The sequence below is a fragment of the Athene noctua genome, chromosome 2 (assembly GCF_965140245.1).
Source record: "Athene noctua chromosome 2, bAthNoc1.hap1.1, whole genome shotgun sequence".
Classification (NCBI taxonomy): domain Eukaryota; kingdom Metazoa; phylum Chordata; class Aves; order Strigiformes; family Strigidae; genus Athene; species Athene noctua.
The window spans coordinates 118,810,865-119,066,428 of NC_134038.1; the positions used below are offsets into that span (position 1 = coordinate 118,810,865).

Below are 255,564 nucleotides of genomic sequence, written 5' to 3' on the forward strand. Positions count from 1 at the left end.
GCACCGCCGGGCCGAGCCGGGAGGAAGCAGAGGCGGCGCGGGGAGCCGGGCAAGGCGCAGCCCTGGCAAAGCAGCGCGGCCGCCGAGCCGCCGCTCGACCCGGGACCGCCGAGGGAAACGCCGGCAGCCGCGGGGCAGCCGCGGGGCAGCCCCGGCCCCGCCGCCGGCCCCGCGGGGGCTGCGGAGCGGGGCGAGAGGCAGCCGGGGCGCTAATGGGAGCCCACCAAATAAGGCGCTGGCGGTCACTGCCGGGGGAGGTGGGGGAGAGGCGGGGGGCGAGCCCCGCCTGGGGCAGGGAGAGCCCTTCCCTCCGTCCCAGCGCGCCGCCCCCGCCCGGCCTTGACGGCAGCGGGGAGGAATGTGTTTCCGGGGCGGGGAAAGCGCGGCCGAGCGCGGCGGACCTTCCCCTCCCTCCCTCCCTCTCTCTCCCTCCCTCCCTCCCTTCCCTCCCCTCCCCCGCCGCGCCGGGCTCCCCCTCACAGCTCGGAGGCGACGGGCGGCCGGACGCGGAGCGGAGCGAGGCCGGGTGTCCCGCCGCGCCCAGCCCAAGCCAGCCCGGCCCGGGACGCCGGGGTGCAGGGGGAGCTTCGCGCAGCCAGGCGGGCCGGAGCGCGGCCCCCGCCAGGAGCCCGCCGCGCCGTGGCCATGGCCGAGGTAGCGGGAGGACGGGGTGGGGGTTGGAGCCGGCCGGGAGCGGGCTGAGCGCTGCCCGTTCGGCCCCGGGAGCCTCGTCTCGGGCGCGCCCGCCGCTATGCGGGCGGGGCGGGGCGGAGGGCGGCGAGCGCGGCGTCCCCCCGCCCGCCCGCCCGCTCCTGCGGGGAGCCGCCGGCGCCGCCGCCCCGCAGCGCGGGTCCCTCGGCGGCCGTCCTGGGCGGAGGAGGCGGCGCCTCGCCGGCCGCCGTCCCAGCCCCGGCGCCGGGGTGGTGGGCTCGTCCCGGGCGGGCGGGAAGGTGTCGGGCCCGGCCTGCGGCTTCCCGCGGCGGCGGGACGGCGGCCTCGGGCCTCCCGTGCCGGCGGGGGCCAGCCAGGCCTTTGTCCGCCCGGCCCTTCCCTCTCCGCGAAGGCGGGAGCCTGTACCGGCGCCCCGCTCAGAGCGGCCTCCCGCCCGCCCGGAGGTGCCCGGGAAGGGGCGGCACTAGGGCGCCGGAAAGTTTCGGGGCGGCTTCCCCGGGGGTGCGTGGGAGGGCGGGCGCCCCCTCAGCGCCCGCGGGGGGGGGTGTGGGGGCGGCCGTCCGTGCTGCCGCGGGAAGCGGGCGCCGGGAGGGGCGGGTTACGGGAACCGGGTCGTAAGGGAGCTCGGATGTCCCGGGTTTTTTGACCTGCACGTGTCTGCTAAAAGTAGCCGCGGAGAGCGGGGGGCGCGCACCGTTTCAGTGACGGCGCGATCGTAACGCAGCGGTTTGGCTGCTCCGTGCGCTCGCATTCGTGCGTTTTTCGCTCTAGGCTGGCTCCGAGCCCGTGTAGCCGGCTGTAGGCTTGTGCCGGGGGGGGAAGTGGGAACGCGAGGCCTCTCTACGTGGTCTGTTTCACGTGGAGATTTCTGAAATAACGTACAGCCGTAGGAGCGCAGTGTTTTGTCGCGTATTACCTGCCTATACCGATGGTTGGAAAGAAACACGAAGGGATAGGAAATTCTTTCTGATTCGCTGTTTAGCCCATGTCAGATGCCTTTATCTTATGGAATAAGCGTCTGACTGACCGTTATACTCATCAGGTAGTCTTTGTGACTGTCTTTGTGGGGGGGAAAAAAAAAGTTGACCCATGTCCTTGGTTCCTTCTGCATTTGTCCTTCATATAACATAACAGTCCATTCATGCCAACGCATGTGCACATACCTGTTGGGTGAAAATGTTGATTTTTCCGGTAGATTTGCCATCGGTGCTACAGTCCTGCTCATGCCAAGACACACAAACTTTTAGGCGTAAGGGTTGTCTCCATTCAGATTAGTGGAACTGCTCATGGCTAACTCTGCGTGTGCGCTTAAGTGTTGAAATGGAGCGGGATTTTATGGATGTGAAAACACATTTAGATGATCTTTACTCCTGGCACATTAATCATTTGGTAGGTGATGGTGGTAGGGTTAGAAAAATCAGGTTTTTATTATTAAATGAAATTACTTGGTAGCAGGTTTTTGTGGGTTTTCTTGTTTGTTTGTTTTTTAAAGAAGCATTGTACTACTAGAAAGATGTAAATTAGACTAAATTAAACAAGACTTTAAAAGTAGCAAAGACATTCATTGTCCACATCCATCCCGGTGATGAAACTGATGATTCATTCTCCTGTCAGAGAAAATATTACTTGCCTCTGGCAAATGATTAAGTAGCGTTTTGCAAGCCTGCCTAAGGCTGTGTTTATAAGGGTTGCAAAGCAGTGAGCCATTGGCAATAGGTAGGCAAGACTAGGCAAGTTTAGGATGTGAACACCTTCAACTTTTGTCCTTTTCAAAGACGCTTCAGCTGAAAGGTACAAACCTGACAGGCATGCAGAATGAAATCTTTCCTTAATCAAAGCTGGACTTGGTAAGTGCTGTATCTGTTTGCCAGCCACGTGGTAAATGAACCAGTTATCTCAAAATGAGATGTCAGCAGTTAAAAATCTGAGGTTCTTTGTGTGTGCAGCCAGGGAGCTCATTCTGCTCTGTACATTCAGTCATCCGATCTGCATCATGTTCCTAGTGATGTCCACCCTTGTGAAGGACTGACCCAGAGGGATGAGAGTTTCTCTGGAATATGCATGAATTTCTGATGCGAGTGCAGAATTTTAGTGTTTTGAGTTTTAAGTGACTCAAGTGGTTAATCTTCTACCACTTCCTTTGGGAAGTGATTCCCACAGCTGAAAACAAACTGTCCGGAAACTTTTCCTGCTGTTCTTTCTTCCTGATTCATCATTTCAGTCCTCTGCTCTTAACCATCCTCCCTATACCTCTCAGGGTAGCTCTGCAATGATGCAGTTTTGAAAAGAGCTCCTTTGCTATAGCAAGAGGCTCGGGAAGTAGATAGCATGGGTAGCAGAAAGGCAAGCTCAGGGAGACCTATGCAGACATGTGTTCTCCGTTGCCCTGAATGTAATTCCGTTGCTGCCACTGGTATGAGTGCTCTTCAGTTGTTTGTAAATAGTTGTCATGCCTACCTTTCCACCCCAGTCTTGATTTAGTCGAGTGGTGTGATGCGTGTTTGAGCCAGTGGTTCTCCCACCACTCTGCTACAGGCTTCCTGGCTGTCTGTGGCTCTTGGTAATGCGGCCTTCAGAAACGGTTCTGATTGCAGTTGCAACAGGGCTGCTGTGAAACGGGGTGTTGAAGTACCACCTCTTGATGGGCACCCTTTTCTTAAGCCATCATCAAAGGCTGTAGTTTGGGAACAGACTCCATCACTGCTCCCTTTCCTTCTAGTGGGCAGACACACAGAGTCCCTGCTCTTCCTCTTCTGCCTGCGGACCAGGGGCCCGGGCTTCTTCAGTGCAGACCTGCTTGCGGTGCCTGCTGCAGCCTTCTCTCTTGTCTCCATTGCACGTAGGGAGTGACTGGGTGGGTGTGCTGCGCCACTTTCTGTTCTCTCTTAGTTGCACCTACCACATGGTGTGGGCTTTGGGGGGGAAAGAGCAGAGGCTGGAGGGAGCTTTGCTGGCAGTCGATATACCTGACTTCTTCCCTGCTCTTTTCCAAATATGTTTTGTACCCCTTCCATGTGAGAGACACTATTACAATCAGTGAGACATTGCAAAAATGAAGTTAAAATAGGCAGGGGTTTTCCTGATCAGTGTTAACTGTGGCAGGCTAGCTAGCTTTAAGGTTGTGTGTGCTTATTCACATGACACTTGAAAGAGACACTGGTTAGATCCAGAAAAGAGGGAATCCAGGCTTGGCAGCAGTGGAGCCTATTCTGCCCTCACTTGCTTTTCTAGAACTTCAAGTGGTTTATTTTTGTCAACTTTTTTTTTTTTTTTTAAGGATAGCCTATCCCTTTGGCATCCTTTTAATTCTTAGGAGCTGCAGTCAGCCCAAATCCTTGTTGGGAGTACTTTTTTTTTTTTCTTTTAAGCTTCTTGGGATCTATTGGTAGAGCTCATAAAATAGTTCTTAAAAATGTATTTAAGGCCATATATAGTTAGATGTGTTTTGGTAGAGTCATTTAAAAGTACTTGTCAGTCTGTGTACTATTCCCCTATGACTACATTTTTAAGTCACCTACATCATGTGCTCTGTAGGAAATTTTCTGTCTTCCAGCAGTAGAAAACTTGGAGTTAAGTCTGTGTTTTCCAAACTCTCATCTCCCCTCTGTGTTGCCGATTCTACAAATTGTTCCCACTTGCTCTACTCACCTTGCTTTGAAGGCACTTGCTAGTAGTAGTGCTCTCATTAGCACTTTTAACATTGCTGGTTAGACAACTGGAGATTTTCCAGGCTTCTGCTCTGGTGTGTGTGTATACATGGGTGTTTTTTACTACAACATGCATCTCGGAGCTTTACAGAAAAACAAGTTTTTGGTGTAGGGGAGAGTTAGCTGTTGTTTCTGAAGAGGATGTTTGTTTGTTTTTCAAGAGGGAGTGTCACAGAATCATGAACAGATGAACAAATTCTGTGGCTCTGTCTCCTGGGCAGATGCTGGCAATATCTTGGTCTGATTTAAGGCTCCTTTTGTGTCAAAAAAATGAAATTTGTTGGTTAGTTCTAACGCTGAATAATGTTATTTATAGTGGCTGATACCTTCTCCTTTTTTCTGTGTAGTTCCTCCTCGCTCCGTTCTGTTGTGTATTCTGTTGCCAACTTTTCTGTGAAGGATAATGTTACTTGCCATGCAGTAACCGTGGTGGACCACAGTATTGACCAGTATCTGCCAGTTGTTGTGGTTATGGAGTTTCTTGGGTGGCCTACAAAGTAATTTTTGTGTTTACCCACAAATGGGAAGACAAATTCTACTTTATTTTTGGTTTTGCCTCTTTTTCTTTTTTTTCTCCCCCTTATTTGTCCTGTATATGTGTGGCCCAGTAACCTAAACTGTTAAAACTGTAAGTCAGGATAAATTTATGATGAGACCTTTCTCTCCCACCATGTGGATTAGTAGTGTAAGTACGAGTAAAAAGTACATACAGCTTCATTGTAAAAAACGTTCATGTGCTTTAGCTGTGTTCATAACAGGCTCTATGAGTTTCTAGCCCAACTTAAGACGTGTGTAGGCTTGCCGAATAGCTTGTACTGGGAATGTCACGCAGAGAAAATGAAAATTCTGACTTCTGTGAAAGAAAAAAATGAGACACTGGGCACCTCATTATGCATCACTAAGTAGTATAGTTGTCTTTCTCAGTACTAAGGGTGCTCCCTTTAGCAGATTGTTGTTATTAAACATCCTGTATTTTTGTAATAACTGCATTCTTTTACTTTTCTATTAGACGAATCAGAGTCGTTAGTGGGCTTCTTAGGCTATCATACTCTCCTATTAACAGATTGAAGATGTCCACAGTGATGGTAAAGTCACTAACTTAGTACAAAATTCGCACATAATCAAGCACGTGGTAGGAAAAGTAGCCTGATAAGACTATAATATTAACATTTTCTTTTGGGAAAGGTGATAGGATTTCTACCTCACCAATGAACCGCCTTTGGGTGTTGCTGAGTAAAAGCTCTTTAATATATTAGTGACAATTTTTGTCTCTGTATTTCTCAATTTCTCTTTACAGTCATCTACAAAAAGGGTTATGCTTTCTGTCTTAAAAGCAGTTTCATGTTCGTTCTTTTCCAACAGCAGCAGCAAAATATCATGGTTTTTATTAGCAGGGGAAGTTTTGAGTAACAAAATTGAGGCTGGAATCTTAACTTTGTTGCTAGTAAGAGCTAAGAAGATACTTGTGTTTTTTCATCATCCTTTTCATTCTCTCCTTCCACAGAAAAATGTCTTCTCTTTGATAAATTAATGCAGTTCTCACATTCTGCCAACAAATCTTTAGTTTTCTGTTTATAGTTTTTTTCTCTAAACTTCTAATTTGTAAGACCATGTTTAAGTGCAGATTCTTCTTAAAATGCTCATAAACTATAACATATACAATAGCGCCAGTATTTTCTCCCCCCAAAAGACCACCATCATATTTGCGGCTCATTTTTTTCTGATTCATGTTTTGTAAAAGATGATTTATGCTTAACTTAGTCCTAGGTTTGACTTAGCTTAGTTCTAACTTCTGGTCTTAGTATATTCTAGTGTATAAGCAGGAAGGAGAGACACAGTTTATATGGACTCTTACTGTATTAAGCTATAATATTATATGTAGTATACATACTACATACAAGTACTCACATGAAGTTAATTTTCTGTTACGGACCTTTATAGCTGTGCAAGTAAAGGCACTTTTGATGTGGAAGCTGAACGGAAAAAGTGAAAGCTTTCTTCATCTTTTCTCATCCTTTGTGGTAGAAAAACAATAATTATATATTGGGCTGAACTGAAACACTGAACTTACCCTCATGCAAAGATAACTGATTTGTGGTTATTTAAAAGAGAAGAAAAATAATTGTATTAGATTAATGTAGAAAGAATTGGTATTTTACTTAGGAAATGGTTATGTTGTGAGTCAAAGGTAGTGTCTTGGATATTAATGTGTACTTTGTCCCCGAGGTTGTGGTTCTGAAAAACAAACCTGAGAGGGGGATGTCTGGTTTGGCATAACCTTGACCTTGAAGTAAGTATTGAGATAAGGATGGAGGGGGCTGTTCCCTTTTGCAAAGGAAAATGGAGGATAAGCTGTCGTTTTAGGGTTTGTTAATTTTCTGTGGTAGAATTGTAATTTAGTGCATTAAAACAGTGCTAACTGGGGGCATTGGCACCAAGTTGTGTTTGCCTCTTGTGCAGCTAGCTGCTGCACGAAGCTATTTGATTTGTCCTCATCTGCTCTGTGCCTTTGTAGGCTGGCAGGACCCGTGGGGAGTGATCTGTGGCCTTGCGCTACCATAAAGCAGATCACAGGATGCTCTACCAGTGAGTTGTGGGGTAACCTGAGTGTCAGGAGCATATCGGGGACCATAGAAGGCCATGTGAAGGACCTGGCATTCTAGTAGCTTGGCCAGCATCCTCTGCAGATTCAGTGTTTAAGTATTAAATTGGGCAGCATCCAAGCTCTGCATAGACCCTCAGCTGTCCGGTTTTCCAGATCGTAGGTGAAAGGGGTTTGTGTGAAGATGGGTACAGATAAAAGGAAAGTCTGTTTCTGAAGTGGAGATAAATACAAAAGAATGTAATCTTTTTGATGTTAAATAAAAAGCACTCTCCCAGGGATCAAAAGATGACACATTTTAGTAGTTGATTATCATTAAATTAGGATTAAATTTTGTATCAGGATGACTTCTCATATTATTACCACGTCTTTGATAATGGAGTGGCTGAAGACTTTGTGTTTGTCCAGTCAGCAAATGAAATGCTCCCTCTTCTGATAATAAAAAGGAAAAATGAGGAAATCTTTGCTAGCATCATCCACAAGATTGACTAGGGTAAGCAAGGTAGTTTATGTGCTGCCACTGTGTTCTGGCTGAGTTTTTTTCGCATTACACTTGATGTTTTATTTTCTTGTGTATTACGAAGGTAGTTTTGGTGGGCATAGGGTAAAGTCAGGAATTACCTTCTCTGAGGTTCTTTTTGTGCTTTTGCAAGGTTGTATTTAGTGTATGTTAATATGCTCACTTTCTGGTGCTAGCTAAAGACTGTCTCATGCAGCCCATCTGCATGAAATACAGGCTTGGCAGTTTTTGTAATGTCACTTTGCTCATTTTGTGTCAGAATAGATTAAAATTCTGTCTTTCAGGTGTGTGTGAATGTAACTTACGTGCCTTTCCAAAAAAACATCTGTAAATGTATCATTTTAGGAGGTAACATTTGTTCTTTGCTTTTACTTATAGTTCAAAAATGAGGAATAATTTTTTGGGCTGTTTTTGTCATTTCCATGCAAATACAAATCTGTGTGAGAAATTAATGTTAAAGAATTTCAGTGTCATTTTTCCTGGGTGTGGACTTGAGTGTAAAAAAGGAAACATCAAATTTCCTTTTTCAGAAGAACATATTGTACATATTGGCTATAAGTTGTCTAAAATGCATCATAAAATTGATAAACAATGATAAACATTTTTTTCTATGTATGTATTATATTCCTCCACTACAGATGCTGTTTACATAACTTTTCAAAGGCTAGACTAAAATGTTGCATAGCCATGTTGCTGATATCCCCAGTTTCAGTGAAAAACTCAACTTCATCATTAAAGAGTAACTGTAGTGTGTAAGATTGCCAACATTTTTATCGCTGCCATCTGACCAGTCTGGAGAGTGTTTAGATAGTATTAAAAATGCTTGCACAGATACTGAGTCTTTTTGGTGCATAATTCACAATGCAGTTTCACTTTCTAAATGAATTATGTCTGTATTTAATATGATTAATATTTGCTTTTAGCTGGAAGCAATTTTAATATTACGTCTCTGCAGTTTAAAAAAAAAAAGTGCTCACTCGTTAGCAAGAACACAAAACTCTGTAGTAGACAAATGGTTTTCAAATTTACTTGAATTTTATATTTCATAAAATGTTCCAGTGGCCCTTGAACCATAAATTCAACTAAAAATGTGCTTTATTTTCATAGGAACATGGCTCTGCAGCAATGTGTACCAATGTAGGTCTTAACTGTCCCTCCTGCCTGTAGCTGTGCAGTCTTGCCATCCTCCTTGTATCAGTGGTGGAAGTCATAAGGCTGTACAGTAAGTCATTGACATAGCTGATTTGGTTGAAAAATAGCTTGTCAAGAATTAATTTTCAGCTAGATCAGCTGTTTCAACTGGGTGACGACATGCGTTACTAGTGACCTGCTTCAGACCAAGGGGGAAAATAGGAAAATGTGCAGCTCACAGTGAGAGGAGTGTGGGACTGGTAGTCCAGAGATAAGCTGGCATAAACTGCTGTGGAACCTAACAGCATCTGCTCGTGCATGCTTCAGTGCTCTTCTGACTTGAGTAATCTATCTTAGCTTGCTAGATCAGGTGAGAAATAACTCAGCAAGGAGTTATTGCTCAGCTTGTTCCACTGTCTCAGTTAAGAGGTGAAAGTATCGTCCGCAGTTGGCACCAGATAGATGAAGGGTGCTAAGTGGGGAATTTTAGGGCCCAGAGAAGTTGAGCTGACTCTGTTCAGTAGTGGCAAACTGGTAGAACTACTTGGCTACTTTGAGCAACCTCATCTTTTACTACTTTTTGCAGTCCTCTTAGAAGCAGCCTGTGGACTGCAGGCTTAAAATCCTTCTCTGGAAAGTATTATTAATAGGCAGGTTGTTCAGGCAAGTAGTGTTTTTTGCAAAGTAGTTTGTGGTGGCTCTGTTGTTTAAAAAACAAAAAAAAATACCTCTTTTAAGGTTGAAGTAATTTTTTTCCTAAGATTGGTGAAGTTTTTGCAAGTGCTCAAACTTCAGGGTTAAGATCTGGATGAAGTCCACTGTTTGCTTCACTGTGTTTATACTTAGCTAGTTATCACTACCATTGAATTAACAATCATTATAGTTACATATGTAAAACATATGTAAAATTAACTGTATATAGAATTATATATTAAGAAATCTCATAGCTCGATACAGATTTATATGGCTGTATGTAGTTCGGTAGGATGACTATTTTTTTTATTACTTATGCATGCTCATTTTTCTGACCACTTACCCAGTGTTGAAAGTATGCTGAGGATGAGAGTTATTTCAGTGCAAGTGTCATTCTAAATTGTGTTAGAATAGTGAGTCTTTTGAAAAACCTTGCAATTAAATATTTGGATGCTATCTAAGCATTATTCTACATACTTACCATTCAAATCCTGAATTTAAAAAAAAATAACCCAACCAACAAAAAAACCTGAAAAACCTTCAGTGTTTTGTTCTTTGCTTGTCTTTGGCCAACTAATTAGTTCTAATGATCTACTGGAGAAAATAGAATCAGAGTAACTTCCCAAACTGGCTGGCTGTGTTGCAGAGCTCATAAGCAATCCACTCAAGGCCAGCAGAAAAGGAAGGTGGGCCTGGGTTTAGGCTGGTTTAGCAGCACTCGAAGAGCCTGGTGTAATTTTGGAGCTCTGACAGCCACTTGCCACTTAATATTTCCTCGGCACTCCTCTGTCCACGTGGAGGTCTGGTTCAGTTCACTGAGTCTTATGGAAAACGGGTTTTGATGTGGAGGGGAAAGGGGTGACTCAGGGTATTTTTCTGCCAGCCCAGCAAGCGAAGCTGCCTTGGGGGGGTGGTGGGGTGGCCCACCAGTGGGATCGCAGGGGCAAGGGTTGATTATTTTTGGAGGTGGGGATGCTGTAGCACTGCTGTTCTTTCAGCAACAGTTAGCTTTCATCTTGGTTTTGGTTGCTGAAACTGTACCCTGGGTGTTAATGATAGCTACTGGTGGGTGAACACTGCCATGTAACGACGGAGTTTCCGCTGAGTTTGCCCTTTGCGGTGTGTCAGCTTCTGGCTTCCTGCAGTACCTGCAGCAATAGCCAGCAAGATGTTTGCAACTGTTTTCTCTTAAACAAATAGATGAGCGAGACTTTGTATTAACTTAAAATCTCCAGCTTTTTACATAAGAATGTACATGCCTCTGTTCTTTTCCTTTAAAATAAAGGCTTGTATTAAATTAAGTTTAACCAGGTTTTGGAACAGTCATAGATATTATTAAGGCAGTACAGCCTCGGAAGCGTCAGTTACAGTCAGCCATGTAAGAGCTATATTTATATGTTTAACTAAACTTTTCATTTCCCCCTGTGTGGATGAATATGAGGTTTAAGTTGCACAAAATTAAATAGTCTCTTTATGGGAGTAGTAAGTGGTGCAGAGTATGTGGGAATTTAATACTACCTCAAGGAACATACACCCATGTTTTCTACTAGAATGGCTTAAATCATTATGTGGCATTCCTAATTGTAATCTGCCTGAGATGGAAATGCTAAATATAGCCAAGAAGTCCTGTAGACTGGCAAGACCTGTGTAAACAAGCTAAATATTCAATTCACACTCTGCCCCGCAAAGAAAAAGGTGTAACATTAAGCAAGAGGAGAAATTAAATTATTATGGCAAAAATGACTGATGGGTCTAAAAGCATTTGAAAAGTGATGAAACAGATCATTCTTTTTCCTCTTTTAATCACGATTATGTAAAGAGGTGCTTGCAATAATGAAAAACCTGAAATATGGAAAAATGCCTACTGCTAACAGCGAGGATGAGTACAGTGAGAATTCTTACAAATTCAATGAGGCAGCATGCTTGGAGTCATTAAGGCTGTGATGGACATGAACTGCTAGAAATGTGAACTACTTCTGTTGGCAAGAGTATGGAAAATAGGTACTTGTTAACAGTGATGGATTTAAGGGGAAAATAAATTGGTGTTTTGGTCCTTAACACTTGCATGTCCTCATATATTTATCCTTAAAGAGGAAGCTCTCAAGGTTCACATGTATAGAAGCCACTGTAGGTACAGAAAACAGTAGTTTCAACCACAGTATGGTACCTGTGGGCTTGGGGTGTTAGCTGTTTAGCCTTAGAGAGGTGCTGTCTTTGTGGTGTGCTTGCATGCTCGCACAAGCAGTGTATGAATAGGTTTTATTATTTTGTCCTTGCTTAAAATTCAAGGAGCTTCATAATGTCCTTGTAGGATCCCAGCTTTCTGTGGGCAGGATGCACTGACATGGGATTTCTTAGTGAAAGAGAGGAATGCAGGTGTGTGATGGGGGGTAGAGGAAAATGTTCTGCATTTTTATTCCAGACTTCAGTAAGCACAATAGTTTTGAGAGGTGTAGAGTAGCAAAAAGTAGTTGCAAACTAGCTTTTCAGAAAAAGGTGCAAATGTTTTAGTTGAAACTAGGTATAAGCCATAGATAATAAATACCAGCAATATGCTTTTACTTTTTTAGTTAAATGTAGCTGCAGGCCTCTGCCTGCTCTGCTTGAGAATATGCAGAGTTGTATTTCTTTCCTAATTTGAAGTTGAACATTAAACACAATACACCTGTTTGTTAGTTTAGTTTTCCAAAATACAGTTGTCAGAGTTTACCTTATAAATTGCAGTCTGTGGAGAATTGCCTGGTAAAAATATCTAAACAAACATATGTGGAAAAAATAATATTCTCATGAGAAAGAGCACCACTTCATTTGGCTATTGAATCGTTTCCTCTATGTGGGTTGTTTGCTCACATAAGGTGTGTCTAAGTACTACTTGCCTTTCAAGCATCAAGATGCTGTCCAAAGCAACAACTAAACTGTGGAATCTTAGCTTCAGATTATCACAGAATCATCTAGGTTGAAAAAGACCTTGAAGATCATCTAGTCCAACCGTTAACCTAACATTGATTTATGATTTAACAGATCAAGAAAACATTATGTACATAGTTTCTTTGTCTGTTTTAGGGCCAAACTAGGGACAAGGATGGTTAATACAATAGTGTTCTTTAATTAGTAATTATTGTTTGTAGGATAGTACTAAGGTGGTCTAGTCATTAATTAGAAACTTTCTGTGCATGGCAGTATGTACATATACTACATGAAACAAAGTCCCTACTTCAAAAGCAATTCTGACTAACCAGTGTTAGTCCAGCCTGCACCACAGTGCTCTCTGAAAGGCATTAGAACAAAGGGAAGACATCAAGGTTGTGCTTAGGGTTTGCTGACTTGACAGGTAAAGGCTCTTTGTCAGTGACAGCATCTTCACATTGTTCCTGAGCATCCTTTCTCATTCTTTTACTTTGTCGCCATTGTCAGCATGAAATCTGGACTTGTGTGACTTCTTAAATAGAAATATATTATGAAAAGATGAACTTATTAGGCTTTAGCAGCACTAGCATTCTTTACAATTTACTATGCAACTTGGTTTTGCTTGTGGTATTATTTAGGTTTGCAGCCAGTTGCAGGAGTTTGTCATTAAGTGAAATTATCAATAGATTTTGCGAATGAAAACATGTATAGAAATACAGTGCCATGAAAGAAAACGTGGTATGTAATCTATACTGACTGAATAGGTTTGTTTTGTTCCCTAGAAGTCTAAACTCAGTAGGTCTTTGCTTGATTTTACCAGAAGCTTCCTGGCTGCCTTTAGTTGTTTGTTGGAGGGGAAGTATTCAACTTCTTTTAGTCCATAGTTCAGATTGGCCAGTTCTGCAGTTAGAGAGGGATTTCAGCTCTGTGCACTAGCCAGAGTAGTCATACATGATGCAGGAGGTTTCCAATCAAAGCTCTCTTCTGTGTCTGAGTGTGAACATACATCTCTTTTCTTTCACTTTCTACATGTTAGGAAATTTGGGGAGAAAGAAATAAAGCTCACACTCTGAATCATGGTCCCAAGACTATTTTTATCCCAATAATCTGTAAAAGCTCTGTGGGTGTACATATATATTACAGGCAACAGGATCAGGAACCCACTTACGTCTTTCTTCCACCTTCTGCCATCTGAGTGCTTCAGTAGATAAACAAGAGTCAAAACTTTACCAGCTCGTTTTCTGTCTCCATGCCTTCCATTCTCAGTTGCATAGCAGCTTTGGTTTAATAGAGCAGTAGACAGTGCCTTTACTCATATATCCTGTAGGGTGATACAGCATCCCCAGGAGATGTGAATTCAAATGCTTTGAGGCTGAGGAGGGACTGGAGCCCAGTTATCTTATTCTTGGGTATGCCTCAGTTCTGTAAAGTACCTGGGAACCATTACCACCCTCTGTCATGTGAACTATCACAACTGGATCTACTACTGTTTTATCTTTCTCAAGGTGGAGAGATGTCAACTATCAGAAAATGTTGCAGTTGTTCTGAAATCAGTACCTCTTTTTTTCTGATTGTAGAGGAAATTTATGTGTTCTATCAAGAAAAATCTCCATCTCCACCCCTCTTCCCTGCAGCCAGGCACCTAACTTGGGTGGATTTGTTTCCACTCCGTAACTCAAATCAAGACCAAAAAATAATTTTCAGAAAACTACCTAATTGCTTTTCATTCCGCTATTTAGAACTGTAAGTTGAGGGCTCCTGTGAAATCCAGAAACAAATATCAGTAAATTCTCTATAAAAGGAGTAATACGGTCATACTGTGCGAGTGCTTTTGAAGTTAGCTGTTCTGTCTTGAAGCAGCTGTGTCCTGTATAAACTAACAAATATCCTGTACTTTGGGGACACAAGCCGATACCATGAACAGCCTTCCAGATCTGTTCTCATGAGCTGTGGGCTCAGCCTGCTGGTATTTGTACATGAACATTTTCATGTATTCAGCTGAAGAGGCGATGTGATGCAGATGTCCCTGCTGGGTTTTCAGTAGTGGTTTCGGACCCAAAAGTCTATTTTAGAACCTAATGCTTACTGATTTTTCCCATTAAATCCAGTCCTTTTTGGTAAATTTTAAGCAACTTGATCTCTTGAGAATTTTTGAGAGCTATGAATAACGTGTGAATAAACTATGGGTAGTAATGCACTGTAACAGAGTTTTAGCAGACCAGTTGTGTTACTGTGTATGTTTGTCTGCCATACTAAGCAGAGGGGGGGACGGGGAGGGTACAGTAGTTTTCATGCAGAGTCTGCGGAACTGTGATATGTTTCTCTGTGGTTCTGGCATGCCAAAACGTATTCTCTTTTTTTGGACTCTCAACTCAGCAGGGGCATCCACTGAACTAACCAGTGACATGCACTAATTGTGGCAGATAGATAACCTCGGATAACTGTACTGGAGGAGCACTCTCCCTCACCTAAGCAGAAAATTAGTTTCCTGTAGATTTTAATTCTTTGTGATTAAAATGTAAGTCTTAACTGGTTTATTATATATTATTTTAACATATGATGCTCCACTAAAACAAAGAGTGAGTGGTTGTGGAAGTGCTTATCATGAATATGTGGTGACTGCTTGTTTTATTCCATTAACTTAGAGATAATAACTGACAGAGAGAAATTAAGTCCAGTGTGAAATACTACCAATTCTTTTATCCTGTGGCATTACGGTAGCTGAAGTGGGTTATGCCTTAAAGCTTTTTCAGGACACAATTTGAGTAAGCAGTCTTGATATGATTAATTTTTTGTATAAAAGCTGTTTCAGTGCTAAAGAATTTCTTATTTTGCACATTAATCTGGGTTAATGTCCCATTCTTTCCATATTACTGCAAGCAGTTCAAAACCTGCTACGCTTAATGTCTGCAAAGTTGCTGGGGAGGAAAGAACATTGTGGTCTTGATGAGCCATGCTGGTAGATAGATAGGCTGTTGAAGGCAGGCTTACTTCTAGCATTTCAGTTTGGATTGGGGTGGTGCAAAGTCCTGCACTGTCGTTGTCTATATTGACTGTTTCCATTAAGTTCACTACCCCTGCGTGGGGATACTCCACTAGCTCATCTCTGATGGTGCAAGACTGGGAGCTGAGCCTGTCTGTGAAGGGCAGCCATCTCAGGGCTGGTCCACATCAGGGAACAAATAACTATTTGCAGGGTGCATTAAGGTTTTGGTTCTTTTATTAAAATTTCTTGCTTTTCAGCTATCAGTGTTTACCCCAAATCTCCACTTCCATGAAGAAGAATGCATCATGTTGTTTCTTGATCTGGTGGTCCTGGAATTTACTGTGCAAGCGGTGTATCCCAGCTGTAATTCAGTATTACAATAACATTTACGTTGATTAAGTAAATAAGATAGCTGTTAACGTCACAAATGAAGAATTGCCTATTTAAGATTAATCTGAAAATCTACACCACAAACTTGCAAGTTTTAATCAGAAGTAACTCCTTGGTATGAGATACTTTAATTTCTGTACCTGTGTCTTTCTGAGCAACATGCTTCTCTCGAGACAGAGCAACAGGATGCCATTTTACCACTTCCATTTGCTGTACAAGCAGACGTGCACAGAGTTGTTGCATGTCAAGTCAAATTTGGGTTTGTACTTAATGTGTGTTGTGGGAGTTCTGGCCATCAGGAGTGCTGACAGAGGTGTGGGTCATTGCTAGAGGTCTTTAGTGTCCATGTAACTGCTGTCCCACATCACCTGGGTTGTTTGGTTTCTTCAGTTAAGAAAAATTGCTGTGTCTTTTTTTTTTCCATTTTTTTTCAGAAATGTGAATGGGATCCTTCTTGCCAGTCTGTAAAATTCATGCAGAAAAGTGTGGCCATCAGCTGAAGTCAGTAAACCTTCTGGAGTGAAGGAGGAAGGAACTTTTTTAGCAGGGTAGCCATCAAGTCCTGAAACAGGTCTCCAGAGACTATTCAATTTTGCTTATTTTAGAAACATGTCTCTTCCTGCTCTTTTTATAACCAGATCCTTGATGACTGGGAGTGGGGGCTGACTGTGACCACTGTAGTCCAGCATACAGCCACAGACTGTGTCTGAGAAGCAGTATTCTTTGCTTTTTTTCCCCCAGTTCTCTTTTTCTCCATCCCTATTTCGCCACCTCCACCATGTCAGGATGAGCATTTTTGTACCCAGATGGCTGAAACTAGCCACTTTCTTTGTTGAATTAGTGTTTCAGCCAGATCTTTTCCTTGCTTGCTCCTTGATGACTGCACTAATGTTAGCACTGGTCAGAAAGGAAAGCAGTAAGAATAGTCAACCTCCTAAGGGTGTATAATCAACAAAGAAGATGGGGCGGCTTTCTTAAGTGACTTTCCATCCTTACAATAGGTGAAAGTGGGTGTAACCATAATCTCTGCTCTAGGAGGGATCAATTCCATACAGCATTTCTGAGTCAAGCTTTAAACCCATGAAAACACAGCTGATGCAAAGAGGTGTCAGTCTGCGGGAAGCACGAATGCTAGTTTGAAAGTGTGAGTTGCTTATTCATTTCTAGGTTTAAAAGTGTAATTAGAGTGGTGTATGGGGATGTGACTGCATGGTTATTGCCTCAAAAACGTGGCTTCTGCGCAACTCCACTCGTACTGTATATTTAAATGATTCCCTGTGGTCTGAAGTGTGGTTATGTATTTAGGTAGAAAGCTTTGCAGCAAGGCACACTTCAGTATGCAGTAGGGACATATGCCTTGTAGTGTTTTCCTTTGCTTGGCATTGGCTTGGTGGATGCCAGAGTACTGGGTCAGCTGAGGAACTGCTCAGCTGAGTAGAGTAATACTGCAGTGGCCTACGTTGTTAATGTTGTCTTGATTTTGGGATAAACTGTGGCCTGCGTTAGGTGGGGTGAATTGCTGAGCTGAAGAGTGGTGAGAGGACAGCAGCATAGCCAGTGATACTTCATTTCAGAGGAATTAATGTTTCTATAACTCTTACGGGTTTTTTTTCTTGATCCCATTTGCCCAGTTAACTTTCTGCACAGGTGGTGTTGATGTTCTAACAAATTTTAAAAGCTGCAGAAGGCTTTACTGCTGTGGCGTAGTAAACTCAATTTCTAAATATCTTGATGATTAGCAGAACACAAAGGTGCTAAATATTTGATTTGCAAAATCAAAATTAGTCTCACTATGGAGAAATAATCCTTCTTTTTCCTGTTGTCACTTAATAAGTCTCTCATTTCAAGTTAGAAGCTCCAGAGATTTCCATCAAAGCTGGTTTTATAAAGAAAAAATTCACTTCAAGTATTACTGTTTGTAGAGGCAGTTAGCAAAAAAACTTGGAAAGCAACAAGTCCAAACATTCAAGGTTATGGCCATGTTTTTCTTCCTAAAATATTTAACAAAAATAGGGTACAGTTCACAAATGTGCAGAAATAATTTTAAAATCAGTTTTTTAACAGCACACCATTTGCAGACTTTTTAAAAAGATCCAACTGGTGATATAGTTATTAAAGAGATTTCAGTTCTTGGCAAGCTTACCTTTTGTAAGCTTTGAGCTGCTTTTTTTCAGAGGGGAAGAAAACATCACTTTTTCAAGGGTTCTGGGATAATTTTCAAGTATTTAATTAAAAAGGGGAGAACAAGTATAATAGGAAATATGTAAATGTTGCGCAAAAAAATTCATTTCTTTCTTGTAACAATGGGTTCTTTTCTGTTCCCATCATCTGTGGTTGAATGCTGACATGGGGTTTAGTTCCAGCTCCGTCAACTGTTTCCAAAGGCTTCCTTTGGCTGTCTAGTGTAGTTAGGCGTTCTTTGCTTTGGTTTATTCTCTGAATAGAAAAATCTGCAACAGGGCAATCTACAACACTAACCGGTGACTTGCAGGAGAATGTGTTTGACAGTGTTGTGACCAGGGTGCTGCGGTGGCTAGGAGGAGGTCTGGAGCCTGAGGATGGGCATCGCTTGGCTTGGACTAAAGAAGAATCAGATTTGAACCCAAATTAGCAAACCTTTACTTGAGCTTTCCCAAAACTCAGCAGATGGAAAAGCTATTATGCAGCGGAGGTAGAGGAAGCGAGCTAGCATGTGTCGGAGGGCAGGCGGCTTGCTTTAGGAGAGGCATTGGCTTGGCCATATATGGAAGAGGACATTTTCCTTGTTCGCTTTACGGGCAGTCTGTGCCCAGAACTACATTCATCACGTGGATGCATTTCCACAGGAACATTTCTCTTCCAAATGTTCTTAATCATAGTTTTCGCACTGTGTCACATCTTTGCTGACTTATTTATACAGTCTGCATGGGCTCGCTCTGCATCCGCTGCTGGTCTGCCCTAAAAAGGTGAACTGTTTATAGTTTTCTTGTTTTGACTAACAGAAAAGACAGTACTAAACTGATGCCAGCAGCTTAGTTTTTTTTTTTTTTTTCTTACTGAAAAGCCCACCCCATTCTGGGCTCTACTTAAAGCAAAAACTGCTTCTAGAGTAACAAAATATCCTTTCATTGGAGGGAAGTTAGTGTTCGTGAAGAGAGTTTTTGTGAATGAAGAACTGATCACCTCAGCAGCGATGGGCAGAGGGGAAAACTGGAATTAGATATGTGCAATAAGTAATGTTCAAAAGTTAAGGTATAATGCACAGGTCAATTATTTCTTTGGCTTTTTATCATTAATTTATGTGCAATGCAAAGTCATTCCACAGCAAATTGTCTTGATTCTCCTGTGTCTAAACTCTCCACCACCCTCTAGCTACAGCATCCAGTGAAAAGTGGGCCAAAATGATTTATCAGAAAAATATGAACCATCTAATACTGTTGTTGGATACAATTTGCTAGCAAAAGGTTGGCTTCTGTTTGAAAACTTCTCCACGAGATTTTAGAGTAGCTCTCACTTCTCCGTTAGGTCTGGCTGAATGTGCAAAGTAACAGCTATGAATGACCTCAAAATCAGTGTGTGAAAATCAAAGCTCGACTGCTGTGTTAATTTAAGCATTGCTCACTTTGCTAATTTGTATGAATAATAGTACATCTTCTAGAAAATGACAGGTTCGTTTTAGAAGACTGCCAAATTCACTTTTCCTTGGCAATATTGCAAGATATTTTTTAGAACAAAAAGGCATTAATAATACTGATGTTTCCAAGATGACTGGAAAGGCTTTAATTAGCAACAGCATTTCAGGATGACCAAGGAAATTGGCAGCTATGGTCCAAGTTCTCAGAATTCTTATAAGGAATAAAAGAGAAATGGAATTTAAAGCAGTACCAAAATTTCAAAGATGTGACAACTGACCCTGACTGACTATCTGCTATTAGAGTGGAGGAAAATTTAGGAAAAAGTTATCTATTTGGAACCTATTTTTAGAATGTAATCCTAGCTCTGTAGTATGGAGTGAAGTCTCACTGCTGATTAGGGAAAATGACCAGTCAGTAATCCTAAATTGTGGCTTATAAACATTCAAATCTTGTCTTACAATGTGTATGTATTATATAGTTTGTATGTATTTTTCTGCCAGGCTTTCATTAAGATTTATAGCACTGAACAAAGTGTAGAATATTTTTTCTTTACTAAGGATGGTACCTATTAATTCTCTGTTGTCTAAAGAAGAAAAATGGGCTGCGTTTATATCAAAGATGCTTTATGTTTCATATTGCGAGACGAGATTTCTAGTTTGGAGTATAAGGTGCAAAGTTAGGCTGTAAAATGCCCTTTGAAGATTCTGAGGAAAATATTTTGTAAGGGGCCTTGATGTTTATCTTAAAACAGAGACTTAATAGAGAAGTTCTGTTTCCGTCTTGTGTTTCTGTGTTATCTTTATGTAGAAGTCTCTCTCTAATAACATTCAGAGCACAAATATTTTTTTATAAGATGTTAATAGACTGGTTTGAGTTCTTCCCACCACCAGCTGAACAGCGTTTCCAAATTTCTCATAGCTTGCTGGTTTACCTAGCACTAGAGTATTTCAAAATAATTTAAGAAGCTACCATGTTTGAGGCCTTCTAAGTGCAGTTTAGCCCGCAAACACGGTTGTATTAGAGCAAAACTGTCCAGCTCGTACAACTAAGATAATTTGATTTGCATCTGCTCCATGTTCCTTTTCTCTTCTAAAACACAGTTACATGTCTGCAGTTTCATGCTTTGTGTTTTTTTGGTGGTGGTGGTTTGGTTTTCTTTTTCTTGGTTATTCATTAAGATAAATCATAAAATTTGGTGTTCTGTTTTTGTATTTCAGACTAATTTAAAATTGGTCACATGGGCTGGCATCCTCTGTTGCTTGATATGGAATGGATTTGCTCAGCAAGGTAAGTCACTTGATTTCATTGGAGCAGTTTAATGTTGCTTTGAAACTATATATATTTAGCAGTTATTTATATAGATAAATATATCATTGTTAGATGCATGCTAATGGCAATATGTCAGTCATGTCTCATGTTAATAACCTGGTTGTAGTTAGAATTTAGTTTACAAGGCCAGAATGGAATAAACTAAAATTCTGTTGTTGTTAGCAACTTTTTATAAATTGACCGATTTGTGTTCTTTGCTAGGTGGAAGTGACTGCATAAAAGCTAATGCAAAATCATGTGGTGAATGTATACAAGCAGGACCAAACTGTGGTTGGTGTAAAAAAATAGTAAGTGTTGTTTTTATGGTTTGATTTTTTTCACTTGGTTTCAAATTTTAGTAAATACTTTAGATGCATAGAAATGTCTATTTTCATTAATAATAGTTTCCTATTTCAAATCTTCAATTTGATGCTTATTTGTACTTAAAAATTCAGATACTGTGAATTTCCTGATGTCCTGATTTGGGTATAAGTGCTTTTCACAATGTGTTTACTTCACCTTTTTTAAATCTTAAGTGTATACAGACCCCACAGGCTGTCTTACAGTTATTTAAAATCATTCCATCATGGAATCTGTCTGGTTATGCTTAATTATATTCTTCCAGTGACATTAGAGTAAGAGGTAATTTTAGACAGAGGTGGATAGGGGAAGAGATTGAAGATTTTCTTTTATAGAAGAAAGATGTTATAATAAAATTTTAGGGTTTTGTTGTTGGTAGACGGGGCGGGGGAGGAGATTGGTGTGGGTGGTTTGTTTCCGTATGAAACATAAAGAGTGCTTTCTTACATAATTAGAAATTCAATTCAGAAATAAAAAGTGTAAGATAATCTTAAATTGTGTGATTTAACCAGTGTATGATGAAGTGTCTTCTTCAGGTTAGAAACAGAAGAAAATGTTTTCTACAGCTGTTCTCCAGTTTGTTACTGAAAACTGGGAAATTTTCCTGTTTCTTGCTAGAAGATGAAAATGTATATTTATTTCCATATAGTGCCTACTGATCATTTCCCAAGCCAGCTTACAAACTTTAAACATTTAATTAAACTGACTAACTTTCAAATTTGGCCTTGAGCTGTCAGATTCGTTGTAGGTCCTACTCACCAAAAACTGCCAAGCTTTAAGATATATTTATTCATATGTGTATTTTTAGCGGGGAAAAAAACCCAATGAGAATTGTGAAGTTTTTCAGTTAGAAACCTTATTTATTTTTATTTGAGGTTAGAGCTTTTGTTAGGCTTGAGGTAATGGTAACTTATTGTTCAGAATGAAGTTAAGTATTGATTTTGCTTATGGATCTCACTTTCAGATTTAATTTCCCCAAAATAAAAGAATTGTTGTCTGTCTTTCCCCTGCTCTGTCAGCATATTGCCATTTTGTTGTGGAGTACCAAGGTACACTTACATAATCTTTAATTAAAGCCTTTTTTTAAAAAAAAAAAAAAGTTAAAAGGGAGGATAGTTGCCAAGTAGGCTGTACAGATAGGTTCATGTTATTGATGACTACACGAAGATGAGAGCTTTTTCTACCTGCTATCACTTTTAGAGTAGCCAGTTTAAAAGGATATTCTGCCAGAGGATGTCATGTCAGAGGTGACATTGGACTTTTTTTTCCCCCATCTTACTTCCATCTTATACACAGATAAGTATAAGTAGATGCAAACTCCTGGACTGAGTAAGAGTCACTGATGTATTTAGTATAATTTAACATATTTCAGGACTGTGTGTTTTATTGCTGATCTTTATAAATTTTTTTAAAGTGCTATTGTGCGTAGAGTATAACAAATTGCAGATAGCTAGAAACTTGATACTTTTTTGCCTGTGTTTTCTAGGACTTTTTGCAAGAAGGAGAACCAACATCTGCCCGATGTGATGACTTGGCAGCACTAAAGAGTAAAGGCTGTCCTATAGAAGATATAGAAAATCCCCGAGGTGACAAACAGGTGCTTGAAGATAGAGAAGTAACGAATCGTAAGATAGGTGCTGCAGAGAAGCTGAAACCAGAGGCCATTACACAGATCCAGCCACAAAAATTAGTACTGAAACTCAGAGTCGGTAAGGATGGTTTCATTCTAGTCTTCGGATGATTTTTCTGTCACCACCGCATCTGCATTTTTTGTTTTGAATATGTAACCATTTTGTTACAGAAACTGCTATTGTTCAGATAACTTGAATGATAGCAGAGCCATTCAGGTCAGCCCCAGGTGCTTAGGTACTCCAAATAGTGTTTAATTTTTATGAAAGTTTAGATATTATCCCTTGTTCCCAATAGAACTTAGGAGAAAATAGATAGAGCATGGATTGATACATATATCAAAAAGGTAAAATTGTTTTGTTTTCAGTATTTTGGAGGTTATTTTCTATAGTGTGGCTTCTTAGAATGAAAGTTGAGGAGTGAGCAAAAACTTAGAGAAGTTACGAGAGCATATGCTTTTCCTTGAAGTACTGTCGATGCCTGAAGTCTGCATGTCTGAACTGAATGGTTTTGTAGTTATGCAGCAAAATTTTTGGATTGCTACATAAACATCTTTCCTGAGGCTAAAGATGTGGACACAGGACTACAGTAACGAGAACAAAGTAGTTGTGTACTGTTTCCAGCCCTAAAGAGAACTTTTTATTTCATTCAAATGAAGGGAAAAAACCCAGGGCTAGTAGCTCATACAGTACTTGAGCACAATGGAGGTTGTTGTCCTTAAGGAGATTGCAGGTACTGCATGTGCATTCAACAACTACCTTGTACTTACCTGGAATAAGAGCCTGCACTCAGTGTCAGCTGCGTGGTAGTGATTGCCTTAATAAATGCAAGATGATGTGAAGAAGCTTAACATGAAGAGGAAAGGAAAGGAATGTTATTTTGCAATTTTGGTATTGTCCATATTTATTTCTAATGTGACCCTTTCAGCTTCAAACCAAATTATTCCTCTTTTGACATGGAAGTTTCTACATCGGAACATACGAGGGACCTGGGCAACCAGAACCTAATTACCAAAAAAATTATTACTTTGTTTATAAGCACTTTTTTGTTCATAAGTTCTCTGCTGACAGACTGTGTGCTTGCAGAGAGGGATATTTGCTCTCTCTGCAGGCTCTTTTAAAAACAGTAGGTAAGGAAAATCTAAAGTCTTCAGGTTTTGGTTTTAGTGGTTGTTCTTTTTGCAGGGTTTTTTCTTATGAAAACCATGCTGCCCTTCAATGGTTTCCCCAGTTTCCTAATTTAGCTCATATTAAGCAAATGTTTGCTGATTACCAAGCAGACTTCAGCAGCTGCAATATCACCATTTAACTTGACTGAGAGGAGTGGGGGGGAAAAACCTTCCAATTCTATTCCTTATTTCATATATAACAGGCAAATGAATACTTTCCAGTGCGGGGGGGGTGGGGGGTGGGGTGTAATTCTTCTGCAGTGTCTTTCAGCACCAGATTCTCAAGACTACATGCTTCTGTTGGCAAAATTGAGGGTCTGGGCTTACAATTGCAACAAATGGTAACTTGCTGTTGTCTTGCTGTCATTTCTGTGCTCTGAGCCTGTATTTGATGCAAAGTAATTCGAAATATTCCATCCAGAACTGGTGGTTCTTTTATAAACCTTTCTAAAGAATGTGAGGTTTTTTAAACTAAAACCATGAGAATTTTTGGAGTCATCTTGGATGCAAATAGATACTGAAAATTTGTGCTATTATATCTTACAGAAATCTTGTTAAAAATATTGCAAGTATGAAGATTTGAAATTGCAGCAACTAAGAGAGGCTTGATTTTTTGGCAGGCTAGTATTTTCTATGGAAAGCTAAAATACTGTAGAAGTATGAAGTTGAACATTTGAAAGAAATACTTCTTGAAATTTTTTTCGTCTTAATTTGATGTTAAGCATTTTTATTAACAGGAGAGAAAAAATCACTCATCTGTAGTTCAAAACCTCCATCAGTATTTCAAAGCTTTTCCTTAAAAAGGCATTTTTCTTCTGTGAGAAGTGACGTTGTGGAATTTTTAATGGTTTCTATTTGTTGTTTAATCTCTGAAACAGGGGAACCCCAAACATTTTCACTAAAATTTAAGAGAGCTGAAGACTACCCTATTGACCTTTATTATCTTATGGACCTCTCCTATTCTATGAAAGATGATTTAGAGAATGTGAAAAGTCTTGGAACTGCTCTGATGTTAGAAATGGAAAAAATAACTTCAGACTTTAGAATTGGTAAGAAAGATTTTCCTATTCTAAAAATAAAATAAAATACCAAGTTTCCTTCCTGATGTTTTTCACATGACTGTGTATGAAGAGGTTTGGGTTTTGTTAAATTAGTAGTATTATGGCAGCTATTTTAATACATAGAATCTGTTGAGGAATGTGAGAGTACTTGGTGTTTATGGAGAAAGGAACATAAACAAATATGAGAGCTATTTCTGATGTCAGTTCAGCTACTTGCATTCTGTTGTGTCGTAATATAAATAAGAGACTTCCATTCTTCAACTTATAGGGTTTTTATTGTTCTGTCTTAGGTTTTGGCTCTTTTGTGGAGAAAACTGTGATGCCATATATAAGTACAACACCAGCCAAACTCAGAAATCCTTGTACAGGTGACCAGAACTGTACAAGTCCATTTAGCTATAAAAATGTGCTCAGCCTTACCAGTGAAGGAAATAAATTCAATGAGCTTGTAGGTAAACAGCACATTTCTGGGAATTTAGATTCTCCTGAAGGTGGATTTGATGCAATAATGCAGGTTGCAGTTTGTGGGGTAAGTGTGTATTAGTTTTATTTACTGCTCTGTTAGATTGGAATTGTTTGAATACAGATGTAGTGTATTATGGTGGCTGATGTTTGAACATGTCATTTCATACTAGCGAAGCAAGATAGACTAGAGACCTCTAGTGAGTGAATGAAACCAGGAAATGGGAAAGTGCCGATTAGAGGTCACAGTCACAGCTGATAGATGCCTTCCAGAGACAAAGTTCTTAAAGTTAACTGTAAAAGAGTCAAGTTCTGCTCAAAAGGGTGTGAAATGCTAAGTAAACAACTATTCTCAAATTATTTCAAAGCTTTATGTGTTTCTTGTTGGTTCAGAATAGTTTGGTGAATTGTAACTTCTACTGGCTTCTCAGGCAGAAGTAGAGGGCAACCTGATTTTTGTTTTTTTTTCAAGATCTGATCTAGATAACTGCATCCTTCATTTCTATAGTCTGACAGACCATTCTATGAACCTGTACAACACAGACTCCCAAAAAAGTGATAACTGAGTTTATTGCTTTGTTATCGTGTTATTTTTGCTATTGATCAATGGAGACAGGACTTTCTAAAACAATCTAGAGTCTTATTTTAAAAGTACAGTATTAATCATAAGCCTTTTGGGTTTTTTGGTTTGGGGTTTTTTTTGATGGTTGTGGTGGGTTGACTCTGGCTGGATGCCAGGTGCCCACCAAAGTCACTCTATCACTCCCCTCCTCAGCTGGACAGGGGAGAGAAGATATAACAAAAGGCTCATGTGTTAAGGCCAGGGAGAGATCACTCACCAGTTACCGTCATGGGCAAAACAGACTCAACTTGGAAAATTAATTTATTTCCAATCAAGTCAGAGTAGGATAATGAGAAATAAAACCAAATCTAAAAACACCTTTCCCTCGCCCCTCCTTTCTTCCCTGGCTCAACTTTGCTCCCGATTTTTCCTCCTTCTTGCCCCCCAGCAGTGCGGGGGGATGAGGAATGAGGGTTGCAGTCAGTTCATCACTCATTGTCTCTGCAGCTCCTTCTTCCTCGGAGGGAGAACTCCTCATACTCTTCCCTTGCTCCACCGTGGGGCCCGTCCCATGGGAGACAGTCCTCCGTCATCTGCTCTGGCGTGGATCCTTTCCATGGGTTCAGTCCTTCAGGAACAGACTGCTCCAGCATAGGGGGTCACAGGTCCTGCCAGCAAACCTGCTCCAGCGTGGGCTCCTCCCCATGGGTCCACAGGTCCTGCCAGGAGCCTGATCCAGCCTGGGCTTCCTACGGGGTCACAGCCTTCTCCAGGCATCTCCCTGTGTGGGGTCCTCCCCGGGCTGCAGGTGGATCTCTGCTCCCCCCTTAACCTCCACGTGCTGCAGGGCCCAGCCTGCCTCACCATGGGCTGCACCACAGGCTGCAGGGGAATCTCTGCTCCAGCGCCTGGAGCACCTGCTCCCCCTCCTTCTGCACCGACCTGCACTGTCTGCAGAGTCGGTTCTCTCACATATTCTCAATCCTCTCTTTGGCTGCAGTTGCGCAGGTTTTTTATACCCCTTCTTAACTATGTTATCCCAGAGGCGCTACCACTATTGCTGATGGACTCAGCCTTGGCCAGCAGCAGGTCTGTCTTGGAACTGGCTGCCATCGGCTCTATCAGACATGGGGGAAGCTTCTAGCAGCCTCTCATAGAAGCCACCCCTGTGGCCTGCCCCCACCAAAACCTTGCCACACAAGCCCAATACAGTGGTAACTGGTATTTATGTGACACGTTTACATGGTCTTATCTCTTTAACTAGAACTTGAACCTGATGGAAGAATTTTTTAAAAAATAGGGAAGGGTAGGTAACAGAATTAATTAGGTTCTGCAGTTGTGGGCCAGGATGCTTGTGGGACAGTGAAAAAGGGCAGTCATCTGGTGAGCACTATGGTGTATACGAATCTGGACTAGAATGTCAAAGCTTGATGATTCTTCAGAGACTAGTGCCAGGCATCCCACAATCTTCCAGTTCGAGACTGCAGCATAGACTACATGCTAACATTGTCCACTGTGCTCAGGCTGTGTGGTAGTGACATAGAAGCGGACTTCGCATTGAAGAACTAGACAGACATGCCCAACTTCTGAAAACTTACCACTCTTCGAATACTCTAGTGAAAGCTGAACAGACCAAAGTATGTCTCAAAGAATGCTTTTTGCCTTTGGTGAAAAGCCTGCAACAGATGTTTTGGAGCAGACATTTAATTAAGGGCAAGTGCTTCTAAGGTTTGAGTGGATTATGATTTCCAGGATGACACTTTTGCAGTATGGCTTCTCCAAAGTCTTTTATCTCTCAATGCTATAAAATAAATTGGTGCAAAATACCAAAAATCCATTTTTTTGTTTCCCAAGGAACAAATTGGCTGGAGAAATGTTACAAGACTATTAGTGTTTTCCACGGATGCTGGATTTCACTTTGCAGGAGATGGTAAACTTGGTGGAATTGTATTACCAAATGATGGGAAATGTCATCTGGAAAATAATGTGTACACAATGAGCCACTATTATGTAAGTCTTTACATCTTATTCTAGAGAAATTAATACTTTGTGATGCTTAAGGTCAAAAAAATTCATTAGGTCATCTAGTATAGTTTCAGATCGCTGCATCTTTTGAACTTTACCCATTTACCTCTGTATTGCATCAAGTGTCTTTAGCTTAACTAAAGCATATGTGCAAGAACTAATCCAGTCTTGACTGGAAAATTTCAAGAAATGGCGACTTCCACACTATGATTTTTGTTGTTGGATTTCAACTTTTTAAATAGTTAATAACCCTGCATGTCCACTGGCAAACTGTGGTGGCTCTGTCCCATTATTTTATTATTTTGCTAGTCAGAAAGTCAGAAGTATTTTACTACTGTAAAAAATTTAAATAGAGAGCTTCTTGGTAGGTTTTTTTTTTTAAGACAGCTTGAAATCTTGCAAAGTTTATGATAAAAGTATGCTTAACAACATTGACTTCATGGTTTGTTGATAAGTAAAAAATCAGACAAAATATGAAAAGAAGAATATTTACTGAATGGGGTAAACACAATAAGCCTTACAAATTTTATGTGTTCATATATTCCTAAAGTTATGTGATCTATTTTTCAGTAAAAGCCTAAAATTAATTCAGTTTTAGTCTTTATAAAAAGGTGCAAGAGGTAGTAGTTTTCACTGAGGTAAGTCATATGGAAAATTACCAAAGGTAATTTTCTGAGAACACTGAGATTAAGGATTTAACCTGGAGACTTTAAATGGCAGGGAATACAATAATGTTATTGTGGAAAAAGCACCTACCTTCATGGGGCATATATGGAATCTTTTCATTGTGTGTTTGTTTTTAGGGTTACTTTAGTTTAAACTGTGACATAAGATTGCTAGTTAGAAGTCTTACGTATGTTTCTAAAGGTGGTTTGTTTTTATGATGTCAGAGTCTTTCTGATTGTTTTCTAGCATGTGTCCCAGATTCGAATTGTATTTATGCTTGATTTTCATAGGATTATCCTTCTATTGCTCATCTGGTACAGAAGCTCAGTGAGAACAATATTCAGACAATCTTTGCTGTTACTGAAGAGTTTCAGGCAGTTTATAAGGTAAAGATAAAAACCTCGTATTTCTGGTTTCTGTACTCTTTCCCCCCTGTTAACACAAAGACTGACTCAGATTTACTTTGAAATTATTAAAATTGCTTGATTTGAAGTTAAAATAAGTTTGGAAGTTATCATGGATGTTTCTATTCACATTTTTATTATTAGCTTTTTATACTTGTTCAAATTAATACTGAGTGCATGTGTAATTTCCAAGGAGAAAGTGCCCTTCCTCCTTACCCCTCTTTATAGATAGAAGGAAGTGGAGAACAGATTTTCATTGCTACTTTTTATGAACATTTTTACAACAAAATAGCTGAGGGGTTTGTGGACACTGAAACAAGAGACACTTACGAAAGAGCATATTTTGTCCTTTGTGGTCTATTTATATTCCTGATGTTTAACTAAACTGCTGGATGTGATTGTGAAACAGGAAATGACTGTGTAAAGGAGATGCTTATTTTTCATCATTTTAACCTAACAAGGTATTTTTCTTTTTTTAGCTATATTCAAGTTGTAAGTGGTTTTTATTTTTTGTTGGAAATGATCTTTTATCGGGCTATCTTTAATGCACTAGAAGTGTGGTGCTGCTTCTTTAAGATCTTGAAGACACCTTATATGTGATCAACTTGTACAAGAGGAGGTCTTAGTATTCTATTACCAAATTTGACATGAAAATGCAGAGGAAAATAAAAGGCTGGATATTTGTTTATACTAGTAGTGCTGTGTATAAATCATGAAGATCACCAGCAACACTTTAGCCTTCTTGTTTGAAGAACTTGGTCTTGATTAGTTAATCCACTAAAGCATTATATCACCATACAGATATTTATAGTACAAATTATACTTTGTTTGTTAGGAAGACTTTAATTTTCCTTTTACTTTTGTAAATACTGAAAGGAACTGAAAAATCTGATACCAAAATCTGCAGTGGGAACATTGTCTTCAAACTCCAGCAATGTGATTCAGCTGATCATTGATGCATACAATGTAAGTTCAGATTTTATTCAGGTTGTGTTTATTTTTCTTGCTTCTAAGTTGTTACGAGTTTTTCAGGCAGATACTCTAAGGTGGATTTTTTTTTAATACAAAATACAAAGTTAGCACACTAAACTATTAATATACCGCCATTGCAGTAAAACCACATTAGACACTATGGCCATAAGAGGTTAGATGACAAGAAGATGTATTCTTAAAGCCAATTAAAACAAAACTACAAAGAAAAGTTATTATCCATGTTTTCCCTTTTAAAAAAATAAAACCCGCAACCAAAAACCCCACTGTTTCTTCATCATCTTTAGTTCTTGCCTTCTTTCCACATGAAAGAGAAAAGGGCCATTTTGCAACCATTTGACCCCAAAGAAAATGACTCTATCAACCATAGGGACCTACTAAGGTTTGGCCCCAAAATATTTTCTTCATAGCTGTGTTGTGTAAATGGGCCCTATTTCCCTTTTGGAGTACACAGGGCAAACAAGTGCCTTCCAGCATCTGTGGAGACCTGCCCTGGTCCTGCATATCAGGGTTCAACCATAAGAAGGGGTCTCCACGGTGTGACTGTGGGCAGCCCTGGGCTGGTGTTTCTTGACATGTTGGAATTTATGTAATTCCAGTGTGCCCATGGGATTGGCACTTAGACTGTGCATAGTTGTGTAGTGTCTTTTCTTCCGCAGAATGCTTGTGCAACTCAGTTTGAAGTTAGCTAATAACTATTGGTTTAGTCCCTTTCTTCAGAGGTTATCCTGGAAAACAGTAAGCTACCAAAAGGAGTGACAATCAGTTATAAGTCCTTCTGCAAGAATGGAGTGAATGACACACAAGAAGATGGAAGGAAATGTTCTAACATTTCAATTGGAGATGAGGTAACTTACAGTATATGTGCTGCTACTAAAAAATAAAATATAAACACTCAGGTGTTGTTTTTTAATAGTACAGACAAAACTCCTTTTAGTAATGTGGCACTCTATTTTTCTTTGCAGGTTAAATTTGAGATTAATGTAACAGCTAATGAATGTCCAAAGAAAGGACAAAATGAAACAATTAAAATTAAACCGCTGGGGTTCACTGAAGAAGTGGAAATTAATCTACAGTTCATTTGTGAATGTCAGTGTCAAAGTGAAGGAGAACCTAATAGTCCAGCCTGCCACGAAGGAAATGGAACATTTGAATGTGGTGCATGCAGGTAATTTTTTTTTTTTTTTTTTTTCCAAGAGAGAAGTATGAGCAAGAACCCTTAATTAGGGTTTATTTGGTTTTAACTAATTTTTTTAGTGAAATGACAAGAATTGCTGTTATGGACCTGTTTCTTTTAGGGTATTTTGACATACTGCCTTATCTCTGCAAATAATCCCTATGCTGAAATTCCTAATATTGATCATTAGATTGGCAGTATTGTACAAGTCAGAATTCAAGTTTGGCCTTGAGTCAGTACCTTTAAGGATATAGGTCTTACTGCTTTTCTTGTTCCTTTATTTAACTTTGAGGTCAATATAATAGGGCAAAATTATGGATTTACGGGACAAACTGAATGGAAATACTTTGATGTTTTTGCAAGTATTCATACTGATCTAATTATACCCTTCTAATGTGAGTTCTGTTGATTTTGAGAAATTCAAAGGCTTCCTAGTTTTTTGATAGGAGCTCCTACCCAGATTGCCACCAGTTGTTTCACAGCAAGAAAGAGTGAAAATCATAAAAGAACCACCTTTTATTTTGGATGACACCTCAGTCTCTTCTTCCTGAATTTCTTATTTCTAACCTTTTGGAATCTTTTTACAATGTTTCTCCTAATTGTATATATCTATAATTCTTTCAGAATATATATAATTTTTTTGTGTACTTATGCCTTTGAAATGTTCGTTATTGCCCATCACAGGAATTAAATTACACATGTATTCCTTATTACACATTTGAAAATAAAATGATAATGGATTTTCTGGAATTGCACACAATGAAAGCAGAGCAAAATCTTAGAGTTTCAGTGAAGATTGGTTGAAGATCAACCTAATAAATCAAGGTTTAAGCCTTCCTCTCCCCCACCCCCCGAGAAACCTACAGCAAAAGCGAAAACTGTTTCTTTTTGGAAACCGTTGAGAGGAGAATGGTAAAAGCAGAATGGAATTAAGATCTTCTCCAGGAAAACAAGATGCAGGACTTTGGAAAACAGTAGTGGTTCCTGCTCAGTGAACTGTAACTGAAATAAAGTGTAACATTCTCATTCCTCATGGTTTAATATGTGACTTATTAAAAATGAAGGAAAACATATGGACTTAACAACCTCTGTTTGTTCATTGATATTTTAGCCTTGATAATGAGAATTGCTGATCCCCAGAGATCTCAGCTGGTGCTCAGCAGCTCTGAAGATCATCTAATCTCCCATGAACAGCAATTATGCAGGGGAGCTTTTTATTCAAAGATGACAGCAGCTACAGTGAACTGTCACTTAAAAATAATTATTGTTCTGTTACATAAGAGAGGGATTAATAGTAGTTATGTGGCAATTTAGAGGTGGTGGCACATAGTTTCTCACCTGGCATGTCAGCATAGAAGCAACTTAGTCCAGTTTGCTTCAGTGTCTCCAAGAACATCTATGTAGGTGTCAGCTAGAAATCTCAATTGAAGTTTAACGCTGAATATTCCTTGAGAGAATAATCACTTTTACTCCTGTTCTTTCTGCTATTTTTGCAGTCTTCTTACTGTATGACTTTTAATCAAGTTTACATTTTCAGTTGTGTTTTTACCTTGCAGATGTAATGAAGGACGTATTGGAAGACTATGTGAATGTAGTACAGATGAAGTAAATAGTGAGGATATGGATGCCTACTGCAGGAGGGAGAACAGTACAGAAATATGCAGTAACAATGGAGAATGCATTTGTGGACAATGTGTATGCAAGAAAAGAGAAAACACCAATGAAGTGTATTCTGGCAAATATTGTGAATGTGATAACTTCAATTGTGATCGATCAAATGGTTTGATTTGTGGAGGTGAGAAACTACTTGAGTTTTCTGGAGGCAGAACTGGCCAGCAGTTTTCAAGTCTGACAACTCTACCCTGTAGAGTAGTGATACTTAGCTTAAAGACCATAGCTGCTTGATAAGAGAGATGAGAATATCCACAGATTTAGTGACTGAACATGTCTATTAATAAAACAGCTTTCTATGATGAGAAACATGTAGTGTGTTAATGCCCATTTCACCTTCCTTGAACCACAGATACAAGAAGGATGTAAAGTGAACTTGACTTCTGCTGTTCATTACAGAATTACCCTCAGTTATTATAGTAAAGAATTCTGAGACAACTGGCCAGATATTATAATGTTAACTGGCTCAGTGTAACCACTGTGTCAATAAAAAAAGATCATGACCTCAGCTTTTAATAGTGAGTGCTTGACTCTGTGCTCAACAAGATACCAGTGAGATGCTGTCTTGAGACTATTCTGAAAGATAAGTGAAGATTAGAACATGCAAGATCCAGAAAAACACCTTAAGAGCCTGAAATAAGACCCTGATGGCAGTTAATTCTTGAAATCAAAAGCAATTTAGAAAACACTCCAGCAGCCAGTGTTTAAATTATTTTGCTTGCATGTATTTTTGTCCTATAACTTTCCTAGGCTGCTTTGCTCATGGAAGTACCTGGTAGAAGTCTAACTACTACCTCAATTTTGACTGTGGTACAAAAATAAAACAGAGAAGCCGCTAAGCTTTAACGTAATATGAGAATACCTCATCTGTCTGATTTGCTCAGAATACTCTATTGGTCATCAGCTCCACAAAGGATAGGAGCAATGGTGGTGATGTTCCAAAAAATATGGTGACAGATAAGTATTGACTTAAACACTTTATTCTCAGTGGAGAAGGAGGGATGTAGCCAAAGATCTTTCCATTTCATCCAAGTTGCCCTTCTGGAGATAAAGTTTTCTTGTTTCCTATGTAGAGAGTGTAAGGAGCATAAGGTTTAGTTGGGTGGGTGAGGTCAGAAGTACAGCAGCTGAATGGTGGTGTTCTAGGAAGCCAAAGGTGTTTCGTTTGTCTGTGTTGTGAAGTCTGTTAGTGCATTCCTCATCTTCTTAGGTCTTGCTTTAGAAATCTGCCTAGCAATAGATAAAAAGACAGGAGTGATCAATGTATCAATATACATATAAAATTGTGAACTGAAGCAGTGCTGTAATGCTCTCCACCCAGGAGATGTGGCCATCACATTATACTGTTCTTGATCAGCTTTCCTTAGTCTTGTTGTTTTGTTTATGAAAGGAAACCCAAATGTCAGATAATTAAAAAGGGGAGAAACACCTGTAAGTAGCTTTTCAAGGAGCTAAAATCTATTTTGTAGCTCTTAATTCATTAGTATCTTCATTATCTCTCCACCAGGGTTTTCTTTTCCCTGTATCTATCCTGAGATGGTGGACATGTATTTCTTACTGTCAAAAATTTTCCATTTTATATTAGATTTAATTTCACTGCAATATCTCTTCAATGCACAGGAAATGGTATCTGCAAATGCAGAGTGTGCGAGTGTTTCCCCAACTTCACTGGCAGCGCATGCGATTGTTCTTTGGATACTTTTCCCTGTATGGCGTCTAATGGACAGATTTGCAATGGAAGAGGAACCTGTGAATGTGGCACCTGTAATTGTACAGATCCCAAATTCCAAGGCGCCACATGTGAAATGTGTCAGACTTGTGTCGGTGTCTGTGCAGAGCACAAGTAAGTACCTAGAAAATCAAGTCCCAGCTTCTATGCATTTGAGTTTGTGATATTTGTGTGTGCAGAATTTTTAAAATGAGGCTTTTGATATTGTGCTTTATTCTACCCTGAAATGTAAGGACATCAGATCATCCCTTTAGGCAGTAAAAGTTGTTGGGTGAGAATCAATAATTACGAACAAAACATTATTGATACAGTATTTTGATTGCTTCCAGATAGGCAAATTATTTCTTAAATTTTTTCCCTGCCATGTTTTGCATAGAAATGTGTACGTTATGTTAAATCAGTTTTAACCATTCAGGTTTACTTGGGCAGGTTACAGCTTTCCCCTCTTTTCCTGTATGATTGTCAGCAGCCAACCTTCTGCAGGGCTGGAGGGAACATAGGTCTATAATGTGACAAGCTGTAAAGTCCCATCATCTTGACCTTTTGAAATCAGTGTAACAAAAGTATACGTGTACTGTGCAATTTCCAGAGTAGTTAAAACTTTAGCTAAACTTATTGTTTAAAACTCTTATTGCAAAATACTGTTGAAAAATTCAGACTACCCTGACAGTTGTAAACTAAACCTAGATCTGTGTGGGCCAGTGAAATTTGCATCCCTACCTTTGGAAATCTGGGTTTTTACAAACCAAGCATTTCCTTCATGGAGACTTTGAAATAAGTTTATGATTAGTGACTGAATGATTGGTGATTGAAATAAGTTTATGATTAGTGACTGGTCTTATTCCTGGCTTTGTGCTGCTGACTTTAAGGGTTTCTCTCAGCGCAGTATTTTTAATATAAAAATCCTGCTCAGTGTGCTTTTTTCAATGAGTTATTTGGAGTGCTATCCTACTGTAAAGCTTGTCACTCAGTTTGTTCTTTTTAACCTGTCTGTTTCTTGGATACTGTTTCAATGTAATTATCTTGTACCTACACTGCCTTCTCTGAGAGTATTCATTTTTCAGGTGGGAGGTGTTGAAAAAGTTTTAGCCTTATTTCCTTTTAGAGATTTAGGTAATTTTTTTTCTGCCCAGGGAGAGGAATTTGTTGACCTTTTTTTCTGTCATCCAGGGAGAGGAATTTGTTAATCTCAAGGTGCATCAATGTTCTGGCTGGTAAAAAGCTGTGTCTTGCTTTATTTTTTCCTGACCTCCAAGGCAAACAGGCTGGGTTTCTTGGGGGGTTTTCTCCACATTTTCTCCTTTATGTGTCTTTAGATGCTGGGAATCTTCTGTGAACATATTAAAAAACATTGCTTCTGATGTGTACTTTCACAGGGACTGCGTTCAATGCAGAGCTTTCGATAAGGGAGAAAAGAAGGAAACATGTTCTCAGGAATGTATGCATTTCAACATGACACGCGTAGAAAGCAGAGATAAGTTGCCACAGCCCGGACAGCCCGATCCATTGTCTCATTGCAAAGAGAAGGATGTTGATGACTGCTGGTTCTACTTCACATATTCTGTCAACTCAAATGGTGAAGCCAGTGTCCACGTGGTAGAGACCCCAGGTGTGAACATGATCTTGTCTACTTCCCTCTGTCTTTGTTAATTCTTGCAGTTGTTGCATACTACAAAGTAGCTCTGGTTGATTTGTGTGAGTTAGATGTGTTTTGACATTGGTACCTATTCCCCAAGTGAGAGGTGGGGATGTCTGGAACTTGAGTGGCTTTAGAAGAATATCTCTCTAGATCTAGTTTTTTCACACCTTTAGGCTTAGGTTTTGTTTTTTTAAGAGCAAGAAGTCAAACAGGTATGTGTATTTGTTAAAGCATTTCATGTTTCCACTTGACATACTTTGCAGGCTTGTTTACCTGCCCTACAGCAAGGCCTAGATATCTAAATTTTAATATTTTTTTTTTTGACTGGGCTTGTGCTACAGGCTATAAAGAATGGTGTCTGTGGGGTTTTGTTGCTTTTTTTGTTAATAATAGAGGGCCAGTCATACACACAAAACCACCTCCACCACAAAATTGTGTACTGTGCTGCAAACTGCTTAAATTATTTCATGCTGAGAGCCTTTGCTTTTACTGAACTGCTGTATCTTCAAGAATAGATCTAAAGAGCCTTTTGCTTAGTTAATCCTTAACAGTCAACTCTGCTTGATTTTTTTTTTTTTTTTCAATCTTCTAATACAAATAAGAGAGAACAATTCTAGAGATTGACCAGTAGTTTACCATTTATTTATGAAGAGTATTGTCTGAATCGTTGGATGTTGCATCTACCAGTGCAGAAATTCTGGTTTTGTACTTTAGCAGTGTGCGATCACCTGATTTTTATAAGTCTGAAAGAAAATTCACACCTTACTTGTGTCTTGAAAGGTTTACTGTGGTATTCTATTGAAGGAATTTTTAGATTGATCATTTGGGTGATCATCACTTAATACACATCAGTGCTTCGTTGCTCTTAGAAATAAATACCACTTTGGAATGTTTAAAATTCTCTAAAAATGTAGTCCAAAGTATAGAGGAGGACTTTGAGCCCCATCTTCTTTTAGGACAAGGCCGAATGTGCCCTATACTTTTGAGGTCTGACCTTTTCTTCATGGATAAACTTCTGTTTCCTTAGTTAAGATCTGAATCAAGCCTTCATGCACCAGGAAACACCTTAATTTTGTGCCATACAAGTGCTGAAGGAACAAGCTCTGTTCAGTAGGGCTGTATCTGGTGGAGCAGATGCTTGTTCCTTATTGGTTGCCAGGGAATTCCTGTCATGTCCCTTCCCACTTCTTTCACTCCTGTAGAGGCAGCTACCAAGATTTGGAGTCTGAAGTTTGAAGGGAAGCAGTTTTACTATTGACAACACAGGAGCTACATTTATTTGCTTCTGACTCCTTCAGTCTGTGCATTAAGTAAGCTCTGCAAAAGCCCTTGTTCAGTTTGTGATTATTAAGAATTTTATATTAATAGAAGAGTTAGGTTTTATTTTGTATTATTATTATTTCTATGTTAGTCACCTTTAATCATTTTGCATCTGTATTACACTTTTCAAACACATAATTCACTTATTTTGAAAGTACATTATATTTTTCTGCAAAGAAGATGGGGTTTTTTTAAATTTCAGCAGAGATCAATTCCCAAGATGAGGAAATATCCTAAAAAAATAAAAACCCGTCTCAGAAGCAAAGTTCTTACTTATCTCTATATTAGCTGCTAACAATAATAGCTGTATGAGGTAAAATGAGGAATACCCTTTCTCTGTAATGGTGTTGACAGAGTCTGTGGAGCCTGTTTTGCTGATCTGGATTTGCACTCTTAGCTGGTTTATCCCTCCAGCACCACCTTTGACTTGGAGCTCTTGCATGTTTAAAATACAGTTGCTAGTTATTTTATTCTAATACTCTAGATGAATAGCTTAAGGGGTTAGCAGTGTGCAGACAAGGAAAATAGTTTTGGCATACCTTTGATATTCAAAATACTGGCTTCATAACAAAAACATCTGGATGTGCATTACCTTTACCATTTTGTAAAGTCACGCTTCCCCTGCTTTGTTCCATAGAATGCCCCAGTGGTCCTGACATCATTCCCATTGTAGCTGGTGTGGTTGCTGGAATTGTTCTTATTGGACTTGCATTGTTATTGATTTGGAAACTACTAATGATCATTCATGACAGAAGAGAATTTGCTAAATTTGAAAAGGAGAAGATGAATGCCAAGTGGGATACGGTAAGTCAAGAGGCTTTTATCTGTATAAAAGCTACAGTAGTCGAGGAAGAATAGAAGATTTTTTGTTCACATGCCTTAAATGTTTCAGATTGTATTCTCACCTTCTGGCCTATGGAGGAACAGAAAGATACTTATTTTTATGCCGACTTCAAAACATGTTATGTGTTACCACTAGCAAAAAAACCAAAAACCCACAAAACCCAAAACAAAACAAAAAAACCTCCCACAACAACCAACAAAAAACCCAACCCTCTTTGAGAAGTACCTCTTGAGTTAGAAATGTAATGGTGACAGAATAGTTGAGCTGTGCAGTTGTACCACACTACAACATATTATTAAAATGTTTATTAGAAGATGAGAGTTGCTTTTGTATAAAATGAAGAAGAGAATGTAATGCTTATGGAGGAGATCTTCTAAATACTTATACAGGTTTAGTTGGGAGATTTCAGTAACGGCACAAAATCATGGCTGGTACTGGTTTGCTGAAATCTTCCTTTTCAACAAAAAAGTGTAGGCTTACATAGGCTATAGAGTTGCTGCCTCTGGGAAATCTTAGGAATCTGCTAATCGGAAACCCTTCACTACAGTTCTGTAGAAGTCACTTCTACAGTGACTTGATAAGAGAATATTTGAAAAAAATCTCCTAGGAAGTCTTTTGTTTCTATTTAAGAAAATTAATTCTATGCTGGAAAGAAAAATACTAACACTTTTCTTTATATATAGCATGATTTTTTTTTTTTCTGTGATAGTGGAGAATGTTACTTTTCTTTTTTTCCTGTTGAATTATTCGACATTGACCATTTCTTTTACTTCAGCAAGAAAATCCAATATACAAGAGCCCTATTAACAATTTCAAGAATCCAAACTATGGACGTAAAGCTGGTCTCTAAGTCTCAGTTTGTATCTTCTTTCATTTTCTTCCTTTTTTTGTCCTTTGCATGTCACTTCAAACTCACTGTATGTCATAGTCAGTTAATCACAGTTTGAGTCTTGCTGAGTTTATATACTACCTCTTTGATTCTGGGGTTTTAAGGAATGCTGCTTGAAAATTTTTAACTTATTTTGACAGCAAGGTTGCTTACTTACTAATACCACCAGTACCACCTTAAACTATTCTACAAGTGATTTTTGTGTGTGTGTGTATAAATGTGTGGATATGTAATGAAACAGCTGTTAGGCTCGAAGAAGCTGTTTGGATTGTGGAGAGACACAGAGTTCAGGGGAGGGTTTGTCTTCTGTTTCCTCAAATCAACAGTCAGTTTGCTTAAAGTTGGTATGTTTGCAAAGCTAGTTTAGATACTCCTCAGATATCCTAGCCTATAAATATCGCTGGTTTTATTAAAATAACTCTGGGAACATTCAGAGAAGCCTTACAGATTTTTTTTTTTTTTAACTGCTTTGGCATATTAACCTAGCATAGAACTAGCCTGTATTTAAACTGTGAAACTCTACTAGTAGATTTTATAATAGTCATCTTATTTTTTCCATCCTTATTTCTACTGAAACTGGCAATATCACAGTACTTGTAGTCCAGCCAGCTTGGGGGCCTCCATAGGAAAAAGCCCCCAAACAACCCATTAATGTTCTTGTCCTCTCTAGATGCATTTCCCCCCAGTTTTTAGTCCCTCCTAAAGTCTACCTGAACACCTCATTTCTGTTTGGAAAGGCTGACTTCAGTTCTCTCCACACTCAATATGCAAGGAGAAACAGCAGTATCCAGAAGAGGAAGTCAGTAAGCCAGAAGTGATGGGTAGATAACCTTCTATAGATTTTTGAGGTTGCACTTTCTTGAATGCTTTAGGTGTTCTTCTCCTTCCCTGGGATCCCCAGCTGCTGGGGAGGGAATGAGAAAGGGAGGATGTGATGGGGAATGGTTGTCAGAAGAGCACTGAGAGACAGGAATTACAGAGATCAGATTAGAGGGAAGGGAATGAAGTCAGGAAGGCAGCACATCCCTTTAATATCCCAGGGCTTTTTTCAGGAGCCAGTGGATGGGAAGGATCTGTAGCTCTAATTTTATTGTCTGCTGTCTCTGTTTTTCAGTGTTGCACTCAAAAGATTTTTGGAAAGGAAAAATGAGGGGAGAAAGCAGGAATTAAGAGTATTTAAGCTCTTACCTGTCATCTCTGTGACAACAATTCCGAATACTTTGTCTAGCATTCTGAGCCCTTACTTGATGAAATATACTTTCCTTTGCTCTTTGCAGTCATTTCACTTTCCAATGTGTCCAAAATTGATTGTAAAAATGTTTGGTTTGCTTGCCACACCAACCACGTTCACCTCCTTTCCATTTTTTCTTTTCAGAGTTAATTATTCTGGGGAGAAAATGGAGTATTTCTAACATTTCACATAAACCGTCTAGTTAAGTCTCTGTTATGTTCTCTTCTGTTGTTCTCTTGTGTACTTTTGCATGCAGGATAAACATCTAACAAACCGTACGGTGTGTAACTTCCATTCTGTGCTCTTGTTCTCTGCCCCATGACTTTCAGGATCTAATGAATAGTGCTGCCATTTCTCCTCAAAACGTAGTTTTTGCAGAAAGCTTTCCTCGTGTGTAAATTCAGGGATTGGCTTCTGCTTTTTTGTTTCACTCACTGCAAAGATTAGAAGTATGAAAGTGTGGGGTTTTTTTAAACATGACTTTATCATTTTTGGTATTCATAGAAATATCAGAACTTTGGGAAGAGACGGAGGTCTGTTTAACTTTATTGGCCACCAAAAAGGAGGAGATTAGTATTGACAGAATAGTTGACCCACAGGAAGTAAAAAGAAAATCCTCCTTTCCCCTACAACTAGGGTTTTTTTTTAGGGTTTTTAGATTGTTGACGTAACCATTCATTTAGGTGAAAAAAGAGTTGTCTTGTATTGCCAAGGCAAAAAATTAATCTGAAATACCATTACAAGAAAATTACGCTGCAGTAGGTTCCTTCCAGGTGTATACGTGTACAATAAAATTAAGTGTGCAGTTTGTGTGACCCTTCCCCCTCTTCCACAGCAGTCATACACACATGTGAACTTGGTCACTGCAGTGCGTGAACTGCGGCACCACAGAGCTTGTCGTGGACCAGGTGCCCACATACTTTCCCAGTCCTGGTCTGTGATGTTATGAATGACTTATCGCCACAGTATCCTTGCTGTTTATGCTCAGGCCAGCTAGGTTGAATAGAGTTCGGTTTGTCCTTGGCCTGCAGCACAGCTACTGTCTTAATGTTGTTTCACCACCGTCAGGCCTTACCATCCTCACTGCCTGTCTGGTTGAGATTTGTGTCATGAAGAGTGTTTACTTGATAGCAGGCCAGCTGCTGTCCTCTGCTCTTCCAGTCCTGGTGGATGACGCCCTCTGTCGTCGGTGTTGCCCTTAACCTTGGGCTTTGCTTCATCCTTTGATGCAACTCCCGTACTTACAGATTGACAGATGACTCTGTTTATATTACTGTAAAATAATGATGGATATTAACAAGAGCCAAAAATATAACAGTGTATATGTGGGTGATTTAAATAGTCTAGAGTGCAGTTTCTTGCAGTGTCTTAGAACTTAAACTCACTATAAAGGTAGCTTAAGTGACTGTTGAAACAGTAACTCCATGGAGAAAAAAGGAATAAGAAGGTCCAGTCTAGTTGAAATTGAATACTGTTGCAAGAACATAGCTCTTTATTCTTTGCTGAAGGTACTTATAAAAAAAAAACCCTCCATCTTTATTTGAATGTCTTGATCTTGTATATAGTTACTGTTTGTTGATTTTTATTTTGGTTTAAGTGTGCATGGTGTTTTCATTTGTAGGGGCATGTGGCAAACATGTTTTCCCTAACTTTGCATGCTTAAACCAGTGTATTCTCTGCAGTGGTGTAAAGAAAATGGGTTCATTTAAAACCAGCATATTTGTCTAAGACAGCAAGTTTGGAATACCACATTATAGTGACCAGTTAAAAACCTGGAATGCTGCCAGTCTCTGAAAGTTCATACCATGTGCCAGCTGTGGTGGGCCCTAAGCAAAGAGAGTTGTGTCGGACTAGTGGACATTTATTTACTACTTCCGTGTTAGTTTTAATGATAAGGTATCTGTAGAAGACAAGGGCTGAGACATAGTGATCGAGTATGGCTGGAAAGGCCAGGGCTGTCACTGGCTCTCTGACCAAAGATAGCAGGGAAGGAATTGCAAATCCCTGTTGGGGTTACAGGCAGTAGAGCCTCAAGGGCTGTTTAGCTGATCCAGCATAAGGTTGGGTTAAGCTGAATAGTTCTCTGTGTTGACTAAATCTCCGTTATTTGTTACGGGAACCAAGACATTCTACTGACATGGGGAGATACCTGGTTGGGTGCCTTATTCAGTGACCTAAATCCCACTGTGTGCTTCTAAGAGTTCTTGGGAACATAACATGCAAGTACAAGGGAAGACAGTACAGCCCTTCAATTTCTGTGTAAATAGGGCTTATGCTACATAAAGAGCATATAAATTTAAAATTGTGATTTCTCCTGAAAAGGCATTATAGTAAAAAAATTTACAATCTTACTTACACAAATTACATTTTAAACCTGATTGCAAGTTTAAAATAATTGTATGAGCAGCACCCTGCAGATTTCCAGGTTTTAGTCCTAACCTTTAGACCAATTCCAACACTATCTGAAAGAAGTTATCTCTCTTTTACAAACAAGAAAATGTAAACATATACCTCCCTGTATATGCTGGGGGTAGTCTGTTTTGTAAAACGTTGAAGGTTAAAAGCACAGTATAACAAGTATTACATAATCCCTTGCCTTCAGAAGACTGTGCAGTATCTTCTAGTCTGCATACGATGCAGACTGTGAAGCTTACAGACTTCCTCTGCATCAAACTTTACAGATTTACATTTACATTTTTAAGAATTCTTCATTAAAACTTGTTGAGGAAACAAACACTGTACATTGTCAAGAACTTTGAGGCATAATGAGATACTTCAGTTACAGATTAAATCCCTCATCCCTGGATGTTTTTCCAGTTTCATTTACATCTTACTATTGCAAAGCTTTTTATTAAAAATATTGGGAGGAGGTAATTTAGCATTGACTAATTTGTCTGGCCAAGAACTAGCCACAATATTGTATTTCCATGATGACTAAAAAAAAATTTAAAAAAAAATCTTAACTCCCCATCCCTTTCCAAACCAGTAGCTGGATATACTCAGACAGAGTTTGCCTGAGAACTGAGAGAAGGGTCTTTTGCTGTTGCTATGTATTTGTGAAGTATAGACAGCACTGGACACCTTCATCTCAAGCCGTGTGGTATTGACTTAGATCTTGAGAAGAGTGAACAGAGAATCTTGACTTCCATTGTCCAGCAATCCAGATTCTGGTGGGACTTGAGAGACTAGGCTGGAGTCTCCCAGGTCGAGGCAGGACTGGACATGCCTCGTTGGTCTTTGCCTGTAGAGAAGCTGACTTCAAGGAGAAACACTCTTTTTCTGTGAAAGGAACCATGACAGCAAGGGAGTAACACCAGTTCAATGGTCTTCCTTAGCAGCAGCTCCTGTTGTTGGGGTAGAACAGTTACTTGGTGCCTACCAGGTCTTGTAAATAGAAGGCAACAAAGTTCCTAGGAATTGTGATACGAAAATTTCACACCAAGTTACGTTTTGCTTGCCTTGCCTGCAGTATTGCCAGTTGATTTTCCAGGCTTATGACCCTGAAAAAACAGACACACATGGTGTCTGTATGTCATGGGGGATGATTTCCTTTAGGAAAATTTCCTGTAGGAAAAATTGTTTTAACCTGAAATATTTTAAACACTGTATAATTAAATAGAACAGAATTAATACAGTTACATAGGCCATCTCAGATTGGGGGCGGGCACTTCAAAGGGAGAGAGATTCCCTTACTGCTGCTGAAGGTCAGGTACAGTTCTGGACAGAACTTCACTCAGGCTGACATCTGCAGCATAGCCCTTTCTCCTACCAAGATTTACTTACTGATTTTGAGTTCAAGTTGTTCATCTTGTGTGCAAGGACACCATAAATAGAGTAAGATCTACCGAGATAAAAGGAAACCTGGGAACAAAGGAGGCTTAAAATAAGCTTAATATAGAGGTTTTTAAATCTCAGAAAGAGAAATGTAAGCAGTTGTTCTGTGGGCATTTCTTGTGTCAGTAGAAAAAAATTGTTTTATTACAGCATTTGCACCAGTACAGAAATTTCTTAGTTTTAACTGTACATTTTAAGCATGTGGGGGCTGGGGGAACCTGCAGGAATAAAATGAGAATGCCAAGTACTGAATGTTCAACATAAATATTGAATGTGCATTATCAAAATACTACAAGCCTTTCCACTTTGTTTCTAGAATTAAATTATAATACAAGATAAGCTGTTTAAATGTTTATTATAGCAAAATGTGGTCTGTGGTTAGTCATGGTTTCAAACATTGTCATTTACTATTCTGCTCTTTAAAAAATATCATGGGCTGCAGGCCCCTGTGTTGATGGCTCAACGCTGAGATGACCACACGAGGTTCAGCTGCCTTTGAAGGAAACCTGTAGTGTAAATCAAACAGGATCGTGGCCTAACCCTTTGCTTTGTTAGCTGAGCATGCCTTTGTTCAAGTTGCTAGAGGGAAAACTAGTTTGACTTAAACCGTGTGTACAAACAAACCATTAATGGGTAATTTCTTAAGCTAATTTTTACACTTCTCGAAAACATGGTGCCTTTCTTATGTCTTTAAATGTTAACATAAATATTTTTCTTTTTCTAGGGTGAAAATCCTATTTACAAGAGTGCAGTGACAACTGTGGTCAATCCTAAATATGAGGGAAAATGAACACTGCTTGTATATCTTCACAACACTGTATGCAGCGTAGCGATTTTTGTAGTCACAGTAAGATAGATTTAGGGCAAACTGCAGTGATTTTACTAATTCATTACATATAGGTTTGTTTTCCTGTGCAGGTTTTGAAAATGTACCATATGTAATTTTTATTTTTTTTTGCAAATAAAAGTAATCAGTGCCAGAGGTCTGACAAAAAAAACTTGAGACTGTGTAGCCTAGTCAGCTAAGGTCACATGGTGCCTTTTTGACCTTTTCCACTCCTGTGCTGTGAATCTGGGTCTTCTGCAGGGTATGATACTGCGGTGGCAGGACTGGGAGGGAAATGGTTAAAGCAATCAGCATGAGGGCTCTGCCTAGCCATTTAGTATTAAACTTTTTAGCTTTACAGGGAAATCAGGGCTTGAGTTTGCAGATATAATGAAACTCATGTAGCATGGAGCTGGTGGTTAATTGGTCGTCTTCTTGCTAGACATATGATTAAGTATATGGTAAGTTGAGTAAGTTGGAAGTGAGCAGTGTAAAAGACTGAAAAGTGTGTGCATACTTATTTTTAATTTTTAAGTTGCTTATTGCCAAGTTATAGTCAAAATGAAAGGGTTTGAGAAGAATGTTAAGAAGGAGAAAATAGCTTTAAAACACGTGCCATTACTGAAAAAGTTGCTGGCTGGTAACTTGCTTAGTTTTTCTTTGTAAATTCAAGCCTGGGGTGGCAGTATCATGAAGTACCTTACCAAGACATCCTCAAACACATAAGGGCCTTACATCATACTGTGTCTTTATTCTGTAATGTTTCCTTGGTTTAAAGCCTGGTGCTTTGTCACCCTTCTAATCTTTTTAACGTATTTGGTTGTGATTCTTTTTGTAATATTTTTGTATCAACACAAGCTTTTTTTTCCTTTTTTTTTTTTTTTTGAGCAGTCTTAGCTGTAAATTTGCCTTTACCCTGTAGCTAAGATTGCTAGTTTGTCATGTGACATAAGTCACACATCATTCTTGACATGTGCCGTGTATATTTGCCTTTGACCATTCAGACTGCATCACAGTCATATTCTTGTTTTAAGTGCCTTTTTATTTTAACAGATGTTCACTTTTTACAGTGCTATTACTGAAGTTATTTATTAAATAAAAGTACCTTAAAATACTTAAATCTCGTCTCTTGTAGAAGTTGATACTGTTCAAAAAACTCGAGAACTGTGTCTGTTGTCCAAGAGGTAATAGGCTTTGCAATGATTTCAAGTATGTCTTTTAGATCAAATCTGAGAAAAGTTAAGCAGAAGTGATCATGGGTAACAAACATTAGCTGTTGTATAAAATGATGCAGGCCAGGGAGCAGCACAGAGCTCCATGTTATACAGTGGCTGTTGGTGTATAGTCCCAGGCTTTCATTAGCATGTGTGCTAAAGAAGTTCTGGAGTTTAATAACTGTTCCAGGAAATGGGTTATTTGGCTAATAATGTTTCACAACACACGACAAATGAGAAAAATTACTGCATTTTTTAGGAAAAAACTCCAGATTTTAAGGGTGTAACATTCTAGATAGATTATCAAAACCACTTTGTAATTAAATACATTCCTAATGTATATTCATGGAATCTGTATGATTTTTTTTTTTTTAAACTGTTGGTACTTAAGGTTATCCTGAGAAGCTATGAGGGTCTGTTCTGAAAGCCCCTTTTAACCTCTGCTTGAGGGCAGAAGCAGCCTGGTTTTCATGAAGTGGGAGTGGGACGTCAACAGAGGTTGGGCTCTGTGTGTGTGTGTCTGTCTCGTCCCTCTGTGAGGGAAGCAGCTGGAGACAGGAAGATCCAAGGGCCAGTTAACGGTGTGGACCTGGTCTAATGCCAGTTACAGGCTAGGGGGAGAATCTGTAGTGGGGTGGGGTGGGTGGGTGGCTGGGGGAGGTTTGCGTCAGTGGCTGGAGCAGGGCTGGAACAGCAGCAGCGGGGTCACCTGTGGAGAGGCTGCAGGAGGAGTGGGTGCTGCAGACGTGTGGTACTGCCCATAAACAGAGGCCTTTGTCCTGATCAGCTGGGAGGGCGATGGGCAGGAGGCTGCTGGTCCTGTTTATAATTCCACAAGTGGTGTTCTCTGTCTGTGATGCTCTGTGTGATTGTTTGTACTGTGTACGTGGTTTGTGCATGTGCCTGCACGTGCTTTGGCACATGTGGGTTGGACCTGGGGACTCAGAGCTGCTGCAGCCTCGCTTCTCTCAGGCCACTGGATTTCGCAACAGGTACATTTTCTGATGGTGCAAATGAGAGCAAGCTCACGGATGGGAAGAAGCTGCGCAACAATTTAGCCTGCTGTCGTTTTATAACAAGCCCCACAGTACTGCTCTGGGTTAGTTCTTACATCATGAACACTCTTCCTTGCGTTGCCTAACCAGCCAAGGGAAGGAGCACAGCCCGAGAATGCCGTCTGACTGACCACAGGGCAGGAGGCCAGTGGGAGCTACACCTGTGTGTACAGCTCATGTAGCCTGTTCCTCTTGATGCGGACTTTGCAGAATTGCGACTTGACTGTGGCCACAATGAATGAAACTTTATTTTGGATGTTTGGCTACTTACCTCCCTTCCTACTGCTGTGGTCACTTCCCCAACAATACCAAGGATTGTCAATAGCTCCATAAGAAAAGATGCAGAAATTTCTTCTAAACACATTCTGTATTACTTGTCTGTGAAAACTATCTTCATTGGAGACAAGGCAGCTTAAACAGAAAAGATAATTTGTGACCTTTTTGGCTGTTGGTTTTTCAATATTCTGGAAAAATCAATCCAAATTTCTGTTTCAGACGGTAGCAAAGTCCCCTTCAGATTTGTCTTTTTACCTCTCTGTCTTTCCAGACTGCACAGAACACTGGAATCCTGAACTAGCCAGGAAGCGTGTCACACAGGTAGCAAACGGTATGCTGACCTTTAGGAACCCTGATCCCTATATGGCATCACCAGCACTCCTAAATTAAGCAAATTTTTAATTACATGTGCATTAACCTGGTTCTGACCACTCATTGATGTTAAATGTTCTGCAGTTTCCTTAACAAGTCTGGTTTCAAAATGCTCTTGGGGATTGGTGGAAAACTTTTCCACAGAAATGCTCCTGAAGGCTTTGAATTCAAGTGGCCTGATAAGGAGAGCTTTTTTTAAACCCTTGTTTAAACTGGGTTTCCAGTAGCCACTTCCAGCCAGATGGAAGCTACTTAATATCTCAAAGTGAACAGTTGCTTAAATGAGAGAGAGCAGCTGCCCTCCTACAGTATCAAATTCAAGATACTAGAACTGTCACTGAGCGTATGACTTGCCTTAAAGCAGGACTGGATGCTTTAGCTAAGAGAGATGGTGTAGTTCAAATATAAAATTTAAGTGCTGGAAAACAAACGTCGTTGTGAATCCTTCCTGGCTTACAAATACTGACCTCAGCTACTTACCCTGAATTCTGCAAATTGGTGAAGCAGTGAACTCTTACTAAAATACCAACAGATGCATAGACTCAAAAGACTGATCCCATACAAGCCAGATAGAAGATCCCAGTAGTATATCTATTTAAAAAGAATTCCAGTTAAAAGAATTCCATGTAACTTTGCCACAGTATGTTGAGCCTCTTGCCTTAAACTACCTCCAGGCTTCTTGAAGATGAATCTAGGGCATGAAATGAAACAGCCTCTTAGCACTGTCATGAGCACCTATCTATGAGGAAATCTAGACTGATAAATTTAAACTTGACTTGGGAATCTGATGATTGTCTTTCCTTTTCTGCACACTTGCACTACTCTGCAATATGACCATTTTTTCTTAACCATAACAAATACAAATTCCTTCTCAAAGAAGCACAGAATATGAATAGGAAAAAAAAAAAACTTTTTTAAAGTGAAACTTTTATTTAATAAACCTTTGGTATTGATAAAGTAGCAGCCGTGAAACAGTATGCTCTAGCTAAAGTTCTACTGTTCAGAGGGTGTTTTCCAAGCAGTTCTGTTTTTCTTCCCAAAAAATGAGAATTGCAGCCAAAGCAGTTACCTAGCAGAAAGAAAATACAAGCAACTGTGATTACGAGTACCAGAACACAGTGCTGCAAAGTAATTCAAGTGAATGTTCATTAATGATAATAAATACATTAAACCCCATCTCATTAAAATGGATAAATTGCAGCTAGAAAAAAACCTAGGCCATAATTTTAAATAATTTGAGAATATTTGTGTTAAACATTAATTTTAACTTAATTTTGAAGGTGGATTTTTAAAAAAGAACATATTAACAGTAAATTGAAGTGTTTCATACAGATCAGTGTAAGAAATATCTTCTAAAATACAAAGAAACAAATGTGTCAAATACCCTGTCAATGGAAAAAGATCAGGAATATTGTTTGTTTAGTCTTCACAGAATAGCTATATGAGCTGTCTCACCTTGTTTTAATACTGCATTGCACAAACCATAAAACAAGTATTTTTATCCACAAGCTATTTAAAAGTTCTATGTTGTAGATTCTCTGCTATGTGAAATTTCAGACTCTTGTATACACAATTGGGATTGCTAAAGCAGACATCAATACACACTGAAATTTTAATCTTGCTTTTAAGTGATTTAAAGAACACTTCCATTATCTGTGCCTTGCACTGCAAGCTATTGAATATTCTTTTACATGTGTGATATTTTTTCTTGCTCTTTGAAAGTTCCAAGCTGCGTCTTCTTATCAAGTTATTCATTACCAGTTAAAGATGTCTCATTGCAAAGAATGAGCCAGTGCGGCAGATGAAAGCAGAGATTATTCTTCCTATGTGCTAAGTACTGTGGATCGGCCTCTAATGCACCTGTTGACCACAGCCTGCTTTTCCCCTCTGCTTCCTGAGGACGAGGTACCAGAGCAGAGGATGGACACGGCACTGCTGGCAGCAAGGTATATTGGCTAATGTTTGTAGCACAGTGAATATTGAGAAGCAAAGTTTAAGAGCAAGGAATGAATGCGAGTGACCAGGAGAATGCCAGAGCTGTGGAAGCAGCACACAGAGGAAGGGTAGGCAGGGGGAGGAGAATCCAGAGTGTATATAAAAGAAAGGGAAATCCACCTCTTTTCCTTAACTCGCCCACACTTCTCCATCTACATGTTCGCTTTCATATCCTTTCATTTACTTTGCAATTACCAGTGAATCCATCTGTGATTAAATGGCTTGCTGTCACATTCTCAACTTTTTGCAAGCACTTCAGATTTTCTTCTATTTCAACAATCAAAATTTCTCTTTTCCTCATGAGTTCATCATTAGTTCTTCTACAGAAAGTGGATAATTTTGGTGTATATCTCAGAAAAAAATTTACAGAACAGCTCTTTAAAATGAAAACTGAGATACAGAACATGAAAATGTTTTTATTTCCTCAAGAACACTATTATGGCAATACAGAACAGTCAATATAGATTAATCAAACCATTGCATTTTGTTAGATAAAGGGATTACGTGTTTAACAAAAAAAAAAAGAAAAAGAATTAACTTTTTCTCATCTGTTTACGTTTTATGTTAGCACAAGGTAAAGACAAGTAAAAATAAAAAATCAAATAAAAAGAAGTGTAAAGTGTCTGTCATAAATTTTATTCTAGAAATATTTCCGAACCAAAGCACAGCCCTACGAATAATCAGTCACGCAGTCATGGCTTTTTTCTGAGTAATAACTACAGACTCATAATCAAGGCCTACTTCAGAGTCCCATATAAAACAAAGCACAAAACTCCCCCAGTAAGTCAAATGCATCTATTCTTCTACACAAGTGGTAGTCTAAGTAGTAAGTTGGAGTAAAGTGTCAAATTCCTGTTTTTTCTAATGAGGCTGCTGACATAGCATAATAGGCATATCGGAAACTCTGAAAGTATGATAATTGATAGGATATTATAATTGCAAGACTAATAAAAGTCAAACCATTACTACAGTAATGCCTAATTTCAAAAAGGGAAAGTATAAAAAATAAACTCTCAGGGATACCTATAAATATGTTTGGAGAGGCAGCAAACTATTGGACACCACAGAATCTGCTCAAGAAAGACTTCAGAAAGATCACACAAACAGAAGGACTGATTAAACAGCCAGTAAAAGAAGCTGATCAAAGAAGATGTCCTTGAAAAAGCTGAATTGCATTTAAATGAAGAAAATAAAAAAGCACAGAAAGTTAAACATTAAAAGTATGATAAAGAGGATTTAGTGCCTCAAGAAAAGCATAAAAACTAGGAATAAGAAGCCTGACACTGAGATATAAGAAGGACAGTTGGAATGGAGAAATAACAGCATGTAAACTCATTCTTTGCTTCTGTAGTTACTGTGGAGGAGACCATGAGATAGCCAACCTAAAATTTCCCATCATGGGGCAAATACCAGATAAATTATTCAAATTGAAGTGTAAACAAAATATTCTAGAGCTAAATCAACAAAAGGAATAGCAGCAAACTGCCAAGAGCCAATGTTAATCATTTGAGAAGGCTCAAGGATGAGTGCCAGATCTCACAGCCATATGAATGGAAAATGGCTAACATACATAGTCTCAATTTTTAAGAGGCTTTCTGGGAGTTAAAACAACATACAGAAGAGTTATCTAGATGTTTCTACCACTATCTGATAGAACTTATAAGAAAAAGAGGACACGGATAAATATAACATATTGTGGAAGAATCAACATCGGCAGAAGGAAGTTGTATCTTGCAAATCTAGATTTCTTTGCAGAAGTCAGTAGCATGCAAAGAGAGATCATTTCATACAACTGGATTTCCAGAGCCTTTCAACAATGCTTTTCATCAAAGACCCTTAAAGAAACTTCTAGGGGATGTGAAGAAAATCTTCAAAAGAATAAATATTAAAGACAGAAAACAAAGCATAGGACTTAATTATTAGTTTTCTAATTAGAGAGGTGTCATTGATGGAGTCTTCCACTTGCTGGCCATACTCCTTGTGATGCAGTCCAGGATACTATTAGCCACTTTAGCCATGAGGGCACATTGCTAGCTTGTGTTGGCTCACTGTCCACTAGGACCAACAAGATCCTCCTTTACAGAGCTGTTTTCCAGGTGGTTGGACCCCAGTCTGTGCTGGTGCATGGGGTTATTCCTCCCCAGGTGCAGGTCTTGGCACTTCCCTTCATTGAATGTTGTGAGATGCCTCTACCCAATTCCCCGTCTGCCCAGGTCCCTCTGAACTGTACCACACAGGATACCAGCTGCTCCTCCCAGTTTTGTATCACCTGCAAACTTGCTAAAGGTGTGCTCTGACCCATTGTCCAGGTCATTATAGAGGATGTTAAGCTGTACAGGCCCAATATCAAACCCTGGGATACACCACTATTGATTGGCCTCCAACTAGACATTGTGCCACTTATCACAACCCTCTCAGACTGGCCCTTCAGTCAGTTTTCAATCCATCTCACTGCCTTCATCACCTTGTCTATGATGATGATATGGAAAACAGTGTCAAAAGCCTCACTAAACTTGATATAATATCCACTGCTCTCCCCTCAGAAAATCATGTTTATACATTTAAACCAAGGGAAATGGTAAAAATCAATTGTACCTGTACATACTCAGTGACAATCTCTGAAGCACCTGTTGCCTACTCAGGAAATAAGGTGCAGACTATCAGCTTAATGCTCAGCAACAGACGATAAAACATACAGAATAACTAGGGATCACTAGAAAGAGTAAAAAGCAAAACAGAAAACACTGTCAAATTAAAAAAAAAAAAAAGGCTGGTGTGACTAAATCTTGAATATCACTTCAGTCTCAGCCTTCTCAGCAAAGATGACAGTAAAACTAGAAAAGACACTGAGGACGATGGCAAAGAAAACAAAAGTTGCATAGCAGTTTCTATACAGGAAATTATTGAATACAAAGGGATTTTCAGCCTCAAAAGACAGCTCAGTGAGGATACTCTAGTGACCTGTCATGAGAGACAATGAGAAGGTAAATAGGGGAAGACCAGAGTTAACAGACAAAAATAGTGCCAAGTTCAATATGGTATGGTACTTCTTCCTATAACCCATAATTAAGTTGTAAAATACTTTGACATACTGTGGATAATGTGGATTTTAAATTAAAAGTTAAATTCACAAAAGAAGAATTCATCATGGGATATTAGCTACAGAATATAGCAAATATGGCTTAGTTTGAAACTGAAGAATATTCTGGGAAGAATCAAATACAGTTCTCTGCACATTGCTTTTGAACACAGATGTAGAGAGGGCACTGGATTATATGAACCTTTAATCTGATCCAGGAACGTTAGAAACCTTTATGTTCTTTAGTATTTGCCATTCATGCCACAAAATTGTCTAGCTGCAAGAGCCTGAGCTTGTTGCAGAATTTTCCAGTTTGATTCCAAGCTGGTAAGCAAAAGCTTTCTCCCGTTACCTCTTGCATTTTCTTTTCTATCACAAGAGAAATACTTTGTAGCAATAATTAGAAGTAAATTACATTTACTGTTTTAAAATCTGATTCAAAAGAAATAATAGACATTTCAGTAAGGTTGTCTGGCCTGCTACTCTGTGTCACACTAATGGGCACATCAAAGCCTCATCCCAACCAGAACTGGAAGCAACAAATTCTTTTTCTTTCAAGACTCTCCACTGATGTAAAACTAAACCACTTTTCCATAAATCTCTCAAACAGCAATAGGAAATCAGTGTATGTCAAGAGTCCTGGAAGCTGTTGTGGAAGAGAAGCCTGGCAGAAAGATACATTTCACTTCAGTCTAATACATCAGAAAAAAGTATGCTGGCACTTAGCAGTACCTGACTAGGAAGACACCCCCAGTCCGCTCCTTTATATTCTGTTCTTTCACGAGGTCCATGAATTCTATTACCAGAACAGAAAATCTAGCCATTGGGATGTAGTTTATAGAGTCTGGGATTTTCAAAACCACCTATAGCTTGGAAGCATTCAAATACATCTACATTTTTAGAAGACCTGGTGTTTTAGTGAAATGAACCAAGTGTCAATCAGTTTAATCCTCAAATGAAAATGTGGTCATTCTGTGCTCCTGTTTGAAGCATTATCTACAGTCAGTAAATAAGAAATGTTAAAATTATAATTTTATGTCAGTTATTGCCTTTCACTGGCACTTTAGTGCTATCTTCATCCATACAGGATCCAGAGCACTAAGCCCTCCCTGAGTGTGGGCAAGTATAATACAGTTAAGTGGTTGGAGCACACCATCAAATAACAGAATTTTACTGGACTCCATTCCTTGTTGAAACTGGATCAATGGGTAGTCAGAAACCTAGAAATCTTTTGGACAGTTGAAAACCAGGAAGGCATGATACTCTGTAACAAAATAATTGTACACATTCAGCATCTGCTGAACTGCTCTCTTTGACTTGGGCAACTCAGTTCTTCATCAAACATCCTATCTTAAGTGCTAAAGTAGGTATGGTCTGACCTTTGCACTGAATTCAATCTCCTGTATAACACTGGTCATCAGATTTTCTTCAATTAATTCCTTTTGAGATAGAAAATTAAAATGAAAATAACCTATTTTCATTTCACGTTGGTAAGGAACACATCACAAAACTGATGAGTTATACATTTGACAGGACAGTTAATTCCATAATTTTATAATATCTTTCTGCGAAATTCTAGTGACTTGTAGATTTCAGCTATGACAGCATTATGACTGCTATTAATAAATAAGGCAACTTTAACACTGCTCAAAAAATTAAGTCGATTTGCATGTTATTTTCCATAAAACAATGAGTGACATCAGTTTCCTTTCCTTAGTTTTCTATTAATATAGCCCTGCTAACTAATTCTATCAAATGTCAAGCTGATATTGTCCCATATACCTTTTTAAAACACTAGCACAACAATAGTTCCATTACAGCTTTCTGGAAATTTTCCACTATTTCAAGAATGACTATAAATTAATATAAACTGTCCAAACAGCTCCTTGATCAGTTGATTCATTCAGTACCTTTATGAGACAGTCTTCAGCTCGCAAATAGGTAATCAGCTATTGCATATGCAGACTGGAACACTACCTATGCCCTTGTAGTACAAAATTTTCAGTTGAACAAGTTTAATATTTCTTTCTCATTTTCTGAAATATTCAATCAGTTCCATTAGAATTTAATAAAACCTGCAAATCTGTCAGAAATTAGTATAAAAAAACCTTTCTGAACCAGTTTTTTCCTGCTCTTAGAAAAATCTTTCAAAGTTTCAATAATTTCCAAAGATATTCTCAGAATTTATAGTCTGTCAACAATTTTATAATGAAATGGTTTCTTACAACTACAAAATTTTATCATCAAATTTTCATATTAAGTTTATATATTAAAATTTCCCTAGCCACATAACAATGGCAGATAGTTATTAAATTAAGAGTTGTACTTAGATATAAAACATCTTCTAGCTGACACCTCAAACCATAACACTGGTTTTCAGAGGCCTGTAAAAACAAGATGGCTGCAGCTGAATAGAAATTAATACAGCCTATAAGAAATATTCTGCAGCTTCAATAGAACCACAAGGGCATAACACAGCGATGGCTATAGCAAAAAGAACACAAAGGAAAAGTCTACATAAATTTGCTCTGCCTTCTGTACTTCAAAACATAGGTCCTCAAGGAACTTGGCTGAAGCATCACAAAATCATATTGTAAAACTTATTGAGAACTTTAAGGTAAATTTGATTAATGTTAAAATTACTTTTAAAATATTTGGATCATTACCTGTATTTTTCAGTTCTATTAATTGGGAAGAAAAAAACTGACAGATCTGTAAATTATTTTCTGATTATCTCCTGATTTGTTTTCCTATCTTGATAGGGTAGAAGACTTAAGGCTAATTATCTTTTATAGTGTAGATATCTGTTCAGAATATTTGTTCATATTTCTTCTATGACTAAGAAATATAATCATGTAACATGTTCCAAATCAGATATAATGATTTGTTTATAATTGTAATAATACTAATAATACTAATAATACTAATAATACTAATAATAATAATAATAATAATAATAATAATACGTATTTTCAGTTAAAAATATATAAATTTAAGCACCCATTCTAGGACTGTCTACCAAAGCCAGAATTTTTACTGACCATACATATAGATGAATGTACATACAGGGTCTCACCCTCTGACCCATATATGCCTAGCTGATCTGCTATAGAAGTCTCCACTTGCTGCAAGCCTTTCAATTTTCCTTCCAGACTTGTAGCTAAAATCCTTTTTAGCTTTTATACTTTCCTCTCTATAGAAAATGACAGATACACTATTCAATTTAAAGTTTTACAAGCTCTTGTAATAGAATATATTAAGCTACAGTGTTTATTGTTGAACAGTTGTCTTTGTGTTCTGATAGTAAATAAGGTATATTAAATATTAGACACAGTAATTGCTTAAAGTTGTTTTAAAATATTGAAATTGAAGAATAAAACCATTCTATAAACTGTTACAGACTATCACACGAGATAAAATGCACATAACACACTCTCTCTGTACAGCTCAAATAAAAGCAAGTAACTTACTGCTTGCTGAAACTTATACCTTTGATAACATTTTCCTATTATAGTGACAATCTAGTATTGCAGACATAGATCACAATTTTATTTTTGTGTGTATTTAATTATTATGCTCCTAAGTTATCAGTCATTTAAATTGCATTTTCTTTAAAAATACCTAAGTAGCACTCAGTCAACCTAAAATATCACCCCCCAGTGTCAGAACTTCAGTCATGTGAACTTCACCTATGTGAAAATAAATATTCCCTTCAACTTCTTACTTTTTTTAAGTAAGTCTCAAGCAAAAGAATCCTAAACATTAAAGTTTGCTAAAATAATTTCAATGTTTATAAAAAGCCAGTCCTGTACTTTTAGTCCTGGAAAATATGAATGTCTCAGTGATCCTACTCTATGGGCACACAAAACTGTTAGTGAATAAAGAATATGGTATCAGAGTTCAGCTGTGTACTTACCATTAGTGCTGCCTGTTTGGCTAGCTGCCAGAGCCAGTGTTTCCTGCAGGTCTTTCAGATTTGATTCTAAAATTACAAGAAGCTTTCTCTGGTTTGGTAGCTCCTTTAGTCTACTACCTGCAGTAGGTGCAAAATATCAGTCATTATTAAGAAAACTACACTTATATATTTGTTTTAAACACTGAATACTATCAGATGGAACTTGATCTTAAAATTTACTTCATATTGTAAATAACATCCATGATATAATAAATTATTATCCTATACTGTGATCAATGTGATCAATGTTTAAAAGAAATTTCTAAGCCTTGAAAAGCAAGCATTGTCATTTGCTCACATTTAAATAATACCAAAATTTAAAAGTGCATAGGGAATGACAAGCAATGATATTTTTATTATCTTGTTAACCCTGCCATCCTGAATGTGGTCTGTTTTAGATTTAAGCCCTTCAAATCAAAGATTATCTTCTTGTTTGTATCACAATTCTCATTCCAGCCTCTGGATCATAGTATCTTATTTTCCCATTTATGCATTACAATAGCAAGAGGAATTATGGTCAGACATAGGACTGGGGGTGACTTCCTAACCCTAATTAAACCAATCCCAAAATTCTCATTAATTGTAGCAGAGTCTGCCGTAAGTCATTAAATCACCTGGGCCCTGAGTGCAACCTGTTCCCTGCTCCTAAGGGCTCAGCTACCTGTGGTCAAGGACAACTCTGGTACAATGCAGCTTGGTACCCTGGGGACAAGACTGCTGTGAGGAGAGCTGTGTGAGAATACCTTGTGAGAGGAGGGTCTTTTCTCCTTGGCTTGTGTGTTGGTTTAGGCCCTGACAGGACCGGAGACCACGTTGCCGTTGTCCCTCCCCCACCCTCGGACACAAGTAGGGCACAAACCCCGGGTTAAAATAAGAAGAAATTTAATACAACAGTGTAATAAGCAATCTGAACAACAACAGTAGCAATGGTAACAACAGTAAACAGTAATAACAGTAAACAAGACAAAAGATATACAGAGAAATACCGCAATGGATACGGACAGCCCAAGTGCCTGCTCCCCGGACCAAAGCCACAAAGAAAAGCTTCCCACGCTGCAGTGCAGGACCTGATGTCAGCATGGTGTGAGTAACCAGGCTGGAGATCCCTTCCCCCTCTCTGCTGGGGAACTTAACCCTATCCTTGCTGAACCAGCTTGGGAGCTGTGTGAGCTTTCAGGCCCTTGCCTGAGCTATGCTGTAGGCATGCCTTTGCCTGGCCATGACCTCACTGATCTTGACCTGCTGACTTGATTTCCTGGCTTGACTTTGGACTGAACTGCTGGCTGAACCTGGTTGCTGTCAGCAGCTCTGATTCTGACCCTGACATGCTGACTTGATTTCAGCTTATGTCTCATCATTCTGAATTTGTCTTGTGATCTGACTGTTAGGTGATCCTATTTACCATAACCACACCAGCTCTGCTTGCCTTGCCCAGCTAGTGAGGGATTGTGCCCTTGTCATTGAAGACAGTGCCCCTGATTATCTTGCTGTCACCATCATCTCCTAGATGGCCTTCCCTTGCAGGGCAGCCCACTCTTACTGCTCCCTGACATACATAATCTCATTGTCCTTCATCTCCCTTCTTTTCTTTCTCTTTTGCCGCCTTCCTGTTTTTGACACCATAGATCTTTCTTGCCTTTCTGGAATTTTACACCCACTAGGCTTGAAGATTGGGGTTTTTTTGCCCCAGTTCCTTTCAGGTTTGTTCTTTCCAAGACTGTTCTTTCAGCTCATCTTTTGATGAGCCTTTTTACTCTTTTCCCACTCTGGCACTATTCCCCAGGGCAGTGTCTATAGCCTTTTGTTCATCTTACATTATGTTCTCTCTCCAAGCAATTTCATCAGCTGACACACCTTCAGTTCTCATCTCCATGCTGATGAGTAACAAATCAAGCTCATCATCATTAATTATTCTTCTAGTAATATTCTCCATCTGTCCTTCTCTCAAATGATGTCATTTCAAGGTTTTATCAGCTTTAACTAAACTTGTGAAAAAGAGCTAATATCTTTCTGTCCAAAAACTTGTCATATTTTTACTTTCTAAAGCTAACTTTCTGGATACTCAGGTGCTTAACCTCAGGATACTTTCAAAGTTTTCCATCACGTTGCTCTTAGTAAAAAAAACCCCCACACCTACATGCCATTTTGGGATTCACCTCATCCTCCTTCCCTGTCCAAGCAGAAGTAGCCTCCTCTCAGTCCTTATAAAAAATCTTACAAAAACCCTTATAAAAACTCTCAGTTTGTTCATTCTTGCCTCAACACTGTCCCATCTGAATTCTTTCACCAGTTCCCAGTTCTCTTTGACATCATATTTACATTTTTCAGCATTGGTTTTAAGTGTCTATGTAGCGTATAAATCTACATCTTTAAAAAAGAAAAAAAACCAAAACAATTATATATATATAAATAAATATATATAAAAAATAAAACTAGTCAAACTATGCCTAGTTACTGAGTTGAAGAAATATCTGAGCTAGTTTTAAATTAGCTAGTTATTAGAAGTCAATCAGTACTAGTGAAATACCACCAGCAACAGTGGTACTGAGCTTCTTGTCAGGGTATATTAACTCATGCATATGTGGATTAATATTCTTTCTGTTCTCTTGTATAGCTCTACAGTTGCCTCATAACATATTCTCCCATTAAATGTTATGATTATTTATATTTTGTACATGTTGCTAGTATTCAGAGTCTTGTTTAATCTGATTGACAGTCTGTCATCGATACATCAAATAATGTAGTCTTTTAGCCTAATTGCATTTAAGTTCCTCTTAAAATAATTCTACTTTTCATGATGTTACTGGTAATTTTCAATAATGTCTGTTTCTTTATCTTGAGATCAGGAGTTGCTAGAGCAGTAACACTTCTAGAATAAGTGCATATGAGATGTTAAGAGTAAATTAAACAGGGACCTAAATAATATAATACAGATCTATAAATTTATTCTGCATTTACCAGTACTTCTGTCTATTTTGCTGTCTTCAAAAGCTTCTTTGTCTTTCAGATCTTCTATACCTGGTGACAGCTTAGCAAGCATACCGTGCAAAAGCTCAGCTGTTTTCTTCATAAAGATAAAACCTACTCAGAAAGGTGTTCAATAGAGAAAACATCTAAACAGTGTCTGTTTTTCCTCTAGAAACTGGCACTCAGTGTTTTCTAACTAGAGTGACGTAAACTCTCTATAACCCTTAAGAATTAGACTTTTAAATTTTTTTTGCTGCAGGCAGGTGCATTCCATGCAGTTTCATTCAGCGATGAAGACAAAGCATGTACTGATCCAGATACAGGCATTTTGGCCCATTTTGGAAAACACATGTGTAGCACAGATGTAGGTAATTTTGTCCCCACATGAAGATTTTAGATTTTGCTGTAGAGTATCCTTACCTCATCCTTTGTTGTATCATCTTGATTAGCCATTTTATACAGATAGATGAGGAACTGGCAAAAACTTAAGATTTTATGGAGTTGGTCAAGTTTTAGTAACAGTTGGAAAAAAAGAAGGCAAGGAAAAAAAACCACTTCACTGAAGGCAAACTATCAACATCTTCAGGAAATGTTTAATGTTTTCTTACCAGAGAGATTAGCTTCCCACTTAGCAGTGTTCAGGCCAGCTTCTGCTGGTGAAAATATTGGTGCTTGTTGCATTTTACTTGTTTTATTAATGGAAATCTTTTGCCATTTAATAGAAGTGCTATCTCATTGGGAATGTGACAAAGCAAAATGTTACTTTAGGAAAATATATAGGCCTTAATCCAGGACACAGAGTAATATATTTTACTTTAAAACTACGTTCTATGTTTAATACTAAGACCTTTTTGGACTATAGTATCTTATATATAAATACATAATACATTACAGTCTTGATTATAATTTATATTAAAGTCACTGCATACTCTCCTGTTAATGTAATGAAGCTTTGAAATAGCTGAAGCACCACTAGTATAAAACATTCAAGCTTATGTTTATTTTTAATCTAAAGATCAAATAAAGGATCAATACGTATCATATTTCTGTTGTTATAGATTTACCTAAACCCAAGTCTTTAAGTTTTATTACTCTGTAACAAGCTTATCTGCAAGATGAGAATACATACCCAACTGTGCAAAGGTATCTGAAGACATAAGAATCATTATCTCTTTTTACAGAAGCAAAAACTGAAGGCTCAGAGGATGGGGATGAACAGTTTGCAAAAGTTTAAGAAGTAAATTAATTGCCAATATGCAAATATCAGTGCAGCATCTGAACAATGTCCTTTTCTGTCTGAAAGACTATAAACACACATGGACAAACTCCAATTCTCTTGGCTAAATATCAAAAAAGATTATTTCATTCATTTGTAGAAGTTACAAAATGTTTTATGTTGCCATACTTTATAGCACATAAACAATGAGCACATAAGGATGACAGTTGTTTCAGGAATTGCATCAGAAACCTTAGCAGGGCCAGGTGTGTCTTATTTCTCCTGATAATGCTGCAAGTTGCAGTATTTATCAGTTAAGAGGACATGATCTAGTCATTCAGGGAAGAGTGACTGCCACAGAAGATAACCCATAATAATTTGTGGAGTCACTCTGAAATTAATCACTGTCATTACAGGATCCTGCATTATTTTTTGTCTGAATCTAATTAAATTATGGGCATTTTCTACTTGTGGCATAGGCTCCTCATTTGACAACTATTACAAAAATGTAAGCTTTAGTTGTATAAATATTCCCCATGCAGCAAAAATATTTTTACTAGCAGAACATATTAATGCACAAAAATTTTCATAACATTTTCATCATATATTATGTTTTACAATTATTTAAAATTCCTACTTTCTACATGTCAGCATGACTGAATGTGCTTTATATATAATCAACTCAGAAATATGTTAATTGGTATAACAAATTCCTAGTGTATCAGAAAGAAATGCTTCTCAGTACCGTTAAAATACTGAATTTGGGAAGTATATTCTATGGTCTCTGGCAATATTTGGCATGATGGCACTAGTTACAATCAGACACTCTTCTTTCAAAAGAAAAGATTTATCTTTAACTTCTACTACCTCTTTTTAAAGTCTATGGAATGTTTTCTTCTTCAAGTAAGATGGTGTTCAAAGTTACATTCTGTAATGAAAAATAATATTATATTGTTTGCTACTATTACAACAGTAGTCAACTGATAAATGTTCTTATCTTAACACATCCAAGTCCTGAATAAACTCATTCAAAGTATAACTTAATGAGTTATCTTTAAGAACTCAGAAGTAATTAGTTAATTTACTAGAACTAATGTCTAACCAGATGGATGGAATAATATTTCCCCTTTTTTTCTCATTTTGATTTACTCATCATTTTGAACTGCTGAACTATGGGAGCAGCACTGGACAAAGAAATCTCTCACACAGTAGTGCTGGAGAGACTGTCATATTCCAATGTACAAAGAAAACCAGAGATGTTAGAGGTTTGCTATAGATTACCATTGCTGCCATAAAACTCTTTAGAATCATACTCATCATTTTCATATGGCAAGCAGCCATTGAAGTATTTTACTCCAAAATATGTTATTGATCACATTTTAACACTATTACAGTAAAACTTTCTATATTCCAATTTCTGTGTTAAGTTTTTACCTCCTTACCTCATGAGATTCTTGCATACTGCTCTCGGATCAAAATACTGTAATGTAAACATAATATAACACTCAAATACATTCCACTACAGTCTCTGTGCTACTCTGTGCTACAGTCCTGTGGAAGAACTGATGAAGTCCAAGACAGAAAATCTTTTCATGCAGAAGTCAAACAAGCTGTGTTCAACTGCTGAACATTAATTTATGAACGAGTTATCTGCTTCACTGTAGTTTAAGGAAGCAAAACTCATGAATACTTTCAAACACAGGAACTAAGAGTACCCAAGAGCCAATGGTTTATTTTCAAAATACAGGAAACTCTTTGTTTCACCTTGTTATCTTGATTCAGTTCCTTTATGTTTGTATTTTCATCCCCCAAAGCAATGAGAAATATTGAAGTGAAACATTTTACAATGCTGGTAATTTCACAGAACTGAAAAAAGAATAGGACACGTAAGAAAACAAAAAAATGCCTTCTACTGCAATCAATTTCTCCAAGTTTAAACAGCTGCAGTTCAGGTTACAAACAAGACTATTTTCTCACTGAATGAAGCTATGCTAAGTGTCAGTTGCTAACAAAAAGCACTGACACAGCAATACTGTAGTGATAAAAAATTATTAAATTCACCTGTCCAGTGTATAAGAGAATTAAATAAATTCTGTCCTCATTTGCCTCTGTTTCTTCTTCTGAAATATCTTACTACTATAGTATGTTCACAAAACAGACTTGAAGATTGGAACAGACAAAACACAATGTAAATTTGCAGGTACTATGGTGACCAACATCTTAGAAAACAAATACTTCAGAGTTTTAAGTTATTTCTTCCAAAAATCATCTACTGTTATTTGGACTGAGGTTCACTGGTACATTTTATTTGGTATCAAAACTACCACATTCCCAGCCAGTATTCCCTCCAGCTCACTACAGTTCACTGCCTTCTGAGTTGTACTACTGCAATGGTTCGTAAGGCTGCAGTCTGAAATAAATGACCTATATTTAAAAAAAAAAATTTGCTGGTTCTGTTTTTTACTACTGCACTGAACTCTGATAAGTCTTCACAGCACACTGAAGCATTTAGCTCCATTGGATTTAAAAAGCACCAGAAAAATACATCCTTCTTGAAGCAGCTGAAATGAACTAAGCAATATGATCAATTTTTCCTGTATTGAATTTCTGTCTATCTGCTGTAAAATAAAGGGTGTTATCATGGTAGATTCCTGATACTGTATTAGCCAAAAAAAAAAAAAAAAAGGGGGGGGGGAAGGAGTCTTAGAAATGTATGACTTCTCTTCATAAAATGACAAGCACAAGTATCTCAGCTCATTCCGCTCTCCTTCAAAAGCACTATTTTTTTTCAATATGAAGGAAAACTGCCTAAAAGCTGGTGAATTTAAGAGTTTACATGACTGAAATACTACAAGGCTTTCTATTCAAATGGAGGGCAAAAAAATAAAACAGCCACTGAATGCTGACATAAGTCAGAACAATCATTAGAGATGCTGTAAATTATACTGACATAATGTACTTTTGTGGCAGATCCTAAAGTACTACCTATGAGATCCTGGCAAAATCATTACCTCTTTGTATCACAGATTCCATCTGCCTCAAGTAGGTAATAATGTTTATTCATCTTTATAAATAATTTTAATAACTTGAGATTAAAATTATTGTATGAATCAGTCCTGTAAAAGCCAAAGAACTGGAGTGCAGATGCAGCAGTTTTTTTCTTGTCTTTCTGAGATTAGTTGGGGTGAATCTTTTTTGTATACTTAAAGACTTAGGTAATAATTGTTCTTGACGTTTACAGAGAAATGTGATGAATTTGAGAAAAAAAAATCAGGTCTACTTTCAATATAACTTTTATAGCATTACTGAAGAGTTTGGAAAGAAATAATATTTTTAAATTAGTGTATTACCCAAAAGGAAGCTACACTGCTAATGAAAGAGTCGACAAGATCATAGCCGTAGTCATTTAGAGTATTTTGGTACTATCTTTATCATTCACAGTGAGGAACAAACTGTGGTCCTTGGGCCAACTGAGATTAATCCATTTAAGTCTAAAAGCCTTCGGAGCACACTAGCTGTGTTCATACTTCCTAGGAAAGGGAATGCATCCTGCCCCCACACATGTAAATATGCTTCACATTCACCATTCATTTGCCCCATGCACAACACAGGAATGTGCCAGTAGTCTTAATACAAGGGGTTTGTGCTTGATGCGTCCTCAGTGACAGTTGCTCACTCGTGAATACATCCTAGTTCATCACCTTTGATCTACAGGCCACACAATCCTCCAGAAAGGGCCATCTAAGCCATTGCTATGTGCACAGTTAGGGACACCCTTCTGTCAGGGTGTCCCTGGAAGAACTAGTGCTACTAAAACTGCAGGAATAGGAAGAGATACTTACTTAGCAGTGGCATGTTCCAGCACCCTGAGTTTCTGGCATCAGGCTGAGTCATGAGTGCTATGGCAATAGCCTTATCCTACTTGCTCACTGAAGGCGTGTTATGGCTTTCAAAAATCTCTATGAGTAGAGCTTTGACAGATTTAACCAAATTTCTCATTTCCCTAGTCACCCACAGAGGAATCAGTGAGGGTTTGGCAGAGGTTTGCCTGGAGGGCACTCACTCTTCATGAGCAAAAAGACCATTCTGAGCATCTGTCAGGACATGGAAGTGTGCTGCTGGGCATGATTTGAGTGATCACATAGAGGCACTGCATAAGCAAAGCAATATCGAAACAGGGCAATATGAACAGGTAGGTATCAGCAATTATGCCACTAACTACCACTAGGATTGCCCAAGATGCCTGCTGTCTACTGGAAGACCCATCACCAGCCACGTGCACGTGGCCTTGGGGAACCTGTGGCATGCTGGGCAGCTGAACAGCAAACACCAGTGAGAGCAGCCCATAACAGGTCTGTCTGCCTGCCATCCTCAAACACTCAGTGCTGTGTCTGAGGCAGCAGCACTGCACATAGCAGCTACTAAAGAGGAAACAGAGAAAAAGGAATAGTAATTCACCATGCCTCAAAAAGTACTCCCAGACCTTTGCTAAACATGCAAGTTTGTTTTTACTAAGCTGACTCGTAGTGACATTCCTGTCTGTGTGCAAGAACAAGGGAGACTGCCTACTTACCTGCCACCAGTCAGAGTGTGTGGAGAGAAAGCTGGGCTGGAAAGAGATGGCTGTATCTGAGGTTGGGAACAGGGTAAAAACAGGTCCATTTTAAATCTTTTTTTTTTACAGAAAAAGGCCACAGGGCCTGACAAATCCTGTGACAAGTAAAAATTAGGTTCAGAAGGTCATATTTCAAATGTGAAAGAATTACCAGTGAATGGACAGTGTCAAGGTAAGAAACCGCTGGAAATTTGTGCTGAGGTTACCCCTTACTGAGAGAAGTTACAAGTTTTCAAAAGTGGCAACAGTGTACTGAGAACAGTATCACCACAGTCACTTACAAGCTGATGATACGGAATTCTTACTTCTGTTGCCCATCAGCTTGAGCTGGCAAGGAGACAGACAGACAACTAAACAATTTAGGTAGCTATCATTACCATTTTCAACTCTCACAGCTGTAGGAAAAGCTCTACAAGAGCTTCTAATTAATAAGCATTTTAAAACCTCTAGTTTATCAAAAGTTTACTATACATACACTTGAGTCTTTGTGTGCTGCTCCTTCTTCCACTTCAACATTTTAATATATATTTTCCACTGTGTTCATTATCTGTAAGAAAATTAATATTAATTAGCAACTATATTAAGAGAAAAATCTCCTTGCATTGTGTGTAAATTGCAAGGTTTTGGTAGGGACAGATGCTCTGTGCTGGACACAGTTATTCAGCCGGCTCCACAACAGATCTAGCGCAAGCCAAAGCTGAGCCAAATCAGAGTTTGTGGTGCCTCTGAAAATAAGATGACACAAGCCTGATTTGACCCTACAAGTTAAAGAACATAATCATTACAGAAAATATATATAATTACTAATTAAGACTCAAATGAGTAACAGTTATTTATAAAAAATATTATTTTGTTAAAAGGCAAATAGTTAATTTACAGTAAAAATTAATTTGCATGTGACATTCAACATATCTGATTGTTGACCTAGCAATAAGCACATAATTACACTCACTATATCATTTGCTGTTCTATGAAAAATCTACACGGACAAGAACCTGAAGCTGTTACTAAAGAAATCCAAAAATGATACATTGAACAATATGCACTGATTGCTTTAAGAGCAATAATGATAAACTGTTCTGACAAAACACTGATCAAAACCAATTATCAATCAAAGGCTTGTGTAATCTTGGTCATCATATATTAATTGGGTCAACAAACAGACTCCTGAAATTCTGCTGAACTTCCCAATTTTCCTAAGTATAAAATTATTATTGGTTAAATCAAATTCATTTTTTGTTTTTCCAATATAATTTAAAGACACATATTTCTTTAATTGGCATCATTATGGTATGATCATCCAGTGTTCTGCTATTAACAAAAAAGCTTTTCCTAGCTCCTTGCATCTGCATAATCAAAACGAAAGGAGCCTTTTAGCTCAAACTAAAAAAATATAAATGAGAAAGCAATTTTTGTTGATCTTGCAATAAAAGGAAAAAAGGTTTTTCAATGGGGAGAAGAAAAACCACAGAAAAAATCTGACTATGAATTGTAAGGTGACATTTTTCACTATTGGCAAGTGAATTACTACCCTGAAAGTAGCCAATATCCACTGTCAGCTGCCTTTGATTCAAAAGACAACAGATCTATTTTAAAATACAGATATGCCAACAGTGCTCTTTCAGGTTCAAGGCATGAAATCTGCCATGCCATGAAGGCTTCTCTATCCCAAAACAACTTCAGACCATTCTCAGCTACCACCAGAGGCATTAAAAAACACATGATCAAGATTCAGGTTAATCAACCTACCTGGAGAGGGTTCTTTTTCTTCACTTAAAATGCAAACGCTAGGGTAGTCATGTTAGAGTCTATGTTGAAGGCAGAAAGCCAGATATCAAGCAAAGGACAAAACTCCCTAGTGTAGGTGAACAAAGAAGTTGTCTCGTTATTGTTTCTGTTATGTTTAGAGAAACAGGAGTACATGTTTCTGTAAAGAAACAAGATTACATTGAAATTATAACTTGGTAGTATTGATTTGTGAGAAGACAGAAAGATCTGAGGTAAGCTAAGGACACAATAAGGACAATAATTTTCTAAATACTTTCAACATATAAGCAGTTCCTGGAGTAGTTCCAGAGCCAAAGCTGCTTTGGTAAAGCAGAGTCACACAGCCAGTAACATTTTCATTCAGTGCCGTCAAGAATTGTCCAAAGCACATGTTTAAAACAAGCAAACAAACAAAGCTTTACACCCACACAGCAGTTAATGAAAACTATGTAGAAAAGGAAGGAGAACCAGGGAAGGAAAGATGTGACAACAATCACACTTCCTCCAGTAACAGCAGCTGTTTCCTGCTGTGTCCAAGGTGTGTAAGGGTAAGGCTGCAACTGGCTGAAATTACGTGAATTCTCTTATTTCCCAAAAACGTCAGTGTGATAATGCCTATTTCTGGTAACAAACAAGAGTAACTACAGCATTAGGCTTCACTGGTAGACCCAGCTAGTAACAGTACAGCAGGCCAATATAAATGTAGTGCTTGGACACTGAAAATGGGTTTCAGGTAAAAGCATGTACTGCCCACAAAAGAGAAAAACCCAAATTCTTTCAAGCTTATTTTTCTTAGCAGCTCTCGACATGTTCTTCTTCTGCCTGAGGCCTCCCTAAACAAAGCAGAACTGGATGATACCCCTTTCCCCTCTAGGTCACTTACAGTATGAGGAAGATGGATAAAGTAACTTAGTGCATTTTCCAAAGCTTTTCCTGGTTGGCTAAGATGGAGAGTAACATTACCCCTACTGTGCAGTTTCTCACCTGAATAAAACAACCTGTGAAAAGCTACAGGCCATTACCATTAAAAACTGCTTCTTATGTGCAGTTTACCTGGACAGCAAATAGTTAATACAGCACATATCAGTGAGAATGGGGTAGGAATTTAGATCAGAATGGGACTGAAGGGGCTAAAACCAACCTAAATAGAAAATTTCAAATCAGCTGAGCTGGCCAAAATGAGATTGTAACCTCTGTACTGTACATAATCACTGCTATACTAGGTCTTCAATAACAGCTAGCAGCAAACAACTAAGGTAGAGTACAAAACAGTATAGAATATATTCTGACTCATACCTCCACCTCCTAGCAGACCTAAACAAAAAATTATACCACAACCACCATGTTCAGTGTTCACCCCCGTCTAGCTACTGATGCCCCATACAAACAACTAAACAAGACTTAGTGTGAGCATCCACAGGACAAGTGCCTACACCTTAGCTAGTGACACTGGACTCCCTTTTCGATCCACAGAAATTCAGTCAGTCCAGTCAGAGCACAGAAGTCAGCCTCTACTAGAAAAGATGCCTACATTTAGTCCTATGAATTAACTTTCAAGGCTTCCTATAAAATTAATGGAGATATGTTCGTTACATATCCTTACAGTTAGCTGGCATGTTTTTAGTCTGAATTGTAAGGGAACATTAAACAGGGATTAAATGGGGGAAATCTAATGAAGGGATATTTCATTATGTACACAACACAAACTGATCTCTCTTTCTTATCTTTCCCACCACTGCTTGGTCAGATTTATGCTGCTGAAAGGCAGACCCAGCTCTCTGATACAGTATTAAAGAAATCAAATAATTGTGAGCAATGGGACACTGTGGTATTATTTTTTAACCACACAAAAATACAAAGAAAACAGCCAAGCAAGAAAATGTAGTGTTTACTTTTAAGAGGATGTATTATTGGTTTTGTAGTAACAATATATCTGCAATAATTGAATACAGAAGACAAAATAAAACATGAAACATTTTTCATATACATTCAAAAAGCACAGAATAGAAAATATTATGTGCTTTTATGTAGGGTCAAAATAACTTTTAGCATGTTTAAAAGAAAAATCTTCCACAACACTACATAAAAAGTAATGCTACTACAATAATAAAATGTGATTTGTACATTTCAGGACACATACAAATCTTCTGCATCGCCAAGTCAAAAATTAGAAGCCAATACACAGTTCCACAATGATCAGAGACAAAATGCTGCGGGATGATCACATTTCCTAAAGTGGTAAAACTTGAACAAGCTCTCAGGCTTTGTTAATTCAGTTGGACAACACTGGCTTCAGTTGCCTCTGAGCACTATAAAAACCACAGCATAAAACCTTTGGGCTTCTGCCTCTTGTGTCCAGCATACAAATCAGAGATCATTTAAGTATTCTACCCCTATTTTTTTTTTTCAGTAGAACAGTTGGGTTTTTTTAATTTCCTACTTAAATTTCATTCATATTTTATTTTTTAATTTTATGTGTATATTGATTTTTAAATTAAAAATCACAATTTAGCTAAAGAAACCAGAGGAAAACAATAGGAAAGAAGGGGCTGGTCAAAATGCTTCTGTATTGAACCAACATGAATCAGGGTCTTTAGTGTGACTATAATTGCCATTATTGCATTGCACCATTTCTGTACTTGCAGAAAACCTCCCTATAGCTGCAAGCATTTAGGAATTTAAAAATATGGTTCTATTGAAGTAAAGTTAGAGATACCTTGACATTACAATACAACAAATACCTACTAAAAAAACCCCCAACAAATGTTCTAAGAGTTTCTTGTTTCTCAGCAGATGGAAACTATTTCCTACCTTAAAAAACCTGAAATATCCAAGTAATAAGTACATTTGAGTTTTAAGTAAATAAAGATAATGGTCTACTTAAGTAAATCAATATCTAACAAATTGCAGCCTGTCTAAACTCCTGTATCTAATTTAAATGTATTTTTATGGCAACCACACCGCTACGAAAATTATCCAATTTCTGTGCTGGTTTTGACTGGGGTAACTTTCTCCATAATACCTTGTATGATGCTGCGTTCTGGATTTGTGCTGAAAAGTGTTGATAATACAGAGGTGTTTTAGTTATTGCTGAGCAGTAGTTACACAGAGCCAAGGCCTTTTCTGCCTCAAGTAGGCTGGGGGTGCAGGAGGAGTTGGGAGGGGGCACGGCAGGGACAGCTGACCCCAGCTGAACAAAGGGATATCCTGTATTGTATGGTGTCATGCTCAGCATATACAGCTGGGGGAAGAAGGAAGGGAGGATGTTTGGAGTGATGGCGCTTGTCTTCCCAAGTAACCATTACATGTGATGAAGCCCTGCTTTCCTGAAGATGGCTGAACACCTGCCTGTCAATGGGAAGCAGTGAATGAATTCCTTGGTTTGCTTTGCTTGTGTGTGCAGCTTTTGCTTTACCTATTAAACCGTCTTTATTTCAACCCAGGAGTTTTCTCACTTTTACCCTGTGGATTTGCTCCCCCATTCCACTGTGAGGGGAGTGAGCGAGCAGCTGGCTGGAGCTTAGATGCTGGCTGGGGTTAAACCGTGACAACTTTAATTTTTTTAATAGGTATTAGTAATACAACCAGAAGTCAGCAAAAACAATATTAATGCTCCCCTCACTTGAAAAGGTCTCCTTTGCTATTTGTAGGGGTAGTCAAGGCAAAAAGCAGCTATTTTCTTGTCTTTCGCAAAGCAGGTTCCAGACCTGAGACCCAACACCTAGCTATTCAGGGAATTACATTCCCTGGGTATTTGACAATATGCCTCCTCACTGCTCTGGCTTTCCCATTTCAAGGAACAGGTCAGGACTGAGAGAGGTTCCTGGTCCCTCTCACAGCAGCACCTGCACCAGGGAAATTTCTGGAGCCTTTCAGTGCCTTCTCGGGTGGTGTCTGATCAAGACCTGAAAAGCTGGGAAGCGCAGATCTGCATAGTTCTTTTTGTCCGGGACAGCTGACCGGAGACAGGTCGTGGGCATGGATGATATGACGGCCACAGGAGCAGTCACCAACCTTTCAGCAGTTTCCTTCCCAAGTCTCCCGGTCAGGTAATCTCACATCTGTTTTTGTAAACTGCTGGCAGGGACCACATTGTCTCAATGTCTGTACAGCACCAAGCCCTCCATGATGGGTTTGAGGGACTCTAATTATTGTATTATCTGAGTTACGGTTAATTGTTATTGTTGAGAAAGCTCTTCCAGGCCTGAAGATACCGCCAGGTAGGCCAGCAGGCCGACTCTGGCTCTGCGGGACTGCCAGAGAGGAAGGCGGGGAGAGGAAGGGAGGCGGCTGAGGCACGCCGCCAGCAGCCGCAGACCGCGCCCCGACACTGCCGGGGGGTCTCGCAGCGGAGCTGCCGGCGGGCGGGAGGGGGAGGAGGAAGGCGGCGGCCGCCCCTCCGGGCCGCCCCTGCCGGCGGGCCGAGCTGGCGCGCGCCGCCGCCTGCCCTCAAGAGCGGCCGCCTCAGCCCGGCCCCGCTCGTCCCCTGCGACCGCGGCGGAGGACGTGTCACTGGAAAAATAACTGCAGTGCTGTTGAGAACGGCAAGTGAGCCCGAAGGAGGGGGCTGCTTTCCTGAGGGCGTGCCGGTTTACGTCGTACGACGAAACAGCTTTTAACAAAGCAAAGCGAAAATAAGGGTATTGGGTGCGGGTTGGGCTGTGAGTCGTGCACGGGTACACAGGCACAGCACGGCGGGACCGGGGGCGCTTCTGACAGCCCCCCACGCAATTAGGAAATCGGTAATGGAGGATATCAGAAAGTGACTAAGTAATTTAAATTCTTATTGTTACTGGAGCTTCAGGCTTTAATTAAGACAATCCACGATCAAAACGCAACTCTTTAAGTTGTTTCTGACGCCAATACTATCAGTTTTCACACAGGCAACAGATGGTGTATTAATTAACATTGCGTGAAAACAAGAACCAGAAGTGGTCCTCTGAGGCAGGGGAACGGGGAATCTCCTCACCCTGTGAGAAAAAAGGGTTTCCTTCAATACATTGGGCTTAATAAATAAATAAAGCCCCAAAGAGAATTCTATTTTAAAATGTGGAGGAGAGGGAGGGTGCCAAGTGCACAACGGAACTTTTTTAACAGAACATTATCCAATTACAACCAACCTACTTAGCTCAAATACAAATTCGAGGCAAAACTTAAGACGCAACAATATAGTGCAATAAATTTATTAACTGAATATTTAAATAGCACTTCTTGACATGCACATGTCATTTCCTTTAGGAATGCCCAGCTCCAGTGAGAGAGAAACCACCCCTGAATAAATAAGCAGAAGCCCCACCCCTGTCATAATGTCCATAATGAAACAGAGCAACATTTACACAATAAATTGTGTAAAGCAAGAGCAAATAAAAGTAGCTAATGATTTTAAAATACAAAAATATGTAAACTCTGCAACTGCATGTTCATTTTATCCATTCTCTCTTCGTTATACCTTATCTTTGCTAAGACACAAATCATGCAACTAGTCAAACTGATGAATGTGATGACTCACTTTAAAAAAGGTAGTTGCTGAACATCTTTGTGCTTTACATGTCTTAAGGTCTCATGGAAAAATTAATACGTCATCATGTACCTGAAACATCTTCACTTTACATGGTGGGAATTCCTAAACCAGTAGCTACTGATAATTTCATTCAGAGGGTTGATATATATTACACAACTTTCAAATCATGCTTTGGAAAGGGGTTATTATTTCATTATGGCTTTTTCCTCTTTCTTTACAATGCAGGTCACCACTGAGAGTCCTTTACAAACATTAATTCATGCATTTTCAGAGACACTTTGTATGATGGATGAGACAATGGTGTGGTTTTATACATGAGTATAAAGAGAGCAAAGTCAATAGTGTCAATCTATTTTGAAAGTCCAAGGTGAGCTTTGACTTTTTCAGTGTTAGCACTTTGTGTGTTCTGATCAGAGTTCCCACTGACTTCACCTACACATAAATGTGGCAAGTCCTGCTACAAATTGTGGTATTTCCAAGTTGTACCTCCCATTGCTTTTCCAAATTTTACTGGAGTAACTGGGCCACAAACATACAGGAAAGAAATTCAGTCCTATTGGGGGAATTATGCAGCTACTTTAATCCTTACTTTTTCTGAGACATTCACTGCACATTCAGTTTATATATTCTGAAAACAAATGATCTAGGAATATCAGAGACAACTTAATTCCCCGAGGATCATGTTTTATGCAGGAAGGACTGGAGGAAGCAGGGATCTTGTAGAAAAAGTACTAAGTGACCCCCTATTTAAGGCTCATACTCCCTCATGCTTGCAAAAGTTCTCCAAATCAAGGTTGCATACACAAAACTTTCCAGAATAAGAAACTTGCAACTTTGGTATGCCTTTAAAATCGGGCCTTGTGTCTTGCTTTTTTTTTTTTTTTTTTTTCTTTAGTAAGAATATAACATATCAAACACTATTTTTTAAAAAGAAGGAAGTTACACATGTACTCTCTCTGCCCTGACTCTCCAGAAATTTCATCATGTGGAAATACATTCACCCCACAGAGAGTCTGAACAATACTGAACCATTTGGATTGGCAGCACAGACAACTGCCCAAGAATTTGTTGTTGTCTTCTACACAGAGAAATCAGAAGAGAGGACACATACCTTTTTATTGTTTCCAAAGCTATTTGATGATGACAGATGCACACATTGACTCCAAGAGTTATGGATTAATTCCAGGCTCTCAGAGGAGTTTATCCTTCTTCCCTTAGCCATTCTACTTTTGTTTTCTCCTTCTAATCAAGTCTCTTTGTCTTCTTTAATATGCATCTGCTCAACAGACTTGTATTCCAGTCAGACTGTGCCTGCAAGTTCTCCACATTGAACAAGGAAAACCTCAGACATTACCCAGGTCTTAGTTTTAGCACTGCTATAACTTTCATTACCACAATAGAATGTTAGATGTTCTGCTGAGCTCTGGAGCCCTCAGAGTAAGCTACCTCTGTGGGCCAGCAGGGAGGCAACAGCTGTAAGGATACGATGACCGCACTTCCTACAGGATGCTGCAGAATAGGTGTCTAATATATAGGAGCTATGTAGCAATGGAGAACTCTACATATAGATAAAATCTTTCTAAAAATTATAAACCATACACAATTTGCATGCAGAAGTAAAAGCAATAAAAATGGATAGTTTATAGGTAAGAGAAATCTATTAGTATTTACTGAACAGATGGGAATTGTTTTTCCCGGGCTTATCTGGCCAAAATTTGATAGCAGTCATAAAAATAGCAAATCCACATCACTAATATCAGAGAGATTCTGCTGCCAGATTCTAAGTGACTGTCCCAAAATGTGGCAATAGTACACCTAATAGTTTTGAAATCTCAGTACTAGTGAAATTAAATGTGAGAAACATGATCCTTTCATAAGGGCTTCCAAGATGACCCGAGGAACTCTGAGCCACTAAGAGTGACCTCCATATTGGGAAAACTAGTGGTAGAAACTATTACAGATATAATGTTGAAGGACAGATGGAGAAATATGGTATACCTGGGGAGGAGTCACTGTTGCTTCTGTAAGTGTAAAGTAATACACACTGGGAAAATAAAGTGCAATTGCATATATAAAGAAAATGGATTCTAAGTTGCTATTGACTCCTCCTCCTTCTCCTGAAAAAAAAATAGGTTATTGTGATTAGTTCTCCAAAGAGAAGTACCTCTTAGTACTAAGTAAATAATGTTAAAAACTATTGGAACATGAAAATAAAAAGAAGCAGAGGATAATAAGCAAAGAAAAATAAAATTCAGAAGAAAACATCATTGTCCTACTGTATGCATGGATGGTATGCCCACATATTTTCCACTGCATCTACCTCTGGCAATCCTACCTTAGAAATAATAAAAAATGGTTCAGAGAAAGGTGACAAAGATAACAAGAGGCATTGAACTACTTCAAGTCAAGAACTTGTTTGTAGCTTCCCCCAAAATACAGCAGAATCCTTCTAATCCAACAGATTCAATAAACGTATAGAATTAGGAGTGATTGGAGAATGTGAGTTGGAAATTATTATTCATTATTTCTAAAATGAAAGAAACAGGGCACTATGTTAGAAAATCAACCAACCATTTACAAATTAAGTCAAACTGGAAATAATTTCTATTACAGAAACTAAAAATATACATGGCTTTTAAAAGTACTGCAGAAGTTCATGGAACATATGTCCATTGGTAGCTAATGAGCATTGTGAATCAGATGTAAAAACAAGGTTCAGAACTCCCTAACTCACCACCTGTCAGAAGCTAAGCGTGTATACCAATGCGAGGATCACTCTAGACTTGACCTGTTTCCTATATTCCTCCCCAGGTATCTGCTGTCATTAGCAGCTGCAGCCTGACATTTCATGTCACTCTCTGGCTGTTCTTACATTACTAAGCAATATTAGCACAGCAAGCCTATGCCAGATAAACAAGCAAAAACATTCGCCAACCTGCATGTGGCCTAGATTCCTGTGCTTTTTTCAGTTTCCACTAAATGTATATTTGCTGTGTTTTCACCCCAATGAAAATATTTCACTGATAACATGAAAACTCTCCTTTTCCCAACCACTCAGAACTACTGATTTAGGAAGGCGCTTTATTCTCCAACATGTGTTTAAATTCTAATTTATTATTCTGTTATTTAAAATTATAATTAGTTGAAAATGTAATATTAGCTTTGTCAGAAAATGCATTTTACTTCTTAAAGTAATGCAGCTAGGCTTCTCACTGATTTATCCAATTCTACAAATGGGGTGAAATGCATATGAGAAAGCATCCATTTTATGCAAACCCTTTGGTAGCTCAGAATATGATCCTAGCCAGGCAAATGAAATGTTAATGTGGTGATGGAGCCAGAAAAAAAGATATTCCCCAAAAACTGATAGGACTTTGTTAAAAAAAAAAACCAAAAAAAAAGTAAAAAACCACCTTAAAATTCTGATAGTGAAATGACAGAAACAGTCTCCCCTGTAGAACTTCCTTGTGCTTTTTTTTTTTTTTAAATTAAGATTTTCTTCAGTGGGGGTATTGATATGATGTCCTGCTATTTTAATGAAAGCAGTTAGAGCTGAATGTATTTAAATACATGCATAACACTCCAGAAGCTCACAAAACTCTGATTGTGGTTAGACATTTGAATTATGCACACAAAAGCAGACTGATGTAACCACAGTTTCTTCCTCTGTCAAATATGATTGAAACTGGCCAGCAGGTTCAAAATTGTTTAGAGGCAGACTGCAATACATGACTGTAAAAAGTTAATATCCCCATGAAACCTGCTACAAAGTCCTATGAGAACTTTAAGGGGAGAGCTGTAGAGAAGGAAGGGAATTCTGGACCCTACTATAATGGAGCTGAGCTAAAGGGAATAAAAAGACAGTATTAGCTGAGTAAAGAAAAAGGCCACAGAAGTATTTAAAGAAACTATTCACTCTAAGGGATATCTCAAAGTGGCATTACTCTGAATGGAAAGGAACTTTTGCTGAAATAAGACATTTCTGAAATTCAGGAGAAGTATCACATACTGTTGCTCATTTAGCAAGCAACATGTACAGTGATGAATCAGTGGTTAGAAATGTATGTCAGATGCTGTCCAAATATCAGTCAACTTCCAGACAGAAGGCCTCTGTAAACACAAACATATAAGAAAGCTTAGAAAAGATTAATCTTACATTTACCTATAGCCATTTAGTAATGATGTACAACACATTTATACACTGCATTAAAACTGTTAAGTTTGACTTTGATCTTGACAGCTTTATCTGTAAATAATGAAGTCCTTCATGTCTGTACTGTTCTGGATGACTGCAAAGGAGCTGACAAATTGCTCTTTATTTCTGAATTTTATTAAACAATTTTTTCTTTAAATTGTATCATTAGAGGAAAAAAGTATATTCTTAGCAGTTTTACATCAAAGTGTATCAATAAAGTCAGTACATCAATGAGAAAATAGGCATAAATGGTCTATTTGAATGTAGGATTGTGCCAATTTGATCTGCAGGCCCTAGATATTCCTAATGATTCACTGAACTTGTTGCTGCAAAGAAAATGAGATGAAAAAAAGTGTTGACTTGAGGTATATAAATTCTAAACAATTAGCATGCTACATAAAATTCATGAAGTACTTTTAGTTTAAATATAATTAATCTTTCATGAATTACATAAGTATATAATTTATGTATTACTAGGATCTAATGTTATGCAAAGGACTCTACCTAAAATCTTCTAAGGCAGGTGTACAGAATAAAATTGTTAATGAACTGTTGAGCATTATTAATCTGAAGTGCTAGGAAGGGGGAACAAATTCGTTTATAGGCAAATTCACAAGTCAGTAGGGCCCCAATAGTAAAACTATATAAAAAATTATTTTATTAGAATATTTAATCTTATCTAATACCTTCAAAGAAGCATTGACAGTTTTAGTATTGGTTTGAAGGCCCATAAAAAAGAATGTTCCTGGTATTTCCATCCCTTTGACTAGTAATACTTCACTTAAGAAAGCAAACTCTTTACTCACAGACTTTTTAAGCATCTGATTCTTTATCCATTTTTTATTTAACCTCAGGAGAATTCTTGCTACGGAACTTATATATGTTCATTCCTTTCTTCCTTTCTTTTCAAGATGTTAAGCTATTAATACTGGAGTAATAAAGTCCATTTGATTTTATGTTGGCTCAATAGTCTCCCAAGTCTATTTGGTGTGTAGTTTGATAAATGAGAAAATTTAGTGAAGTGTGAGTAGGTTAACTAGTGATTGATCAAATGATATCCAGTAAGTAATGAGAAAAATGTGTTAACAGTGGAAAGAAGGACTTTTGGCTCAGAAAAGTAAATGAGACTAAAACCAAGTAATCCCAGCTAAGCTGCTTTTGTTCATTGTGACAGCAACATTTATAACTATCCTCTCTGACAAATGTCTCTACCTGAAATAAAGGTCTATGCTAAAGCTTTATAAAAAGCAACCAAGAAGAGCACGTGGGAGCTCAGCTCTATCTTGTGTAAAATAATTGAGTTCAACTGAGGTGCGAGTTCATAGTGCTTGCGAAGTACTTTGCATAAAAGTATTACCAGTCTTACAAAGTACTTCCAAGCAATATCAACTATCTTAGTTCATAGTTCATTTAATACTTCACAAGTATGAAGAGATATAAGTGATGGTGAAACTACCTCATATTTTTGTGCACAGCTTCATCATCATTATATCTTCATGTCTAAACAAAATCTGCTGCATCTCTACTTACATCAGTTCATGTAACTTGCTGGCTAACAGCAGATGCTAAAGCCTTACTGCTGATTCTCACAGTACTTCTCCTAACCACACAGAAGTTATCACTCTGTACATAAGTGTTCTAACATTAGTCGTAGGTATCCTGTGTGGCAAATATACAGAAGGTACTTCACTGGTTTTTAACCTTTTGTTTTCAAAGTATCTTGCACTTGGGCACCATCATCCACTTCGACACAGCTGCAAGGCTCTCATATGAAAGTTTTCTTTATGATTCACATTTGAAATATTGCTACTATGTGCTGCTAAATACAGGAGAGGGGAGATCAGTGTTCACATCAGAATCTGAGAGGATGGGAAAGCTCCAGTCCAGTTACAACTCAGTGGTCACTATACTTTGGCTCGGGGATTAAAGCAACCACTGTGGAAACAGGGATGGGAAATAGAAGTTTCAAAGCTATTACCCATGATCAGTACGTGTGGTTCGCACATATCGCATCAGGCAATATTAACACAGGAGATGGACTGCAGCACTCCTAGCATCTTCAGTAAATAAATCTATAGTTACTGTGATGTATGTCAAAAGAATACAGAAATTAACTCAGAGGAAAGTATTTCACTAGTCAATGCTGGAATTCAAAGGTCTGTATGATTTCATTACAATCCAAGTCAGAAATCTGCTTTTCGGGACCGAAGGCATACTAATTCCTTATGAAATAAGACCACGTTCTAATGCTCCCACCATTCTCTCAGTCACTAATGGTCCTAGACATTAAACTGTTCTTCAGCAGCTGTAGTTAGTACTGGTGAGAAGCCAGTACTGCATGGATGGACAAGAACCTAGAACAGGAAAAAACAAATGTGACAAACAAAAATTGGTACCTAACACAAAAGCCAGAGTTCTTATTCTTGAACCACAGGGTCCTTTTATTATGGCTAGATGCCAGAAAGACTGGAAAACTAGGGTATTTTTAATAATTTAATCACAGGAGTTTTACTGTGTGGAATCTATTAATTACACCAAGCATGCATTGGGATCAGAAAATACAATGTTATACGTTAGAAGACATACTCAGCAATTGCAGGTTTCATTGTTTTGGGTTAATAAGACATAATTACAGTAAACTAGATATTATTTTAGTAATTTTTTACAAGACAGGTATTAAAAGGACTTTGTACTAGATACTACACTACTATCTAGAGACAGTGCTTGACAATGTGAAACCACATGTAGAACTGAATAATGACTTCAAAGCTATTAGGCAACAAAATAGCCTAAAATGTATGTAATACCTTACTTACTGTTTAAAAATAATCATTGGGTTAAATACAAAGGTTGCTGAGAAATGCTTTGGAAAAATTTGACCAGGTAGATTCTTGAGATTGTTTTGTACATTTGTGCATGCCTATAGGCATAGAATAATTTTTTGGTTATTTTTCCCAGGAGTAATAATTTAAAGAATCTGTAGCAGAATGAACAGAAATAATAATGTGGTATCCATTTTCAGGGCTATTTTTCAGTCTCTTGTGAACAAATGACCAAGACTAGGTTTGTTTTTTTTTTTTTGTCCTGATAATTTAGAAGCTGCTGATTTTGGGCCCTGCCTTAGATTGCCAGCACTATTCCTTACCTCTTTGATTTGAGTTGCACGAAAAGCTTTATAAAGCTTATTTTGGTGTTTGTTTTCTCTTTCCATTAAACCTAGTAGTCACAAAGAAAATTTTGATAAACTAACTTTCCTTCAAGTTTTGGTACAGCTATGAATAAACAGCAACATAAGTGCTAAGAAATTACAAGACTTGGCCTTTTAAACAATGAACTTGGAGGAAACCTACAACATGTAAAATAAGACAGAAGTTCCAAACTAAAGTAATTAAAATTCAGTTCTTTCTGAGCTGCTCTCAGAGCAAGACTCAAGATGAAGGGGGGATATGACTGCTAAGGTCCACTTCAGACAAAGAAATAAAGTAGCTTCAGGGCTGCTCTAGCTGTTTGATGAAGGTTGCTGTTCTGCTGTTGTGCCACCTAGGGATCACGAGAGTGCAATACCCAGGGGCATGCACCACCAAATTCAGGGTCTGGAAAGTCATGGTTCTATTTTGTATGAGCCTCAACTACTATTATTTCAAGGATAACTCTACACAGCATTCACATCTGCTTTACTTCCTCCTACTTTTACATTACACAAAGAAGGGACTAGGACTGGCCCAAAAATATGTTGTCGATTTAGGGAACATCATTAGTTACTGTCTAGGAGCTATAAACTCCAAACTCAAGAACAAATGAGAATCCTTCAGAGTTAGACTGAAATAGGACACTACTGTTTATTTTCCCCTCCATAACTTGAAGCTCTGAACATAACATTATCCTACACTTTAGGTCTGCTGATCTGACAAATACAGTTTTAAAATTCTAGTAGGCTGTAAGTCTTATCTTTTCAACAGAAGAAAGACAAAAAGGTACAGGTATAGTGCTGCAAATGGTAAGAAACAGAAAACTCTTATGGGGAAAGAACAGAAGACATGCAGTGCCTGTGAAATGGAGAGAAAAGGAGCAATGAAGGTCATGACAGAAAAAGTAATATAAAGAGTCATGCAAAAGATGAAAAGAATGCTTCATACAAGAACACGCAGAGCACACAGCAGCCCTGAGAAGGACTAAGAACACAAAAGAGAATCTGGCTGGCAACAGAAGGATGTTAGGCACTGTTGGAGAGATAAGGGACATCTGCATCATCTGATGGATAACAAATGAGGAATAAGTACCAAAGAACCTGGGTACCTTTGGCATGGGAAAAGGACTGGAAGGTTCCTGAGGTAAATAAATACAGAACTTGGCTGAGTGAGCGCTGGAGGGATATAATCAGTCCTCTGCATGTGCACTGAGCACACTGAGGCAGGACAGCTTAAAGTAACTTTGCCAGGTCAGAGTCGGGAATAGAGACAGCATCACAGTAAAGGTAACCCCGGATTAAAAACCAGTGGATGAACTAGTCCGAAGAGCAAGATAAGAATGTCAGGAAGGAAAGGAGTCCCTGGTATAAAGCACAGCAATGGAGCATGTCATAAAATCATAGAATAGCCCAGATTGTAAGGGATGTGGAAAGATCATCTGGTCCAAACTTTCATGGGTAAGGGAGCCTAGATGAGATTATCTAGCACCCTGTCCAATCACATCTTGAAAACCTCCAGTGATAGGGACTCTACCATGTCCCTGAAGAGGTTATTCCAGTGAATAACTGTTCTCACTGTAAAAAAAATCCTTCTTATATCAAGATGAAACCTTTCCTGTTGCAACTTGTATCCATTTCCCCTTGTCTTCTCCATGTGGCTCCTTGTGAAGTGAGAGCTTTGTAGCCACCCTTTAAACACTGGAATACGGTGATGAGGTCCCCCCTGAGCCTCTTCTTCTCCAAAGAGAAAATATTGAACTTCTCTTTCCTCACAGGACAGGTTCTCCATCCCTTTGATCATCTTTGTGGCCCTCCTTTGGACCCTCCCCAGTCTGTCCACATGTTTCTTGAATTGTGGCCACCAGAACTGGACACAATACTCCAGGTGTGGCCTGACAAACACTGAGTAGAGTGGGATGATCACATCTCTATCTCTGCCAGTAACATCCCTGCAGATGCAGCCCAGGATCTGATTTGCCTTTCTTGCTGCAGTGGCACACTGCTGATTCATGTCAGGCCAGGGTAGACAGACCTGTCAAGGAGCAGAAATAAAAATTTAGAAGTAAATGATAGCCAAGAAGTACATTGAACAGCAAAGGACAGCTATTGCCTGATGCTAACTTGGGGAAAATGTTACATCACTGGCCAGTTCCTTGTTGATGGGCTTACTAGGCCCGCAGTCACTGAAGGGACAGACTGCAGATACACTCTTACAGGTTTTGCCTGGCCAAAACAAAAGAAGTCAGCTGCATGGCCTTCTCATGGTATATATTTCAGTGTATGCTCAGGTCTCATCTATAAAAGATTTAGTTGCAGTGAGGACCTACTTATATTTTACATTTCAATATTTTAGAGTTGAATGGCAAAAATAGGGATGTTTTCAAAACCAGGAGCTTCCATTCCTAATGAACATGGTACTAGAGACCTTTGCTGGCAGTTAATATATTGTCATTTGCTCCCCTTAAAAAATCTAGGCATAAAGCAGCAAATACAGCTGCAAATAACTTTCAAACTACAAACAACTGAGACTGATACAGAATTTTTCAAACCAAACTACTAGCTCTTCCGAGGTTTCAATAGTATTCAATCACAACTAATTAGCCTCTGTTTTCAGAAAATATGTATTCTTAAAAATACACATTTTGATTCTCAAAAATTAATCAGTTATAAGCTAAATAATTTTAGGGAAAGTTGCATCAGGAGTAATGTTAGTGGCTATTTATAACGTAACAGCTAAAGTTCTATCATCACAAAAGAAATTCTGTGCTAGTTTTAAAAATTAAGAGGAACCTGAGATGAAATAAGCAGCTATGAAAACAAAGAATTTATTCATAAACTGTTAAGTTTCCCTTTCTTCCATTTGTGGACTGATAACATACCTATTTTAAGTTGACCTCTGTGGATAAGGCAAAACTAAAAGGCTTTTTTCTGCCTTACACCAACAGACTGTGAAACACGTTTCTATAAAGTTTAATGATCAGTGTTACAAGTGTATCTCATCACTTGCAGGTGTACCATTTACAAACCACTGAAAAACATTTTTATTAAGATTTTTGTGTAACAGCCTTAACCTCAGATGCTGTGCATATTCTCCATCTTTGCTCAGACCAAAAGGGCTCTGGCAGTGTTTCCTGGAAATTTACTGTGTAAATAAGGTACTATGATCCAACTGGCAACACATGTACTAGATCTAGTCTGTAGAATATTTCCTTTCGGTTTGATATTTTTTCTTTGAGGAAACTACAGAGCACTTTTTTGACAGAAGAGAAAAACTCTTCTTGCCCCTTGCTAAGAGATGCTGCTGCCATAAGGTCCATATGAGCGGAAGCAGCAGGGCAAGGAGCATGTTTCTTGCTGTACATGAGCAGCACAGGAATGAATGTTACTATTGTCTCTGCAGCACACATAGGGAGGGCAAAACTGGGACCAGTGTAATATAAGATAGACAAGACATTAGATGAAAAGGCTGCATCCCTGCAACATGGTATGTCTACTAATATAGACATTCTCTTGCTGATTGATTACAGTTATAATCAACAAGCAAATTAAGTTTGGTCAGCTTAGTCTTCAGAGCTTTTTCTAACATTAATAAAAAGACTAATAGAAAACACATTGTTTAAGATAAAATATAGGGAAACTGACAACAAATATATACTGTAAGTCAGAATCTCTAGAAAATCGACAAGGATGTGAAAAAGCAAAGAATATTTGATCAGCCAAATCAGGGATACAAGAAGGAATTTAAGAAAAATTAGGTAAAAAATAGGTCATAAGCACTGCATTTGTCCCTGAGTGGTCTGAAATATTACAGCTGATAATAATAATGATGAAGAGCAGATATGTCAAATAGACAATTTCATATTTGAGAATATGATGTATGGTATAATAATACCAGAGGATGTATATGAACTACTTTGTTTTCCAACATCAATTAATAATGATATGAAAAAGCAGCCACTGTATTTTGATATCTTAAAATAATTAATGCCTTATCACTTGCATCCTGGAATTTCGGAGGAGCTGGCCAATTAATGCACTGAGTTTGCTGTCCAGAGTTTATGTTGCCCAATTCTAGTTACTCAGTGAAAGGTACTCAGGTTGAAATGGTATTCTACATAAAAAGACTAAAGTTGGTAAGAAACAAGGAGAAGAAATTAAAACTTTTATGACTGCAGTTCATAGCCTTGCTGAACTTGGCATCATAAAGGACTTTGATTTGGTCATCTCAGACCTACATATCCTCAAAGTGGTATGCAACTGTAGGCTTTTCTTAAATTTCCCTTGATATACTCTTCCTATGCTCATCAAGCTTTTGCTGACTAAACTGGCTTCCATTCAGTACGTCACAAGCATCAGAACATTTCAAAAAAGAAAACTGAATTGTGGCAGCATTGCCTTTGCCATACAGATGGTGCATTTGTTTGCAGAAGCAGTAAAAGTGAACACCATGAGTGACTCTGAGCAGTTCTGAGATGTTTTCAACAGTGGCCCTTTATTCAGAATGACAAATGTGAATTCAGAAAAGAACAGATAAAATCTGCTGAACACATAAACCAGTCAACAGGCAAGTCAGCAGAACACAGATGGACTGCAGCCATTATTCACCTTATCTGAATCCATGGCATTTCGGCTGAAATATCCTAGGTATAATAAATCATATGGGAAAATGGTCTCCAACAGTAGCTCCTCTAATAAAATCTGTAAGGGATCCCCTTAATTGTCAGAAGATGAAAATATAAGAAAACAACAGAAAGTATTTAATAAAGCAGAAACATCAATTGCATGTTCCCTTGTTTTGGCACAACACATTGCAAACTCTTCAACACCAGTAGCAACAGCTGTATCTTACAGTCTGGGAACAATGCTCTCACAAGAACCGTTTTGGACATAAAAGAGGAATGCAAGCGAGTGAAAAATATGCTTTAACAGTTAATTCTGCTTGCAGACATCTCAGTGAATATTTACTCAGCGTCAATTTTAATACAAGGATGAGGATCCAGTGCTTGACTTCAGAAGCATAAGGAAGGTGAATAACCCTCCACCTGAAATTCCAAGATGGGGACAAAAGCTGATGTGATTTTCTTTCAAATATCAGCGTATAACAGGGAAAGTATGCAAAACATCCCAATCAAGCAGTTGCCAACGTTATAAGAAAGGTCTCACAGTGAGCTTTTTCTTTTTCAGATTTTTTTTTCTGATTTTGTTCTGAAATCACACCCAGTATTTCCCCACCAGTTTCAACCAACTAAATATAGACAACTAAAAGACCAGTATTTTTAAAAATACATCTGTGCCAACATGGTGTCACTAAAGTATTCTTTTAATAAGTATGCTACCATATAGGACTTTTCATATGGACATAGATTTAATTCTGAAAGGATGGCCTATTTGGATCCTACAACAATGAAACAGAAGATACTTTCCAAAACTCATGAAGATTGTTAATGCATAAGAAGATGTAGGTTATGAGCTGACCAATCTGTACAGTGGATCTGAGTAGATATTTTCAGGCCATCATACAAGGATACAACAGAAATAACGGGGGAAAAAAGCTATCCTCAGAGATGTGTGGCATACCTTGGCAACCAACAGCCACAGATGTTTTGGAGGTGTATTTCTGGTTTTTATTTTCAGAAGACTCCCATGCATTTTTGTAACAAGTTGCTTCCCCACCTATATTGATTTGGCTTTTTTTTCCACAGCTTTTGCCACTAAACATCATCCTAAAACCACCTGAACAGTCACTGGCAGGACTTCTGATGTGAAAAGGATGACTGGCATATCAACTTGTGATGATACTGTAATTTAAATCTACTTGGTCTAGTCATAAAGTATTGGAAGATGAAGTCCCAGCACAAGGAAGGAAATTCAGCAGTGGAACTTCAGCATCTGAAACAAAGAAAAACACTGCTTGAAGTAAGATTAACAAGAAAATAAATCCTTACTGACACTCACGGTACTGCAGAGTTTGAATGAGAGGAAAATAGTGGTCAGTGGGTTACTGGTAAAAGGCAGCTTGGATCAGCTTATTAAGGTGGGCACAAGTACAGCAGTACATATATCTATGTACAGGCAAAAGCAAAACTCTGAGAGCAATGCTAAGTCCTATTGACAGAAGACGTGAAAACGTACAATTGAAAAGAGGTTACTGCAAAGGATACAGAAATTAATGGGATGATATGCTGAACAGGGATAACTGCAATGGTAATGCAACAAGAAAGCAAATGAAATTTTGGAACATACAGAAAAAAAAAATCAGGAGTTACCTTACTTCAGTATGTGGCAAGTAGCGTGACTGATTTTGGTGTATTGCACCTGTTTCTGATGTCCATGATTTGTGAAGCATGAAGATTGCTGATAAACTAGAGAAGCATTACAGTCACATAATATCCGTTACAAAGCGTAACATTTTGTGAGTCTTACGTACTCAAACAAAACCAAAACTTGGACAGAAGGATGGAAAGAAGAGGCTTAATAACTTACAAAGTCCATGATTTAAAGCTAAATTTCAAGCAAGTCAAGTTTTCACTGCAGCAACTTCATGAAGACTGTGGTGGATTTTTTTATCACTATACATTTTTAGTCAAGACTGGATGCTTTTAAAAAATATCTGATCTGGGTCAGACAAGAATTAAGCTGGGGAAATCTATGTCCTCCTTTATAATACAGTCAGACACCAATGATCCACTCTTGCACTTGCTTCTGAGGGGTACCTGCCTCAGCAGGGTTCAAGAGGGAGAGGCTGATGAGGAGTCAAGAGACAAGATTCTTCATGAGCAATTATGCAGCTATGTGAACATTATCTGTTGAATAAAAATGCAAAAATATTTATGCATTTGGTGATCTTTCAACTTTAAAATATTCAATGCCATTTTTAGGAAAAAAAAAACCCACAACAAAAAAACAAATGATCATTTACATATCAGTTGCAAAAGCACTTTGATATCCTTCAGCTATTTCTGTCTACTGACTAAACAGGACTGATAATTCATTTCCTAAAGAAAAGATTGTCAAAGGAAGATCAGTGTGATTTGTTTATTGCAATTGTAGAGACAGAGACCTACTTGGAAAATACGGCAGTGGAGTTAAATCTTTATGGGCAAGATAAAGATTAATGAAAATGAAAGATAAAGAATAATAAAAGCAATTATACTGCAAGCAGAATGTAAAAAGTGGTTTCACTATTGTAAGAAGATGTTATTTGAATGCTATCAGTTTTTAGCCACTCTTTTGTGTTAGTCTAAATCCTAAAATACAGCTAGTTTGTTTCTTTGCTCCCATATAGATAGTCCGTTTCCCTGTTTTTGAGTAAAATCTCCAGATGAACATTCACACCAAGCACTGGACAAAGCTTAAAGAAAGAAAAAAAAAAAAGATAAAAGAATGCAGAATGGATGGTGGTGCTCTTTGGAGTTACTCTGAACAATAAGAAATTTGGGGAAATTTGACATCCAGTCAAGTGAGGGTTGTTTTTAAAGCATGAGGACATACTGTTCAGCTTTTCTTGGAACACTTATTCAGATAAAATAAACCACAATATGCATTTCAATCACTATCTCAACTGTCAACATTGAGCACTTGATATACACTATTTTCAGTTAAAACCAATGGTGAGATCAAACGTGAAAGAAAATTACCCTGGCTTAAACAGTTACTACACATCAGCTCATCTGCAGAACTAGTAAGCCTTAAACCAGAAGGAAATAATTGGCACAGTTAGTTTAGTTTAGCCTGTAGCAAAAGAATCCAGTCAAATTCTTTCACATTTGCCACACCATAACATCTCCGCAGACATTCACCAAGACCTAGCTCATTTGAGGTTATTTGTTTGCTTTGCAGTGTTTAGCCCGAAGTTATATCATGGCTAGCCAACATACTTAAGAGTTGGTCACATTGTTGCTGTAATAAATACAATCTTATCTAAGGTATTTAATGCAAAACAATTACAAAGAATTTGCAAATATGCACCTGCTACTACTGGAATGCTGCTACTAAATGTGGGAAAGAAGGAAAAGAAGTTTAAAAACCTACAGCAACATAACACGACAAAGAATGTACCGAGAGGCCCATACCCTTCCTCCAAAGCACATTCTGCTCTCCTGGATGTAGTTATGCCCTAAAACAGAGATCTGAATGACCATTTCTGTCCCCTCCACCATTCAGATGAGGGCTGTGTCAGACCTGTGCTAGTTTAAGGCAGGTAGTGATGTATATTTAATCTATGGGACAGTGCAGAGAGATGAAGGTGACAGGAGAAGGAACCTTTCCAGTGTGTGTGGTCATTTTGGTCCCAAGTCTCCTACATGCTTACCTACTTGTATTAACAAGTTTGAGGTGACCCATTAATAAGAAGGTGTCATATAATAAACACTACCAGGAGTAATACTCATATAACTACCCCCAGGAGTAGTACTTATGAATTCACTAAACACAAGTTAGGAGGAAGGTTCAGATAACCGACACATAGTTGTCAAACTAATGGTTAAGAACAACACTTTTATTCTATGAAAAGCATGCTACATCCCTTTGGGCCCATATTATTTGAACTATTGTATACCCTTTTTCCTAGGACTTGTTAACTGCTAGCAGGCCTGGTTTATGATTTTTCCATGTCGCCATGCTTTTTGGCTCCTTTCATTGTCTCTCTGGTATCAAATATAAGCTTTGCATCTGTATTTTCAATGCTCTCATAGCTTACTTTCCCCCCTTAGCTATTTTCTGTCATTATAAAAAAATTAATGCAAATTTGATTAGACTTCTGTAGTTCACCTGCTGCTTTTTCAAACAAACATCTTTGTGCTTTCTTCCATGCTGTCCTTCTTGTTGGATAAGTTTCCTTTCAACAGCCAGAAAACCAATTAATTTTCTTCATCAAATCCCACCTTATGTCTTCTTCGCCATGATGTATATACAGAAACAAGAGTTAGGCTGATGGTGTGTTGCAAACTGCCTTCCCGGCTGATCAATACCATCTCATTGTTTCCCTCATCTGTCTGTAGCCATCTGCTGTCTTTTGTCCTTATACTTTTGAGCTCTTCAGGGCAGGAATTATCTTTTTGCCCTATATTTCTATATGGTATATTTTGGTAATCATAGTCCAGGATTAAGGCTGCTAGATAGCATGCTAATACAAACAAATAATAATAATGACAAAATTTGCTCTAAGTTCTTTGCAGATATTTTTTTGAAATCTAAGACTTAGAAATATGAGGTGGTTCAGGGAAAAAAATCACCAGTTTCACTGGTTTTTTTCAGTGCCTCTGAAAAAGGTTTAGAATAGCAGTGGATGGGAATATTAATTCAAGTCTTTTAATATAGCGCTGGATCAGGCTCAGCAGGTCTGACAGCCTGTCTCCATTGTAACTCCTACCAAAGGCAGTAAAAGGACTCTCACGGGAAATGAATCAGGCCCTACGGAGTCCATGAGGCAGTGTGCAAGAGGAGCTGTGCTATTGTCGGGCAAGACTGGTGGCTTAGATGGAGGACCGCATATTGACGTTTTTATTATCTTCTCTAATGTAAATGTGCCATATTTTCCTATTTATTTTCTTTTTAAGGTGAGCGTCAGAAAAAGTTAAAGGTCTGCAACACCACCGAGGGTCATAATGAGAGAAAATGAAATTATTTCCACAGAAACCGTAATTCAGGCAGACAACTGTGAAGCACAAATGTGAAAATATAAATATTGCAAAACGTGTATTTATGTGCAAGAGGCCTAAATTTCAGTCACTGCTGAGGATCCTCATTCCAGTGCCCTCTCTGCGCCTACGTGCTCCCTTACGAGCCTGTAATTTGTAAGGGGGGTAATTTTATCTTGCACGGAACACTGAAAGTGTTAGAATTTGCCCGTCTTTTCACAGCACAGCTACAGCAGGGACTACCTGACTCAGCTCACAAACTAGAGCCACAGCATCAAATTTCCCAACCCACTTAATTTGAAAGCCTGCCAAGATAGGTGAAAGACCTTATAAATATGTAAAGCAGGAAGTTCAAATTACACAGTGATGTAAATTCCCAGTGATTGATGCCCTTTTAAAAACAATAAAAATCCTCGAGAAAGTACAACGTTGGTAAATCTGCTTTACTACCTGTGATGTCTGGTGGTGCCGTACGGAGTTTAGACGATGCATTGTACTTTTCGTGCGGATTTTATTTTGGATTTCTACCACTTCCTGGAGGCCAGGGGGAGGCACAGTGGGAGGAACCAAAAAACTCGGTGCCACAGCCATTTTGTTTGTGGGCAGCATGGTAGAATTCTGTCAGTCAGTATAAGGAGGGGTTTTTAAAACAGTATTTATGGAAAAACTATTCCTGCCGTAACGGATGTATCTGTTGAATTTAGTGTTAATTTAGTTCTTTCATAAGGTAGGTATTTATATTTGTAAGTAAATTGAGTATTTGTTGGGATTCAAGCCTCCCCACTTTCCAGCAATCATGGATTTTGTTCCAGGCATGACTGGCTTTTTTAGATGCTGCGAGGTGGCTGACCCCTGGCAGGGCCGGGGTGCTGCCCGCGGGGCGCCCGGGGCCGGGGGGGGGGGCTGGGGATGCGCTGACCGGCAGAAACTTGCTTCGGGGTTAGGAGTGGGGGCTGGGGCGGGGGGAGGGAAGGAGGGAAGGAGGGAGGGAAAACGGCAAAGTCTCGGAATTATTTTCTCCAGCTGTCTTTCTTTATTAATTCTCAAGAGGCGGCTCTGCTCTCACCGAAGGGAGGGATGAGGCGGCGGGGGCGGAGGGGGGTGTTGCGTGGAGAGAGCCGTAGTTTTGCAGTGTCACCGAAAACCAGCGCTAGACTTTGGTCCTGTGTGTTTCAAAGGCGGGTGTAAAATGGCACACTGCATTTTTCCAGGCGGCGGTAGCGGCGGCTGGGGCTGGCGCTGGGGGGGGGGGGCGGCTGCCCGCGAAGCCCATCCAGCCGCCGTCGGCCCTGGCAAAGTTGTGACCCCGGCGGCGCCGGGCTCCCCCGCCCCGGCTCCCGGCCGCCCGCCGGCATCGCCCGCAGAGCCGCGGGGAAGCCGCCTCCTTCCTCACCCGGCCATCCCGGCGGGGTGACGGGGGGCGGGGAACGGGGAGGGGGGGAGGGAGGGAAAAAAAAAAAAAAAAAAGTCTCACTTTTTTGCATTCGCGAAATATTTTAAGGATGTTCGGGGAGCCCTTTGCAGCATGGAGATGGCTGGTTGTAGGAGAGCGAGCGTGCAGCCCATATTGTTACAGCCGTTTTGCAAGGACTGCCTTCTCCGAAGGTAAGTTTGCGGTTTTAACCAAAAATATTCGTTGCTGCGGTTTCTGGTGTTAGTGCTGTGGAGGGTTTTCGTTGTGTTGATGAACAAAACGTAGCCGTGTATTTTTCTTAGCCTTGATCTCATGTGTATCCCACCCAACGATGTCTCCTTAATATCGTCAATTACTGAAGTCAGTTTTGTTTCCTCTTTAAAATTTTATACACGCGAAGCTTAACAGCAATTTAAGTTCAATTTAAGAGTATAAGTACTCAGATATTTTCCAGATGGACTTATTTTTTTTTTGGTTCTGGCTTTTTGTTCGGGGGGGTTTCTTTACCGAGTAATAAACGGATCCAGGACCAAATATGTGACCGTCTTTATAAATATAAAGCATCCCTAATATATAAAGAAGCATATTATGTTGCTGCTATATGTTCTGGTCGTGGCTAAAAGAGTTTACAATGCCATTTGTGATGGCTCTTGATGGATTACTTTGGTCTAAAGTACGGGGGGGAAACTGCCCTTGGTGTGGTGAAGGGGGAGATTGGCAGAACAGGGTTTATATTAAGTTATGTCTCTTACTAAAGAGTGACCTTTTTATTTGCAAATTAGCGCTCTTGTGGCAATTAGCTTAAAGCATTAGTTATATAAAGGTTCTCGATTCACTACACTTCATTTAGATGTCTTGGGGGTTTTCTGAGGGGGGAGAGGGGTGGTTTGTTTGTTTGTTCTTTTTCCTCCAAGAAGGTACATTTGGGAGACATTTTGTAATTTTTGGCATTTTTCTAGGCGCATTTTTTTTTTTTTCACACGGTGGGAGATCTTTTTTGTTTTGCGTTGATGTGTGTTGGTGGCGCTGTGGCGCTCCGAAACGATTTGTGTCCCTGGCTTTAAAGGGGGAGGGGGCCAAGGGGAGCGGGGGGGGGGAGGGAGGAGGAGCGGGTTGGGGAGGGAGAAAGGTGGGGCACTGTTTGATCTATTGTATCTTTTCCTTTTCTCTGTGTCAAAAGTAACCTCAGATTGCTTAGAAAGACGATTAAATTGTATCTCTGAAAAATTGTAGTGGTGCATGAACTATGGCCCGGAACAGGCATGACCTCACCCTTTCGCTGGTTTGTGTAATGAAGCAGATTTTAAATTTTTTTTTTTTGATCTTGTACCTAAAGACCGGTTTTCTTCCGCAATGAGATTTTTGGCCCCACCCCCAAAATTATTTTACAGTGGTGCAGATGAAAGGCTTTTAAATTATTTTTGCATACAATATGGAAGGCTTTGGTACACATTTATTGTGCAACTAGTCCATTGTTTGCTTGTTGTGAAGTTAAAGGTTATATTCGCCGCTGGGTATTAAACCATAAGGTCCCTCTTGCTTGTGTGCTTGCATATGCAAATTTCTTGTTGAGGTCTGTCGGAGTTTAGATTGTGTATGAAGGTGGGATTGTTCAGAAGGGAAAACCTAACGTAGTCCTTCAGATTGTAACAGGATTCACCTGAGGTGGGTGGGTTTTTGCTTTCCTGTTGCTAAGTGGAGCATGCGTTTTACATGTATTTATAAATAGATACATATTAATATCTGTTTCTTTCTTTTGTTACAACCTACCGATCACCTCGGTTGTAAGTGAAAATGTTTTAGAAGGTTTTCTGCTAACATCCATATTGGGTGTTTAAGAAAACAGAAGTGATTAATGTTCTAAGGAGAAGGGTGGGAAGACATAGTCAAGCCTATGATCAGAGCATATATTAGAAAACTCAACAGGTTCAGGAAAAAATTTAATTTAACACTTTTTTTAAGGAATCAGTGTGCCAATTATTTTGGAGTGATATGAAGCTGAATTTTAGAGACCTTTGCATCTTTTACATTTCAATGTCTTCATTAATTTCAAAGAATAAATTTGACAAATAATAGACAGTTTGAAACAGTCTCTAAACTTCTTATGAGCATTTGTATCTTCAAAAATGCATTTAGATTTTGGTTTTAAAGAAAGTTTGCTCATTAAGTTTTAAGGAAACTGATACACAAGTTCAAGTAGATATCGGTAATAGTCTTTTTTTTTTTTTTAAAGGAAGGTAAAATTTATTTCAATTTTAGGTAAGTATATCTAGTAACCTTCTTCCAGTAGGAGACATCTATATCCAAGAAAGCAGTTAGCTTTCATCATGTCTTCTTTGTCAGACAAGATCTGCTTTTATAAAGTCTTGGCTGGAGCATAGAGTCCTGTTGGCCTGTAACCGTGTGATATGACCATTAAATCTTCAGTGTCCTGGTACAACTCTTAGGTCTTGAGAACAAGTATCAAGATATGGATCCTCTTAGAAAGTGTGGATTATGGATATCTTCCATGTCTGAGACCTGATTACTGGGTCACGAGGTGGGCATTTTGGGTCAATGGAAGTTGAGCCAATTGTTGTTGAATCTGTTACAATAATTATAAATCTTAGAGAATCACTGAGTTACATCTGAGTAATTATGATATAACTTTCATTTTCTTCTTTACGTTGTGTAGACAAATGTTCAGTTTGCTTATTCGTGGACAACAGTATGAGCAAATGATAAACTACTGAAGTAGTAATTTCATGCTTCTGGTCTTCTTGTCATCCTGGACTATGAAAGTGGTGATTTCTTGTGACTGCAACCTGTGCACGGAGTCCATGAATGAACTGATTGCTAGTGATTGTGCTGCTCAGAGGCAGCTTTTTAGCAGTGAAGTCAGCAAAAACATGAATGTTGAATAGAAACTTGCTTCACACTCCCTCTTCTTTCTCCCATTCAGTTGGGGCTACTCTTTAACATTGGTTATGGTTTTGAAACTTTGATGCTGCATCAGATGAGGTGTCTGTTCTTACTCCTACAAAGAAGTCATAAGGTGAGAGGAGTGAAGTGCTGATGTTTTGCAATTCAGCAGTTTCCTCACTTCTCTCCTGTTTCCTTTTTGAGGCATTGTTGAACAAGAAATAGTTCTCAGCAGATGTGTTGCCAATAAGGAATAAGAATTGATTAAGATTTAGCATCCTCTCAAAGCTAAATAGCAACTAATTTACCTCCTGCATCTTCTGCAGAAATGCCTGGAAGAGTCATTACTAAGGGGTGGCTCTATCTTGATTGTGTGTTTTCCCCACCCTGTTCCTTCTGAAATGCCTGTCTGTGGAATACCAGGACCTAAACCAGATTATTTTTGCTTTTTTTTTTTTTTCCCCTTTCTTGATGAATTTCTTGATTTTTGTCTCCTATATATCCCTCCCTTTCCAAGATGACAAAACTGATACCTTTTTGTCCTAATACAGTTTCCCTTTTACCTAGAAATTCTATATAATATAAACTCCATGCACATTTCAAATATATTTGGCTCTCCTGGCTTAAAACTATTTGAAGCAGAGCATCCTACTGTAAACCAGATAATCTTGTCCAAGATCTTAACTCATACTGACTGACCCAAATGTTCTGTGTGCCTTTATGACATCCCTCCTACCAAAATTACTGGTGTTATATACTCAAGAAAGAGGCACAAGGTAAAGATGGCCGTCTGTCTAAAATTCTTGTAGAAGTGCAGTTGTGTAGATCCCAGGCAGATTTAAACAGCTTTCAAAGTTAGCCAATACTAATGTGAAGACGGTTCCCCATATGTGTAGCAGTGGTATAAAAGAACAGTGTTTGAGACTCAGTTCATATAAAAGTCATAACTCCTGCTCTGTTCACTCATGTATCACTGTGTTCTCTGTTTTCCTATGGCAATAACGTACCTCAGCGGCTGGGTCTCTTGGCTGTTCCCTTTTGAGGGTTCTCAACTATTCATTGCTGAATGTTGAATCAAGGAAACAATGTTTTGGAGGGGGGGGGGAAGTATCTTTATGTTCTAACCTTGTGACGTAGTCTTATTTCTCACCTTTCTTATTTCATGATTTTGCCATAGTATTCCACATCATACATGTCCGCATCAAGTTATAGCAATGAATAATTTTTTAAAAATTTGCTTCAAGTGTCCCCTGTTTCCCACCTGTGAACAAAGGATGATATATTTCTTGCTTGCTTCAGGTTCTCATCTTCTAGAAAGTTAGGTCTCTCCACACCTCTTCCAGACTGGTATTTGTATGGCTTTTCAGTGTTATGAAATAATATGCTCTACCTTCTATATGCCAGAGGAAACTGTTATGGCTATAGCATCTTTCCGTCTTTTAGCATTCTTCATATTTTCTTTTATCAGAGAGCTCAGGAAGTTAATTCATATTGTAGTAAAGAGGTCCAAATCCTTGAGACAATCCTAGATTTTAAATGCTTTAGTAAATATGCTGAGTGGGGAGGGAAATATCAATGCTTTGAAACAGAGTTCACTGGCTTGGTGTTGTAAGCAACAAAGTATTCCTTGTACACATATGACCACATACCAGTGGCTTCAGCTCCTATTTAGACTCTTAGCTAAGTCATGTTTCCAGTATATTGTGTTACCGCTGGACGGTCCTTTGGCCCTAGGAGCAAGATAATACCAATACTACGAATTTCCTTAATAGGAAGTTTTGTTCATAAATTCCCTACTGATAATAGCTAGAGCCTAAAATTGGTCAGAATTTGGCCCTTAAAGTAGATAAATATTGCCTTGCTTAAAAATGATGTACATTTGCTAAAACAATATTCTTTCTGCTTATCTCCCTGAATGAACAGCAGAGAGAGATGGAAACTGTCAAATAACATGGGAGTACTAGTCTTCACTAGTTGTGCAGGGAGTTGAGATGCTGTTATGGAGGTCTTGGATGGTAAATGGAAGGTTGCTCAGAGGCACACAATATCATACAAAGGCATACAGTAGTTATGGATGCCAATGTCTATTGGTTTGAACACCAGCAAAAATAGCAAGAGCTCTAAATGCTAGGACTTCTGCAGCCTGTGGGAATTTGAACCTGGAGCAAATGGTTTGATATGGTGGGATGCTGACTCTTCATCTTCTGTTGCTGAAGACCATCTGGATCACTTTTCTAGGAAAAGGAGTAAGATTTCACAGTGTGTTGAGCACTGGATTCCCAGAGGAAGAGGGAAAGAGGTTGGCTGGATTTCAGCCCTGCTTCCCAGGGCTGCTTCATCAATATTACTTAATAATGTCTCAATATAAAACATATGAAGCCCCAGGAACAATGAGCAGAACCAAGGACTTGTTCCTCCTGGAACAGTCCTCTTTTTGTCAGGTTCCATTTTATTTTTTCCGTGGGACCTGTGCTTACAGGTGTATGGTTAGATACATAAGCAATGAGCCTGTAAGGTGGTGTTAACTCATGCTTCAGTGGAATAACAGTAAGCTATGCTTCTGAGTACATTGGAATCACTGTATCATAAACACTTAATGTAGAACTTGCTTCACCTGGCTTCAGATGTATGTTTTTAAATCTGTAATCCTAACCATTAAAAATAAACAGGTCGAGTAAATCACATCTTTAAAAAATAAACAACAAAAAGACCCCAACAACAACAACAAAAAAGCACAAATTTTGGATTTCTGCTGCTATATGAGCCATATTTTAAGCTTCACTGAGTGTCCTGATCAGATCTGCATCTGCCTAGTATGACTAGCTCAGATGTGAATGTCCTCACTCGATCAGATAAAGCCCATGCCACAGTGTTTGCTTATACTGCCTTGCGCATGGTTTAGGTAATGAAAAGTTAGCTCTTAATCCTCTCTCCCTTTCAGAGCTTTAAGAAACTTGCTAAATGGAAGCAAGACCCCTCTGGCCTCACAGATATGTGGATCTTGAATACTGATTAACACCAATGAGAGTGAGTTTGCCATAATCTGATGACTAAAAGGATAATTTCTTCAAAGGGTCCTTTCACCTGACAGCTTTTCACCTGTAATACCAGGCAGAGACAGGGCATGTTGCCTGGATGAATTTGTTCAGAGAGTTTTTTCTTAGGAAAATTAAAAGTTTAATTTCAAATGTTATAATGCAGAGCAGTCATGTTATTTCTGATAGTCTTAAAGGTATTCATACAGGACACAGTATCTTAATGCCTTTAGACAGGCCCCTGTGTTATGACAGTGGTCTGTCATCTTCTCTTGGACAGATCAACGGTGTCAAAAAACTGTAAAACTAACATGTTGTTTAATAAGAGAATGAGAAAGGAGTGTCTGTATCGTAGAGGAGTGAGGGGGCAAGAGCCTTAACTGATTGTACTTTGAATTATTTGAGAAAACTACTTTGCACTTGGTTGTGGATTACTTGGGGATTTCACCAAGGGTCTGGGTGAGAAGAAAATGCCAGTGATATCATATCACCTTGAATTTTCTGAGTCCACCTACATTAGTGACATAGAGAAAATAATTTAATATGATTTCTTGGCCTTTCTTCTCAGGGCTACTTCATATTTCCATCTAAACCAAAGCACTTTCCCTCTCAACATCTGCCCAACTCCCACAAGTTTTTTTCATTCTCTAAATATTGAAAAACCTCTGAAAATGTATTTTCTTCTGGTTAACCTGGAGTTTTCCTTTTTTATATCTCTGATGCTATAATTTTAAAAAAAAAAAAAAGTCTTATCAGATTAGTTTTGCATTCAGATCTAGCTTCCTCTGCTGGATATATGTATTCAGGCTTAGTTCATTAGCTTTTTTTGCTAATACAGTGTTATTAAGTTGAGCTTTCTGAAGTGTTTATGTAAATGTTTGGCTGTAAATATGATCATGATTAGTTTGTACCCCAGAAGACAAACAATATCTTTATAATGTTCTCTCATGCTTAATTTAGAAGTATAAACCAAACTACAGGGTGTAGTATAAAGGAATCCACATCTGAGGTTGAAAGAATTTTTGTGTTCTTGCAAACTAATGACAGCAGACTTTTGAAATCCAAAAGCTGAGTTATCTGTGGGTTTTTTCTTTCTTTAGATAAATGTATTTATCTTAAGTAAAGATGGTATAGCCTGTACTAGGTACTTCATAACACAATTCATTTGATCTGGAACTCGTGAGGGTTTAGTCATACTGTAGGTATGTAGGTAGATCCCACTAACATTTAAGAAAAATTTTAAAAGCTTGGCCATCCCCTACTTCCACTCCAGTCTAAACATATGCATTAGGAAATGCCTCTTCATTCCAAGATGCAAGCATACTTTGCTGCACCAAAATACTTCTAAAGCCTAGCTAATTCCTATCTAGGTATAAATCAGTGTTTTTCCGAATTGTCTGAGGCAAGCAGATACTCTACTTTCATTCTGATTCAGGAACTGCAGTTTAAAGCATTTGACATTATGGAGCAGATGTCAGACTACAACTCCATGTTATTTAACATCAGCACTGTAATTCTGAAGTTGTGCAAATACTTGACCATACTGTCCAGAAGCTCTGAAGGAGTTGAAACATTTTTCATATATTGACTTGCAAGGTAGAAATTCTATCCTGGGGAGTGTAAGGTATTAAAGTCAATGATTTATTTTAAAAACAAAATTTAAAAAATTAGAGCATATGGGTTTACCTGGATTAAATTTGCTATATATGTGCACATACATAGAGCCATGCAATTAACAGTGTAGTAGTAAACTTTCTAGTTATGCAAAGGAATGTAGCTTGTCTCCAGTACACTACTTTATCCCAGGTTAGTGTGTGGACACTGTGGCAGTGTAAGGTTTATGTAGCGGGGTGTGTGTTTGTGATGGGTTTTTTTGTTTGCTTGTTTTTAACTTAATGGTCAATTGAAGGATTCAGGACAGTGTGAACCACTGTGCCTACCATCAGACCTATGTATGACCATAATTTATCTACTTAAGAGTTTTAGCCTTTCACATTATTTTATGCAGAATATCAAAGCAATCTATACTTAGCTCTTCGATTAATGAATTAGCAATTGTGTTGGCAAGAGAAAGGTGGGGCTTTTTTCTATTTGTTTTGGGGTTTGTTGGTTGGTTGGTGTTTTGTTTGCTTTTTTGTTTTCTTTGGTTTTTTTTTGTTTTTGTGGTTTGGGGTTTTTTCTGCAAGCCCAATCCTTTGCATTTCCAGCAAAAAAAGATAAGGTTTTTGCCCTTCTGCTGGCTCTACTACTAGCAATATATAATCATATGATTAACTTCACTTGACTCAGAAATTATTCATCTATATAAACCATTGTTTGCAGAAGTCCATGTGTAAGTAAGAGGTGGCTAGCCTGTCTGCCCAGCTCAGGTTTTATTTTACCATAATGGTTTAGAGTAATTAACACAAAAGAGTGATACATTTTGCTTTTAATATTATAATTTTGTATTTTAGAATACAAAATTGTTTAGATAAAGGTTTTTTAAAAAACCTGGAGCATGAAGTCAGACATTTTTGGATTTTTTTTGTCTCCCTTTTTCATTTTTATTATTTTTTTAGAAACTTTGCAAGAGGCTTACATTTTAAGTTTGTCTATCTTACTACTTGTTTCATAAAATAATCTTTTAGGACTGAGTTGCTGGAGAAGATGACTAAAGCAAGAATTCAAGGTGCATCTAGCATAATATTTTGGTGGGCATACATATTAGGGAATTAAACAGTAAAGGAGAAACTCATAAATCACTTATCTTTTACATTCTTTGCAATTCTTAGGATAACTATTACGAATCCACTAAAACTTAAACAGAGAAAGATATCTTTCAACATGAAGAGTCTCAGCATAATTTTTGTCTTTTTACCACTGCTATCTGTAACATAATAACTGCTTCCACTATTAGGTGTTTTCCCTACACACTTAAGTCTCCTGAACAAACCATATAAAGGAAGCTAATTCCTTTCTGATAGTACTAAAAATCTCCCACAAACCCTTTGTGCCTTCAGATACATTTTAAACAAGAGAATGGTATAATGGGCTCTATCTGTACAGGTGATGCTGGGACAAATGTTGAGTCTGTAAAGTAATAATCCTAAATCATTAGTTCCTCCTGCAGTCTTTCTGCTCCTCCTATGGAGGCAACTGCCTCTACCATCTTTAAAAACTTTACTTTTGCAACTAGCTACTACAGCTGAAATGTGGTAATAGCTTTTGCTGCTCCTCTCTTAGCTTTGTTTCTTATCAGTAAGCGAACTGCTGGCTAGTGGTGCTTCCTCCTCTTTTGGATATTGCTCATGGGCATAACAACTTTCAGGTTCAGTTTAGTTTCCCTAAGGATGATGGACTCTTAAATACATATGGCTGACAACACATTCTGCAAATAAGATTACACTATTAAATTGGCATCTAACTCTTTTCACTCATGTGAAAAAATGTTGCCTGTTATATATGTACTTGAAACTATAAAACCCCACCCATACACAGTGATATGTAATCAGTCTGAAAGAAAAAAGAAATCCTTCATTTATAGACTAGTTCAGACACTGGTCTTGTAGGCAAAGGTTTTGAAATATAGCATATGTGTATTACTGTTTTGAGTGCATATGAAATTGTATATACAGTTCTATCATTGCAAATCCTTTTTGCACAGGTTTTATCATTCCGGACTACCGTATTCTGTAGCCTTCACAAACTGGGTCATGGGAAGGAAGAGGGCAGTGGCAGCAAACAGTAGCTATATAACTTCTAATATGGATCTTTTCAAGTGGCTTTTCTTCTGACCTATGTAGTTGGGTTTTTTTGCAGAGTTGTTAAAGTATCTGATCAGATTCCCACTTGCTACTCAGTAAGACTTCATAAGCAACAGTGCTGATACAGTTGAAGGGGCAGTGCAGCTACAGAGGAGGAAGAATGAATGGCAGAGCAGAAAATGGGACCATGGTTTCTTAAACCAATGTTGTTAACAAAGGCAACATGTTACACAGTGATAGTCTCATGTGGAGAGCCTAAGAAATGACAGAACTGTTGTTCATTTCAGCCTATGTTGTTTTCGTTAGTATTACCTAATGCAAAATAATTTTGAAAAAATTATTTCCTGCATGTAGTTTTAAAATGTGAAATCCCTTTATCATATGGTAACTCCTTATCCAGTTTTAAGTATGGTCACTTGCAACAAAGTGTCAAAACTTCATATTTTGTTGCAAGAAAGCTAACTTCTGTGTTCTGAATGTTAAGGACAAAACTAGTTTTGTAATGCTGCTTTACTTGTCATTTCTAGTAAGACATTGCTCATGAGAACAGCAATCATTAGTTTTATCTTGAAGAATTAGTTTTATCATGAAGAATCACATGCTCCTGTTTAACATTTCTGATCTTCTTGTCTTGTTATATCTTGAATATCTCCAAATTTAAAATTATTTTTAGGAATCTGAAGGATTATGTTTACTTACATTCTGTTGAATGGTAACAGGAATCGGAGATTAAATTCAGTATTATCCCTTCTCATCTCTATTTGTATTCTGCAGTGTAAACTGGAAGTGCTTACAAAAAATAAAAGTTAACTAAAAGATTTGGCCATACAGTATATGTACCTACCTGTTCACTACAGAAACAAAATTCATATATATGAATATAAATATATATATTAAAAAAAGACAAATCACCTTTACTGAGGCAAGAATTGAGGAAGAGATTTGCTTGGTCACTACTTAAAATTATGATTCAGAAAGAACTTTGAACAAGCTTTGTACCTATTGCATCTCAACCATGAACACCTAAAATAATGACGTGAATATGTCATACCATTCTTTGAGATGACAAAACTAAGAAACACTAAATTATCTTTCAAAAAAATGGCAGAAGTTATCACAAAGGTGTTCTACACTGGTTTTGTAGTATGGTGTCTGAACTCTCTTAAATATGATTGACAGTTCCATTACCTCTTTATAAACAGACAGCTGACACCAGTAAATAAGGTGAAATTCATTATGAATTACATCAGTTCATTTATGGTTGAAATCATCACGCTGTTACTTTCTATCTGCATCTACTTACTGCTGTAATGTGACATTTTATAAAATAATGAAGAACCTCTAGTGTCATATTTGTCTACATTTATCTCATTTTAATCCAAACTCCAGGTAGCTCACTGAGATGATCTAAAAGAATATAGCTATCTGTATGTTATAAAAGATTTAAAAAAAAAAAAAAAGCAGAGAATTTGCACAGAAGCATCATTAGCAAATGTAGAACAGGAATATACATATGGAATCCATAATAGCTTACTACAGAACAAAAGAGCCTCCTATATCTTTCCAGGTACCCCTAAGAGTAAGTAATTCTGGAAAGAAACCCAAGTATGGTAACTTCATAATGTGTCATTTCTCAATACCTGATTATTGAAAGTGGGGGAGAAAAAAGTCCAGTGATACTTTTTATCAGTTCAGAGTAGTCAGCATTTATGGAGATAAAGGCAAAAAAACCAGGTCAACAATATTGCTATATAAATAAATGATGAGTTAGTGAGCTCTGCAATAGTAGAAGCAGGGTGTAAAATAGTCCCTGAGTGCAAATATTTATAGATATGTAAGTTAGTGTATAGTTTAGTGTACTCAGCATATGCCTCAGTTTATGAAAATACTGTATTATCTTCTGTATGTAAGAATTATTTTTAAATGGTTGGAAAATGAGAAACATGTTTTACCTTTAATATGTTCTACTTTTAATTGTTGTCTGCTACAGTTTTTTAAGTAGGTACAAGGAAATTATGGCTAGAGAAAATGAACATATGTGAGGAGTCAAATGTACTTGGTTTCGAATCCCAGTTTGACTCTGGATTTCACTGGATCATTATTTTGGAGGGGAGGGAAAGGAAGAAGCAAGCTCAGAAAACCAAAACCAAACAAAACCCCCTCTTCCGATGAGGCCGGAGAGCAGAATGACATCAAATATTCAGTTAGTACTGTGTATTGCTTTGTATATTTATTTTCTCAAATAAACAGGCTTTCCTTAAAAGTAGAACAGTAGAAAACCCATATATGCAATATCAACCTTTATACTGTACTTTATTTGGGCCTTTATTTTATACTTGCCTTTATATAATGTAATGGAGATAAACTCAAGAATATTTAAAAAAAAAAGGTCTTTTAGAAGTTGAACAACTGCCTCCTAGAATTTTATATCCTTAAAATATGGAGTTGTTTGATTCCAGAAAGCACCAAAAATGACAAACAGTTTAACCTACATGCCCTTTATGCACAACTATTTTGTGACTATAACCAATGATTGCTGTTAGGATGGGAGAAAATACTAAACCCATGTCCAGAAGACTACAACTCATGCTTAAAGAAACTTCTGGAAGTCTTTAATTCAGAGAGTTTTTAAGCCACAAAACTAAATAAATACTAAAATTTGTAAAAACTTGTCAAACAGTACATAGAACTTTCAAACCAAAACAGCAATTTAAGTTTTTGGACTTAAAAAACCTGAGTTAAGTATCACAAGGGACCCCTTTCTGTAGTGTATGGATCAAGTTGTTGGATCTTTGCCCTTAATGCTCAATCTGAATTTAGTACTTCTGAACGTATATTGTAATGGTTATGTTTACTACCTACATGGTTGATGTATATAGTTAATTAATTTTAGTAAGGCTTTTTCTTTTAATTAAGGATTTTGAGATTATAGAAAGGTAGAGCCTTAAAGAAATGCCTCTGATACTAAAGATCTAATTTCAGCAGTTTGTACAAAAAAAGAACAGCAGTTCAAAATGCCATATTAATTATATTTCAGTTACCTTACAGTTCATTCAATTTCAGTTTTTAAAAATGGACACATAGCACTTTGATACAGCAAATTATTTTACACTTAGTGATCTCTTACTGAGAGCTGGCAAATAGTATAACTTGAAGAAAGGTAAAATAGAAATATCAGTCTATGTTCTGTACTTCCTGTTATCACCTTTACATAATGGAAATTAGGGCTGATGTCACATTGTTCTCAAATATCACACTTTTCATCTTACTAGCAAATTAAATTAGGTAATTTGGAGGACTAATCAACTTCTGCTACAAAACAGTTAAATGCAATCTATTTTATTGGCAAAACATTAAAAGCTGATGAGTCCAAGAGTTTCAAGCCAAAACTCTTAATGCATACTGTCCTGTTTGTATCCAAATATTATTGTTCATTCTGCTTGTTCTGCACTTTTCTCAAGCCTGTGGTAGGGTTAGAAATGCAAAGGTCAATTAAGGATAAGTTTAAAACTTGAATATCCTTTCTTTCATAGTTCAGGATACTTTCTGTACTTTGCTTTTCATTATGTATTGTTTTTCTTTCATCTGTGGAAATGAAGAGTTATATTTAACGGCCATAATTTTTGCTTAGCTGCCAGGTATTTAATTTTCATTTAGTGTTTTAGGTCAAAGCCAATCTATGATAGCATATTGTGCTTTTTTTGTCATCACCTTATCTGTCTGCTAGTTGGACAAACTAATTATTTAGTATTTGTGGGAAACGCTGTAGATGTTTTATGTGCAATTTATTTCAGGATTACTATTTCTAGCCAGTGTGTGGTTTAAGCTTTAAAATGAGCGTAAAAAGCAACATGCATTTTTTACCATTTGGTTCTGATGTAACTACTGAAATACAAATTAATCAATAATATTCCTTAGTTCATGCCACTCTCCTTTAAAGAAACAAAAACCAAACACCCTAAAAAAAAGAGCCTCATTCTCCCTAGCAGCTCTCTTCCGCTGCATTGCCAATTTGCAATACTGATAGCATTTCCTGTCCCAGAGGGGTTGTGAAGCTAAATGACTTGCAGGTGAAACAGTTTGGGAGACCTTCGGGGAAGTCAGACATGCAAATAGTTGGCTTGAAACTGCTGTTAACAACTGCATCTAGCAATAATTCATCCAGTGGCTAGGAGTTGTTTAAGGTCAGGGGTGGTGCTATTACTATTAAAGAGGTGATGCGATTAAAAAAAACGGCTTTTCTTCTATTATTAGAGGTATCAGATTTTTTAAATTACTAAGCAAACCAAGGCTTTTCTAATGATTTTGTTACATTTATGTCCTGTTTCTTAAAGTTCTATTTCCCAGGAGTAATATGTGACAAAGAACAAGTTCTGTCTACTGATTCACATGCAACAGCAAAAAATTACAGTATTTTGCTTTAAAGATGGGAGGGTTTCTTAAATTCAAACAAAACACAATTTTCTCAGTTTTTAATGAAAATAAGCGTAACTTCAAGAAGGTGGTTTATTTATGGTTTAACTATAGAACTAAAATTACATTATGACCAATGCAAGAATGTAACATACATAAGCACATGAGACGTTCCTTAACTAGACAGCTCTAGCGAGGGCCTGGGAGAAATGTTTGACATTTTTATGGCTGCGCTAGTGTGACCTGGCAGAGACGTTACTGAGCCAAGCGAAACTAAATTCCCTAGCCCTTGCTTATAGCAGAATACTCATCAATTTAATCAAATCATTGAGATGTAAACGAGCTTACCTAATGAGACGTGCTCAAATTAGTTCTAATCTTTGCCTGTAGTGAACTCCCCTGAACCGGTAACCGATAACTTAAATCCAAGCAAGGGTTAAACTAGTTCACGTGTCTGCACTCCTGGACCAAGTTTCTGAAAGCCTCCGAGAAACAGTCTGGAAACGTTGTTGTGGGGAGTGACCGGTTCTTACAGTTCTTCACCTTCTCAGGGAGGTGCCTGCGTTTCTCCGTCGTTTAGCGCGAATGCGAACTTGGTTCCGCGGCGCCGGCAGGGAGGGAGGGAGGCAGCCGGCAGGCCGGTGCTGCTGAGGGGGCACGGGGGGCCGCCTCGCACACGAGGACGGGTCCCGCTGCCGGGGCTCGGGCCGGGCCCCGAGGCGCGGGGCGCTCCCCCCGCTCCGGACGGCCCCTCAGGCGCCCCGCGGCCGGAGCCCCCCGCCGGGCGCCGTTCCGGCCGTTGCTCGGGGTGGGGCCGCGGCGGAAGGGAACCGGTCGGCCGCGCCGTCACCCGCCCGCCCGGGTTGGGGTGAGTTCAGAGCTCGGGGCAGGCTGCCCCTCGGTCCGGCGCCCGGCTGGCCCCCGAGTGACCGGGAAGGTCGGGGCGGCACTTCTCTGTTTCTCCTGCCCAGGTTTCCCGTAGCCGGGAGGCTGTCCGGGACGGGCACTGCTCCCTTTACGTTAGGGCCGCGTCCCCTCCGGGGGTGGGGGGCTCGGGGACAGCTGACCCTCCTTACCCCCACGGGAGCGGAGTGCTCCTTCCCCGGCGCAGCTCAGAGGCTGGCGAGCGGAGCGGGTCAGCCCGCCCGCTGCGGAAAAGGTTCTTTCCTCCCTCCTCCACGCGAGACGGGGGCCCGCAGGGAGCAGCTGCGCCTCCCCCCAGTGCCCCGTGCCCGCTGCCCGGCCGCTCCGAGCTCTCCCGCGCTCCCGAGCCCGCGCTCCCGTGCCCGCGCTGCGCGCGCTCTCCCCCGGGCGGCGCTGTGCCCGCGCCCCTGCGCGATGCAGTGTGGGAATGGCTGTGGCGCTGGGGTTGGCTGAAAGAGGCGGCCAGTCGAGGTTTAATGTCCGCCATGTTGGCCGTGGCGTATTGAGCGGAGCCGGAGCGGCGGAGGAGAGAAGCCAGCGCCCAGCCCAGCCGCGCCAGCCGGCGCCGCCGGGCCCCGTGTCGGAGTGCGCCCCGCCCTGCCGGGGGAGCCCCGGTCCCTCCATGAGAGCGCTCGGCGGGGTCCGGCTCTCAGCTCGGAGCGCTCTTGCTGTCGCCCCCCCCTCCCCAGCCGGAGCCGCCATCGCCGCCTAACATGAGCAAACTGTCGTTCCGGGCCCGGGCGCTGGACGCGTCCAAGCCGCTGCCCGTCTTCCGCTGCGAGGACCTGCCCGACTTGGCCGAATATGCCTCCATTAACCGGGCCGTGCCGCAGATGCCCACGGGCATGGAGAAGGAAGAGGAGTCGGTACGTGAGACCCCCCCCCCCCCCCCCTCGGCCGGGTCCCTCCATCCCCCCCGCACCCGGGGCCCCCACCTTCGCCTCTGCGCAAGCACAAAATGGCCGCCATCTTCTCCCCGCTCTCCCCGCCCGCCGGGAGGGGGGGGGGGGGGGAACCTGGGAGAGCAGGTGCCGATCCTGGCGGCCCCCTTACCGCACCTTCCCCCTGCGCCTTCCTACGGCCCTCTCTCCCCCCAACCCGCTCCCCGCGGCAGCTGGCGGCCCTTTCGCCAGGCCCCGAAAGGCACAAAGGGGGTCACGTGATACCGCGGGCGGCCGCCATTTTGTCTCTTGGTTCTTGGGCCGGGCCTTGTGCGGCAGCGGCGGGGAGACGGGCCTCGGCGGCGCCGTGACCGCCCTGCCCCACCGGGTGGCGCTGCCGAGCCGGCCGCCGCCGCGGGGGGCGCTCGGAAGTTGTGGCGGCTGCTGCCGCGGGAGCGCGCGCCGGCCCGGGCCACTCTCGTGGGGAGGAACGGAGGGGCGGGCCGCGGGCTCGGCGGGAAGCGGGAACCGGGGCGCTGAACGGGGCTCGGTGCTGGCCGCTGAACCGTTGTGGTCTTGGCCTGCACCCGTGCGGAGTCACCTTGCGCGCCTTAGCCCGGTGGGAGCGCGGGGCTGCCGCGGAGCCCCTCGTTCCGGCGTGAACTTGACTCTGTGTGGCCAGTGTGGTCTGGGGCTTTTTTGCTGCCAGCGATAGTAAGGGGAGGGGTTTCTGTTTAGGATTATTTGAAAACCCTACAAGTGCCTTCAGAGACAGGTGTGGTGTAAGTAAAATTGTGATGTTCACTACGTGTAAATATAAAAGCCAGTACTGAAATACTACTTAGAGCAAGAAAATCCGAGTTTGGAGGCCAAAAGTCTATCGCTTCCATCTCAGTTTTGCTGTCTCAGTGGAGAATGAAACTCAAACCTTTTCGAACTTCAATATCACTTAATCGTTCACTCAGCACCTATCTTGATATGTATGCCATTGAATACCTGTTATTGTTGAAGACCCCTGCTGAAGTGTATTGTCATTTTCACTGTTTGCAGATCTTGAATTATTTCCTTAGTATAATCAGTTTTCCCCACTTGTTCGTTCAGCCCAGCAAATACTAGAGAACAGTAGAAATACAGTAATGTGAACAGGTTTTGAAATGTAAGGGTAAGGACAAGCATGACAGTTTCTTAGTCTCTAGTTTTGCTACCTGTCAGGCTTCCATTGTCCTTCGAAGGTGACAGGCTGTAAAGTTCCTGTTTTTATTTCTAGATGTAGTTTGAGTTACTTCTCTAGAACTTAAAATACATGAGTCTTCTTTTAATGTAGTCTTCTCTGTTGGCACTATTGCTTTAAATTAACTGACTCTGAATTTTTATGAAATGTCTTCAGGCTGTATGATTTCTAAAGAGTAGTACTCTTTGCATGTTCTTGTCTCCATTCAGTAGCTTGTCTCTGAGGCTTTTCTAGTGTAACTGCCTACTATTTTAACATAATTCAGTATTTCCAAGTCCTGTGCAGGTCATACGTTGCTTTAAACATCCACTAAAAGTGATACTGTGAAATGGTGGTGGTGTTTTGGTTTTTTGTTTGTTTTTTTTTATGGTTTTGTTTTTCTTGGTGGTTATTTTTGTGAAGATGATCAAAACTTTGGCATGGTATCCACTTAGTAGTCGTATTTAAGCAGTAGATAGCTGTGCTTAGATACTCTTGTTTCTTCTGACACGAGGTGTATTCTGAATTGATACCTGTAGATTCTTGAGTATGAGAGAGATCACCCTTAACTTCCACTTGTACCAGAATTTTAAATTTTATGTTTGTTTCGATACTTGCTTGCTGAGTTTATTTCTCAGTTGAAGTGAGCAAGTGTGCATGCATGCATTTATGTAGAAATGTGAAGTTGCTGTCTTGTGCTTTTACTGTTTGCCTGGCAGTTACACACACTCGGTCTAGGAATGACATGGGGTAACTATATAGTCTCCATAAACTCAGAGATACATGCCCTAGCTAAGGAAACATAGTCGTGGACAAGGGAAAATTTTTAGACGTTAATTGTAAGACTTGTTTCTGTGGTTAATGTGATGCTTTTGTTTACAAAATCTAGCTTTGAGGGTTAAAATTCAGAGCTGTAGGTACAAGTAGACACTTTGCACAGCTAAAGTTTGCTCATGCCTTTGTTTTAAATGTATGTGTACAAACACACACGCCTAAGAGAAATTTGTTTGCCATCAGTAAACGCAGGTGTCTTCCTGAATCCTTTTCAGATCTTCTTACATAAAATAGTTGATATTAAACTCTTACCCATTTTTATTTCTGCAAACTTGCTAAATTTCCTTCCTTCCCTCTTGTTGCCCCAGAAAGCTTTCTCTTCAGTTTTATATTGGTGTTGACAACAAAGAAACATGGTAGTTGACTAAAGTTATGGCAAACCTCACAGGTTTTAATACCCTACTACATTCTGTTTCCCAAACTTCGTGCCAGGCAGAGTTTGGGACAGTTGGGAGTTGTTTGTGTTATGATTAAGACTTGAGTTAGAGGATATTTTCCTAATACTTCCGAAAATAATATATATTTTGGATTATGTATTTCTTTACGAACAGATGGTGAAGTGTCCATAGGAATCTGGGGGGAGGAGGCGGCTTCAACTGGTGTGAACAGGCATTTGTAACTATTTTATAAATAGAATTTTAACATTGCCTTGAGTTTTGCATAAATGTAATTTTAAATGAACGCATATTTGGAGTTAAGAGCTCTCCTCTTGACTAAATAACTTTCCCTAGGGAAAAATGCAATCAAAGAGATTTAATATTCAAGCATCAAGTCACAAGATATTTAAATGGCTAATTAGTGTTTTGATGCACAAAAAGGAATCTATTTTGCTTCCCTTTCATCTTATCTTTCTCCCATCCTGTTTTTACAAAGAATAAATACAGAAAATAGCACGTCTTCATTATTACAACTGGAAACTTCAGTTGAGCAGTGATGTACTGTAAGAGCCTTCTGAAGGAGAAACAACCTTGCTAAGTTGGTCTGAGTTCTAAAATATGCAGTTGATGAGGGATAATAGTTGCCACTTCTTTTAAAAAGAGTTACTAAGAGACTTTAATATTAATTTGTTAACGAGTATAGTTATTCTATAGTATATTCTGCTTAGTTAAGTCATAACTTCATTTAGTGGTTTTGTTTGGAGCTAGAAGACTATAGTGAAAAGCTCTTTGGCACGCAAACAGAAGTACTTGAAGTTATCAACTGATACTGTGTTCTGACAGTTGGTTTAGCTCCCAAGTTTCTAGGGTAAACACATTGTGGCTGTTGCCAAGTCTGTTGCTAAATCTAAGAAACTAAAAACTATCAGGAGACATATGCATCTCTAAAAAAAAAAAAAAACCAACACCTTAAAAATGTAATGACACTTCTTATGCAATACTAAACCCCTGTATTGTCAAAATCCTGGGTTTTAGCAAAATGCATCCTCAGTGCTGCAATGTTAAGAACCAGGCAACGGACCACTGTTAATAATATAGTGGTGCAGATTTGGCTAACAGGTCCATTTTAATTCATAATTGCCTGAATAAAGTAGATGGATTGGATTTGTTTATTCTTTGTGAAGGATTTTTTTCAAAGGTGTTACTTTGTGTGGCTTGTTGTTGTTGGGGGCGGGGGGGGGAATTGCTTTTCTTTAACTGGAAATTCAGATTCTAGCCTGAAAGGAGACAGCTGGAAAAGCAGAGTTAACTTTAGTTATTTGAGATAAAATGCTTTACTGAAAAAGTAAGACTGATAAGACAGACCTGAAGCTTTTTGAACATGTTCAGTAATTTATGTTTCAGAGAAAAAGCATGCATAGCTTTACAGGCATCCTAGATTTGCTGGCCTCCAACCAAACCAAGGAAAACTACACTTGTGTTCCCTGCGTTTCTGTGAAAGGAAAGGAGATAGGACACAGGCCACATCCTCAGCCTCTAGATTCTCTTAGATCAAAAAATAGAAACTTAGAGTTTTGAAACTTTTTTTAAAAAAAATTATAATCCTAGTAGAAAGTTCTTTTTGTTAAAAAATTCACAACAGGGTCAAAAAAAAAAAACCACCAAACCCCCATATGTTTGAAGCACCTCATATCAGCATTCATAAGGCATATTAAAAACGTCAGGAAGTGTGAACTTCTTAGCTGAAGCAGTGCCTCCAACAAAGATTAGTGTGGGAGCAGACATACTTTTAGTTAAGTGCCCTAGTATACAACAGAGAAATTAATTCTCTAAATAAGAAAATATGGCTATGTTGATGACATTTCCAGAGTTAGTAAGTCTTACAGGTATGGGAATTATCATGGGTTTGAGGGGGTTTTGTTCAGCTTTTAAATTGAGTTTCTTATCCTGATGTAAATACCAGTATTAATATGATCATAGTAAGGTTGTGGATGTTACATTTCCCTTTAATCTTGTGCATGTTCAAGTTTGTATAGGTCAGATGCACATTTTCCATGAGGTAAACTTTTCTAAATCCTGGCCGGTGTCTCTGTCCTTGGTGTTGAGATGGAGAGAGAGTATCAAGTGGTGAGAAGTCATGTTGCTTTATTGTGCTACTCTTAACTCCCTCTTCTGACTGAGATCATGGTCCGGTAGTTAATCTTTGCCTTCATTTTAACTCTGGAATAGCAACTTTTTTGTCCTACTAGATTTCTGCCAGACCGATGCACTATGCGGAGTTCTGTTCTTAAGGTTCAGAGTTTAAAATTCGAGCTTGTTTTTTAATTTTAATTAGTATTGATAGTATCAGAAGAATTAAACACCCACAGTCTGAAATTATAATCAGTTTTTTCCTTTGTGCACCTGTTATGGTATAATTTACAGGTTGCACAGAAGGTGGTATCCAGTCTGTATGCGCAGTTGTCATCTGCAAATACTGTCATGCTCTGTTACCTAGTGTTTAAGCAAATTGGTGGAATAGTTTAAATTGTGCTTTTGATCTCTTCAAATCCCTTGTTGTAGTTATCTTTCCTGCCCTGGTTTTGGGCAAGAAAACCTTGTTCGGTAAAATTTCATTATTAGACATAGGTTTTTTTCCTCCTAATATTAGCATGACCTGTCAGTATTTGCTAAATGCTATAGAAGACCTGATGAAGATAACCTAATGTTCATTGACATGCTTTGGAACACTTTAAACACATTCTCTAATAGGATATGTCTTAATTTAGCAAAGCACTACTTGGTTAATTTCTTACCAGTTTGGGTATGCTCACGGATCACATCCTCTTGATAAAACTGCCTTGAGCACAGCTACTGTAGATCTCTTCCAAGAAATACCTGCACATAAAATACGCTATTCTCTTCCCAAATGCCTGCTGGAGGCATTGGGAATCTACCATATCCAGATTCTCTTGCTGCTGAAACAGCTGTTTTTACCGTATCAAGGAAAAAAGCTGGTAAGGAATGTGTAAGAAGGAACCCATATGTCACAGTCTAAGCCATGATGAATTTTAAAATGTGTGAAGTAAATGTATAGCTGAGGTGCACTGAGTCAGTGTATGAATAGTCTTGAATTACCTATGTAAATTTCACTAAAGGTCCTGTAGTCGTTTTGTTCATTACCTTCTTGCCAACCTAAGAAACTGCATTCTGTATGTGCTTCCATAAAAGTATGTATTTTCTGCTAATTAAACAACTGTGTACATGGTGTCTGAGTACTCTTAAAATAACCACTACCTTGCAGATGCATGATTCACTGATACTGTGTGTTTTAGGATCTTTGTAGGGACAATCAGAATTATGTGAATGTTGAAGTCATAGCAGATACTGTAGCTGAATCACCAGGTTTTGGTCTGTTTTTTTCGGGGGGTGGAGTTTTTTGTTTTGTTTTTTTGGGGGTTGGTTTTTTTTAATGTAGAGTTGGGGAAGTCCCTATAAAGTTTTTAGCTTACTAACAGAAGAGAGTATGTGTGTGTGTTGTGTGCTGCCTCCCCCCCCCCAGTTGTAGAAGTCAAATACAAATACAGTCTTAAAACAGATGAACTGAACTCATTTAGTGGTCTCTTAGTGTAGGAGAGCTGAAACGTTAAAGGATCTTGAAGTAAATGGAGAGAGTAGCAACAGGGCTTTTTATATATGCTCTTTGATTCAGAAGACCTGCAAACTAGAAGAGCGTTGCTTCCTGTTTGTTATGTTCTCCTTCGTCCAGCTTTTCTACTCTCTTATAGTAGGAGACATTAATTTTATATACTAGTCTAATCTTTTTTGTGCTTAATTTTAAAGACACTTAACTCTTAGATTCCTAAGAGCATATGTTTTTGGTAATATGATAGGAGAGAAACAAGGGTTTGTTGCAATTTTGTCTAAAGCAACAATCTACAAACACCTCAGATCAGAGCTGGAAGAGATTTTTGTGTGAGTTTGTATAATGTCCTTAATTTTACCTTTTAGTTTGGTATTGTTCTTAGTAACTTCAGATACATGTGTGTGAAAGTGATCTGAGATCGTAGAGAATTTTGAAAGAAAAAAAGTGACAGTTCATCGCAAATGGCTAACTTCCAAGTATAAGAACACTTCTATACCATATCAAAATATTCAGGTGATGAAAGGTACTTGGTTTCTTTTCCTGTCCCCCCTTTATGCTCAGCTCCCAACTATTTAGTAATAGCAGCAGCTTACTGGATATTTCACCTTCAGTTACACCAAAGCTTTGAGTTCTGTTGTGTTTAATGTTGGAAGGTACTCTGCGCGCTTAAATGTGCGTGCAAGTTAGGACATCTGGCTGATGGTGAGAAGTGGCTTCTATAGTGAGCAATTTATGTGCTGTCTCCAACTACCTAAAGAAACTGGTTAATTCAGTGGTATGAAACCCACCTGTACCAACACTGTTTTCCTTTTGAAGTCAGAGGGATAGTGGTGGCATAGACTTCTATTATAAATTGGTGGAATTTGTTGGAGGCTGGAATGAGATTGCCCATCCCAATTTGAAATCAGAAGAGGCAAAACTAATCATGTTAATCTAGAAAATAGAAGTATAGATTATATCTATGAGATTTGTCAACTTCCTGGAAGCTGCAGTTCTGTGTGAAAGTTTAGGAATCATGGTAGGTCGCCTGTTTTTCCACCATGGAGTAAGTTGGGTACTAACTTGAAGTTGTGAGTAGGGGATTACCATGGAAGTGGTTTGATAATGTGATGTTAGTTCTGTATATGGTGTCAGTTAAACATGTTATAATGGTGAAGGTGTACATGTCATACTCTAATGTTGAAAATGCTTAAGGTTCTGGAAAATAGTGAGAATAGTTGGTTGACCCTCAGTGCCTTGTGCAGGTCAGAGGCTTCTCCAGAAGGTCTAAATTCTGTTTTGAAATTATGGAGGGTATGAATTAGCAAACTCACTTTGAACAAATTTCAAGTCAAGACATCAGTGTTCTAGGTGGAGGATGTTCTTTTTCTGTTTGTCATCTATATGAGTTACATATGTATATAAAAGCAATTTAATTCCTCCTAAAAAACAGTTGTTCCAGAAAGCTAAGTGTAGACCAGTATTAAGGAATTAGTTTGTATGCATAGTCAAATTATTTTTAACCCTTTCTTGACTTCCCAGTAATTACACAAAGAGGTGATGCCTAACCTTGGTGGCTTTATGCATAGCAGAGTTAAGTACAGTGAGACCAATTTAAAAAGTTAGACTTCCTTAGCACTTATTTACTTACAATGAGGATGGTTAAGCATTGGAAGAGATTAAAAATCTCTATTATTATTTGCATTAAGACTGGGGGGAAAAAGCCGACAAAGATGACTTTGTTAGAAGTGTACTTAATAGCACAAGAAGGAATACAACTGGCAAGGTTTTGGAGTTAAAGGAGAGGAGCTTATGTCAGTGTAAACTGTAAGTCATTTTAAGGCCAGGCTCCTACAAAAAAACTTGACTTGCTGGGACTTTCCACAGCTTGTCTTGAGGAGCCCCATAAGGTTATCTTCCTGACTGTTTTTCAGATTTGATCTGTCATATAATGGAGTTCAGCAAAGGATTAATTGTATGCAATAAAACATTAATAACATTAGTAATGGGAAGGGGCAATAATTCAGTAACCTTAATGTTTTGAGGATCAGGGTGATGTGGCTTCTTTTCTTTCTCATTTTAATAGCTAACATCCTCTATTTTATTCCAGTAAAACTTAAGTTGTTCACAGGAACCTGCCTAATAGTAATTTGTTTCAAGTAGGAAAAAAAGTGCAGTGTGTCAAGTCCTTATATCTGCTAATGTTTTCTTTGAGTAGACCAATAATTGTGCCATAATTATCTGATCATATTCCTCAGAAATGTATATGCCATTATTTCAGTATCGATTAGCAAAGAGTATTCAATGTGATTTTGAATACATGTAAGTTATACATTCCTTTTTAAAGTCTTTGTTTTAAAGGAAGGTGTGTGTGTGTATTTCTGTGGGAGTCTGCTCTCCTAGAATAGAACAGTGTAATTCACTGGTGTTAGGTATATGTAACAAATTGCTTTTTCTTTTGCCACTTTGTTTCCACTTCCTACTTGTAAGAGGAAAAACTAGCTTTAATATCAAGGAATGCATCAAATGACTAATGCATCAGATTAAAAATGCAGGCTACTGCTTTTGTATCTGTATATGTCATCTTTTGTTTAATGAGCCTTTACATACACTCTGCTCGCCCTTCCACCAGCATATGTGTATTTCTGTGTATTCAGCTGTATGTACATTCAAGGACTAACACTGTTCTGGGAGGATCATTGGTTAAACAAATAGATAAAGGTAAATTTCATGAATTGAGGATGGAATCAAAGTTTGAAAACTTACTGGTCTGTCAATCTTTTCAAGCACAGGTAGTTTGAGAGAAGAAACTATCTTCTTAAGGTTTAAGTACCACTCTTAAAGATTTGTTTCCTTTATATTTAATCAGGAGTTAAGAAATTTATGCTTTTTGAATTGGAAGCTTTCAAGAGGGTGTTGTTGGTAAGGATTGCTTTCCAATATCCGTTCACATTCATACTGTTATACCAACTTCATAACTTCAAGGTTGTTCCTTCCTACTTGTAAAAAGAATTTAATTACAGATCTTGTAAGCTTGTTAAGTCTTCCAGGCAGGCTACATTTGAGGAGAGAGATTTGTAGCACAGGCTCCCCTACATATATAAATTTCATGTTACTGTCCCTTTTCTGTTCTAATTTGGAGGGCTGTATTAGAATAGAACAGAATAGACTATTTCATTGGAAGGGGGGACCTACACTGATCATCTGGTCCAACTGCCTGACCAATTCAGGGCTGGCCAAGTTCAAACATGTTAAGGGCATTGTCCAAATGTCTCCTAAACACTGACAGGTTTGGGGCATCGACCACCTCTCTAGGGAGCCAGTTTCAGTGTTTGAACACCCTCTCAATAAAGAAAGGTGAGTCTTCAGATTCTTTGTTGATCAGATTTCCAACTTGAAGCACGGCTGCTAGGAAGGTATTAGCATGGGAAGTTGAATTCTGTATAGACTTCAGTTTCCAGATTTCCCTTTTCAAAACCTGAAGATTTTGTGCAAGGCTGTGTTCAATGATTGTGGGTTAAAGATGCAGAGCTTGTTTTAGAAGGGTGCAGGTTGCTTTGCTAGACTCTGTTGATCTGTAATGAGCCTCACCCTAAATGCCTTTCTTGACATAGGTATGGAAAGACTTGACATTCCTTCTTAAGTTTCTTTCAAGCACTGGTGCTAAAATGGTATTCCTGGTTTCCCCTGAGTCTTTATGGTTTTGTTTGAGAAATGTTGCTTTTAACTGTGGTAAATTTACACTTTGCCCCCCAGACCCTTATTAGTATTTCAGCAGGATATGTCCTGTGGGTTTGAGTGCTTTTATTGGAAAGTTCAGGAGTAAGGCTACAGGTAAGAGCCAGCTTGAGTTTGAGCGCTGCAGATTTTTTGTGTTTTGTATAGTTACTGGAATCCTTTTAAGTGGATTACTTCTGCAGAGCTGTTGCATCCCTCAGATGCTTATGGATAAATTTATGTACTCTCTTCTGTTTCTCAAAAAATAATTTTTTTTTTTTACTCTTGTAGTCTGTCAAACATGATGACCTTGTTTGCCCTTCTCTTGCTATTTACTTTCTGTTTTATTAGAAGAAAGTTATGATTAATATTAGTGCACTAGCTCTGCTTTCTGATGAAGATGCTGTGGTCTTAAAGTAGGCCAATTACTGTATGAGTCTGCTTAAATGTTAGAAATAAAGGTAGTTTAATATTCGTAGTCCATCTTGGGCAACTAATGTATTTAATTGAGTTAGAACTTCCACAAACTTCAAGTCAATAGGCAGGACTTTATTTTCTTGCAGTTTGTATGGGGGGAAAGAACTTAAGCTACCAAAACTGAAGTAGGCCAGCTTCCCTTATTTTGTCAGTAATGTAAGGCTTGTTCAGTGTGAAAAAAGTATGTGTGGGAAATTAGTGAAACATGTGTTTACAAAGTACCTCTGTTTAAATCTTCTTCTTTTAAATCTTTGAATCTTCACCAGAGCTGTAGGATGACTAACAGAACTTTCTGTTGCATGTTCATTCTTTCAGCCTTCCTCTGAAGGAGAGGTACTTCCTCTGAGGTGTCTTGTCTTGAGAACATGTTTAGAAATTTGCTTAATGGTAGCTAAATATTGAAAACAAAGTAGGCATGCCTTGGGCTGGAACAGAAAGTAGTGAGGTTTTTTTGATGATCCTCAGATCTTCATTGGAGGAAGACCCTTAGGTCTGGCCTGGGTTTCCATAACATTTATATTTTTACTGTAGAAAGACCTTGAGCTGGTAGACGTTAAATTTTGTCTTTGGAAAATGAAGCTGGCTTTTAAGTAGTTGGAGTGTGGGCTACAGAATATCCTAGAAATAAAGACAAAACCTCAGGGTGGATAAAACCTGGAGAAGCTGGTGAGGGAAGAGAAGCTCTGAGATGCTCCCAAGAAGTTTATGTTACTGAGGAAGGTGTACTGCAAACTGTCAGTAGCTATAATTCTGTGTTAGTGTAATGAGTATGCTGCATGACCAGTCCAGTAAGAAGATAACAGTTTTGTTGTTGTATGGCGGGATAGTATGAAGTTCCAAAGCCATCTGGAAGTGATAGGAAAAACATTAAAGGATATTCCTGTTGCTAAATGAGAGCCTATCAAAAAATCAAACCTGTAAAATGAAGCCCTAGATTTGCTCATTATTGATTCATTTCAGCAGGTAAAGAAGGTTCATGATTTAGTAACCTGATTATTTTTGAATGTTGTTGTATGCAGTGGTTGACTAGCCTCACTTCTTTTAATTTTTCAAATTACAAAGTTACGTGACATCTTTAGATTGTATTAAATTGTAATTTCTCCAATAAAACTTTCTGGAAAAAATAATTGAATGTTTCCTGGTATTAGTTTTTTCATGATTATCATTGTCCTGTCTCCCAGCAGTGTAAGTCTGACCTCTTACTTGACCTGACCTCAAGAGAATGCTGGATAAGAAGCACTGTTTTTAGTTAGTAGGAAAGGGGAAGACCTAGCAATGAATTTGCTGGAGATACTCTCTTATCCCAGACTGTTTTGCACTCTGGTCTGGAGTGTATGTACAGTTCACTTCTATGTTTATACTGGATGTTTGTCTTGGTTTTTGTGGCTTATTCTCACCATTAACAGGGAGAGTGAGTGGGCATATATATGTTAGGCTGCGGTGTCACTTCTCTTCACATGGTTGTAGAGCTAAATTCTAGCTAAGATGTGTTCTCTGAATTGTTTACTTCATTCTTTCACATGCGTTAAATATGAGTTACATTAGCTGAGAATGGTAGACAGTATTTTTTGCCGAGGATTTGAAGGAAATTGGACCACCACTTGAGCAGGTGGCACACTGTATGCACAGGTGGAATTGGAATTTGAGGTCCTAAGCTAGCTTTTGGCAGCAGTATCATTTCCAGGGAGGGAGGGAACATCATCTTTGTCTTACAGTTCCTGAACTGACTCTAGCTGATCAAATCTTTGTCATAATACTGAATAGGTGGAGGAAGTAGGAATATATTGTTTTGTGGATAGCTAACCGTGCTTCATTGGGTAGTTCCCCTTAACTTAGCAGTTGGGAAAGGAATAAAACCTAGTTAAATAAAAAGCCATACAATACCATATATTTGAGAACTTGGAAGTAGTTATCAGAACAAGTGTGCTGTCAGAAATACCCAAAGATGTAAAAGAGAAAGATTTGAAAAACCTTTTAGGTGTCTTCAACCTATTACTATAAAAAGCTCTGAAGTATTAGTCTTGAAGACCTTTCTTGCCATATTTCAGTGGTGTGTTGATAAACCTAAGAGAAACAGCCTACCTGCGCAACATTGGAGTTAAGTGTGATCCTAAGTACCATAGAGACCTTTGTGATGGCAAACTTGTAATCTCTGCTGGAATTTCCTGTTAACAACACATTTTATGTTTATCCCTGTTTTTTTCTCACTTTGCATTAAAATGTTGGTTTTGCTTTCTGTTGATCAGTTACTGTTTGGTCCTTTGTTTTCAGCATGGGGGGAAAATGCAGAAGTTGTATAGAATTATCAAACCATTTAATGTGCTAAGTAGTATGAAACTGAGACTGTAATTGGTAATTTAAAAGCTTAACATGTGAGGCATTTCTGAGTTTTGTTTTAAGAATGTATGCAGTGTCAAGTTGATGTTTTTCAAGATATGATGTCTTTTATAATGGTTGTATAGCTAAAATAGTCCTTGCACAGAAGGGACATGATGAATTCATGCAGAGTACAAAATCTCGCTTGCGACCTCTGGTATTTTACATGGCACTAGGTGGTTGAAAGGAAGAGGTAGGATGTCTAGCATAATAGGGTGTTTTCTGAAGTCTTGCAAATGGTTTTCTCAGCTGATATGTGGGCTATAATCTTGGACTCAGTGTTTGGGAAGGGCACAAAACAGTCTCTAAAATATCTGTTGCACTTCAGTATATATTAATGGATATATAGGCACATGGATATTAATACTGCTGTAACTTTATTCCTGTGCAGCCAGAAACTGCCCATTAATAATCAGTAATGGTCTGCAGTTACACATGTAATGGAGAAGCAGGCAGCTCTGTTTTGACTGTTATGATGGGGTTCAACTGCTCTGCTTATGAGAGGTGGAGGAAATAACATGTATCTGTTCCTTGAGAGATCAGGTTTACTTAATTTGTGTCGCAGGTAGAGGCTCTTACTGATGCAGTAGACATGAAGAGTGGAATCCCAAGGAACGATGGAAATGTGAGAGGGTTTTGTGTTGGGGTTGAGTTTTGGTTTTGTTTGGTTGTTTGTAGGTTGTTATGGTTTTTTTAATATCATAAACTGTCTTGAATGCTGTGTAAGTGAGAGGTATTAAAATACCACTGGGAGGGGGAGAGGTATAGACCAAAACAAAAAAACTTGACTGGGCTAAAATTTCCGGTGTGGCCTGAAACTAATTGAGCTGTCTCCTTGTAAATCGCATTCAGTAGTCAGTAGTCCTGTTTTGTCTCAACACTTAACTCTCATTGTGTGCACAGAGGGAATAACAATGACACTTAAAATGTGTTGAACTGACACGCATTAAGGAAATGCATGTCCTTATAGTAAACCTTTCCCATTGAACACCATTACTCCTTCTTTCCTTCTCTCCTCCATATGGCTTTATTGTCTTTTACCTTAGTTGTTCAGTGTTTATACCAGCCTTAATTGAACATAAAAGGTCGTGAATTTGAAATGCTAGTCAGTCTTGTGTTTTTAAAGGCAATCTAAATAAACATTGAGATTACAAGACACCAAGAATAGCTGAGCTATAAAGAAGAATGATTTGGTGCCTGACTCATAGCATATGTAGCACTTTGTCATTCAGAACACTTTTTTACTGATCAGGAAACTTTTAAGTTGGTATTTAGTCTGAGCCTTTCAGCCTAATATAGGCCTCTGTTCTAGGGTAGCATCTTTGTGCGTTCAAATGCAATGTTTATTCTAAGCCAAGAAAAATGTCTAAATCTGTAGATTTACAAACTGACATCTGCAGCAGGAAATACATACGTAAGCCATCGCAGTAGTGTAATCTTTGGAAAATCTATTTTAAATTATTCAGTATTGCACCTGTCACTTGAAAAAGCACTTTTCTGCCTTTGTAGCATCAGACCTGAAGTTCTGATCTGTTGTGTGTTCTGAATACAGAAGCTAAGCCAGTTTAGTCGAAAAGTATTGGTAGGTTTTACTTCTGTTCTCATGAACATGTTTTGACAAAACTTAGTTCTATACTAATTGCTAAGTAGATTTCTTCTTTACTAGATGCCTTATGCAGTATAATTCTTGAGTATGTCTTTTTTAGCATTTGTACTGTGTGTGTGGGAGAATAGTTTTCTGAAATGTCTTGGCAGCTCTCTTGATACCTTGCTGTCTTGGTACATTGCAAAGCCTCTTTACTTACTAAGAGTTACAAACGGCAATATTTTTTTATCTTTTTATTTTTGAGAGGAGTTGTAATTTGGAGGAAGATGAGATGGGAACTTTGCTGCCATTGACAATGTGGCAGTTATTCAAAGGCAAGGTTGGGTATACTCTTTGCCAGTCTGTGCATTTTGTGCAGCTCGTGTTTCTGCTCATCACTATACAGTTTATTTCCGTTGTGTGTTATACAGAGGAATAAAGTACTTAAAATGCAGATATTGTGGTGTTTACAAAAGTGTGCTTGTTCAGCAAACTAGCTTTTAGTCATTACTGTGATTCACTATGTGCTTTTTCTACAGACTTGTTCTACCCTGTAGCACTGAAGTAGATAATGCTCAAAGGGGTTTTTTTTGTTTGTTTGGTTTTTTTTAAATCAGAAACAAGCTTGATAGTTTAAGGTGATGCCCTGGAAGCTGCTTTAGTTTGGATTTTTAAACTTAATTGTCATGTGTGAGCTTTTTATATGGAATGCATATGTGACTTTAAAGGTGTTTAGGTTGTTATGGCAGACTTCTTTTTGGTTGTCTGACATGAGCTGCTGAGCCTTAACTCATGAATGAACACATTTGCAAATGTTGATACTTGGTTTTCTTAGTAATGGTTTTGATGTTTTGCTGTCCCCACATAACTTGAGTACTGTATAATGTTCAGTATAAATATCAAACAAGTTCTATTACTATTTAGATGTGTATGCTTAAGATAATGAACTGTACTTTACAGAAGAGGTAGTTAAACCTGACAATGCTCTAAATGAAGTAATCTTCTGGGAAGGTACAGTTGTAGTTTTGTGTGTTACAGACCCTATCATTCACTCACTGATTTATCTTATTATTATTTCTTGTTAATTTTCATTTTTCCCCAACCAAGAGTAAAGTTGCATATGTGTTTGGTGTCTCTCGAGCTTCTTTATTAACATTAGAGTTGCATAGTGTACACTGGACTAAAACGTTCATGGAAGAAAATATTACCAGACTACTAAACACAGAGAATAAAAAGCTGCCTTGCACTCGCAGCCTCTGCTATCCTGTGACTTGGAGAGAACAGCTGTGGAAGTATGGCTGTGGTTTTTGTGCTGTTCTTACTGTCTCTGGTAGGGATGCTCATGAGCTGCTTCTTGAGATGGTGTTAGACAAAGTGACACTGATAAAATCCACGCTTGTCTTGCCATTAGTTTCCAAAAATGTTTCTGTATTCTGTGAAGAGTTTGGTTACTAGTAATGCCCAGCATTTGGATTAGCCCAGTCAACCAGTCTGGACTTGAATAGTTGCACAGTTTTGGTGTTTAGAGATCTGACCTTCAAGCTCCAGGTAATGTTAAGTTTTAGGGTCTTACTGCCAGTTCTGAGAGGAGAAATCGTAGCTCTAGATACTGTTTTTGAGATCTGTTCCTAATACTTTTTAACGAAAGAAGCCAAATCCTGTTTAGACTTGTTTCTTCTTCAGAATCTTTAAGCCTATGTAGATGTGGAAAGCTGTTGATCTCTGCAGTTTGTGCAGTCTGGCCTGTGGAAGGGGATGTTTTGAAGCCTTCAGTAGACGTAATACTGAGGAGAGAGAGGTGCTTCTCAGATTGTTACAGCTTTATTGCCTTGCCTGGTGTTTTTCTCTGCCTTACCTGTCTTGATTCTGGACTACTGCTGAGATGATTAATGGATCCAAATTGAGATATACTTTAACTGTAAAGGGAAAGGGGTGGTTTAATGAGGATCATTTGAAAACCTGGTCTGAACAACAACTCCTATGGAAGAAGTGGTAGATTAATTTTTTTCTGTAGTTGACATAACTTCATTTCTCTCAAAATTTTCTATCTAAATGTAGATTTGTAACTTACCTGTTAACTTCACCCAGTGCGGTTTATGATATTCCACTGTATATAACTGGAATAGTTGAGGCAACCTGTCTGTGTTGGAACACGCAACCCTTTGTGCATCTGCATATTAGTATTGTCCAGAAGAGTAGTGAAACAGAATAGGAATTTGTTTGCTGTGAAGTTGGGCTACCATGTTACTTGTTAATCAAATGATGCTGCTTTTTTTTTGTCAGTGCTCAGTACTGTTAACAGTAGTATCAAGTCTCTGTAACTAATAAAAATGCTGGAATCCAGTTGTACAGCTCTTGCCAAACAAAATTATTTGAGTTGTTATGCAGTATTGCTGGTGCACAGTAATGTTTAAACAAGCTGCTGTGTCTTTTTTTTAACATGGGAACTTGATACAATTTTATTGCTGTTCAACTGATGAAATGATCTTGGGAAGTTTCACTGCCATTTTCCCCATACAAGGGGAAAATAATTTTGCTATAAAGATTTATTTGGGCTCTCCTAAGTGGCTTTATAGCTGAAACCTCTGATAATGAAAGGCTATTCTAAAGGCTCTTATGCTGCAGATTGTATCCTGAAAGCTGTATTCTTGTAAACTGTATCAAATCTTAGTTCATTTTGTGTTAGACTGATTTCAGAGTGGAGGTCATGCCCTGGACTGTTTAAGTAATATGTTAAAAGCATCTTAGTGTGTTCATTAGAATAATATTTTATAGAGGGAATTTATTTAGTTATTAAACTATATTCTGTTTACTATAGATTGCTGAAATCGTTTTGATGCATTGCAGTCTAACAAATTACAATGATGCAGCGGGAACAGCGTGGCTGGGTAAGGAAGGGGGACTTCGGCAGGTTTGCAGTCAAGTCCAACATCTTGTGAAATGTGGCTGTGTGGCAGTCACATGAGATGGGCTGAGCTGGTTTAACTGTGGTGGTATTGAAAAGAGGCAGTTCCACTGTTTTCCTAGAGCTTGCTATGGTCTTTACATGTCTGTGAGCTGATGTAGCTTACTGCAGAAGACTTGCCTAAGAATAACTCCCCTCCATGGGTTATGGGCTGAGGAGTTCCAAGAGAGCCAAAGTGATTACAGAGGAAAGGATGGGAAATTTTTATGGCCATTACCAATGCTGAGGAGATGGAATAGCTCCTTCTGCTAGTACTGAGCTGTTGGCAATTCCTAAACAAAATATTTCAAGCTGATACTGTGTCCTGTTCTGAATACCCGAGTGCAGTGGTGATTTGGCAAGCAGCCAAGTCACTTCAGTGTTTTTAGGTAGTGTCCTGGGTTTGGCTGGGATAGAGTTTTCTTCCAAGTAGCTGGTACAGTGTTTTGGATTTAGTGTGAGAATAATGTTGATAATGCACTGATGTTTAGCCGTTGCTAGGTAGTGCTTATCTAAGCTAAGGATTTTTCAGTTTCCCATGCTCTGCCAGGTGCACAAGAAGCTGGGAGGGAGCATGGCCAGGACATCTGACCCAAACTAGCCCAAGGGGTATTGTGTACCATAGAACATCAATGACCAGTATATAAACGGGGAAGTTGATTGGTGGGGATCACTGCTCCGCATGGGTCAGCAGATGGTGAGCAGTTGCATTGTGCATCACTTGTCCTTTCTTGGGTTTTATTTCTCTTGTTATTTTTATTGCATTCTTTTTATTACAATTATTCTATTTTATTATTATTATTGTTATTATTATTGTTATTATTACTACTACTACTACTACTGTATTTTAGTTATTAAACTGTTCTTATCTCAACCCACAAGTTGGGGTTTTTTTTCCTGATTCTCCTCCCCCTAGCCCACTGGGAGGTGGGGGGAGTGACCAAGTGGCTGTGTGGTGTTTAGTTGCTGGCTGGGGTTAAGGCATGATAGGTAGTCCAAACAGGGCTTGTGTCTGGGAAGACTGAGGTGTTAAATTCTGTTTGTGAACTATACTGTGTAGTTAATGTATGTATTAAATACTAGAGTTTCCCTGATTCTCCCGGGGTTCCTCGGTTGTGTATGTTACTCTCCCCAGCATGTCTTGAGCCAGTCTCATTAACTTCGTCGTCTTGGTCTGTTTTTCACAGTGATTTAAAATACAAACCTAATTTCAGTCTTCTGGTAGTAGGACAGTAAATCATTCTCCATTTCTTTTAGCATTGTTGTCATCTCTAGTATTAGTGGTATTGGACTTCTGGGTCAAATGCCTTATGTGTCCTTCACCTCCCTACCACTGTTCACTGAACAAGCATAGCAGGTGAAAATTTTCCAGAAATTACAAGTAATTTGCTGCTGGAAGTCCATGAATGTAGAAGCAAGACTTTTCCAAGAAAAGGGCAGAGTCCTTACATACTCTTAGAAGTGTCTGATTTGAACATGGAAAGCAGTCGACTACAATGTTCAGGATGGTGTGGTTGACCTCATTTCTAACCAGTGTTCTAGATAAAAAGTCTAATAATTAGCAAGGTTTCTTGATAGTTTGTTAATTACAAACCCACGTATTTTTAAAAGTAAATTAGATCACATTTTCACCAAGCAATTGTTGTTTAATCTTATGCAGCTATTTTAAGTTGGCATTTGTAGCAGAGACCTAATTATTATACTAATTACAGTGGAATCCTTCTTAATTGACTACTCGTGAGACTGACATCAGTTGATTAACAGAAGCGATCTCCATAGTTTTTCATGTTTGGAATATGAAGGGACAGTTTTAGGCTCTGCTGTAATAACAAGAAAACAGTTTACTGCACAGAACGATTTGGGGCATTGAGGTATCTTTGCAGCCTCAGACAGGAAGATCTACAGCCATGTGGTTTGGGTGAATCTTCAGGCAGCTTAAATTGGTGTGAGAAGATGTTTACCCTGTGTCCATATATACTAGTAGCGATGATAGAAAGATGCCTTTCAATTGCTTGTGGGCCAGACTGGGGAGGGTTAGGGGTGGAGAGAAGTAATCAACTATCTTCCTGCGGACCCATCACAGGGAGAGAGCAAGGAATGACATAATGCTGCTTTGACCCACCACTTTTGTTTTGATGATCTGTGCTTGTTGTGACCAAATTTAAACTATTGCTAACACATTATAGGGTATTCATGTACTTGAGGTCCAAAGGGTAGAAGCTGCATTTATATTTACCAACATAACAGTTGCCTTGCCGTTATCAAAGGTCAAATCTGTATGCTGGAGTTTGGCTGTGCTGCCTCAGAGTCAAGGGTCAGTGTATGGCACTGATCTTGTGCTGGAATACCTGTCGAAGACTTCTGTGCTCTGCAGGGCAGGATCAGATTGCCCTTATTGGTATGACTTAAGTCAGGTTTGGAGCCCTTCACTAGTGGTTGTTTGGAAACAGACGCTGTAACAAACCTGTCAGTGTCTTTGCTGTTTTGCATGTAGTCGGTGTGACTGGATATGCATGTGAGGGAAAGGAAAAGTGCATGGTGGGCTTCTGTAATAAGCTGTGAAGCATGTTGTTCATGAAGAACTGAGCATTTTTGATTTCAGTCATACTAGAAGCCACTAGAGCCAGTTGCTGCCCTAAAAATAAGAAAAATGCAAAATCAAAGTATCTGAACAGTTTACGTTGATCTAAGATGGCTACTGTGTTCTGGCTGTGCGTTCTGTACCTTTGCTTGCAGCACTGCTGGTGTTTGCCTGTCCCTGGGTGAGCGCTTTCTATTGCAGTGGCAGGTAACTATCCCCAGTCCCACAGAAACATTATTTCTAATGCCTGAACTGGTTCTAGGAAAGAGGAAGAAATAGTGTGAGTGAGGAATAAGGGGTGGCATTAAAAAAAAGCGCCTTATTTTCCGTGGCAGGTAATTGTCCAAGATCACTCTCCATGACCATCCTTATCTTGGATATCAATTATGTCTGATTAGTAAGTTGCAGGACAACTAAGATCTGGTAACAAGAGGAGAAGATGAAGAGCATGAACCAGTTTGGTTGTTTAATTCCTTTGTTGTCTTTGTGCACAGATTTATTGGATTGTGTCTATGAAGAAATTTCCTTTAGAGTGGATTGACTATCACTTTGAGGCCACCTTCCCTGATCACGCAGGTTACTGAGATCCTCTATGGCTGAGAGACAGGATACGTGTCCCATAGCTCACTGAGTCAGGGAAGGGGGGAGGTTGGGAAGTGATTTGCATTCAGTAGGTCACTGAAGTGCTTCAGTAGTCCCTGCCATATGTTATGGGATGAGTTTGAATAGTCTTGGTGTGCAGCTGGGTCTCCTAGCAACTTTGTGTTGTCCTCCACTATCCTTCCACCAATAAATGTTGCTGATGTGAGATAACCTAGGTGTAGGAACAATACTGTCCCTGTGAATTTAGTGGCCAAAAAGCTTTACCTTACAACATGGAATCAGGTTGCTCTTGCACCGCTTCATCACCTCTGGGTGATGGAATTAACAACTACTGATTTTTCCAGTTCCTAATGTTTTCTTATTTCATCTTTATATCATAGTAATGTATTTGTGTTTAAGATGAGCTGCAGTTTTGTTGGATTATTCTTGTGTGTTTAGGTTTTTTTCTAAAAGTTTTGGATCACAAATTGGTAGAGGGTAAAATGTGTATTAAAAAGACATCTCTGAGTTTGTATACTTCTACATCCTTGATTCTGTCTTAACTGTGATCTGGTTTAGTGTAACTGTTGTGAACCTAATGCTTCTTGACAACTACCTGTTGAAAACGGTATCCTTCTTAATTCTTGTACCTCGACCATTATAGTATGAACTGTGAGATGGTAACTTTGGGAAGCATGTCTGTTGGACAGGGGATGAATGAGAGTATTCTCCTCAGTCATACTGATGTAAATCAGCAGGTCTGTGAAGACCAGCAGATGGACAGTGGTTTGATGTGATACCCAGTAACTACAGAATCAACTGTAGTGTCCTTCTGTGGTTTTTTTTGTTTCAGAGGCAGAGATGTGTTTATGATGTGCACAGACTTGAACTCACTCCTGTGCCCTTTTTATATGTACCAATATTTTAAAAAGCTCTTTGCTCTGTGTGGCTGCTTCTGCCACCCCATCTTTTTCTTTCCCCAACTGAAAGCACTCCCTTCCTTAGGGTAGGCTTTGAGAATTTGGAGACTTTCTGCTCCACTCTACACACTGGATTTAAGAGTTGGCAGTTCTGGTCATTTCTGTAAGCTGATGTGCCTTAAATGATAATCTATTTTAAGACATGGAATAATTTGGGGAAGTTACTTGAAGTATGGCATCAAATTACAAAACAGTGGATTGTTTCTTTCATTCTTAAGAAGCTGCACTTTTTACTTTCTAAAATGATAATGTACATTCTGACCCTTTTTGGTTTGTTCAACTGTTAATGACAGGATTATGTCACTTGAATATAGTCTCCAAGTTGTGCTGCAGAGTATTTCGTCAAAGAAATTTTTGTGCTCTGCCAGTGCCAGTTTTCTTTGAGAAACTGTAACTTGGGAGAGTAACTGTAACTTGGAATCCAACAGTCATGTTGCCAAAAACTCATCAAGTATTACCAAAATGTGGAAGAAGGCAAATACTGCTTGTTTTCACTTGCTGCACTTCTGCTTGGTTTTGCTTGCAGTCATGAGTGCCTGCTTGTAGTCAGGTTCCACCACAATTATAGCATCCTTTCTTTTATGTTCCAATTATTGTGTAATACAGCTTTTTTTAATGTAGTGTGCTAAAAATGCAAGAAGTATGCAAGTATTAAACTTGAAGAATTACACCAGTGTCCTTGCATTATCATTTGAGAGAGGTTCTGTTACCCCCCCAAAGTAGAACTGAACAAAAGTTCCAGTCCCTGCAGGCTGCAGTGAGAGCTGCTCAGCTGTGTTCCTGTTTTTCCTTGTGCTTCTGTTGCTGCCAATTTGCTTTAGATTATTTTTTGACTCTTGGATGTTTCAGAACATGCATGGCCATACTGATACAGTAAGAGTGGATACAAGGGACAAACTTGGTATCTTAAAATTAATAGAAAGAAAGACTACAGAACAAAGAATGGTGTTGATATATAATTTTCTTAGGAAGTTTAAGTACATCAGGCCTTGCTACATTCCTGAGTAGTCAGAAGAAGGGTTGATGTTTTTGGAGGGCTTTTCCTGTAGACTAATTGGAGGAAAAATTCTACAGGAGGAAAGTGGTTTGTTTTGTTTAAACAGCTAGCAGGGTAGTCTGAGATGTGTTGGAATTTTAACTGTCCACATACTTTACTGGACAGGAATATAATGGGATGAATAAGGTTGCGGTTTCATGTTACTGGCTGGGTGTTGCAAAAAGTGGTAAAGCTGATCTTTTCCTCGGGCCCCCTCTGTCTCTGGGCTGAGTGCTCCAACTGCACCCTTTGACTCTGGGATTGTCTGACAACAGGATGAGCCAGTGTAGGAAGCTAAACTGATGGAAAATGGGGGGGGCGGGGGGAACTGACGACACACGCAAGCAGATTTTTAGGTTTTGGATTAACTCTTTCTTTGAATAGCTTTAAACGCAAATTTGGATGAACACTAGTACAAGATAGAGGGTACGAACAGTACTATGATACTAAAAGTACTGGATCAAATTTGTCTCACAGCACAACCAACTCCCAGAGTTGTATTTCTGATATTTTTTATGTCCAGATAGAGAAAGCAACTGAAGAGGGAAGCTTTTCTGATATAAGCCTGACTAATAGGTTGAAAGTAGTTAAACGTAGAAGTGGAAGGCAGTTTCTGTGAGAATAAACTACCTGCAATAAGTATGTGTTGTGTGAAACAGGGTAGGTATGAAAGATCCAAGGGAATCACGTTGAGAGAGAAAGGAAAGAAACTGCAAAGTCTCCTGTGCCTTTCGGTAGTTAGAACTGAGGTTTTTTTGTAAGAGAACTGTGCCTATTCCAATGTAGTTTCAATAAGAAGGATAACTTAACATAGCGATTTGAATGCACGGGAGGTGGAAACTGATGAATAGGAACAAATAATATGTAAACAATTAATATTTACTTGAAAGGTTTGGTTCTCGCCTAGTTCCTTTTTTCAGACAAAGTGCAAGAATTCAAAAAGAATATTTTGTAAATATTTGTAGTAAGAGGAAACCTTGATGGTATTTGATACTGAGATGGTTGAAATGTTTTATCTGCAATAGCTTTTCTTTGGCCCTTGATATTTATTTTTAAAAGACGTTTTTTAGTTTAGTGATACAGCTAAGCCAGGTTAATGGCTAGCTGCTACCAAAGGAAATCATGTTTCTCTCTTCCTCCCTTTCCCCAGTGCCTCTTCCACCTGCCCTGGAAGTTCAAGGAGCTAATTTGTCAGACAAATTGTTTCTAAGGGTTCTTAGGGGAAATAATGGGAGGGAGATGGTTTTCCATGGATTTGCTTCCCTAAACTGTCATCATAGGTTCAGTCTGGCATAAGGCAGTGGTAATACGGAGAATGACAGCAAGGGGCACAAGACTGCACCTTGTGGTGGGAGCTAACTGTTAAATGAGTTTCCTTCTAATATGACAAATTACAGACTTTGAGCTTGACTAACCCACCTAAAATTCATGCTAGGAATTTAAAGAAACAATCTGAAATAATTTCACAGCTATTTGAGAACTTCTGAGGGACAGGTGGTGACCCAGAGGAGAAGGGAAAAAGGGACTGCAACAGTGCTTCTTTAAAAACAAACAAACAAACAGCCCCCCCACCAACATGAAATCCACAAAAAAACCTCAAACCCAAACCCTGTAAAAGGTGGGAGCTAGAGGGTTACAAATAAGCAAGCTTAACTACAATTCCTGGAGGAATATGGATAATGTAAATTACTAATATGAGTTTTTCAAGAATAAACCCCAGTTAATCCAGTCTAATTTCTTTCTCTGGCAGGGCAAGGGACCTAGTAGATAGTTGCATCTTGGCTTTTAGAAAAGGCTTTTTGATACTGCTCTGTTATGCAGTGAGCATAAAATACTGTAGAAACTGTTGTATAGTGAAAATATATCTGATTGGAAAACTGTATCTGGGAATGGTTCAAAAGTCAATTTGTTAAACTTCTGGAGACATCTGTCTTTAAATGTCTTTTGGTGTTTTGGGGAGGGACTTGGACTACACCATCTACATATTAAATCAAGAAGGGTGGTCAGCATGTTTGATTAGGACTTGGAATTCAAAATCATCTGACAAGCTGAGAAAACCACTGCACTTTTAGATGGAAAGCTATGGTTTCTGATGAAGTGTTGCGTTTGGGTGGGAGTAACCAGCTGTGCAATCACATTGGAGAATGACTGCAGAATAGAAACTGTAAGCTGTAGTGGGTTAGTTAATTGTAGATATTTAATGTGCTTTCATGTTAAAAATGAGTGCTTCCAGAGTTACCAAATCACACATGATTATACGTAGTCAGGAGAGAGAGATGTGCTGAGCTGCCAGCTGGGATGTTGAAGTTGGGGCAAAGTTGCTGTTGCTGATTTCTGTCCAAGTAAGTGAGAACTTGGTGCATGTAACCTCCCATAAAGGGGAAGTTCCCTGGTCTGCTTATTTTCTTTTATTTAGTGGCATGTCTTTTGTGATGAATTGAAACAGATATGAAGAGCTGATCAGTTTACCTGTTTTAGTGGAGGAACTTTTATCCAGTTGCTTTTGTAATATGTGGGTCTACTAACACCCTTGCTTAAGTACTGAGTATTTTTGTAATTGGGATGAAAGTTGGGCAGAACTATGACTTGTGCTTCTGTTTCAAGAGTATTAAGACTTCTTTAAATATTTGTTACTGAAGCCTATTGGGAAATAAGTATGGACTATTGGTACTAACTAGCAGTGACCATTTCCATATCAGATATGGATCAGAGAAACTGAAATCTTAATTTAGTTTCTAGCCCCCTTTTTTTCCCTGAAACAAAGCAGGTTTTTATGTTTGAAAACACTAGTTGGAATAAATGCACCAGGAATTCTTCATATGATTATAAAAACAGTAAGTCTTTGCTGTTATTCAAAAAATATTGGCTGTTGTTATGTGTTTGACATAGAATCCTACTATATGGAAATAAAGCTTAATTCCCTGGTTTGCAACAGTTGTAGCTGTTGGGACAAAATCCTGAAGAATTATTACTGTTTACATAAAATTGAGGTGTCTTCACTAAAAAGCAGAAAAGAAATTATTTTGTACCATACCAAGAAAGAATTTAGGTGCTACACCTCCTAGGTGACATGTGTGTCTGCACTTAACAAATGCTAGAGGATCAGAATTCATCCAGTAAGTTTTACTCACAACTGTACGATATGTCCTGTTCTCAAGATTAGTCTCTTTTCATGAAGAAACTTTTTAATGGGACAGATGTGAAAAAGTCTCTCTGAAGCTCCTTTGAAGATAAAGGTAGGCTAAAATCCTGTGAATCCTTGCAGCAGAATTATACCTTGAAACGAATAAGATCATACATAAGAACACTGAAATGTTTGTACTTTGGTATTAAAACTGATTATCCCTGCCACACTTTTGCTGCAGTTCCTGTTTGGAGTATTTCAGTAATCTGGTTTATTGGTTTATAGCACCTACTGACAGCTGTATCAGCACAACAGATGAGGCACTGGTTTACTGAGCACCTAGGAAGGAACAGTTTAGAAACTTGAGAAACCAGCTTTGGTACTAGGGTAAAAATACCCATTTATATTCATGTCCATATCTTACTGTGTGGAGTTTTGTTGGTAACTCTATGTGAACTCTGCTGATACTACTTGCTGTCTTGACAGCATCACAGCAAGAATGGAATGTTTTTGAATAGTAGCGTTGGAAAATTACTAGAATTTCTAACGTTACTAATGTGCTGGGCTGTAGTAACACACGTTAAACACTTAACTTTTATCAATCTGCAACTGTCTTTCAAGCTTAATTACTCTCACCCTTGTGGTTTATAGTTTATTATTAAACTTTATTTGATGGAATAGGAGGTGAAAAGGGAGGCTAATGGAAGGCATTGCAATAAATGAGAATGTCCATAGGAATAATTTTCTGTCTGGGTAAAAATAGTTGCTGCTTTTCTTAATAGGAGATGATGGCAGGCCTTCTTTCTGGTTTTCTGACATCACTGGCAATAAATGGCCATAGCAAATATGGAATAATACCACAGTGAATAACTGTCTGCAGCTCATTGTTGTAATCTGTATGTCTAATCAATCTTAAGTGTCTGTCCAGAAATACCTAAAGATGAATTTATGTAGTTTGATGTGCCAAGAACATGGAACTTGACTTGCTAAGTTTAGTGTGTGGTTTGTGTGTTTGAGTAAGAGGGAGAGCTCCACCTACTGGAAAAGCTGCCTGATTTTGTGGAGTGCATTTTGAGTCAAGGTATGATACTGAGTTCTTATTTCTGGTCTCAGGGATTTGGAATGAGAGCCTTTGCAAAGAAATAAGCTTCCTTCAACTTTAAAAAATCAGCTCTGAAAATATTTTCTCAGACTTTCATCTTTACTTTTTATTTTTTATTCTAGGAACATCATCTCCAGCGGGCTATCTCAGCACAACAAGTATATGGAGAGAAGAGGGATAACATGGTTATACCAGTTCCAGAAGCAGAAAGTAACATTGCATACTATGAATCTATATATCCTGGAGAATTTAAAATGCCAAAGCAGCTGATTCACATACAACGTAAGTAAAGTAACTCCATTCATTGAAGTCTAGATAGAGAACTTTATTTTGCTATTATTTCAAGAGATTGCTCTTAAATTTCTGTTGAGCTTCCATCAAGACTGACTTCTGAGAATTGTTTTCCATCATGTAAAGGAGTACATCTTACTGAAGAACTATTATTTAGTTCTTGATCAAGAAGTAAATAGATGTCCTTCTTGAGTCTGTGTGTTAAGCCTTTAAATTTAGCAGTTTCGAAGGCCATTTCTGTCCTCTTTAACACTCAGTAGTTAGAACTTGCAGGGAAATTTAGGTTTGTTAGCAAGGACAGACAAATCTACTTGAAGAGGAGCATATATAATACATAGTTAATAAACAGAATACCTGTCCCCTGAAGCTTAACCAGGATAATACGATAGTAGAATGGATTGGGAAGCCAAACAGAAATAGCAGCGGTAGTAGTATTTGCCTATGCCAGCTGGAAGTATTCTACATCTAAAAGTAGGTACTTTTTTTGTATCACCAATGACTTGCAAGTGGGTTGGGATTTTGTTTTTTTCAAAGATTGTAGCTATTCTGTATGGACATGGCCCTTGATGTGAGCACCACATTACTTCAGATAACTTTTGAAAACATTATAAAAAATAATCTGCTGCAGAATTCTGTTGTGTGGTGTAATTAGTAGATTTTTAAAAATAGTATTGATGCTCTGTAAATGGATCTCATGCCTAATTCAGTTAAATCTTAGTCTTCTATACCAGTCCAAGCTTCAGTGATGGCTTAAAGTATTAGAATCATAGAATGGTTTGTGTTGGAAGGGACCTTTAAAGGTCTTCTAGTTCAACTCCCCTGCAGTGAGTAAGTGAAAGATGAGGTAGATCAGAGCATGTTGCTCTGCTCCTGAGCAAATGAAAAGACTTAATACTGGCAGCCTTCCATGAAGATATTAAGGTTATACCTTTTAATTCTTCTTTCCCATATCTAGTGGTCTAACAGCTGAAATGGTGATTTTTCAGCTGCATTGTATTCTACCTATTTATTTACTAAAGGCAAGTGACTGTTTTCACAATGTTTCCAGATGTGTACTTGGGAAGAAATTGGTTTAGTTTGTAAGAGACACAAACTTGAATGAGGCATGAGAACTAGGGAGATCTTGTTTTGAATGCAGAGTGCTTTGTTTTCATAGCATATTGTGGAAAACAGAACAGTTGTTTGTGTTCTGCAAAACATAACTTGTATGTGAAGATGCCTTGCTACATAGAGTAAACCATGCTGGGCCAGTTTAGTCTAACTCATCTGCATCACAGACATCATTGATGAGAATATGTGTAAGTTCATTGTAATATAGTCTGCACGTACTTTTGTAGAAGTGCTTTGAAGTGTGTTTGGGCTGAAGTCTTAACTGTTGATAATACAGTACATAAAAATGCATAATACTAGACAGTGTTGAAAATTCTGACTAGTCTCAAAAATTCTTACTGAAAGCAGTGAGGTAGAAAGCTACTAGCTGGTTTGACCACTAGTAAGCTTTCATTGGTTAACAAAAGCATAGTCGGATAGATAATCAACTTTTAATCCTGATTTATTTTTAATGGTGTAACTTTTTTCAATAAAATACTAGATATAATTTCAAAGTGTTGTTACTACAACATTCAAAGAAATAATTTTAGGTTTGTCTTTAGAAGAATCTTCAGACACCGCTATTGGAACAAAACATTTCTGTAGTAAAACTAACTTTCACTGTATCATTTAGCCTTTAGTTTAGATGCTGAGCAGCCGGATTATGACTTGGATTCGGAAGATGAGATCTTTGTGAATAAGTTGAAGAAAAGAATGGACATCTCTCCTTTACAATTTGAGGAGATGATTGACAGACTAGAAAAGGGCAGCGGTCAGCAGGTACAATGGTACTTTGAATAAAGAATTTGAATTACACATTCTGTATTTACTATGTGAAAGTGACATGCTGGGTTTTACATTTAGCCAGTCAGCCTGCAAGAGGCCAAGCTGTTGCTGAAGGAAGATGACGAATTGATCAGAGAAGTGTATGAGTACTGGATTAAAAAGAGGAAAAACTGTCGAGGTCCTTCTCTTATCCCAGCAGTGAAACAAGAGAAGCGAGATGGTTCCAGCACAAATGACCCTTACGTTGCTTTTAGAAGACGAACAGAAAAGATGCAGACAAGAAAAGTAAGTAGATCAGTATCTCCCTCTGCTCTCCTCCTTCTCCTTCTCTCAAAAAGTATCTTATATAAAGAAACAATTCTGCTATGTAGTATAAACCAGTAAAAGTTAGGGTGTTCTTTTTGCAAGGGTCAAACATAAAAGAAACTACTTTAGGACAGCTATTGAATGAATGTTTGTATTAATTTTTCACTACATCTACTGCCAGACCTCCTACGTACAGTGTTGGTAAGCTGTAGCTCTTTGATAACATGCACAGGCTTCTTTGTTTTAGTATGTGATTTTATATATATATATATATATATATATACACACACACACACATAAATACTTAGAACTTACTTTAATTCAGATTATTTAATTTAAATGATGTGGGGCGACATATACACTGTGTATCTACAGAATCGAAAGAATGATGAAGCATCATATGAGAAGATGCTTAAGCTGCGTCGAGATCTGAGTCGTGCAGTAACCATCCTGGAAATGATAAAGAGGAGGGAAAAAAGCAAGAGAGAGTTGCTGCATTTAACACTGGAAATTATGGAAAAGAGGTAATGTTTATTAAAAGTTCCCCACAGAAAGCTTTGGAAACTACTTCGTATTCTGATTCCCACAGATACTTACAACAGTGAGAAATTTTTAAAATAAGTATTTAGACTCTTTTCACATTTACAGGCTAGCATATTTTCATACATGGCTATGGAGAGCAAAATAAATCATTAAGAACTTGCTTATTACGGGAAGGTGGCCTATTACACTAACCTACGTTGGTTTATTACATCTGTATATTCAAATGTATGCATATGTCCTACATATTATATATGAAGAGAGATTGTTGTTTTGGGTAAATTCATTTGGAAATTTGTGTTAAATATGTAGACTAAGGAAATTGCAGTTAACGTTAAGGACATTTCCAGTCATTACCATTTTTCTTTTTTTCATTATCGCAGTTCTTTTTTAGGAAAGATTGGTCTAATACTCTCTTGAGGAAAATAAGCATTTCGTACAGTATAAAATACTGTTTTGTGAATCATTTCCAACTAGTGTTTCTTTTGACATCCATCTGAATAGACTTCTGTAGCTTAAGCATCCATGTTTGAAAACAAATGTCCTGAGTCAGTATTTTAAAGCTCTCAGACTGAATTTTTAGTCTGGCTTCTTAGGGAGACAAGTTGAGTGTCTCTGCCAGGGGCATTTGTTTCAAACACCGATCATTTTTCAGTTAAAATAGAGAAGGAAAAAATCTCAAAGATTCTCCAGTAGTTTTCTCAAGAAAGTAAGGTGCTAAATAGAGGAAAGACTCTAATGCTCTGCCTTGGAATGAAAAACTGCATTTCAACTCAGCGCTTTCCACAAGACTTGAAATGCAGTGTGTTTCATGGATCTGCTTGTTGTGAAACTATTCCATAACACAAAAGAGGCAGGATTGTTGAATAAGGCACTCTGCTGCACTGTTTAAAACCATTTGGATGATAAATGTATATTTTTAAATGGTACCTGTCCCCTAAGTAAGGGGGTAAGGAAGCCCTCTCCTTTTCTGCTAGTTTCTGCTTCTTTCCTTTAAATTACTATCTTTTGGAGATGCTTTACAGGGTAGTTATCCTTTTATTTTATTTGTCAGAATTAGTCATCGCAATGAAGTTTCCATGTTATTAATCCCCTTTTCTGGAACAATACTTCCTGTACTACTTGCTATTATCCTGGATGTCTCTTTACCCCAAGTTGCAAGTATTAGTCTGTGTTTCTCTGTGTTGTGCAATTTTTTACCAGACATATATTGTAAACGTTCCTACAAACTTAAAAAAAATTTTCTGATTTCAGGTATAATTTGGGTGACTACAGTGGAGAGATCATGTCTGAGGTCATGGCACAACGGCAGCCAATTAAACCTACCTATGCTATTCCCATCATTCCTGTGACTAACAGCAGTCCTTTTAAACACCAAGAAGCTATGGAACTGAAAGAATTTAAAGTTAAAGTGAGTAATGTCAGTAACCGAGTTACTAGTTCATGCTGTTATGTATGCGAGACACAGCATTTTTAGAAGAGGAGGGGGGAAGCTTTTTGAAACTGGAAATAGACTAACAAAGCTGCAATTAAAACAAAATGCTCTGTTGGGAGTTATGATGATAACACAGACTACTGGCTTTCCTCAAGGCAGAAATAAAGGAAGTATAGATAAAAGGACACAAGCAATTATATTCTTATTCTGGGGGATATGAGCAATTTTCTCTTAGTACTGTCCTTAAAGGTAGGATATCCTGAACAAAACTGTGTTTATTGCCCAGATATTGGACAAAGATAGGATTAACGAGATAAAACCCGTATCTTGTTCTAAGATCAAGTAATTGTTTTAATCTGGAGGGTTGTTTTTTGTTTTGTTTTTAAATATGATCCACTGATATTCCCAGCATAATGTATATCTCTGTCTGGTTTTGTATTTAAGTAAAGTATCAAATAATCTTACTTAATTTCAAAAGCTGACCAGCACTTTTTTTTTCTGCAGGCTTTAATTTTGTGTCATAAAATCTTAGCCACAGTGCCAACAACTGAGCATATTATATAGGTCAGGTAACACAGGAGAAATGCTGAGGTATAATTTGAGTTTTAAACAAAGACTTCTTAACTGAAGAATGTCCAAAGGCTGTTCTGAATCTGACAAGGTGGCTTGAATCAATGAATACTTGCCTTGATAGTAGAGCATTGTTGGTAAGACTGCTGGTGTGTACTTAACCTATTAGTGATGCTGGGCCGATGCAGTGTCTGACAGCATGAAAGAAACCTGTTTCTTGGAAACCTGGGTAATGTGCTTAAACTTGAATTTGCACAGTATGGGGAAATGTGTTTAAGTTTTAGAAGATTTTGAGAGTCTAGGTATCTTTGAGAAGTCTCACTTCTATTTTTGCCTTTAAAGCATTGTTTGGTATTCAGTAATCCCCTAACATCGCATAAATGCCTATTCATTTAAAATGTTAGAAAATAAGAATGGTACCTCATGGAGATCATTGTATAGTTTTAGTCTGCTTCTTCAAAGTGGTACTGTATCTTAACTACTAGTGCTTTTATCTAGCACAGATTGAGCAAACAGTGCTTGATTCTACCTTGCCTGTTAAGTGTTTCAATTACTGGAAATGAAATACAGGTATTCATTAAATGACTACTTGTATTGCTATCAAGATGATGGAGAGATGAATTCACTTTTTAGCTTGCTTACACAGTTCTCTAAAACTCCTGTTTTAATCTCATTTCCTTGTGTGTAATTCTACACTGCCTTTTCTTTTCTTGCAGCAAGATAAACCTGATGTTATTAGACCCAAAAGAAAGTATGAGAAGAAGCCAAAAGTCTTACCTTCGTCTGCTGCTGCTACTCCTCAACAGACAAGTCCTGCTGCACTGCCAGTCTTTAATGCTAAAGATTTGAATCAGTATGATTTTCCTAGCTCAGATGAAGAACCTCTCTCCCAGGTAGGACCTCTAGAGTTCTGTGCTGCTCCCGTGGAAAGAATAGAAGTAAAACTCATTAATAGACTAATATCTCTCCTCATATACCCCCCATCCTCTCTTTAAAGGTTTTGTCTGGTTCTTCGGAGGCTGAGGAAGAAAATGATCCTGATGGTCCTTTTGCCTTCCGTAGGAAAGCAGGCTGTCAGTACTATGCTGTAAGTAGATTTCCTTAAGTACCATAAAATGGAGCATTGTTGTGGGGAAACATCTTGTGTTTAATTTTTAAAAATTATTTTAAGCCTCATTTAGACCAACCTGGCAACTGGCCATGGAGTAGCCCTAAAGAGGGAAGATTAGGAGATGTGCGTTACAGATACTGCTTAACCACCCTCAATGTACCCCAGAGGTGTATTGGGCTTGCACGAAGACGGGTCGGCCGTGGTGGAAGGTAAGTGTTACGTAATTGTTGTTGGTTTAAAAAAAAATAATAGAATAAAACCAACCAAACAACAATCAACAAGACATCTTTTAAAAGAGCAAAGTTTTAAAAAAAAACCAAAACAACACCAAAACAAAAAACCCCCAAAACCCCTCAAAAATTGAGACATCGGGGGGTTGACTTTTTAAATACTTCCATTTGATACAAATTTCATTAGCTGATTGTCTCCATTTTTATATTGGAGTAGTGGAAGCCACTTTTAGTACTGTTTTCTTAAATGTTTCTAGATTTTTATTGGTGGTACTCATAAGTTCTGAGGTGAAAATACATGTATGTTTTTAGTTGTGATTGACGGTTTGTTGTTTAAATGACTTGCATAGTTGTCTTCAAGTACTATTTAAAAATAGCAAAAATCACATTTTTGAGAAAATGCTTTTCTGAGTTTGGACCGTATATGGTGATTTGCCAGCTGTAGAGGCAAATTTTGGGAGGATTACTTACAAGTGACAGTAACTGTTAGTTTTCAAACATTGTCAGAAATAGAAAAGAATTAAGGACTGGCTTAGAAGAAAAATGCCTGAGCTATCTTTATCAGAAACAATTTATAAATTGTAGTGTGTAAGTGCTATTTCTTAAATATTGTGTTATGTCTTTAAGAAAATGGTACATTGGTATTAAACTTTAATTGAAAAATGTAAGAACACGATTTGGCTTTCAGATTAATGCTTAGAACCTCTTCACACATTAGCAAGTCAGATTGGCATATCAGCAAAATCAGAATGGGAACTGAACTGAGATTTTGCGAGGGGTTTTGGAAGTTAATGTGTGACATCATCAGTGAATTGAGATGGTTGTGGGTATATTCAGTATATATGGGAGTACGGCTTTTGAACTGAAGTTACTTTAGGAGGGCATTTGAATAACTTTTTAGTTACTTAAGCAGTTTTATTCTCAAGCTTTTTTTTCTTTGCATTGTGGAATTCTTTATCTTCCAGCCTGATGTAAAAAAAAAAAAAAAGTTATATATGTTGTTACAGTGCCTTGACATATATATGTGACGATTACATCAGCTGTTCAAACAATTGAAGAGAAACCTAAACATACTACTTAACATAAAATAATATATAGTCATGCATTTTCTGTCTGTTCTGAGGGGGGAGGAGGTTACTTGTTCCAGAATGGTTTTGTGTAGTTTTTTACTCATATCCCTTTGTTCTCCCCAAGCACACATGGTAAACTGGTGCCTTTTTTTGTATTTTCTTGCCACTGTATAATTCTGCGTTGTTTTCCTGGTTTTTAGGGTGCTACTAGACAGAGCACATTCGGACTACGATAACACATTTCATCAGCTGGATTTGGAAATGTTTTCCTCATCACAACACTCTTCAATCAGTCAATTTGCCAATACCTCAGAAACAAATACCTCGGACAAATCTTTCTCGAAAGACCTCAGTCAGATACTAGTCAATATCAAATCATGTAGATGGCGGCATTTTAGGCCTCGGACACCATCCCTACATGACAGTGACAATGACGAACTCTCCTGTAGGAAATTATACAGGGGTATAAATCGAACAGGCACAGCACAACCCGGGACCCAGACATGCAGTACCTCTATACAAAGTAAAAGTAGCAGTGGTTCAGCACATTTTGGTACGTTTATTTTGACAAACTTGCTTCTAGAAATTTTAAACTTGTCTCGGAAAATCCAGAATATCTTTAGGTCATACTTTACATCATGGTCTATTTTGATGGTAGCAGCCCATCTTCACTTTTATGTCTTTATTTGCTACATAGGATGTTTATTTGTATTTACTGCTAGCAGTAGTGTACTGCATTTCAAACTTAAGCAAGTGCTACCTTGGTATGACTTTAGCAATGTGAAGGTTTAGAAGCAGGTATTGTGTAGGTTTTAAGTTGACTCAGAAGATCTGGATTTTTAAAATTAAAGATGTTGACATAAGTATTACATTTCAGATTTTTTTCTAGTACAAGGTGTGTTGGTGGGGAATGGTTAGTGTAAATGCTTGCATTTAAAATCCCAGCATGTATGAATTCTTATTTGAATTCATATGAAATTAAATGCCATTTCCTATCCAAAATATACCCAGCTCACCCCCACTGATGCATCTTCTCATGCTTGGTAAAACTCTTGGACTAATCGCCTCTATATCTTGTCAGCAAATGGCAGATTATATCTCATAGAACCTGGGCTACAGAATTGAAGACCTGACTCTTAGGAAAACTTGATGTGGTGTTAATTGTTTTTTAATTGGAATACTCTTGGATAACATCTCTCTTTATATTGGGTTCTTCACACTGAAAGGCTGGTATTTATGTAGTTACAATGTAACTTAAATAACTCTTGAATTTTAATCAGTCAGCACATTAAATGTCATCTTTTTATAGAAACTAAAGTGATGCAGTTATTTCTTTATGAAAAAACTTCAGAAGTTCACCATTTTGTAAGGAGTCTCTAGAATCATGTTTTCCTTGCCATTTTGAATTATGGCTTTGGAAATAAATTATAAAACCTGGCTAATGTAGGAGTCAGGGAGAGATGCATATACCTAATAAACTCCCCAGACTGTGGGATGTTTTGGAGATTTCCTCAAAGAATGTTACCCTGGTATTCACATTACTTTAATCCTCCTATTTTGTACCTTTCCCTGCACCACCTGTTTTGTTTGTTTTGATTTGTTTTTTTCTGAAAATTATTCCTCCTTGAATTTTTTGACTTGGTGGGCGGCTTTGTTCTCCTGCTTTATTTCATGCTTCCTCTCCATGATATCCTAGAGTAGGTCCTCTCACCATCCTCCATTCTTTTCTCTTTTATGACTGTTATTGCTGGAAATGTATTAGGGACAAAACTGATGGTTCTTCTGGTTTATGAAATAAGTACAGCTTTTGGGGTTTAAGTTCTGCCCCTCCACTGTTTCAAATCAGTAAACCAGATTCAGAGGAGAGCATGATCTGTCTAGTGTCTAGAGTCTGAAGTGTGATAAAATAGTAGTCAGATTATTAGTGTGAAAACAGAATTTACGTGTGATGAATAGATTATAAATATACTTTAAAGTAGTAATGGACAATGCATTACATCTGAAAATCAGACTTGAAAAAATGGTTGTTTAAATTGAGTTTATAGCATATCTCTTGATGTGTGTATATAAATACACAAAACCACTCCTGTAGAATATTTTTTCTTTAAATAGATGATTAAGATATTTATCTACATCCATTTGGGAATGAAATGCAATTGTTACTTATAGTGATGAGTTCTGTACAAGGTTTTAATTGTGTGGTTGTATTTTGAAGCCTGTGGGAAAGTAATACATATGTGTAAGCGCCTAGCATATGACATTCATTTGTGCTTGGAATTCTATGCAGATAGCTTATCTCATCTCTGTAAAATATTTAAGTTAGTATTCTGAGCTTTTCCAAGTTTAAATGTTGTAGAGTTCAGATACACATTTTTGTTAGGGTTTGATACAGGAATGAAATACTACATAAAAAATACAACTATGTCCGAATTCATAGATATACTTTAAATTATTTACCACAGTCTTTGGATAGTTGTTACTAATATAACCAGGTAGACTGTACCCGTATAATTATTTATAATCTTAATGGGAATTCTTGTAGCGTTGGAGGCATATATGAGTTTGTGTATATGTGGTGTAATGATGGTCGTCTGTTTAGGGGTAGGTGTTTGAAAGAAACATGTGGTCTAGTTCACTTTGGTACCATTCTGTTTTCTAGTGTTCTTTTTTTGGTTTCCTAAAGGATTCTTTTAGATACATTGTCTATGCAGATTACAGGTGTTTGTATGTCCTCCTATGTATGACTTCTTCAGAGGTGCATGTCAGTTGGGGCTGCAGCTGCTGAGTGATGTCCCGTTACTTTCTGTAGCAAATACTGTAAAGAACAGGTATCTAACATCTATACTAAAGTTTTTCTGTGACTGCTGCAGATGACAACCCTGTAGAGTGTTCATACTCATTTTTCTTAGCTGTCTTTAAAGCTGGGAGTTTGTTGTGGGTGTGGATTTTTTAGGTTTGGTTCTCTTTGTCCTTTAGATTTTTGAAGTGGCAGTAGGTCTTTCTACCAGAAAATATTTCTTATGCCTCTCTATTTTAGAAAATCCTTTTATCCCTTTGCTGCTACCGTGAGTTGTGGTCAAACCATATTGCTTACCTTTAAGATGAAGTTCATCATGAAATTTTGCCATGGCCAGCAAAGGTGGTGATTCTGAAGTGCCTTTGACCCTGAAGAAATGCAGGTTTTTGTGGTCTGGCTTTTGGAGTGTTCAGCATAAAAGATCTGTGGAAGATTTAAGTTGCCACATTGAGATTTTGTGTGTAAACTGAGAAAGGATGCTGGGGGGGGGGGGGGGGGTGTAAAAAAATCCCTTAAAAGTTACTTGAAAATGGGGCTTGTAGTGGACTTGTCATGTGCTGAAGGATGGATTTTGGCAGCGGGATCAAGTGGCCAAGAAAAGTAGCATCGCTTTTTGAAGAGGATGATTCCTTTAATCTCACTGAAGAATTACGAAAAAAGCAGCCTTTGCCCTCTTGCAAAAAGAGCTGATTCGAGGATCTTCAGGCATATGTTATGCAAGACATCACTAAAAAGCAGGCAGGAGTGTAAAAGCATGATTCTTACGGAGGCATAACTTGTTCAGTGGGGAAGCTATTCACTGGACAAAATGCAACAAAATTACTTCAGAAAAGAACCCTGTATTGCTGACAATCTCATCAAGTTTCTGAATCATAATCTTCAGAGATGGAGCTTGTGTCTTAAGTTTGGAGTATACCATAGGCATGAATATTCCTCTGAAATATTTGTGTCCCAGGAATTTAGTCTTGTTAGACTAATTGATTGATCTAGTTCTGCCAGGCAAATGGTAGTCTCTGAACTGCATCACATTATAGAGAGACTGTGCTTTCTGCTGGAGACTTGCTGTTAAGTGTCACATTCGTATTTTTGGATGCTTCCATCTAGTAATCAGAAGTTTGAGACATTTAAAACTGCACAACATCTATAATTCTGTTGCAGCCTTGTGTTTAGGAGGCAGACCAGAGATACCAGTCACTAATGAAAGATTTGAACACTGGTTCCCAGGCTTCACAATAGGACCAGGCAACCATCTTGTATTCTGTTCTTTTCTGCCTTCATCCAGTGGCTGGGTCACTTTGAAAAGAAAGTCTCTGCAGGCTATCAAAATTAAAGAGGCTAGCAGTTAACTAGAGTCTACTCACTAAATTTGTAATTCTTTCTTTGAGAAGAGGTTTAAGTATTCTAGCAGAAGCCTTATTGAAAATTCTTAGGGTTATGATGTTTTCAGTTGTAGACCTTACTGTATATGGAAAACTGCAGGCATCCAGAATATAGTTAAAAATTCCAGAGTAGCTTACCTTGCATTTTCTTTTAAACTGGAGATTGAGATGATGTGCTGCAAGTTGCACTTTGCTGTTCAGTAACCTTTTCTATAGGTATTCCATAAAAATAACTTTTTCCCCTGTGAATTTAGATGCTTTTTTTGCATCTCTTAATCTGCTTTTTTAAAAGCAAGTTCGCACACTTGGAGCATGGTGAACTATGCTTCCATTACCCAAATATGTGTTTCCATCTCCAAATTTGTAATGTTGGTTGATGGATCTGTACTATTTTTTCCTCTTCTTGTTAAAGATACCTGACACCTGTCTAAGGCATCCCTTTCCTGGAAAGAAGCAGGAGGAAGTTCCTCAGTCCTTGTGGCAGTTCCTTGCATCCGAGTGGAAGGACTTGTCCTATTTTATTGCTTTCATGCCCTCACTGGCTGTGTTTAGATCTTTTTCTTTAACCCTTTTATCTGTAATAGCCTCAATACTGCTGTCTGTTTTACCGTTTTCCTTTTCCAAATGCTTATTTTCACATTGCAGGATAAACTTGGTCATGAAAAATACTGACACTTGTAATGGCCTTTTTCATTTGTCATTGGAACTTAACAGTCTTGACCTGTCTGCAGCTGAGATGTTGAGATCCTAGTCGAAGAAGCAATGGACTTGGGAGTACCAGATGTTTATAGCCCACCCTAGGCTTAGTTGAAAGAGGAAATCTTAAAAGGAATGGTCTCTTTAGTCTGGGAAATGTGACTTGAGATGGGGGGCACTTCTGGAGACTTTGAAGTTACATTAGATATTCTCATTCAGCCTCAACCCAGTTAGAGTAATACTCAAAGTGCTGAATCTTTGGACTTCTGTAAACTGTTACATTTTGCAGCCCCAGCAAGAATGATCCATGTTTATAACTGCAGAGTAAACTGTGTAACCCAACTGGCCTGTGACATTTCACTGAAAATTCATATTAAGAATGATGGGCAAATATATAGAAAGCATTTCTAGCTTTCATTCAATGACTAGTAAAAATCCTTATTAATTATTTTCTGTCTGTTTTTCTTCTACTACCAAGTAGGGAGTGTGTATATAGATCTTGTATCTAGTTTATAATTTCTAAGTCCAGAATTCTGATGTTAGGAATTTCAAACTTAAGTTCTGTTGAGCTGAAATATAAGGCTGTTGTAGTAATAATCAAGGGCGTAATGATTCATGTTCTCATAGTGTCTAATAATGACATGTTTAAGTAAAATCAATCTTGAACTTCTTTTCAGAAAGTGAAACATCTTTGGGCCTGGTGCATCAAATACTAAATCACACTGATGGCTCTAAGTCTCTCCAATCTTCTGAATTCACTGGTGAGAACTTGCTATACAGTAGAAAATCTTTAACCAGGCAATGTAAGCCAGATCACATTTTTTAATCTCTATTTTATGAGAGATGTTATGTTCTGGATTTCTTAGTACTGTGAATGATGTTTGCTTTTGCATGCACTTTGGCATTAGTAACCACTAATTATTCTCTTATACAGCAGGGATGTGACGCTCTCATGTATTTTCCCATAAGAAAACATTCTAACATGATATATCATCTTTCCACAGTCTTTAGGAATTCTGTAGCTTATGGGGTTTCTCAGTTGGGAGCTTTAGTTAGGTGATCTTTCTTCCCTACCTCATCAAAATGGTCATCACCTCAGCTGGAAGGATCAGGGAATCCAGTACTTTCAGTGGATTTTTAGAGAGGTTCTTTGAACCCAGTGTAATCCTAATGCTTCAGTTTTCCTATTGAAATAATATTTCCGCTCATGAGAACATATACTTAACTTGTTATGAAGCAACTGTTTTTTTAAGTTGCTCTAATTTAAATATCTAGTTCTTTTATGTTTAACAGGACTTGAAGCATTTGCTGAAAGGCTTAATTAAGCTGTTTGAGTCTCTCAGTATTAAATTTTTTTAACTTTATTTAAATATGCTTACCTGGATAGGTCATTGTGTTTACTCTACAAAGCTTGTTCAGTTTCCCAGGCAAATATAGTGAGCATCTTCCATTCAGGAAATCAAAAGGAATGCTAGCAGAGGGACCAAGAGTTTACACATGCATATTCTGCTTTCCAGGGTATGCTTCCTGGTTTTTAGGAAACTGGTTCTTGTGGTCGATTTTTTTTATAAGTCTGTATTCTCCTATTTCAGGGAAGCAGAGCAATAGCTAGTAAGTCACCTCGCAGAAAAACTTACAGCAATAATCAGGAGGGGAGTCTGTGGCTGTTTACCAAAGACCAATCTGTTCATACAGATTCCACAGCTTCCTCCCTCCTCACTGGTTCGGCCACTTCTGGGAAGGACTTGCATTTTCAGAGAAGCTAAATGTAAGCTACAGCACTGTAAGGCTATGACACGTTACGTGCTGTGGTAAAACTAGTTAGAAGTGTAATAATAGTTTTATATTGCAGTATAAAACTGCTAGAAGTATGGATCTGAGAAGTCCATTGACAGCATCGCTGTTACTCTATGCTCCAGAAAACACCACTGTTGAGTATCAGCATCCCACAAAATTTGGTAGATACGTAAACAGAATCATCCAATTGAAAGATACTATTCAGTGACTGAATTTGAGAAAAATTTGTTTGCAATCTTTGCAATAATTACATATCATCTTAGCCATGTAAATGATTGTAGGGAAACATTCATAGTGTAGTATGGTGTTAAGAAGTTGGGTTATTGCACAAGATTTGTGGCTGTCACTAAGGAGATGCTAAGCATTCATCCTGTCAGTCAGTCTCAGTAATGTACAGTGTTCTTCCCTTCTATTCATAGCTACAAACTCCTTGAAGCTTTTTCTTCTACCTTCCATTCCTTTCTGTAGTCTGTAAGCCAGAAAACATTTACTTGCTGCCAAAAGTATATCACTGACACAGTTGCTGAAGAGGTGTGTGCATTGTCCCAAGTTTTAAATGAAGAGGATAACAGCAGAACACAATATACTGACTTAAAATCCTGAAGGTTGTCTCAACTGAAATGTTACAACTTGATTTGGAAATCTACCAGAAACGCTTTGGAAGCATACTGAGTTTTAATTGTTCCGATTCAAACTAGTATGCTGCAAACAAACAAGTAAGAAGCATTCATGTAGCCTAGTATCTCAGTAGAGCTTGAGCAACCCATCTTCAGACAACCATCTGGAAATGTGGATAACTTCAAGTAGGGTTGTGCCTTAAAGGTTCATAACATTTAAGGTTCTTAACATTTAAGGTTAGGTTAACTGAAGGAGTCAGGTGACTTGCATAAATTACTGAAAGGGTCTTGGAAAGTATATAGAAGTCTTGAAGAAAGGTAGAGTTGATAGCTATGAAAGACAGTTGAGATATTCAGAAATGATAATGTTCTTATTTGTAGTTACCAGTAGCAGTGGCTGAGAGATTCTCACCTCCACCCCTCACTGGATTCTGTGTAGTGAATAAAACTGGATGTTTTGTCACTGTCCGATTCAGTAAATTCTATAGTATTAAATAGTCATTATGGTATGATAAAACCATGACCACTGTGGCCCTAGCACACTTTGAGAAGAGTCTATAAATACTGCACTCGTGTCTAGCGCTGCTGAAGCAAGAATGTGATTTAAAATATCACCTGTTGTCTTTAATCATTGAATGTTATGTTTTGTCCCTGTGTTTTAACTTGAAGCTGTTGTTCAATGCTTTACTAACTTATTTAAAGCCTTGAAGGTTTCTGATAATATCAGGAATATGTGTAGCGATGCTTTTCTGAGTTACCAGAGACATGGTTGCTGAATTAAGTGTACAGAAAGGGTCTGGGCTTGACTCTTGCCTGCTGTTTTTTTCCAGGCAGATAAAGACCAGCGTCTTCTACATTTACTGCTTTTCTCTGACACAGATGAAAGATTTTCAGCTGTGCGCTTTCTCTTATTTTAGAATAAAAATTAGAACGGGTAATAAAATTTCTGGAAGAAAGTTCTTAGGGACACGGTAACTTTTTATAGAGAAAGTGATGTTAACAGATACTAAGTTTGACACCTGTGCTATTGCATCTATGCTAGCTTTGCAGGCAAAAAAAAAAAAGTCTGCAAGCCATGTAATTAACACATTAATAAGTGACTACATTTTTACTGTCTGCCATGCAGTTGAATTGCTTTTTTAAAAAAGGCAGTTGGCCTTAGACTAGCTCTTTGAGAAGTTTAGGAGTGTGCCTGCAGATATAGAGGCACAGACAGCACAGCTGTGATCTCACTGTGTTGAGCATATGTGTGATTTCCCCCAAAAGCCTTCCCTGATTCCAGTTACAACTGTGTGCCACAGAAAATGAGCATGTAAGGTTAAATAGGTGGAAGTACTATTAAAACATTTTTTTATGCATGGGAATGATGGTTTTCAGAAGTGACAGTTGATAGCTTTCACAATCAATAGGCTTATTTTTTCAATTGAAGTGTAAGATAGACTGTACTCTGGGGGCAGGAAGGGAAGAAACCTAGTGACAGTGTTAGTGAACAAAGCACATGGTGGCTTTTAACAGAAGAGAAATAAAGTATGCTGTTCTAGTTTGCCAATCTTCAAAAGAAATAATGATTAATTCTGATATGGATTGTTCACAGTAGTAGTAGTAACACTTTCAATAAAACCTTCAATGTAGTGCTACTTCAGTGTGGAGGGGGAAGAGCTAGCTTATGTAACTACAATCTATAACCTCTTCTGGTACATGAGCATTTCTGGATATGCTGGGAGTGGAAAAGGAATATCAATAAGATTATTTTAGGAGGCTGTGGCTTGCAGCAGTCCTTTGTGGGCAGTGTTGTGTTCTAAACTGGATGCAACTGACTAATTCACAATCTCATGGTAAATCTATGATAGTGTTGTAAAGAGACTTTTGAAATGTCTAGTAGGCTTTTACCTTTAAGGGAAGCAGCAGAAATGTTGCTGAATGTTTTAACCTAAATTGAAAAACCTGAAATAAATTGTTCTTGAGTGTATTTCAGATATGGTAGGTAAATAGCCATTTCCATTGCATTTTCAAGGTGGTATCTGTAACTGTGTTTAGATAGCAGAACTAAGAGAAGCAGCTTGAGTATGGATGAGGGTGCTGGTCATAGTGGGGTTTCTGTCACTTGTTTACTTTGACAGCTGTTTAACTTTTCATAGTGGTGAAAGCTTACAGCTGTAAGGGTCACAGACTGCTTAAAAAGAATGCAGAGTTTGAAAAACATAGTTCTCAATGTCACTTCCAGAAAGAAGGGGGAGCACTTAAAGACTATCCGAAATAATAGCTATCCTAAACAAACATAGCTTGTTTCAGTAAACTTTATTTACCATTTTTCCAGAAGAAAACAATATTTTGCAGTTGGTTAAACCAGTGTAGGTGGCTGTGCTTACTACTACTATTTTATAGTTAAAATCTAAAATGTACTTAACACTTGAAAACTGAAACTAACTATTAATAAATTTTACTTAGATGGACAGAAGTGAGATGGTTATGATGGTGGAAGTTTTAAACTTAACTGAGTCAAAGATGGTGTTACAACATACCCTTTTTTGTCCATTTTCCTCAGTCTGCAAGTTGTTTTTATTTACATCACTTATGCAACCTATTCCTAAGTAATATATTTAGTGTCATATTGTTAGAATAAAATACCTTACTAATACACAGAACCCTTCAGTATTTCTGACACTATGTTGGCTAAACCATACCAATTCTACATTCTGGGGCTTTTAAAAAACATTTAATTAGAAAGTAATTACTAACTGATGAATATAAACAAAATATCAGTACCAGAACAATACCTCATTTTGCTCCCTCTGCTACTGCTGCTCACCTTTCTACATGCTAATCTTTGTGTGCTAAAACTTTCTTGCTCTAACTTCTGTGTTTGGCAACAGTTCAAAAAAATCTAAAGGGCTTTTATATAAAGTATGACTTAAGTTTAAACAGCCAAGTCCTGAATATTTGTCTATGAATTCTAGTTGGTTTTTTTATTAAAGGCATTTGTGAATGATGTTACTGCTAAGCTGTTTCCCTAGAAATAAGTTTAAAACATTGAATAAATGAAGCAAGGTGAAATGAGATTTAACTATGAGAGTGTTGGGAAGTAATTTGTCATGGCAATATACACCAATGCTACATCCCTACTTGCTGAAGAATATTACTTAAACAACAAAAAAAAGTAACCTGAATATAACAGCTGAATAAAAATTTATAGCTTCAATTGCTCAGATAGCAAAGTGCTGGTAATAACTCAGTGCTATTTCAAGTACATAACAGAAGGATTTGGAACAGTATTTTTCATAAAAATACATATATCACAAATACACTGGAAAAATGCATGCTCGGCAGTGTTTGCTGTGTTTGTTTCCAGATATTAAGTCTTATTTTGGTTAGCCATTTGTGTTGACTTGTTAGTCAGATTTATACATAAGGTACAATTGCTCAGCAGAATCCTGTTACATTCAGAAGCAGGAGATGATTATAGTTTTGATAGAAAGATTTCTTCTAGGCAACCAAGCCTGAAGGAGTAGATTTTTAAAAAAATAAAATTAAGAATTGCAATTTGTGAACAGGATTCAAGTGTGGTGGTGATTTGTTGCCAAATAGTAATGAACCTCCCCAGAAGTGTGACTTCCACTGCATTCTAGAAGTATGAGTACTGTTTACAGCACTTATTTGGAAGCATCTGTACAATCTGAAGACGAAAGTGAAGGAGAAGTCTGAAAGGTGTATCCTAGACTGAATTTGCAAGGGGATTCACATTCCAGCCTTGATTCAGTTTTAAATTGAAAACTGAGAGTTCCTTTCATCTTGAAAATGTAAATTTAAAAAAAAAAAAAAAAAAAAAAAATCTTAACATTTTATGACATTAGTCAATGAGCTGATGACTCCCCACCCCTGAATCATGGGGCATCCCCTTGTGAATCCATACTAATAATCCTGGGTTTCATCAGTTTTATACTTGTGGGCTAGCTGGAGAAAATTCTAGTTGACTTGTGATGCACTGAGTACTGGGTTACCTTTCAGAGATTTTGGAGAAGGATGTAGTTCTAGCAAATTCTGTATTGATGGAGTTACTTGTACATGTGTGATTAAAACCCAAAAAATACTGTATTATGATAGCCTGCACATTTGTAAGCATGCCCAATTTAATGTTTTCAACTAAAATCAACAAACCTTAATTGTAGGTACTTGCTACCTTCAAAATACTATCTGTGAGGGCTGAAGGCATTCAGTTACCAAGTTTTGCATATAAACCTCCTTTACTAATAGTGCAGATACTGTAGTTTTACAAAGTGGAAACAGTGATGCGGCCATCCCTACCTGCAATTTCTTTTTAATCTGTTATTGAGAGGTTTTGGTGGTTTTGACTCCCTTTTTGGTGTCTTGAGCTAAATGCAGCAGAGCAGTTAGAACCTATATACTAAAAAAAAGCTTAAAAAGGGATGGCTTAATTTGAACAAAAATTTCTAGGAGGATGATAGCTTTTTTGCCATAAAGGTGCATTAAGGCTCTTAGGAATTTGCTGTGGTTGTTTTTTTTTTGTAGGATTATAAAATAGATGTGTTTATATACACAGCACCTACATATTTTGATGTAGTATTTTCTCGTTTTATATTTTGTTCAGCATTTACAGCCGAACAATACCAGCAACATCAACAGCAACTGGCACTAATGCAGAAACAGCAGCTTGCACAAATTCATCAACAGCAAGCAAATAGTAATTCCTCTGCCAACACATCACAGGTGAGGGATTTGTCTGTGCTATGATTTATCCCTCATTGTTTCCCACCAGGGTTCATCTCTAATTGTCAACTGTTGCCATAGAACCTTGAAACTAACCAACAGGAAAGTGGCTTTCGCCTGAATCTACATCATAGCCATTCTGTAAAGTGTTTAGAAGGGACACTGCAGGTGAGTGTGGCAGGCATTGCCTCTGCTCCCTCTTAACAAAAAAAGATGGGTCAGTCAATTAATGAAATTTTCAAAGCCTTAGAAATACAAATTGCAGAAGTCTCCAGCGATGTCATTATCCTCTTGATAGTGGGGGATTTTTAGAGCAGGATTTTTAGCTAATAACTAAAACTAATTCCTAAATATGTCCTCCCATACAGCGGTGGAAGGGAGGTCTCATACTGCTGAGTCTCCCATACAGCTGTCTAATATTCATAAATGTAGTGATTACAGTGGTGACGGACACATAAAAAAGGCTCAAAAGTTGTTTGCAATCTGAACCTCTGAGTCTCTGAATTGGGTTTGGAATTTCATGAAAACAAGTTGACCTGTGAAACAATGTTGTTCTGTAGAACTTTGGAACTAAGTTTCTTTGTATTTTAAATGATTATGGGGATTTTCTTCTCCGTTGATATAATGGAACTAAAAGTGCATGGAGAAAAAAACCCAAATCACAGTTCAGATTTTAACTAGTTGTACCAAATGCTGACAATTTGTTCTGGGAGAGTGAGTGGGCCACCGTTCTGATTTACATGTACGTTCTGATTTACATTTACATTGTACTAGTCTGTGTATAGCTTTAAAATGGGAAGAGTACTGACTTCTGGAAGCTTCACTCACGTATATTTGCCACCGTTGTTCTTTGTAGGGTTTTGTTTCCAAGACACTGGATTCTGTTAGTGCTCAATTTGCTGCTTCAGCTTTGGTTACATCAGATCAACTGATGGGATTCAAAATGAAGGATGATGTGGTGCTTGGAATTGGGGTGAATGGCATTCTTCAAGCCTCAGGTACACAGCTGTTTGACAGAATTTCGTTGTGTCTTGATTTTTACAGTGGAGATATGTCTGTCTGGAGTTGAGTATTTTCTGAAAAATGAGCTTACTGTTCTGATTTTCTTTTGCAGGAGTGTACAAGGGCTTACACCTCAGTAGTACTACCCCTACAGCACTTGTCCATACAAGTTCATCATCAACAGCAGGTTCAGCCTTGTTACAGCCTTCAAATATAACGCAGACTTCAAGTTCCCACAGTGCACTGAGTCACCAAGTAACTGCTGCCAATTCTGCAACAACTCAGGTTCTGATTGGGAACAACATTCGATTAACTGTACCCTCATCAGTTGCCACTGTAAACTCTATTACCACACTCAATGCACGACATATACCTAGGACTTTAAGTGCTGTTCCATCATCTGCCTTAAAGCTGGCTGCAGCAACGAATTGTCAGGTGCCCAAGGTTCCAGCTTCATCCTCTGTGGATGCAGTACCAAGGTAGGTTTTTTTATATCTTCTTGTTTTCCAGTCTTTGTTTTGCTTAATAAATAGCTTTATGGCAAATAAGAACAGTTGTATTGGATCAGGCTGGCTTAAATTAACATTGTGTGTAATGGTGGTCAAAAAGGGATACTTGGGGAGGAATACAACAGACAGACTTTTACACTGATAGGTTTTCCAGGATGTTCTGCTAGCAACCAGATCAAAGGTAAATGTTAGATCAAAATGCCATATAAAAATTCTCCACTGTTGAGTACATTTTTTGGCTCTTACATTCTGTGTGAAGGCTGGACTATTCAAAATTAAATGTGTGTCTCTCCTTAGAAGTAAGTCTGCCAGGAATGAAGGAATGAATGGAGGGTAGAGCTGGTCCAGCTGAGTTCAAAGATGTTTCTATAATTTGAACACTCAGACTTCAGAGGATGGATTATATTTTGTGTATCTCAAAATCTGAGAAGGGTATTTGTTACATTATTTAGATAGAATAACCATGTTAATTTCTAAATTACTATTTTAAATTCTGTTGTCTTCATTAGTTTAAAGATATTTGGCTGGAAAATGAATAAAAATAGGAAGTCAGTTTTAGTGTTTCCTTAGGTAACTCCAGATTTTGTAACTAGTGAGTTAATCAGCCACTTCTTTTATTGCACATTTTTTCACAAATCATCACAAATTTTGATGCTTAGAACACCCCTTTTTGCTTCCTATGTATGACGTGGTGGTTTATGGGGAGGTTTTTCAGCATGGCAAGCATTCAAAGTAGTCATTGCTGGGAGTTAAGCACACAATAAATATGGAAGTGTAAGATGAGTGTATTTCACGTCTAGGTCTTTTTGCTTTTCCATTTAAGGCTTTTGCTACATCTTAACAGCTCTCCATTACTGAGGAGCAATTGTCTGTGGGATAGTTTTTGCTATTATTTCCAGTCCTGTTAATTCTCTTATTATTATTTCAACAGGGAAAACCATGAAACGGAGAAGCCAGCACTGAACAATATAGCGGACAATACAGTAGCAATGGAGGTGACGTAGTTTCTGTAGGAGTGAAACTGCAGCCTTGGGAACTTGTTTAGGTGCTATGCATCAGTAGCATTTTGAATGCAAGGGATGATGGAATGCCGCACATTGCGTTTCCATGGCAGCTGTGGGGACTTGACAGCAATGCACATCTCTCATGCTTTGGTTTTTCTTTTCTTACTGTTAATAGGAGAGAATCAACATCTGTAAATTAACAATACAGCAATTATCTGTACAGTACTGCATATTTGTAATACCCTTGTATATATGTTACTTGAATACAGAACTGTTCATTTGTGATGCTTTGCACTTGGGGTGGGGGGAGGGAGGGAAACAAACTGCAACAAAGTAAGAGTGTGAGATGTGAGATTGTATAGAGATGAAAAAGTGTCATCACATCCTGTGCATGGTGCGGAACCTGCTGTTTTATCTATTTATTGTGCCGTGTTTACAGTTTTTTGTACACTGTACCTTCATTGGTTCCTGTGCTGTAGTAAATGTGTTAGGTAGCTGTGGACTCCTTGGTATTTTGTAAATGGTATAACATAACTTGGTTCCCCTCTGGGTCCCTGAGTTTTCTGTGTATCATGTGAAAAATGGTGACATACATACAGAATTTTTTAAAAAGGCATCAGTTTAAAAATGGGGAATGTACTGTTTAATGGGGATCTTCCTGTTTGAGTATTGTAAGACAAGTAACAAGCTAATAATGAAGTCTGAATTCTCCCATCCTAGCTTGTCCACAGGCATGTGGGCAGTTTCTGGTACTTAAAGCACTAAGGTTATGTTGCTGCTCCCCTCGTTAGTCCCATTTCCTTGCACACCAAAAAGTGTTAGTATGCAAATGGAGTCCTTACAACTGGAGTTTTTATGTTGTCTTGCCCTTTTTGAAGACATTGTATTTTTTTATTGTATAAGTGTTTTTAAGACTTCATTCTTTACTTGTTCTTAAGAAAAAGGATATAAGGGAGAAGAATGCAGTAATTGCTGTACGTGTATCATCATTCCAGTTTCTAAAACAGCCAGCTTTTTTCCTTTTAAGATTCTCCAGAAGGCTGCAAGGCCAGAACCACAACTATCGGGTGCCTTCCTTTGGAAATAATTGACCTCTCTTCTGTGAAGAGAATGGTACTTAACAGACTACTATTAGTGCTTTGTCAGTACCGAAGTCTGAATGCCCACTCCAATGGCATACATTATCCTTAAGGTTTTTAATCCCACCTGGAAAAATTGTGACAGAACTCTCACAAAATAAACCCAGGGCATTACATGTTGACAAAAAAGTGTGGTGGTGTTTTTTTTAATTAAAGGTTCTGTAATCGTTCTTGCTTTTACGGAAAGGATTTGATCTTTTGGTGGTAGCTATTCTTAAAATTTAGAGAGGAAGTAAGGGTTATATGGTGGCAGCTGGCAAGACTTGGACCCATGATTACACTAAAATAGTAGAAAAATACGTATTTTTCTTGATAGTTTTGTACAAATTGTCCAGTTTGCTAGAAGGGTAATATACAAGTGGGAGGACAGTTACTGGTAAGATTTTTCAAAGTTCCGTGTTCAGAATCACAAATGGAAATGTGATTTTTATGTATGTGTGTCCTGCCCGCCACAGAAAAGTTGAAATTTTTCAATAAAGAGCATCGCATCCTTCTGATTGGGCTTGCATGTCCTGATAAAAATGAGATTGCTCTTTCATAGAGCTATTATTTTGTAAGAGCTGTTTTATGAGTCTGATATCAACTATTAAGCAGTTAGGGGATAGTATCTAATTGTTTACATCATTGGCCTGCCTTATCTCAAAAAACTTAGACCAGAAAGACTGAAGTATTTTTTTCACATGGCATCCAGTCAGGGTAAGAGTACACATTTGCTGTGACCTTTTGTAAGAGAGGGCTGCTAGTCCAGTGCCTCTTTAATTGATAGGGAACAGCCTACAGAAGACTTGAACATACGGGAGAAGAGTGATTGATAAATTAAATGTGTCATCTTGATTTCAGTCAAAAAACCTGGTCCTTGCTGATAAAAGTAGATCATGCTAATGCTTGATCGAAGAGGTGTGGGAAGAGGTCATTGGTTCTAGGCCATCGCTACTACTTGCTTTTCTCAGTGGTTAAAGGCCCAGATTAAGACCTAACACTGAAGCCTTGTGATATCTGTTTAAAAATGGATGACTTGTAGTTCCTTTCATTTCCTTACAGCCCTTCTGTTGCACTGGAAAATGAGATGCATTTCTTCCTCTTACCTCCTCCCTTGAGAACAGAAGGAACAGTTGCTGCTGTTCATGGTGTGACCACACAGCTGAAGAAAGGAAAGTTACACTGGAGAGGACCTTTTCTGGAAGGAAGTACAACGTGCAGGACAGTGCCACTGAGTTCCAGATCAGCAGTCTTACCTAGTGATTAGTTGCCATTTTCTTTGAAAAATTAAGGTTAAGGATGTGGCTGCCAACTGGGGGTTCTTTATTGCATTGCTGAGAAGAAAATAAAAAACATACATGTCGAAATATGTTAAACACAGGAAAATTGGATTGTTTCGTAGCAAAAATTTTGCATCCATGAAAAAATGAGCTAATAAATAATGCTGGCTGAAATGTGGAATTTGCATGAAAATGTAATGACTCATAAACAGGCTATCCTAAATTTAGGGAAAGTTTTCTGAAGACATGATCTGTGAGGTACCACCAGATGCAGATAAGCAAGTGCAGAATGAACAACTGGAGAAATGGATTCCAGAAATACAGGTTGTCCACAGGGATTGGCTTAATACAGGTAGATTAGTTCATACAGAAAGACCACAAAACACTATCGACAGACAGTGAAAGATTGCTGCTTCAGGAAAAGTAGTGCTGGAAGCAGGCTCTGTAAGCTCTCGGATAATGAAAACTGCAGATACCCTTGTCCTCTGCTTAAGAAACAAGTGAGTCCAAACTGATGAAAATGGTGCAGATTAAAATTGTGTACTTTGCGATATTGCTGGTTGCATTTTCACTGAGCGTTTTATATTAACGTTTTCTACTTATTTGCCTGTGATAGCTCACTATGGAGGATGGTCAGAAATTTAAGTTTGTTTTTCCATGAGTGTGTCCTGGGGAGTGAGTGTGGTAGGCTTACTGGCATTTGAATAAGATTAACAAATCTATTGCTTATTTAATGAGAGAAGATAGTCAAATCAAGAGCACTGATTTCCCCCCCCCCAAAGGTTCACAAGAAAGAAATAAAAAAATCCCCAGGGGGAGGAAAGAGAGAATTAGAATCTGTCTATTAGGGAAGTAATTTACAGGAAATAGTTTCTTCACCGGTAATGGGAGAAAGCCAGGGCTGAGTGAAGAAGCACTGACTGTGTTGATCCATATCAGAAGAGGGAAGAATCTGCAACAAACGTGCATTTGTTCTGTTTAGATTGCTCTGTGAACTGTGGTAGATAAAGCAAGTAGTTATTTTAAAGTAAGTAGTAAGCTTCAGTAATCTACAAGAATGAGGCTCTAGGATAAAGATGTCCTAAGCAGTTGGTGAGCTAGGCCTGTTAGTGCTGATCCAGGTCATGCAGTTCAATTCTGTAAAAAAATAATAAAAATAATTAAAAATAAATAGTCCCAATGCTAGAAATATACTAGAGATGCAAAAGTAGAGCAGCTCAATGTGTTAACCTGTTAGTGCGGTGGAGCTGGAACAAGGGTTGTTCAGAAGGAGCTCTGGGAAGGGGAAGGAAAGGTTTGCTTGCAGAAACCTGGGTTAGCTGATGCTAGTCCTGGGTAATTTGAACTCTCCGTTGAGTTACTGAGTATGCAGCAGTTATAAAGGGAGGACAGCCGTTAGGCTGAACTTAGAACGTTGTTCCTCACCATTAGGTGGCTGTCTAAAACAAAAAGTAAATGCTATTTCCCAGTTGAGATTTTTGGAGCAGTGCTAGAAACTTAGCTGCAACTCTTCAGTGTAATGGGCTCATTTTTGAAATTACTGAAAGGATCTGTTTTAGTATTAAATGTTCTTCCTTCCTGACATTGGGTTAGTGGGATGTTCCACATCCTCATGTGCATCACACAGTTACATGTGCAACAGCAAAACCACCCACATCCTAAATTCCATTTAAAACTGCTGTAGTCTCTTTTCTCCTCTTTTAACACATCTGCTGAAGGAATCGTACCCTGAAGACACTGAAAGAAAGAGGTATATGCTTTCCCAGTGTGGAGAGCTCCTCAGTCAGAGCTGGGATTAATGCCATGGTTAGGGATACAGGGAACAGCTTCCGTTCCAGTTTATAAATTGTGTGTTGACCTGAATCTAGGTATTGGCTACAACTGCCATTTAAGAAATGGTAGTAATAGGCAAGTTGGGAAGAAGCTAAAAACTAAAATGGGGGCTTTTTTGAAACTATCAAAAGCACTATATTGCTTGTTTAAAACTAGTTATATAATTTCTGTTTCATAGTAAAAGCATTTTTAAATGTTTGCATACAGAAGTCATCCATCCCAGCCATCTACCACTGATCCTGTGACTTTCTGCTCATGATGACAGGCAAGCAGTCTCCAATCTTGCTGAAGGTTAACAATACAAATTTTTTTAAAAGGCATGTCCTTCTCAAATCTAGCATAAGTGCAAACGTTTATTTTCCCTTTTTGGAGATGTGATTGCATAAGTGTGGCATGTAATTGCTTACCTTTCCATAGTTGACCCTGTGCTGTCAATAGCTATGTAGTAATGCTGCAGAGCTTACATGCTGTTTACTGATTTTCCACTAATAGGATGCAGTAACATAAGTGATAAAAGGACATTATTTTCCTCTAGGTTCCACTGTGATTTCCATTTTCCTAGTGTCTATTTAAGCGTTTAAGCAATTCAGTCCTATTCAGCGCTAACAGGCCTCCACTGGTCACAGTACTGGACAATAAACATGAATAAAGTGTTTCAGTACCATTCAGCCAGAGATGATGCTTAGTGTGTTAAGTGTTCATTTTAAATCCCCATCTCATTTTGTTAGGCCCCTCCTGTAAAAGCAGCTCTGGGCTACAGCTTGATTGGCTAGTTTTATATGGGAGAGTTGTTAGTGCCATGACCAGCATTTTTTGGATTCAATAGAAGACAGGATTGATGAGAAATGTGAGGCATTTACAACAATCCTCTTTCATCAACACTATCTCAGGTCTTCAGGAACTATAAACCAGTGGCACTGATACAGATAAAATGCTTTTCACTGAAGTCTATAGACTTACTATCATTTGTAGTTTTCAGTATATTGACAACGTAGATCAGTCTGTAGCTGTCAGTAACACTTTCTCATAGTAGTTTCTGTTCTTGAAAGATCATTTCATGAAGCAGGAACTGTAGTGAGGCAGCCAAACTAGTTAATAGGAGCAAACATCCATCTGCTAATGCTCTGGCACAAAGCTCCTGTTGACTTCTCTTGCTACTGGGAGATGGTGCCTCCAGGGATGTCCCAATAAGGTTTTTGTTCTTGAGATCCTACTTGGTTTAATAAGGTTTAATTTTCTATGTAGTGTGATTATTGTAAAGATGCTTGTGAAAAAGCAAACCCATTTTAATGCAAAATTGTTTTAAAGTATCAAAAACCCATAAATCCTTTTGGAAGCACAAGACCCAAAAGCAGATTTTACCTACAGCAACTCACAGTAAGGAAAACAGTAGATTAAAAACCTTTAACTAACACAACAAAAATGCAGAGTTTGCAGGTTCCTTGCAGGTCAGGTACCATTGTACAGAAAAAAAATAATGTACTAAGAATTTGGTGTTCCTTCCAGCAGTAACCTGTCCTAATTTGATGCTCAACCACTGTTCCCGTGAGTACTTTCTCCTTGATGGGTATCCTCTCAGCAAACCATCACCATCTCTCTGATGCTGAATGGGCAGCAGATAACAATAGGTACAAGTAATACAAAAGAAACTTCCTGTGACTCAAGTCTTGGATAATATTCCCATTTTCTTACTGCTTCCTGGAAAGATACAGACTAATCCTACTTTAGCAAGTTGCTCCTCTGCCCAGTTTGCCTGTCAGGTCAGCAGGCAGACTGCCGTCAGGTTCCTGAAAATCCCACAGCACATGCGGTATTGACGTTCTCCAAAAGTTTCCTAGTGTGCCCTTGCATAATCCATTTGTTCCCCTCAGGAATAATATGCATAATGTGTGTCAGATTACTCATGATCAGCTTTGATCAAGCTTTAAGATAAAGCAATAGCTGTGTAGAAGTGTAGGCTTGAAAAATGCAACAAAGGTATAACAAAAGAAAGCAACAGCGTGCATTGTTGAAAGTCTATTTACAGTCCTCAGGGGCTGCTTTTGTCTTTGTATCATGAGCCAGCCCCACAGAAACTATCTCCAGGACAGATAGGGCCTGAAATCTTCCTAAACTGGCACCTCTCCTAGCTCGACTTCTAAGCCTGATTACTGGTGTCCCTAGGAGCAGCCTCTCTGGACAGGCTAGGCCGCCTCTCTTCTTGCCTATCTGGCCTTGTGCTGAGATATCGCCAACTAAAATGGGGGACTTGGTGTTTTCCCTCCTGCCTATTGCTTTTCTGATCAATGCATTTTATTTCTTAAAGAGATCATGCTCTTGATTTCAGCTTAGTTTGTAATTAGAAAAAATTCAGCTTGGCTAGCTGAAATAAATGAGGCAAGAATCAGAAGATCTAATGGAAAAGCTAAAATCATTCCTCTGTGTGGGCGTCAGGAAAGAGTTGTGAGCTCACAGTTCACAACAAACCAATCTCCAGGAAGATTTCACTATACAGTCCAAAGCACCAGCAAGGGGTCCTGCCAAAGCATGGCAGCAGATACACATGTCAGAAGCCGTGGCAGCATGGCTGACAGTGCAAAATGGCCAGTTTGGCTTGCATTTGCAGCCATGGGACATGCGCTGTAATGAAGATCTGCACTCATTTTGTATGAGTTTATTCACGTGACTAAAAGCTTTAATGTGCTTCTTTCACAGGCAGCTGTAAGGGCTCTGCGACAGTATTTGACAGTTTCATCTGCTCATCTGCAGCCAGAGCACTGCAGCCACCATATGCAGGGAACAGTGCTGCACTCTGAAGGATTCAAAGAGCTGTGAGAGTATCCGAAAGACTGAAACTCACCTGATGGTGAGAGCACCACAAAGCTCAGCCTGTTTCATTCAATGTGCTACAGAGACCTGAGCACAATCTCTTAAGTGCCTACAAGGAGAGCAGTGGCAGGACAATAGAAGGCCTATCAAGCTACCAGAAAAATATATAATTTACCAGGTATGATCATTTATGCTTAGAATTACCAGAAGTCTGGTGGACTGTGTTTCCTAGTAATGTTTAAATCAGGAATGGATGTTCTTCAAAAGGAACCATGGATTAGATTAAAGAAGATTCAAGGGCAGGTCAGCAGCATGCACAGTGCAGCAGATCCTGGTGCCCAGTGACAGGACCAGAGGCAATGGGCACAGACCGAAACATGGGAAGTTCCTTCTGAATATCAGAAAACACCTTTTCGCTGTGAGGGTGAGCGAGTACTGGCTCAGGTTGCCCAGGGAGTTTGTGGAGTCTCCATCCTTGGAGATCTATGTGCTCCTAGGCAACCTACTCTAGGAGTTGCACCAGATGACCTCCAGAGGTCCCTTCCAATCATTCTGTGATCTTTCCTGGCTTCTGGATCTACAGACAGAACTCTAGGTTATCATTCAATACTCAGTTTCTTTAATTTCTTATTTTTGTGAAATCGGCAGCGGTACTGATTCCCAGCGTACTAACGTGTAACAGAGAGCAGGATTTAATTCTGAATAAGTTCCAGTCCAGCTGCTGATTACCTTCCAAAAATCACTATTCCAAGCACATGCTGCTATTGATTAAGGCTTGAACACATTCTAAATAATCGTGGGTGAATCCAGGGCACTTCGTGGACAAGTTAATATTATCTAATTACAATTATCCCACACATACCTGGTACTGAGCTTTAACAATCAACACTATGGTTTCATTTTCTGTAAACATTCCTATATAGTTAATGTAGTATAAAACTATTTTGTGCCCCCAAAAATTATGTGTAAGCTATACTAGAAAAGCAGAAGGAAATTATACTAGCATGTTGCCTATGTTGACATACATGGATTTTGCTTGCCACATATGACCAACTTATTTGAAAATTAACGTATACATCTGAAAAATAAACTGTCTTACCTGAGTAAAGATTGAGGTTAAAAACTAATTACTTTGAAAAAAACCACTATCAAAACTAGCTTCTTTAGCACTTACTTACTCAGAACTTAAGATCTTTTTATGGATTCCTGGTATGTTTGTAAGGTTGATCTTGGCTACAAACCCTCTCATGACGAACCTGGTTAAAAGTTAAATATGGTTTGAGACCAGCACAGAATATAAATACACATTTGCTGATATCAATATTGATTTTGTCTCATAAAGTTCTTTACAGTTTAAGGATTCCCCATGTTTAAAGTGCCATTTTGCGTAACACTGAGGGAGGAAGGTGGTACTGGTCTGAGGTCAACAGGAGCAGAGTCATGTGGAGGCAGAGGGACAGGAGTAGCTATTTGTCAAAGGAACAAACCCACATCCCTGGGGAAGGGATTTTACTGCATTTGAATTCACTAAGAACTGAAGCCAGGAGCAGCTTTCAGAAGCAAGAGCCAGTCTGTGGAAGGCCTGGAAATTCCTGGCCTTGGCCTGGGAGCTCTTCCTGGTCATGGAGACAAGTTTTCTAAGGAGAGACAAACCTTGCTGGATTACACCTCCCTCTTACCTCCAGAGCTCACCCATCAAATCAATTTGCATCATAGAATCACAGGCATCATGTTGGAACATCTCTGTTTACAGAGGCCAAGGAACCATGGTTACCTGCAAAGAGTGTGCACACAGGTACTGGCTTCCAGGGATTCTTCTGAATGTGCCTCTTGCAGTCTACGTCCTTCCCTCTGAGCCATGGACGTTGCTACATCCAGTTATGTTGTTCATAAAACAGGCATCTGTCACCCTGTCTTGACTTCCTAATATTGTGACTGATCTATGCAGAACACACAGCTTGTGTCTAAAATAAAGAACTGGACCAAAGTAAATGAGAGCTATGAATGGGAGTCAGGATCTTGTGAGCTTCAGTTGAAGGCATCACAAGATATCCCTTTATAGTGCTGGCTTAATTCCTCACCTCTGCTACATTTCCTCTTTCAGAGAAATGAATGCAGTGGTATTGCTCACATGAACAAGATTACTGATGTTAAAAACTGGAAACTGGTGTTGAAAGTTAGAAACTGCTCCAGGTTTTAAGCACTAAAGATCTTAGTGATTTCAGTGTGTGGGTACACTGTAATGAAGTCAGTTTTGATTTGCAAGAGTGAATTATATTATAAAATTAGCATAGCAGTGAGATAGATAGAAAATACTTTGAAGTCACCCTCCCAAGAACACCAAACCCTTGGCTGGCCTTGGCAGCTGATATCCCTCTGTGTCTCAGTGCATAATCACTATATAAGCAATGGAGAAACCTTGCATTTTGAACTTCAAGATGAAAGCAATCCTTATTTACAGTTACACCCACTGACCATTGTGCACAGGAAGAGCGTGATTATAAAAATACAGTTAGGACAAGTCTTACAAGTCTTCCCTACTTGACTGTGTCAGGATACATCTTGCCTTCATTGGATTAGATCAACTGCAGCAATGCCCCTGCAGTGATGCGGAGCAGACCATACCTTTTTAAAGTTTGTGCAGAGTAGAGCTGTCACTTCTGGGGGCAGAGTCAGGGTCTTGGGAGCTCTGATGAGCCTCTTTAGATCCTTCCAGGACCTGGAGTCTCAGAGGACAATTCCTCTCTCAGTCAGGGCACTTTCCACTGGAACACAAGCAACATCAGTTTTTACACCAGATGGTTTTGATAGACAGTATCTTATAGGATGAAAAATAAAGATTTTATTGGTTAGTAATTGTCATTCTTTGAGACACAGGGCTTTATTGAACAGCACATCTTGTCCCATATGACACTCTCAGGTATTCCCAAGATTATCCACATTAGGCTGACAGATGTGACACACTATCTGTAGGAGACCTGTGCTGTTCTGGAGTGGCAGCTGGAGGCCAGGCTGGCTGCCCAAAGACATTTCTCCTGACACATTAGAATCTCTTCTGCGGTGCCTGTCTGAACACCCACTAACCACCCTCCTCCCCTCGCTCCTGCAGGTGCTGGCTGAGGTGCTCCACGCTGTATGGCCATGAGCAGGACAGAGCCTGAGTGTGCCTGCAAGTGTGAGGTAAGGTAGAAGAGGATGTAGCCGAGAGTCTGTGATATCTGCATCACAGATGGATGTTCATCTACGGCCTGAGTATACATATGGATAATACACCTCATGAGTGACAGCTACTGATAAGTAAGTTACGTTTCTTTGCTCCACTGATCAGAGGATTCTGTCTCTGTGCTAACAAGCTCTTGCACCAAAGTCAAACCCCTCAGTTTGGAAGCCTTGAGGCTACACTGCAGCCCACAGCTGTAAATTCAGAGCAAAAAACTACTTCTTTTCTCTTTAAAATATACATACAGTCAGCAAAAGGATGATTCCAGATAAGAGGAAAGTAGGTCCAACTTGGGAGGCTGGACAGTATTTAATCATCATAGCTAGAGCAGAAGAAACCTCATGGTTCTTCAGTCAATCTGAGGCACACATTAAAGGCTGCAGTGAATCCTTGCATTTCTGGCCAATACTTCTGTAATGCATTTGGATTTTTCTAGTCCCTCCTCCAAAGGCAACATATAGTTTTGCAATATTTTTAAGTAGCATCGAGGACATAATGTTCCAATTCCGCATCCCTGATGTATCAATTAACTTGAGTGATTGGAAAGCTTGCCTTGAAGTTGTGCACGTAATGTCGACATTAAAAAAGATAATGCTGCCAACATTTGTTAAAGTGCCAAAATGAAAGTGCTCTGTTCAGGCTCACCCCAACCACCTCATTATTCCCATCCTATCTCACAGGATAATCAGAAAGTGTCTGGCTGATTCTCCACCCTTTCCTCATTTTCTCTGCAGGGAATCATGAGATCAGCAGCTTTCTCCTTTTGTTAATTTTCTTATCCTTTTCATGACTGATATTTGTTTTCATTTATTAGAATTTATTTTCTTAAACAGAAAAAAAATTATGGGGTATAATGTAGGTATTCCTGCAGCCTAGGAAATCTGTCTCTTGAGACCCCCTATAGCCAGGCCCACCCTACAGAATCATTTAGAGCACTTAAATTTTAGGTTTCTGCTCTGAATTTGTGCTATAGAAATTTCCTCCTGACTGTACAGGAGGCCGCACAGGAAGATTAACATGGCTGGTCTAAAAAACGTCTTTGTGAATACTGCTGTAGTGATTAACTACAGATGTAGGTTTATAATTGCTAGTCTGGTACTCCAGTATTTAGTGATGTCTTGGAAAGTAGGAGGTGTTAGTGGTATAGAAATGTTTACGTGTAGCTCCCAGCTAGGAGCTAGGCAAACATTCAAAGATCCAAGTCTATTAGTGCCAGAAATAAATTCCCTGCTTATAAATGTAAGAAACACAAATACCAACCAAAAGCAAGATTTCTGTGGTCTGCAAAATTTAAGAGATATTTTAACAAAATAAGAAGCACAGTCAAGATAACTACATCATTAGTTGCTCACTGTAACTATTGGGAATATTATCTATTTTAGAGTTTGGTCACCATTCCAAGTCTACTTCTTTTAATCTGTAAAGTTTCTGGCAATGTCAGATGACAACACACATATTTATTTCCTCATGTAACATCAGAAATTATATCTTTACCTATCAAAACCACAAATACTAGCCATAAAATAACCCTTGTTGATGGAATTCCTTTTGGTAAATATTCCTGTGCTTTACTTATGCTAATTCTGCTGTCTCAGTTATCAATCCCTTGCTTTCCCAGCTGTATAGCAAATGCGATAATGGCATAAACTAAATGGGATAAGAGCTTCTGGCCACAAGCTAATTCACACTGTTCAAGGCAAGACAGGCCAACAAGAAAAGTACCTGATGTGAGGCATGGGTAGCCACTGTTCTGGTAGTACAATGTGTACTTTTAACTACTGGCAGAATAACAAAATGACAGAACTTGAGTTCAAATCAATCCCCAGCCATAAATACCAGGCACTGACTTTAACGACACTTCTTTGCTACATCTAATGGTAGAATGACGTAGAGGGTGTTTATGATTCATTTTTTCAGCCTCAGAAGTATCTGTCATTGCTACCCTCATTGCCTTGTTTCGTGGATTTCCATTATTTTTTATCTTGTTTCCAAGCATTTTCTGGAGAGTAATTACTATTATTCTCTCAAAACTGCTAAGGAATACAGCCTGCATATGCAGAGTAATCAGAAGAGATTAGAAAAAAACCCGAATTTCCAACTGTTAAACTTCTGTGTGTTCATCTTTTCATCTGTACTTCGTTCTACCATGAGAGCTGGCTTCCATTCTTCCACATTTTACACTCCTTCATGTCCTCCCTGGTAGATAGCCACCCTCCACATGGGGATTTAAGAAGAAAGGGAAGGCAAGCTTTCCACCCTCTGGTACCCCAAGGGTTCCTGCAATGAGCAAGGAAGTTGTGTTCTACACAGCAGTGCCTAGGACTCTCTGTCTATGGCTTTAGTGGATTTCAGTTGTATGCCATGAGGGATTACCCTAATCTTCAGGTACATGTAGCAGAGGTAATTCACCTTTTAATCCATATTTAGCAAAAGCCTTTCAATATACCTCTGTAGGGCAGCTGAATACCTTTAGCATTTTAGTATCAAACACTACAGTGGGTAACGAGTAGAAGTACACTGGGTTTAGAGTGCAGGTATTATGCATGGTACTGATTTCTGTCTGTATATTACTGTCTTGAACTGTGATTAGATTACAGAGAAGAACTGTAAGCAAAATGTTCAAACAGTAAGGGATAAATTAGTGACCTCTACATAAAAGCTAATTTAGTCTAATACGATCGTGTCAAACACGATCACATAGGACATATCTTGCTAGAGAAAAGAATAAGAGACATACTTCATCTCTGTGAAAATTCTCCCCCTCATATACATTAATGAGGAAAAGTAACATGATAAATGACAAGAACAGTTGGTATACAATAAAAAAAATCAGAGCATCAACATCTGCTGATATATGGCTTCTGCTGAATTCACAGTGTTTTCTGCATGAATTTCTGATATAACTTAAAGTTCCTTTAGACATTTACACTACCTAATTGATTAGCTCTGTAACCCTTCTGGTCAGTATTTCTTCCTTTGACTATTTTCCCACAGAAATGTTCATTGGATACAAAGTGGCTGTAAGAATTAGGGAACATCCCTCAGATGCAGGGTACCTGATCAATTTGATATGCATCAATTAATAATTATATCAAATTAGGGACAGATTTTCAAATTCTAGATCCAGTTTATATGTGGTTATCTACCAAAGCAAATTAGGCCTTTATATGTCTAAGCATCTAATTTGTGTATGTAATCAAATATGTACATATTCATGGCCTCAAATGCATTTCCTTTCTCATTCTGATGATATATGGGGAAACTGAATTTGTTTCTGGTTGAAAATTTCACTCTTTGTTTTGGTCATTTAAACACATCTAGGGTGGTTGTAGCAGATGTGATATTGCAGCTCGATATTAACCAATTCTACTTTAACCTTACCCAGCACTTCCAAATACACGATCTTTGTTCAGGTCCCTGCAACTCCAGCCATTCGGAATGATGATGATGATCACGGAGCACAGTTTCCAAACACGTTAGTACAGCTCAGCATGTTCACCTCAGCCAGGGCCTGAAGAGCAGCTGCTGTGGTCCTCACCCCAGACTGGAAAGCAAAAGAGACTGCTGTCTCAAATCAGCCCAAATCAGCAGATGTGCAGGACACAAGGCAGCTGAGGGATGAGGTGGGATGTTTTTGTGATTGAGGCAATTGAACACCTCTTTGGAGAACTGGATCCTGTCATCACATTTGCCACATATGTCCTTTTGCTGCAATTCAAGACATTTAAAACAGATGTTTCAGATGTGTGGACAGGGCAATATTTCAAAGGCTAACTTGAACCTAGGGAGTTTCTTCCAGCAGCCTCTTTGGTCATAAAGAAGGACAGACTGCTCCAGAGGTGATCTGAAATCTCAAGTTAAACACTGCTCCCACCAGTATTTCTTAGTGTGGACTGCGAACATCTAAATGTGGTCTGCAAAATAAATAAATTTTAAATTCACAAATTTCCTCAAATGCATGAGCACACAAACAAGTAACAGGGAGAGACATTCAGAGTTTGGCCCCAGTTTTATTAACTGAAAGTGACAGCCACTGTCAATACTACATAATACAAATATTCCTGAAAAGCTAATGGGGGGGCCTCCAATTTTTTTTTTTTTTTTTTTTTTTAAGTGAGAAACATTGTCTATAGGTTCATCTCTTGGGATAAAATTAACTGTTGTGAGTCCTTGTAATGGTATATACCTTATTGTTTGAGGGTCTGACTTAGGACACCTCATCTACAGAATTTTAAATATTCACAACAAGATCAGCGCTTCAAATGAAATCTAAAAATCTTAAAAATAAATACAAATAATATATATTACACATAGAAAACAATATTTAGTGTCAAGAACTCTGAGAAAATGGATTTTCAGATTATTCCCTCCAAATTAGCAGACACTTCATTATCTGTTCATTAATTTATCTCTTCTGCCCCCGGGTAATACTCATAAAATAGAATAGAATCAAATCATAGAATAGTTAGTTTAGGTTGAAAGGGACTTTTAAAGGTCATCTAGTCCAACCCACTTGACCATAAGCAGGAACAACTTCCACTAGATCAGGTTGCTCAGAGCCCTGTCCAACCTGGCCATGATTGTTCCCAGGGATGGGGCATCTACCACATCTCCAGGCAACTTGTTCCAGTGATTCACCACCCTCATCATAAAAAATTTCTTGCTTGTATCTAATCTAAATCTACACTCTTCTAGTTTAAAACCATTACCCCTTGTCCTATCACAACAGGCCCTACTAAATCCTCCATCTCTTAGGGTCTGTAGCAGTGCAAATAAAATATTCCCTGTGTTTTCTCAAGCAACAAAGCTCAGTGTACAACACTTGAATGTGATTTTTGCTGACTCCCTCTCGCAGAAGGACTGGATGAAGCATTGTGCTCTCTGCTTATCTAGAGCTGCAGATCAGCCCATTCCAGGCACAGACCTAGTAATAACTTAAAACAGTATTTCCAAAAAAGAAATCCAAAGAAAAGCAGAATGAGAAAAACAAACAACAGAAAGCAAGGTGGGAGCAGGAGCAAAGTCTGAAAGCAAAGCAAACTTCAAGCCCAAGAGGCTGAGTGACACAAGCATTCACCTCCGCCAGCCCAGCTTTGGCAGCAAGGAAAGGGAGAGCAAAAATGGGTTAGCATCCATATCCCCCTCTTGCTGAGCGCAGGGGATAAGCATTGATTGCTGGCACCACCATGAGACTACCAGATCACACAAATGTGCAGGGTGGTGCTGAGGAGCTTCTCCCTGCTCTGAAGCAGCCCACAATTAACATGGCACAAGGGATGGTGCTTCCTGACACAGCTCTCCTGGCTTCTGCTGCACCTCCACGGCCAAATATGCAATGGCCTTTGCATTTTCTGATGCAGACAAGATTGTATTTCTATATCTGAAAAACAACTGACATGACAGAGCTCACCATGACTCTCTAGCAAAGGAACTGCATTGTACAATAAATTGGGGTAGTTGGAAAAAATAGGCATGACTTAAACATTTCAGAGCTGCACACATATAAAGAATATAAATATAATAATAGTAATACAAACATGTTTAAATTCGAGTTATTCTTTGTTCCTGTATTCACAAGTTAATATCTTCTTATAATACTTAGTAATACTTGCTGCCCACTTTGGAAAAAAAAACTTTCTTAACTTACTTTACCCATTTAGATGTCATAGTCTTCTAGTGTCCTGTAATTACAAATGTTCTTAGTCCTGAAAGTGCACCATCACTGCTTTTAATTTGGCCTCATCCCTTGCTGTGTTGTGCTCAAATCACAGTTGAATAATTGGTCTCAGTACCGACCATGAAAAACAGAGTCTTAGGGAAAGCAAATTAATGAATCTGCTATTGCAGGTCCAGTCTGCTGCTGAAATTATGAACTAGAAGCTCATGTCCTTGTAGCTAACCTTAGTCATCAACATAAAGGTTCATTAAAGAACAGGGGATAAATTCAGCTTTTTACACAGCTGAATATGTAGCTTTGAACAAATTACTTCCAAAACTGATTCCTTTGACTGCAAAAGTGAAAGGGAACTCAAAAAGCATTCAGAAAACAAGATATATTTTAATTGTCAGATTAGGAAGCTAATCATTCGTATTTAAGCTTGGTGGGGCAGATATTGCTCTCACAGAGATCTATAAAATTATTAAATTAATTTGGTGAAGTTGAATCAGCTCAGAAACTAGAAATTTCCATACAGATTTAAATATTTTTAATAAAAGTTTATTATATTTATAATATCTATAATATTTATACATCTTTATATAACATATGATATGTTTCTATAAAAGAATATGTATATAATGAATATATGAATAATATATTACATTTAAAATGTCTAATATATTGTATATTAACAATATTATGTGAATGATAATATAATTTCTCAGCTATTTTAAGAAGTATGCTTTGCTTGGATGAAGACTATCTCTGTAACGTGCATCTGACAGTGTAACATACAAAGGAAATACTGACCTGACTGCAGTGTTCACTTTCATTTTAGGGGAAGCTGAGTAGGTCTCTTCAGTAGGAGACCATAAAGCACACTGAAAAACCCAGGTTCCCTTCTTTTCTCCTTTTAAGTCCTCACAAGAGAAACATACTGTCTTAGGAAATAACACATTCACTAGGTCTCAATAGGTAAGTACCAGCTGCGAAAGGAACAACTGTAGTACCACCAGAAAGGGAAGGATTAATTTAGGGGCATGGAAGGCCCCACAGTAGTGGTTCAGGCTGCAGTGGATGCAAAAAAAGTCAAAAGATTCTGGGAGGCAAAAGAGAGGATTTCTCAATCATTGGATCAAAACCACTCTGGCTGCTGTCACTGAATTTAATTACCCGTACTGCTTACAGCAATGTGGTTTTTACTGGAACTTCAGATGTAAATGCTAGTGCCTGTCTATCTGAGGAGCAGACTTTTGAAAAAGCTGGTTGTAAATAATCTTGGTAAGACTTTAAAGCAAGTTTCACTGAGTGTATTATCTACAACCTTAACGGTCTGGCCCTGACTGATGCAGTCAAAGAGAACAACCTTTCTTAGGTAAAATTAGTGCTCTACAGGGCATGAGCACAAGGTCCAGGGATCAGAACAAAACATGGTGCCCAAGAAAGCGGTTAGTCACCATACAAATCTGAGATGATGTCATATAGGCAAATAGACCAGGATCATGGCTTTTTCACGGCAATAGAGCAAATTGGTGCACTATATTTCCACTCTGCAGACACCAACAACCATACTGCCAACTATATCCCAGCATTGCAGCATCAGATACTATGGTCCAGTTTCTTGAGAGTGTGTTAGAAATCATGCTTTCTAAATTCACCTTCTGTTTTATTAAGCTCATGGGATAAACTCAGTTTTTATCATCAAAGACTTTAAGTTGAAAAAAGAAACAATTGGTTTAATATGTTTGTATAATTAAGACTATGGGTAAAATGGGATCAAATCACCTAAACAAATGCACTTCCATGTTTAATAATATTTTCTAAGCGTAAAGATGGCATCATCTTAGGAGCAATATTAGTTTTAGAGATGTGTATTTCATAAGGCTTGACAGTTTTCATTCTGTTTGTAATTGCGCATTTCGGTGTGATAATCCTCTCTCTTAAAGTATACATACACACAAATAAAGTAAACCAGCCTCATCAAAAATCAGAATAGAGATAATATAGCATAGCTAAATCTGAAATTTGGCATCTCTTGTGAGTCCAAAGCTTGTTTTATTCTTCAGAGTATTTAGTTTGTGGTCCACTGATGTCATCAGTAGAGCAGGCGTAACTTTCAGTTCCAAAAAATGCCCTATTTAAGGCTTAAAACTTTTCGATCTTTACTATAGGTATAGCTGTTGCTTTAGTGTAGGAGATGATTGTTACATAGAGTTGGAAACACTGGTATGTTTTACTATTTTGTTGGCAATATGGTCAAAAGGCAGAATTTCAGAAGAAAAACTTCCCAAGTTTTGTCTGACAATATTTTGCTTGTCCTGTAGAGATAATGAGTATCATTTGTATCTTTGAAAGTAAAGCATATGCTAAGGCCCAGGAAGGGCATTAATGTTGTGCCCATCAAGAAATCATATCTTCTACTCTTTAATTCCATGAACAGCCTCCTTATTTGTATGAGCTGGCAGGAGGGGACTAGTGCACCATCAAATACTTCTGCATGTTTGTGTGGGTAAGCAGGATCATAGCCTTGATGGCCACGATAACCACTGACCCTCAGGGTCATGGCTGGCAGAGGAAATGCAGTGTCCTTTCTGCAGAAGGCTTGTGTCACTCTATGTGGAATGGGGTGGGGGTGGGTAGGAGGAGAAGATTGCCCCAGGATTAGGAGATGGATGTGGGTAAACACTGAGCAAACCTTGAGAATGAAAATTAACAGACTCTACTGCAGTTTCCTTGGCGCCGATGGTCTTCCTGCTGGAGCACAGCCTTTGGCAAGCTGCTGGGATAAGCACTTTGTCAGACTGCTTGTCTTGGTGCTCTGGAGCAATGCCTGACTGTGGCTGGTGACAGCAATCAGCTGCCATCAGCCAAACCCGCTTTCAGGCATTTTTATGTTTAGTATATCAAACTTTAGTCCTTGTTTCTCTCCCGGTGTAGAGTTCATATTTCTGTCCTCCCATGCTGCTTACCAGTCACTGACTCTTGTTACCTGAAGTTACTCTAGATTGGTCCAGTGCTCAGGTTGCCTATAGTCCTTCTGTTTTACCCTGTTGTTTCTCTTGAAGTAGACAAAACAAGTATAGTTAAGGTGTTTTCTGAAGCGCAGAAACATTGTAATAGGGTACAGAGACTTGCCTTGAGGACATCTGTCTGCTTGCAGCACAGGCCAGAGCTGAACAAAGGACATCTTTTAGCTGTCTGGTAGCATAAAAGTGCACAGTTGGTCTCAAGCCAGGTCCTGACAGACATGGATCATCATTATCATGAAGCCAATTACCACAACTGCAATTAATTTTGATATCTGTAAGCAGACGTGAGGTTTGGTAAATGACACAATCTCAGACCTGAAAAAAAAACTAACAAAAAAGTGCTTCATTACTCTGCATTGAAGGTTAGGTTTTTAACAGAGCCAGCACAGTATATAACAGCTCCCTTTCAATGGAATTCACATTTTCATTTCCCACCTCAGATTTAGTGACCTAAAATGATCCTGCACCTTCGCATCAAGCAGGTATAGGGAAAAAAAATTGTTTCACGTAAGTAAAGGCACTAAAAAGATGGGTTAGACAGTACACTGAATACATCTATGTAATTACCTCCTTGCTGACAGCCTCAAAAAAACTTCCCGCAGAGTAAGTCAAGTGATGACAAAGATGATTTACCATCTTTCATTCCTTGTAAATTAGAGTGATAAGAGAAGTCCATGGAATTCTTCATGGAGAAGTTGTGGTTGTCTCAACAGAGATCCACCGAAAGAGGCAAGCGACGTCTAAGCAGTAAGGAAAATAACATGCACAAAAACTCTACCTAATATTGAAGTACCAGGAAACAAAATAATCTAATTGAGATTAGGACTCACTTTGCCTATGACACTCAATGCTGAATTTGTAACAGGAGTGGGAGAAGTCTTGCTAACACTTGGGCACCTTACACTGCACCAATGATGATCTCCGTGTAGACCATCCTGGAAGAATTTAGATGTCTATGTCAAGAGTCATGTCTCAGCATCAAGAACAATTTGGTTGGAGGTACTGAATGTCCTCAGATCCTGCCTTTTCTTCTACGTTTAACCTGGAAGTTTCAGGGAGACATCCCATAATCTGTTTTTCTGTAATATATCCAGCTGTGCCAGATCAGCTGAGCAACAAACCTTCAATGATGAGATTATTGCTATAAAAACATGAAAACTGCACTCACTAGTGTATAGAAACCCGACAAGGTTTTGTGCCTGATTAGAAACAGACTGTTTCAGTATAAAATATGACACAATATATGGCCTCTTTCTCAACTGCTACAGAGTTTTGTGGATACTGAAAATTTACCTTGCAGTTATGCTTGGTCTAATAGACATTAAGATTAAAATATTTGACTTGGATTAGATGCAGAAGATAACCCAGCTGGTAACGCTCTCTCTTGACAGGAACTTTAAACCCATTCCCTGAAATAAATTGCTTGTTCAGTTTCATATGTCTGCTGGGGCTGAACACCCTGTTACAGTAAGATGGAAAATGACAGATTCATCAGCAACCACAGAGACCAGGCCCAGAAATAATTCGGCAGAGATTAGACACTGAGTTGGCACAGTTCCTGGGAATGAATTACATCCATGCCACTGGTTTTAGTGGCCTTTCTCATATGACTCTTACTATATATTCCTACAGTGACTTGGTATCTGACTCCATTTATTTACTGTTCTCCTCCAGTGTCTTTAGGTTTGATACCCAGAAGCCTCATCTCTCTGATTTAGTTCGGCTTCTGTGCATCTCTGCTATTTACTTTGGATTAATTTTGCTGTTCTTTGTCCTTTCCACTCCATTTCCTGGTAAAATTTCTATGAATTCACTGTGAATGTGGCTGTTTGGCCAGCTCTCGGGCTTGAGAAAACTTCAGTGAAAGTACGGGAAAGTTAATTTTATTCAGAAAAGTACAAAGATTATGAGAAAAAATATTCAGAACAGAACTCTGACCTTTTGCCAAGAGATTGACTTTAAACTGGTTGGCAGCGGAACTCCACTGTTTGATAGCAGCTATCACTCCATAGAAAGAAATGCATTGCTCATCATCGGTGATGTGTAGCAGGCCTTCGTGGATTCTCATTCCCTGTGTATTCACATCCACACAATGGATATCAGGACACTTCAACAGAGGAGCTATTGCATGGGGTAGCAGCACTGAACACTGTAACTCTGTACTTGTTCAGAAAACACAACTGTCTTAATAGTAATAGCCAGCACTAAACTAGGATGTTTTCAGCACTGGTGAAGTATCTCTTCTCTTTTTCTTTTAAGCTTGAAGACTTTTATTCAGGATATGGCAGATGGGGTCGTTGTGACCTCAGTTCAGCTCCATCTTCTGATAGAGACATTATTTTTGGCTGTAATGTCACTATTGCTTTAATTAATTTAGGCTGAAAACCTTCAGGATGAATTTCACAAAGAGATGCCTACAACAGAAATCATGTTTTCTGTAGCACCCTGCTCTGGGACAATGTCTATAGAGGGAAAATCTGAGCTCAGCTCTCCCTCTTGCATGTAAGAAAAGGTTGTGCACAGCTCCTTGAGAAACTCAGCTACTGTCTACAATGCAGTACAGGCTTCTGAGCTAACTTCAGGTCAGCTGGCTAGGCCCCCACTAGAAATCAAGTTTTGGTGCATGGGTCTCAGTAGGTAGGCTTGTCCTGTCACAGTGGCCATTCTGCTGCTGTGATGTGAGACACAAAGAGGTTTCAAGCTATGGAGAACATGTGTTCAGGGGAGAGAAAAGCAGAGAAAGGAGGCAGGACAGCACAGAGATGCAAAGCTTACGGGAGCCAGACTAGGGATCTTTAAATCTGCTTCCTGTTTTAGTTAACTTGCAATTAACACCTTGCATTTGAATAACAGATCTTACTATATACTTCTACTGGTTCAGTCCTTAGGCTGAACTCAAGCAGTCAAAAAAACCATGACAAGCTGAAAACAAATAAAACCCCCACAGATTGTTCCCTTTGGCTCTGAGCCAGTAAAGCATACAATCCACGGTTTTTCAAAGACTTGAAGCATGCTTGTAAGCAAGAAAATCACTGAAAGTGAAAATTCCCGTGTAACTGTCAGACTCTAAGAATCATGGGTTGGAGAAATAAAAGTGATGTTGCAAAGCTTGCTGTAAACTGGGGGCAGCTGATAACATTCAAATTGCAGGAACCCAGCATCCTGTTGAGCCTGGATTGTTTTGCTTATTCAGGCTACAGGCAACAACCACTACAGCCAATGTCCAGCCCATCTCCACCCATTCAAAATAGAACATGGCTGCTGTTATAAGGCAGTAATGATGGGTTTCTGTGTCATTTTACAGATAAGTCTCTTGAAAGACATGTGGTTTTGACTTTTGGACAACAGCCACTACTCATTGAAAGCACTGTACAAACAGCTTCTTAGTGAAATGGCTTGGGATGTTGCTCACCCTGTTCTCAGTGCACACTGCCCTTATCACCAAATCCACAACCACAGTGGCAGTTTAACTGAGTTTCAACAGAAAAAGGCTGAAAGGCTATGGACACCAAATTATTTCTGCCTAGCGAAGCTGGAAATAAGAGTTGTGAAGTGCATTGATGAAGAGAGCTGCACAGCTGCTACCCATATTAAACATGTCAGTGGAAGAAACCTCACCCTATAAAAGTCAGTTCTGCCCTAAGTACTTTTTCAGTGAGGAACTCTCACCAACATTGATGGAGAGGGAAAAAAAAGCCTTGGTTAAGGCAAGAGCTATATGTTTATTAGAAGCAATCCTAGATCCACTAAAATTACTTGCAAATTTTCATTGATTTCAATAGGATGGGATCTTGACCACTTTTGTTGGAGAGATGAACTCCACAGGATGACAAGTCATTTAACTTTTCATATGGTTTAGTGGAGGAATTTGAAGAAGGGCATCCTTCCTGGCATGCATGTAGTGACATGTAGTCACTGTTGTACTGTTCCCATCCTTTTTATAGCCTAGAAATTAAGTAGAAATCTCAGCTGCTATCTGATCTCACATGTTGTCTCTGATGCCCAGGTTGTATTACGTGACTGAAGGATTCAAACTCATTAACAATTATAAATTAATTAACACAGATACAATTCAACAATTGGAGTATATGTCAGTCTACAAACATTTTAATGTTAAGTTTCAAAAATGCCAACTGACTGTCCGCAGTAACAAGTCTGGAAAGCTCAGATTTTGCTCTCACCAGCGACAGCTTACAGAGCTGGATCCTGACCCCGGACCTGGTCACTCTTTCTAAGCAGATTTCCTCACTTACCTCATGGCTCTCTGAAGTCAGCAGGCCTCCAAATGTGTATCAGCAACCGTCTTCTTAGCCTCAACTGTGAAGCTGAGCGCAAAGGAAGAAGGAAGGAAATAAAACACTTTATTTCCGATAAATCAAATAGCCTTATCAAATATAGTGAGGAAAGGCAGAAATGTATTTATAGCACACAGGATGCTAAAACAAACAAGTCAGTGATAGAGGGAGAATGACTTGAGCAAGTTAAGTGTCCAAATAATGCATTAGGCTTTGAGTTGGCAAGAATGCTACAGAACCAGATGCAGGCTGTGAATCAGCAGCTCTGGAATGCCAGCACAGAAAGAATGGTAGTAATGATCCAAGGGGACACAGAGGCATGCAGAAACTGTTCCAAGACCATTTTAGCAAAGCACATGTTTCTAATATATATATATATATATATTCCTGCGATGGTAAAGTAATGTCTCAAACACTTACTAGCTTAGTTCCTCAAAGCATTAATTGAGGTCAAAAAGAGTTCCTGAGATCTTGAACAGATTAAATCTTCTGCTAAACAGACAATCAGGCAAAATTTAAAACAAAAAATTCCATGCTTTAGAATGATCTCTTTGCTGGAGGGTGCAGGGAAATTGCTGAATTACTGATGCTCAGTTTCCAAAATCTGAATTCCATAGTCTGGCTTCTGCTCTGGCTGGCACTACAATGGGCTGAGGAACAAGCAGAGGGGAGCGATCCCATGCTCCTGGCAATCTGGTGCCAAGCACAGGATTCCTTTCAGCGGGTGGGGATAAGAGACATGCTGTGGGCAAGAGCAGCATTTGTCCCCAGCTAACTTTGGCTGTTTGCTAAAGTCTTAGGATAGATGCAGGTCCAGCAGGAGGGCTTGGCATGTATCCCTACACTCACCCTGCTGATTGCATTCTCTCCTTGGCGATGGGGGATGCAGGATTACTGCAGTACCCAGACTTCATTGCTGAAGATCTTTTGGACACTGTGAAAAGACGCTTGTACAGGTCAGTGAGAGTCCTTATACCCTTTTCTTTTTGGCAGTGTCACTCATTTCTTCACCCATGTGAGAGGTGAGGGATACCAAAACACTGTTTGGCCTCCTTGGTCCCTTTGAATTCATAGCCACTGTGCACTCCTAGACAAAAATTAGATTGAGTTCACTAGAGAAAGCAAATAAGTTTCTGTTTCTGGAAGGAGGAAAAGCACGTGATACTGCTGGAAGAATTACCTTTCTTTTCATGAATGAAGTTATACTTCAGGAAATTTTGCAGGGGTTAGAATATATCTAACTGACTTCAAATGTCACTTACTGATTTTATGATTAATTTTCCTTCTTTCCCTTTTTATAATGAACAGGGGAAAAAAAATTCTAACAATAACTTTTCCTCCAACTTTCAACCCAGAAAAAACTTTATAGGAATTTCTCTTGGTTATGCCTATCAGCTGACTGACTGAGAGTATACCCTGCTCTGCTCAGCATACAAAGAGACCATTGTCAATATTCAGAAAACACCTCAACACTTCATACAGAAATCACATGAGAGGACCTTCATGGTGAACAGATGGGTCAGTTGGCAAGAGGAGGACTGACAGCGATGAGAAGCCTACTTTGTGTGTGTTTATAATTACCACACAGACTGCTCAGGATATTTTTACTTCTTTTTTCTTGTGGCTCTGCTGTCAGCAAAGTCAAACATCTTTACAGCTTCCATAGTCAATCTGAAGATGCATTTTCCTTGAAATCCATTTCATCATTATGAGGGAGGAATAATTCTATCACCAAGGAAGCAGTAATTGTTTGCTTCTTTCAATTAAATATTAGTTCTAGCTTTGACTTGTTCTCCAAATTGCTTTGGTCTAGTTCAGAATAGCAATGTCGAATTCTTTTCAGAGAGCAGGATAGTAACTCTTTCTGTCTATGCTAGTGAAATCTCTCGATGTAATTTCGATGAAGACAGGACAGGAAAAAAATAAATACAGTGAGAATTTCTAGTGTTCCATTCTTCTTCTCAGCTGAAAAAACCCATCCAAAATGGTAATGCACTTTACCATGGGTTGTGGTCAGGAAGGGAACATTGTTTTCAGAGAACAATTGCAAAGCACTGTTTTCTTAAACTGACACTGTCCTGTGCTCTGAGGCATAAAGTTACATTATGTCCTTTTCGGTCCCACTATGCCCAAACTAAGACTTAGGGGAAATTTAATAATATTCTGTGTGGGCCTTCTGCACTCACAGCAATTACAGCTCCAACTGTGTGACTGAAGGGAGCAACAGCAGCAGTTTTCTCCCACTGCTAATGAATCTCAGTCCTAACTTGAAAATACCACTAGTAGGATGAGAAAGACATGTCACTCCTCTGTTCATCCATCACTCGCTGCTGCCCAGATGGCTTACATGTGTGACAAAAATGGTAGTTTGGGTGCTGAGGACACTTCTGTGCTGGGAACTGGCCTATTTCTCCCTGCAGAAGACCAAGCAAATACCTGGCAGTAGTATGCTGCTACTGATGGGAGGGTTGACCCAGTTTGTTAGAGGCATGAGGTTATGCCTCCCACTGCAAAGCACTTGAACATTTTAGGAATTTAGAAGGGTTTCTTTTTACTGTTTAAGTGTGAAAGGAAACTGCTCAAACCTCTACCTAGTTTTGTTCTACTTACTGAATAGGGAGCCTAATCTTGGCCTTACAATGAAAAAACAAAAGCTGGTTCCTGTTCAACAACTTTCCTCTGATAAAAAACTTGAAATAATGTTAATTAAAATAAATCAATCAGAATAAAGAACTTCCATGCATATTTCACATGCAGCCAACCTGCTATATCCTCTAAATACATACAGACAGAGTGTGATGTTCTTTTGATTCATCACTTGTTTAGCTAATACAGATGTTTTGCTCGGCAAAGTAAAAGGCGGAAAAGACATAGTAAAACAAAATGTAAAAAAAGCCCCAACCAACTCTATGCCTAATGGCTTGTATTTGCAGATCAAATAAAGCAGAACTGTTTGCGACTGGTTTCTGAAAAGCTTATGAGTTTGGATATTATCTCACTGAGCAGAAAATCACCGAGAAATGGAAAAATTGAGAACTATTTCATTTATAAAAATACAAGACTTCAATAAACGTATTAAAATAAGATGATCTGCGTCTTGAAGTGGAGATCAGGGTTATGGCTCTGTGTTTGATTCTTTGCTAGTTGTAGCATTGGGGCTTTGTCTTTGCACTTGTAACCCAGGCAGAAAAATGGCATGCAAGAGAGAAAAGTGCTGGAAAGGCTCATTAATGCCAAAGTAAATAGCAGTTCTTGCCTTGTATGATCACGGGTGATGCTTTTTTTTCAAAGATTTGCTGAATACCCAAGCAGTTTTAACACCGAAGGACCCTATATTGCTTTACAAACTTTATACAGACATACAAGGTAAGATTAAAATGCATCTGCAAAATAGCTCAGACTCATCTGCAGCTATAATTACCTTATTAATTAACGTTTTGTAATTGAAAGGTTTTTTTACATGCATCCCAAGCTAACTGCTAGCTGTAAAAAGCCAATATTTCTGTTCGTACAAAATACAGGGGATGCAGAGCAAACATTACATTTATGAGTTTGGCTGAGTCTACATATTCTTTCTGCAGTTTTACCAGGTTACATTCCCAATCTGAACTGTAAGATCATAGATGACAATGGTAATCTCACATTAAGAAACAAAAATACATACCCAAAGAAAAACACTTTGTACTTTCCAAAATGAATGAAAAAGTCTCTGCACAGACTCATAGTAGTTAGTGCAGAACTGCTCGTGGTAGATTGTCAGACAGCAGGCAATCAGCATATTGTGAAAACAATATTATACACACAGTTGAATAGAAGTAATGTTTGTGATTTAAAATTATATAGCTTGCTAGGGCAAATGTTTCAGGTTTTGTCAATGAAACATTTGTTCCTCTGACAAAATAATAAAGCATTCTGTTGAAAAGGATATCTTATTGTGGCAACCTCAGAAATATCAAAATTAATTAATAAAATAGACATCAATGGATGTCTATTTATGATAGACATCTATTGCATTAATTTGCACAGTTGAAAGTCAAATCATCCGTCACCTGATTGATTAGCTATGTGACAGCCCTGAAGCTCCATTAACAGTATCTGAAAATATAAGCAAGTGTAATGCTGTCAAAGAGATTGAATTTTGGCAGCATGTCAACATATGCATGTAATGTCAAGAGATTATACTTATTCTTCAGTCATCAATTTGACTCATCTAAAAACACAGTATGGCAAAGCAGAAAAAAATCAAAAGGAAATTCATTCAATCAAAATAATTCTTCAATTTTTTTTTTTTTTTCAGTAAATAGCACATGCACAGCCGATTCATCAGCTTTCTCTGATTCTTTAGGAAATCATAAGCATTGCTGCAGGGTTAAAACTGGATAAAAAAAATTTATAGAGATTGTTTGAATGAGGACTATTGCATATAGATGAATCAGTCTGTAGGCACTTGCTTCAGGAGTCTGGTATCAGAATACTAGACCACTTCCTATCTTCAAATCCTACATCTTGAATGACGTGGAATTAATTATTTTCACTTATATCTCAACTGCAACAGTGAAAACATTCTCCTATGTGGAAAAATGAACTTGAAAAGATTGCAGAAATTTTCAAAATATTGATACTGCTCCTCTATTTAAATTTAATTTTGATTGCGGATGCTGAGATTTTTATGATTTGATTCTAAATTATGGAGATACATTAAATGATAATAAGGACCGTTTCATAATCTTTCATAAGCTGGAGCTTATGAAAACGAACTGTGTATTTAGAAACAAAAAGAAAATAGCAAAAATATGCCCCAGCATAACATATTGTAATTTATTTTTCATGTTATTTTCTTTATTGTCCCTTCCAAAACAGATAATCGCTCTGATAGCCACATAAAACAATATATAAATTAAAAGGAAAATTTTATGCTGTGCTCTGCTAGTGGAATATCTGATTTCGATCATTTAAAAGTGTCAGTTAAATGCATATAATATGCCACCAGATCAAGTTTTTTAATCCTGTGTGGGTAGGTAACTTCACTACACAATTCTGTACTTTGTTGTGAGTTTGTTTTCATTCAATTTGACATTCATTCATTGATAATGATCTTTCTATTCCCACCTGGTGAGAAAAGTGCATAGTAGTTCATTACTGGCAGACTGTTTAGTCAATCTGTAAAGGATGCCATTTTGAAGCTGATTGTTTCTTACTTTTCTTTCAAATATACCACAGGCATTTGTCAAATTTGTCTCTTTGGCATAAAAGTAGAATGTTTCTTTAAAAGTTTTAAAAAGCCAGTTTCAGTTTGGGTTTTTTTTAACAGAGAAATTGCAGTAGTAGGGTAGACAGAACGATTGAGGAGGGACAGCACAGAGGGAGGAGGGGATAGGATGTATGTATGTGTGTTCCAGAAGTGCAGTTATCATGGATCACAGAATAGCTGAGGCTGAAAGCAAGCTCTGGAGATCATCTAGTCCTACCCTCCTGCTGATGTCCTACACCTTTCACTATGTACACAAATACCATGCTCATAACTCATATCCGAGTCTAATCAGCCCTTTCAGAGGGCTAATGACAGAGCTGTTACAGAAAGTATTTCAGCACAAAGTTTGAATCCATAACATTTTAATGGATTCTATTTGATGTTTGCAAAATACAGAGAACCAATCTGATTCTACGTCATTTGAACACTTCCCTTCAAATGAGTGCCAAATACAGCCTCTGCTTTGGAAAAACTGTTCTAAAAAGTGTACTAAATATCTGAGACTATCATGTAATTAAAAGGGATGTTCTGAGACTGATGTATGGCTGCTGTTGGCAGTTTTCTGGAAATCTTCTTAAGGTGGATTCAAATTTACATTTAAGAGCTCCATGAATAAATTTAAGCATCTGACTAAAATTCTCCTACTTGGGAGTCCAATACAGTATGCATCCCTACCTAAGCTTTAGGCATCTAGAATTTGGCTGTCCAGAGCCAAGTTAGTTTACTTTTGGAGAGTCAACAGAAGATATATGGGCCTTTCCAAAGTATGACTTATCTGACCCATCTTACAATGACATAAATCACATTCTGGGATATTTAAATTTGTCCACAGACTATAAAAAGAGACTAGGAAGACTAGATTAGATGCTAGACTAGATTCTAGATGCTTATGATAGGTTAGGTGAAATCTGCTCTAGGTTTTAACTGTTCTGATTGTTTAACACTCTAAGAAGCTTCCTGCCCCAGGCAAGGTCATAAAATAACATAACACCTCTCTGGCAGACCAAACTTCAGCTCTCCCCAGTCCAAATGCTGAAGAGACTCTCCTGGACACCTGCCAGATGACAGACCATGAATACCAGGGTCCCTATATACTATGGTATATGATGTTTTCTTAGACAAACTGTTTTCTGTTGATATTTCTCCATAAAAAATTTAATACCAGAAGAACAGTGTTCCCACAGATAAAAGAATACTATTTTGGGTGTTTTTTTCTTTGTGGGAGCAAAGTAATCTGGCAAAAATAATAATCAATTAACCAGTTGACAGCAACTTTAAAGTCTTGTTTATATGATTTTGTTTGTTTTAGTGCTGAACCTTGAGGAGAGATCAAAGCATGAACACCGGTAATCTCATGGGAAGCCTGTCTGAAGCAAACTAAACCTTTTCCAATGCAAACTCCTTTTCAGTGCTCTCATTAAGTTACATAAATATACTTGCTAACAATGCAGTAAATTCTGTTGACCATGTATAGAAAGGAACAAAATTCAGCTTATTACCTAATACATAATTGCCATGTCAAGAGGAATAAAAAACAAAGCAAAATTACTTCTGTCACTTATGTGTGCAGATAAAATCCTTACAGAAAATGGATTTGCTAAGTAAAAATCTGTCATATTCATGTATTTTTTTTTCTCAGAAAATAAATGCTATTTAAAGTAAAAAACTTATATGCATCAGAACACACTTTTTCTGAAAGGGTTTCCTTTACAATCTTGTATATCTCATAAAGCCTTCAGTGATCTTAATAAAAATTTATACAACATTGGATTTTTTAGTTAATTCTAAAGTGATGCAACCAGCACGCTAGTACTTGTCTTTTTAAAGACCAAGTCATGCTGTTGAGTTGTGAAGTACAAGAAAGAAAGGAAATGCCTGCCTCCCAGGAAAGAGCTGTGCCACTTCCCACATCTACATGCAAATAGGAGAAAACAAAAATGTACCTCGTACTTGGAGCAAAACCAGTTCTTGTTACACATTCAACATCCACAAAACTCTCAGCTGGGATTTCTCAAGAAATCTTTTATTTGGTCAAGAAAAAAGAGTTCTAAGAGAAAGAATCAGAGTTAAAAATGGCCAGCCCTCCAAGTTCACTAGCACTGCTTCTCATTCTCTGGATCCAGATCTTAGCACAGTCTAGAACATAGCAACAGAGGACTGAAAAAGACCACTTAGGTCACTAAATGACGTCCCAGGCAATCCAAGAACCACTGCAACAGATACTTAGTCTTAAAAGAGTCATACAACTACTCCATGAACAATCCTGTACCTCAGAGGACACATTGTTCCTGATTGCCTGTAAAACTTGTGACACAGAAAAGGGACAAAAGCTGTAACTCTAGTGTACCATAAAAAGAAAGCAGGAGTGATCATTTCCCAACATCCTTACAGTAGTATGAATTGGAATTAAATTGACCAGAAGATCCTGAGATGTTCCAAGAGCTCCTAACACCAGAAGCAACTGCAGTGCATCTCACCAAGAACGAAGCCCACCCCCTCCTACCAACTCCCATAGCTAAGGAACAGAAGTCCTGTAATGGGATGCTAAAACATTGCAAGCACACAGAATCTCCTCTCCAACGTGCATCTGGTAGCAGCCCTGCTAATATGGATACAAAAGAACAGTTATCTCAAGCTTCAATTCTATCTTCAGAGTCATTCTTATTTTGTTTTGTGATTCCCCATTCATAAACTTATCAACCTCCATCTTAAAACACTTGAGATTCTTATAACAATGTACCATTGTTGTCTATCTTTTCCCAGGGAAACCTAGCCATGGGAAATACAACAGCGATCTAATGCATTTTTTCTGTTAAAATAACATGAAGTTGTGTGTTAACCCTTAAATTATTCTGCTAAATATTGTATGTCTAAAATAATATAAATCAGTGCTGCTTCCTGTAGACCAGGCTGTACCTTCCAGCAATGGAGGCAGGACTAATCTGTAATCATTGAGGACAGCTGCTCCAGATAGTCAATTCATACATAAAAGGTTGATATAATCAACCTTGCAAATCCTAGATTAAATGCAAAACATATACGTATAATTCTTTTCAAAGCATACTATGTCTGGTACTCATCTATGCCACTGTGAACCATGAGATGCTGATAATGTTAGAGAGGGAAGATTTCCAGAAATTGATAAGGGATTTAAGAAGTATTCTTTCCTCTCCCATTTTTCAATTTATTTGGGAATTATATTGCTCTGGATACTTGATCATCAGTACTTAATTTTATCAACAGTGAGAAATATATATAACATTTGAATATCACACATAAAATACCGATAGTATCTTTACAAAGTAAATAAATACATTTTTTTTTAATAATGACAAATGCACATAACAATAGAAGTGGAACTTTTATGTACTAAATTACTTCAGTGTATTGTTAATGCTGCTGCTGCTCTCTCTGAAAATAGGAAGGATTAAACAATTGAAAATGAAAACCACCAGTATTATTGACTTGGAAGTGAAAAGAAGATTACGTTGATCAGACTTAGAATTAACAGGTAAGCAAAGATGGAATTTTATATCAGAAACATAGAAGGGTCTGTTCCAGGGAAAACACTTGAAAAAGGACCCTGATAAAAAAGGATCCTGATATCCATACAGATATTTGTTACAAGGCTGCTAACTCTGACCAGTGTTAAAAACAATGTAAACTGGACCTGCAGCATAGAAAGACTGTTGATATCTCATACTAGAAGTATGACATTAATGCAGTTAATTTCAAATACATCTTCACTTTAGAAAATATTCTGAAGAACTTTAAAATCTACCTATAAAACTATTTTACAAGTTATTCTTAAAGTATTTAACTGATTATCTTGAGTGAAAGTATTTCCCATCGAAGTTTCATTTAAGTTTTTTCCAAACATTATAAATTTTCCCTTATCAAGACACTCCTCCAGCCCTTTGGGAGCTAATACCTACACAAGATACCAGTACTGGAAGCAAAAAAACCCATGACACTCCTCATGCAAATGAAATTGTCACTGTAAGAATTTAATTTCTGAAAAGGCTACAAAACCAGTGCTCATCTGTGCGACACTGCATATTTTGAGAATGCACATATATGTATATACATCCAGCATGTGAACAGTAGCTAACTTAGATGCCTCTAGTGATCTCAGTGTGACAGCACAAGGTCCATGCAGACTAACTATCCTGCTGAGCCATTACTGGGTATAGGTCTGGTGGATAAGAGGAACTAAAGGCCACAAAAGGCTTCAAATCTACAGTGGCTTTAATAACCTTTTACAGGCCACTGGCAAGTTGCAATGGCCAATGAAGCATGTGCTTCAGCTTACTCCATCTCAGCTCCCAACCCTCTTCTATCCTAACCCCCACATACTCTTCAAGGTAAACCTTTAATCCCACATCAGAGAAATGATCTATCACCCATGTGTGTTGCCTGTTAAATGCTTGGCCAGCACAAAGGGCATGTAGAAAATTCTAATTTTCCTCATGTTATGATAAATAAATTCCAGCTACTGCAAGGGGTACTGTTTCCCATTTTAAAGGACATAAACCTTATTGAAACCTTATTATGTTTCCTTGCCTTTTAGTTGCTGGCAAGTCTAATGCTTTTTTGTGATTCCAAAAATGGAGAATATACCAACTGAGGAATCCATTTCCTTGTTTTTCCATCTAAATACAAACCCTGTCTTCACAGCTGTAACCAAGGAAGGAAGCAGTCTTTGCCAGGAATGATGATACTATTGTTTCTGAAGGAGGTGCGTATGGACAAATCAGAATAAAATTATTTAAGAGGCATAGGAATCACAAAGGCAATTTCAGTCCTGCTATTCCATTTTTTTCTCTCTATTTCTGGCTGTGCTTTATAATGTTCTCCAAAAAATTAGGAAAACAAGGTTGCTGATGTCTAGTGAAGAAGAACTTAGAAGTACCATGGTCAAAAGGATTAAAATCTTTGAAGATGAAGCCATATCTTCTTGATATCAGAAATAAAGAGTTTCATACATTGTTCCCACTGTTCTTTTGTCTTTGCCCATATTGTTGACCATTTTGGTAGGCCTCATGACAGAAGTAATTCTTCCAGATGATTTGATAGCTGGAGTGATGCAGTACAGAGCATTGTGTCAATTCTGGGAGAAAAACTGTATCCTGTTATCACTACCAGAGGAAAGAGGACAAGAAAACCATAAGCAGAGGCAAGGACAGATGAACAAACAGTGACAAAGTCATACAAATCATGGAATGAAAAACCAATGATCTTTAATGTTGTGAAGGTACTTAAGGAAGAGAGAACTAAATATAATTAAAGCAAGGGGCAAGAAAGGTTATATTAGTGCCTATGCTTTTTTTGAACTGCTTGACATGCCTGCTGGACATTGGGAAAGCAACAAATATGTCAGGGAAAGCCATTACAGCGTTGGATAGACAGGGTAGGGCTATATAAAAGCTTAAAACGGACCACCTGCATAAAATGAAATATGGATGGATAGAAGTTTACTTGGGATGACAAAAGCTCCTTAGATGTTGCCAGAAAGTGATTAGTACCTGTCTCATCCCTTACCTGATTTTCTTTACTCAGCCACTCCTCAGTGTGCTAAATCAGCACTTCAGCACCAAAGCTTCTGAATAACCACTAAGAACTGCTGCTTTCCCACATAGTAACTTCATGTTGTAAGATGTGGCAAACATCCAGATCTGAAAAAAAAAAAAAAAAGACTTTTACTAAACTTTTTGAAAAGCTGATGAAATCTCTCTACTGTGTCCTACGGAGAGCACAGTAAAATGAGCTTGATGAAAATATGACTCTAAGGAGACGGAGAAAACGGTATGAATTGCACTATGACAAATGCATATGCATGCATGTACACACATGCACACACACACACACACACCCCACTCCCTTCACTTAGGGCAGCTCTCCAGCTAATGAAGACTTTAACTTCTCTGCATGCAAGACAAATCCATTTATGGGAAGATTAGAAGTCAGGATGGTGAGTCTGTGTGAGGTCAGCAGGAACTTAATAGAAAAGGTTGATTTTGAAGCACAGTTGTCCCACCCTCTCAACCCCTGTGAATAGTTTGTTTACCATTGCCAGGGAAATTTCTTCAGCATATAACCTGAAAAAGCACTTTCAACCTAGCAATTTCAAACCAACACTGAAAGTCAGCTCTATGCTGCATATCTCATGCGCTGTCACCAAGCATAAGTGTCAGAATTGAGATAATTCTGTTGATAAAAAGAACTAGGAAAAGGTTTGGATTCCTCTCCTCCAGCATTATTTCTGCAGAGTTTATATAGAAATTCATAAAATTATTTTTTCCAATAGATTTCAAACATGATTTTGAGTATAAGCATGTTTCAAATTTGCTAAGTAAAAAGCTCTTTATGGTCATCTTTCTAAACAGAATGACTCAAAATAAATGTGGATTTTACAATCACTTTTCGTGTGTGTGTGTGTGTGTGTGTGTGTGTGTAGTGACTGTGAAAAACACTATTTCTTTCAACAGTCATAAACCCCTATGTTTTCTGATGCATGAACTGGACAAAAAGATCTAGCCAGGTATAATTTTTTGGAACAATATCAGCAGGAGGCAAACCCCATATATCTTAAACTAGTTCTGCCTTCAATTTTCATTGTCTGATAGAAGCATGACAAGCTTGACCAGTTACCTCCAAGAATTAATAAACAAGAAGGAAAGCAAGATGCTAGCTCTGCTCAAGCAAGCTTTTAAGGTCCTTCCCTAAGAAATCAACTAGACCTGCCCAAATACTAATCTTTTGAGCTTTAGAATTTGAAGAAACATATGAAAAGATGGGGTTTGAACTCCTACATTTAGGAATTTTTTAGTTCTTTGATACTGTAAATTAAAATTCAGAAAAACACATGAATTTAGACTTTTCTTTTGCAAGTGCTTGATGAACTACTCTTAATCACAGCGGAGACAAAAGTCTCAGAGAAGACTCCATAAGCGCCATTGAAAGCTTTCTGAGTTACTGAAAATAAGATGTTGCTGAATCACCTGCACAATCTCAAGACAAACTCTCTCTCAAAAAAAAGACCCAGGGATTTGTTCCTCCACACTCAAGATGGGAAATTGCATACGATTTCTGACACCCTTACAGCCAGCTATATGAGACCACTGGAGACACTGTGATACGCTTTAAAGTACACAAGACACTAATGTATTTTGATAGATAATACATATCATATAGATATCATATATCGTATATATGATCATAATACATAGCTTGACATTTCCTTATCATTCAACCTACTTTCTGTTCTCTCCTTTCTCTGAGTCTGAAGGAAGACAAATTAGCTATAACCTCACCTGGATTATTTTAGAGTGGTGTTTTTTGCCACATAAAAGCACTTAGATTAATAAAGCAAGGTGATCTATACATCATATCAATGAGGAGCTGTGACTGACACTTTGAAGGATGCACAGTCTTTGGATCTACTGTTGATTGTAAAGTTTACAATGTAACTTGTATCCCCTATTTTTTTGCAATGAATAAACAACATTGAAACTAAAAAAAAAAAAAAAAAAAAAGCGCAACACTGATGTTACATAGTTAAGGATGACTTCCATTTTGCACCTGGGTAAGGATCTAATCTCTGCTTCCCTATGAAATCCTAGTTTCACCACCAGCTAAGTATATGGCAGAATGATGGTCTCAGTGGGATTTCTTGTCATTTCTGGATGCAGTCTGAGATGTGAAGTAGTGATGTCCATAGCCATCAGTGGTTTGAAATCAGGCTATTGTGAGACCACCACTCCTGTCAATACCATACCTCTGTGGTTGGATCAGCCAAGAACAATTTTCTGTCCCTTTTAAATATTTGGATGCTAATTTTTGCAAAGCTTGTCCAGTGCATAATTATCTTTTGAAAAGCCTAAAAATTTCTCTTTACACCATATTGGCATCAATTTTGTTCTGCAGCACCTGAGCCAACTCTTTTCTGGAGTACCTCAGCTACCACAGATTCTCTCATGACTGAACTTCAGGTCCACTGCCCCTTTCACTAACAAAGCGTATGGTAGCTATAGGGTGATGTCCCTCTGCATGTGCAAAGCTTCCCCTGCTTGCTGGAGGGTTTCACATCTGTTTGCTGACAGTGGAAATTGAAGGATCTGAGATCCCATTCTTGATGTTGAAGGAGCTCCTGCAGCAGTCACACACTTTTCTGCCTGGTTCTTTTGTGTCGCCCAACTTGGGTCTTCTGCTTTCCTTCTTCTATCCCAACTACTTCTTGATTCCTTCTGTGAATAAAACATCTTCCTTCTTCTTGAATTCAAGAAAGTCATGATCCTTACATTCAGCTCCAACTCCCAGATGAAACAGATAAAATGCAAAAAGAAAGTCTGCTAAACCCCTGTTGCCTAGACAGGGGGCAAATTCATTTGTTCAGTGATTCATATATATAAATTAGTCCCAGACAGTAGCTGTGATGGGATGGAGGTTTTTACCTCTAGTAAAAGCTTCCACAGGACTCTAAACAATATGTTCATATGCGTGTTTTGTTGTTTGTTGGGTTTTTTTTTTTCCCCCCCAAGGTCAGTCTTGAGTGGTTTTATATAACCCAAAGCAGAGCCTTGACACGGGTTTCCCCACCACATTTTGATCCTTAGGTTCCCAACTATAGCTCCCACATGAAATGGTTATAAGAGTTTTCCTTCAGCAGCAATGGCAAACAACGCATGTCTAATCTCATTCTTCAAAATAACTAAACTATTTGTTCCACAACTATAAAAAAATTGCTTCAGGCAGGCATCCAGCAAGCTAAGATACAATCCAGCGGTGAGTTTAGTAAGGCTTATAAACAATGAAAAGCAACTGAGAATAGGGATTTATGATGGGTTGTTTCAAACAATAGATGCTGAATGGTTTTAATGGTTAAAATGTAAACGAGGCTCAGAAGGGTGCTCCTTCTTCAAAGAGAATTTAGAGTCAATGCTTTAGGTACTGAGCTGACAAAATGTTTGCATGAATTTGCACAGATTAGCCAAAATAAACATGTAAAATGTGATATTATTCCCAGAGCTTGCTTTTGCTTTTAATTATCCTAACGCTATTAAAATAATTAAATATGATCTTGGTGATTGGGAACAAACTAGAGGTTTTTCTGGGGTTTATGCCTTTCCAGTTTTAAAAGTTAAAAAAATTTTTAGAATTACTCATATTGTTGTCAAGAAGAAGTTAATGTGTATCAGCAGATGCATCCTCAAAGTATGTTTCATCCTTCTAGTTCACACAGAAGTCTAAACTTGGTTGGGACAGGAGATACATTCCACATCATATTGTTTGCTGGAGTGAAAAGAAGCTTTAGAATTTCATAACTGAATGAGAGCTTCAGATAATCTAGTTGGACTCCAATAGTATTTTAGGCCACTAAACTCCATCTACCAAACTGCTAATCTCAACAATTTACTTAGTTGAGTTCCTCAGGCTGAGCTGACCAGACACAGTCTGTTGGTAAAGAGACTTTAAAATGTATTTGAATAAGATGAAACCTATGAACCATAAAATTTTGTCACTTGAAATTATGCTTTTCCAGTATTAGGCAATGATGCTAGACTTCATAAATCATCTTAATAGCCTTTATTTACAGAGTGTGTTACAAGCAACAAAGAAATTTTTTTTGAGGTACACCATATCTGGCAGATTAATCACTCTTTTGTCCTACAAATTTACTTGTGAATTTGGAATAAACTTAACCTGGAATGCACCTTAAATTCTCAGAAGTCGTGTGCTATATTTTCCCAGCACATTACAAATTAAAATGAGAAGAGCACTTGTGTTTGCATTAGGAACAATGAATGTCAATAAGTACTGTCAACTGATGAAACTCTGAATTTAATTCTTTAAAGGGCAGGAGGAAGCAGCTTTAATTTGCTTTTCCACAAACACCTGGTTTAAAGATTTATTCAAATATGTAATATTCTTTTAAGACAAAATCAAGATCACTTTTACTCTGCTGGAACAGTTTTGATGGTTAATTACATCATTATCCAGATATAGCTTCACTGTAAGGCTCAGGTTTGCCAATTCCCTTTGCTTAACATACTTTTATTGCTGGGAAAGACTGAAGATCTGAAGGAGCTGCGGATCATAAAAGAATTTCTAGAGGTTTATTGCACAGATCATAAATGGGAAGAAACATGGTTAGTAAACTAACAAACACAATTTTGTTAGATAAATTACTTTTAATAAAACACATTGGTCTTTACTAAGAAACTTTACCAAACATTTGTCAGATAAAGAAAACGTATTTGATTTATAAGGTTATACCAGGCTTAAGCACCAGACAGGAAGATTGACTTTTTATGACAACCGATACATCATTTTTTCTCATTACAATAGATTACTTTTAAACAGTCTTTTTTTCCCAAATGACAAAAAACATATGCTACAGATATTATGTAACAATATATAAGACAGTAAATACATTTCCGGTTGGCAAAGGAGTATTCTGTAACTGCGACAAAATAGGAAACTTACCAAGATGTTTGGTCTCTGCCCTGTTTTCAAGAAAGGGACACCACATCTTTAAACACAAGCCCTCAAGACTGCTCTTTTGACATATGTTAGCACCAATAGGAATAACATACTGCTCTCTTTGAGCACACTTCATCATTGTGTCAGGCTTTAAGTAGGTCACGTGAAAGAATGGTTGCTGAGTATTTTGAACAGCAGATCAGAGAAGAGAAATACCATGACAGAATCCCCGAAAGGGGTATGAGACCACTCAAGTTCAGTTCAGCAGAGCTCATTTAGTAAGGGGTCCCACAGCCAGAATGGGAGATACTACCAGCCAGTTCTCCGACGAGTTTGCACAGAACCGACAGCTTCAAAGTGGGCGGTTTCTTCTCCGTAGTTCACACATGCTGACATTTTTTGTTTCAACATAGTTAAAATGAGTCATCACCTATGCATGTGTCTATTTTGTCTTTGTGGAGTGTCTGCAGTTTGAAATGTTGCAAAGGTGAGCAAGCCCGAGCACCTATTTTCTTAAGAATCACGTCATTGTGAGGTTTCCTCCTTTGCTGAGATGTTCTTACTATACATCAGCAAATGTAGCTAATGATACATCCCCTTTGCTTATGAATAATGAGAAAATGAGTTTCTGAAATAAATTGCGGTAAAAGATGTCTTAGCACCTGAAATATGTACTTCTGGGAGCAATAATCATGAAGTTCTTAATTTGCAGCTAATATTTCTTTTTCCTCATGTATGAAAGCAAATTGAAAAAGCAGTAAATAATTTACACACCTTTCATAAAAGTAATAACCTCCTATCATAGGAAATCTGAGGAATCAAATCTAGCAGCCGTATAAGAACATTCCTAGCCATAAGCATGTGAATAATTCCAGAAATAGTTGTTAGATGCATTAATATATCTTGGTGATACGAATTAGTCATTTCTAAAATTTTGTTGATAAAAATCAACAAAACCAGGCTTTCTGACACTCCAAAGCTAATAACAGCTATGTTTAGAACATTTACTGAAAACACAGACAAACAGAACTGTAGACAAGTATCTCTATATATTGTGCGCTAGATGTTGTGGAGGAGCACTGCACCTCCTAAAGACTGTGTATCTTGGCTCTGCCAGACAACTATTTCCACATTACTGATAGGTGGGGAGGTGTAATTGTTGCTGCCCTGGATAAGACAGCATAGTCCTGCAGAACTTTTAATCACCGCAGAAAAATAAACTTGTTACAACATGAACTCAATTTAGAAGACACAGCTTACCTCATAAGATAAACTGGGCACAAAAATATTTTTTGTGTTACTGTGTGAAAAGATGCTGTAGATGAAACTAGATTATAAGGTAATTCTGTAACGTGGAGTAGTTTTGAAGCAGTGTTAACCTTGCACCCCTGTCCTAAGTGAAAACACACCATTGAAATCCCTAAACTGAGAAGGGTCTTGAAAACAGAGGATGCTTGATTTCATATGATCCCTGTTAAAATTCATAATCTCTTCCCTTTTTTAACAAAAAAAGAATGTACTTTTAAGGGAAGGACATTGCTATTCTGAGGCATTCTGGCCTACTAAAATTTACTAATTTAAGAGAAAGGCTCCCTCTTTTTATTTTATTATTAACTTCAAGGCTATTTGAAAAATTTCCAGTACAAATCATGATTTCTGTCAGGAAACAGACTTGACTTAGCCAAGCTGCGAGTTTGTACTTTGTCCCAGTTTGAAAGTTCATACCTGGATGTAAGAGATAAAGTTGTAAACGCATGAGACTCTTGAGAATCTCTGTTTAGAACGGCTTACCTGACGTTTTTTGTCTAGATACAGTGCTTAAGTTTTGATTTGACTAGCATTAGAGCCCCCTGTAATAAATAACTAAAACTTGCAATAAACTAAGCCCCTAAAGAAAAATATGGTGCTGACGCTTTTTTAAAATTGGGATGAAAAGGTGGGGAGAGACACCGTGACTGGGGGTGACACCACAGGCTGTGCGCTGCGGTGCACCCTGATGGCCTCTGGCCCAGAGAACACCGTCTGCTCCCCTGCTCCGGAAGACTCCCGGACTGTTAACAGAGTTCATTGGGCACTTGGAGAAAATACTGACAGTTCCCTGACATCTGCGAACACCTTATGGAAGCGGTGGGGTTTTTTCCAAACTCTCCGAGCAAGGAATAAAAAAAATCCAACCAAACAAAAAGAAATACGGGATGTTTCCCTCTCGGTGTCCTGCTTTAAGCCTTTACTTCACACCCGGCCTCCCAGGCGCACCTTACAAAACTCGACTCTAAGTAGAACTGCCCCGCTCAGGCGCGCGCCTGCCGCGAGGCCCCTGTCGCGAGGCCCCTCGCCGCCACCGCCGCCGTTAGCGCAGCCCGCGCGCGGGACCGCGGCCGCCGGCCGGAGGCGGGGAGCCCTCGCTCCCCCAAGGGTAACGCGGTGCTCGACACCGGCGGCGGGGAGAGGTCTCACCCCTCCGGGCACCGCCTCCCCGGCCGAGGTTAACCCCCGCCGAGCGGCTGCAAACCGCACGGGGGGGGGAGCGGTGAGGCTGCGCCTGACGCGGCCGGGGGAAGGTGGGCGGCGCCCCTCCAGCGCCGCGCCTGCCTCCCGCCCGCCGCCGGGAGCCCCGCCCCGCCCCGCCTCGCGGCGGGCCCCGCCCCGGGGCAGTCCCGCGGGCGTGGAACGCGCGGGTGGCAGCTGCCGCTCCGGGCCCGCCACCGCTTCGCGCCTGCGCCGTAAGGCCCCGGCGGGGCCGGGCCTGGCCGGGAGGGCACCGGCGCAGCAGGTCCCAGCCGAGGGGGCGGTGCTGGGCTCTGCGGAGGGTGACGTCACCCTCCCCGCCCCACCGCCGGCACCGCCTCTGCCCGGCGACGGAGGGCCGGGCCTTGCCGGCTGCAGGCGCCGCCATGGCTGCCATATTGGGGAGGAAGTGAGAGCGGGAGGCGGCGGCGGCGGCCAGGAAGGAGCCCTTCCCTTTTCTCTTCTGCTTGGGCGGGCGCAGGCTTCCCGGCAGCGGCGGCAACGGCGGCTTGTGAGACCCCCGGCGCGGGCGGTGTAGAGGCGGCAGCGGGCGGCGGCGGAGCTGAGCGCCCCGGAGGCGGCGTTGGCCTAAGATGGCGGACCCGGCGGAGTGTAACATCAAAGTGATGTGTCGCTTCAGGCCCCTCAACGAGTCCGAAGTGACCCGTGGTGACAAGTACATCGCCAAGTTTCAGGGCGAAGACACCGTCGTCATCGCGGTGAGGGGCCGCCCCAGACGGGAAAGGCAGGGGAAGCGCCGGGGGGTCGAGGGGGTCGGGGGTCGGCGGGGTCAGACACCGCGGGGATGGGCGCGGCGTGAGGGGAGAGGGCAGGGCTGCGGCGCTCAGGAGCGCCCACGGGCGGGGACGCCTCGGGAAGAGGGGGTGGCCTTTTTGGGGTGCGGGAGGACGGGGAGGAGGGCCGGCAGAGCTGTGGACGGGGCCGGTTGGTCTGTCTGTGGGCACGGTCGGGCAAAGAGCGGGGAGCTGGTGGCGGCAGACGTCCCCGAGCAGTGGGCATTGGGCTGTGGGACGCGTCGGTGGCAGCAGGTCGTGAACCCTTTGACAAAGGCTCCGGCGAAAGGCTTGCGACTTGGGGCGTAGCGTCAGGTTTCCTTGCCGAGCCCGAGCCACAGGGCACGCTTCAGTGTGTCCGCGGAAAACGCGTGAATTACGAGGTGGGTAATAGCACCCGAGTCCTGCGGTGTGTCCCTCGGCTAGGCTGTCCCTGGTTTTGGCGACCGTGATGAGTTTGACCGCTAAATACGTGCTCAAAATGCATGCGTTGGACCTACCGTGGAAGTAATTGTCTGCGGAGAGTTTTTTGGGAAGAAAATGCAGAACAACAAACAGTGTAGGCTCTAGTTCGTTGGTGCTTGTGGTGTGTAAAAGCTTCGGCCAATAACTTTTTTTAAAAAATCATCATAAAGAGACCGTTTGGCTTATTACATGTTTGTAAATGCGTTTTAACTGAAGTCACCTTGTAGAGTATGAGGCCTGTTATAAAACAACGTGGATGTTACCGGGGAAAAGATAACGCTTTTCCTTTTTGTTCAGTGTTATATTTAGCTACAAAGTGGAACTGGAATATAAAATTAAAGTACAGTAGTTTATTGCCTGGTTTGGTTGGTATTGTGCAAACACACTTTATATGCAGTGTTTGTTTTATTTTTGCTAACTTATAGTTTGTTTTCATATAAATACTTTTTTCTCTGGAGACAGTGCTGGTCCTCTATTAAAGTAACTTAGATGTTAGTTATCTGTCTTCCAATCTTGGGTTTTATATTCTGTTTCTCAAGGCCACCAGTAATAGCTTTTTCACACAGTATCTGAAGTTGAAGGAGGTGATTTAAGAAAATACTTTTTTTAGTATGACTTACTAAATACTAGGGCTCTAGTCTGTTAATATTCAACTGAATTTGTCAATAAAATATGGAATTCCATGAGTCGGGAGCTACAAGAACGATAGCATGCTTGTGAAATGAGGTAACTTGGGCTTATTTCAGCTGGCAAGCTAGTATCTTGGAGTACATCTCTTCTTCCTGAGGTGGTACAGGTAAATTCCTCAGTGTAAGGAACCAAGCCTGGAAAATGGAAAACTTAACTAGAACAAATTATCTCACTTCCGTCAGTGAACACCCATTCATTGTGACACTACATATTCTGTTCAAAAACTACAGTTAAGTTTATTTCTTTAATGTCAGAAAACATTAAGGTTTCTATATTTTCCACGTGTTCTTTCAGTAGCTCCCGTCTAAAGAGAATAGAAAACTTGCATTGTTTAAGTACTCTTGAAGTATGCTTTAAAAATACCTAAACTGGAAATTGGGCTGAAGCAGTACTGTATCTGGGTAGAAGAGTCTGATGGCATGCTCCTGAGGGATCATGTCGACTTTCTGCTCGGGGTTAATATTTAGTGTTGCCACTGTACTTTGGTGTTTTCTGCATTGATAAAAATTACAACAAAAAAATACGTCAGTGGTCCTAGGTCTGGGACTTGCTGTGCCCCCCCCCAATTATTACATTGAGTAGCAGTGACACCATTTTTGAGTCGTGTTTCACAAAATTTTATAAAGGATTTTTGTTCTGTGATTTTTTTTTTTTGTTTTATAATGGTGCATGTATGACAAGATCGATGTTCTCAAAGTTACAGCTTGGTTCTCTAAAACCGCTGAGACAATTACTTTAGCTTGTGGCTTGTTTTTTTGTGTTGGTATAAACTCAGTCAGCTTGTTAAAAGTTACGAACCTTCCAACTTGAGGCTGCAGCCAGCCACCTTCTGTGTGTGTTGTAGAATTTCCCAAGGAAGGATAGTAACAAAACCAGTCTTTGTCATGAAACAATTTCTAAAAACATCCTCAATAAAAAACTGTGTGGTTACTTTCAGTTGTTTGATTTCTGTCTTTATTGCTACATGTCATACTGGCTGCCTGTTGAACGGTAATTGAGCCACTTTTATTTTTTTATAGCTGCTTTCCTCAGCTGTCAGAAGGACTTGCACTTTCTGTGTGTGCCTGGGTCTGTGCTGAAACAGTGAAGGTTTCTTTAATAATACTAGAGAGTTGCCTGTAATGGTAGATAGGAGTTGAAAACTAGGAGACAGTGGAAGCAGAGATTATACCAGGCTGCAGATTTGACTCCACTGTGGAGGAGGGTGGGGAGGGAAATCAGTGACTATAACCAAACCCTCCTCCTTCCTTTACTCCCCTGTCATCTCTGAGCTATCTATCTGCCTTTCTCTTCCCAGCTCCTATGTAATTACTGGCATGGCTGTCTTTCTGGACAAGGGGGTTATTTTGATTTGTGTTAGATGAAACACTTGTTATAATTGTAGCTAGTGTGTAACAGCAGTGTGAGGGGACGTATGGTGTTGGTATCTTTTAAAGAGCAGACTTAGAAAAAGTATTGTCCTTCTACAGGACAAAACTTTTAACTAGTAAAGAGCTTTTAAATTATTAATGGTAGCTTCTTTCTGTTTTAATATTTTATTAAACCTTTTTTTCTAATGGCTCTTCCTGTTACTTAAATGTGAGAGTTTTGTTAAAACAGGTAATAGGGTGATTTGTTAGGAGTATATGGCTTTTATGTTAAACATCATAAATGTACCTATACACAAAATTGATAGCAATTTGCTCATGGATCTCAGGCTTTTGAGTAAGATCAAACAGGGAGAAATAACAAGCTTCTAATATAGATGATTATGTCCTTTATTTTTTCAAATATAAAACTGCTTGCAACTGAGTAGCTTTATAGTTCTGCATAACATATCTATACTTTTTTAAAAACATTTCTATACCTAGTCTTGCTCATCTTAAAACTGTCCAAAAGATAAGATAGATTACTGAATACAGTGACACTCTTGAGTATTTTGGAGTGAAGTCTAAACTGAAAACAGTACATCAAATGACTGAAGTGGTGAGGGGTTATAGGCATTCAGGCAAATGGGCAGCAACTCTCTGTTGTCCAAATGTTTCTATAATGATCATAGTATGTTTCTTATTTCTATAGCTTTTAAGAAAGAATCATGGCTACCTGCCTTTATTTTCATATTTGTTTAGAGTACTTTTTTTTTTTTTTCTTTTATATGTGAAATGTAACCGCTGTGATCCCGGAAAGAACTAGCTTTCTTTTCCATTACCTTTTAAACTAGCATTGGATAGCAAATGAGAGCAAGGCTAGGTTTAAGTTAAGTTTGAATCATGTTAATAAAGATCCCTTGCTATTACTGCAGATTATTCTAAAGGAAAATGTGTGTTGCTGAAAGAAAGGCTGTGCCAGACTGTATAAATGTAAGAAGCAAGGTGCATTCTTAAAACAACTTTTTATTATTTGCTAATGTAAAGGAAAACGCTGTTTAATTAGAAGCACACAAATAAAAATGCTCCATATCTACAGTGCAACTTTAAATGTGAATTGAAAATTGCAATCTGTAGCTGAAACAGTAATATTTTTTTCAGTGTTACTCTATTTTTTTTAACTTCATTCCATGAAAAGGTGGATAACAGAGATGTTTTTTGATGATACTGGTATGTTTTAAAAGAAGGCAAATATTCTAGCTTGCAGTAACCTATAAAGGGAGAGCTATATTCTGGCTGCTGTACCATTTGCTTAGAAGTGGTACAGCACCTCACTCATCTTGTATTTGTTTTTTGTTCTGAAGTTGAATGACCATTTTTATGCCGGCAGTGCTTGCTTCTCTTTAGAAAAAACTTTTTACTAAAGCATAGCCTGGCGGAAACTCTTGTTCCAAAATTCCTCTCTTTTTTTCATGCTGGAAGTTAAGTTTCTAGTCACAATTTTTAAAAATAAGATTGCATGCTTTAGTCCTTCTGTAACAGTAACTGCTGTAAAAGTTGATACTTGAGTTGCAGTTATTTGCACAGAATTAAAGAAAAACAGAGCAGAAAGGGATGAGATCCATTAACTGTTCTGTATCAGCTGCAGTTTTGTATGCATAGAGCTAAGACAAAAAGAAAATCCTTTTTCCTTATCCTAAGAAGAAACTACTAATTTGGAAGAGTGCCTTTTCACTCATTCTCAATGTTGGACTCCGTTAGGTGTGTCAAAGCAGCAATACCTTGCCTTAGTAATAGGAAAAACTGAGTCAGGTATTTGACATCATACTTTCCAGAAATTATTCAGTGTGGTATTTTTCTTTTAGTGTATTTTGTGCTGATGGGAAGAATGTTCTTTAGTAAAGATGCAGAACTTAAAGAGAAGGTAGGCTCATTACTTCAATTTCTCACCAAGAATAAGCTAACCGTGAGTGGGGATAACAATGTTTTAACAGTCCATTCCAGCTAAAAACAGTGACGAGCATCTGGGTGTCTTGTGTAGAAAAACATGCTACTGATTTTTCAAGTAAATTTTCACTACTGACTTTGCTTCAGATACTAATGCATGAAAAAAAATGTGAACTTGGGTAATCTTAAGAATAACCAGTTTTATACTTTAAGGAAAGTTACACTGGTTAAAAAAAAAAAAAATTAAAATTTGTTTCTGTGGAGATAACCTTAAGTATTTCTCAGACTTGTAAGATTTCAGTCCAGTTGTTATCACAGATTTTTGTGTAGTCCTCAGTGAAGGCACTGACAAAATAACTTCTGAAGAAACTCATGCATGTTCCAAATCTTGTATAATTTAGCTGTGTTGAGCATTTGTTTATATAAGGATAGTGGTTAACTAGTTTTCAAGTTAACTGCAAAACTGTGTACGTGAACATGAACCCCTTATTAAGATTCAGTTTAAGTACTGCTAGATCGCATTGGCAGATGTCGTTTTTGCGGGCTGTGAGAGTGCTTGCAAAGTTCTTGCTGTGGGACCACATCCCTTCAGTACAGGTAACTATGGGAGCTGAAGTTGTCATGTAGTTGAATACTGACAGAACAAGTGCTGGGCAGGGAGTGATTGTAAATGTTGAATTCTCTGTATTTGGAGAGAGCAAGTCAGAAGCTCTGCTTGTTTGCTTGATATTTTGTGTTGCTTATAGGTTGTATAGATTAAATTTCTATTAGGATTTGAGCAACACTTGCTGAAAACTTCTGGAGTATGCAAAAGCAGCATTATATCACAGTAGTGACACTGCTGCTACCACTGTTATGGACACCATGTGGTAATGTTGCTTGGATCTTTTGTGTTCTCAGTTCATAATAATATCTGATTGTTTACTACTTGGGGAAAAAAAGGCATCTGGTATAGAAAAAATATCTGACACTTTAATCTTTCTTGATTAATCTCTTAAAGGTAATGAGGAGGATTTCTAGGGCAGGGTAATCTGTGTAATACTGTTTTAGCGTTGTTTACAGTAGAAAGTAGACTGTAAAGAGAAGTGATAAGACACAGCATTGCAGATAACAAAGATTTGAAACCATACTGAGTGGGAGTAATGTATTTTTAAAAAAACCCATAATTATCCTGGAACATGCTTGGCTGAATCTAGTTGGTTAGATATTGATTCAGTCGTGATGGAGCAAGGACATGCCTCTAATGTGGGTTTTCATAGGTGTGATAAAATGTACTGTGACCTGGGAGGGGAGGGAAATCTATAACCAGATTTTTGAGTGCTTTGAAGTTGTATTGAGGCTTCATCTAGAAACATATAATACTGAGAACATGTAAACAAATACTCCACTTCTCACTTGCAAGGGATGCGGAAGTAATGAGATGTAAACAGGACCCTTGTGAGGATTCTTTTGGCCAGAGTTACTAAATTTTGTGGGTATGTTGATAGCAGTTGCTACCTTGAGGGGAAATTGAAATTTGTCATGTGCCTAGCAGCTTTCACTGTATAAATAAACAAGATCAATTAAAGGCCTTACTGCCCAAGTGAAGTCCTTGCAGCTTGGTTTTCTATTCCTACTATTCCATGACATTCATCATACATGTTACTCTTTATATTAACATTTTGTGAAACAAAAGAGACTGTAATTGTACGATACTCTGTAATTTGGTTCTGTTCTCTTATGAAGGCATTTAAATGGCAAATAGAGAGTAGGTAGCCTAAAAATATTCTGTCAATGGATTACTCTCAAATTAGTAAAAATAATTTTCCTTTAGGACAGATAAAGAAAAATAGTTAAATTCAGTCCGCCTTTGCTTGACTGAAGAATTAAAGAGAATTAAAAAGAATAATTAAAAAAACCCCAAACCCTTCTAAACACTGTTTAAAAGTTTAGAGATGGAAAGCTTTTTCAGAACCTGCTGCAAATATCTGTAGATTGCAGGGCGATTGCAGCCTAGTGCAGGTTGTGCCTCCAGTTCTTTCTAAACAAGGTATCTTCCGTTACTGGAAACTAAGCCTGATACTTTTTGTTTTAATTCAGGTTTTTTTATGCAAATAAAAAATCTGCTATTTGGCATCAGAAATATTAATAGAACAGTTTGGGTTGGAAGGGCCCTTAAAGACCATCTAGGTCCTGCCATGGGCAGGGACACCTTCCACTAGACCAGGTTGCTCAAAGCCCCATCCAGCCTGGCCTTGAACACTGCCAGGGAGGGGGCAGCCACAACTTCTCTGGGAACCTGTTCTAGTGTCTCACCCCCTCACAGTAAAGAATTCCTTCCTTACATCTATTCTAAACCTACCGTTTTCCAGTTTAAAACTGTTACCCCTCATCCTATCACTACACTCCCTGACAAAGAGACCCTCCCCATCTTCACTGCAGGCCCCCTTTAAGTACTGGAAGGCTGCTATAAGGTCTCTTCAGAGCCTTCTCTTCTCCAGGCTGAACAACTCCAACTCTCTCAGTCTGTCCTCATAGCAGAGGTGCCTTCATCATCTTCATGGTCTCCTCTGGACCTGCAGGTCTGTGTCCTCCTTATTCTGGGGGCCCCAGAGCTAGACACAGAATTCCAGGTGGGGTCTCACAAGAGCAGAGTAGAAGGGAAGAATCACCTCCCTTGATGCAGCCCAGGATACAGTTGATTTTCTGGGTTACATGTGCATGTTGCTGGCTCATAATCAGTTTCCCATCCGCTAATACTCCCGAGTCCTTCTCCTTAGGGCTGCTCTCAATCGTTGCCCAGCCTGTATTTGTGCTTGGGATTGCCCCGACCCATGTTAAACGCCAGTCCCAACACCGACCCCTGAGGAACACCACCTGTCACTGGTCTCCGTTCAGACATCGAGATGTTGACCACAACTCTTTGAGTGTGACCATTGAGCCAACTCCTTGATCACTGAGTGGTCCATCCATCAAATCCATGTCTTTCCAGTTTAGAGATAAGAATACCATGCAGGATAGTGTTCCATAGTGTATTCTGTAGCTATATATAAATACAGAATAACGTATGTGTGTACGTTCAAACACATATACTATGCAAAATATCATTTGCATTTTAATGCACTTTCTGTTGTCATGTTCTATTGGGAACTGCAAAGATCAGATAAGTTGGGATTTGTGAGAAATAGTATTTTTAACAGTTATTGCATAGACTGTCAGAAGATTGTATCTAGGAACTTTCCCTAATTTTTCTAAAATAAATTTTATTGGATTAATTTTCCTCTATATATTTTCTGGAGCAGTAATTTGGAGAAGAGTTTAAATCTTCCAAGTACAAACACCCAAATTGCTAATGCTGCACAGGTTGTTTGCAGTGACATTGGACACTATCACTTCTGTCACTACATGTTTGTAATGGTAAATATCCTCCAAAATGGTGTTATTTCAGTGCATATAAATATGCATTAATTGTATATATGTAAAATGTGTATATACATATGCACACACATATAAATATACATTATCTGATTAACATTTTGTGATATAGATGACTTGCAGTGTAGCTGATGGATATTTGTAAAGTTGGAGGCTTTTTGAAACTACAGCTGCTAGTGAGAAAGAAAACGTATAGCTAGCGTTAGCTTTTCTACAGTGACTTCCCTTTTTATGTTAGGTGTTCTCAGTCTTCATTTTCTTCCCTCAGGGTTACTTGAACTTATTAGTTGTTTGTCTTCTGGTGTATGTAATGGCCTCAGTTGTACCTGTAGAATGTAGGCATTTGAAGTGTATTTGAAGCTAAAATGACTAATCGAGAAGACTTGTGATCTCCCTGCTGTGAAACAAGCGTTCTGTCAAACTTCAACACCTTAGGGATAGTTTCTACCTACTGAGTCTTGTGGTTTCTTGAGTGTATTTACACAGTGAATGCTGTAATTATTTTTTCCAAGAGGAAGCTCATCCACCAGAATTCAAGCCCTCTCAGCAGATAGATATGTGTTGAATCTAAAAAGCTTTTGGTGTTATGCTAGTCGTTACTAAAAGACAAATGGAAGGTCAGGCTGGCTAAGGGAATGTGGTGGGTGGGTGAAAGTTGGAAGCTCTACTTGTTTCTTTGTCAGGAGAGTTCCAGAATATCCTTGGGGGAGGATGATAATGAATTAAATTTAGACAAATAGAGCATTTGACAGTTTCAGTGAGTTTAGCAATGACTGACCCAGGCCCCTCATAAACCTGCTTGGCTACCTACTCAATCAAGCTCTGAAAATTCTACAAAAATTTAAACTTCATAAGATGAGCATAATAGTTCATATCCTGATTGATAGTCAACTGCTTAGAACTGTATTATGAAAATGTCTTTGAAACAAAGCAAAAATCCAACATTACTTTCGAAAACCTATGTCAGAGCTTCTTGTAGTGTCTTCCAAAATGAGTCTTCTGTGAAAGGTTCCATTCCTCCAAAGTGGCCTCTTCCTTCAATTTATGGAGCTTTATTTTAAGGATATAATATATGGGGAAATAGTTCTTGTGCTGACTATAGGTGATCTGAATGTTTCTTCTTGATTTGAGGTTTTTCACAAATGTTGCAAAGACACATACTGCGTGTGATGTGGTATAAGCTGTTTTTCATAATTTGGGTTTACCAGAGTAAACCGACTACCAGAGCAGAAGAGAATAAGGGATTTTCAGGTGTACAGACTAGGTATTGGTTTGTGTTGTAAATCAAGTAAATCGAGGTCTTGTGGCAGAGTAGTTTTGCAGAATTACTTAGATTGTACTTTGAAGCCAAATATATTTAATTCAAGGCCTTACTTGTAGGTAAGAATGTGAAGATTTAGGCAACACTATATATAAGCTGATTTCCTTGCTGCGGTCTTCAAATGCTTAAAAAACCTAAAGGATTGGGCTGAGACAGTATAAAGTAGTTCTGTATGAGCAAACACCTTCTGGTTGTGCTTCCAGTGTCTGTTTTCTTAATAGCTCTTCTGTGTCTTTTTTTTCCAGTCCAAGCCATATATATTTGACCGTGTATTCCAGTCAAACACATCACAGGAACAAGTATACAATGATTGTGCTAAGAAGATTGTCAAAGGTAAGGTGGAACAGCAACTTTAACCGTAAGGGTCTCATATTCGTGTGGATTTCCATGTTGAAAAGTGATACTTCTATTGCCCCCTTTTACTTTCTGAATGTTTGATAAGAGTTAACATGGATTATAGTGGTGTAAAATCATGCTGTAGTTCAGCTGATAAATTATGTCAGTGCTTAACTTCCTGTTTCAGTCAATTGCAACATTTGAAAACATTTACCTGTCATGTTTTGGTTTTCTTGCAATTCTCTCCAAAAGATTGTTTAGTTTCTGACAAATTGTTTTAAACAAAATAACTTATGAATAGGTTTGGGTACCCCCCCTTCAAATTTATTGGTGAAAACATTCTACATTAGTTTGTTTGGAGGAGTATAAGAGGAAAGGGAACTTGCGAAATCATGTGTATGTTGTAGGTTGTTTTCTAAGCTTGCTTACTTAATACATAGTTTAAGGAGTATGTTTTTAGTTTAAGGAGTATGTTTTTGAATGTGATTTTTAGCTTCACAATTAAAAGTTTAAATGTGAGTTACCCCTATGCATATCAGGGTATACAGTTTCTCCAAACCTATATTGTCAAAATTGGCCTAGTAACTTCAGAAATTCAAGTCTTATCACAAAGAAGATTAGACCACAGTAAGTTGTTGTAGTAAGCAATTAGGTAGTTTCCTCAAAATAAAATTGATTGATTTCTTGAGGAGATCAGTATTAAGTTCTAAATGAAACAACTTTAATGAAGACTTGTCAGAAACCCCTGAAATATTAACTGTTAGTGACAAGAGAAGATTGGCTAAAATACAGGAATTTTTTTTATCATTAGAAAAGTGAATGGCTGTGGAATCCATGCTACTGCAAGTATTTAACCCTTTCATGATTTAAATAGTAATCTGGATTAGATCAGAAGTTTTCTCCTTAAAAACTAGAGTTAATGAAGGATTGTAATGCTGCCCCCTTCCTCCATCTAAACCTCTGATCTCTGTTTCTCTGTGTGGCATTTCTAGGCTGTGCTACATCAGGTGGGAAAATGAGCTCTCATAGTGGTGCAAAAGGGTTAGTGTATCGTGTGGTGGCAAAGCCTTCCCCATTTGGAGCATCTCATGATTGGTTTTGGAAAATAAAAGCTTACTTGCAGGATGTGGTTCTACGGTAACTGACTTGCAAACAAACCAACCCACTAGCCCCTCATCCCTCAGTCTAAAACTTTGGGTTGGTACAGTCATAATTTGAAAGAGAAGGTTATGGCCAAAGAGTAAGATATTGAAACTTGTGACATAGCCCATTCGCTTCACAACTGGACAATTAAACTTTCCTGAAGGCAGAAAATTCTACAGCGTTCTTGTGTTGGATAACTTCTTCTGAGTTATCAAAAACTATCTGTTCAACCTAGCAGTTGTATTGATTTTCCTTTTTGTTCCTGACTCTGAAGTCCTGATTTTTCTGGTTGAAGGAACAGATGCTTCTAATACAGTGAAGTTCTGAAACACAGTTGATGATGACTTAATGCATTAAAAGGGGTAGGGAGGAACATTCTCCTCCTCCCCACCCCCTCCCCCCAACTCTAGCACAGAGTTCCCAAATGTTGAATGATTTAACTTGCTGAACATTGTAAGAATTGGCTGCTGTGCATTCTGTTTGATTTGACTTTTCTTTAGAAAAAGGAAAGGAACCCTAATGAAAATACTCTTTCTCTTTAGATGTACTTGAGGGATACAATGGTACAATATTTGCTTATGGACAAACATCGTCTGGAAAGACACACACGATGGAAGTAAGAAATCTTAAAATTATTTTCCTGCAAGTGTCCCCGTCGTCTGCTTTCATCACAATAGTCTGCTTGTTTTCATCTTGCAATTTTAATTTTCTTTCCATTGCAATATTTTGATACCTGAAATAGTGGTTTGGTTTTTTTAGGACTGTAAATGGCAATTAGTGTATTTTTTTTTTTTTCAGCCCTCAGTAGCAGGATGAGAAACACAAGAATACTGTTAATAGTGCATATTCACTTTTAGTAATTTGGGAGATTTCTGAGGCCATTGTTTTCAGTGCTTGCAAAGGCTGGGTCTAAATTAAAGTCTAAAGACTTTCCTTTATAGCTAAAATAAGTGCATGATACCTGTCACCATTTTCAAACTGATTTGTCTGTTAACTGTTTTGCCTTTGGATACTGTCTATGATACTGGATTCAGTATAAGTGTTTCAATTTACTGTATCTTGTTCTAATAAGGGGAAGCTTCACGACCCAGATGGAATGGGTATTATTCCAAGAATAGTGCAAGATATTTTTAATTATATTTACTCTATGGATGAGAATCTTGAGTTTCATATTAAGGTAAACTTTTCTTCATTGTTATTTGTTTTATCTATATCAAAAGTGGAAGTAGTCTGTGGTTAAATGGATGTTCTATATGTTTCAGATACCTGTAATTTGGAAAATCTAAATATGAGTTATTTCTGAAGTAACTGACTTGTTAAAGAATTATGTTAACACTTTAATTTCCATTAAACACTGATGGTAGCTATCCTGATAACCTATGGCAGTGCTGATAGTGCTTGAAACTTTTGATCAGAATAGTTTCTTCTTAAAGGTGTATTTTAGTTCAGCCTTAAGGACTTGAGCTAGATGTGGTATTATGTAGGAGGTAATGATGAACATGTTGGATCATTCTGATAAAAAATTAATGCATTTTTGCTTTCTGATGCTGTATGTCTATTCCACTTCCCATTTCTAGGTGTCGTATTTTGAAATATACTTGGATAAAATAAGGGACCTTTTGGATGGTAAGCCTTTTATTTATATTGAAGATAGAAAATTGTTCTGGAGAGAGATATAAAAAAAAAAAACCCACCACAAAAACCTTATCATAATACTGAGATAGGTATGCAGTATGCTAATAACCTGTACATGATAAAGGTACATCAAAATGAGAAAGCACAGAGCTAATCTATATAATATTACTAAAGCTGCAGTAGTGGTTTTTTCATGTATATTAAGTTTTTGTAAAGTGTTGCTGAGAAATAACACCTTTTATGTGGACATATGTTGTACAGAGCTAGTTCAATTTGCGAAGAAATTGTATATACTTTAGCTTTAGACCTTCTTCTCTTCCAGTTTCAAAGACCAATCTCTCTGTTCATGAGGACAAAAACAGAGTTCCCTATGTAAAGGTGAGCATCAGTCTGATATGTTTTGATCTTTCACTCCTCTAGTGTGCATGATTTACTTCTGGCTTCTTGGTGTGGTGGTATTTTGCTTTTTTTTAAAGGGTTGCACAGAGCGTTTTGTATGTAGTCCAGAAGAAGTTATGGATACTATAGATGAAGGAAAATCAAACCGACATGTAGCGGTTACAAGTAAGTATTATCTTTTGTCTCCTTTTATTGCTTTACTGATTTGCTTCTGGTATGCCTTAAAAAGTAGGGAAGACAAAAATAGTGAATTAAATAATTCAAATTTTTGGAAGGGTCTAGCATAAGCAGTTTCAGCATGTCTTTCAGAAACAAGCATTTCAATTCCTCTTGTGTTAGATGTTGTTACTTAGGCTTGGATTGAAAGAAGAAAGTAAGTGAGTAGGTGAGGATCTCTGAATCATTGGAGAAAAGGGTGTAGCTCTGCATTAGCAATAGTCAAAAGTCCTAGTTTGTGGAATTTGTTTCAGATAACCTGTAAGTAAGGCACTGTGGCTTATCTACAGTTTGGCCATTCTGTTTCATATTCTAAGAAAAGCTGGTCAGAATATATATTCAGACATGCTGCAGATTTAAACAGCATCCCAGTGTCCCAGGTTTTTTAGCCTGTGGCATGCAACTGAGTTGTAAGGAGCCATGTCATAGGCCTCTGAATTCCTATAAGAAGCAGGATTAGGAAGTGACAGAGGTTTTTTTAAAAAATAAAGTAAAATAAAAATAGGGAAAGATGAGGTGCATGCAAAATAATACTTCTTAGCAACTGAAGTAACTGTCAGAAATCTTTGAGAGCCAGTTTGAGGGTGAGTTTCACAATTTTCCTGTTTCTCGTTCTTTATTTGGGAAAAGAAAGAATATACAGTTGTTGAGAAAATAAAATATTTTTCTTCTCCTTTCTTTGGTCAAGGATCAAAAAATAAAAATATTATGTTCCTTTTAAGGAATGACTTGATCCTGCACTTCTACTTTGTTGCTCCTGTTCTGAAGTGGGGACTAGACTAAGTAACAGAGAAGTAATAGGAATTTGGATAGCAGGATGTTATTCTGTGTTGAGCTGCTTCTGTGGCATTATTAAGATGGTTCTTTTAGGCCTGTGAGGGATTTGTGTTTAAAAGGGGGAAGAAATAGGCAGATGTTATAATTCAGATTGCAGTCAGCTTAAATTTTGTTAATGAATTAAAATAATTTTAAAAATTCAGTATATCTCATTTACTCTGCATGTTTCACAGCAGAAGGGGCAGTAGGTATTTAAACCATAAAGGGGTGAGAGGTTATATGGCCATCTAGGTCAAATTTTCACAAAAGGATAAAATGTAATGCATTGTAAATCTACACACACACACACACACACAAAAAAAAAAGTTCTGGTAACAGAATGTAAATGTGCTTTCTGTCCTAATGGAGTAAATTAAATGTGTGAAAATCCATAGCTGACAGGCTATTAGATCTGTAAGTGAGCTTATATGGTATTAACAGAAGCCCAAGGGGGACTGGATCTTTGTTATTCACTTAAAAGATACTATTAGTTTTATTGTCATTGAGAGACTGCTCTATACAGTTTCATTACCTTTAGATCTGTCGCTTTGCTGCGGGAAGATACTGTTTTATTTGGTTGTACAAATATTTTTGACAATTTATGTATTTTTGGATTATAGATATGAATGAACACAGCTCCCGAAGTCATAGTATTTTTCTTATTAATGTAAAACAAGAGAATACTCAAACAGAACAGAAACTAAGTGGAAAACTTTACCTTGTGGACTTGGCAGGTAGTGAAAAGGTAATTCTATATTTCTTTTTCTGCTCTGAAAAACTTCAATTATTCTTTACAATCAAATATTTTACAGTACTATAATACTGATTGTTCAGTTGTCATCTCTGAAGTGGTTTGAAATGTGCTTTCTGAATCCTAGTCTGGTTTGGCTGTTAGATACTACCTCTTTAAGATGATCAGCATTTCTGCAGTGAGGGTTTGTAAATATGGAATAGGGTGGGGAAATAGGCTAGAGTTCAGTCTCAGTATCTGTGAGACCAGAAAGTTTATAGGTGTGTTGGCTAGCCAGGTACTAGAATAAAAACAGAGTTTTATGGATGTGGAATATCTGAATTTTCTTACATAGTGGTACTAAGTTTCTTAACTTGAACTACTGATTAACATTGTTTAAAGTGGCAGCTTGCTTTCCTGTATCAGTGGCTTAAAGCAGAGAATGAAATATGTACCATTTTGCTTAGTCTGTATCATTTATTATAGGCTGTAATTAAAGAACTAGATTTTTGATCTTTTCATCTTTGCTTCTGGGTTTATCCCCATCTTTGTCTCCAGCTTTTTTCAGTCCTTTCTGCTTGCTGTTGTCTTTTCCTCATGTCATTGTTCTGTGGCCTTATTGTTGTTGCTGATCCTGTGTTTATTCTGAAATCTTTTCTTAGTAATGGTCTTTTCCTTATTAATTCTTTCAGTTTCATTCTCATTAGAGTGAGACCAAAGTTAAAGGGCTGTGTTTCAGGTCTCCTTTCGCTATAGTTTTGTTCCTTTTGCTGTTTATGTCAAGCTTTGTTTTGGTGCTTCTCTCAGTCTTTTTGAAATACATGAGGTTTTCTGATGCCTTGTCTTTGGTTGGTTTAAACATAGGCATATATAAGATTACTTAGTTGTAGTCATGATCACAGCTTGGTGAGAATAGTAAAGGGAGGATTATAGAACTAGAAGTCAAATTTAGCCCTTGAAGCGGAAGAGCTAAGATTAATAGAATTGTGTCAGGGTAGATTTTTTTTTTTTTCACTCTTCTGCTGATATCTATTTAAGTTCCTAGAGCACTCCTGCAGGTCAGATTCAGCCTCTAAAATCTGTTCTCACAAATTCCTGCTAGTATCAACTCTGCTATGTTTTCCAGAGGGAAATGGAGAGGGTTGGTGGTGGTGTGTGGTTTGGGGTTTTTTGTTTCTTTTTGTTTGTTTTTGTTAAGGATGACCTCTGGACAAACTATTCATAACACTTATTTCCTCTTACTTTAAGGAATTCCAGCTTTTTGATAAACATCAAACAACTTTTGAAACTGTCTATTTGATAGTACTTTTTAGCTATACACGTATCTTCTATGAAAAGGCATGATTTGCAAGGAAAATACTCACTTCAGTTTAAAAAATCAGAAACCTCTTCAAACACTTGAGTTCCGAATGAAAATCGGTGAATCAGAGAAGGAGGAGGAGTTCACTTAATCTGATCCACCTTGCTTATGAGTACCTCATAAGATCAGGAAGACTGACTTAAAAGCTGAAAAGTTACTCAAGTCTTATATTAAATGTGAAAGGTGTTTTTTGAAGATGTGTTTAGTAATTTACTGAAATGTTGTATAGGTTAGTAAAACTGGAGCAGAAGGTGCTGTGCTGGATGAGGCCAAGAACATCAACAAGTCTTTGTCTGCTCTTGGAAATGTCATCTCGGCTTTGGCTGAAAGCAGTGTAAGTGTTCTTTTGTATTTTTATACTTCAAGGTTAAAAGCTTGCATCTCTGAGCATGATATTATGCAGAAATTTTTTACTGATCTCAGTGATATGCATGGAGTCTTTTATACTAATCCAGTAGCATCAATACATTGCAAATGGTCGTTATTCTTATACCGTGTTGACACTGATAAGTTACATTTAATGTTGAGGCACCTAAGCATCATAGTGAAAGTTTTCTTGTACTCTCAAAGTTACTAAACATAGAAGTACAATTTTATGTAACCCCATGTGTGTTCAGTTTTATGATTTATGAATTAAAGTAGAACCTAATGTCTTTCTAATGAAGTTGAAATAAAAGCTATGCTTTTTCTAGTTTTAACAAGTGAAATAATGTGTCTAAAAAACCATGACTGATTCATTTAACCATTTTCTTGGTAGACTTACGTTCCATATCGTGATAGTAAAATGACCAGAATCCTTCAAGATTCACTAGGGGGTAATTGCAGAACCACTATTGTTATTTGCTGTTCTCCATCTTCATACAATGAATCTGAAACTAAATCTACTCTTCTGTTTGGCCAAAGGTGAGTAAATGACATCATATTTTGCTATTATTATGCTCAGAAATGAGTAAGTTACTCTGTTAAGATTTCTGAATCAAATAATTAGAATGCTCTCTTTCTGTAATTCTCCAGTGCACACGTGGCTAAGTTGTGATCTATCATATAAAAATTTCTGAACTGAGCAGGATCCTGAAGACTCTATTTCTAGGAGGACAGCGTATAGTTTGGTTCAAAATGTTTTAATGTATCGTCTTGGAGGGCAATTGATATTCTTCTGGGTTTTTTGGCTTTTTGTTTTTTTCTAAAGTGGAAGGAGGCTGAAAGGAATTATCCTCTTAAGTTGGACCCTTTATTTGCTGGGAGAGCCTGTCCTCTGCCACCCTTTATTTGATAGCATGCTGAATTACATCTTCTGGTCAGTTTTCTGTATCATTCCAGTAACATTTCAGTTACAGAATGCCAGGTTAGAGGGGACCTCAAGTATCCTCTGGTCTGATCTTGTTGGCAAAACACAGTCTAAATAAGATGTCTCAGCGCCCTGTCCAGCTGAGTCTTTGAAGTGTCCAAAGTTGGGAAATCCACCACTTCCCTGAGGAGATTATTCCAGAGGCTGATTATTCTCAGTGGGGAAAATTTTCTTCCTGTGTCCAATCGGAGTCTCGCCAGGAGTAACTTGTACCCATTACCCCTCATCTTTTCCATGTGACTACTTGTAAAAAGGAAGTCTCCATCTTCTTTGTAGCCACCTTAAAGGGTGGAACATGGTGATAAGGTCCCCCCTTAAGCCTTCTCAAGACTGAACAAACTCAATTCTCTCAGCCTTTCCTCATATGACAGGCTTCCCAGTCCTTTGATCATCTTTGTGGCCCTTCTCTGGACCCTCTCCACCCTGCCCACATGTATTTTGCTTAGTGGGGACCAAATCTGAACACAGGATTTCAGGTGTGGCCTGGCAAGTGCTGGGTAGAGTGGGATAATGACTTCTTTATCTCAGCTGGTGATGCCCTTGTTGATGCAACCCAGCATCCTGTTGGTTTTCTCTGCTGCTGCAGCACACTGTTCACTCATACGGAGCTTGTTGTCCACCAGGATCTCCAGGTCCTTTTCCACAGAGCTGCTCCCCATCCAGGTAGATTGCAGTCTGTGCTGCACTCCTGGATTATGTTTTCCCTGGTGCAAGACCTTACACACCTCATAAGGTTCTTGTTAGCCCACTCTCCCAGCCTATCCAGGTCTTCCTGCAGGGTGGCTCTCCCTTCCAAAGTGTCCCCTTCTCCACTCAGTTTGGTATCATCATCAGGATACACTTGATCCCATCATCCAGGTCACTTATGAAGATATTAAACAGTGTTGGGCCCAATATCAATCCCTGGACTGCACTTGTGACAGGTTGCCGGTTTGAAAAGGAACTATTTACCACCACCCTCTGGGTGCTGCCTGTCAGCCAGTTCCCCACCCACCTCACAGAGGTGTAGACCATAATGCATCAGTTCCTCTAGGAGGAGGCTGTGGGAAACCATTCAGCTTTGGAGAAATCCACATAGACAATGTCCACCACTCACCCCCACCTCAGCCGAGCAGGTTACTTTGTTGTACAAGGTGATCAGGTTTGTCAAGCGTGACTTGCCCGTGGTGAATCTGTGCTGGCTTTTCCTAATCATGTACTTGCTTTTGACTTGTGATGGCCCCCAAGAGGATTCATTCCAGAACCTTCCCAGGGATTGAAGTAAGACTGATAGGCCTGTAATTTCCTGGATCCTCCTTGAGGCCTTCTTGTAGATGGGGGTGACATTACCCTTCTTCCAGTCTTCTGGCATGTTCCCTGATCTCTGTGGCTTCTCCAAGATTATGGAGAGCTGCCACATGATGACATCAGCCAGCTCTTTAACACCCTCGGGTAGATAACGTCAGAGTCCATCAATTTGTAGAGATCAAGCTCCGATAATAGTTTGAGCTGAGCTTTTGCTTTTCTAACTCATTTCTGCACACCCTGGCAATACCCTTGTAGTTCCCAATGGGTATTCATCTGCTTTGAGTTAATACTTCAAAATTCCTGTGTCATTTTTACTTGAATTTGTAAGTACCTATTTCATATTCACTATTTTGATAGGCATTTCTTCTTTGCCACTCTGTTAATGCTTCATCATAATACTCTGGTTCCTGACCACTAGATTTAATCACTTCATTTACCGGAGCACATTATGAAAGCTATCAGCATTTTACTTAGTTCATCTTGTCTTCTATGTTAGTGTACCTCTTCCACTTCAGTTCAACGAGATAGTTTTCTACTGGTCTCTTCATATAATTTTTTTTATTAAGGAGATTAGACTAGATGACTTCAGAACTTCTTAAATATCTGGCAGAATATGGGTAGTTAGTGGGTGTGGAGTAATGACTGCATTCTGTAACAGCAGTTATTTTGGTCTCCTTTTAGAATCTAGAAGGTCTTTTCCTTTCCTCTTAGTATTTCTTGAATGAGCTATCAGGAAGCGTTTTCCAGCGGTAGCTCCGTAGTTCCACTGCTTCATGCTCTTGACCTCATCAGGAGTTAGTAGTGTACGCTTCTATCTCAGTCACCGTAGTTAATCTGGTATATTAATTCAGCCTCCTAGGGATGTTAAATTCATGCTGAAACCCTCAGGCTGTAGTCACTGAAGGCTAGATAAATATCATGTGACTTAGTAGGAAATCATGTGTCTCTTGGTAGTCTCAGTAAGACTTTGCAGAAAGATGCTTATACGAGTCATAATAGGGGGACAGGGGAATTTCTAAATACCATTAAGCTTTTTTCCTGTTTTGATCTTTGAGGGGAAGTGTTTGGTAGTAGGAGACTCTACAGAAAAATTACTGACATGAGGTATGGCACTAAAGTAAAACTGTACGTTAACTTCATGAAGATACATTATTAATGCTTGTAGTTTCATCTCCAAAGCTAATGTCTTTGGGTAAGATTTGCCTGACTGAATGTAGACAATCGCATCTGAACTTTGTAGCTGGTACACCTTGTTGGTTAATGGAGATTTAGTAACTGGATTTTTAGGTGGAAATGAGCTGTTTCTTATATAAATTAGGTGGTTTACACCCTAAAAGTGTTATGCTTTCCATTGGAGAAATGTTTGCTAGGTGTGGTGAATGCTACACTTTGTTCAAAGCTGTGCACTGCTGTCCCAACTTGAATTCTTTCAGCTGAAAGTATGCAGATTAATTTTTCCAGCTCAACTAGCTGGGGGTTTCTCAGTCTTCACAAAGATTATTGTATTGTTTTGTCCATTAAGAGTTGTATTAATCTAATAGGAAGAATAGTAAGTTGACAGGGAGTAGAAATAAGCTTTTGAAAGAGTTGGGAATGTCTTCAGTTTCACCAGTGATATATAGAAAGTTTATTTAATAGCCTTTAACTCCTTTCTTTAAAAATGAAGTTTCAGAGCTCTTTGGTCTTTCTATGTAGAGCAAAGACCATTAAGAACACAGTCTGTGTCAACGTGGAGCTCACTGCAGAACAGTGGAAGAAAAAGTATGAGAAGGAAAAAGAGAAAAACAAGACTTTGCGTAACACCATACAGTGGCTAGAAAATGAACTCAACAGATGGCGGAATGGTGAGAAACAATTACATTTTTGTTCTGCAAACTTTAGGTAAGCCAAAAGACACTGAATTAGTCTTCAGGATAAAAAAAACCCCACAACTAAGAGCACTCACTATGCAAGACACTAATAAGAATGTTAAAGTTAGGATATCAAGTTCGCATTGCAACTTTGTATTTTTCACTGGAACAACTAATAATCACATAATGGTGAAAATGTGTGAAAGTATACTGGTGTTAGGTTCTTCAGCACAGAGCCAGAGTTACATTCATTCTAAATTTTATTTGAGGTGGAGAAAAAAAGTTATACTAATTTTAAATGCAGAAACTGTGTAAAATTTCCTCTGGTTTGGCTTTCTAATTCAAATCAGTGTCACAAGATCTTGTCTTCATTTAAAATTCAAATATGTTAATAGCCAAAAACCCTCCCAAACCCCAAAATTGCTTATGGTACAGAATGTGTGTCCATTCTTTCTTCCTGAATAATTATCATTGAAGTGTCCGGCAAAAAAATGAGTTACATATGAAGCCTTAACTTTAGGAAAGTAGGAACATAGGTCATACATACAGATGTATTCTGGAGTTTGTCAGCTGTAGAAGATGATTTTGCAGTCTTGTAGACAACTGCACCACATCCTGGTGTAAACCTGTGAAAAACATGGTAGCTTAAGTTCAGTAGGATGTGGTTTTTAAATTTTTTTTTTTTAAATCTTTTATGGAGATGGTAAGAGGCCACACCTGAAACGTTAAGTATACTCCTTCCAGAATATTGACACAAGGTACTGAAGTGATGGAAAGAGCCCATACCTTCCAAGGACTGCATAAAATCTTTTGTAATAAGACAGTAAGGAATTTAGTTTACCAGAGAAGTGCCTTGATTTAGCGTGTGGTATTTTTCTGTGTGAAGTTAGTAAAATGTTCTCATCAGAAAAGGCTTAATGAACATAAAAGTGTAACTGAAAAAATATTTTACTTTAGAAGCAAAGCAATTTAAAAGTAAATATGGTTACCTAGCAAAAGAGACTGCCAAGGGAAAATAAAGCATTTTCTGTCTTCAGGGCAAGTTAGGTGCCTCTCTAGAAGATACAGTTTGATATGAGGTTGGGAGCTCATAGGAGAGTAACTGGGTGAATATAATGTTCTGTGGTAAGCAGGAGATAGTTCAGATGACCTAGTGTAATTTTTTTTATCATGTAATCATGTGAAGTCAATTGCTTATTAACTGTGGAGTGCTGTTAGTAGAGAGTATGTAATACTTCTCAAGGCTAACTGTGTGGAAGATACTTCATGGCTGGCTGTACTAAAACTTAAGTGTTTTCTTTAAGGGGAGACTGTACCAGTTGATGAACAGTTTGACAAGGAGAAAGCCAACTTAGAAGCTTTTGCAGTGGACAAAGATATTACTGTTATTAATGATAAACCAGCTACCACAATTGGAGTAACTGGCAATTTCACTGATGCTGAGAGAAGAAAATGTGAGGAAGAAATTGCCAAACTGTACAAACAACTGGATGACAAGGTATGCTGTTCTTACACTTCCAAGAGCTCTTACATTAAATATCTTGAACAATATATTATATAATATTTAATTTGCCAGTCTCCATTTGCTAGTACAGCTGAAATATTTGCCAATTCTGAAGCTCCGAATAAATTAAAATTGTCATATCTGGTGCTAATCAAATATCCTTTCTCAGTTGCTCTTCCGCCTTTGCTGAAACTACCAAAAAGTGTCCTGAAAACTGAAGTATCAGTACATAGGGAAAAAAAAAAGTTCGTAAGGAAAAATTAATGAGAATCTTGAATGGTGTTTCTGCTTTCTGGGTGTAGAATATTTCTAGCTGTTTGTTTGAAATAATACTGTACCAGAAAAAGGAAAATAATGGCAAAGCAGGAAAATGAGTAATTTGAAGACAGCAGTTTTTTCCTTCATGTTATGCATATTTTATCTGAACATAATTTTAAATTTAAGCAGCAGTACTAAATCTGGAGAGGAAAAAAAATCTTTGAATTGTTTCTTGGAAGTTAGAACAACTTGGAGAAGACTTGCGAAAGCACAGGTATAAGTTTTGTCTTTGAAGCATGTTGTGTTATACATACATGCTAGGTTAAGAGCTTAATGGATCAACCAGTAGATTTAAAAGCATTGGTTTTTTTACTTGCTTTCAGTTGTGTAATTGTCTCAGAATATGGAAAAGTTAGATGCTTAACACCTACTGTCTCTTAAATTATTTTTCTGGAGCGGTATATGTCAGTCTATTGAACATAGTCTTACTTCAACTGCAGGATGAAGAAATTAATCAGCAAAGCCAGCTAGTAGAAAAACTGAAAACACAAATGTTGGATCAGGAAGAGGTGAGTTTTGCTCTTGCATCTTCATTCTGTTTTTGTTTCTTTCATTTAAAAAAATTGGAGATGTTCTGAATAGATCACAGTTTATGACCAGGGAGTAGAATGATGGCTTAACTGCTGTACAGTAGTTTTCTTTTATTCCTTATCTAATTCTCTGCCTGTTCATTCCCCCCACTTACACTATGCTAATGGCTAAACGTAAACCAGTTTACGTGAACCTTAAGTATCCATGAAGGTTGAAGGAATTGAAGTATTTTATGCAAATACATTAGCAGTTGTTTCCTCCATGCAAAGTTAGTAGTTTGTCAAAACTGAAGATATCTTGATTTACTGTAAGAAATCTGTTTTAAAGTTTACTTCTGTTGAGTGGCTGTACAGAGAGAGAAAGGGGTAGAGGGAAATGTAATGGCCGATAATGAAAAAGGAAGTATCTATGTGTTACTTCAGACCATACTTTCTAGAATATTCAAACTATTTGTATGCATATGTTGCCAGTGATGTAACTTAATGGGGAAGGTGCCTATTAATAATGAAATTGATACTTTTTCTAATATCTTGGCTAAATGAAATTAATTCTATATAGCACAAAGATTTAAAAAAAATAATCTTTGTGTACATGACAAGAGGAAATGGGTCAAGGACTTAGGAAGTTGGATCTACTGTTTAATTTTACTTAAATAAATCTGCCTCTTTAGCAACTGCTCACTTTGTCTAGTTACTCTTCAGCAGCTAACAATGTTAAAATGTTCCTAGCCTGCTGACAACTTCAGACTCATGAGTAGTGTTCAGTGGCTTTTTTGAGAACTTGCAATATTCCATGTGCATTTCTGCTTTCTGTCCTTATGTGTCTTGATTTGTAATCATTTCCATTTTGAAAATACTTTAAAAACTAAAGAATTATGGATACAGATGATAAATTCAATTGTTCATTATACTCTCACTGTACCTGTCTTTAACATCCTTATTGCATGATGCCAGACACTGAAAGTGTAGATATAAGCTATTGTAGTGGCTAAAAGCATTAATATGATCTAATTTATACATGGAATTTTCTTGCTGACTATTTGTTTTAATTTTAAATAAATATCATTGTTGCAGCTTCTAGCATCAACCAGACGGGACCAAGACAACCTGCAAGCGGAGTTGAATCGCCTTCAGGCTGAAAATGATGCTTCTAAAGAGGAAGTGAAAGAGGTGTTACAAGCCCTTGAAGAATTAGCTGTCAATTATGATCAGAAGTCTCAGGAAGTAGAAGATAAGGCAAAGGAATACGAACTGCTTAGTGACGAACTCAATCAAAAATCGGTATGAAATTGGGATAAGAAATTACTGACAGTCTTCAGTAACTTTTCTTGCCTTATCTGTATTTCTTGCTTGAAGTCATTTAAAGGATTTTCACGGGGAAAATGGGAGTCTTAAGTCTAAAACTTCTTTAGTTTTAGCAAAGGGTGATTTTCTAAAACCAGTAAGTTTCAGAAAAGTGCACAGTGAAATATTGACTTTGATAGCTCTCATCTTTGTAGTACCTATGGCATTTTACTACCTGAAGAATATTCAGAAAAATCCTAGATGTCAGAACTTAACACTTTATTACATGCTGGTGATCAGACTTGGTTTTCTTTGTCTTTCTAGTGCAGTTGGGGTAATCCTCATTTCAGAATCTGCTCCTTCCAATCTTGAAATTGCAGTGAGCCTGCTACAGCTTTTCTTGAAAGGAATGTGCATTTGCATGCTGTATTTATGGCACATAAAATAGCTTCTCTTGATGCCTTCAAAAATAGGCACTTTATTTGACATCCTGAAAGGAGTAGTCCTGAACACTGAGGACCTATTCCAAAAGATCACCCTGGTTAAAATACAGATACTGCACCAGTTCCACAGGATGAATACCATACCCCTCCTTGCATACCTGCATAGTGTCTGAATTGACTAACAGTTTTGGTAGCCAATTATTTGCCAGACTTAAATCAGTTTTAAACAGTTAATACTCTATTCACTATCCTAAAATTCTAAGTACTGGAGAGTATCAGCACGTTTGCTGGCACTGCAGACAGAATATGTGATGGCTCAAGTCTCATTCTGTGTTCTTGAAGGTGAAAATTGGGTGGGTCTGGGTCTTCTAGTGAACGTAGCTGTCAATTTTCAGTTAGATTTGACTAGATAGAATGCTGGCATTAAAATTGATGTTCAGAAGATCATGAAGCTTTAAACTTCTAAGTATTCTGAGCTGAGTAATCTTTACTGGTAACTTAATCACTTGAAACTTGGCTCTAATCAGATGGTCTCTGGTCTTCCTATTACGAGCAGCATTTACAATTTGGTGGAATAGGCTAGCTGTTTGTGTGTCTGATCCTGAAGTGCATGATTTGGGTGTTTTGCTGGATTTTTTGTTTGTTTGTTTGCATTGTCAGTAGTTTTAACTAGTTTATAGGTAGTCAAATGATTCTGTATGTTATAAGTAATGTCTATGGAGTGTCACAAATAACATACAAGAAACTACATCTTAGAACAGTTGTTGCTAAAATTAAGACATTTCAGTGTTCCTTGGTCTGTCACAGCTAACCCATGCAGTAACTGTACTTTGGCATCACTGGCTAAAACTTTCCTGCTGTAAAACTTTTGGCATTTTTTTAAAACTGGAGAACAAAGAGCAGAAAACAGTATGCAAGCCACTGAGCTGCAGCCATTATAACCACAGCAGCTCAAACTAGCTGAAAAACTGTTCTAGAGTAAGTGTAGTGCTTGTGAACTCTCAGAACTGGGTGCCATGTTTTGATTTGCAAGTAGGAAGTAGTTAACAGCTTTGCAGGCAAAACTGAAATTTTCCTTCACTGAAATATGGTGAAAAGTGTTGGACTTGCTGTCCATGTACCTTTTTCTGTAAATGCAATTTTCTGCAATATTTAACTCTGTTTAACGATGTTGACATGAACTTTGTTGCAGAATTGTGCAATTATAGTTTGTGAGCTGAAGGCATCTGTCCCCAGTACTTTACATTTCTTTCAGAAGAAATACTGTCAATCTAGGTCTTCTAAATTTTTACTGTGTGGTATGTTCACACAGGTTGATAACGGTCTGGTTTTAGACACAAAAATGGGACACTTCAGTAGGCAACCACGTGTTGCTCTATTTAAATAGTATGAAACTAGTTTTAAAAACAGGAGTTTGTTTTGTTTAAAGTGTAACTTCTTTTACTGTAGGTCACTCTAGCCAGTATAGATGCAGAGCTTCAGAAACTTAAAGAAATGACCAACCATCAGAAGAAACGAGCAACAGAAATGATGGCCTCCTTACTAAAAGATCTTGCAGAGATAGGAATTGCAGTAGGAAATAATGATGTCAAGGTAAGGATTAGTTCGTGCAGTTGTAATGCCATGTATTACACATATACATTGTGGATAGGTGGGGTCAGTTTTCTTTGTATGGTAAAAATAACCACCATAGGAAACCTCATGTATATTTAATAATTTGGGCATATATTTATCCATCGCTTATACTGTGACTTAATCAGGTTCCAAACAGAATTTAGTTATGCAAAGAGAAGGAAGAGCTGCTCTGATTTATTTTTTTTTCTGAAGTAGTATTTTCATTCATACTGTTAAACTGCTTTATGAAGTGACCATAATCAACAGCCTCGTCTTGAAAAACTAATGCTGACCTACAGTGGCAATCAGGATGATACATTAAAAATTGCATGAGGAACTGAAATAAAAGATAAATCTAGAAGATCAATGTAGGACAAGAATATAAGAAGTGTTAAAAATCTGTAGTGAACTGTATTTCTCTCTTCAAGTGACCCATTACCTTTGTGCAAACATCTAAATAATCGATTGGAAAACTTAAAAAAAAAAAGTTAGATTTCGGTGTTTAAATGCTCTGATTATCAGTCAAGGCAGGGGCTGTGTGCTGGGCAGTAAGTTGCTTCAGCACATCTTTAATTCTGTTTCATTATCTGAGCTTTCTAAACGTGTTATTCCACACTTTTCAGCAGCCTGAGGGAACTGGCATGATAGATGAAGAATTCACAGTTGCGAGACTATACATTAGTAAAATGAAATCAGAAGTAAAAACAATGGTGAAACGGTGCAAACAGTTAGAAGGCACACAAGCTGAAAGCAATAAGAAAATGGAAGAAAATGAAAAGGAGTTGGCTGCCTGCCAGCTCCGTATCTCACAGGTAAACATTTCATTACAGTGTACTTCCTAAGTGTTTGTTTGAATTCACTAGTGTACTGGGGGGAGAAGTTGCAATTTCTTTTTGACACCTAACAAAGTACATTGTGAGTGAACAGCCATAAGACTCAGTTGTATCCTCAATATTCTCTTCAGTTCGGAAGCTTCTGAGTAATTGTGTGACAAGATGTCAGAATTTCTGCAATATGTTTGTAGCCTGATAATGGTTTTGTAGCACTTGTGTTAAATACTAGGGTCCTTGTGTTGTCCATCACAGGATGCTTTACAAATACAAGTGTTACAGAAGCAGTGACTAGTGAGCACTCTGCCTACTAATGCAGCGTGTGGGAGAGGTAGCAATACCCCAGTAAAATTACAGTAGGCTTGCATAGCAGATTACATTTACTTCTGATTTGAGAAAGGCCTTTTTAATGTGATTGTTAGGAAAGATCAGTAATGTGCTTCTAAAGCTTCTGAAAATAGTGATCTACATATGCAATTTAATTTTTCTGTATTTTGTTCTACATACAGATGGTAATCTTTTTTTAAATCGAGATGCATATTTCAGTGCAGTCTTCCAAATACCAAGAGGCCTCTCTTGCCTCTGTTAGCATTTAACATTCAAAGCATCTCTTCTCCCAGCCAAAAATGTATTTCATTCCAATCCAGAATAAAGACACTGTTTTACAGGCTATGTTACAGATGTACTTGAGTAGTCATCTTCTTAGAGTTTAGTGGGCACCGTTTTTGTTTTGAGATCAGGTTACTTGTTTAAAAATTAAGTATAAACTGTTTATGCAGATGTAATTCTGCGATACCTAGTTCGAAAGTAAATAAATCTTTTCATCCTACAAGCATGAAGCCAAGATCAAGTCATTGACTGAATATCTTCAGAATGTGGAACAGAAAAAGAGACAACTAGAAGAGTCTGTGGATTCCCTTAATGAAGAATTAGTTCAACTCCGAGCACAGGGTAGGAATTGCCTCCCTGTGCCCCACCCACCACTACCTTTTTAAGTATAAAGTGACAAATAGGGAATTGTTCTGTTTAGATTGAAGGACAGAGTAATAGAATGACTTTTTGCTCCTGAACAAGTAGAATTAATCAATGGAAAAGCATGTTTGCTCTTTGAAAGAACTGCTGTGGATAGGATTAAGTTAAAGATGTTACTGATTTAATTGATCTTTGTGGTGGGAGGAGACTTCTACCAAATTTTAAGGTGTTGGGAAGGGGGAATTAACTTCATGTTCCCTGTGATTGCCAGTTTACCTGGCTGAAATGTGTTTTCTCTATACCTGCTAGAAAAAGTCCATGAGATGGAGAAAGAGCACTTAAATAAGGTTCAAACTGCAAATGAAGTCAAGGTAAGCTAACTTCGTTGTTTTTTAAAAAACACAAATTGAAGTACAGCAGCTTCTTAAAGCGTATAATACATACTGGTTTTTTTTTAAATAGCAAGCTGTTGAACAGCAAATTCAGAGCCATCGTGAGACACATCAGAAACAAATCAGTAGCCTAAGAGATGAAGTTGATGCAAAGGAGAAACTTATCACTGAACTTCAAGAGTAAGTAATTGTCATTACTTTTAGTAGTGCCAAATGTCTCTGGACTGTGTGAGTACAGAAGCACAGTATGATGGTGGTAAGGAAGTGGTAAGGGTTTCCTCCAGCTATGTCTAACTTGTGTTGCTTTATTGAATGTTGTATCTAACAGGTTCAGTTGATATAATATTTACTTTCTGTGTTCAGCCAAAACCAGAAGATGATGCTTGAACAGGAACGTCTTAGAGTTGAGCATGAGAAGTTGAAAGCAACTGATCAGGAAAAAAGTAGAAAACTGCATGAACTTACGTAAGTGATAATGCTGCATAAAACAAGTGTGTGTGGGAACACTTACAGTTTAAAAACTAGTGACCTAGTATGATGAAGTGGCTCTGACTATATGCCTGTTAAGGAGAGAGGCTCCAAAGCCTTCTTGAAGGCAACTTTTTTAAAACCTTTGCACTGGCTTAATATTTAAAATTAGAAGTAAAAGGATGAAAGATATGAAGGCCACAGCTTTTTATTTGTTAATATGCTATGGGTTGGAGTCATTTACTTTTCAATTTTCAGCTGAGTATTGCATGCTCTAAGACTGGAAGAGGCTTGTAACAGTTCCCTTACCGCTTCTTGTGTTCCCTTACTCTTTTAATGCTGGTGCAATTTTAACTAGTTAGGTGGTTCTAACTGGCTTATTCTTGAGATTAAACAGCTGCATACTTCATTGAGTAACTAAATATAGTGTATTAGTGAACTAGAGACTGAAAAGTTAATGCAAAAATTAGAACTGAATTCTGCTTGCAGGTAAGTGTCGAAGGGTCAAGCTGAAAAACAGTTAACTTCTAGAAATCTGACCATAATCTCCTCGTCATCTCCTGGTGCTTTCTAGGGAGAGTATCAATAGCGACCCCTTTCTGGCGTATATGAATTTATCTTTACAGAAGTTAAAAATATATCTTAAAATTTTTCAAAAGTGCATGCTTTTTGGCCATGTTTAAAACACACAGTGGCTTTCAGGTTTTTGTCATAGAACTTGAAATAATCAGACACACCTGATTGGTCTGTACTGCTAACCAATAAGCCACACTTTTTTTTTCTTTTCTCTTTTTTTTTTTTTCTTTTAGCCTTAATGTGAAATACAGTGTTGGCTTAACTGTCTAAAATTCCAACAGTACTTTGGGCTTGTGAATCCATCTTATTCTGATATATTTATATGCCACAGTGATTACAAAAGTTACATTAGTTACAATAGGTTTTCTTGTCTTGCAAGACTTAATATACGTACCACATTATTGCTTCTTATTTCAGTTTGCAGGCTAAACTATATATAGCATTGATCCCTTAAAGGCACTTGCTAAATTAGAAGCTTTCCTCTTCAGAAGACTTTCAAAGAAGTGTTAAAATTTAGTTTGGTGTTCTGTGTCCTCCCCCAGCCTTTTTGAATCAAATGGTTTTCCATTGTATGTCATAAATGTGCATGGCAAATGCCAGGCCAGAAACAATGCAGATTATTTGCTACCTTTTTAGACTTAGACTTGTATAAGATACCTGGAACTACTTTTCCAGTGAGGTCTGGAAAATGGATAGAATGTTGAGATATTCTTTAGAATATTTTATTACCTTAATCATTTAGCTGTGAACTAGTAGTGGAACTGGCCAAGTGAGGAGTAATTTCCAGAAGAAAAGAAACTTTTTGGCTACTGAATAGGAACACTTCACTTTCATGAAGTCCCTGGCCTTCCCATTCCAACCTCAAGTCAAAAAATAAAAGTCCCCATTCCTTTCCAGTATCCTGTCATCTTAGTAATTGTACTGCCTTAGAATTCTGAGAGAGAACATTAGCAGTGCGGTAAGTGCTTTCATGTTAAATAGGAAGACAGGTTATATTCCTGTAAACTGAGGTTGTTGTTTATGATGCTAGTTGTGGCAACTGTGTTGGGTGTGGTAGAATAGAACAAAACAAATTAAAAATCCTTAAACTGTCATGTGATACTTAGCTGGCCGGAGATAAGAACATTTGTAGGATAAGATCTCCCTGAGTATTCATCCTGAACCTGACTCTGAGAATCTTCTGTAACCTTTTCTAGAAACTTAAAATTTACACATCTGAACATACTTGTTTGTATCCCTTCAATACTAAAAGTATTTCTTTCTTTTCCTCCTGCAACACCCTCACTCCCACCTCACCCTATACAGGTTTCTGAATATGGTTGTCATCTGCTGGTTACATCCTTAATTGAGGATTTCAACTGAAAGATATTCTTTTTACCATATAGTTTTTATCACTCTAGCTGCCTAAAACATTAAAATTTCCAGATTTGCTTGGATGTTTCAGGATTAATTTATTCTCTTTATAGGGTTATGCAGGACAGACGGGAACAAGCAAGGCAAGATTTAAAGGGTTTGGAAGAGACTGTGGTAAGATAGTCAGAATCTATTCCAAAGCAAATGTCAATACTTTCTTTTTTCCTTCAGAGTTTGTTTGTTTGGGTTTTTTTTAATTTCTTTTCCTTAACTGTAGGCAAAAGAACTTCAGACTCTTCACAATCTTCGGAAGTTGTTTGTTCAAGATCTGGCTACGAGAGTGAAAAAGGTAACGTGCTGCTATAGTGAAACTTTGTTTTTCTGATAATACTACATGAATTTCAGTTTAGAACTAAATTAGGAATTGATCTTTATGCATTGTAATTTTTCTGGCTTGATCTTAATATACAAGTTCAGATTTGTACTGAGGCTCCTCTCTATCTTCCCATACCTTCTGTTACTGCAGAGTGCTGAGATTGACTCAGATGATACAGGAGGCAGTGCTGCACAAAAGCAGAAGATTTCCTTCCTTGAGAATAATCTTGAACAGCTTACAAAGGTTCACAAACAGGTACAGTGAGGCTTAATTTCAAGTTGTAATTAAAAACAAACTACTTAAGGCGCATTATTACAGAAGGGATCAAATGCATATTGGTCATAAAGTAACTTTTATAATTAAATACTTCTACATCTTGAGTGTGTCTTGATATAAAACAATAGACTGAAGTTTTCCTGTAAGGTAAAATAATAACTATTTTAAGTACATGTGGTTATGTAACAAAATAGCTGCATTTAAACTGAATTGGCCTAGGGGTTGCTTGCCCGTCTCTGAAGAAGAATGTAGATTTCATGTGCCTACATTGGGTAGCATGTTCTTCCACAGTAAATGATTTTCAAATCACAATCTTAGTGATGAACTATTAGATTTACTAAGAGCTTAAGCTACTATAATGTAGTGACCCTACTGCTTTGCTTGTTTAATGGTGGGCGGGTGTTTGATTGCCTCTCTGTATCAAGAGAGATATCAAGAAAATAACCAATTCTGGTTTTGTAGCTGGTACGTGATAATGCAGATCTTCGCTGTGAACTTCCTAAACTGGAGAAGCGACTTAGAGCTACAGCTGAAAGAGTTAAAGCTTTGGAGTCTGCACTGAAGGAAGCTAAAGAGAATGCTTCTCGTGATCGCAAACGGTATCAGCAAGAAGTAGATCGTATAAAGGAAGCCGTAAGATCCAAGAATATGGCCAGAAGAGGACATTCTGCACAAATTGGTTAGTGAAGAATCCCTTGTCCCCTAAAGCTCCATCTATCTCCTGATTTATTTTTTTTTAATCTTTGTGCACGTGTGCATCTTTCAACCCTGGTTGGAACTGCATGCATGAACATGTGTTTTCTACCATGAGTTGTATTTTGATTAATAGACTGTAAGTATGTGTGGGTAGTTGTATATGGCTGTTTAGAGGGTTTTTTTCCTTATTTTAAGTGGGTCTCTTCCCAGTAGCTGGGCTTTTGTACGTGCTTACCAACATAGAATTCTAGCCTGAATGTGTGTTCCATTTCCTAGAATAAAATAATACACTGAATGTGAGTCTTAAATCTGTAACATCATTCCAATTCAATTCTAAATTCTAAGACTATGTAGGTATTCCAAAGCAAGAAGAGAGATTAAGCCATCCCCTTAAACAGAAACAACAAAATTGTCTTGGTGCCTCTTGATCTTGTGGGGGAGAGGGGCAGGCAGAAACCCAAAGCTAACATCCTAAGATACCTAATTACCTGTTTGGTTCTTTGTTCTAAAACATATAGTACTTTGTAGCCCTCTCTAGGGGAAAGGAATGGGAAAACCAGAAGTTTGTAGTAGCTAGTAGTGTTTCTTAACTGTGTGGTGGGAGAACAATCTTATTCCCTTGGTCTTCCACCTGCCATTGCACTATCAAGTGCTGAGGGTCAAGAAGGTGCGTGACCCTGTGGAGGACTTAACTGTGCCTGTTACATTATTGTTGTAGAAGTAGCTACAGCCTTTTTGTTGTCCTCTGTCAGGTCTTCAGTAATCAATATGCTTTTCTTAAATGCAAATGCAACTGAAATGAGCATTGCAGTTAAACTTCACTCATATTCTGTAGGTCTGCAAAGAGCTGTTGCAGAATGAAGTTAAAATTTTATTTCTTGGTCGTTTTAAGAGGTGGCTTGAAGACAGGTGCTTTCTTGGAGCTCACTTGAGAGAAAGATAAGACAGGAAGACAAACAAATTCTCTAGTGAGTTTACCACAGGTATAAAACCTCTTGTACTTAGGTGTCTATGTGAGCTAGTCATGTCTTGCTGGAGATCAGCTTCCTTTAAGGCAGAAATTGAGAAGTGTTTCTCTGATGCAGTTGCTACCTGTAGGTACTTTATCTCCACTCTTACCTGCTGAAACTTCAAATGCTTCTGTTTAATATTACAGAACTCTACAAAAGTCATACCGTTGTGCATGTCCTGTTAAGAGCTAGTGCAAAACTGATTGAAAATATAGTTTGTTCATCAAAATGTATGCAGCTTGTGAATTATCTGTCAAAGCTACTAGTTTTGAATTCCGTATTAGGGCAAGTTTTATTTTTACATGGTGGTAAGAAGCAGTGTTATCTGTGGCATAATTGGTACACAGAACCACCTGCAGAGCAAAGTAACTAGTGGCTTATCAAATAAGTAGATGTGGGAAATACAGCAGGGTATAATGCTTCCTTACAGGACCCTAACCCTCATGAAACTTTGTCTAGCGATGTGTCTTATTGGAGTTCTTACTGCCAAGAAATAGGACTCTCACAGGGAAATCCATTAGGTGGGGCAGATCAATACATGTGAAGATACATAATTGTTTTCAGAAGTTCTGCTACCTTTAATTCTAATAAGGACAATAAAAGCAAAACCTTTTCTATTTTTAGGGCTTGTTATATTTGACACTGATCTGTTAGGTGCTCAGAATGCCATCTCCTAAACTTGTTTTCTTACTCAAAGTGCATCAATTTTTATTATTACATTTGGGATACTATAAAATAAAGAATTAGTAAATTCGAATAATCGAAGGTAAAATTGTGTTGTATATATCTGTAAGTCATGTTTCTTTTCATGCAGCTAAGCCTATCCGTCCTGGCCAGCATCCAGCAGCTTCTCCAACTCATCCAAGTGCAATTCGTGGTGGAGGTGCATTCACTCAAAACAGCCAGCCAGTTGCACTGCGCGGTGGTGGAGGACGGCAAGACAAAGTGTAAGTTTGTCTTGTAGGATTTTTTTAAATGTGCAATTAAATCACTTTGTTTTAGTTTTATTGCAGTTCATTCTTTGGCATAAAATCACTTAACATCACTTTTTTTTTCCACAAAATCTTAGAGGAACAGTACACATTTACATCTGACTAACACTGCTGGTGCTTTTGTTATAAAATTGATGTTTGTTGTAAAAGGGCAGTTTTGGAGTTGTTCTAATCCAGCAGAACAAAATGTGAAAACAGTCAGTTGGAGATAGTCACCAGTCACAGCCAATAGCTACTGTTTGGGAAAGGAGTGGACAGTTTAAATTTCTTTGGTTTGCTAGTATCTTTTTTAATACGGCTTTCTTTCAGAAAACATTGTAATGAATCAGCATCAGTGATGAAATTAAAAAGACCCTATTCTTATATGTTGTTTATTTGGTGTTCTTGCTATGTTTGCACACTCTTTCATGTGTCAGTGATTTGGAAGTATTTAACAGAAAAATTCATGTCTTCGTCTGGTAAATTTACAAAGTTAGCCTAGCTAAAATGCAGTCAGAGTAATTGAAATTAATATGTGCACTTACTTGAAAAGTCTCTAATCTCCTAAGTAATTACATGTAGTCTGGTACTTAATATGCTTAAGTTGCTCCCAGAATGACATCTCTTTAATTAATGTCTGTGTTATGGTTGGTCTGTTGGTCACCTAACAGTAATGCTTTGCTGCATTCTGTCGTCATTTTCACTTCTGAGCATTTTTATAAATGTTTTCTAGGCATTCCCTTAGTTAAGGGTATCTGCATCTTCAGTTTGGAAATATTAATACTCATAAAATGGTTGTGTGGAGCTTCTCCTGGACGCAAGTAATCTTGTTTCCATTTGCTTCTTTTTATTAGGTGACTGACTTTTCAAAGTTTTCTCTCCAATGCAGGCTGTGGTACTAGTTAGGGTACCTGGTCCTGTTCAGTAGTGTCTCTTAGTAAAAAGAAGCTGAAGTGATATGTACTTACCTTAACCTTGAATAACGTTTACCTTCAGTAACAGAGTGGGCAATTCGTGGATTCTTGATTATGTTGATATAGTGAAATTAATCTTCAGATTGCCTTTGTAGTCAAAGTAGCTGTCTAGCTCAGCTGTCCAACGTAGACACATTTCCAGATATGATTGACCCAATTTATTTTATTTTAGTAGATGCCTAGTAGTATGAGTTTGCACATGCTCTGATATTGCCTAGAATTCTAACTGAAGAGAGCCTGTTTAGTCTCATACTTCAAGAGTACTTATAATGGTTGATATAATCAGTAATAAATAACTAAATTTTGAGCTTGCATTTTACTTTGGAGAAGAGCTTTCACTGTTGGTGCTGGGAAGTTTAGGAGACATAACACTTTGACTTTTGGACCATATGTAGATAAATCATGAAGGAGTGGAAAATTGTGAAGTATTCCTAGAACACCTTTTTAACAAACAAACCAAGAAACTCCCACAAAATATGATTACAGAACCCCTTAAACAGTCATAAAGCTTTCATATAATTCTTCTAATGTCAGCATGTTACCTATTGCTGTAGAACCAAGCTGAGTTTAGTACCTAAAGGCAGGCAAGGGGTCGTAATTTATTCCAACTTCCCTATATTATTTTTGGGAGAACCTGTCCCTCACAAAAGTAAAGGAACAAAACTTTTTTACTTTATTTTACTATTAAGTAGAAATTTATTCTGAGCTTGCGAATACTCAGGTAGCCAATATAATTTTTCTCTACAGTAATGTCTGTTACACTTTTTTTGAAGATTAATACAAATACTAAGCATCTGAACTTCTGGTTGGAGAAGAATTTTTGGTACAATAGGAGCATGATGTACTGTTTTATGTTTGGAGACCACCATTTAACAAATTATTCTGGGAACGTTAAAGAAATACAGAGATGGTAAATTGTTATTTCCCCTATGCAAATCAAACTTTTTTAGGACGATTAAGGCCAAACGATCTCTTAATTCCCATTTCATCTTCTCAAAATAGCAAAGTCAGAACTTTGCAGCAGCTGCTAGGTGGTATCCAGACAGTTCTCACTGACCTGGCAAAGTAGCAGCAGTCATAGGAAATGGAGCTGGGTTATAAATGGCTTGTGTTTGTAATGTTTACTCTGTTAAGGCAATCAAGATTGCATACCCAGTCAGTTTATTGTGCTGTAAATTTGTTGGTAGCGGACATCTTAAATGCTTTGTGTTGCATAATTTCTTGTTCTAAAGTAGGTGTTTCATTAGTACTTAATCTGAGTGGTCTAAGAATTGAGCTCTTAAAGGCTACTGTAAATAGTGCATATGGTCTACTGTACATAACTTGGCTTTTTTGGCTTATGAGGTACAAGCACTTAACTCTGTTATTTTTCTCATTTACAGTTGCTGAAAAGTAAATACAACGTGAGGAGAATTGGATATCACGTAGAGGGAGTCATTCCGTGACAATAATCTCTCCCTTTGGGGACTGCAGGATTATTTTTTTGAAAATGTATAAATTATACCTGGCCTGTACAGCTCTTCCCCCTTCTACAAATTCTGCTAACTGATTCCCAAAAAAAAAACTAGAGTGCAATTTTGGCGTCTTGAAAAATGACATGTTACTTAAAGTGTAGCTCTGCTCATTACACAGTTTGTCTTTCATGTCTTAAATTTAGTCTGCACTGTGCCAAGCTGAATGTACGTTGAGAAAAATCTTAGTTCAAATTTTCTAGCTTAATTTGTGTACATCTTATTGTCTTAGGGAATGTGCAACAGTGTTTAAGTATACTTCCATTTATCTCACCTCACGTAACACTACATGTCCCACTGAATTAGAATGGCACTCTACAGTTTTCTTTTGGAATGCTACATGGATCACTGGAACTAAATTTATTTGTACAGTGTAAGAATACTGAAGTGTGCTTATGACAACTGCCGTAAGGCACTGCGATCGCTACACCACACAACTGAAGAGTTCAGTATGAACAAGGCTGTTTAACTGTTATCTGATTACATGCCCGTTTATTGGGTAATTTAGAAATAAATATTGTACAGTAATAAGAGTAAACCTAAGTTTACAAAAAAAAGACTTTGGCAATGGATTATCCCATCTGTCCTGTTCCTGATTCTGCACACAGTACAGTCTGGTGGAGTGAAAACATTCTGCTTCATTCTGATGAGCCTGTCTGTCCATTTGTCTGTATCTGTGACGGTTCATTTTTGCTATTTTATAGTAGTGAAATGAGCGCAATCTAAAATTTAACTTGATATGCCACTACATATACAGTACCAGAATTTTTGGTGAAAATTTTAACTTTCCATTTAAAAAAACTTTTTCAGCAACTGGCCAATGAATTCAGATACATTAATAAAGGATACGACTTTTTAAGACTGATATATCTGGAAATCCCAGAGACGTGTTTAAAGAAATAATAAAATAAATAAAGTGCTACCCTGAATTGTATTTGTAATCCATTTGTAAGTAGGTATATGAAATGTCCAAAGTAGTAGTTGTTGAATATTTTTCTTCTCTTTGCAATAAAGTCCTGTAAAGTGGCTAACAAAATGAAACATGGGTTTTTTTTTTTTGTTTTGAGCTCCAGTAATACCACTGAGCTGAATCTGGTTTTTAAAATTTTATAGTATAGTTTGCCTAACTTATTCATAGGGTTTAGCCACTATAATTTTTAGAACAGCCACCTTCTGGATAGATATTAGTTACAAGGTCTTTGAGAAAGAAAGAACTTAATATGACTGAAAGAATTCAGTGAACTTTTCAGAGCCAGTTGGTACCACTTTGTGTGCTGGCTTGAATTTTTCACTGGGTATTCATCAGTTATTGTGGAAACAGTAGAGACCCTATGGCTGTTCAGACAGCAAATCACTTTCAACTTTTATATTATAAATAGACAAAATATTTATATTATGATGGACTGTAGTCAGATTTTAGACCCTGAACCACTTTTTTCTATATCTACAGTAGTCTGAATTTTTAATATTTTTGATTTTTAAAGGTTGAGTATATCAGTCGGAAATCTCACTATTTTGGAGTTCTCAGCTTTTAAGACTGTTTTGTTCATTAAGGCTGCCAAACACTCCAAACTTGCAGTTGTTTTAGAGCACGATTAAAGACAGCATACTGAGGAAATAAAAATAAAGGAAAAGCAAATTATTTTGAATTAAATTTCTCATAATTGAAATAGCACTGTCTCCTATCCTTCTCAGTGTTAACCACAGGTTTTCAGACCTTCATTTGTTAATATGCAATCATAAAAACAAAACACCCCACTTTCTTTAAAGTACATTCAAATGAAGCAGGATTTTTTTCTCATGCTGAATGGGGGTTTTATTCCTGTAGGTAATTATCATGGGGTTTGGTGCTGAAAATTGCTGTGTTTAAAAAAGAAAAAAAGGTAACTAGCCTGTAGCTCATTGTACATCACCTTTTTATATTTAAACTTTTATTTTAAACCTTCTATGAAGTTTACCAAGAACTGCCTCTTAAAATGTGAAAAAAATAAAAATAAAAAAAAAAACAAAACAAAACACAACAAACAACAGAACCAACTTTTTTTTATTTTCTGGTTTGGCTGTCATAGGTCAGCCAAACGGGACAATTACAGTTTTTTGTAAATTATTCAGTCTATACGGGGAATGTTCAACACTGCTGTTTCAACTTGCAGTCTTTGAATGGTTCTTATTTTTATGTTCCTCTAGATCATATTTTTTAAAAGATGGTTTAGGATAGGAACTTGGTGAAATATTTATTTCTGGTGAACAACTAAATTATTTACATAACTTAAATGCTGACTCACTACTGTGTGTAACTCTAAATTTGACATGAGGACAAGTCTACCTGTGGAATATGATTTAACTTCAGTACACTTAAAATGCATTAAAACAATTGGTTTGGGGAAGACGCCATATAGTTTTAACTTACCTGCATGCTGTAAATGTATTTGTGTTTAAATAAAGAGAAGAAAAATCTTTGAACTTTGTGCATTTACTCAGTCTCTACACCTGTTTGTTAAACTGTCTCCGTATAATACTTGATAGGTTTCACGACCGCTTATCTCAATGTAAATCGTGATCACTTGATGTTTCTAACCTCTTATTCCAGTCTTTTTAAATACAAGTAAGCTTTCCTACACACAAATATGGATATTTCTTAGTCTTCAGAAGACACACAAACAAAAAAACCAAAAGTGAACAAAAAAAATAAATCCACCAGTTGATGCCTATGGAAATGTGCAGAAATTGATTACAGCCACAGTATATCAGAATTCGCACCCCTTCAGGGATTGCTTTTAGTATGTAGTTCGTAAATATGCTAACTTAATAGCCCTTTTTAATGGTTTCTCTTGATTGTGTATGTTTTAGGGGTTTTTTTGAACATGAACTTGCACCCTCTCTATCTTGGATACAGCAAGTGACACACTTGAAAGAATTGTCTCTTGGCATAGGCTGTAGACACAGGCATTCTTTCTCCTAAATGAGAGATTTCCTCTCTTGCTCAAAGCAGCTGTTTTGTTTCCAGACCGCTAATCTCTGTCTTAGTATTCAGCTGCTTTTCAAAAAAATATCTGAAAAACGAACCCTCACCAACAAACTCAACTCTCCCCTTAAGCTGTGTCTACATGTCGTTATTTCTTAGCTGTAACTGGGAGTTTGATATATAAGACTACTGCCACATCCTATTCACCAAGGTATGTATGTAATTTTTAAATGGCTGCGTTCTAGAATGTTGGGTTCTTCTTTCCAGCAGCGGAAGGAAATTTAAGAACTAGAGGAGATTGCCTCAGTTCAGGCCTACTGGCAGTTGGGAAAGCATAGATGGGCTTACATTCCACACTTGTTCATTAAAATGAAACTTTGAAAAGAAGCAGTGTAGAAGCTCTTGAAGGGTTTGGGCACATGATGTGCATTTGTTTTAGTTCCTGAGCAACTTAAAGTCCAATTTTAAAGACTTTAGAAGATGACAATGCATTTACCTGTTTTAGAATGCATGAAGAATGGGTGCCTGCTTGTAATGGTTCAGCCTGCAGATTACAAATTCTGAAAACAGCCAAATCATCTCTAGCATCTGATGCCTACTCTATTTCAGCTTGAGCTGTAGCTGCTTGTGCTTTACTCCCGGTTAGCCAGTGACAGAGGGAGGTGAAATGAAGATCTGTTCTGGCAGTCTGACAGAACAAATGCTTGGTTCGGTTCAGACCAAGAGCTCATCTAGCTAAATCTGTCTCCAGAAGTGCCAGATCTGGGCGTTGCCCAGAAATCAGTTGAGCTTGATGATTCCTCTTAATCGTCTTCTCTAGATGTGTCACTTCAGGGGCTTTCCCGAGTATGGTATCAGTTGTCTGTATGGTGATGCTTGAAGTTTTTATCTACATGCTTGGACACTCTTCTTTGGAATCCATGTAAACTTGTCTTGGTTTTGGTTAGAAAGGAATTCCCGTGAGTTACCACTTGCTTCATAAACCTCTCTTTTTAAATTTGGCTTCTGCTGATTTGGTGACCCCTCATTCTTGTTTGAGAGAGATTAATCCCTTTGCAGCATTTTTGTGCCACCTAGACTTTTGTAGGCCTCTTTTCTTTCTTTGTTTCTCATGACTTATTTTCCTTTCCCAGTAATCTGTAACAATTTATTCTACTTTTTCTGAGTACTGTTGAACTGATGTTTTTTATGAAGCAATCCAGTTATGTGAGGCTGCAAACATCTGGAAGATGTTCTCAGAAAAAGATTTAGCTAAATTTATAGAGCTTTGATATATATATATATATATATAAAAAAGCATACAGGAGGTCTAGATGTAAGTCTGTCAGAACAGTTATGTAAAAGAAATTATCTCAGTAAGAAGAAATTGCATCTGTAAAACTGCTTAGTAATGAACTAATATGTTACTACAAAATATTTTATAGGGTATCCTATTAATAGAAGATGGCTCAGCCATTACCAGTGAAGTGCTCGTTTTTGAATAGACCCATGTCTCTGCTAGGGGCTGACCAACTCAAACTCTTAATTGCAGACAAGGACTAAGGGATGTTCAAAAAGGAAATCTCCTTTCACTCTGAAGTTTCTTACAAGCAATGGAATGACCTGAAATTACTTCTGAAATTAAGAAAAAAATATTATTACACCTCTGAAAAGGAAAAACTACAGTTACCTGCACTCATAACCCACAAATTGCTAAGGAATTCATTGACAGAACAAGTTTGTTCTGTTGGTTGGCTTGGAGTGGCTTCCCTCTTGAATGAACCAAGAAGTTGTAACACCAGTTTAAGAAGTGTCAAAATGGATCACTATATTTAACATGTGCTATGTACAAAACTTTCTTGAGTTACTTAAGTATAACCTCACTGAATGACATAGAAAACTCATCTTGAATATGATTACTGAAGACTAATGGGTACATCGGAATTTTTGCCTGTGGATTTTTGAGCTGATGAATCTTCTGAGCTCGCTGTGCGACTGTTCATCATTGTATCTTTAACCAATCCTTGCTGGGGGGAATGACAAGTGAAGTGGGACTGCGCAGGGAGAATAATTTGAGCTGCTAACTCCCTTTAGTGTTTCATTATGAAAGCTGAAGGTGCAGAGGATATCCATCAGCTAGGCTATTCAGTGTAAGGGGGAAAGGAAGAATTTCCTGAAGATGAAAAATATAACAGAAGAAAAGAAGAAGAAAAATACATACAAATGAGACTACTGTAACAGCATATTTAGCCTCTTTACCTTTGAAAAGGAAAGAAAGGGGTGTTGCATAGCATGGTGTGGCATACATGCACCCTGGATGCCTTGCAGGTGTGCATTTCACCAGCACACTCCTTGTAGGGTCTGCTGTGCTCTACACAGTGTAGACATACAAGTATTGCGGGATGGAGCTAAATCCATCAACTGCCTTCACCTAAGGGACCAAGGGAAGTGTTGATACATAAGTACCTTCAGCAAATAAGGAGAGCAGCATAACCCACATTCTCCACATTCCTAAAGCCACAAAACAGAGTGTGGAAATGACTCGGGGGTGCCCCCAGGTGTGTGTTTCAGAGAGCTATTTCCCCAGCGTCTGTTGTGAGCAACAAATACCCGGAAGCCCCTGTCCTCTTATGAAAGTCAAGTCAAATTATCTCCTGCAGTTGGAGACAAAAGCACTTCACAGCTGATAACACCATACTGGAGATACCTGCGAGCCACTTGCTGTTCCAGTGGATGCTTGATTTGGCTTTTGTCAGCAGCAGAGTTAAAAAGTGTGTTAAAAAGCAAATTAGGTCAGCAAATTAGCTCAGCAAAGTGTAAATGTTGGTGTTGCCTGTCTGCTTAGACCCTCCATCAACAAGTCGGGTTTGGATCAGCCCCGGTGAGTGTTGTGATGCCGGGACCAGTGTTTTACATGATCACGCAGCATCCTGTTAACAAGAAGGTATTTGCAGAGCATTTTGTGCTGATCGGGTGTAAATGATTCATTAAATGCTTTTACTCCAAAAAATACCCTTCAGCAGAAACCATGACATCTTTAGTCTGCTGCCCAGGAAAGCTTGTTTCAATCACAGCTTGCTGCAAGGCCTCTCTGGTTTTAGTATCAGCCGCGTGCAGCAGCCTGGTGATCATCCCTGTTTTCTAGGGCCTGGTTTGCAGTGGGGACTGCAGCAGGGTGACACCCCCTCCCCACTGCTGATGGAAGAGGGAAGCTCCTTTGGGAGAGGGTATCCTCTCATATGCACTCTCAGAGCTGTAGCTTGTTGGGTTTCCAAGGTACAGAGCTGTACCTTGTCCTGGTGGGTTATTTGCAGAGGCAGCGCAGAGCTCCCTTTGCTCGCAAGTGATCAGGGAGTCCTGATCCTGCCACCGCCAGCCTCAGCCCCTGCCGCTTTCCTGGTGAGACTGGAGAGCCCGGTGTCAGTGACTGGCCCCTGTCCTGGGGGAAGGGAGGACCTGTCTGTTTTTCCTGGAAGAAGTTCGTATTCCTGCTCCTACAGGTCTGTTTTCTGCTCTAACTGCGAGGCCACGTGCCACAGGGACGAGTAACAGGAGAGGAGCTGAAACAGCAGGGCCTTGAGGGGAAGAAATACAGGCCAGGCTATGGAGCAATACTAGTTTTGAGTTTGGTGTGTGACACTTTCTAGGTCTGAAGTTCAGCTTACAATAAAAAATGAAGAGCTCTTCCTCTGTCGTGGCTGAGGTATTTCTACTGCCCATGGAAGGGCTATTTTGTTGATGAGCCTACAAGGTCATGATGAAGTGTGACCCACGCTTTACCTGGGGCAGTTAAAACAGAATTGCCCAGCTGGGGTTAAAATTTCAGCTACGCAGAGCTAGTTACTGACAACCAGAAACTAACTTACCCTGTGCAATCCCTTTCCGTGGGTACTTAATGAACTCGGGACCTCGGGTGTGAGAGGGAAAAAGGAGAGGGCCGCCCCGGGGGAGACGGGAACTTGCTCACTGGGAACCGCTGGTCCAGGGATCCGGTCGTTGAAGCCGACGGATGGTGGAATCCCTGCTCTGTCCCTTGGCCCGGGCTCTCTCTGGCGTTAACCTGCGCCCTAACTGGGGAGCCCGGCCCTACCGCCCTTCGGGAGCGGCGGCTCCCGGCACCGGCCGCCGCGGCGGGCAGGCACCGCTAGGGGGCGCCCGGGGCCCGCGGGGCCCGGCGGCGGGACTGGCCGGGCGCTGCGCAGGGCTGGGGGGGGCGGTGGGTGTTGTCCCTCTTTTGTGCGGGGTTGATTGCTTTTGCTTCCAGGCGTTAACCAGCGCAAATGGCTGCTCAGGTCGTTTGCGTTTAGCAGCCTGGGGCTCTTGGGCGTTACTGGTTGCCCGCCTGTGTCTCTGTGTCCCTCTCGCCCCCGAGAAAGCTGCGTTTTCCCGCGTTCGGCGGCCGCAGACGGGCAGCAGCTGCTCTTCGGGGGGCTGGAGCTTCACTGGCCTGCTTCGAGTTGCCGGCTGTTTTGCTTCCTTTAAACCTGCTTATAATTTGTACAGGTCCTTCCCTTTCCACAGACCAGATTTCAGAAGGGACACTTCACCAGGTAACAGAAAAACTGGTTTTGGCCTCCTCGGCACTGAGTGTAGAAGAAGACTAATGCCTCTGGGCCTGCTCTCGATATAGCTCAGCAGACAGCTTGCCTGTTCCATGCGTTGTGTTGGCTCGTACGGAGCCTCGCGTCCCCCCGAACCCCAACATCCTTTGCTGGGGGGCTGCTGCCCAGCAGCCGGCCTCCCAGCCTGTCCCTGCAGGCTTTCTTCAGGTGTAGCGTCACTGCGGGCTCCCCTGAGGTGTGACCTGTAGAAAGTCACTTAAATAAAACCTGTAGAGTTCGTGCTTACGCTAAATACCCAAGTAGCTCTACTGCCCTCATGCAGAACAAGAGCCATTTGTCACAAGGAAATGCTCTGAGAGCAGATCCTGTTGCGTTTGTTTCTGTATCATGACACACAAAACGGTGACTGTAAAATTATTCTTTCCCACAGAGCTGCATAGAATTGAATCTTAACATTAAAATATTGTGGAAAGCTGCATATTATGTTTCTGAATAAGTACCAGAATATTCTCCTGGGCATTTTGTGGAAAATATTTTAAACCATCTTTATTTATTTTTTTTCAGGAAGATACCTGGAAATGTCACAGAATTTGGTATCTTTATCTGAACTGCAAAATAGCAATATAAGATGCAGAAAGTCAGACCTCTGCAGTGGGTGAATCATTATCAAATCCACTCATAGGCGAAGCTTTGAGACATTTTTGTATTTTTCTTTCATTTCCAGCTGACTTGTCTCTATTGATCCACAGACACATGAGTAGCACGAGAGAGGCAGCAAGAGTCATTCCTGATGAGAAATGGATTTTTTCCCCCCACGCTTATTATTGTAGAGGACTGTCAGTTTCCCTTGGCAGCCTGTACAATGGGCTTGCTCTCTAATAAATGCAGATAGCATTAAATTAATGTTTCATTCCCATGGTGACAAACAGTGGCATCCAGTTCCAGCACAAGATAATTCAATGACAATATGGCAGCAAACAAGTACCTTGCCTGTTATGGGCTAATCAGAGATGCAGGGTGTTCAAATTGGACTCAAAGCATCCACGTAGCTTGGAGTGAGTTTATTAACCTGGAGACACAGCTGGCAACCAGGAAAAGAGAGAATATGTGTGAAAAAAAGAGCCAGAGCACATGAAAATGAGCATAAAGGCATGAATCAATTTTAGTAAAAATTTTCCTTCTACTCTTCGTCCAGCTCTAACTGGAAGCTGTGCAGGAGCTGTTGGGAGGAGAACTGTATCCACACCCAACTGCAGGAGAGTAAGTATGCATGGGGGTGAAGAAGAGGATCCTTGTTTCATATGCTTGGTTAATGAAGATGGTAGCAATCCGGCTGCCAGCCTGGTGAATGGTGGAATTTGGCCTTGGCATGTTCTTTGGTCAGAGTTTAGCAGCCTAGGATAAGGCAAGGCTGTAGAGAACCAGACCCAGAGGTTGTTTGGAAATTTGCATGAAAGAGCTCCAAAACACAAGAGCAGATATTCACAGCAGAGAGAGATTCTAAGGGCCGTTGAAGCCTGAAGGGTGACCAGAGAGAGGCCTTCAGAGCCCTGCCATGCTGCTGGGAAGGGAGCTGCTGGCCCTTGGTCAAGACCTGGCTCTGAGGCTTCTCTGTTTCTCCTCTGCTGCTTTTGTCCCCTCCTGCTCGATGCATAGCCGGTGAGCCTTCATTAGGTCCAACAGTGAATGCATCTTTCTTTTGAATTTATAATACATATGGGTAGATACTCTAGAGGGAACAAGATACTGAGCTCTTGAGACAACTTGCAAAGGAGAGATTTTGCAAGGACAGGGATTTCAGCCTATATTATTATGACTTGCCCCAGGGTTTTGTTCTGCACATCAGCAGTTCTGCAGAAGGGGAAGGACCAATGGCAGCCTCTTGGAACAGAGGGTTCTCCTTTCACTTGCACTCAGCTACACATCCTGCATGTTTCTGAAAGGCTATTTTGCTGCACGTGTTCTCAGTGAGAGCAATGCTTCAGTTAGTGCTTGGGATAGAATCTTATGGGTGCTAGTTGCTTTTTTCTTTCCATCACATTGGTTATTTCAAAGCATCTCATTTGTGTCTCCTAGAATTATTCTAAAGATTCTCATCACACTTGTTTTTTTTATTAATGAAAGCTCTTGGAGCCACATCTGGCATGTTTTATTGATCATAATCTCATGGCTGGAAGCTCATTTTGGTAGCTATAGCAACAGAATGTTTTTTTCAAATGTCAACATATCTCCACAAAAAGTGGAGTAAGGGGGAGCAGATCATTCAAATCATTGAGCAGCTATTAACTCTTTTTTTCTGTAACCAATTCTGAGTTTTCTAATTTGATACAGTAAATAATGGATAGGAACAAAATCTTTTGACAGCTACATCTGCTGTGGAAGCTCATGAAAGAGAATAACATGGATGCACATGGTGTCTCAAGAGTTCTTTTCACTGGTCATGCATTGCTCCCATCCTCTGCTGGGCTGCAGGCATCATGGGAGGGAGGGCAGTCCTCCCTCCACTACCCAGCCAGGCAGGGGTCTCAGACACTGCCCACGGTAGCAGGGCTTGCTCCAGCTTCCAGGGGCAAGAGGTGCTGTTGAAATGTGCCTAAGGGTTAAGGTGAAATGATACAGGCTGAAATTATAACTTTCTGTAAGTGTGCTCTGATGCCTAAAGTGAGGTTGGCACCACCAAGTTGTTCTTATCAGATATTTTCTCAGGTATGTCTCAGGTACAAGTCACCTCCAAACCGTGGGACCTGAAGGTAACCCGGCCTGTGTTGTAGGATGGCTCTTTGCTTCCAGCTCCCATGTTTGGCTCTGAGAGCATTCTGAGCAGTGTTTCTTCATCCTGCCTAATAGCGGCATGCTGCTGGCACTTGAAAATAGTGATGCTGGGACAGTCAAATGAAGCAGTGGGTGGATGCTGTTGCCTCCCTTGCTTCCCCTTAGGGCTTTCTAACAAGGCAAGCAGAGAACCGCCCTCAGCCTCTAGCTAGACCAGAAAGTCAGATGCGGCTGTGGCTGCCTGCCCTTTTCAGGTCTGCAAGAAACTTCAAATGGGAATAAACAGTATTTCTAAAAAATTTCTAGAGGTTCAACCTTTGACATCATCTTTTCAGCAGCTGTAAAAAAAAGCCCTTTGGAGTTGCTAGAAAGCACAGCCCTGAGAAAATCGCAGAGGGCAAAGTACAAGCTGCTTCCCTGGGCCCCCTCATTGCTCCCCACGTAGGGGCTAGAAACTGTTTCCATTAGCTCCCTGATTGATGATCAATGCAAAATGCTTCAGTGGCCTTGACGTGTTCCCCCAGTTGGCTCTTGCACCGTATTCCCCAATCACTCCCAGCATGGGAGGTCTCCCTGGGGCACAGAGCCTTGCGCAGGGCTGAGGTTCTTGGCAGCACCACACAGAGGGCCTATATTATTATTATTATTATTATTATTATTATTATTATTATTATTATTATTATTATTGAAATAAAGCTCGCATCTGTAGGGCAAGTCATCCAGGGGCTCTGCTGCTCTAAATATCACCTATTCAACCCCCAATTCTGTGCCGTCCTCTTCCCCATAGCCCCACCATCAATGTGGCATGAGGCTTTCCCTGCAGACACCCTTTCCACCCAAGAAACTCCATAGACCAGCCCCTTTATTCTGCTCAAAAAACAGGGTGGGTTGGAGGGTTTTCTGCAATGTCTTTCCTGGCTTATGTTCAGTGTCCATCCATCCCAGTGGATGGCTGTGGCTGGGTGTAAGTAACCACATACGCCCAGCCACAGCCCCGGCATTTTTCCCCTGTGCAGATGATGCAGCCGCTCATGCGTGTTAATCCCAGCGCCAGGTCACTGAGCGGGAACAAGGCAAAGACTGTTCCTCTGGAGACCGGGGGAAAGCGGGAACACAAGGCGTGGGGAGGGGAGAGGAAAGATGTGCTGCCCCATCCTAGACAGCAGCTTAGGGTGAATTGTGTCTCCATTTCGCTCTGTGTAATATCAAGGGCTGGTTGCTGGAAGAGATGCTAAGAACTGGTTGCAGCTGAATAAAAGGGTGAATTGGCCCGGGTTGGCGCTGACTTGGTGAAACACGTTTCCCCTTTGCTGCACTCACAGAGCACCCCAGGAAAGGAGATAACCATCAGGAAAATATGTAGCCACGGTGCTGCCAGGGATTTGACGCAGCAAAATACTTCTGCCATTATTGGTTTCTGCTGGTTTAAGCGCACGTTGCTGCTGAGGCAGGTCCCTCGCTTCTCAAATGCTTAGAAATTTGGGGAGGCAAGGTGCTGGGTACAATGTCAGTGGGAAGGACCAGTCTGATGCGGATGAGGATGGGCTCCATGATGCTTTGATTCAAGTTCAGCTGGTCAAGTGCATCGCTGTGAAGAGTTTACAATTTTATATGGTGAGAGCAGAAGTGGAAGAGTAAAATACATCCATAAGAGGAGACAAAATCAATGCGCCTGGAGAGAATTTCACAGACAAAATGTCTCATGTGGTTTGGGGAAAGTCAAGGGGGACTTCTTCAGAGAAGTGGGTGTTGTGTTAGGCTGTATAGGAATAAAGGTGTATGGAGCTTTTCTTTCCTCAATTTAATTTCTTCCCCTGCTCCTACATTTCTCAAATGCTGTCCCAGGAAAAGCCTTTCACCTTAAGCAAATATGTTACTGTATTAGCATAGCTTAGCAGGTCTAACAGAGTAGAGCTAGAAGAGTTTGCCTGGTGCTGCAACTAGCAATGTGCAGCGTCATTGGCAGGATCATTAACAGAAAATTCAGCAACCACTGGGAAGTTTTAGACTCATATAGACCTCAGATATTTTAGAAAAGATTAATGAGACCACCTATTATTTTAATTCCTGTTGTATCTTTACAGCAGTGCAGATTACACACCACCACACACATCTGAGAGGGGCCTCAGACAACACCATAACCCAGCATTTAGGTGTACTCACAGCAACCTGCCCTGACCCTGTAAGGATCTAGTTCTGTTACCTCCTACTTTTCCACACCCGCAGTCATCAAAGTCCCTATATGTCTGTCATCTCCCAGGCCACTGCAGCCAGGGAGATGGGAGGTGCTGACCCCTCTTACACACAGATTAGAAAGTTTTGGTGGTAGGGAATGTGCTGCATGGAACATTTCAGTATTTGGTATTAAATAATTGTAGGACCAAGGATGGGGAAAGGGCTTTTCTACCTTTGCTGATGAGTGGTGATCTCTAGGCCAGAAACTCACGCTGACTTGACGCAATAAGTATTTATGGACTCCATTCAAAAAGGGGAGAGCTTCCGCAGGTGGAGCTGAGAGGGCAGTGAGAGCCTGCAGCTGCCCGTGTGAGGAGGAAGGAGCTGGACAGGGTTTCCCACATCTAGGCTGACTCTTTTAACCACTAAACCAGGAGGTGAAAGTAGTAGCAATGAAAACCAAACCCAGCACCTAAATGAACCAAAACAGAAAGTCATGATTCATGTATGGGTCTACAGAGAGGATTCCCTACTCCCACTTCCTGTGTACTATCAAAGAGCTGAAAAATCTCCCCCTTCTATTTTTTAAAGATAGGATTGGAAAGAATAATTGCAAAGAAGTGTTTAAGCCCTTGCAGGGAGCAGGGCTGGGCTCTACCCTCCCTGGCAGCTATTCCAGCAGCTGCCTGGGGCACACTGCACTCCCTGCACTGGCTTTTCATCTTGCGGGTAGGTACCTACCTCTTCTGTGGCCCCTGTGTAATTGGGATGTTATGAACGCTGGCTGAAAAGCTAAATATCACAGGGTGCTATTGCAGCCTAAATCATCTAGTCTGTGTTTGTAGCTAGTTGAGTGTGATGATTGTAGCAGGATTGTTTTCTAGGCTTGGAGCCTGAAAATGCCAGACAGATAGAGAAGGAGAGTGGGGCAATGCATTTAGCTGAGGAGTTAGGTCTGTCTTCTGTATATATTACTGATATGATCATTTGTATTTGTCTCAGTCAGCGTTCATTTAATACACATGCATTAACAAATACTTATTAAAGTCAGAAGCTGACTGCTGTCTAATACACCAAATACCTCAGGCTACTCACAGCACTACACCATATATGCAGTATTTATTCAGGTAGATATATATAAAGACATATATATGTGTGAATGTATGCATGTGTATGTACGTTTGAATTTCTTATTCCTCGAGGCAGTTATGTTCTGCTGATCCTTTGATGCAGAGACAGCCTTGTGGATGCTCTCTGGTGGAAATGACCTAATTCAATTTACGCTGTGAGCATGGGGTTAGGCAGGGCTGTTCTCCACTGTGCATGCAGCCCCAGCCCACGCAGCCTGAAGTCAGCGGCAGCCCCACCAGTGCCCAGGGAGGCTGTGGCCAGAGTTCTTCCTGCTCTAGGGAGCAGTGCAGCCACGGGCGAGCATCCCTCCCGCTGGTGGGAAAGGAGCGGCCACCCTGCCCCAGCAGGGCATTAGCTGCATAAACCAATTTGGTGCACATTAGGCCTGGTGCCAAATGTCAGAAAAGCTTGTGTTTTATTTAATACGGCCACTTCCAAGGCAGAGCCTGAGTTGGCAACGGTCCTGCATTGCAGACGCCCTGCTCTGAACTTGCTGCCTGCTCCACGGAGCGCCGTGAGCGTTTGCTAAGGAGCACACACCGCGCCCTGACAGTGCAGCGTGTTATCCTAACGCTGTGGCTGGTGGTACCCTCGTTGCTGGCAGCAGCAGTGCACCGGCTGCCTGTGCCAGGGCAGGCCAAGGGGGCAGCCGGCAGTTCAGGCACTTTGCTGTCAGGTGGCATCGGTGGCCACTGCTGCCACTTCTGCAGTGGAGGGGATGGTGGTAGGAAACTGCTTGCTGCCACCTCTCTTTCTGCACGAGCGCCCCCAGAGCATCACTAAAGTGGAAGATCTTGTCCTGTACTCTGATTTACTTGGAAAAAGATAGATCACTAACTATTGACTCATTCTGCAACGAGATTAATACTTTCCAAACAGCTGTAGGTCTCTCCTACCCTCTGAAATATTCTTGTGGGGGAGTGACGTGGAATATGTTCCCCTCTAAAATATTATTTTCATGTGATGTGTGTGCTATTGCGTGTGCAATACTATCACTGAGATTACCCCAGACAGTCACATGTTGGAAACTTCGTACAGTTTGTTTCTATAATGGTACTTCTTACTCCTAAACATTTTAAACTATTTTTTAAAAGTAAAAAGCAGACAAATAAACATTGGGAAAGTCTTGCTTGAGACAGGGAAATCAGCTCCTGGGGGAAAAGCAGTTTTATTGCTCTTATTAAATGCTTCACAGAGGTCAGTTTTCTGTGTAAAGATTGCACATGGGGGTACAGAATGATTTTCTGAAAGTCTCATAGTATGCTAGTAGCAGAGGTAATAATGTCTGTTATTAATTAGGCATTAAATAATTAATGTTAATAATTAAGATGCTGATAGTCATTAAATAATTTATGTTAATAATTAAGATGCTGATGGAAGGGATGGGGTGGTAGGGCTGTGTTCAGAGTAAAGCACCTTGCTCTTTGTCTGCCTCTTAAACTTCTCTGAAACAAGTTTACACAACACCTTGCCTCTGCCTGTATGATTCAGCTGTGCTAGCTGAGCTGTGTCGTGGCCCTCCCTACCTTCCCTTGCAAACAAAGGAGGGCAGGCCTTTGCCCACAGGAAAGGGAATATTAAAATTTAATAAAACAACCCCCAAACCTCAGGAAAGGGCATTGTGCTTTGAAGGGAGCTAGCCTGCTCACCCGCTCCCCGATGACTCATGTCCTTGGTGGCTGTGAGCAGCAGGCATGGCATGAACCTGAATCAGGATGTTGATGGGTGCCGCGGGCAGCCATGGGCATGTTTAGACTAAACGGGAAGTTCAGGTCTGGGATAGCGAGGCTGTGGCACACATTGCCATTCCTGCCACAGAACAGGCACATACCAGACTCGACACAGGTGCTTAGGGACACTGCATTTGCTTTGCAGGCACTTTTTGAGCGCTCCTGGCTGTTTGTGACAGTGTCCAGAGTGTCACCTTAGCTGCCTGCTGGTTCGGTAATGCCAGCAGTGCAGCAGAGGCAGTATCCAGGAGGAGGTGCTCAGCAGGGAGGGGCCCCTGGCACCGGGGTGCTACAAGGAGCAGTGACTCAGTGGAGCGTGCTGCCGGCTGCCACGCTCCTTCCTGGAAGGAGTCTCTGCTGCCGTTCCTCCTTAAAAATTATGAAATTAGCTTCTGTGGAGGAGTATTGTTCATAGTCATATTTCATTATATAAACCTCCAAGCTGGGTGTGATGCCAAGAAAGGCGCAAGGTTAACAAGTCAGGGTGTCAAAATCTGCTTTTCCTACTTGACAAAAATGTGTATGAATTTCACTCTCACGCTGTGACATGGGGTTGTACCTCCAACTGACCTGCCGTTTTTTGCTGGCACTACTTGCCTAAGATTCACTGCAATTTTACACTTGTTGAATGACTGGCTTGGATAGATGGAATCTTTGATGTATGTATTCCGACCAACCCTGCGTGTGTGAACAGCAGGAAGCGTAGAAGCGCTCATCAGGACAACAGTAATTAGTTGCAACTTCCGAACTGAAACGCACAATTAATGCTGTGTCACATACTGAGTAGCAGTCATGCAATGAGAAGGTTGTAATGGCAATTAGGAATTCCAGAGTTTTAGGGCAATCGCTGTGCCAGAAATCCTACTCATCTTGTACAAATTGTCCTGGGCAGTATTAATCCATTGTGCAGCATCAGGCAGAGGAGCTGTTTGCATCTCAGGGTAACTCTCTTGCAACCATATCTCCAAAGAGATGACAGTTCTTCTGTCCTGGAGCACATCTCTGCGTGATAAAGCAACCCTGAGCCCAGCTGAGAGCCAGCTCCCTCCCTGCAAAAAAAAAAGTCAGCCACTTCCTTCCCTCATGAACTTCTCTCCTTCCACAAAGACTGGGGAGTGGACGTGCAGCAGGCAGCCCAGGGCTCCAACCTGCCAACCCATCAAAGAGCAGGGGCACAGTGACACAGTGACTGAGCAGCACTTCCCTCCACCAGACACCACCAGGTTATGTGAGTGTTGCACACACAAGACTGACTGTGAGGATCTCTCCCTGGTGGCACCTGTGAAGAGATCTATCTCCTCACTTGTCCTACAAACATGAAGCATGGAGAGCCCTGCAGGTCTTGTGCTCTGCTGTGCCAGAGGGGCTTGAAGCATGAGAGCTTCACAAAATCGTGTTTTCTTGCTCTCAGAGGCAAGCATGCCAGTTTTATAAATGCCAGCAGCCCTTACCTGCCACCTACCAGTTTGGTGAACGATCTCAGACTTACCCATGCCATTGGAGATGTGTGAATGAAACCAATCTGTGCCTGCCTCAGCACCCGCGGCTCAGCAATGCTGTCCACTGAAACCACCAGGTTATGCAGCTTGTCCATGGGTATCCTACCATCATTGTTACACATCTAAAATACCTGTCCTGAATCTGAGACACCTTTGCAATGGCTGAGCTCATGAGTCACCTACCAATAACATTTGCCGTTGCAAAAGACATCCCAAAGGACAGCTATGCCTGGCTGATGCCACTGTGTTAGTCCTCTGGTCCCATCAAAGGCTTCCAGCACAACAGAGACGCCGCCAGAAATGTTTGGTTTGGGGACCCAACCTGGGATTTCCCAGTGTTTGGGTTTTCTCAGTCATGGTGAGGGTTGGGGCATTTTCCTGGTCACCTCCGAAAGCGGGGAAAAGGCGGACTAGCTGCCTATGGAATGATGAGGGGGACAAACAAGTGGTGTCCCCACTCAAGCTGAAATTTAAAACCACACCACTTTTAATGTGCTAAGACACTTAAAAAAGAGGGAGCTGGGGACCAGTGCAGACAACACAGTGCTCCATGCCTGAGGGAGGAGAGGGAGGGAGATGGTGAGCTCCCCAGTTTCCCCATTAGCACCACTCCTGCTTGCTCTTTTTTATTTTCAAGAAAGCAAACTTGTTTTTTCACCAAATGCTTCCTGCCTCTACACCCCAAGCTCTTCATGTTTGTTGCTGTTTTTCCTAAAGCATTTTGAACTAAATGCTGCTTTCAAACCTGTCCCCAAGCCCTGCTGCTACTACAGAGTCAGCTTCTTCAACCTTCCTCCCCTTAATGGTCCTCTTACGTATTTATCTCTCCCTCTTTGAATAATGGGAGATTAATTTAATTCTGCGTCTTTTTCACATAGTAGTTGTTATTAAATCCCTGATGCAGCTTCTACCAGCTGCTACAGCAGTAGGGCTGGATCCACAGACTGCTGATTTTTTTATTTTATGGAAGTCTTACAGGACTCAAGAAGAACCAAATATTTTCACTGCAGACTTTCCACAGGTCACTAAACCAATGCCTGCACTAAACTGACTGTCCTTATTATTCTGAACAAGGAGGCAGCTCCATCCCATCATTATGAACTGGTTTGAGAAAATTACTGATTTTTTCAGTTCAGCAGCTGAACCAAAATGTTAATAAAAGATCAGAATGAGCAGTATGTAAAATTTACAGGTGTTTCTTTTAGGTTAAAAAAGTTTTGTTCATGTAAACCATCCCATCTGACCCAAAGCAAAACATTTCCTTTCCTTGCATTTATAAAAACAAAAATGAGAGACTTCATATACAGATCTGTTCCTACACACCCAAATTTATCCCTCACCAATAGTACCTCACACAGCAGGTGAAAAAGACAGCAAAAGAAGGGAAATTTAAACCCACATCTGCCATTTAGGGTCAGTGGAGACTGTCCTGGAGTGTGCTGGCCCAGAGGGGTTGGGGACAGCCGTATCTCTGGTGGTCAAATGCCTTGGGAGAGGCAGTTGTTCCTCTAGCTCCTCTCCTCCCCCTCAGCAGGTTTCCAGGAAATCATGTGAATAAAAGCCTTTGTAAGGAGAAAGGAGAGAGGGTCACAGAGACAAGCTGGAGAGGATGATGCCAGCAAGCTCCACGCTGACAAGTCCTCCATCAGAAAGCAGCTGTGCTCCCATTGTGCTGGGTGAATGACAAAGCTCTGCCAGGATGTCACGCTGACCCAAAATGTTGCCGCTGTGTCCAATTGACCAATAAGTCATGTCTTGTTCGGGATGCTCTCCTGAATAGCTGGGTAATCACTGCTTGTTGGCTCCCTAATGGGTGAGGTTTCATTTGGAGTAGATGTGAGTCTCTGATGCCTAAGGGTGAGTATTTTTCGGTGGTGCAAAGTGGAAGAGCCTCCGAGCGAGCCAGGCCAAGAGCATCCTGCAGCATCCCCCCTCCATAGCAGGGAGAACTGTCACCAACAGTTAATCATGTTTTTTGTTTGTTTGTTTTTTCCTAGAAATAACTATTTGGGTCAAATTTATCATCAGTTTTGGGACGACTGAATTACTTTTGGGGGAGAATTTGCAATTGCCTTCTAAGAAACTGCTGAGATCTACCTGCTAATTACTATTAGCAGCTCTGAGGATCATTTGGGCAGGTGGAGACCATGTAGAAGAGACAGAAGTGAGACAAAACATTTTCTAAGCAAAGATATAATTAGGGATTAGAGAGACTGATCCTACTGCATAGTGTAATTAGGAGATTATGTCATGTCACTGACCTGGATTAGACTTGACAGAAAAATCTCTACCCTGCTATATAAACCCTTCCAGGTTTTGAAATGGAAACCTCTAAACAAAAGATCTTCACTGCCTTAAACCCATGCCCTACAGCAGCCTTGCACAGCTAAGGCTTGCATGTTGAGGAATGAATGGAAACTTGTGTGGTCTCCTGGGTTTGAGGTAGAGAAAACCCTGACGGGAGGTGACCACCAGCTCCGTCTGCTACTTCCCCTGACCCTCTTCTGGTGTTCCCAGTCCTCCCCGTCCAAACCTTTCTCTGAGCCCCTCCCGGGTGCTGGCAGCAGGGGGCAGTGGGCTTGAGGACCTCCTGCTCTGGCTTTTGGGTAGGCTCCTACTGGGATCTCCCCTAGGGTTTGGGAAGAGGCTTGAAGGGCACACACATATCCACCCCCCCCCCCCCCCCCCACACACACACACCCCGAGCCCTGGGCATCACGTGGGAGGACAGAAACACTTCCTTGTGTGGGGCCAAGGAGGGAACCTTGTGGCTTGGTGGGCAGGGAGAGAGGGAGAAACCTGCCTGCGCACAGCCCCGGTCTCACAGAGTCCTACATCAGCCAAGCCAGCCTCTAAATCAAATGAACACAAATAAAATTGTGAGAATCAGCTACAAGGATTACATTCCCTTACCTCCTACCCTAAAGCATTTCTAAAATCAATAACTCCAAAAAAATTAAATCATACCTCTAAATGGACCACCAGCAGTATAGGCTTGGTGTGCTCTTGGTACATTAGTTGATGAATTCTTACTAAAAGTCAATAAAACACTCCAGTGAAGCATCCTCCAAATCAAGCAGTAAGACCAACGCTGGCATTCAACCACAGTATTCTTTGTGGGGCTCAGAGCCATAGATTCCTGAGGAGAAGAAAGAAGTGGGGAAGCATAGTGCCCTCCTGCAGCTACGAGCACTTTGCCGTGAGTTTCTCTGTCATGCACTACAATTGCAGCAGCAAGGCTGCCAGTTGTCACATCACCTTCTTCTCTCCCTGTACCACTTTTTTGTTTTTATCTAGTATTAATTCTTCAACACAGAAGCCACCTTTTTACTGTGTTGTATCTATTCTTGTTCATGACAGTGTAGATTGTAAATGCAAACAACTCTGAGTACTTCACTTCCCTCATTATATATTCTCCAGCACACAGGTAGATAATAAAATAATAATCTACATCTTATGGTCAGTTAACGAGAATAAATCCGTGGGTGAAATGAATGTGACAAAAGCCTGGTGTGAGAAGGCCCTGCAGCTTCTGCAGATCCATTTCCTGTTCCATGCTCAAAAATGAATGTATAGTTAAGTTTCAACAGCATTCACATGTAACTGCCAGATAATAAGAAGAGATCTTGACCAAATCAAAAGCTTCTTTTACTTTGAGGAACACTGATTTTGACAAGGTCATTTGTCTTTCTCTTGCTGTGTAATCACAGCATGAAAAATTGCAGAATTTACAGAAAATAGAGAGTCATCAGCACATCATCTTGTCAGACTATGATTTGTCTGGAGATGAATGACTGTCAGATTTCCTCAGCCTAGGAAGCTAATCTGAACACTGTCTGTGGTCTAGTAATTTTGCTAGACTTCCTAGCACTCATGCCAAGCCAAATATTCAGGATACTAAAATGAAGATATTTAAACATGTGATTTTAATGAAAAATTATTCCAGAGCAAATGTTTGGATTCTCAGATCCATCCTCTTTTAAGGTATTATTTGGAATTGTTTCACAATTTTATCTATAATAAGAACTAAATACTTGTGATACACCATAAGCTTGTCTAGTAAGTGTACTTGTCTCCCCTCTACATTCTATTTTCCTTGGTCAAGATTATTATCCTCTTGAGTACCATACTTAGCCTTTTGCTATCTGACAAGCCAATTAAAAAGTTATTTGAAGTTGTAAGTAAAGAAGTAAAAGAAGATTTAGAACTA

The 255,564-nt window shown here is 38.9% G+C and overlaps 3 protein-coding genes and 2 long non-coding RNA genes across 15 annotated transcripts; all 5 read left to right on the forward strand.

Moving 5' to 3' along the window:
* Positions 1–360: 360 nt before the first annotated feature.
* Positions 361–46,131, forward strand: ITGB1 (integrin subunit beta 1). 2 transcript variants are annotated; one of them, XM_074900013.1, is made up of 17 exons: positions 361–654; positions 20,440–20,509; positions 20,753–20,838; positions 22,377–22,599; positions 24,566–24,736; positions 25,039–25,277; positions 27,627–27,782; positions 28,754–28,849; positions 29,744–29,833; positions 30,565–30,705; positions 30,823–31,025; positions 32,591–32,829; positions 34,326–34,548; positions 35,811–36,043; positions 38,031–38,197; positions 39,013–39,093; positions 44,916–46,131. In XM_074900013.1, the coding sequence occupies exons 1-16, from the start codon at positions 646–648 to the stop codon at positions 39,085–39,087; spliced, it is 2,421 nt and encodes an 806-aa protein (XP_074756114.1). In that variant the 5' UTR covers positions 361–645; the 3' UTR covers positions 39,088–39,093; positions 44,916–46,131. The 2 variants fall into 2 exon arrangements, with proteins under 2 accessions (XP_074756114.1, XP_074756115.1); XM_074900014.1 differs by lacking the exon at positions 39,013–39,093 and having other exon boundaries at positions 366–654.
* A 44,548-nt stretch (positions 46,132–90,679) lies between these two features.
* LOC141957865 (uncharacterized) lies at positions 90,680–101,185 on the forward strand. The gene is made up of 3 exons (XR_012633189.1): positions 90,680–90,796; positions 91,571–91,674; positions 101,063–101,185. It is a non-coding gene; the product is annotated as an uncharacterized LOC141957865 (long non-coding RNA).
* Positions 101,186–105,653: 4,468 nt separating this feature from the next.
* EPC1 (enhancer of polycomb homolog 1) lies at positions 105,654–158,705 on the forward strand. 9 transcript variants are annotated; one of them, XM_074900015.1, is made up of 16 exons: positions 105,654–107,365; positions 134,032–134,191; positions 135,924–136,069; positions 136,154–136,360; positions 136,757–136,905; positions 138,176–138,332; positions 139,643–139,819; positions 139,924–140,013; positions 140,098–140,246; positions 141,538–141,890; positions 146,887–146,970; positions 153,230–153,348; positions 153,430–153,516; positions 154,205–154,346; positions 154,463–154,829; positions 155,791–158,705. In XM_074900015.1, the coding sequence occupies exons 1-16, from the start codon at positions 107,213–107,215 to the stop codon at positions 155,861–155,863; spliced, it is 2,613 nt and encodes an 870-aa protein (XP_074756116.1). In that variant the 5' UTR covers positions 105,654–107,212; the 3' UTR covers positions 155,864–158,705. The 9 variants fall into 9 exon arrangements, 6 of the variants coding, with proteins under 6 accessions (XP_074756116.1, XP_074756118.1, XP_074756117.1 ...); XM_074900017.1 differs by lacking the exon at positions 146,887–146,970; XM_074900016.1 differs by lacking the exon at positions 153,430–153,516 and having other exon boundaries at positions 155,791–158,704.
* Positions 158,706–179,930: 21,225 nt separating this feature from the next.
* LOC141957022 (uncharacterized) lies at positions 179,931–189,263 on the forward strand. Its single transcript, XR_012633045.1, has 3 exons — positions 179,931–180,061; positions 187,778–187,867; positions 188,927–189,263. It is a non-coding gene; the product is annotated as an uncharacterized LOC141957022 (long non-coding RNA).
* Positions 189,264–197,679: 8,416 nt separating this feature from the next.
* KIF5B (kinesin family member 5B) lies at positions 197,680–237,004 on the forward strand. Of its 2 annotated transcripts, none has more exons than XM_074900022.1 (26): positions 197,680–198,065; positions 207,569–207,656; positions 209,345–209,418; positions 209,875–209,979; positions 210,380–210,428; positions 210,760–210,815; positions 210,914–211,001; positions 212,489–212,613; positions 214,188–214,292; positions 214,716–214,861; positions 218,289–218,437; positions 219,748–219,941; positions 220,706–220,774; positions 221,870–222,076; positions 223,972–224,115; positions 224,763–224,948; positions 225,800–225,917; positions 226,248–226,309; positions 226,401–226,510; positions 226,694–226,795; positions 228,841–228,901; positions 229,005–229,076; positions 229,254–229,358; positions 229,842–230,058; positions 231,900–232,032; positions 234,413–237,004. In XM_074900022.1, the coding sequence occupies exons 1-26, from the start codon at positions 197,940–197,942 to the stop codon at positions 234,417–234,419; spliced, it is 2,898 nt and encodes a 965-aa protein (XP_074756123.1). In that variant the 5' UTR covers positions 197,680–197,939; the 3' UTR covers positions 234,420–237,004. The 2 variants fall into 2 exon arrangements, with proteins under 2 accessions (XP_074756123.1, XP_074756122.1); XM_074900021.1 differs by having other exon boundaries at positions 197,681–198,065; positions 224,760–224,948.
* Positions 237,005–255,564: the final 18,560 nt, after the last annotated feature.

Coding starts and splice junctions, on each gene's coding strand:
- ITGB1 (XM_074900013.1), top strand. Junction 22,600..24,565: donor AGTACTGAAACTCAGAGTCG/GTAAGGATGGTT, acceptor TCTCTGAAACAG/GGGAACCCCAAACATTTTCA. Junction 25,278..27,626: donor TGCAGGTTGCAGTTTGTGGG/GTAAGTGTGTAT, acceptor TTGTTTCCCAAG/GAACAAATTGGCTGGAGAAA.
- EPC1 (XM_074900015.1), top strand. CDS start 107,213: ATGAGCAAACTGTCGTTCCGGGCCCGGGCGCTGGACGCGTCCAAGCCG. Junction 140,247..141,537: donor CGGGTCGGCCGTGGTGGAAG/GTAAGTGTTACG, acceptor CCTGGTTTTTAG/GGTGCTACTAGACAGAGCAC. Junction 141,891..146,886: donor CAGTGGTTCAGCACATTTTG/GTACGTTTATTT, acceptor ACTTCTTTTCAG/AAAGTGAAACATCTTTGGGC.
- KIF5B (XM_074900021.1), top strand. CDS start 197,940: ATGGCGGACCCGGCGGAGTGTAACATCAAAGTGATGTGTCGCTTCAGG. Junction 224,949..225,799: donor GCCAGCTCCGTATCTCACAG/GTAAACATTTCA, acceptor TCATCCTACAAG/CATGAAGCCAAGATCAAGTC. Junction 229,359..229,841: donor TTACAAAGGTTCACAAACAG/GTACAGTGAGGC, acceptor CTGGTTTTGTAG/CTGGTACGTGATAATGCAGA.